Source organism: Onthophagus taurus, chromosome 7, assembly GCF_036711975.1.
Source record: "Onthophagus taurus isolate NC chromosome 7, IU_Otau_3.0, whole genome shotgun sequence".
NCBI lineage: Eukaryota > Metazoa > Arthropoda > Insecta > Coleoptera > Scarabaeidae > Onthophagus > Onthophagus taurus.
The window spans coordinates 11,214,711-11,484,540 of NC_091972.1; the positions used below are offsets into that span (position 1 = coordinate 11,214,711).

Sequence of the window (269,830 nt, forward strand, 5' to 3'; positions counted from 1 at the left end):
CTTTCATGTTTTTGTGCACAAATCCACTCTTTGCTTTTTTGCGCATGGGGTGACAAGCTGAGTAATATTCTTATGTTATACAACTTCTTGCTTTAATTTAAATTTACAGCTTTTATAATGCTGACAATTCCCATATTTTTAAGCCGTTCCAAAGATAAAATGTTGTGTTACGACTTTAAAATGTATTAATCGATTATATTATATTCTGAATTATTCGTCTTTGAATTGCAATGATGAAGTGTTCATCACTAATATTGATATTTATTAGTTAATATTTTGATGGTAGAAACTCACGACTGATATTTGTTTTGGTTTTTCGGTTAGATTATAACATCATAACACACAGAGCGCGGTCCTTCTTTCTAATTCGATCGGTTATTATTAATTATTGCAAAAATGAAATAATTCTACGATATGGAAACATTTCCAATCCCTTTATATTTACATTCCTCGAATTTTTGAATTTTGAAGAAAAGAATTCCTCGAAATGATCGAGATATTTTCCTATGAAAACCGCAAAAGACATTTGAGATGGTAAAATTTATGAATTTCTTACACTAGTTGAGAAACTAAAAGATTTGGCTTCTTTTTATATTATGAAAACGAATTTTCCATACATAAAGTCATAATTAGACTGATTAGTTAAATACTCTATCGTACAAAATAAATGGAGTCTTTAGAAATAAGGAATTTCTCTAGATGAGTAACGATTTACTTGGTTAACTCTATAAAATTCTTTGTTACACAATAGAAGATCAAATTTGATGAATCCCTAATATTAATAAGAAATAATGCAAGAAGATAGCAACATTCTTTCAAATATAGATAAAAATACTGAAGCCTTTTAAGGCTGGTATTAAAACTATTTATTACTCAACAATACGGTTGGAAGGATATAGATCAAACGGAAAATTTACCTGTAAATGTTGGACTGATTTAATATAATCAATTATAACTATATTCTGCTATAATAATTCAAATGAATGAGATTGAAGAAGTGATGATATTTTTCGATTAATTTAGTTACGAATTGGTTCTTTATGGTGAATGTGTACTTACATAAAAAACTATGAATTCTTTCGTTTTATTTGTCGTCTTATAGAAAAGTTAAGTTATCCAGAAACAAAAACATATTTGTAATAATTAGTTAAATACTTACTGACACCAAATGATATGAGAAAATGGGCAACAATGAATTCTGTTAAATGAGGCTGGCTGAACTTTCCATGAAAATAACTCCATCAAAAAATCGTGAACTGCACTTAATGTCTAGTGATACAAAATGTGACGATAAATTAATGAGGCTGTAAATGATTGAGTTCTGACTTAACCTTCTATTATGAAAGTGAATTTATCACAAAGTAACTTCTATATTAAACATTACTATTATTATTTCCAACAAATTTCTACAACAAACTAAACAAAGTACTTCTTTACACCAAACTAAAACTTATTGATATTTGACTGATGTTAGTTAGTTAGTCGTCCTTGCGAATGATTGAAATACGTAATATTTGTTGGAAAAGGTATGATGCAAAGAAAACCTCCACTGTATGTAAAATAGTACGCCACATTTATTTCAAATTTAGCATTATTGCTTGATACTCGAATTAGTGTTGTGAAAGAACAACTGGGTAATGAATTTATTTGTTTTAGAAAAATGTGTTATGGCTGTGGTGTGCTACTTAGTTGTTCCTGCCATCAATCTAGTTCATCGTGATTAGCCTTATTAATTCACATAAATAAGTTAATATTGAAATTTCCATTATATTTTGCACCTCATAATGCACCTATAATGAATGAAATTGATTTGAATTATATTTGTGTACAAGTATCTACAAATAAAATGAAATGCTAACGTGATTGTGTGTAGTACATATATATTTTTATTATTATTACTTATTATTTATTTGAGATTTGATAGAGAATCGATGATTGGATAGAAAGATCGATGGAAAGTTTGGTTGGAATTGTTCTGGAAGATTATATTGCTTGTTGAAAATTCGATATTTTTGCTTTTTGGATTTGAAAACGTGTGATGATAATTTTTTGGTTTTTATTGCCTTTATTTTTTTACTTTTTAAAGAGAGAACAATTATATGAGCGGGTATAAATTGAGTGAAAAGCGGTGTTAACGGACGTCTTGAATATGATGAGAGCTTTATGGGAGACATATTTCGTTTAAGCACTATAAATTGAATGATCAGAAATATCATTTTAAAAGGAATGTTCACGTTTGCTTTGTAATGGTTTGAAGATGAATATTAGCTTGAGCACCATGAGATTAATTATTGAAAATTAATCGTTTATTTTATAAACATTATTACAGAAATTATGTATGCAAAAGTTGTTATTCATCCAAATGCTATGAGTAGAAATGAATTTGAATTAAACCTGTGTCCAATTGTTTTGCATTGAAACCACTTATTATCTATGGCGTTGTTGAAGAATTAGAAAATTATTCTCCTGCCTCAGGTGAAACTATGAATCCTATTCTGATGGATAAATAGAAAAATTGATAATAACAACTTTTTTACTTTGGGAAGACATGATTTCAATTAATACGGTTTGAACGTGGATATTGCGTGCACTTTGAGTTTAATTGGAACTTATTCATTGAGCGTCTGAGCGATATAGATATATTTATGTATTGAGTGATACTTCAATGTTATATAATTCCTATAAATAAGATCAGAATGATTTGTCGAAAATGATTCCTATCTTTTGCTTCTATAATAATTCATTAATATAAAAGAGGGTTTGTTCCACTCTTAGACAATCTTCGAGTGTCCATTTTCATGTCAAATTTCATTCCCAAAAAAGTTTAGCTTATCTTTTTTATTCTGGATCGTATAGATAACTTTCTTCCTGTCTTTCTTTAATGGATCCAAATTTAGAATTGGCTAAAATTATTCTTAGCTCCTCTAAAAAAATCAACCACCTTTCAAGTTGTGTCTTGAATGAAGTATGTGTCACTCCATATCTACTTTGTTAATTAATTGTTCATCAAATTTTTACTTTTACTTTTTTAGGCGTACCAATTTCTCCCATTCTTGTACCTCTTACAATAATGTTTCTCATTGTAAAAATGCTAATGATAGAATAACGGTAGAGTTGTAAGTTTCATAAACTTTTTTTATTATTAAGTAATGAGTTGACGATTCTTGCGCAATAGTTTCCTCAGTATGTTTTGAAGACCAAGTAGTCCCAAAGACTCAAGCACATTATTATTGAAATCAAAACTTCTTTAGATTAGTAACGCGATTTCCGTATAATTTTCTAAACAACAATCTTTAAATTTGAATTACTTCTTATTATGCAGATTAATGTTTAGGAAATGTATAAATTTAAATGAATCAATTAAAGAAAATTAACAATGATTTGTATGAATAACTGACTACACCATATAGCTTATATTACATATCTAAGCCTATAGCTTATAAGAATTTGTGGTGCAATTGATTGTGTTCTTTGTTTAAGCAATTAAAGTTTGAGAAGGTGATGTTCTTTTTTAATATGATTGTTGCTTTGTAAAATTTTCATGATTTATCGCATCAATATAATACTACTACAAAGCCTTACATTGTTGATTGGCTACAACTAAAATTATAGAAGGTGCTTATTTTATATTGAAAAAAATATCGGGCTACTAAATATAAATGTTTGATGGATATTAAATCCTTAAATTCAACAAATATCAATAAGAATTTGTTATTTCTGAAAATATCAGAGTTACTTAAATTGATGGATATAGCACTACATTTTGTTCTCCCAGACTGTATTTTTTGGCAATATATTTTCCTTGGTAACTCTGATAGGCGATTATAAATGGCAAATTATGCTCAACAAAATAGAATGTACTTCGACTTTTTCTGGTCACAAAGTTTAATATTGGCTTAAAATGCTGTTGCCTCTTATATATTGTTGATTACCAGGTTGTTCCGATGAATTAGGATTGGTTGCCGCTTTCTGATTGATGAATTAATCATGAGGACTTTTTTCCCATTACAATAGGCATTTTTATGATAGAGGTTCGTCAAAGCAACCTCTTCTTTAGAATTTCATAATAACAGCTGTTATTAACGTTAATAAATAACAATAATTACTCGCTTCATCTTCACTCAATAATTTAGATTACAATCGGATTCTTATCTTTGTGAAGTACTAGTATGAGTACTCGGTATAACGCACAATTTGAAGAACTTTCGATAGGTTATCGTGATTTTTCTGTATTTATACGAACTAGTGGTACAATATTTCAATAATTTGACCAATAAATAAGATATTAATAAGGATAAGAATTTGCTCAACTAACGTTCGCCATTTATATGTGCAATTTCTGCGCCACACATAGGTACTACTACATAAAGGTGTGCCAAGAGATGCTTTTGATCTCATCTCTCGTTTTAACCCAATTTGATCTCAGCCCATTGAACTCTTTCTCTTAAAACTAATCTAATACCATTAATGCTAATTAACTTAATGAATTCTGTTACTACACAACACATAATACTTTATTGAATATAGTATGTATATGTTATTTAACCTTTATTCTTAAATAAACCCAATAGCATGGGTTGTATGAAATTTTTGATCGAATTCTTGGAAATACCGTGATGTGATAAATTCAAATTACAGAATTAATTTTGTGGTTAGCTTAATAAGGTTTTTAGTTATAGATACATGATAAAGAACGTTGCCCTCTTTCGTGGGGGATAACATTAAATATATATACTCTGATTTGAGTAAAAAAAGAATTATTTTGGTTGAATTCTGTCTACCTTTTTATGTTTATTATTTAGTAAATTTATTTCTAAAAACGGCAAATCTTGCAGCTAAGATAATAATCAATAATTCGCATTAACATTTTGTTATTAGTGGAACTTGACATTAAGGTACAATAAACGTTACAATAAAATAAGTATATTTTGTATATAATAGGTATATTTTTCTTATTTTAACAAATGGTATAACCGTATCGAAAAAATTCAACAAATATCATATAATAAAAAGATATGTGGTAATTCTAATAAAATAGGCTATGAACTATATATGCATATATACATAAGACAATAGATTAATGACACAAAAAAAATATGGAACGAATATAAAGAAGAATTAACGAATTAAAGAAAGATTTGTATGTACATGATTTTATTTAAGAGTTAATCAGCCTTAAGGTAAAAAAGAGGTTGTAATATTACTTATTTATTTAATGACTGAATGAACAGAGTATTGAAACGCGAATTAACTAGTAAATAATAATATGATTACTAAAGAAGAGGTTTTACTTGATTGTTAATCGTTGATTCTATGAATATCGAAGAGGTGATTTTATTTTGAATTTCTTTAATTATTTATCTTTCTTAATGAGATATCAATGTAAAAAATGTGATTACCATAAAAACGAAATGATATTGTTTAAAATAAGTGTGGTGTCCACATAAATTGAAAGTTTTATTTTTGGTTTTACGTTATATATTTTACTTTTTGATGGAATTTCTTATCTAAACATAACATTAGATGGTATTACAACATTTTATATCAACGTTATTGATAAAACCTGATCAAACATACCTTTTCGAAGGTTTTTTATGGTCATTGCGTAAATAACCAAATCTTATATTATAAAATTAGTAATAATTTACCTGAAATTATTAGATTGAAAATGTAAATGTTTAATTAAATGTCTAAATCACAACCTGTGTATGCAGAAATGATTATTACTTAATTATTATACCTTTAAAGTCGGTAGAATTAATGAAATAAAGATATGATTAAAAATATTATTTTAAAATTGTTCAATTTTAATATTGTGAAATAATCACATTTAAATCTTCTCATTATATTTTTAGATTTATCTTTTGAAATTATCGTTTAATTCTTTTATTTTAATTAATGTAAAAATAATAAAAATATTTCTAGAACCCCAAATACTTTCACAAACTAACTTATTTTATAAAAATAAAATGTTTTTAAATTCATAAAGATATGAAATAATATCCATTCAGATTAACCTACAAAATAGTTTACTACCCAACATTTGATGATTATCATTTCGGTCTCTTAAAAAGTCTTCCAAATATTCTTATATTCAATCCGATAGCTAAATACATGACAATTTTTAAAACAAGATGAAGATAAATATTATGGTAGAGAAATATACGTATCATCGAAAAATACCGGCAACTCTACAAAAAACGACGACTTAGATTTAAGGCAACGACTTTGTAGGCTCGCGCTTTTCTTTTAACCGATTTGAATTGTCAAATTTTTAACTGAGTAGCTTAAAGTGTTTTGTGGAGTAATTTGAATGATAAATTTTATAAGTTAAATAGTACTATTTTAAAAAGTAAAATAGATTGGTTTTTATATAAAGTATTTTGATATTGCGAAAAGAGCATCTCGATAATAATAAAGGGTACAAAGAAATTTATTTTTGTGAAACTATAATGTTAAGATTTTTATAGATTTTATTTTATTTATTAAAATGTGATAAATGAAAATATTAAAATGAAACGATAAAAAATTTAAAATTAATTGTATGTTAAATAAATTTGAAAAATATTATTGAGATTAGAGGAGGTGGGTGGGCCCTTACAGCTACAGATATTGTAGCGAGATTAAAAACAAATTTATAAACGTTTTAAATTGATAAGTTTGATTAAATCCGATTAATATGACTGATAAATTACAAATTAAAATATGACTATAAAAATGTATTAAAACAGTTAATTTTTTATAATTAATTCAATTAGCATTAAAATTAAAGTAAATTAAACGTAAAATTAGTGAATTAAGTTATAATTAATTAAGTTATTAAAATTATGAATGGCAGTGGAGGTGGGTGGGCCTTTAAAGCTACACATAATGTAGCGAAAAATAATTTTTTATCCATAAATAATATAAATACTTATAGAAATATTTTATATAATATATATATAATTATATAAATTTATTATCTTAATAAAATCAAAAAAATTTTTAATTGAAGGAAGAGGAGGTGGGTGGGCCAAATATTTACAAAACATTATATTTGTGCATTTAATTATATAATAATTACATATAACACAATAGTATTATAAGTATTATAAAACAATATATATATTTTTTGATGATGAAAGTGGTGGTGGGAGGGCCAAAAAGCTACATTTAAGTGTAGCGTATTGATTGATGTCAAAAAATTTCATTTAGATTTTTCAGTATTTTTTTAAGACCAAGTAATCCTAAAGACTCGATCACATTATTATTACAATTTTCTAAACAACAATGTTTAAAAATGTATAAGAAGAAATGTATAAATTTAAATAAATTAAGAATTACATCAATTAAAGAAAATTAACAATGATTTGTATGAATAACTGACTCCACCATATAGCTTATATTACATAAGCTTATGTTTACAAGAATTTGTGGTGCAATTAATCGTGTTCTCTGTTTAAGGAGTCAAAAATCGAAAAGGTGATGTTCTTTTTTAATATGATTCATCAATATAATACTGCTTCAAAGCCTTCCATTGTTGATTGGCTACAACTAATTCTAAAGATAACTTCAAAAGATAAATTGATACTGAATTATTGAATCCAACTATGACATTTCTACCACAAGCAAATCCATAAGAAAGGAATATCGTCCTGTTTGAAAAAGTTGATAAATTACTTGAAAATTATAGAAGGTGCTTACTTTATATTGAAAAAAGTATTGGGCTACTAAATATTAATGTTTGATGAATATTGTATATAATAAGAATTTGTTATTTCTGAAAATATTAGAGTTACTTAAATTGATGGATATAGCACTACGTTTATTTTCCCAGACTGTATTTTTTTGGCAATATATTTTCCTTGGTAACTCTGATAGGCTAAATGGCAAATTATGCTCAACAAAATAGAATGTACTTCGTCTTTTTCTGGTCACAAAATTTAATATTAAAGTTGTTGCCTATTACCGATTGTTGCTTACCAGGTAGTTTCGATGAATTAGTATTGGTTACCGCTTTCTGATTGATGAATTAATCATGAGGACTCGTCAGGAGGTTCGTCAAAGAAACCTCTTGTTTAGAATTTCATAATAACAGCTGTTATTAACGTTAATAAATAACAATAATTACTCACTTCAACTTCACTTAATAATTTAGATTATAACCGGATTCTTATCTTTTTAAAGTACTAGTATTGAGTTTCTGTATTTATAGGCACTAGTGGTACAATATTTCGATAATTTGACCAATAATTAAGATATTAATAGGGATACAAATTTTCTCAACTAAACAAAATAAATCTAGAGATATTTTAGTTTATGTTACAACGTATACAAAAAAAATGCTCTATAAAAATCAAAATATGTTGTTTAAGCATGAAAATATGCTACAAGAAAATGAGAATTTTGAAAATATGCATATCCATTTAAATTTGTAGGTGAGATAAAAATATTTTTGTGATTATTACAACTTAATTTGACTTATAAAATTTCACCGATTATGCTGGTATTAATTAACTCTTGAGCATGTATCACTACATCAATCTGTGTAGAAAGCGGAATCTCAGATGTTTCCACTGCTTTTATTGATAATCCATATTTCGATATAATAAGAATTAAGTCTTATTTTACGTCTTCTTACAATTAATTGTTAATTGTTAGTGTAACACCTAAATACATTACCAATTTTTTCAAAGTTGGTAGCATAGAAATTTCTCGCTTTAATCCATGTTCTCCAGTGAGTGAGTAAGATAAGGCACTATTTCGTTAAAAATTGCTTATCTTGAGAACATTTTTAAAATGCTTTATTCGCCTTGATAATAAATCGATTGATGTTAGTGTATTTTAAATTTGCTCACAAACTCTATGAACTCAGTATACAAGAACAATTAAATGTATCACTTTTGGACAAAATGTTCGTGCTGCTTTTACCATGAGGTAGCAGCATTTGATACAAAAAATAAAATCATGTCTATTGAAAGTCTCATCCAAAATCTTGCATCAAACATTTTTGTATTTAACAAGACATTTTTTAGCGGTCAGCTCCTTCAGGTATTTCATCTGCTGCATCGTCGATTGAAATCCAGAAGAAGCAATCTATGATGCATTTCTAAATGCGGTTCTTCGTATTTATATAAAGTCCTTTATCATGTTTTGTATGAATGTGTATGTTTCTAGGAACGATACTAACTTTTTGTTCCACATTTTATGTTAGGATATATCAACGGAAATTAATTTAATTATAAATATTAGAAATAAAAGAAGTTGTGTACGAGATGGCATTACATATGGATTATCACATCTTTAAAATGTCCACAGAGATTTTGTTTGGCGGTATTTATTCAAGAGGTGATTTTCGTTGAGCGACGTTGGTTATGTTGACTTTGAGGATATTAATTGTGTGGCGTTTATTCGCATAAACTACGATTTAAGATAACTCCAAAAGAAGAAGTCTACAGGAGTTAAATCGCAGGGTCTTAGTGGTCAGTTCACGTTGCCACCATACAAGATAATCATTTCCTCAAATCTACATAGCATCTAACACCGTCTCATGTATGATTTGTAGTGTTTTCCATTGATGACAATGCCAGTTTTTATTGGAAGAATTTCGCATTGATGATTCCACCATACCAAAATTACTAAACAGTAACTTCTGTGGAATGCATTTGTTGCTGGGGTATGTTGTATGGATTCGTTTGGCTCCATATCCAACAATTTTGCCTGTTCACTCACTGTTTTTTGCCGCATGTTAGGTAAACATCCATTTGCTCCAAACTCCAATTAGTAAATATAGATTTTATATGGGTGCAGAATCAAGTCTCGACGCAAAATTTAGTAAGTTGATGTAGAGAGACCATGTTCTTATGGACGACTGACAATTAATTGCTTCAGATTTTCTCTCACGCAAAGCACCATTTTTTTTTAACAGGGAAGTATTGGCTGAAGATTTATCGAACCGGATAACTCGAGTTTATAGGAAGGATAAAATAGGGATATAGCAAGGATGTACGTTGTTCAATGGTTTAATCTTCCGTGGTGATTTGCCATCAGTGCTGCCATATTGTAATGAATTTAAAAATAGAAAAATTTAATGTTAAATTTATGAATTTACTCATCTTAAAAAAATGTATGTATATGTATTTATTCCAAGATCTTCACAGCTTCTTCATAACGCCTTACATATTGCTTGCGCACATGTGCAGCGAATGATACATTTCATTTTACAACATATATCCCTAGACATTTTCTGTTCTGAGCAAATACAGCATATATGTAGTTTTATTTCCGCTTCCTATGGAGCTGTATCCGTGCCATCAATGCTGAATTTAAAATATTAACTTATTTTTGGCGGTAAAGATCCATCATTAACGGTGTTTCCGATATGTGTTTTGGAAATAATGCTTCTTTATTGTTGTCAGTCAGATCTCTTGTATACTGAATGTTCTGGTCGCAACCACGACTAAAGCTGTGGAATGTTCATCTAATATTCCACAACCTTTTTATGGTGCAATCTTTTGACTGCTTTGATTTTGTTTGATATAAGAATTGCTCTAGATGAATCTATACATTTATTATCACTCATAACGAATCTTAATAAACACGCTTAAACACGAATGCATATTATACAGAATAACAAACTGCTATAGTAATAAACGGGGAGATCCCTCAATTTTCTAATGATTTTCACAAATAAATATGCTAAAATATAGAGTAACCAGCTTGTGCTATTGAAGGCTAGAGCTCACCATATAACAGCTATGCATATAGACTAAAATAGGGAACATTTTTCAGGAGATATTTTAGATTTATAAAATGATATGTTTTGATGATAGTGGTGGTGGGAGGGCCAAATAGCTACATTTAAATGTAGCATACATTTCAAAAATCCAGAAACACGTAAAAATGATTTTGTTAGAAATCGTTTTAAACTTGTATAATTTCTTTTCATTACAAACTAAATAAATTAAAAAAAACTTACCTTATCGGATGTCGTTGAACAAATCCATACAACTCCAAATAAAACAATACTCATACAAATACCCATACAAGAATTATTTAAAATAGTAATCCATAAAGCTTGTTCTCCATAATCCGAAAATAAAGTACGAAAGTTGCTGTATATTCCAAATAATGTTGAAAGAAAACATAAAGTGATGAATGCTAATAATTGTAAACTAAAAGCGTTGTTTAAATTTGTTACAGCATCCACAATTTTATTTTGACTGTTAGCGATCCATTTTAATTGTTGAACTTCCCGCACAGAATTTTTAAGATTTAAATCTAAATTTCGTAAAAATACATTCAAAGACGATATTCGTTTTCTCATTAAATATAAACTAAGAATGAATTTTCCAATTGAAGCGAATACAAGAAGTACTAAAATACATATTACCGAAACTGATAAATAATCGTCGACTAAAACGAAAATTACGGTTATTATTATCCATGTTATTACACCGGATATCGTTGTGATCAAAACAATTCGGTAATGTTTCGTATAATCAAAATTTATTTTTATCTTGGTTAACATGTTATCTATCAAGGATGCTGTTTGTAAAAATATAACATACTCCTGTCTATTTATAAACGATAAAATTATGATCACTACTCCGAGTATCGAATGTAAATATTTTTCCACTAAAATTTTTAATATTGAAATATTTATTGACGAAGTTAATGCTTGATGTTCATCGTTATCATTCATAAAATGCAATATTGATAAAGCACTGAATAAAATTAATAATACAAAAGTTTGAATTACATTTATAATTTTCGTTTTCGATTTGATCGAATCGTCTATTTTTAATTCAATCGTCCATAAACCGATAACTTTGTTTAAAAAAAGAATCGGAGTTAAACTATTTATTATTGTTGAATTTACCATTTTAACGTTTTACTTTTAAAACGACTGAAAAGGGAATGAATTTATTTTGATTTGAAATGGAGATATATTTCATATGAAAAGAATCTGTGTTAATATTAGGTAATAAAGGGTACATGACAATAAATATCATTTTCCAGGTAATTTAGTTGTTTTATTTGAACTTTACCTTGTCGACTAATACTAATATTTACCAGGAAAGAAATCGTTAAAGAGTAAATATAGAGATAAAGGTATGTATAATGATTTATTTTGTGTGTTTCGTTGCTTATATAATCGTGATTCACCAAAATATATGATTTTTAATTTCACATAATCATTTTCATACTCTTACACTGTAGAGAAGTGCATTATGATCATTATGATATTTCGGTTTTGTGGTCTTTAATTTTTAATTGGTGTTACTAGCCATTAGATATAGTAAGGATCACGACTTGTATAATTAATTAATAAGGACTACAAACTATGAAGATAAAAGCTTTCCAAAGTACCATTTACCTCTTTCTCATTTTATTTTTAACTCTTAATGTTTTATCTCTCGGTTGAATCAGTATAAATGCAGATTTTATAGTTTTTTGCGTTTTCTTTGTTGCTTTTCTCATAGGGACTTTCAGGCCGTACATCTTTTGATGAAAAATTGATGCATCTTCTAAGTGGCTTTTCTCTTTAAGGTTATATGGTTGTTATGTCAATAAATTGGTAGTGTACTAGTAGTTTCAAGAATAGTAGGAACTTGCTCTTTTGAACAAACAGAACTGGATAGAACTGGAAAGTTGTGTATTTGAGCTATTGGAGTTTACTGCTGATGGTAATATTAAAAAGCATTGATCACTGGTAACTTCTGCTACTTTCACTTCTGGAGTTGATCTTTCTGTTATAAATGCCGGTACTAAGTCAAGTACGTTAAACAAATTGTGATTGAACGGATATATTCCTACCTTACGAAAGTCAGCCAGTTATGCATAACAGCTAACGGCATAACATTTGCTTAGTATGTCATAAATTGACAAGTTTTATTAATAACTTTTTTCAAAGATCCAAACATAGGCCGATTGAGTAATTGGACCTTATGAGAGCTGTGAGGGGGAAATGAAAGTAACACAATACAATTTCCTGTGCATTTAAAGCTCTTAAATCAATACAGCTCTGCTGAAATGATAGCTCTAACCTATCGTATCCTATGTCTTGCTACCACTTTGTATATCTATATTGCTTTTATTGAAGTTGGTCGCCCTTGCAGTACTTGTTGATCAGAGATTCTTTCATAAAAGACCAAAACCATTCTTGACAAGCCATCAAATTTCTATCTCACGTTGGAGGTTGTGGCAAGTTATATTTCACTATCAGTTTCTATGAAAGTTCTACAATGTAAAGAAATATTCGAAAATATGAAAATTGAATGATGTCGTAGTTTCACAACTTGCTAATGAAAAAAAAACGGTATTTCGAGCATTATACTTAATAAGTTTTATAACAAAAGTTGTAGAAAATTTTAGCCTTTACACATTGCTCTCTAACACTTTTGCTCTCAGATGCATCAATGTAGAGGAATATTCGAAAATATGAAAATTGGAAGAATTTGTAGTTTCACTAGTTGCTAATGGAAAAAAACGATATTCCGAGTTTGTTGTTGTATGTGTTTGTGCACAATGCTTTACTTAATTAAGTTAATAATGTTATCTTGATCTATATCCATATTATAGATCAAGTTTATGAATAAAACGGAATTGAATACTCCACCTTACCTAATTAATTAAAAAAAACTTAGTTCCCAAATACTTTTAGATCTGAAGGAGATGATAAGGTCTCTGGAGAGATATTTTAAAGCGAAGGGGTTGGCGGTAAATGTCGAAAAGACAAAGATTATGAAGTTTTGTAAAGACGGGAGAAGAAGTAGGGAGGAATGGAGGTGGGAGAGAAGAGTTCTTGGAGAGTAAGAAGGTCGGGTCGCGCGTGAGGGCATTTTCATAAAAAAATTTGCAAACTTTTTAAGTAATCTTCAATTGACTCAATAACTGAAACTAACTGGTCAGTAGACCACGTACAGATATGATTTTTCGAACAAAACCGTTTACGAAACTCATTTTTATCTTGATGGTTTCGGTGATCGTCAAAGTTGTCACATTTGGAGTTCAGAAAAATCGTGAGTAATGGATGAGAAACTAATGCATTCATAACATGTCACTGTTTGGTGTAAATTTTGGATTGATATTCTATATTCTGGCACTTTTGCCATCTTATTAGCTCTCCACTTTAACTTTTTAAACATTGGTTTAGGTTTTCTAATTATTTTTTATATCTGAATTAATCAAATTTTCATGATTATCACAATAAAGCGATTAGGAGTTATAAACAAACTTTGATTTTTGACAACTAGTCATTTATTTTGTAAATCAAAGCACTAACCTTGCTAACAGCAGGAAGATACTAATCTAAATAAAATTACTAAAAATAAAACACTGTGATGTACAGAAAACTATTCTGCACTTGCCATTTGAAGAGAGATTAATAAATACATCGTTGCACCACATAAAATCTAAAATAAAGAATTGATTAAAATTTTAAATTGCTTTTCATACAAATTCGTTTGATTGCATCCAAAAAATTGATTTATTTTAATTTCTTACGTTAAAAAATAATGTCATATCTATGTTAAAAAATCCACACGCTGAAGAATTAACATTCCACGCTTGAATTTGTTGCTCAAATATTTCTATTTCGTCTCCTATAATTTCATCGTACGTGTTGTTTAATTCGAATAAGATTTGAATTGATTCATTAGCCTAAAAATCAATTAAATAAATAATCGTTTTTAATTGTAAGCAAAACTGTCTTACGAATTTTTTCATTAACGATGGAACGTAACAGATCAAAAATAATCTTAAGAGAATATTTAAAAGTATAATAACCTCACTAATAATTTCTTGTGTGTTTAAAATTTCGTTGTGTTTAAATTGTAACATTTTGTTGTAAGAGGAAAATAAATACTTTAAGAATAGAAGAAAATTTAATGTTATTACCATTAATATTTGTACGCAAAAATAATTGTTGATATAACTCGAAGCTATACAAATTTTTTCGTGGCGTTTTCTTATGTTTTGTAGATTCGTTATTGTGATATTTACTTTCTTAAATATTGAGGAATTCGTGGGTTGTATTAAAAGTAAATTTACATTTGAAAATTGTGCATACAACAAATAATTATAAAATATAAACTGGCATTCAAATAAAACTTGTATCAAACTTGATAAAAATAATATGAATTTAGTGATTAAGCAGAGATGAGATTTTAATAAAACGATTCCTATAAAATTTAAAATACCACAAAGTAAAAATTCCATAACCAAATTAATCAGTGTTGACCATTTCATATAAAGGGAATCATCATTTATTTGCAGAAATTTTAGCCCTTTTACGATTTTGAATTCTTTTGAAATATTTTGAATCATCACTAAGATTATGACAATTAATTGAAGAGTATCAAATAATTTATCTGTTAAATCAAAATCATTTTTGGCAATAATCCAAAATACGGACCCTAAAAATAAATTAATTATTAAAAAAAAATCTAATTGTTATTTTAATTTTACCTGTTAACGATAATATAAGAATTAAATCATAAAGAATTAATCCTTTTGACTTTTTGTTATTAATTTTGTTGGAAAGTGATAACCCAAATAATTTTAATGATATATTTAAACAAAGAATTAAAATTTTAATTGTATAAGACCTACTTTGAAATCTAAACATTTTTTATAACCAGTTTATGTTGAAACTGAAACCGCAGAAAGGACATCGATTTAGTAATTTACCAATATTTGAGCTGTAAATACTTAAGCATCAAATGTTTACTTACTGCTTATTCATTTTATCAATAAATCTCCAATAAAAAATTTTGTTACATTTATTAATTATTTAGTAAATGGTATTCGTGAAATTACCATCAATCTTTTCTATTTGATCTGATTGTTTATTCGCAATATCTAATTGCAAAAGAATCATTAAATACGTCGTCGATGCGGAGATGGCCTAAAATAAAAGAATTGAATTAAAATTTTTAATTTAAAGCAAACATACGCAATAAAAAAGTTCCATATCTAAATCAAAAAGATGGAAAGCTGTTAATTTAAAGTTCCAATGAAATATTTGTTTCACAAAGGCGTTTATCTAAAAAAAAAACATTACAATATAAAACTACCTCATTTTAGAGAGAAAATAAATACTTATTTTACCTCATAAGCAATATCTGGTTTAAAACGATCATTTATTTTAAATACGACTTCACCAGATAACGCAACCTAAAAATCAGAATTCTTTAACTTCTTAAAGATTTAATTATAATAAATATACTTCTTTTTTAATCCTAGAACAAGTTAAAGTGATATTTAAAAGTTGTAAAATTTTACATAAAGTCCAAATACCAGTTGTGACAGTATTATACATATTACTATCTTCTTCTTGAAGATATAATCTCATCGCACCATCAAAGCAATAATACCCCAGCGTGGTAAAATTAATAAAAATATGAGCTGTGTTTAATAAAATTTGTAAAGAATAAGCTTTGTTAATTTCATACCCGGCGTTGCATAAAAGTGCGTGAGTTCGTCTTATATTTTTAATGTTAGTCGATGTGTGATTGACTATTTTAGTAATTGGATGAATTTGATTGGTATTTTTCCATTTATTAATAGTGTTAGTGCCTATTTTTCCAAGTTCTTTATTTAACAACGAAAATCGTTCTTTAGTTATGCTTATAAGGGTGATAAATTGATACTCAACGAGGGCGTTTATCACCATTGGTACGTAACACATTAAAAAACAATAAGTTGATAATGTTCCTACTTGTTTTAAATACATGCTGCAGTTCATATATTCTAATGAACCAAAAATTGTTAATACTAAGAAAATTCCACCTTAAAAAATAATTTTATTAATAGTTATTAAAATATATTACTCTTATCATCCAGAAATAATTTTCAATAATTAAGATAAATAGTCCTTATATGTTTTGTTTGCTAATTTGTGACAATTTGAACATGTAGAAAATGGCTATTAACTGTATTATTGACTTAGAAAAACGCAGAAAACTAAAGCTACCCTTGGAGTTCACAAAAGAAACAAAACCAAAAATTGAGCATCGAAACATTTTCGTGTAATATCTGCTTATAGTTCTAGAATAAATTCTAGTTAAATTCTAGAATAAATTGTTGGTACTACCACTAAAGATCTTGAATCACAACTTTTATTCAAACATATGATGAGGTCCTATGCTTGGATACTTTTCCAGTTTTGTTCTCTTAGCGCTCTTCTTACAACATGATGTTCGTCTCTGGGCATAACGTCTCTCTGCCATTTCAGGCAACTTTCCGTAAGTTTCTTAGTCACAGGAGTTATCTTGATGCTACCGCGAATATATGCTCTGGATCTCTTATATCATAACGGGTCTTATCGCCATCCTGTACACTTTCTGCAAATAGGAATTCGGGTCGCATAGCCCTCCAGTTAAGGATCGCTATTTCTGCCAAGCCACATATGCGTTATTAGAGATAACAGATCCCAGATACTTAAATTGTACGACTTTCGGGATTGGTGTTTCATCCGGGTAATAGATGGTAGATGGGTAATAATGCTCCTTTTGATTTGCTCACCTTGAGTCCCACACTTTCTAAAGTAGTGATCCATAGGGATGTTTTATTATTGTAAATTAAATATTATGCCCAAAAGTTAAAAAAATTGTAACCAATTATTGTCCGACTGTTTGTGACCAACACAATAATATTTAGTATTTACAACGGATTCGTTGGAGCAACCTCCATGAAACTTTTGCAAAATGTTGACTTTATCAATTCTTCTAGGACAAAGACGTTGGGTTGTTTCCGGTTGGCAACTTTTGCCGATGCAAGACATTGAGTCTACGAGAACCCATATCATCATTGAGGAATTTGTATTTGTTTGTCAAATCTTTTGATATACCATCTACGGAGATTCCGGCAAGTTCATCAATCTCCGTGCCATACTGTCCCAAGCATGCCAGATGAACGTAACATCTCGAGATTCGAAACATGGCAAGTGGTTGACATTATTTTCTGCAAATCGCGTCATAGATGGTTTTGCAATATGGGGAATTACATCGTGTTGATAAAGTAGGTATTCCAACTGCTGAATTAATGGAAAAATGTCACTGGGCGTTCATATTGCCTCAAAGGAATACCAAACGAGATCTACTACTATAAGATGTAGCACCTCTTGTCGTGATTGCGTCGTTCCCTATGTCTTCGTTTAACTCTGTGCAGGCGCAACCTAAACCACTCCAAATTTCCTGGAAAGTTCCTGGTCTGACCACGATCTCACAAAACTTACATCTGTTAAACCAGCAGTAAAACATGATCACATGGATTTTCTGCCGAATATTCTATCAATTCTGCCAAATGTCTAGTTTTATCAAAATGCATTTTTCACTTGAAGTAACCTTGATCATGTTTTGATCACTAAGATCATGTTGGTGCGACAACTAATAAGGTTAACGTTTTCCAAAACGTATCAGTATGATTAGCAAAAATATTCAACAGATTAAAGAGTATATTTAGTAACAAATTTACGCTGAATCAGAGTTTCAAAACAAACGTGTAAGAATTATCTATTCTTTCTATATTTAACTAGTATGATTCATAATTTATTAACTTTTAATACAAATTGTCTTGTACAGATTTAATCTTCTCTTCATTTAGATAATATAGTACTTTACTAAAGTTCAATGGTCCTCCTTGAAAAGTTTATCGACACATCGTAAGTATGTACGTGCACTCACATAAACATAATGTTAAAAAAAAATCCAAATAATTCAGCTACTGTCAAAATATACAGATACAAACATTATCGATAAATAAAGTATGTCTAACTTAGGTTCAAATTTTTAAATTAGACATTATTTCTGGATAAAAAAAGTATAAAGGATCTAATTAACTTACAAGTTGTAAAATTTCTCCGCAATTTATAATTAATGCAATAATTAAATTTTTGATCAAAATCAGCTATTTTACAAATAGCATTTGTAACATCTTTTTGTCGAAAAATATTCGTAACAACCGATACAGTCATTACAAAAATTCCACCATAAATTTGAAACATATCTATGCTATTCGCTATTTTATTGGTTTCAACGATATCTTCGGAATGACTTTGTTCAACTTGTAAAATGTAATAACCTACGAGTAATTGTTTATTTATTGTATCATCAAACATCAATTCAATTTACTCACCAGCAAATAATAAAATAATCGATATGCTGTAAGTGCTTCCAAAAAATGATGCGATATATTTAGGTTTACCAACAATTTTTGTGTACGAATATGGACATAATCCAACAATTTTGGTAAACATATACAAAGGTAATAAGCTGTCATATACATTTTTTGGGTTTTTAATTCTGCGAAATAATTCTTTAAGGTACATTTCTTTCCACATTGAATTCAAGTTTCTTACTGTGTTACGGGAAGTTGAAAAATTAAATATCGATCCTTTTGCAGTCAAACACACACAAACGATTAGAATAATGTAACTAATATTTGCTTAGAGTCAAATGTATTATTGGGATTTACTTATCAAGATTATTTTGATATTGAATCAAATAAACGAAGTATGTTATAACATCATTTAGGATCTTAAAATATAAAAAATAACATTGTTATAAAAAAAAACTTGATATAACGGATTAATATGGGGAAGAGATTTAATTAATTTTAATTTGCACTTTAAACTGTTTGAGTAAATAATTTTAATGTACATAAATTCGAACAATTATCCACACCGTTGCGTTCTTTATTAGTTAGTTCTAGTTTTAGTTCAATGAAAAATATACATGTAGCGAACAGCTTACCAAATCATACAATATGAGATATAGTTTACAATATTTATTTTGTAAATAAACAACTTACCAAAAGAGTAAAACTTGAGTTTAATACAAAATATCCTCCTGCACTAATATGAAAATCACAAATTCGTACTTGTTGAATAAACAATTTAACATCTTCTTTAATGTATTGTTGATAATTACTTTTTGAGTACATTATTTGTAAAATATTTTTCGTACCTTTTGCTTCGTTATTAACGAAATCTCCGATAAACGAAGTCAACAAAATACATTTAAACACATCGATTATTATTTCAACGCCAATTTTAAGTATTAATTTCAAATCGTAAAATGTTTCGTATTTTATCAATAAATACAGCATGAAGTTGTTACGTAAAATGTTAAATAATAGCCCAATACTTGTGAATATCTGTATGTTTTCATAAATTGTTTGTATGTTTTGAAGAACGTCGTACAAACTTAAATGTAATTGTTTCGAAATTTTTATCGATTCAATAATTTTCTTAAAATTAAATCTATTTTGACCCAAATTTTCGAGTAAACGATTTAAAATATAAAGCTTACTTTTAATCATGTACATTAACGTCACGTATTGAAGAAATATAATCTTTCTGTATATCGATACAATTAGCGTTGTAATTGACATAGTCCATAAAGAATACGATATTTCTAATACGGAAATTAATAAACTAAAATTTCTTATTTTCACGGAATTTTTCGGTGATATTTTTAAATATTTTCTTAAAGCATCGTCTATGTGTTTTAATTCATCCAAAGTATTCGATATTATTTTACGTTTTTTAAACATTTCGTACAGAATGTGAAGGAAAATCACTCCGTTTAAAATAATTATTAATTTTGAAAGTTGCCTGAAAACAACGAACTTTTTTATAGAATCACACAAATTCCATTCAATATATGAGTAATAAACAAAATATAAATAAATCGGCAAATTTGTTATGATATAAGCGATGTTGTAGTTTTGTTGATTTGGTTTTAAGGAATCGGGGGACAATCTAATAATTTTTGATACTAAATAAACTGGTTGGAATACTTTGTACACATCGTTTCGGTTAGACATTTTTATTAAAAGTGATTTCTTCGATTTCAATTTAAAGATTGTGGGGAATTGAATGATTTGGTTTAATTTTCTTTTATTATCCCATTCAAAAAGTAATATCATTTCAATTAAGGTTTATCAGTTATAGTTGATGGTAATCTTTTATTACGAACAATTTCTTTGTAAGCTTCTGAAGAAAGTTTAGGAATTCTTTTACGCTCATTGTTTTCAAAATCCACTTGATACAATCCAAATTTTACACTAAAAATTAAAATTATTTTTTAATATATTATAAAACTTCGATATAACGGATTAATATGAGGAAGGGAGTATCTGAGAAATGAATAATTTTAATGCACACAAATTCGGACAGCTATCAATAAAGTTGCATTTAGTCCACATCGCTTTAGCAAGAACTGTAGAATCTAAGAGGACTGCTACATCCCGGGAACAGATGCACAGCTCGAAGGCCCGTTCGTGACGTCATGCAACTACTATTACACACTTTGAATCAATGCTTCATTTATTCTATCCGTGTTTTGTAATGTTGTTAGTTTGGGGTTTAAAGTTCATAATACAAAATGAAGATCTTGATCGAGTTTAGAAAATGTTAAAAATGTACAACAATCTACCACTGAATAACAATTAAAACGAGAACTGTACAGTGTCAGAAAAGCTTTAAGGTTGGGTTGGGTCTTCTTGTCTTGGATTGGGTTGGCTTGTAGAAATGCTTATCGGTGGTTCCGGGGAAGGAAAAGCTTGTGTTGGTCAAGTCAACCCAACCCAACCTAACCGAACTCAAGCCAACCCAACCCTAAAGCTGTATCCATTAAAAACAAACCTGTATCCATCTGTCCATTCAAATGAATCCAAAAAACTTCTTACATTATAACCGATAACATTAATTTCATCTCTAAAAATAGCATTAAGTACTGAATTTAGATGAGTCTAAAACAAATTAATTATTATCGTGATTAACATTAAAAATCGCTTTGAGTACTTGAATGTAATGAGTCCGCTCGTAATCTTCGATAATTCCCGTATCGGGATATCCATTTTCAACAATAAAAATCGGTATATTCCCATATTTGCTTTTAATGTAATTTAGGAGTGCTTCTAAAGATTCTGCGTCTGATTTTATTAAATTTTTAACAGAATTATCCCACAGATTTTGAAGATTTTTTTTCGTTGCGATATCTTTGGAAAATGTGTTATTTGAAATGGTAATAGAAGTATAATAATTTAAAGCAAAGAAATCTGCTGAGTTATTTATAGTTTCAATTTCATCTTTCGTAAATTTTGGAAGTTTTGAATTTAACATCTTCTCTATCATACTGTTTGTACTAATCTTATCTCTCATTATTTTCGGGTAATTCCCATTACCGAAAATTGGTTCGGCAAATTGACCCAACTAAAATCATTACAACAATACAAAAAAAGCAAAAATTAACAAAACTCTTACAGTAAATTCCATCAACATTTTAGCGAATTTAACATTATATTCGTTGGTTGTTTCTGCTACAAACCAAGGCGTTCCCAAATTAATACTCATCAAGCCATTTTGACTGTATTTAAACGAATTTTCGTAAAGTCGATAAACTGCAGCATGAGATTTTAAAACAACATAAGAACAAAGATAAATGCTTATTTTTGAATTTGTTCCAACTGGCGGAAAATTTGCATCGGTGTATGATCTTAAACAAAATGTTAAAGGATCGTTGAATGTTATCCAATATTTAACTCTATTGCCGAAAATTTCAAATACTAATCGAGCGTATTCAACAAAAAGTGTTGCAACGTAAGGATTTAGCCATGCTCCTATAGATTGGATACTTTGAGGTGTATCCCAATGGAAAAGTGTTACCATCGGGGAGATATCATGTGATATCAACGCATCAATTAATTTGTTGTAATGTTCTAAACCTTGATGATTCATTTTTCCATCGTTTACAATTCTCGACCAAGAAATAGAAAATTTGTAGATGTTTACACCGAGATTTTTTAATAATTCTACATCTTCATCTATTTTTTTGTAACCATCGCATGATATATCAGAGTTGGATGTATTTTTTATTTTATTTGGGAAGGTGTGGGTGAAATCATCCCATATTGAGGGTTCTTTTCCTATACATATAAGAAATGTATTAAAATTTAAGATCAATATTTGCAAATATTACCATCTACATCCCAAGAACCTTCTGTTTGATAAGCTGAAGAAGTTACACCAAATAAAAAATCGTCAGGAAATGCGTTATTGTTTATATTTATTCCTTGACTGGATTAAAAAAATTATTGTTTTCATTGCTTTCTTAAAAAAATCTACTTACGCTTGATTTAATAAAAATTGGCAAAAAATTATGATTAACATCTTTTTGTACTTAATTATGAAATAAATTGGAAAGTATACAATTTATGGCTTTTATACATTTTGAACGTCATTAGAATTTATAAAAAAATCGTATTGAAATTAGACTTTATTATTATTTTTTATGTGGTAATTTTATAGAGTTAATAAAACATGTGTAAATAGTCACGGCTTGTTAACTAACAAAATAATGGGTTTGACGATTTACCACAATTTTTTTTTTACAAAATCAACTAATAATATTTACTTTACAATTTATGTTAATAAAGATGGCGCACGCATTCATTGTTTGATATAATCTTGTACACATTCTTGTTCTATAAGAAAACTTGTATTAGGTAGGATCTCAATCTTGGAAGTTTTAGCAACCCCATTCAAAGCAAGATACCCACAGATTTTTACCAAGATTTCACTAGTGGAACTTCTCTTGTCTTCTATCACATAATCCAGTAATCTATATATGAAGCTGTATAGTAAAAGATCATCAGGAAGATTCCCCAAACCATGGTCTGACTCATAGACAGCGACATCACAAGAAGAAAATGAACAGAAATAGTCGGATAGAACAGAAGAAATCCTTATTAGGAGGAAGAAGTAGATGAATATGTGGGATAATTAACAAGAGTCATTTTTCTAAGATTTTTTTTGTTATCTCTTTCATCCAAGCTCAGTTCCGTCCCCATGTATACATTGCTCAACCGGGTGGATGTTTTCGTCTACCGACCAAGAGATTTCTAATCCGACCGCAATGTTTGGTTAAGGTTGCGTAAGCAGCGAGTAACACATTTTTAGGCAGATTAATTTTCTTTTCCAGCTTATAGGAATTGTTTCATTCTGCCATATCTTTGTTATCCATGTATGCAATTTACATATTTCTGAAGGAATTTCAACAATACCTTGCCGTTTGTTATTTTTGGAGCATTTATTGTTTCTCTACCTTCTTGTAATGTTGAAGGTTCTGCATTTTGTTCCTCCAGGTTTGCTTGCCTAGTAGATCATTCTCGTAATTTTGTTTCTTGTTTCTATATAGTTAGTCGCCTCTCTTTCTTAATTTGTTAAACTCAGTTTGTCTTTTTTAGGTTCTCCTTCGTATGTATCTTTCATGTGCCCCACTTATTTTCTCTATTGCCTGTTTACAATCGTCATCAAACAGATAGCTCTATTTGTGTCTTTGCTGCCTATTGTTGTTTTGGCCACTTCTCCAACTCTGTTTTGGTGCATTGTTTTCACATATCAGTCTTGATCTTATTTAACTTTCTAAGTTTGTCCCTACGTTTGGCAACCGTAGTCTATTCAGTTTCTGTATTTTCTCTTTGTCCGTGTGAGTATTATTTTTGGATACAACATGCTCTTCTTGTTTTGAGATGTAGGATGAGATCTATTCGCAGCTGTTTTGTCCATCATACTATGATCATCGGTAATATCTGTGTTGTTTTGTGTTGGAAGCATGTTTTAGGTTACTTTCATATCTTTACTAATGCCAAAGTACATTCACATTGTTTTTTCCGTGAAATGAGTGTGTCGCTATCGTGCCAGTAAACTGCGCCTCTTTTTCTAGTTTGGCATTCATACTTTTTTGGATCATTTTGATTACATTGCTTGGTGAATTATCATAAACCTCCTTTAAAAGTTGGTCAAATTTTTTTTTGACATCTTCCTTTTGCACCTCTATGGGCAGTCGATGTTTAGTCTTTAACTTCATTACCTTCACTTTGCTCTTAATATTGCCATCATCTTACGTTTCCTTAGTTCGTCGAGTAATGCTAGTAATAGGGTTTATTTAAAGTTCTCATCGTGATTGGTTCCACCAAGTAGAAAAAAATGTTATAATTTTAAAATAAAATAAATAATTTTTTTATGCTATCAATTACATAACAACCACGTTGTGTTTAATTTGGAACATAAAGGTAGCGAAATAAACTAACAATTTTTGCTTTATTTTTATGTCAGTTTCTGTGTATGAATAATTTAATAAAAATTTTATTAAATCTCATAGAAAATTTATTATTTAATTAGACATTAGAAATGAGTTTCTTGTCTTCATTTCTTTCATGTGACAACTAAGGAAAATCATACCAGACGTCAATTGAAATTAGGCATGGTCCACTTAATGATTCAACTTATTAATTTATTTTTCATTGCTGTTTTAAACTTTGAACATCTTTCGATCGGGGACTTTTTTTGCGATTTAATCAGTTGTTGATAAATCTTTAATCGGATCTTAGAAATTATATAAATTGATACATTTCAAACGTTTGAATAGACTCCAATTGTCTTTTTATAACTAAACATGAAACTTTTCATTGTATTGGCTACAATTTTAGCTGGTGCTTTTGGTAAGTCACTTCAGTGTCTTTATTGTCTAATTATTTTACTCGATTTAATCAAACAGCCGCACCATCTACTAAAATCATCAGTGGTGAAGATGCCGAAAGAAATGAATTCCCATATCAAGTCTCCGTTCAACTAAATCGCGAGGGTGCTTGGTTCCACAATTGTGGTGGTGCAATCTTAGATGAAGACACTATCGTAACCGCTGCTCACTGCTTATTCGAACATGATTTGGCTGATTTGAGAATCGTAGTTGGTATCTTGGATTTAGACGAAATTGATGGTCCATCCGACGCGCGAATTTTTACAGTCACCAACACAATCATACATCCAGACTACATTGGGGGGGCCGGCGTTGGTCCTAACGACATTGGTATTATTAAAATCAGCGATCTTTTCTTTTGGACCGATGCTGTTCAACCCGTTAGTCTTCCGGTAGCTGATGCCGTTTTCACTGGTCCCTCCGTTGTATCTGGTTGGGGATCCACCTTTCCTATTATAATTCCGATTATGCCAAATCGCCTTCAAAAAGCTAACACGCCTTTATTGAGCTATCAAGGTACTTATTTATTTTTTCTTAAAATGGTTAGTTTAATAAATATTTTTATTGGTTTCAGAATGTTACGACGCTTTCGTTGCAGTGACTGGAATTTCTGACAAGTTTGATGAACGTAGTAATGTTTGCACTGGAGGTTTAGATGATGGAGTCTTTGAGGCTCCTTGTTCCGGTGACAGTGGTGGCCCAGTTGTTCAAGATGGTGTTCTTGTTGGCGTCGTTTCTTGGGGAGTTTCGTGTGGTATGACTGGAGCTCCATCAGTACATACCAGAATTGCTTCATTTATTGATTTTATTCAAGAACATATGTAAAAAAATCAATGTATATTTAGAATTCATAGAAATAATAGCAATCTAACTATGTAGTCAGCTTGTTTTCTTATTTTTGGTGAATACATTAATAATATGGTGTCAATCAATGATGCTAAGCAAACCTTCATAATATTATAAAGATTGAAATTATAAGACAAATTACTTTTAGTTATAGATTTTATTTTTTATTTACGACAGTAATCAAATAAATTTCTTTGCCCCACTTAAAATTTTTCGTAAATTGATTAGGATTAGAAATGTACGGAAAATTTTAAACGCAAAACAAAGGGATTCATCCAGTCATTGCCGTATTGATGGAACATGTTATATATCACTGTAACGCAAATTAAACATTTTACACATTGAATGTAAGATTTGTATGCGCTTTAAGCAGCTAGAACAAACCCAATTCGTTTCTTCTCCAAATCATATATGCTGAAAAACTTTGAAAGAAAAGCTTCTCCAAGGAGCCAACGGTTTTTGTCAGATGTTGCTGTCCCCTCCACAAAAGCTGATATGCATATTGTTACAAGTTTGGCAAAAACCTATAAAAAGTAGTACCAAAAAATAGATCACTTTATATATTTTTTTGTTAATTGCTTTTTGTACGTAATCGGTTTCAGTTAAATTAAATTTCTGCGTGAAAAGCATGTTTTTACTGGTTACTGTCATATCTTTATTTATCTAGTTCATTAACATTGTTTTTTCTCTGAAATGAGTGTTTCCATATCGTGCTAGTAAACTGCGCCTCTTTTCATAGTTTGGCGTTCATATTTTCCTTTAATAATTCCATAAACTTCCTTTTAGAATTGGTAAAATCTTTTTTTGACATCTTCCTTTTGCTTCTCTATGGGCAGTCGATGTTTAGTCTCTAACTTCATTACCTGGCCACTTTGCTTTTTGTATTGCCATCATCTTACGTTTCCTTAGTTCGTCGAGTAACGCTAGTAATAAGATTTATTTAAGGTTCTCATCATGATTGGTTCCACCAAGTAGTTATTTAGCTCAATATACACCAAACTGTTAAAGTGTTTTCAACAATAACTTCCACCAATTTCGGCCAGTAACATTTGTCCTTCTTATTTATTATTATATTTAGTCGGATTTATTCGGATTTTCCATCGAACAAATTTTAGATTGATGTGTAAAAATCAGTATTCGTTACAATAATTGTCTTTTTCATAATAAAAGTATGATAACATTATAAATCATATGAACAAAATTAATATGAGTATTACGATAGATATGAATCGAATGTGAACACATTTCCGTTTAATACTTTCTATAATAACATCATATAAAAATTGATTGAAATGTTTGTGTTGATTACTAACTGGAGTTTACTGGAAACTAACTGGAGTTTCATTTCGTTCAAAAATGTCTACCGATATAGCCTTTTTAAGACAAATCCAATACATAAGCGGTCCATACAGTTTAGACTTATTATCTTGGAATAAACGAACGGAATCTTTTCAAGTGAATAATTGTTGTGCTTGCAAATTAATATTAGCAACATACATTGGTTTAGTAATTTCGTTGTACGTTCAAAATGCTTACGATATTATTGCGAATCATTACGAAGAATCTTTAGAATTGTTCATCGAAATAACATTAGGATTAGCAATGTGTCTTGGTTATTGGATAACACGATATTTTATGCAAAATACTTATATTCATTTTTATGAAACATGGAGAAAATTGGAGAACGTTTTTGATGAATATAATTCAAAACTCAATCATTTTAAAGGAAATATATTTAATTTATTATTGTATTCTTTGATAATTTATAATTCTATTCACTCGATTCTTTTCATTGTATCGCTTCTTATAAATAATGCACGATCGTCTTTATCTTTTAAATTACTCATTGCAATAGTAGCTATTAATACTATGCTTACATTAGTTTTTTATCAACGTATTTTAATAAATGCGTTAAAAATGTTAGTGAAAATTTACGCACATAGATCTTATTTAACAAAAAAAGTTAATTGTGCAATGTGTAATAACAATAAAAGAAATATTGTTGATATCGATGAAATTTGTATGAAGCACTTATTGAAATTTACAAACAAATCATTTGCACTTATACTTCAATTATACAAGCATTATATAAAGATCAGTCAGGGACAAATAATTATATCCAATGTAGGTTGTTTCGTGGAAACTTCTGTTGAAGGATATCGAGCTTATAAAGATTTATACATAACGGAGAAAAAATCTATGTGGATACAAGTTTATAGCAATGTTCTTCTTGTGGGTTTAAATATTGGTCTCGCTTATATCATAACGTTGTTATCTGAAAAAATAATTCAAGAAAAAAATAACCTTACAAGAAGTGTTAGCCGTTCTTTCTTATTATCACCAGGTAAACTATCCATAAAAAAGGACATTAAACAAACTTTAATGTACTTGATGAGACATGACCTTAATTTTTCTATTTTTGGAGTGTATCATATCAATTCTCCTTTATATGTAAGAGTAAGTCATTTAAAAAAAAATGTTATAATTTTAAAATAAAATAAATAATTTTTTTAGGCTATCCATTACATAACAACCACGGTGTGTTTAATTTGGAACATAAAGGTAGCGAAATAAACTAACAATTTTTGATTTATTTTTGTCAGTTTCTGTGTATGAATAATTTAATAAAAATTTTATTAGATCTCATAGAAAATTTATTATTTAATTAGACATTAGAAATGAGTTTCTTGTCTTCATTTCTTTCATAATAGCTAAGGAAAATCATACCAGACGTCAATTGAAATTTGGCGTGGTCCACTTATTAATTTATTTTTCATTTCAGTTTTAAACTTTGAACATCTTTCGATCGGGGACTTTTTTGCAATTTAATCAGTTGTTGATAAATCTTTAATCGGACCTTAGAAATTATATTATAAATTGATACATTACAACCGTTTAAATAGACTCCAATTGTCTTTTTATAACTAAACATGAAACTTTTCATTGTATTGGCTACAATTTTAGCTGGTGCTTTTGGTAAGTCACTTCACCGTCTTTATTGTCTAATTATTTTACTCAATTTAATCAAACAGCCGCACCTTCTACTAAAATCATCGGTGGTGAAGATGCCCAAAGAAATGAATTCCCATATCAAGTCTCCGTTGAACTAATCAAGACGGTGTTTGGTTCCACAGTTGTGGTGGTGTAATCTTAGATGAAGACACTATTGTAACCGCTGCTCACTGCTTATTTGAACATGATTTCGGTGATTTGAGAATCGTAGTTGGTATCTTGGATTTAGACGAAATTGATGATCCATCCGACGCGAGAGTTTTTGCAGTCACCAACACAAACAATCATACATCCAGACTTCATTGGGGGGGACGACGTTGGTCCAAACGACATTGGTATTCTTAAAATCAGCGATCTTTTCTTTTGGACCGATGCTGTTCAACCCGTTGGTCTTCCGGTAGCTGATGCCGTTTTCATTGGTGCCTCCGTTTTATCAGGTTGGGGATCCATCTTTCCTATTGTAGTCCCGATTATGCCAAATCGCCTTCAAAAAGCTAACACGCCTTTATTGAGCTATCAAGGTACTTATTTGTTTTTTCTTAACATGGTTAGTTTAATACATGTTTTTATTGGTTTCAGAATGTTTCGACGCATTGCCTGCGACATCTGCTGAGAAATTGGAGGAACGTAGTAATATTTGCACCGGAGGTTTAGATGATGGAATCTTGGGGGCTTCTTGTTACGGTGACAGTGGTGGCCCAATTGTCCAAGATGGTGTACTTGTTGGCGTCGTTTCTTGGGGAGTTTCGTGTGGTATGACTAGAACTCCATCAGTACATACCAGAATTGCTTCATTTATTGATTTTATTCAAGAACATATGTAAAATAATCAATATATATTTAGAATTCATAGAAATAATAGCAATCTAACTATGTAGTTAATTTGTTATCTTATTTTTGGTCAATAAATTTATAATATGGTGTCATTCAATGATGCTGAACAAATATTCATAATATTATAAAGATTGAAATTATAAGACAAATTAGTTTTAGTCATTGATTTTATTGAAATATTCACGTGCGTTACAGTGATATACAGGGTGATTCATTAGCTCTATGACAAACTTTGGCAGATGAAAGGTGATGCGATTCTAAGGAAAAATGTTATATGAATATGGGTCCCATTCATTTTGGTTAAAGAGTTACAAGCCTTTGAAAATTTTACACAGTTTAATAGGCAAAAAATAAATTTAAAAATTACAAAAATTGTTCGAAATGTCCGCCTTCAGCTTGAATGCACGCTTCACATCGACGAAGTAAAGATTTGCAACAATCGCAACAATAATTATGAAACCCAAATACAGAGTTGGCTGTGATAACAAAACTGAGTTCTTTATGTCAAACATTTCAATTTACTCTATTCTGTGTGTTTCAAAGTTTATAATTGTCAGAGTTTTGATCGAAAACGAAAATGCATGTATTTACGACTGAAGAATATGCAGATATTATTTTTGTATACGGGCTTTGTAACGGAAACGCTCGGCAAGCAGCAAGAGAATACCTTCGTAGGTTTCCAAATAGACATCAACCTGCCCATACAGTGTTTAGTGCATCATATCACAGACTGAGAGAAACAGGTAACCCCGCTCCACTACATTCCGTTCGTCCCCATGATGTGAATGTACAAAATGAAGAATGTGTTATTGATTTAGTACTTGACGACCCTTCAATTAGTACTCGGCGTATAGCGAGCATGTTACAAATATCCCAAAGTTTTGTATGGCGTGTATTGAATCGAGAAATGTTAGATCCGTTTCATCGCCAAAATGTTCAAGCATTACATCCTGGAGATACTGAGCAACGCTTAGCATTTTGCCACTGGATTATTCAGCAACATGCTCAAAATAATAACTTCATTTCCCAAGTTTTGTGGTCTGATGAAGCGTGTTTCACTAGGGACCGCATAAATAATTATCATAACAAACATGTGTGGTCCTTGCAAAATCGACATGCAATTAGACCTGGAAGATTTCAGCAACGGTTTAGTGTAAACGTTTGGGGTGGCATTTTTAACAATTCTTTGCTACCTGTATGGGTGATAAATGAACGCTTAAATGCAAATATGTACAGAAATTTCTTGGGACATAACCTTTTCGATTTTATCGACGACGTACCACTTAACATAGTTCAAAATATGTGGTATCAGCACGATGGTGCACCACCACATCGAGGAAGAGAAGTCATCGCTTGGTTACATGAACATTTTTCAAACAAATAGATTGGCAATGGAGGTCCAGTAGTCTGGCCACCACGATCCCCAGATCTAAATCCGCTGGATTATTATTTCTGGGGACACATGAAGCAGCTTGTGTACCATGTAGAAATTACTACCCGTCAGCAACTACTGGACAGAATTCAAGATGCAGCTAATAGCATACGGAATGATCCAAATATCATACGTCGTGTGATAGAATCTTTACTTCGTCGATGTGAGGCGTGCATACAAGCTGAAGGCGGACATTTCGAACAATTTTTGTAATTTTTAAACTTATTTTTTATGTTACATTTTCATTTGCCTATTAAACTGTGTAAAATTTTCAAAGGCTTGTAACTCTTTAACCAAAATGAATCGGACCCATATTCATATAACATTTTTTCCTTAGAATCGCATCACCTTTCATCTGCCAAAGTTTGTCGTAGAGCTAATGAATCACCCTGTATAACATGTTTCATCAATTTACGACAGTAATCAAATAAATGTCCTTGCCCCACTTTTAAAATTTTTCGTAAATTGATTAGGATTAGAAATTTATGGAAAATTTTAAAAGCAAAACAAAGGGATTCGTCCAGTCATTGCCGTATATTGATGGAACATGTTTATATCACTGTAACGCAAATTAAACATTTTACACATTGAATGTAAGATTTTTATGCGCTTTAAGCAGCTAGAACAAATCCAATTCGTTTCTTCTCCAAATCATATATGCTAAAAATCTTTGAAAGAGAAGCTCCTCCAAGGAGCCAATGGCTTTTGTGAGATGTGGCTGTCCCCTCCACAAAAGCTGATATGCATATTGTTACAAGTTTGGCAGAAACCTATAAAAAGTAGTGGATGTTTAGTCTCTAACTCCATTACTTGGCCACTTTTTTTTGTATTGCCATCATCATGTTTTTTTAGTTCGTCGAGTAATGCTAGTAATAGGGTTTGTTTAAGGTTCTCGTCTTGATTAGTCCCACCAAGTAGTTATTTTGTTCAATATACACCAAACTGTTAAAGTGTTTCATCTTATAATAATTTAATACAAATTTTATTAAATCCCATAGAAAATTTATTATTTAATTAGACATTAGAAATGAGTTTCTTATTTTCATTTCAATCATATGATAACTAACGAAAATCATACCGGACATCAATTGAAATTTGGCGTGGTCCACTTAATGATTCAACTTGTTGATTTTCTTCAATTAAATTCATTATCAAAAACATCTTTCGATCGGGGACTTTTTTGCGATTTAATCAGTTATTGATAAATCCTTAATCGGACCTTAGAAACTATATATACTGATACATTTCAACCGTTTAAATAGACTCCAATCGTCTTTTTATAACTAAACATGAAACTTTTTATTTTATGGGCTACAGTTTTAGCTGGTGCTTTTGGTAAGTCACTTTAGTGTGTATATTGTCTAATTATTTTAATCAAATTTAATCAAACAGCCGCACCTTCTACTAAAATCACCAATGGTGAAGATGCCCAAAGAAATGAATTCCCATATCAAGTCTCCGTTCAAATAAATCGCAACGGTGTTTGGTACCACAATTGTGGTGGTGCAATCTTAGATGAAGACACTGTCGTAACCGCTGCTCACTGCTTAATCCGAGAAGATTTGAATTATTTGAGAATTGTAGTTGGTATCTTAGATTTAGACGAAATCAATGGTCCATCCGACGCGCAAGTTTTTAGAGTCACCAACACAATTATACATCCCGGCTACAGTGGGAGCATTGGTCCTAACGATATTGGTATTATTAAAATCGGCGTTCTTTTCTTTTGGACCGATGCTGTTCAACCTGTTGGTCTTCCGGTAGCTGATGCCGTTTTCAGTGGTACCTCCGTTTTATCAGGTTGGGGATCAACCTCAACCGGTTCGACTGTGATTATGCCAAATCGTCTTCAAAAAGCTAATACGCCTTTGTTGAGCCATCAAGGTACTTATTTATTTTTTTTTTAAATGGTTAGTTTAATAAATATTTTTATTGGTTTCAGAATGTTACGACGCTTTTGTTGCGTTAGTCGGATCTCCTTTGCATTTGGATGAACGTAGTAATGTTTGCAGTGGAGCTTTAGATGATGGAGTCGCTGCTTGTTCCGGTGACAGTGGTGGCCCAATTGTCCAAGATGGTGTTCTTGTTGGCGTCGTTTCTTGGGGAGTTTTGCCATGTGGTAGAGTTGGAGCTCCATCAGTACATACCAGAATTGCTTCATTTATTGATTTTATTCAAAAACATATGTAAAAGAATCTATATATATTTAGAATTCATGGAAATAATAGCAAAATAACTTTGTGGTCAGCTCTTTTTCACCTTATTTTTGGTCAATAAATTAATAATATGGTGTCGACCAATGATGCTAAATATTAGAAAGATTGAAATTATAAGACAAATTAGTTTTAGTTATAGATTTTATTGAAATACTCACGTGCGTTACAGTGATATATAACATGTTCCATCAATTTACGACAGTAATCAAAAAAATTTCTTTGTTTTGCTTTTAAAATTTTTCGTAAATTGATTAGGATTAGAAATTTACGGAAAATTTTAAAAGCAAAACAAAGAGATTCATCCAGTCATTGTCGTAAATTGATGGAACATGTTATATATCACTGTAACGCAAATTAAACATTTTACACATTGAATGTACGATTTTTATGCGCTTTAAGCAGCTAGAACAAATCCAATTCGTTTCTTCTCCAAATCGTATATGCTGAAAAACTTTGAAAGAAAAGCTCCTCCAAGGAGCCAATGGTTTTTGTCAGATGTTGCTGTCCCCTCCACAAAAGCTGATATGCATACTGTTACAAGTTTAGCAGAAACCTATAAAAAGTAGTACCAAAAAATTATTTAGATCACTTTATATTTTTTTTGTTAAGTACTTTTTGCACATAATCGGTTCCAGTTAAATTAAATTTCTCTCCAGATATTACAAAAGTTATGTGTGGCATTTGGTTAATGGTGTTACAATCAACCTAAAAATTAATTTATAGAAAAATAAAAACAGAATTTTTGTTAACATACTTCATATCGTCCAAAATATAATGGTTTTGCCCTAATATGTTGATTGATTATCTTCAAGTAATCTTTTGTGGTTATAATTGAATTACTACTTGTGTCTGCAAATGCTACACAATCTGCGTCACAAACTGGAATAGATTTATTTTGATACCATAAATTAACGCTAAAAAATAAAATGTTAAAAATTAAAAATTACATTAAGAACTAGCCATTTACGAATCCATGTTAAATTCCCAATTAGTACTATCTGTATTAACAGGAGCATATGTAATGTTTTCTTTTACAGTTTTATTGATGTGGTGAACATGTTTTCCATCAATTCCTCCAAAATAGATGCTTCCACCTTTAGGTGAACTCCTATCTCTATATAACAAAAATAATTATATTAAAGAAATGTTCAATAAATAAATTTAAACTTTACCTGTTAAGATAAATTGAAAAAATAGGCGTTTTAATTTTTGTTTGCCTAAGCATGTTATAGAAAAATGGTGTCACACCATCACCTCTATCCATAGCTAATCCAATAACACCATCAGCTTTTGTAAACACATTCCAATAAGGAACTCCAACCATTTCAACAAATGTTTGATTTATAAGTGATTGGCCAGCCTATGAAAATGTTATAGAATTATTTTCCAAACTAAAATGTACGCAATTGATAACATACCACTATTCTATCTCTAGAATAATATCCAGTCAAATTATAAGTTCCTTCATTAGCAAGATACGTTTTATTTGTAGCATTGTATGTTGATGATTGATCATGGTTGAATTTTGAATGAAACCCTAAAATTATTATTTGATAAGCAATAAATAAATCTAAAATAAAAACAATGTGATATAAAACATACAACAACCAATACTTTTTGTAGGACAATCTTTAGATAATACCCAAGAAGTTGTCCAGGCTGTATCAAAAATTACTTTCATTTCTTGACCAGGGGATCCCACATTAATAATTCCATAAAACTCTGACTAAAATTTATGAATTTAAATGATGATTATATTTTATCAAATAACATAGAGAGCAAAATCTATTTTTAGTTAATACTTAATACACAGGAAGAATAACAAGGTTATCAAGTTGGCTTCTTCTAAATTATAACAACCACAATAAACAAGAAAGATAAAAAGTAGCTTAAACCATCTTTAAATAGTGAGACAATAAAACTTACATCAAGATATCTCATTAAAGGTATAGTATCATTAGTTCTGTTTCTAGGTTTTGGTTTTTTAACCCAATCCAGCCAAATATCATGTTCGGGTATGTTAGGTGTGTCCAACATATTTTCTCTAGGCGTTTTTTGTCGAAACAAAGAAATCCTAAAAAAATACATATAAAAAGTTAGATAAAAACAAAAATTGAAACCTACTTGAAGCTGTTATGATAACAATAGCAGCACATTATAAAACAAAACAAAAAAGAGAATTTTGAAAACATGTTTAGAAACGTTTTGAACCGATTGCGATGAGTCTACGACTGACGACTGCGAAGAAGAATTTCCGCGCATGTATTTATAGGCATCGTAAAAGAGAAAAAAAATTAAAGAATTGGGGGATTCACCGATGATGTTCAACCACAAACGGAATCAAAGTTTATTTTGTAATAAACTCTTTGACTGTGTTTAGTTTGTTAAATTGGTTGTTATCAAAATTAACATTATTAATTCGCCAAGAGATTATTCGTACTTATTTTTAGTTGTTTATAAACTAAACTAGATGAATCATGACGTTGAAGATAGAAAAATAGTGGATGTGGTTCAATAATCAGAAATTATTCATTTCGAGATTAGTAATAACGTTTGACTTAAATAGAATATTTTTTATATTGTCACCAACAAAAATCAATAAACATATTGTTATTAAAATACATTTCGTGTTTCTATAAATCAATGTTACAGAGCGTTGATGTCGAATATTTTTAACACTTTTGAGCACTTCTGTAGTATGACTATTGAAGTATAGAGTTCGCTGAAGGTAATAAAATCGTTTGACACGTTTGAAATATTATAGTAGATTTAATTATAATGAATATAAAGATTAAGAAATAACTTTGTCATATTAAATAATAACTTGAACCTTGTACTGCTTTACGAACGTCATACAGTGGAGTCGTTTATTACGTATAACGATTTATAAAGCTAAAAGCAATTTAAATATATCAGAGTTTGGAAAATTACTAGATGTTCAAGATTTTCAATATACTACAGAATGGTTGGAAACATTTAAAGCAAGACATAAATTTACCGCTAAAATTTCTGCACAAGCAGCAGAAATTAATAAAGACGTCGTTTCTACTTGGTTAAAGCAGACACCGATGATGATATTTTTAATGGAGAGCAAAACAGAACATTTTTTATAAATTTGCTCCTGATCGTAGCTTAAAGTTTAACATAACCACCTGTTTTTCTTAACTTTTTTGCCCCCTAATCGTTTGGAAGGTTGTCGCTCCATCTTTTTCTAGATCGTCCTGATGCTGATTTGTCCCGTGTTATTTTCACAATTCGTTCTTCTGTCGATATGCTCATTCCATTTTTTCTTTCTCCCCAATACCCAATCATTGATGTTATCTATCCTGCAAGCCTCTCTGATGTTCTCACTTCTCGCTCTGTCCATCAATGTTTTCCCAACTATTCTACACACTATTTTCATTTCTGTAGTTTGTAGCATTCTTTTTGTTTTGGATGCTTTTGGTCGAGTCTCTGCTGCATATGTTAATACTTTCACTGTACCATCATTAAAACATAGCAAGAAACCGTGTTCCTCTCAAGATACAATAACAGTAAAAGGGTTAATATAGGTCTAATTGGAGTCTTGTAAGCATTTAGGTTATGCAGCTGTTCTTGCCGCTCTACTAGCTTGATTCTTTACTTCGGTCTCAATATCTCCGTATCCAGATATTTCAATGCCAAATATTTGAATTTCATTTCTTGATGTATGATTTTATCATCGACCACCAGCTTGCATGTGATCGGTGTCTTGGAGGTAGTCATGTATTTTGTTTTTGCTGCTGAAACTGGAACAGTAACCTCTGGAGATCATCTTCATTTTCCGTGACCAGCACAGCATCGTTTGCGTATGGATACAGGATGTTAACCACCTTATTTCCCATCTTGTATCCTCTTAGTTAACCATTTTTGTGTGTGCAAATTTAAGTTGTACAGAAAAACGTAAACTGCTTGTTATTGGAAAATACAAAAATCTATCTCCAAACAGTCACATATGCAGCTAATAAGAGTTGATTGGATGACAGCAACTATTTTTCAAAGAAACTGTTCAAAATTTCTTACATTTGAAAAATATGAAACTTGATTTTTCTCTTCGACTCCGTATTCATTGCAATTAAGATTATCGTTGCAGTTGTTAGACATCTTATACATAGTTATAATTTGATATTGCAGTAAGTCTATAAATGTTAATTATATCACTGCTTGTTGTGTGATCGTCAAATCTGTATGTTAACATAACAAACAGATCTTCGGACTTTATATGTCTAAAGATATGTCTTTCAGTAATATCCTCTATCCTATTGGAAGGTCGATATTGTAGCACATATTGTTATGACTTTAGAATACTGATGTACTCTTTTTCACAAAATTTTCTGTTTCTGTTACAACAAGTTCAAGAATTAACCTTGAAACCATTTGAGTTCATCAGTTATTTGGCATAAAATACTAAAGTACATTAATCCATTAAACAAGATATTGCAAATAAGATATGTGCGTTTGATCTTTTATAAGTATGTTTCAAGAATCGTTAAGATTTGTTCTTCATTAATCTATCACCTATGCAAAAGAACTGAGTTTGGCACATAATTGAGTCACGGAACTGTTAAGATGTGAGTCGAATGATGATATTCGAATTGACGCTGGGATCAGGTGCATCTAAAGGATGTGTATTGCTTTATTCTCCAACAAAGATATAAAAAAATAAAATATATCGTTGAAATAAACAAAAAATACATGATGAAATGTAGTATTAAAAAATCGACAAGAAATTATTTATTCTCATTTCCTTATAACTAATCTTAGTTATGGTTCTCATTAATAAGCATAATGAACGTTGATGTTAAAAGATAATTTCCAATTACCATCACAAGTAGATCTGTTCCTTCCTTAATAAAGGCAAAGCGTAAATAGCCGTACCGATTGAGAATAAGAATGTTCTCGCAGAAGTAAAGTGCAGACAGGAAGATGGTGATTTTGTGTTCGTTCTTCTGGTGTTCATCGCCTCCGTGGAAAGATTAACATACAATTAAGCGGTAGCCGTTGACCGACGTCGTTTAGACCGTTATCGTTGAGGCCCGCGGCTAATTGCTATCCGAGGCTTCAGTTTTTGCTTTCAGGAGTTATCTAGCACCATCTTTGTAGAGTGTGCTTCGAAAACGGGAAATCCCCGTTTTCGATGTGGAAAAGTGGAAATTGGTTCGTATACAGAGGAACTTCGATGGTTTCCTGCTGGTGTAATAAGTACTAGTAATCCTGCTATGTAATGAGTACGTCATGGAGAAATATCTTGTATGCATTATGTCTAATAACTGTTATTTACAACGGGGGGGTCCTAAATTTTTGTGCTTCCTGGAAATTGCTTTTCTAACAATATAATGTTATCAATTTTCTTAGAGATTATTATTATAATTGATGTGTCGTAAAAAGAGATATAATTAAAATTTCTTTGATAAATAACTTGACAAGTTCTGAAATGCAGAAATCAATCGCTCTAGTTTGTCCATAAACAAGACGGCGTTATCCGCGAAACGATCGCTTTTCCAATTCGAGTTTCTAATTAATTGGCCTCCGCGAATGTTAGTCAATTGGCGGTCGTGTAGCGTGGACATTAAGACAGTCGAAGGAATTTAGAAAAGGTCAATAATTTCACCATTTTCCGTATGAGAGAGCAGCAATTCGTCGAAGATCATTCTCTAATCTTAAATTGTCAAGAAAAAAGATTATCGATTTGATTTTATTTTAATAAACACCACGTAGTGTAATAAACTTTTTGTGAATATTAAATTATAAAGCGCAAGAAAACATTTTTTTTATTTATTACCGACCTTAATACGGTACAAGACTCTCGCCATTAACGCATCCGGCTGTAAAAATGGGGGGACTCCATGCGAACGTCCCTGGTTCGGATAAATCTTGTTCGGACGTTATGCGATTAAAACCGCGGCGGCTCTTTTTAACAACGCGAATCAGACGTGAAAAACGTGCCTGCAAATTGCCGATTGATAATAATAAGAGACGGCTGTTAATGAACACTGGTGCGTTTTATAACTGGTTTATAATGTAAAATATCTTAAGAAAATAAAAATCCTGTTTATATATTATGTAGAATACATTTTCTTCGAACAATTTAATTTTCTGTAAATCTTTAGGGTGACAGCTTAAATCCATTACTCTTTGTAGCATACATGGACAGAATAATAAAGCAAATCAAAAGACAAACTATGCAGACGTTAACAAGAACAAAAGTAAGATACTACACATCAGAAAAGAAGCAACGACTGGAGGTGGTAGAAAAGTACGAATATCTTGGAACCATAATAAGTAAGGATGGAAAGATAGATCAGGAAATACGCAATAGAACAGCAAAAGCAAGTGCAGTCTACTATCAAATAAACAACACCCTCGGTAAGAAGGAACTGAACCCTAAGGCAAAAATACAATTATATAAAACCATCTATATACCCACACTTAATAATGGATCAGAAACTTGGACGACGTTAGATAAGCACAAATCGAAAATAACAGCAGCAGAGATGAAGTACCTACGAAAGATATTGGGGAAAGCCAGAAGAGATACAGAAAATAGAGGGAAAACAACTAAGTTTGTCTAAGAAAATGCTCAACATGAAGCCAGAAGGAAAGAGAAACCGTGTTAGACCAAGAGCCCAATGTGAGGGAGAGATTGAGAAGATGGTTGAAAGACCATCTTTCTATACCAACCTTGTTGCCGGGTTTTCAAAGGTTTTTGAGGAACTAACCAAGCGAAGGCTCTCAAACTACTTAGATAAGAATGACATAATAACTGAAAGGCAACATGGATACAGATCAAAAAGAGCTACAACGACGGCTATTATGAACATAACAAGAGATATCATTGATGCACATGATGGTTTCGAAAAAGTTAAAATGATCTGTTGTGATCTGAGCAGAACGTTTGACACCGTGGACCATGGTATACTGGTAAACAAGTTAGAATTCTACGGTGTTAGAGGTAACCAATTAAAACTTATTGAGTCATACCTTTCTCAAAGATACCAGATGGTTCATTGGAAGGGGAAATTGTCAGACGGAAAGAAGTGTTTATGTGGTGTTCCCCATGGGTCAATCCTTGGTCCCTTACTTTTCATGATCTATCTGAATAATCTGCCAGATTGCACGACGGGGGTCACTAAATCTTTATATGCCGACAATACGTCTTTTGTGGTTCAACACATCACGGACGGTGGAGTTGAGGAGCGGGGAAGTTTTGGGCTCTGCTGCGGACTGGATGAACGCAAATAAGCTCCTACTAAATAACGAAAAAACACAGTCCCTGGATTTCATCTCAAAAGAAAGGAGTACGACCCCTTTTCTCGGACTTTACTTGGACTCGTTGTTGACATAGGGCCCTCATGGTGCGTCGATTGAGGCGTTGTGCGGGTCTTGAGGCTGCTAGAGTGGAGTACTTTTTGTGTTTTCATGCGGTGGCTGGGTACGGTGTTCTGGCCTGGGGGTCGGCTACTGGATTAAAGAGTGCTGTATTCGAGCGTTAAACGGCCTAACTTCCATCGTGATTTGTAAATCATCTTTTAAAAAACACAAGATACTAACAGTGCTATCTAAGTACATATTAACGTGTCTAAATTACGTTCATAATAATAAAAGTGAATTCAGGACAAACTCTCATTGCTACGACACACGACATAAATCGTTTTTTGAATTGCCATCACATAGACTCAAATTAACGCAGCAGGGAGTAGATTTCCAGGGTACGAGGATGTATTATAAATTGCCACAACATGTCAAAGATCTAACTCCTAAGAAGTTTCATATATATGTACTCGTAAAATGTTTCTATAATATAGATGAATATTTTAATTGTAATGAATTGATACTGTTTTTGTGTTAGATGTAAGCCTTGTTTGTAAGACTGATTGTTTTTTGTTTTGACGTTTTTGCTCGACTTTGTATCAACAGATAAATAAAGAATATGAAGAGGGACGAGACCCGCCGAAGTACGGACTATGACCAGAGATAAGGAAGATGTATAAAAGATAGATCCAAAACCTAACACCGTAAGGTATAAATGGGGATAAGAGAAAGAAGAAGAAGAAGAAGTACATCTTGAGGTTATAATCTTGAAATCACGTTGACGTGATTAGATACGATAAAATTTACGAAAAAAAAAAATAAAAAATTTATTACCGCTTAGAGAACCATAAATTAAAGAAAAACACCGGGCGAAGGGTTAATAACTCCTAATTAAATTTGTCATTAACTGTAATTATTTTGAAAACGTTTCAGCTTTATGTTTTCTAAGCTGCAGGTTTATAGCTCTAAAAAACATTAAGAACTTGATTAATTATGCTGTTGAACTGGTGTAATAATCACAATATAAAAGCTCATTATATTACACTTTGACCGTAATTAAACAAAATGAAAAAAATAAAAATATTTGGACTTTCCCGCAATTACACTATGCAACAACAAAAAATTTTATTTTCACTTAGTTTAAAAGATATCACTTCCCCTTGTATATATTCCTTTGAAGGCACCAAGGAAAGTGGTTAAGATCTGCTTTAATGTCGCATCTCAAACTCCACTATTTCCTGGCAAAAATGTTTCCTATGTTCATCGATTACTGAGTTAGCATTCCGGAAAAAAACTGAAATGGAAATGTGGAAAATGGATTTTTTTGGACATATTGCATTATAGTTTATGATAGGCATTTAGAATGACACTAGCTGCGTGATTTTCGTGATTTGTCAAATAGAAGTGGCAATCGTCAGCATGGTTCTTGGTTTCACGCCATTGTATTGGTACGCTAACAGCAGTTTTTTTGATTCTTTCAACGCTTTCTAGGAGGCTCGAATCGGCAGCTGTGGAAAGTAGTACCTCCAGACACAAGCATTGTGTAAAAAGGTGAAGCTTTTACTCTCTCAAAACTTATTTAAGGAAGATTAAGGCATCGAAACATATACAGATTGCACGTAGCTACTTCGTAGATGCCTCAAAGCGTCTCATCGCAACATGAGACATTTCAAATTACTTTCATATCAAAAGTCACACAACGTGTTATATGCTACATACAATTTCTGCCATTGTCAGTGGTCGTGGTCATATTAAGGAGAAGAAAAAAAAAGTCCAGAACTACGAAATTTCAGAACTTCAAAAGAAACCTTTTTCGAGCTTGTTGAAAGCTTGATCTAGACTACTTTGAATAAGTATCTACTTTTGACCTACTCTGCAATATTTTTGATGCACTCTGTAATATTATTGATTCACTCTAGATCTACTTTTTTGAAAAAAGTGCTTACTATCAAATATAAGTATATGGAGTCTTCAAATGCGTGCAAATCGCATGAAAGCTATCATGAACCAATAGATATTACAATTCGACAGGATAATAGCGGGCTCATAAAGGATCTTGGTAATCTTGGGTGTACTCGACTCCGATTCTGTTTTTAGAGTGTCAGAGGAGTTCCTTGTGGTTTGTGGTATCTCCCACTTCATCATTCTCTGGGAAGCCGAAGTGGTGCAGTCCTTGACTACCAGTCTAATCGTCTTAGTTTGGTGTAATAAAAAGGTTGCGCAGTTTTGAAGCCTCGAAAGACGGTTGCTTAAACAGTAAACATCGATGAGCAAGTTACAACAAAATTTTCTGAAATAATATCATTGTTTCTTTAAGAAAATTTCTCGACAGTTCCAGAATTTATTAATTCCCCTATAATTTCTTATTTATCTTATTTATACCTTGTTGAGGTTCAAGAAAGAAGAGATCCGACCATGTTGTCTTTCACGATGGTTTCTTCTTGCGACGCTCCCCACTTGAGGAGAGACTTATGGTGAATTTCAACATGTTTCTTCTGGTTAGGGATAGTCAAAAATGTAATTATAGAATTATCTTACAGATTGTTTTTAGATTTGCATTTAGGCACACACTCCACAAAAATTAAGCCTGAAATTACATTCCTTGAAGTAGTATTACTTTGAAAGTTGAAAATTTATCATCTTTTAGGTAGATTTGACCAAATTGCAGAAATCGGTGTGTTAGCAAAACACAAAATGCAACATGGAAATTGGAAAGGCAACAACACTTTAGGTGCAAGTGATGCAGGATTAAACACTTTTATACTAGAAAAATATCATTTACCTGTATAAATAGGATTAACCTAAGTTTATTTTAAAAAATATAGTATTTATAAAGTATTTCTGAGTTGATTAAGAAATTTTTTTTTCTAAATAAAAATTTGTTTTAAAATGAATATATAAGACATTATCTTTCGAAACGAACTTTTAATCGTTTCGCTGACCTACGACCTATTCGAATATAACAGTAACCGATTCAATTACTCTCCAAACACCGACTTAATTGTTAATTGAAGCGATAATATCGAAGAGTCGGTCCATTTTAAATCCCGCGTGGTAGTGTTACTTAAGATCGCTGCGATAGGTGGATGAATGTTGAATGTCGGCGTTCTAATTCTGTCGAAGAGCTTCTAATCTTTAATAAGGCTCTATCTATCTATAGTCATTGCCATTGTCGACATTGTGCCGCGGTTGCACAACATAACCGGAGCCGTTTTTAGTTTTATTTCGGGTGCATCGTCCCAACTTGACACAGATATTCAACAACACTTCCGCATTTACCCCGAAATAACAAACGACCGGCTGTCGAACGAAAAACGTTTTGAAACATGTGGCCGCTTAATTACTGTTTGAAAAAAAAATAGATTGAATAATGGCGAAGAAAGTATTATAATATTTTTCTTTACCTTTCTATCTAATAAAAAATGAGGTGAGATGGTGAAAATAAATTGTCTATTTCCAATTTATTGGGTTGTTTATAATTACGGAAATGAAACCGGGAGCATTGACACTATAAATTATTTTATTGTACTGCTTCAATTAAATTTTGTATAGCAAGCGTGAAATAGAATAATGTTTAAAGAGGAAATAATAACTAATTTTAGGCACAAATGCGGTTCCTAGAAGCCATATTTTCAAATTTAAATGTCGGTAATTTGTATCAATTTTAATACCGTTAAAGAGAAATCACAGAACACACATGTTATTATCAAAAATTCAATTACATCTTATTTCATAATATCTAAGTATTTATGTAGATAAATCACATCTGTGCTTTGCAACATGTGATGGGCAGAGTGGAGTTTTTGCTTCCCATATTCTGTTACCTACACATACACACAGTATAAATAGAATTCCATCTAGCGACCCGTAATTATAAGTAAACAGCTCGGTTGGGTTCGCTTAAACCGATCGAAAGGTGCATTTATAGGAGAGATAATTACTTCCATGGACTGGACCGCAAGTGTTCGAAAGAAACCGATTCCGTAATAAAACATAGTTATTAAGACAGATGGTTATCTAACGTTGCGTCGCCCGTATATATCTACTGAGAAATCTACAATTTTTCTTTTCTTGTGCAGATTCTATTTAAGATAATAGCTTTCTGTTGCTAATGATCCAAATGAGTGAGAAACGGAGGAATTTAATCTTAATATAATTTTGAAATATATTAATTAAAATTTGCATAAAATGTTAAAAAAAAATATCATTTCTTTCAAAACCTTAACAAATCTCATCGAGCAACCTATCTAATAGATCGTCGACTTCTCAAGAAAACCTTCTCTTCTCATCGACGATCCCTCGTTACGGTTTACGGGCGTCTCGTAGAGCCGTCGTCGTGATCGAGCTATTCTCTTCGAAACCATCCTCTGATCGTACGTTGCGCCAATTTACTACTTATTATGCACGTTAATTTATGCGCCGATTATTGTAGTGTTGCCACCCTAATAACAATGACCCGAGAGTGCCCAATGACATGTTTAGAGTCTTCACGCCTCGCGGGATCCGAAGTCCCAACATCCCATCGTGGTACATTCACCGGTTGTAGAGATGCGGGTCTATAAGAGAATCTAACGTTTTGTTCCCACTCAACGAAGTCGAACTACGATGGGTTGTTTTCGCACCGGTAAGATGTGGTAGCGTAAGGTGCAATTTAAATAGATGGTCAAAGCACGACTTCTTCGTTCACCGTGAAAGAGATAATGGAATTAAGAGAAATTACATTTAAAGTGATTTTCGATCTTATGTTAAATATTATGGGGGTGGTTATTCACGATCTTGATATGCTAAATGTGTTAAATATTCTAATTATTTTTATCACTGCAAAAATAGTTCGCTCCTTCAATATAGCGCGATTCTTATTTCATTTGTGTTTGGAGTCTTCTAAACATTCTAAACATTGTAATGATAAAGTAATTTTTCGATATTATTATACACGCTTCATAAATTATATTATACGTTGCTCTCAATTCGAACTGACGTAAGCATGATGTGGCGTGATGTCACCCAGGATTTCTGAATGTATCTCATTTTTACCAGAAATAACTGGTGTTACAAGCGATCAAACCTGAAAAGGAACTGAGAAAAGTTTACTACAAAGAAAATTGAACCATGGCAATCATTGTCTCTTACTAACCTTTATTAAACAGCATTTTTTTATATTACAACAGTATATATTTTCACTGTTTATATATTATTTACTACACTACGTGCTAAAAAATTGCAACACCTCGAAAACCATAAGTCACCAAGCTGGAATCTTAACAAAACAACTGGATGCATGTAAAAAGCTGGTGATAAAAACATCATACCGATACACAAAGAATTGCAAGTTTTTATATGACTTTTTTTCTATCAATCAGAGAAGCTGTATCAGTAAAGTTAAAAACTGCGTCACAAAGTAAATGCCGATTGATGAGTGAATGTTGTTTCTTCGATTGTTAACAATGCCTAGAATTGGTAGAAGACCGCGGTTTAACCAATTGTCTGATTTTGAAACAGGACGAATTATTGGCCTGCACAAGGCAGGTATTTCAAATTAATCGAAGATTGAATTCTTCAACAGTGCTTCGAGCATAGAGCCTTAGACATAAGTGTTAGAAACAGAATTCGTTTTTTGGCTGCAATTGGGGTTGACTGGTTGAGTGATCTGAGGCAGATAGTGTTGCGGAGAACTGTGTACTGACGAATTTTATCGTTTAATCTCCACTAATATCAACGTCTTTACGACGTCTTCTTTTATCGCAACTTCACAAAATAGCCAGAATTCTATGGTGCCAAGAAAGACAACGTTGGATCGATGAAGGGGGTCACATAATGTTTAGCGACGAATCCAGATTCTGTTATGGCAAAATGATCGACAGATAATGGTAAGAAGATTCTGTGGCTACCGGCCAAGTTTAGATTTTGCACTTCGAGATTTTTCGATTGGAGTATAAGTCACATCGAGTTGTCATCCCTGGCAGTTTAAATGCACACTGATACATCTACGACGTTTTAACGAACTAAACGAACACCCTGACATCATGTTACAAAAGAATAACACCCGATCTCATAACGTCCCCAACTGTCAAAACTTCCTACATGAAGAAGGAGTAAAAATTCTCCCCTGGTCTGCTCGCTATCCGAATTTAAACCCGATGGAGCATGTGTGGGATATGATGGGTCGCTATATAAAACGTTTACCATAAGCAGCAATCACTTTGCAGGAACTTCGTCGTCATCTACAGCAAGCTTGGGATGAGATTTCACAAAATACCATTGATCATCACATTCAGAGCATGCCTCACAGACTTAGATAGTGAGTTAAATAATCGTGGGGATATAACATTTTATTGACATAAATTGTTGGTATTTTTTTTTTCAATTATTATCATTTACTACTGAAATAAATACAAATTACTTATAAACATTTCGGCTTTGTGACTCAGCTCTTTCGAAGTGTTGCAATTTTTATGGCACGTAGTTTAGGTACATTTTTTAAATAATTATATGTTTAATATATGGCTTTTATAATTGGTGTAAATTTACCTGATGATAGGTTAACGCCCGAAACCAGTACCGTATAAATTATAATAATGAAAGCTAGAAAATTGATCCTTAATTTTATTTAATTGCATATAATGAACAATCTTTTAAAATGACTGACCATTTTAGTCATTCTGTAAAATAGATGTATTATGGTATATAGGTGCTTTGCTTTAATGGCGTCTTTCAACTGGAATAGGAATGCGTTGGTGTTATGTCTTATAATTAGATGCAATTTCAAATTCTGTATCGATTTCTTTATTTGCATAAAATCAGTTGAAAATAAGTTCTTAAGATTAATAATTTTCAAACTCCTAAAAATAAGAATAGATATTTTAGTAACATTAACTCCTAATTTATCTAATAACCCTCACCAATTTAGTGTTAATTTAGCAATCAAGTTGTTATAATAGCAAAATGGTTTCAGTTATTAATAAAAACTAAAATATTTGATAATTCATCGTTTATCCGAGTATTTATGGACTCAATTTATTAGAAAACGAAAGTGTACCTTTTTGTGGGTAAAAGGGTGAAAGGAATCATTTGGAATTATTATTGGGAGAGAGGAGCTATTGTAGGAAATCCTGTTAGCAATGTTAAAAAAGTTACATCCTGGAAATTTAAAATATCATACATTTTCTAATTATTCTCGTTTGACTTTGCTAGAAATATGTGGCAATGAAGGCAGCTCTAGGAAGTACATAGCTTAGAAGATCTTAAAGATACCATATTTGCCACTGGAACTTGCATGGTCTGACCAAGCATTGGTCTGTACCGAACTGTAAACAGTAGCTGGGAGGACCGCTACATTGTATTTATTGAGAATCATAAGAAAACTGTCAGCCCTTACTTAAATGCAATCAAAAAATGAATTAATCGGATGTTCGGTCAGCAGGATTAAAAGTAAAACAACTTTTTAAAATAGCTAATATTTCGATTGTTGGTTACAATCTTCTTCGGAGCATTTTATTCTTAAAAGATTTTACAAAGAAAAACGTAAGTGAAGCAACCATATTTAAAAAGCAAAAAATATAACTTACTTGTTACTCAATTCTAATTGTTTTTTAATATTTTTAACGTTTTTGATCAATTTAATGTATTTAATGTACAAGTAAGTTATATTTTTTGATTTTTAAATATGGTTGCTTCACTGGTACTCTGTGGTGTTAGCAAGCTTGTGAATCCCCGCAACTCATGTTGGTCGTATTGGTGCACTATTGCTGTCAGTTGAATCCAATGTTGCCAGATAGAGATAGGTTTCCTGCGGCATCCTGTTATGGCCATTTTAAGACTGACGGCAATTTTAAATCAAAGACGAGTATAACACGTACCTGAATTTCGGAGGCAGTTTTTGGAACATACTTAGTAAATGGGCGGCATATCTCGCATATCTCACGCAGCACTGCTGTGCAAACATTCTTTGGTATTCACTTTGGTACTCAGCAGAATTGTGTCCTGCGAATGACTAGTGCTCATATGCAGTTTGTTTTTTTTTCTATAATACCTCTCAAGATCAAATTTTTAGGGGATTCTATTTGTATTACCTAGGGTTTCTATAAAATTTATGTTGTTTTTTGATTTCTAGTCACATTTTCAGTAACTAGATAATTGAGGTTAAGCAGCGAATTAATCCATTTTTAGATACGATTTTAAAGTTTTCACACGTCTCTTAGTACTTCCCAAGAAATTCCAGTAAATTCTCAAATAAATGTTTCAAAAAGCATGTTGCAACCGATAAAGCTTGCAACTTGCTTGCTACAGTCACTAAACTACTACAAACCAAAGTCCAGCAGAGTTGTAAAAACTTTTTGTAGGCAAATTTATCTGATGAACACTAATTTTAAATGACCCCTTTCAAAATAAATTAGAAACCAATTAAAGTCAGAAATTGAGTAATAATCCAACAACCTCATTTTTTCAGAATTGTATTGAACTTATTAAAATCGAAATTATTTAGATTACACCACATTTTGAAATTTAGCACTTATATTACAATAACGAGTTATTTGACACACATAAATAATTCATGAAGTATAATAACTTGTTTTATTTGTTTGTTCGGCTTTATAATTAAAACAAACGCGTATTTGTTCGGGAGGTTCATAAGTGCACGTACATTGAGACATGATTTAAAGATATTATGTATGTATACGAGGTGGAGGTGTGTGTTGCCGATAACGTGGGCCCGTTATACATTAAAAATGAACAGTTAGTGACCTTTGCCGGCGAATCTATAACCGTGTTAAGGGCGGCTATACACAAAAAAGTGGTCCATATACATAAATTACAAGTCGCACACGAATAAAATGGCGAAAGTGCACACATTAATCTTGATTTAAAGTGGCAGGTTTTATGTTAAAACTTTTACGAAAATTACATTTGCGGAACATGAGAATTTGATACTTATACGTTTAATTCGATAAAGATGAGCTTTCGCTTCTCGAACACATTTTCGTTCTATTGTAAAAATATTTTACTTGTTGACGTTGGATTTATGTCTCTAATTTATTATACTTTCCAAACATTTACTAGATAAGGTCATAACAAACACTTTTATTGTTTTATAAGTAGTGGATAATTTTAGCACAAGTTAATTGATTCGCATTTCCATTATTAAAATACCACGATTTGAAAATGCATAAAATTCTAAGTGTTTCATCTTCGACCGGTTTTCTAATTGTTAGAAACTCGGTGTAGAATAAAACACCGAAAAATATTGCATCTAGAGAATTATTGAAATTTATAAAGAGAAAGCTGACGATGATCTCCAGACGGGAAAGCTCGTCGTATTTTTTTTGTGTTAACTTGTGACTTTTTGTTGAAGCTCTCAATTACGCTAATAGCTCGTCGTACCCAACGGGACATAATGCGGCCAATAATTAACAATTGCGTGTGGATGATGCATCAAAATTATCAATTCTACTTTCATCTCAAAAGCTTTTGTAAGGACACGCGTCCCCAACAACAATGGCCAATCATCGCATATTCCCCCTTTAATAATAGACTCTCAAGAATGCAATAATTATGCCTTGGGCTTTGTTTTCTAATCAGTCAGAGGGTAATTGCTTCAATACAAAAAAATTATCGTGCTACAATCGTATAAAGGAAAAGCTAGAAATTACTTTCCACTCACTAACATTATTATTACATGTTATTAAAAAAATTTAAATCGAAATCAATCGAATGAAATAATAAAAATTCGAAAACTGCGAATACCTTTAAGAATTTAAATGATGCTTTTTTTCTTTAACTATACAAGTTTAATTTTTCCTCCCCCGTATGGTATGATTGCGATTAATTGCGGTTAATGGGCGTTGCGAGGAGTTTTTCGTAGAAAACGGCTACTGCACTTTCTAATTAACATTATATGATCGGCGATTACAATGGCTACGCCGCGTGTGTAGACCATTAACTCGGACAAAACGCCTTTTGTTATCTATCTGGATCGAGAAATTCAGTTTCTATTGGATGTACCATTTCTCTTTCCGCGACCAGGGACCTAATTAAAGTGCAAGAAATGCCACATTAACTGCCGGACCCGTCCATAGAAAACGTGAAAGCACGTAATGCTAATAATACATCGATGATAACCATGATCATGTTTCATATAACAATGCTTTGAATTTAAAGAATAAAAATAATCATAATAAAATATTAAATCCATAAATTAAAAATATGATTAAATTAAGTGGAAAGTTTAATTTAAAGAGAAATCGTATAATAACATGAAAACTAAAAACGTAAGCGGCAATTAAGCGCTATATGCGAGCTTAACCTACACGGTTATAAGAGACTCCAATTAAAGGAACAAACCGCTCAAGAAGTAAATATAAAATGCAAACGGAGCGTGCGTCCTGAAAAAGAAGGTAAAGTAGCAAAGTAGTAGGTATATCGCATCGGTACAGTGAAAGTACGACTCGTATATTCAACTAGAAAATTCTATAATTCGCCCTATTTTTACGACAAGACAAAACGAACGTAGAGTGAGAGGACGCCGACGACGATGGCTAAGAGATTGCGCGAATTGCGGACGTCCAAGGAATAGAAAGACACAACGAAACGAGAAAAATGGGTTAGGTTTATTGAGTAGGGTAATATTTAGAAACCACAACTGCCATTATTGTTTGCTGCAGTAGATAATTTATACTGGAGAACTAGTTTACAATTTCAATTACAACGACTTCTATATCACTTTAAACTAGCTTCAATAAAATACAATCTTATTTGGATGCAAAAAAATCGTCGTCTTCATTAAAAACCTAATATGAATCATATCTATTGCAATCTATTATTTTATAAATAGATTCAGATCGTGGTTGTTTCGAAGACAATATAATGGTCGTAGGAACTGTACCGTTCAACACAGACCGACATAAATCATGTTAAAACCTACGCTGGCAAGTATCGCCTCAGGATGGGCGAATCGTGCTTATCTGCTCGAAGGTAATTAGCCATCATTTCATCGGTTAGGTGCGTAATTGAATCGAAATCGTGATACTCAAGCCGCCTGCATCGATAGCGAACTCTATCCGTTGCCCCGAGGTACTCCAAAGTGTTCCGACTTGAGATTAATCGCCATAATGAGGCGTTATCTATCAATCTGTATGAATTTCCTTTATTAGAATCTACATCCAATAAAACAAAAAAAAAACGGTTATCTTATAATATTTTTTTAGTTATGTAATAAAATTATTATGAGTACAAATAAAGTTTAAATAAAATTTATAAAACATTATTTGTGGGGAATGTAGGTCACTAATTTCTATAATTTTAAAATAATTATATATTTTGCAATTTACCATTAATTATAGTTACGACACAATTACAAAATATTTCTAGTCACCTAACGGTAGGCTGTTATTAAAGATGAGAAAGCTATCGAATAAGAAATAAATTGATATAAAAATTGAATAATTTTACAAATTTATTTATTAGGTTCACTGTAGACGCAATATTCATGCTACGTCAATTAACAGAGAAATCCATACAGTTCAATAACTACCTTTGTTACGATAGAATAACAGCATGATGATGTATTAAGAATACTACTAGAGAATAACATTGATAGACGAGTAACATACTTAATAAAGCAATTGAATATGGAAAACAGAACAAAAATCAAAAGCTGTCGATGCAGTCCTCATAGCTGTGAATGAAAATGCTCTGCAATGTCTGCTGTTCAAACTGAAAACAAATTTGTATCCAGAAAATACAATCAATGGTCATTTCCAAAGCTCCAACACGAAGCAAATTGGAGGTCGATGATCGAAAGTCAATCCAACAGGTTATGTAGTCTAAATATCTTGGAGTCGATATATCAAGCAATAACAACACTAGACATGAAGTGAAATCACACACAACTAAAGCTGCAGTAATATTTGGTTGCCTACGGGACATCATATGGTGGAACAAACACATCCTATGTAAGATAACTGATAATATACTCAGCAGAGATAAGAGACGAAACATCAACCAAACAATTCATCAAAGCCACAGAGATTAAAAGCCTGCGAGACCGAGTAAGAAGGGAAAGGATCCCCGAGATGTGGGAGGTACAGGATGTGGTGAGATGGACAAGATCGAAGAGAAGGTACTGGAGAGATCATGTTGAGAGGATGGACGAGGAAAAATTGGCAAAAAAAATCCAAACGCAAAAACCAGACCACTGCTTACATACGTATCCGAGACAAGAGCCGAAACATGAACAACCAAACAAGCCATGAGAGCTATAGAGATGACAACTCTAAGAACTATTACACACTTAAGCTTGCGAGAAAGAGTAAGAAGCGAAAGGATCCGCGAAATGTACGAGGTACAGGATGTGGTCAGATGGACAAGATCGAGAAGAAGATATTGGAGGGATAATGTTGACAGGATGGGTGAGGTAATAAACCAAATGCAAAAAGCAGATACCAGGCAACTCCCAGGAAGACCACATAAACGCTGGCATGAGAGTTGGACGTCATCATCATAAAATAACAACCCATAGGAACGGAAGTGGGAAGAGGAAAGAGAAAGGAAGAGGAGAAATGGAAAAAACTGGGCTAGTCCCTAAAGTAAGAAGAAGAGTAAGATATTCCTCCCTTCTTTCTTGTTTCTCAAGTCCGTACTGAGTTCTGTGCCTCTTATTACCGTCATGTCTTACAATTAGACTGCGTATCTCATGATTTATAACTTATCTTATGAATAGTTTTATGTTGGAACCACGTTCAAACATTTTTCAGTGTTTCTCCCCCCCCATGTTCACCCACTATTCCATATCCCTGGATTTTTAATTTGTCCTATTCGGACTATCCAATCACCGATTATCATAACATGCTTACACGTTTTCTGTTTTCTCTAGAGTTCTTAGTAGATCTTCTGTAGGCGCATATATTTGTACTATACCAACCTTCTCTTCTAAGTCTAAGTTGAGGAAGACTATTAAAATTCTCGAGTTTATTAACTCCCAGTTGGTTAGCTTGACTTCCCCAGTCTCGCTTGTTATGGTCCCTACTCCCTTACAAATTAAGTTATTGTTTCAATTATTTACTATTTTTCTAATAATAATAAATTTAATGTTCATGTCAGGTTTTCATGTAAAAATAGAGGTCCTATGATATTGTTACCTTCTATTCCATCCAAACCGAAATTGACGAAGTAATTTATCATCCAAAAAAAGTGCATTCAGTATACCTATTTGTAATTTGTTCACAAATATCACTCTTTTGTCATGCTCATCTTCTGTAAGTCATATATATTTTTTATATATCTCGTTATTGTTGATTGCTTAGGTCGTACAATAATACTACAATAGTCGACATCATTGGAGTATCGAGGAAAATCATGGGATAATGACTTCCGTTACAATTTGATTTTCTGAGCCTTCACAATCAATTTCTCGATCTTACTTCGATAGAAATAGCAAATAGAAATGAAGAAAATTATTTACAAGACGGCTTTATACAAAAATTTTATTTTTAATTTCTATCTGGTAGGTACTTTTATTGATCATAGACTTTTAAACCACTCTGTATTGCTACACTTTTCTCATAAAACTTATAGAGAAATCGTGTGTCTTTCGGATAGCAATAGAATAGCAATAATCAATTATTTATCCCCGGAGGAAACATAAAACCCTCCTTGCGGAAAATTTATCGTTCCAACACTCTCTTCAGGCCACATCAGCCACGTCTGGGTCGTTCCTCAATGCAACGACTGCAATATTTCGTTTCTGGGCGTATCTGATTCGGACGTTGCGCTCGGTATTACGTCGTCAGACCTATCAAATGGCAATTCATCAGCAGATGGCATCTTCGCATTTCAAGACTGATGACATGTGCTCGTTAATCTGGGAAGCGCGAACGGAAAAATCTCGAACGACCCAGATTAAAGCTGCATAAACGGGATAACGGACTGAATACGCCGATGAAAGTAAAAGTTCTTCGCGATATAAACAAGATTAAGTCTAAAAAAAAATTTGATTTAAGTGGTGTATTTAAAATAATAAAATTTAATACATGACGTTTCCTGGAGCATGAATAAGAACGTATCTTGTTACGCTAAAGGTATTTTAAGGTTATCAAAAGTAATTTAATACAATTATCTGGGTGGAACATATATTTAAATAAATCATGATCGCATACCCATAGTCTGACAGTATGATTAACAGTAAACCAATGAAGATGTTAACGGTGAATTTACGATTCGCTCAAATGGAATATTTATTGCGGCTTTAGAACCAATGATATAAAATATCGTGAAATTGCATCGGTACGTTTAGAAATTTTCTAATACTACCTACAAAGCGAAGGTAAATGAATGTGGTAACTAAAAAATTGTTACAATGCAATTTTACGGGTTGATTATGGTTAATAAAAAAACTAGTTTTCGCAGCGCGGCGGCATCTTGCTAGAACACAATTATCCGTTATATAAGAAAGAAATGAACAAAAAACAATAGGTGAGAAACGCGAGCGACAGACATAATTACAGTGTTAATACGTTTATAATGGTTTTTCATCGATTTCCGCGCCGACCGAATTAACAATAGATAATAAAATAATACAGCTATGAAAAAAAAAATTTTTTTACGGACATATTTTAAATAACTGTAAATTTATTATCAATTATCTCATAAAGTTTAATTTAACACTGTAGGTGTTGTTTTTAAAATCTTCTGATCATGAAGATACAGTACAGAATTCTCATATTCAGAATTCTCATTCCCTTATTGTGATGGGACTGTGTATTTCTGAAATGTTGAAAAAATATATACTTATGCTAAAAAGTTTTTCATTCTTCGTAAAAAGTTATAATACTACATCTTTGGTAATAAGTGAGATATTCGCGTTTGCCATTTTCTCAAATTTTTCAGTTTTTGCCGATAGGATTAAAATAAAAGGCGATAGCTGTTTGAAGTTTTCGGCATTAGCAATTTCACGAAAAACGAGATCATGGCATGTGAGCTACCTTTTTCTATCTCTCTTCGTTGTAGAGATAGACTATGCGGACCAGGAATTTGTAAGCGACATAATAATACTCTTGGAATACCTAATTCAAAGAACAGTCTATGAACAACAATAACAACAGCGACAACAATAGAAATAATCTTTCAAGACTAGAAAGGAATAAAGTCCAAAATAACAGTGGACAGCACTTACAGTATGGAAAAATGTAGGAGATCCAATGAAGTTACGATGGAAAAAGGAGCAGAGGTCAGCAGTGGCAATCCATAACACATAACCAAACAACAATTTAGAGCAAAATAATAAGGTTATTAGATTAAAAAGTCATGCGACTCAATGAACTCTATGGATACTGAAATGACCCATAGCAGATAGCCAATACAGAAAACAAACATATAATACCTACTCAATTATAAAAACTTATATTAATAACCATAGAATCTTCACTATCTCAAAACCGAGTCATTCTCGACCAACGTTTTTTCACCATCCTTGTTGATATAATTATTTTCTACCCGATATATATCTATATGTTGTCTACTCAATCCCTTTCTCCAAGTCTCTCTATGCTGCATATCCTCTACCTTGAATTGTTTCTCTCGCATTACTTCTGCGAACCCTTCATTCCAGGATCTTCTCGGTCTTGCACGTTTCTTCCTTTCTGGTGGAACCCATTTAAATAACTTCGTCGGCCAGCGGTTGTCATTCATCCTCATTAGGTGTCCAAACCATTGTAACCCACTCACTTTGATTCTGTCTATCACTATTGACGTTGCGTTTTCATGCGATTTCGAATTTCGTTCTTGGCACCCTGGGGCTCCTTCTCAAATAGTCCATCTCGACCATCTGAAGCCGTCTTTCTAGATCTGCGTTTACTACCCATATCTCACTACCATAGCCCAGGACTGACTCTACTAGTGTTCTTTCTAGTCTCTTTTTAGTTCCTCTTCTTATGTTCTTGTCCCACTATAGACTGTTAAGGCATCCTATAATTTTCCTGCTTTCAGTCATTCTGTTTTTCCATATCTCTTTCCCGTATACTAGTTATGGAACGGATAGTAATTTTGCGAAGAGCCGGATACCGGATATTCGGCATTTCCTTCGACCGGATATCCGGTATATCTATCCGGCCATTATGGTTATAATTTCTGATGCATTTCTGAAGTGATACTCTATACTGCCACATTATTGCGATATTTGAATAAAAATTAAATTAATAAGAAAGCTGATAAGATAATGTCAACTTATTTGGATCCAAGATACAAAATGAACTTTTTTTGATGCTGATTTAACTAACGAAGCAACTCTAAAAAGAGGATACTTTAATTAATAATTGGCGATATTTCCAGAAGGATCCTTCAAAAAATGAATTCTAAAGCGAATTTTGAAAGTTATCGCTAAAAATTGCAACATCGAAAATTTTATCAAAACTTCAAATATGTTTTCTCAAAAACTAAAAGATGTTTTTCAAAACGTGTTGGTTCATTGGAAAGAGGACACTTTTATTAATATTTTGGGAAATTTTCAAACTCATATTCCAAGAAATGGATTTTATACGAATTTTTAAAACTTGACTGGCGAAAATTGCAAAATTGGAAAAAATTATCGAACATTTCACAAATTTTTTTCTCAAAAACTAAAAGCGATTTTTTAAAACGGTTTGTTGCATTAAAAGGAGAATACTTTAATTAATAATTGGTGATATTTCCACAACGATCCTTCTAGGAATTAATTTTATAGCGAATTTTGCAAGTTATCGATGAAAATTGCAACATCGAAAATTTTATCAAAACTTCAAATATTGTTTTCTCAAAAACTAAAAGTTATTTTTTAAAACGGGTTGGTTCATTGGAAAGATGACACTTTTATTAACACTTTCGAAAATTTTCATACTCATATTTCAAGAAATGGATTTTATACGAATTTCTAAAACGTAATCGGCGAAAATTGTAAAATTTGTCGATTATTTCAAAAATTTATTTCTCAAGAACTAAAAGTGATTTTTCAAAACGCCTCTTTGTATTAAAAAGAGGATACTTTAATTAATAATTGGTAATACTTCCACAAGGATCTTCCAAGAAATTAATTTTATAGCGAATTTTGAAAATTATCGATGAAAATTACATTTAAAATTTTATCAAAACTTCAAATATTGTTTTCTCAGAAACTAAAAGTTATTTTTCTTATTAAGACTTTGGGAAATTTTCAACCTCATATTCCAAGAAATTGATTTTATTCGCATTTTTAAAACTTAATCGGTGAAAATTGCAAAATCGATTTAATTATCGATCATTTCAAAAATTTATTTCTCAAGAACTGAAAGTGATTTTTCAAAACGGCTTTTTGCATTAAAAAGAGGATACTTTAATTAATAATCGAAAGTGATAACAGCGACAGTTGTGTTAGTAATGAATGTGATGATGAATTACAAGCGAAGAGAAGAAAAGTAGACGAAACTATAACAAGAGATTTTATAAATCGTATTGGGATTGTTATTAAAAAAATCTTTGATCCATTTAAAATTTTTACCTGCTTGTTATTCTACTTTATGCTTTCACAGTTTTGTTATTTTTGTATAGAATTTGTGATGTAACAAATAAGTAATAACAGACACATTAAGAACAGAGCTTTAAGCTTGTTTAGATTTATGTTTATTGATATTTGACAAAACAGGGCTGTCGTGTATTACCCGCTTCAACCTCCAAACCCAAATAGTAATTGACAATATGGCACAAATAAAGAAGGACGAGATAACAATAACATCCTTTTGCCACTCCCCACTCAATTAATCTTAAAAGATGGCACTATTCAATGAATTTTCTCTCCTTTGGAAAGGACAACTTTCGAGACTGAAAACTAAAATCTCCTACATTGCTAGTTTGATTCTTAATTTCAACAAAAAGCTGATTTAGACGATTATTAAAACATAAAATTTTTGTTCATTTTATAATTAATTTTTTAAAACGACTTAATTAAAAAGTCTCTTAATGTAACATCTGTGTGAAACGTATTTTGAACGTGTCTGAGAGTTTCACACTCGTGCTAATCATTATTCCAGCATCATCGCTATAGCGTTCATCAGGAGTCACTGTGGAAGAGCTTTCTTTTGGTCGAATCTTGCATAACTCCACGGATATGCGCGTTCGTTCGCTGCATTGTACCGTGCAAATCACAATTCGTCGCCTGGAAAGGACGTTAACGTCGAGGCTATTAAGACCCAATCGCCGTAGCTGAACGTTTTTTTATTCAATCCTCTCTTCCTTCAAGTAGAAAATTGTATTTTCACTCTTTTTTGTATTGTTTGGTTCGCTTGTTCGCAACGAGTTTATGTGCAAAATTTGTGATTACAAATTCTTGTTATTAATCATTATCGTCACATTTCGCCAAATAGGTCATACTTTTCATCGATATTTTCTTTCACACGGTGACATTTTCGAAAATAAAGAGAACGATACATTACTTTACTTTTTGTTAATTTTTTGAAATAAAATTAAGACGTTTTGTAGTGCAAATTAAAAGGTTACCAGATGATGATGAAGATAAATTTTAAAACGAGCTCGTAGATCGCCAAGATAACCGTACTTTTAAACTAGAACAACACAGCGCTAACCTATATAAACCGTGTCGCTATTATTTTCGAGTTAATTGGTTTATTAATTGCTTTTAAAGGGAATGCATTATAACGTCTTGTAAAAGAAAACGGTAACCGGGTTGTGGTTAATAATACCTAATATCGCCAATACACACATTAAGAAAAAAAATTTCTTTTTGAATTAATCTTTATTCTGTACAACTTGTAAAACTAACAATAAAATAAAATAGATTATAGAAAAAAGAGAGGCTCGGCAATTTTAAGACACATGTCATGCGTTACACAAACCGAACGGTTTCTAGCCGTTCCCAGGCAGCTCGCGCTTCTGAGTAATTTCAAATGTTCACTTCTTGTACACGAAGAAGTGCACAGTTAGCGCGGTGCAACACACGACGGCAGCGTGCGATACGGACGCGTAGAAAGCAGTCGAAGAAACCGAAACGCGTTAAGGCGAAACAACACTGGTTAAATGCCGAGGCGACAAGCGAACCCATTTACGATTGAACAGAAAAAAAAATAAAAATAAAGCGTTCAACTTGAGGGGCCGTGCGATTTCTTGTTGTCGCGCCGTCGACCAACCTGGGAACCTAAATTTATGCGCTTTGAACGAACTGAAGTCTGTAAAACTCGCGCGGGGCCTACGAAGTCAACGCTGAATAATGGATGCGTGGCTGGATGTTGTTAAACCATTCGATAAACGATTTTGAATTGTTATGGAAGTGAGAAGTAATTGAACTCAAGTATTATTTATTATGATGTAATTTGTTATTGATAATCAATTGGAAAAAAAAATCAATTTGTTTTGATCAAACAATTTTAATAAGAAAGTTTAACGCATATTTAGTGTTAGTTCTAATGCTAGTGCTACATGCTAGTTACATTGTTGTATATTCTTCATTGAACTACAAGTAGAACTAACACTAGACCTACAACTAGACACATTCGGATTTAGCTTAAGACGGCTAAACCCGAATGTTTCAGTTCTGGGTTTAGTGTTAGTTCTAATGATAGTGTTAGTTCTAGTTTTAGTTGTAACACTTGACCTAGAACTAGAATGTTTCGGGTTTACCCGTACATCTTCAGATGTACACACGTTTAAAGTTTAAATTAAAAATTTTTCATATAACAGACTTTTAGCTATAACGAACACTCTATTCCCCGTATTTTTCCATTACATCGAGATTTTGCTGTATTTTTGTAGGAAAGATTGTTTTTTTTTTTAGTTTAATAATAAATAGAAAGTATATCATTGTAGAAAGCTGTGTGTCTGAAAGCCACTGTTTGAAAATAATTTATCTCTTAAGATGAGACGTCATAAAATCACACTTTCTTGCAGTCGTTGTCAAGAAACAAGGTTGTTCCTTTTAGAAATCAGCAATGATTGTATTTATAACGTTACTAATCAATGTTTGCTCACACTTCTGTGTAGGATAAAAAAAGCTTATACAAGAGCTGAGAGCAACAGGTTGATTTACATTTCGCATGACCGCGAGGTACAATTGCGCGATCGCATTAACATTCCTGTGTAAGACAAACGCCTCAATTAAACAAAGCAATTACGGAATTGCTAGCGAAGATAAGAAGAAAAAATTATAAGAATCGAGTCTCGATTTCCATACCACCGTCGTTGGTGAGGTGAGCGTAATGCACCTTTATATCTCGACGAACAAACATGGTTATATTTTATTGCTGTACCCAAGTCCTGACGGTCGGTACGGTAAATCATGAGAGGTCCACGTGTGCATGGAGCCGCGTGCTGCGGGACTTCTTCTTAAAGCTGGACCCAGCTGGTATAATAAGTCCGTTGCGGTCGATTGGGCTCGGTTACGACGCGCTTCGAAAAACATCCAGACCTCGGTGGAGAAAGAGAGAGAAGACTGAAAGCTTGCGTCATGGGGCCCGCTCCTCCCGATTGTATTTTCTTATTACCGAGAATAGATTATTATGTCCTGTATACTCGGTCATTGCTAAAAAGCGGCTCCTGTCCGGGAATGCTACTACTGTGTACACAGATGCGGTGCGAGAATCTACGGTTGAATTAAAATTGTTGTGGATTCAGGGTTAGAAACGATTTCCGATGAAACCAGTTTTTATCATTACGTTTTCCATAAATTGTCTATACATTATAATCCGCTGTGTAATCGTTTTATTACACACGTACAAGTACTTCCAAAAAAATTCTCTATCAATTAATTCTTTAATGATTGGAAGTTGTAAACTCAGCAGGATTTTATTTAAGGGCAATTTTTATGGTCTTTATAAAATTGTGACACAGCGTTTAATTCTTCTCCATTTAAAGCTTCATGTTTAAATCATTTTCAGCACTTAATCCGGATTACTTCGAAACTATTGATTTGATTTTATCTTTTTAGTTTTCTTTCTTGTGGAAATGCGGGATAATGGAATTAACTTTTAAAAACTTAAATTATACATTTCTAACTAATATCAATCATAGACAAATTTATCAGAACACAGTTTACATAATAAGTCTTTTCACCAAAATCAATTTCATCAGCAGATTCTCTGGGTCAGCAATAGGATGAAAAAATCTGATAATATTACCGACAGATAATCAAATTCAGTCACCATTTAAGAAATCGATTCCGATAATGAATCATGAAGTCGAAAAGAACAATATTTGTCAAAATTGTGATAAACAAATAAATTTACTTAGTGTTGTTTTAAATTCTAGAGTGCACCGTGAATCTAATTGTACCAAAACAGGAGTATATATTCTTGATAAATTACTAAAACAATAAACATGTCACCGATGTACAAGTCGATGGCCCCTGTTGCCACTTTTAAATTTTGTAGATATCCTCATATTTCTCTCTTCGACCGATCTTTCTTATCTATTTCGATCTCTATAGACCGCACACCTGGGCTTGCTCTGGAATCGGAATATCTTCAGGCTGACAATAAAACAGCGTTAGCCCTTTCAAACGTTTATATATTATATTTTCCTTACAACTGTCTTCAACTAACAATAAGTCTAACAACCGTCTTGTCCATTCTATTATAAAATTACCGACATTGGAAAATTCATGTATAAGGTATAATAACCGAATTTATTAGGGATAAAACCTTTCGTGGTATATTAACGAAGCTTCAATAGGAAACTATTAAGTGGTGCTGGTAAAAAATGTTTAAATGTTCTAACCAATTATAACAAATTACAATGAACCAAATTTGTTGGCATAAAATAATGTTTACTCAATTCTAGATTTTAATAGTGGATGTTGAGAGTCCAAGTATAGAGCATCGGATGATCTTTTTGAACTCGCTCAGTGAAATTTTCGCTTCAGTGTTGTAAATTATACTGCACTTTCAATTTGGACAATTAAAAATCTTGAAAATAAACGAAAACTTGTTGGCAAAAAGGTTCCTTGCAGAAATCATTAAGCGATGTAGATATAGTAGGTAGCAAAAAAATATAAATAACATGATAATTCTACCACCCTTATATGTACAGTTTATACTTCAACATAAATGAATTTGTTTATAATATTTTACATAAAAAACTTTTAATATCCCTCTCTTAAAACCAATTATTTCGTAAGTCAGCTTTGTTCTGTATTCGACTAGCACGTCGCTATACATACATATAAACAGCAAAAAAACATTTGGGATGTATAAACAAATTTTGGAATTCTATAGTAGGATATTGTTCACACAAAAGAAGATGATTACATCACACAAAATCTTAATTTGAAGATATTCATAACAAAACATTTAAATTTGTTAATATGGTCACATTTTACTTTGATTTTTTGTTTAGAAGCATTTTGATCCTAAATATTGATACAAAAATGCGCTAAGAAAAAATGTATATTTCCTGTTGTAAATAAGTATGTCAAACAAAAGTTACATTTCTAAATAATATTTTATTTATTAGAGAGAAATAGAAATAGTTCCAAATTGTTTTCTAAAAAAGGGTTACATATATATTTAAAGATATAACTGTATTCAACAAAAAAGAAGAAACGTGCAAAATTATTGTTTTATACTTTACATAAAAACCTTGAAGGTGAAAGAAAGTGGATAGAAACTTGAGTTGTAAAAAAGGGAAACCATTCCTCTGTCGTACAAGAACATGACTATAAGTAAACATCTTAGACCTTATTTGAAATGTTTGTTTTTTTAATTGGGTGCGTATTATTTGGCTTTAATTATATTAACGAGCTATTTATCTTTTAGGTAATGCTATCCATTTAGAGAATAATGTCAATAATAAAGAAATAAAATTGATTAATTCGTCTAAAAAACCTTATTCCGAAAATGATATTATTATGGCCCTCCCTTATACCATGCCAGGGGTGAGGGTGCAGTCCTAAATAGGCTTACCATGCTTATGCTGTTATACTCAGGGTTCGAACCTCATTAAAATCCCCATCAAGACAATCTCATTAAAAAGTTCCAGTTGTAAGTAAAACAGCTTATGCACATTATGCCGCCTGAGATACTCTGGATACTCCCGGACCTCTACTTTCAATCGACTTATCGAGGTATGGGAACATTACCGTGATGGACTTTTATTTCTTATTAAATCAGCTGTGACTCAACCAGAAGAACAAATGGTTGTTCCAATTATAGCAACCATAGATATTTGCCATCACCGACATCTCAATTATAGCCCTGGAATATCTGGGTTGGTGTCCATTTTGGTTTTGGCCGAGTCCAATTCCGATTGGAAATATCAATAGACGAAAAAACAGACATGCTGATGAAAATGCGTCAATCACTGCGCCTTAGTCAGAGATGGAATCTCTGGAATGGTCAAGGCAAAAAATAATAACAACGGTGAGTATCTCTTTAGCAGTCTTATAACAGAGGCTTTTGACATATCACTCATGTAACCTCTTGGAGAAGTTCTTTTAAACCGTTTTGTTCAGACCATAGACACATTCAACTCTTAATAGCTTTGGAGTTTACCTTTGAAGATCAGTTTAGGAGTCACTTCACTGTTAACCTGGCTGTTATCACTACTGTTATAAGATATAACCCGTGAAATTAATCGCTCAAACACAAACTGTAACGAATTACAACATGATCATGAAAAGATTCTGTGAAGAAGTGTAACATAATGCTACATTCTACAACTATTACTAGAGCCGACATTTCCTCTGGCCTTTTAGTAATAGTTTTCTGATGACTACTGGACTACAGTCAAAAGTATCGTTAAGAAGGTACTAGGACGGTATATCCATTCAGAAATGTTAGCAAAATGTTCACGAAGTCCTCAACAGTATGGTTACCAAGAAGTAAATACCCAGGTCTCTTAGTGAATGTAGTAAACGTTGGTTTTGTCAAATAGCTGATAAATTTGTGCATTTGTGCCGATTTATGTTCCTCTTTAATGGAAGGAATCTTTAAGTCTTTATGTAGATCCGCATTTCGGAATTCTAATAGATGAACATATCGATCTGGTAAAATTTTGTTTAGCTTATGAAGTAATCCATGGCACCTAACCTTATCAAAATCGTTGACTATTACTTGTTGTCTAGGGTCTTCTTGATTTGATCGCTGTAATATATTGAATCCTGTAAACCTGATCAATGTTGGAATATTGACTACGAAATCCAAATTGTTATTCAGTTCATGGTGACTTCTACCACTTTTCAGCAATCTGGCACATAGCTGAGTCCAATTGCTTTATTACATAGGTACATTCGCATAACGCTGCCTTTTCACGATGTGAGTCCAATTGATTGTTTAGATGAAGAAGAAGTTTAATGAAAGAAGATGATCTTCTGATCTATCCAATGTCTAAATTTTTATTAGAGCTGGTCTAATTTCGTCCATATCGTTGGACTTGACGATGATAGTATAAGTTGGGGAAATCTTTTTAAGGTTCTGTTTCCTCACACTCAGACCCGAATTGAATGCAAAACCTTCTAGAAACAGGCAAATCACTGTACCTATACTTAATGGTTATAAGAGGATATTAAACACATTGAGTTCTAACGATAGAATTACTCTTACCTGAGAGGCGGCCGATAATATAGATAGAGCTAGCTTGCTGTGAATATCTCGTCGGATTAAGAAAGCTCAGAAGGCTAAGTCTAGTTTGAACTAACAATAAGATATCTAACTAAGTCACCAAGACGTTTATTGACGTGAGCGTTCAAAATCAATAAAAATTTACAACTTGGTCCAGATACTGCCAAAATAAGAAGTATTACGACAAGGTAACAAAGTATAAAAGGCGATCTCATTACAGTAAAGAATATATAATAAGATTATTGCAAACTTGCTTAAAGACAACATTATATCAACAATATCAAGAACAGAATGTACAATTTGATTATAATCTGCTGTACTGTAAATAATATAGAAGTTGAAGGCGCTGAGCTTTACTTATACTTAAATTAATTTAAAAAGTCACGAAAGACCGTATTTTATTTCATATTAACGTAAAATAAAAATAAATTCATTATAATTTTATACAATCATGCAATTTCATCTCTTCTAAAAATAAACTTGATAACACAACTTTTTGTTTATGAACACACACAAAGTGAGGAAGATAGTATGTTTGCTCCCATAGGGAAAGAGATTACAAAATTTAAAACTACCTACTATATTACAACAAAAGTTAAACATTCAGGAGGTTCATCTTAGAAAGGCGGATAATCTCAATGATACCGCAATACTGAAGTTGAATAAAGATAATCCTAGAGCATTATCCTTGAAAAATTGGAGTGTAATTAAGAGCAAATTAATAAATATTTTTGGGCAACATAATAAGTTTTCTAAAATCCATTTTATTCTTTATTTCCGTTTTTAGTCAAGTCATTCTGTAGACCCAACCCAATTCAATGTTATTAAGTTGATACAACTTTGGTCCAGGTGTGCTCGTTAACTTACTTTTTTGACCCAACCCAATTTGTGATTTTGGGTCCATTTCGAGTATACTCTTTATCAAATTACAGAAATCTTTAAGAACCACCATTAAGGGAAAAATGTCTTGGTTTATCTCTAATACCATAGTATAGACTCTGTATAGAGCGAAACGCGTGGTACACACCAAGGAGGTTTTGTCGCCGTCGACGGCGGCAACGGCGGCGTAGTGCGTGGAAAGCGTGTACAGACGACTGCACACCGGCGAGGTATAAAAGCTCGAAGAGGTCGCCGGCCCGTCAGTCAGCTGTTGCGGTACGAACGAGAGGGACGACGCAGACCGACCGACGCAAAACTAACACAACCTCCGTCGAGTGCGCACCAGACAGTCAGACATCGCAAACGCCCCCGATATCTATCAGCTCTATCAGTCAACTTGCTACTCTTCCCAACCAGGCGCCCCAAGTCTCGTGTTTTATTCAATCGAAGTCTTCGAACCCCATTAAAATTGCGACCACGATGGCCACCTACGCTACATACAGACATATCGAGCTTGACAAAGTTGGGCACAGTAAAAAAAGGTAAGTCAAGTTTTATTTGATTTTTAAGTTTATTTTTCATCACATTTAAATTAAAAAAACGAATATAATCGATAGTTTTTTTTTTGGCTACTTTTTTGTTGTTGAGGGATTTTATGTGATAGGAAGACTAAAAACTATGGTTCGATGGCGCGAGGGTTAAGTTGGACGGTATTGATTTTCTCTTCCTGTCAGCGCCGCAGGAACCAGGGTTGATATTTGAAATGTCAGCCTGGAAGTCGTGTAGGTGGGTAAAGTTACACCGATCGGTTTAGTGCGGTAATACTTAGGGGGTTGGTACAGGAAATTAAATCGTAATCCCGTATTCATTTACACTCAACGAGATACGTAGACTTTTTTATTTTATTGGTTTATCGCTTATTACTGGAATAAAATTAATCTAATTCAATCTAAATAATCTGCATCATATTTACATAAATCTAGTTAGTGTGACATAAATCAGAAGAAATCGACCGATAAGTTTTAGTTTAATCATTATAATCAAAGTCGATCATATTTCTTTGTCACGACTTTACCATAACAAAGTAATTAATAAAAAAGTTATCAAATGTATTCTTAGAAATCCACAATACATTTTTTCAATTAGTTAACATAATAGGTTCTCGTGGTCATAATTTGTATTACGAAGGATAAAATGCGTAAATTCAACAATCACATACATTTTCTTTATCTCGAATATTTCTCACAATTGTTTCTTATAAATAAGTCCTTGTAAATAATTATTGCGTACCTTGTTGTTTCACTCAACCATAATAATTTGAAAATCCCTTCATTCTAATCACTACATTGAGATCACCAGCGTAAATCCGCTTACAAAACAAAACGGCATCAATACATAAAACAAAACGAAACTTGTAATAAGTTGAGACAACCGTGGAAAGCGGGTTATAAAAAATATATCAACTTTCAAGTACGAATATTTTTCAACAATTTAATTTGACAACTGGTGGTTCATCGTGGCTGCGACTTTCCAAGTTCAAATTTCTCTCGCGTTCCATTTTCGTCCCCCTTAGAAAATGTTGTGTTTTCTTTGGAGAAATATTAAACGTGACACGAAAACCCGCTTCCCTAGTAAGATATCGCCAAAAGTCCCGGTTCGTAATAATAAATTTAAAAAAAGGCTATCAATTCGCATATACAAAAGGAACGTGTGAACTCGATCCTAATTGAGAATTTAATTTATCGTACACATCGGTTACGGAGTGGCGAATTGCAAAAGCGCCTGACGAATGCAGTTTGCTCACGAGAGCTCGAACGATTAAACGATTAATTTATTGCATTCCCAGTCGTAGAGTCTAATTACCAACGATGGAATTTCGCCTTTCTTTCTCTCCCCCGGTTAATTAAATTGCTCAAAAAGTCGTTATCGATAGACCGGACGGGTTATTGCAATTTGTCAGTCTTATACTTAATTACCGGTAATCCGTGCCACAAGCTCAACTTGGAATTAGCATACAGATTAAAGCTTATTTGAATTGATTTCAACTTATCCTCATGTTCCTATCCAAACACGGTTTAGATTATATCCGATCAAAACGGGTGACAGATCGTTATACCTTTTTTTTTTACCATTAAAGAAGACTACTTTCTAAATTCTCACAGTGAAGGAAAAGACGACGACGATAACGTTCAAATCGTCGCCAACGAGTCGGCATCCGAAATGGTCTTGCGATTATGCGAAACGAGAGCAATCGCGCATAACCGTTCTTTTTTCTACGGTCGTAATGCGAAGAAACGGAACCGGAACACTTGGGAACACTGTAAATGTCACCTTTTGAGTGGAAATCGTCGTTTATACCGGGCTACAACGAGCGACGTGAAACAATTAGCACGCTAGCAAATTACTCCGCGAGGTTATATCGAGTTTACGTTCACTGCCAATGTTAATAGAAGAGGCATTGACTTTCAAAGCTTGGGTTGTACGCTACTACACTCACGAAGCTCGTTAACGATTCCGCACCAATACTGAAAGTTTAAAGTAAAAGGATTTTCAATTTTATGGTTGTAGCGAATTGTTTATATTAACCCGTTAACATTTAAACCAAAAGAATTATTTATTACTATTATTTAACAAGTCATTAATTAACAAGCTTTTAAAACCAATAAATTTAATCAATTTGGATTTGTATATGTATAATCTGAAGAAAGTGACGTCTTAAATAATTCATCGAAAACGCGTCGTAAAGTGACCGTTAATTACTTAAGTGCCGGCTCATTACCAGCGAACGTTCAAACTCGATGTATATCTAAGTTTAACATTTACGACCACTTTAAAACGTCCACTTAGAATTGTCGTTGGAGGGTAGCTATGGAAACACCGACTGACAAGGTTTTGACTGTTTACTTTAAAATGATTATTTCTAAAAACACTCGAAATGGTTAAGTAAATAATTTGGAAGAACCAGATACAAGTAGGGGGAGATAAACAATAACACAAAAATAACTTAAAATATCAACTCTCCTCTTCATCGACTTTTAACCTCCTTAGTCCACCCCACACAATGTATGAAGTGAACGAAGTGTATCTAAGTTCATCAAACTTCTCTATAAATCAGAATTAACAGACAAAATCATTAAAGTTTCACTTTAACAATAAGATATATTTTCTGAAAGATCCGACTTCCTTGCTTCACCAATCTAACTTGGGATTGGGGTAGATTGTTTGGATCAATAACAGAAATAGCTTCTTGAATACGCTGAACAGTCCCAATGTTCTTTTTTAAACAAGCCTTTTATCCAAAAATTGGAAGTGATTTCACATTCTTAGTATGAAAGTACTGGAGTAATACTTTGGAGAAAACATATTGCGAAATCACTCCATTTCGTGATTTAAAAACAGTTAATAGCAATTGGAAACCAAAAAAAAAGTAAAAATTGTCGGTATCAACATGATTCGTAATGTTTTGTACATTAAACGTCAAAGCAATGAATAAATATCAACAATTAATCATCTTGAGATACACATATTTGTATGTTTGAAATTGTTGATATACTTGATTGAAAAGCTGATAGTGAATGTTAACCAATTTTCCGAAGTTACAGTAGCTGTCAAAAGTTATTTGTATTGTGGTTGGAATAAATTAATAGCGAAGAGTTTCGATACTCACGATATGGTCTTGAGGAGGTGCCTACAAATTGTGAGACTGGTGTGTCCCTCAAAAGTATTGGCCTATCTAAAGAAAATACGTGACGTTTCAAGATATTCCCGAGATTGTCTCTAAAAACGTCCTGATTAATGAATCTTAAACGAAGGATATCAGAGGAGCAACCTCAGCCTATCACATATTCTTCGTCGTGCTTTACAATAGATATCTAACAGCGATTATGACAAATCAAATGGATAGGGCATGTTTTCCTCTCAGAATAAAAAAGTTTCTGCTAATGATTCTTATGAATGCTTTTCTGAGAACTTAAACAAAACTGTAAAACTCGTTTGTCTTGATTGATTTGTATCACTTTAAAATTTGTTGCATTATCAAAATATTACCCGTCAAAGCACTATTACCAATGGAAATAAATGGTAATTCTGTCTACGCATAATTGCCAAAGACAACTCTTTCAGAAAATCATTTTCATTGCAAAATTTTTGTTTTGTTCAATAAAGTTATCCGTAAGTAACTAAATGTTCTTCACTTAGAGTCTTGAGAAACATATAATAGAATCTTTTTTTACTGTTGTCTCATCATACATAAATATCTATAATTTTCTAGTCTTGTTGAAATAAATGCATTTATTTCAATCATACTGAATACCCATATTTATAGCTTATAGAAAATGTCTCTGACAGGTAAAACAGAAACTGGTAATCACTTCAATGTTATTATCTTTTTGTGCAGTTTCAATAACACTTTTCAAAATCTGTGTAGATTGTTTCTGCCATTGCTTGATACACGATATATTCACGTCCTAAATTTGCTTTAACCTCGGGAATAGTTTCAAAATATATCTTAGTTATGAACTGTTCATATTTATAACAGGCATCACTACAAGATTTTTCCAAAAGAAAAGGTTATGCCGAGTATTAAAACTATTCAAGTTCATGCTTCTCTAAATACAGCTCTTAATACTGTCGATAGACACTTGCCAAAATTCAATTGATTTTTTTTTTCAGCAGCATTGGCCCTCATTACCAATATTAGAAATGTTATTATTAACACTTCATTGATTCGTTGACTCTACTTTGATACCATGTAAATCTCAAAAACCATATTTACAAATAAAACCATCATATTAATTTTCATTTTAATCTGGATAACTCTCTTGGTTATTCAAAATTGGTATACTCAAAATTGCCAAAAATTGTTTTTTACAGAATTCGTTTAATATCTTTTTGAAATAGCTCAAATATTATTCCTGTTAGCAATCAAATATTTGCTTGAAGTGTAGAAGTTGAAATAAATGGTCAATAAAATCAGAAGCTTTCAGTGACGCTTTCACAAGATCAACTTTAGTAACCAATTTAATGGAAATAGGTCAAAACCTAATGTTATACCAAAACACAAACAACGATCAAGAAGAAATAAAAATAAGTGTGGAAAAATCAGGTGAAAAAGATACAGTGAAAATAAAAATAGCACATAACATAGAAGAAATCAAAATTTGATCCACATAATCCGAATAATTTTAAGAAGCAATCTGAAAATGTTTAAAGTAATGAGAATACAATTTGGGAATAATTTGATAAATCGTGAGTAATATAAAGAGTTGCTGCACATTAATTGATGAAGACTATACAATGAGTGTGTAAAGTTATATTGTTAACTTGTATGTTAGATGAGTCATAAAGAGCTAGAAATCTCTGTACAAGATAGATATGATGATTTAAGTCATCATGCCTTATTCAAATAATAAATATATTACCATAATTCCATGAGTAACTCTGTATTTACCAGATGTCTCATATACTGTGTACTAAATACAATCATAATCTTATTTAATTAGAATTCACCGCTATCAATAGCACGAATTCTTCTTGGTCTATCTCCATGAATATATAAATATTCTCAGAACCATGATAATAAATAGAAAGCATAACATTTTTCCAGGACTATCTTGAATTATCTTAATTAGTTGGGCGAATGTGTTAAGAAGGATCATAAAACTAAAAAACACAGCATCATGACAAACCCATCGTCAATCGATTAGAGGCAAGGAAGTAATTTGTCAGAAACTATTGGTGTGGTACATAAGAATCTGCTACCATTCGAAAAAGGCACAGAGTGAATAAAATCCAATTCACTTTGTTTCGCCAAAATATAGGTATGTTATTTTTAATATCGAAGAGGTTTTCATACGTACTCTATATTTAACACTATATTACGTCAGAAGATAATTTTTCTGCAATAACCTCATTATAATATCTAATGACTACACATTCCTCTTTCAAATCGAGTTTTAATCGTTTAAATATCTTTCATCAGTTGCGTGATATGGGCTTTAAAAATTAATTGGTTTATCCTATTCATTGAATTTCACGGTCAAATGATCGATCAAATTAAAAATTTTCCTTTAAAATTAATTATGAAACATATTCAATTAGATCATATAAAAATATCGAAAAATGTGGATTATTTTAGTTGAAATATTCGTCATTAAAATTATAATGAAAACATGTTGGATAGAAATATATAAAAAGATTGATTTTTCAAAAACACTAAACATGAACTTGAGACCCACGAAGATAGTATAATGAAGTCAAATATTTGAAACATATGGCGTGTTCAAATTACTTGAGCGTTTATAAATCGCAAACATTGGAAATTTGCATTTGAAAGCTCGTAGGATGAGAGCATTTCAGTGCTTTATCCAGTAAATACTGGCCGAGAAACGGACGTCGAGGCATTGATTTAGATGGAAACAAGATGTAGTATTGCCAAGAAAGAGAGAGGAAGAAAGATGGCGTGGGATAATATTTTTAACTACAAAACCCACGTAAACCGTAATTGTATATGGGAAATGCGTTTCAAACGTTTTAAATCAAAAATTAAGAATGAAGAATGTTTCGGACCGTTACAGTATTTGTATTAAAAGATTTAAATCTTCAATTTGTAAAAAATGATAAATTAACATTCACTTTATTAAAGGTTAGTTTAGATTGAAATTTTGATTTCCCAATGACCTGGAAAGATATGTAGGTGTCTCAATCAAAACTTCGCTTCCTGCATTCAACAACAGCTCGAGAGGGACAGCTTGTTTAATATTCTCGGTTCTACTCGATTAATCAAAGTATCGTATGAACCGATATCCTGCTTAAACGCAACGCGAATACCAATTGATTCAGACGTACATGTGCAGCAATCCATTATGGCAATAATTTGCAAGTGAACGTTCCAGCTCCCACGATTTAATTATAAATACACGCATGCTATTAACCAACTTGATTTGGTAACAATAATAATCTTATTTAAAAAAATTTAAATTAATTTCTGAAGGTAACTAAAAGTAATATCTTTTTATTACAGTTAAAGTAAATGGAGGGATGGAAAAGAAAGTGTTCTATATTCTGTTTGCGTGACGTATTTAAAAGCATTGCTTCTTTACTGTCAGACTTAACAATAGTTGTCTGTAGACCAACAATTTCCTTCACGGCTACCTAAATTTCAAGAACCGCGCAAGCGTGTCGTTTTTTTTCGTGTTCCACGAACCGAAAACTAAATCGAAATTAGCTCGTTTCGCGTCATGAACTTCTTTTTAAGAGCTTACCCACTGCGATAGATGGTGATTGCTAAGATATGACTCAAAAAAAGTACATTTTAAATTTTAATAACCATTTTTTTTGATTTTACATACTTTCACTATAAGTTCTTAAAAAATCTAAAAAGACCGAACTGTTTAACCTTGGCAACAAGAGTTTAAAACTTGCGCACAGGATCAGGTTCCAAGTTGAATGTAAACAACATCCAGTAAAGTGATTTTTGTTGTACTATTTTTGGTGCACTCAGTTTTTAAATCGTATAATCTCACTTAAGTAGATTTATTGAATAAATCCGAAACGGTGTTATTATCTTTAACAAAAAGAAATCGACTCGAAAAGTTTTTTCTATGTCAACAAAGATATCGGAAGAACACATTGAATAAAAAGATAAGGCATAAAATAAATAGAATGTAACCGTTTCGGTTTTCATTTCTTTTTTTTTTGAATACAAATGTTTCTTAAATTATGTAGTCCGACAAATTCCTATTCAGAAATAAGGAATAAAAAGCCGAATGTGATGGGCAATTTTCTTAGGTGGAAATCACGAGCCGTAAAAAAACCGTTCGAAACTGTCTGAAATTGAAAATTAGCTTAACGGGGTCCTAGAATAAGAAATGCTAATCACTAATCAGGAAGTCGTAACGCGAGCCTGGGTACACATTTGCGCGCTGTTAATTTGGAGTCGACGATTAGATGAGATGATGGAACGCCAAGTTCCTGGAATAAGGTATTTAATGTCGACCAATTACGGTCGTTACTGATACGTGGATATAACAGGAAACGGTCAGGTTAAACGAACCCGTAAAACGGAGGTGGGCGAACGTCATCCTCTTTCGGGCACAGGAAGAGGACGTAAAAAAGTGGAAGTCGACGGATTGTGTTGTTTACAGACGATTGGGTTTCCCTTCAATTGTAACGGATGCTGTTTCCGGACAACGAAAAAAAAAATGAAGAGATTTTAAAGTATTTCAAATTAATATGTAGATGGGAGTAAATATCTTTTTGAGATAGAATGAAAAGAAAAAAGCACACCCAGGAACCCACGCATATGGATTCCTCCGACAACAATGGTCGTCTCGTCTGCCCTATTGGGAAAAATGACGGACGCGAGCGCACGTTGGGTGGGTCGCTGTGTAAAGAATAACCTCTCAGGGCTTTTACGCAATTTATTATTATTTATTGCGGGTGATTACAGGCTTCGGTAACAAACGGGGCAGCGCGTGCACCACGCGCTAATTACTTCTGGTATTCTCCGACTGTAAGAGGTATACGCGTAATCGATTTGTACATTGATATTGCAACACTTTAATAGTGTTTAATAGGATTTGTTTTTTTTATTGTTGTAAAAGTTTTTCGTTTATTCTCTAGTGTCTTAGATGTAACACAGTTAAAAAACGGTTTTGCGTTTTTTCTTCCAATGACAGCCATTCGCGGCTTCTTTCTCTGTATAGGAAAAGAAGCAAATACCGCGAACGGAACGTACCGTAACTCGTCCGTATTCGGGTCGCGCAATCAGGATGTCACGTGCACGACTTCATTACGGTAATCTACGAAATTAGCGCAACTCATTTGCCCTGTCTTCAACAAACCTTTAAGTTGTAATAAAACAAACATTAACCAGTGAGTTAAAACGTCATAACGCCTTTTTACTCTTAGACAAAGAAGGTATTGTTAACTGTATTCTGAGTATATAGATAAGTTTATGAAGTACATCAACCTACAAGATTCTAGACAGGATAATGTGACCACAAATGAGATCGAGGGGGGAAGTTATTTTCCATTAGGAACTCAACTTTCTACGTTAACTGTCACGTACCACGGACGGTACATCAGGCAATCGCCGTGGCCTCATGCAATTTTCGAGGAATGCCGGTTGATGATTCCGGTGAAGGCGTGTCGCCGACATTTCAGGAGGTAGTCGGTCACGCATCGTCTATCAAACGTGCCCATCTCCTTCTGCATTTTCACCGAGAGAACATTTTTTCCCGTACTACTAATTTCTCCGTTCATCATCTGTACCGTCGACAGATTTGAAAGTGGAAATTTCAGTTATGTTGGCCAGAAAGCACATAAAATCAAAAGTAATGACGTTATGAGTCACGTATGTTTACGTTCGTAACACGAAAGACGTTTAACTATTTATATGTTCATTCAAAAAAATCAATTTATTCCGCTACCGGATTGAGTGGTAATTAGCAACCATCAACCTACTCTGTGAAAAGGATGTACGAAGTAAGAACAATCGTAATCCGTCCGGAGCTAGCACAAAGATAAGGTTAACGATGTAACGGTTGGGAATCTCGTTGTAATGCAGAGTGCTGCGCAACTGTACACCTTAGCATCTTGTACACTGGTAATTACATCACGCATCACATATACAGAGGAAATAATGTGTCTTTTATGCTAACTTGAATTTTATTAAAACTTAATGTATACGGACAGTCTCGTGTCGATTACATCATTATTTACAAATGTTTTCTCTCAATGAATTAAACGTCCAAATCGCATTACACTCACATACAATTTTACTTCTCTTAAGGCGGCTGGTAGGTGGTAGGTAGCGCCAGTTAGCATAAAATATCACTATGTTGCATATTTTTATTGAACTAAAAGTAGAACTAACACTAGACCTAGAACTAGAATCATTCGGGTTTGAATGATTCTAGTTCTAGGTCTAGTGTTAGCTCTATTTTTAATTGTTATTCAGCGTTGGATTATAGTATATTTTTATTGAACGAGAAGTAGAACTAACACTAGACTTAGAACCAGAAACATTTGGGTTTAGCCGTGAGTCTCTTGAGACAGAAACTCTTTTCCAAGCAAAACTTTTCCTTTGCAGAGCTACCCAATGCCTATACTATGTATTAAGCTATATTGCATGTTATGTTAGACACTGCAAGTGCATTCACTACTGCATTCATATATTGCAATTAACTGGTATGATCTACACTCAACTTCCTCATCTAACATATGGCGAAATTCATCAAGTAGTACCATTGTAGAATTAAAAACAAATTAAAGTACGATTGAAAACTTGTGTAATTCTTACAAGACGAATTGTGTTGCTAGCACTAAAGATGGTACAAGATTCATGGAACGTTACCGGTAGAAATGACAGCAAATTCCAGGAGTGCCAAGATCTTGTATCGTATATGTAAAGGAGATATGCAGCTGTAATATATAAAAAGAATACCCAAGCAAGTACTGAAGTACAACTTACTGGTAGATATTAAATATTTTTCAACATTTGTTTATTTTTCGAAATGTTTTCCGTTAGTTTATAATTGCTATCTTATGCCATAAAATAAAAATACAAAACAATGATAATAAAAAACCACAAAATTAGATAAATGTAATAAATAAACTCCAAGTCAATAAGATATTAAAACAATAACATTGGAATGAATACAAAAACATAAAGAAAATGTAATAAACATTTACCAAACAATTAAACACCACAATTTTATATCATTTTTTTATAGTTTATGTAAAATTTTTAAAATTAGGCATTGTCTGTGTTTATTAAAGTCATTTCACTATTTCATTAATTAGTGTATAATTAATATCTTGATTATAGCTATGTACATAGAATTTCTGGAATGAGTCAAGTTTATACAACGTTTCAGATTCAATTTTTAAATTACGACCAGTTTGACCAACATTCATCCTGCTGTAATCTCTGTATTCAACCAAACTACTACACTAAGTCCTTCTTGTGTAAAACTTTATTTATTAAATTTGGAAGAGAAAGATGTTGTATTTGGACAAATTTAGACCAAGCTATGTTGTATGAGCGAAACATGTTTAAGTGTTTAACAAGTAATAAAAAGTTTCTTTGTCACGAATGAGCCTTATACGTTTAATGAATGTGAACTGGGATATACATAGTTATTATTTAGTGCTAGATTGATTATCTTTTACTTCGACTGTATACTTATGAACTAAAGGGACAAAAAAAAGCGTCTGAAGGAGATTTAAAAAAGCAATTATTGTTATATCGCATTTTGTATGTTATGACATTGTAAAAATGTGATTTTAGTAAGATTAGTACATCGCGGTATGAAAAAGATCTGGGCCGTGAAGACGAACTATTTAAGTAGGATAGTCATTAACAAGTTTTGAAATGGTGAATTCTAAATCAGCGTTCAAAGTAATTAAATCAAATTAATTTCAGAACAAATAAAATCGTTATCCTTATCTTATTTTTGTGGTCCACAGCGTACTGAGTTAATTTGTCTTCTTTATTTTTGTTAATTCATCTACTTATTTTTGTCAGTAAGAACCTTTTGACATGATATCATGTTTTTTTCATTGAAAACGAATCATCTCTACAGCGAAATTTGGAAAGAAACTATATTTTTCTATTATCTTTCTACTTGTAGAAAACTAAAAGAAGAAACTACAGATAAACTAAAACTATTACACCAAAAGAAATTACTGCCATTTCTCTTTATATTTTTGATGAAACTTGGTAGCAATGGTTAGCTAGTAAAAGATAACAATTGATTAAAATTTTAAAGAAAAAGAATAAAATGTAATTTTAATTATGAAAAAATACAATTTATATTAATAGTAGACTTCCTCATTGATCATGACATCAATTCTAACAGAAGGTCGATTTCCTTTCGACATGTGATGTCCCAAGCAATTTGTAATTCTTGTTGTAGAGCTTACAGTGTCTGCGGAGGACATGCTCGATGGGTGAAAGATCAGGAGAGCGGGATGGGCATGACAAGGACGTCTTGCAATATGGGGACTGCTAAAAAAGTAGGTCTCAGAATATAAGGCTCTACTACTTTATTCACATATAGCTGGTCGTTCATACTGTCTTGAAGGAATACCAAGCGACACCTACTCGCATATGTTATTATAACTAATACTATAATCCCTACAGTCTAGTACACTTCTCTGACTCTTTCGCATTTGAGCCTTATTAAAGTTCTTTAATTCCAATACTTATACACAAAGTTAAGATTTTGGACTCTAACTTTTTCTTAACTATTTCTTGCTTAACAGTTCAATCCTCAGTTGATATCCTCTCAAGTAAAATCACCAGATTGTAATAATGTTGACTGCGGATTTATCAACAACATTATGCGAGCGCGGGAGAAGGACATCGTAGTCTTAAGACAAGTTAGTCTGACCGTATAACCCAAAAGCGAAAGAAATACTAAATGATGCACAACATATCTTTGATTTAACGCTCTATGTCACATACAACAGTGTTTATTAAATCATTGATTTCTTTTATTTCGCGTGCTCGAATAGTAATGGTTTTAGATTTTGCTAGATAATTTGATTGTATTTTAAAGGGAACAGAAAAGGTACTAAACACGCCTAAAATATATATTTCTGTTTGATGGTGAATATATCGATGCTGCGGTTATGCCGCTTTAACTGTTGGATGCAGATTTAAAAATCCTGGCCATTTTGGCGTTTGCCGTTTTGGCAATTGTAGCGAAGATATGGGCGCTGTTTATAAATTATTGCAATTTGATTGCCAATACTTTCGGATTTATAAAAATTAAATCTTGTTGACATTAATAACAGTTTGCTTTCATAATCCACAAACGCATCTATTAATGCTATAGAAACATCGGTAAATATCATATTTTCTCCTGTAGAATAAAACTCTGTTCTCTGCATCAATTAATAGGAATATTTACTGATATTCGCTTTGATTTATTATGTAAGTGCTTCTTCGTCAGTATATTTATTACTTTATTAGGTTACTTCAATGGATATTTCCACTTGTTTATTTTAGTTGCTCGTGTTAGTGAATGAAACGGATATTTAATGAATTGAAAACTATTTGTTTATTCTATAAACTTCAACGTTATTATTTTTTAGTACATCTGTACTTAGAATAGGTTAATATTACAAATAAAGATGATTTAAAAACAATTTCGTAGTAAATTTAATCCAGTTTCAACACACCAAAAATAATTTCTTTGTTCCCATAAATCTCAATGATGGATTTTTTCAACTTGTTGACCTAAATATAATTTAATAACTGTAGTGAGCTATACTCAACTTTTTCACATTTTATATGACACTGATACACTAACATTTCGAAAACGTCCAGCGTTAAATGATCTATTTGATTATTAGCGATATTGACCAAATTTGGGTTTTTGAACTATCGAGTTTATAGATATATATTTCTAAAAAATAGTTTATCCCTACAATAATAACATATCAACTAAACGTATACATAAAAATCCTTTTTATATCAATTATTTATAAATAAAGTTGAAAGGCATAAAGAAAAATCTTAATGGTTACGACTTGAAACGTTTAAAAATGAAAAGATTGATGACCGTTTATGTTTATAACCGTTTCATGCCACCAAAGTTGAAGGGGACTGAAAGGTATAAAATGGAAGGCCTTTAGGAGCCATACATTTCCTAAATCTGTCGAGTGGAAATTGACGTTTAGTCGGTTTCCACGCGAGGTCAACGGCCAACATGAACCATCTTCGTGCGCCAGCCGATCCATAAGTTTACTTTTCGTGAACCACATTGCAATCGACTGCAATTATCTCAGCCACTTATATCCTCGCTCGATAGACGAGACTGGTGCCGGATCCGTTCTGGTTTCACGATAATATCGGTCTACACTTTTTATAATTCGCTGTGCAATTATTCGCCGGTAATTACCCCATCTGCTGCGCTATGGTAATAATGGATGATTTCCAATCGTTATGAAAGAGAAGAAATCGAGCATTGCTTTATTACATTATTCACATTTTTTTCTGAAATCGTTAAGTGTTTTTATTTAATCGTTGCACAAAACGCTTAAAGTTAAATTACCCACGTTTCTTTGCATCGTGTGAACCCAACCAAACACAAGAGTTTCCTGTAAACGTCGTTTCCACTCTCAAAGGACATGGTAGTCGTTTGTTCGACGTTCATTGCGGTGGCATATTCAGGTCGCGCCGAAGGAAACAGGGCGAAGAGAACGACGAAAGTCGCGTACATCGCGTCAAAGTATTTTAATGAAGAACTTCTGGGACGTTGTTCTGATTCAAGGGTAAACGGGCTGCTTGGATTTAGCAATCCGCATCCTTCTATTGTCCACGGATATTGATTTGACCCAGAATGGGAGCGCGGTTACGGAGGAGGATATGTAAATTACCGGAATAATCCGACGGTATTCGAAAGCTGCGACAGGAATATATTTAAAACGAGCGTCTAATTTGGCGTTGTAAAGAAAACTATTGACTTAAATTACAAGGCGATGGGCCGGTTCTCGGTCACATCTCCTACGCCTTAATTTAACAAAGATGCTGCACGCCCATCGATTAGCGCAGCCTTCATGCACCTAAAGCCGCTCATTACCGCACCGAACCATTCATAAGATGCATGTATAAATTGCGGTATTGTCTTCGCATTAAAACGAATTACGTGATTATCTAACGCAGTCGAATGCATAAACAAATAATGTCCTTCGGTTGGCCCACCTCATACAGTGACATTGTTTTGCATTACAATGCATTACCAACGAGATTGAATTAAGAAGGTATTTATCAAAGTCAAGGTAACTCTTATAAGAATTAAACTTGAAGATTTCGAGATATAATGAAATAAATAAACGAAATGTAATTGTAAGGTACATTACTAGAGGACAGTGCACTCGATGTTTTTTCCTTTATTAAGGGCAATTTAGGAACGCAGCGTTTATTACTTGAGGTCTTCTGCCCCATCTTTGGAGGTCAAGACATCATTAGCTCTCTCGGAAATCTAACATTAAAGCCGCCCGTGTGTTATTAACCTTTTAAGTGCCTTATACTGAAATCATCTTTAATTTAATGCGAACTTTCAAATTCTAAAAGTCCATTAATTTCAAGTTAAAATTAATCAGAAAACGTTTTTGTTAATGACCATACTTTCTAGAGTTCTAATCAATCTATTTTCATCGTTTACCATCAATATTTATGTCATTAGGTCGAATTCCATGCAACGTACCATCCGTTCTGAATATTTCTGCATCAACCACAGTAATAATTATTACTCAAACATTAACTTTCACGGATTATGCGTGTGTATGTCTTACATACAGATGTAAATTGCCTTCCGTTACTGTTAGAACCGATTTAGAAAAATTGAATATCTGCATAATATAATATGCTTAGTATAACTTAAAAGCAGCGTCCAAGTGTGCAGGGCGTTAACCTCGGGGTAAAGCAATCGATAATACACAGTTCACCTGTATCATATTACGTATTTCTCTTGAGCAGAATTTTGTCGTGTTGAAAATATGACTTTGTAATACGGCCGAAACTGACCGGACGCGTGACTTTCAAATGTAAATATTCCCGCATCGGTTCTGACATACAACTGCCATAAATACATAATAATAAAATTTATCAATGCTCGAGTTTATGTATTGAATAGATCGGCATACAATGTTTAATAAATAATAAATAGCAGCATAATAATCTTCGTGCCCAAACCTTTAATCCGATTATTTTATTGTATAATCTTGAAGCGTGTTAACAAGCAAGTTTCTGGTCTGTATAGAAAACCGACAATGAACTTATTAAATTGCTACCAAACAACGGTAAAATTAACAAAGAAACTAAACCGCATGATTATACCAATTTCTCGATGAGATAAAACTCGGAAGACCACGCTCTACTTAAGAAGGCTTCTTCTATTGATTTCATTGTCATCACAGCAAATTGGAAATCAGATGCTCTAATAGAGACTTTTTTCTTCACTTTTACGATTACTGTTAGAAAACGGTAAAATATTTAGGTTCCGGTAGAGCTGTTTTAATGCAAATAAAGAGTAATATACATTGGTTAAGCGGCCTGATTACTTCAACATTTCTCGTTCCAAATTACTAACGTAAATTGCTGCCAGAACATATGGTAAATTCCATAATAACAATCTACAGTTATCCTAAACGAGATATTTTAAACGGTTCAATATAATTTTTTTTTTAATCCGCTTCCCAGAATGGTATTTTAATGCCATGTTAAAATAATTTTGATAACTCGATAAATTGATTAAAAGTTATTATGTAATACAGATAATACATATTCTCATATTCTCTATTCTCCACATTAATCCTAAGCTGATCGTAATCGCACCATTCCACCAAAATATGAAGATCCGACTACATCGAAGCCACGTCATCTTCCGAGGCCATAGGGCGAAATATCTTAAGATGATCAGCATAAGCCAATACACCAGACTTAAATCTATTTAATAAGTCGTTAATAAATATTACAAACAGTAGTGAACCCAAGTTAGAGCCCTGAGCTTGAAATTGTAATCACCACGCTTGAAAACGGGAATTATCCGTGATCGCTTCCAGATTTTAGGAAACTCACCTGTCTTTAGATCACAACTTCATGATCACGCAAAGTGCAAAAATTGCGCTACAATCACGAATAAAGAACGCTGGAATGTTATCATCACCAGCAGGAATTTGTTCCCAGTTTGTTCGGCAACTTCTTAAAAAGATCAAGAAACTGTTCTACGGTGATAATCTTTAAAATGATAGATGGATACATAGAGTGCAAATCAACCAACTCGTAAGTAGAGTCACCACCAAAAACTTATGAAAAGTAATCGGCGAAAGCATTATCTATATTATAGGGAGTATCATAGATGTATCCGTCCAAAGCTATTTCACCAGGGAGTCGTGTAGTCATAGTTTTATGCCTTACATAATTCCAGAAGCTACAAAGATCAAAGCGCAGCACGCAATGACTGCTCAGCATTACTTGTAAAGGCTATATACGAATGAGAGATCTTTTGCTTATGCAAATATCTCAATCTTCCAAACTCCGCATGATAAAAATCACATTTAGTTCTCTTCCACTTTCTTCTATAAAAGTCTTTTAAGTTTAAAAGATTTTTAATTTTAGCAGTGTACCAAATAGGTTATTTCGAAGTATGATACGCTCTTTTTAGAACATACTGATCCAATAGTTCGTGGATCTTCATGTAAAATAACGGCACAGCATCATCAACATCTACGCACTAATCAAGAAACCAGACCAATTTGTTTCGAGGCAGTCACCATACAAGTCATAAAAGTTAGCTCTGCGAAAATCATAACGACTAACACAAGCTTGAAAAATTGATTGATTGTTACTTGCCGCGAGTAAATTTATGGCAATATTTAAGGCGGGATAATACAAATCTTCAGATACAACAGGCAGGTCATCACGTACGAGCTCGAACTGATGCTCAGTGTTAGTTAAAACTAAATCCAACAATCTCCCGTCGCAGTTCAGCACATGATTCAGTTTGCTTGTGTTCTTCCATTACCGACAGTAGTAGAATTGCTCTATTCTGTCTTCATAGATAAACTCGGGGTATTTCTCCAGTTGTCTATATGATGTATAAATCAAGGACGGTAGTTCTAGTGTTAATTGTTGTTCAGCGCTAGATTAGTGCACTAGACCTAGAACTAGAAACATTCGGGATTAGCCGCTCGTCTCTTAAGATGGATAAACCCAAATGTTTCTAGCTCTAGATCAAGTGTTAGTTGTAATACAAGTGTTAGTTCTAGTTTTAGTTGTTATTGAGTATTAGATTCTGGTATATTTTTCATTGATTTCATCAGTTATATCGATATGTTTTATATAGATGTTTTACTATCTAAAATTGAGTTTACATAAAATGAAATTATAATTTTTTACATTACATGTTTAATAACTTGAAAATATATTTATAGTTTAGAATCAATAAATAAGATCCTATTGGTGACATCGCTCCATGATTCCAATTTTTGTTTTTCGCGTGATTCAAACCATTTAGAGACAAAAACTTTGATCGTCTCTAATAAAAGCATTATGTCTTTAAATTTATGTGGCAACCTAAATATTAGCGATTGAAAACAAATTAGTAACAATCTTTTTCGTATTAAACTTCAATAAAACTCTCATTAAGTTTTATTATAAACAGTTATAAAAATCGCGGTGTTATTAGATTATTATTTTTGTAAGTAATACAGGTCATTTTTTGCATAGTAGACTGAAGAAGAAGAGCAGAAACGCACACTCATACAGCTTTCTCGCTTACTTTCTATTATGAACGCTTATCGACAAGACTAGCTCTATCCGTTGGATCATTTCACTTGACAAAAAAGTCTTGTCGAGCTTCACTTTCCACTTATGTTAATTAGAATGGCGCGACACGTTTTGCCGGATAATTTGCCTTACAAATTACTGATACGATCCAATCCATTCGCTTTGGGCTCAATTTATCGTCTTGAGAATTCCGCAAAGACAGGAAGGACTATTTATTTTCCATGTCCTTCCTACGCCCCGTTTATATTCGAGATAACCCATTATTATATACACGCGTGCGCGTATATTTACCACAACTTCTTTGTGTCCCTTTCTCAGGACAACAACCGTCTCAGCCACTTATTTATATTTATTGCCACCCGGTGAATCAGAAAGGAATAAGAAATCGTCGACGGGTCGGTTACGACTTGGTGGGTTTCTTTATTTCGCGAGGTCAACCATTCCTTTTTTCCCCGGGTTCCTTTGTCAGATATAAGTGAATTCCATTCAAGAAAAAGATTAATAAAAATTATATTTTGTTTAATTGTTACAGAGTACGCAATCCGCCCAGCGATATTTTGAACGTTATCTGCACTCCTCCTTCAAATCATATGAACGGAAGCTTTACTTCCAGAAGATCGTTGCATGATAATTCTTTTAAGAGGTTGTTTGGAACATCAGACTCTGCTATCACGCCAAGCAGAAAATCATCTCTTCCAAAAACAGGTAAGGATTTAAATACTGATTTTTGCTTTTTAGAAATTAATACATCTTTCTTATTAGATGTAACTACGAGAAACCCAGTAACTGGTGATGGTGTTATCTCTTGGGATTGCAGACCTGACAAGAAAAGTCCCCGTGTCCTCACAGGTAAAACGGTTGTAAAACGTAAGCACCGATTTTTATATATTTTTTTATAATTTTAGAAATGTTATAGCACTTTAATTAAGACTTAATAATGTTTTTCTCTAAAAATTTTTTCGTTATTTCCAGAAAGAAATCCTGTAACTGGAGAATTTTATACGATTATAAGTCCAACTACAACGCCAGTTAAACAAAACGGACTTCCGACACCGAATGGCAGCAGCACTCCCATTTTAAATGGTAGTGTAATTCTCACCAATGGCAACAATAACATTACCACAAATGGCCAAGCTTAAAATCCCAATGTTTTCCGAATAAAAGATTTAAAAAAATCTATCATAAAAACAAAAAAAAAATAGAATTCACATATTCCCTTAAAATACTGAATAATAACATTTATTCAGTATCGTATACATTTATAACATAAGAATAGTGTTGAAGCCCATATAGTACTGTTATCTTCCTCACACCTAGCATTTCCTCCCCCGTTGCGTAAACGAGAAGTATTACATTGTCCTATGGCTAGAGCCTGTTCTCTACATATTAACTAAAGTAGCAATTTATAATATATACCAAGCGAAAAATAATATATATTATAAATTAGGCGATCGTCGAAAATAAAAAATTGTAGCGGTAATGTTGTATTAAAATTTTAAAGAGAAAAAAATATGTCTTTGAAAAATTGGTTTAATACAATGGTTATTGGCGCGTTTTAAAAGCGATTGATGAAATGTTGTTGTGTTGGAACCCTACCCGGGTACGATGGCTGTCAGAAAGTGCACTTTTTATTTAAAAATGAATTTATATAGATATAGTATTTTATTTTATTGCAGATTACTACGATCAAATACTATTTGTTTTTTAAGCTTTAGGTAACTGATAAGCGTCTGTTAAAAACAAACTATTATTTGCTGTAACAGTTTATAATTAATATAGCAATACATTTTTATACCAAAAATAACGTTTTTTTTATTTTTCATTCCTACATACTTAAATGGCAAATATGTTAAGTTCTTTGTGAAACTAAGTTCAAGATTTTGTTATTCTCAATCTTTGTTTCAGTTCAAACTCAAATTTTACATCCATAAAAATTATTAGTTGATGTTTTCTTTTTTTTTCATTCCCTTTTCTTCAAAAACTAAACTAACTAACTAACGTTACGAATGCTACTACTTAAACGATGTTAAACTTGTTATATCAGGTAAACCTTTTGGACCGTTTTGATCTCTCCATGATCTTTGCGTAATCGTACCTTCATTTAGATTCTCCACATCAGTCATTCCTATATTGATGTTGTATCCTGAGGTACAGAGCCAATTGTACAAAACGACATGTGCATCAAAAAATCGAGTACTTTATACAAAGATACCTCAAATATCCGAAGTCGTGATACCATTACTCCAAAAGCCTTTTTAATATGTCGTGCACGGTTTTTTTTATAGTGGAAAGGCTCGTCAGCTACAAAAACAGCATTCTGTGCAAAAATTCTTGGCAGCAAAAGCTATATTCTATGATTGGCTAAAAATGTATGCATCACTCCTAAAGCCGTCCGTCGGTTCTGGGCACCTAAAATAAGTTTAAAAAAATTAATTGCTAAAAAGCTGTAAAACAAAACAACCTAATTTGTATTACTAACATAAATCGCCGTCTTAAGTGCCACAAAACTATATGCAAGACAATACAGTTACCGATACATACAGCGCTGAACATTGTATATAGTCTTTCATTAACAACATTTAGTCTTCTACCAGCAATATCTAAGTTTCTATTAGTAGTATCCAGGAATAACACCAATATCTAATCTTGGCTCAGCAGTATAACTCACTCTTCTGCAATCCTATGTAATCTTGTGCAAACAACGTCTAATCTCTTCCAAGCGTGTCTAGTCTGCGGTTAAGTATCTGGTCCTATCAGCAGTATCTAGGTTTCTATTAACAGTGTCTATTATTCCATTTAATGACTTAACAAGTAAGACGATACATTAATGTGCGACCCATGAAAATAAAAGTACATGAAGTGATACACTCATTAATGAAGCATGTTAAATTAATGCAGTTATGTCTTTTTTCTAGCGCCGCTGACCAGTTTAATGCATTCAAAAATGTTTTATTTATCACCGTTATGTACTCCTGAAGACCCACATATTAAGCGTATAAGACAGATGGAAATGAATAGTTGTCAATAAAAACCGCAGAACTATTTGTAACTTGAGACGTGCTGACAAAGCTCTTATCCTGTTGGTGTTCCTTGTTTGAAATAAAAGAACAACTCTTTCAAGAGGTTCATCATCACCATCTTTCTTCTCTTCTTATTCGCTGTTAAAGTTGCTTGTCTTCAACGTAGAACTGGTTTCTTCCTTTCTCTGGTCGGATCTCTTATTGCTCCTTCTTAGCAGCCTTCACTTTTGAACAGTTTTAATCTAAAGTTCTTTTTTTTATGAAGCATGGTAATTGTACAGGATGTTATACATCCTTCTAAAAGCTCTTAGAACTTGGATAAAGAAAATAATGCAAAAAACATAAGTATAAATAAAGATTTTATACGTTCATGTTTTAAAAAAGCCAAAACTGAACCAAGCCACTATTTATTAACATACGACTTTTAATAACAATAAAAAGAAATTGAGGTTGGTTTCAAATTTCTAAATGATTACGTTGATTATTAACTTTAAATAGTCATATCGAGGTGATAATAAACGTCGATGATAAGAATCGAAATCTGAACAATGCAGTTGTTTATTAATAGAAATTTTCTCGGAAGAATAAAAAGAGGTCGAGGTTGGTTTCAAATATCTAAATGATTCGCGTAAATTGATACAATTACACGATGAATATTTATAGAACTTCGAAAGTTCATGATGAATTCAATTAACATAAAGGAAAAGAAAATTAAACTTAATTAACTAAAGAAAAACTCTTTTATGAAAGGAATTAGACCTAACAAATTTATAGGAGAACGTATTTTCGCGGTTACAAATTGAAACGAGTCTTTCTATAATTTTGCTTTATAATTCGCATAGATGAGAAAAATCGTTTATAAAAGCTAAGAATTAAAGCGTCATTAAAAATGATTTATGAAACATAATACAGTGAAACAAAAAAAAAACATAAATATTATAAACAAATTTTATTACAATTAATTATAGAAAATTACTTAAACATGATAATTATTTAATAAAAATTGAATTAAGTTACACACATAGTATGTTGTTTAATCAACATTCTAGCTCTATCAGTATGTCCGAGTTTCAATTCAATATACAAAACCAACATAATAATATGAGCAGGAACCTTATAATTAGGACTCCTAGAATGCCAAATTTGTTTCAATAAACTTAATGCTTGATCTAACTGCCCCTTTATAGCCATTACAACAGCTAAATTATACTGCATTGTTGCTATAGCACTTGCTGTTGTTGATGGAAACCATCCTAAAAAAAGTTATTTGTAAAAAACTTGATTAATGTTTAAATAAATATTAAAATCTCACTAAATGGCGGATTTGTTTTCAAAAGAATGTCTTCCTCGCCGGTTGGTGGTTCAGATGGTAATTCATGAGATATATCTTTTATTGTTTCTGGGTTTAAATGCTCAATAGCATCAGTTAGTTTATCTAAAAATATATATGCTTCCGCTGCATATAAATGAGCTAAAAGTCTACAACAATAAACAAGTTTTTATTTAAAATGAAAGAAAATTTAATATTTCCCTTACACATGAATCCCAGATTTTCGAGGTTGTTCTAATAAATTATTCGTATTTTCCAACGTTACAATATAATCTCCTATGCAAAGAGAGACATAAGCAGTTGTACTATAAATCGAATTTCGCAACGAAATAAGATCATCTGGACAAAGTGTATTAGATGGTGCTGGTCCAGGACTTGGGGGAGGCATTGGTGGAGTAACCCCAGGTATTAATAATAATGGGACAGGTACAGCTGTATCTGAAGGAAGGAGTTCTTCAGCATTTCTAAGACATAAAATCGCAAATTCTAAAGTTGGAACAGGAACGGCATACGATTGACTTTCTGTACTATATTTCTTATCTTTTGATAAATTCGTATTTAATACCACCCTTCGATTCCCTCCTTTACCTATAGTTTCAATCACATACTCATCTCGCTTTTTCGACAAATCAAAATCAAGTTCATTCGATTCTTTATGAGTCATTATACAACATTCCGCTAATCTAAGCCATAATCTTGAATTTCTATGATATCTTCTTACCGCTACAACTAAGCATTCAAAAGCTTGTACTGGTTTTCTTGCGTATAAAAGAGATATGCCTAAATTATACATAATTTCATGATATTTTGAGCCGCCAATTGTATATAATTGCTTATCAGCTAAAAAAATAATAATAAAAATATACACTTTAGAGGTGATTTTTTTGTCTACTTAGGTCTTTTGGTGTTATTGCGTTATCTTCTTTTAAAGCTAATTGAAAATAATGTGCAGCAAGATTCGGTTTTCCTAAAGAATGATGAATCACACCCATGTTATTGTAAAATATAACTGTTGATGATTCACCGTGTTCGCTAGATTTATTAAAAATTGTTTTAGAAAGAGTTTAAGGGTATGTTAAAGAATTACATAGACTAGCTTTATATTTTAGAGGTTTTACTGTACTATGTTACTAAAATGGTTTATCTGAATCTGTGTATGTAATTCTTGGACTTTTTGTATAAATAATTAAATTTAATAATTTATTTACTTGTACTGTAAAGCATTTTCTGGTATAGAAGATAAAATTTTCATAGATTCTTGATAACTTCCAGTCATGTATTCAAAATTCGCTTGTAGTAATAAATAATCAACGTTCTAAACAAAAATAATAAATTAAAACAACACATCTGTATGAATTGTTTAAAACTAACAAAGTTTATGTTTCACTTAACGATAACAACTTCAAGTAATAACTCTTATTTGCTAAGTGAATAACACGTTAATAATTAATAACCGTAATCGAATAAAGTACGCTTTTATAAAAATTAATCCGCAATGAAAATAGAAAATATTAAAAGCGCCGCGATGGCAAGAGCAACGTTTTTCAAAGCAATCCGACCTTTACTAATTTCAAATAAAATCTTAGGATTAATTTGTTTTAAAATACACGAAAACGAATATAAATACTCTTTATTAAATGTTGGAATAAACATCTCCTTAATGATTGGTTATTTAACATTAACCGCCCACGCCTTATACACACGATTAGTGACTTCTTCAACAAATTTATTAGTTACAACAACTGATATAATGCAAGTCACAGCAGCGGCTGTACAAACAATCGTATCCTGGGGAGTTTCCGCCGTTTATCAAAAAAAATTTATTACGTTTTTAAACCGAATTTCGAACGTAGATAAAAAATTCCATCAATTGGGCGTTTGTATTTATTACGACAGCATTTACAAGAAGATTGCTTACAGATTAACACTACATTATTTATTCGTCGCCGTTTGTGTTAGCGCGCAAATTTTTATATTCGATTACGCGTGGTCTTTGAATCTTTTAGGGTTTAATATAACTTACTATTTTCCAACGTTAATTAATATGGGAGTCGTTCAACAACTATATAATTATAACGATTTAATTCGAGAACGATACGAAATATTAAACGAACATTTAATGGAATTGAAGAAAACAGCTGATTATCAAGAAGCTGAAATATCACAAATTAAATTAACAAAACCGCTTAGTACAAAATTAAATATTTTAAGAATCATTTGTCCCATTCATCACGAATTGACTAAAATAGCGAAGATTGTTAATGAAGCTTTTGGAATTATGCTTTTGGTGTCTTTTGGTGTATCTTTTATAACAATTATTGTATGTTTATACGATGCTAGCTCCCACTTGCAATATTTTACAATTGAAAATATAAAACCGTTATGTGGAGCTATCGCTATGTGCTCTACTTATGTGGTGGATTGTTTATTTTTATGTCGAAGTTGTCATGCTACAGTAGAAACAGTAAACTTTCAACAGGTCCATTACTACCAACTTCTTGTTCTAATCATGGTAACAATCATTAGCTTAAAGATGGTAGTAATGGATCTAAATCATAAAAAAAAATTAATAATTAATTCTCTATATTATTGTAGGCACATAAAAGTGGAAGACTTTTACATCAAATTGACACTGATGATATGGATGTTAAAGATCAAATAGAAATGTTTTCTTTACAAATTGTAAATGAAAAATTAGAATATACAGCTGCAGGTTTTTTTATAATCGATTACAGTTTGTTATTTTCAGTATATTTATGCTTCATAAAATTATTTTTGAATTTAATCCTTTTTATTGTAGATTATTGGTGGAATAACGACATATTTAATCATTCTCATCCAGTTTTCAGCAAATCCAAACCAATAATATATCAAACCTTTTAACAACTCACCATTTTACCTTGATTTCCGAATTCTTGGATTTCTTTTTTAGCCAACCTTAATGAATGGTTCATTAAATAACACATTGCACGATATTTAACTAGTTTTTTCAAAAATATTTCAGCAGCGGGTGTTAATGGAGTATTAATAGCTACAGGCTAAATAAAATTTAATTAATTTGATGTATATCATTTTTGATAAATAAACCTTTTCTTGTTTTTCCTTAATTTCTTCTTTTTCACTCAATGTATTTGTAATTGTTTTTGATAAAAGTTTAATATTTGAAGTATTTCCATTCACACATTGATTTTGAAGGTAAGTTATAAATGATAAAGCTTTCTCTGGTTGTTTAATACACAACTGTAATTCTATCATAAGTAAACCAGCTTGTTTCGATAAAATATCATCTACAAAAAATATAAAATTACTTTTAAAACTTAAAAAAAAGTAAATATACCCATTGGTTCAATAAATTTATAAACACGATCCATGATTCTTAAAGCTGCTGAATATTGTCTTTGATGATATAATAACAAAGCTTGATTGTAATGCAAAGCACAATGATCAACATCGTCAAGCTTTTCTAGTTTTAAATGGAACTAAAAATGATTATCTAAGTGTAAAATATAAACTAAAATCGGCTTTTTACGCACCTTATTGAATAAAGCAAGTAAACTTTTTTGAAAGACATCCAATTTTTTTAAATCACTTTTGTAATACTCCAAAACAATCTTGTTATGTGCCACTTTAAAATCATAGTCAATTCTATCTTCTAGTTTACTAATATGTTGATAAGAACTGGCATAATTATCCCTACAACAAAATTAAGAACATTTTATTATTGAGATGGGTTAAAATAACGTTTATATCATACTTATTAAATTCACTTAATACGTTTTGCGCTATCTCTTTTTCCGTTGATGAAACATTATCAATTGATTTTTCTACGTCTTCTTTATCCATTTTTAATACAAATTTTACTATTAAATTAATTAATAAACAAAAATTAATAAATTCTATTCTTGATAAATGTTTTTTAAGGTTATGTTTTTCTCATTTATGTTGCTTATTCTGTCAAATTGACATTGACATGTTAATGGATTTCTCAGTTAATTAATTTTACTTTTATTTTAATTTAAAAATAATGGGATATTAGTTTAAACAATATTATATTAATTAATTAACATTTTACACAAATCATAAAAAATTAGGATATTATATTTAAAAAAATCAAATGAATTGTGATTTGGGTTGCCTACAATCACCTAGATTATATCAACTCGACAAAGTCAAAAAGAAAATCGAAATCGCCAAAAATATGTTAAATAATACAATGAATGCCACAACATTCAATTTCATTAACAGTTAATTACGACAACAACAAAAAAAGAGCCAATTACGACGCTTTACACTACGAAACAAAATATTAGCTTTAACAATTTTCAAAATAAGTCCAAGATACTGCGAACAATATTTGCATTGCCAAGTCGCTGATGACTTTGTTAAGCCAAGTACCAATCTGGGTATGAACAAATCTACAGTTAATGGAAGCCCTACAAGAAGAGGTCAATAACATGAAGCCTCAAGATCGGTATTGTTGCCTTCTCTCTGATGAGATGACGTTATAGCCTGGTTGGCGTATGATTCAAAATTAGATATCAACGAGGGTTTTGTTGATTGTGGACAAGGACGATCTCCTCAATTTGTGAACCATGCCATGGTGTTCATGGTAAGAGGTATTAACAGGAAATGGAAATAGCCAATAACATCAAGATTTAATGACTAATAATAACTATTAATGACATTGGCAAGACGTTATTAAGGTTACTGGGACGCAGGGATGGTGGGAGATTATCTCAGTCTACATGTCATTTATTAAAATATACCGGTTATTATGCTTCAAGCATATTTTCAAAGTATCCTAAAAGCTTTTCAGGAATTAATTTTCTGCCAATTGATATCGATTATCTGTAGTATTGCAAATGCTTAACGTGGGAAAGATGAATGTAGATAACTCAAGCTAATTATAATTTTATTTTAATCAAAAGCTCGAAAAGCTTAATTATCTTATTATGGGTTGGCTAAACTGCGGTTTTTATGAAATCATAAAATAAACCATAGTGAAAAAATTATAAGTATTATTTACTATTATTTCATACTGTTCTATTATTATTAGTATAAGTAATCTCTTAGGAGAATTCTGAAAATAAAATAAAAAAATTTAAACAGAAAAGATAAATTAATAAACTTTTTGGGTTGTCTATATTCAAGTTGGTCTCAAATTGACATTGACGGTTTGTTCCTCGAATTCATTTAAATTCAATATTATTGAAAATCTTATCCAGGATTATCTATTTATAATCAATTAATTTCGTTGTGGATCTGGCTTATTGATTAACAATAAAGTAAGAGGTAAAAATTAACATTTCACTAATATAATTAAAAATTTGATTTTAGGTTATTTAAAAAAAAAATTCAATTTCGAGTTATTGTCGAAAAAACTTATCGATATTTTAAGAATATGTAGACAAACAAAACTTATCAATACAAATTCAAACAATTTCTTGTAATAAATTTATCTTGAGTGGAAATTTTTGGAATACTATTGATTGAATTGTTGGTTGAAAGTGTTGCCGTTAGATGTCGCGAATTTCAACTAGAACCATCAGGAGGGGGCAGAATTGTATAGCTGGAAAACATAATGCCAGTTAACAGTAATGGTGGCCTGTTTGTTTTACGTTAGCGCAAGAGAACGACGGGTTCGTAATGTTTCTTGAATGAACTTGAACATTAAAATCATCAAGGAACTCATGTACTATGTGAATTGTGTGATGAACTGTTTCAAGTCTTAAAAAAGTGTCGTATTTTTCAGTTAAAAACTGCGTGAACTGAATCTCCTTTTACTACATACACAATGATTGAAATCGTCGTTTCTGATCGGAGAGAGGTGTTATTTTTTTAAAGTTTAACCTAGGTGCAACTAGCAACGTGATTTTCTTAATTTCTTGTGCGAAATACTTCGAAAATTAAATTGTGTCGAACATGGAGGTACCCGTAGAACGAGGAGAAGCAGGCGCCTTAGGCGGTCTTTTCCAACAGATAATACAAGATATGAAGGTAAGTTGGGGTTGTTGAAAAAATGGGGGTTTATGTTTGTATCAGATCCAAGTTACATAAATGAAATCGGTTGAAGACCACGTTATATAAAATTTCAAGAACATAAATTCATTGTTAATTCATATAATAAATTATTTATTTATGACCGGGCCTTATTTAAATATTGACATATTTATATTTTGGTTTTCGGTTTATGAGCATATGTCAAGGTTGCTGAAAAGAGAGGCATAAAAAGAGGAACGGAGACAGTTATGTAAGGAACGGTCAGTGTACGGTATACACAGCTGGTTTTGCAATAAAAACTGGACCCAATTGGCGCAAAAGAACCGCTTCTTCAGACCCGTAGAGCTTACATGACCACTTTCAGTCGACTCGGTCGACATAAACCCCTCGAGTTTCATCAGTACGTTGCCGTTTTGTTGTAGTTGCCGTACTGAAATGTTTACATTATGAATAATGCTTACCAGATGCGAGTGGAGGGCTTTGAAACTATTCATAGATTTGCTCGGTGTACCGAACTTTAATTCTAAACATACTAACAATTTAAGACATTTTAAATAACACGATTATCAGATAATAGAATTATCATAGCACGTTAAGTTTACAAATATCGGTCAACTTGTAGACTCGCGTAGACAAGACTATCATTGACTTCGAATTAATCTATCCAGTCTATTGTTCACCATCAGGTCAGGTTTCAAGATAAATGCTTTTAAAGAACTATTTATATCAATTTCTATTGAAATGGAAGTTTTCTGGCTGTGGAAGTTGATATCAATTTTCACGAAATGATTGTCAAAGGTATTCAAACTGTGTGTTAATTAAAATTATTAATTTGATTAAATTTATGTTATTAAATTACAAACAAATTTGATGGAACACATTAACGCAATATTTTTATATATGTTTTCGCCTATCTGTGTTTCTATCTGTTTCGCTACTTTATCTTTTCCTTTCTATGTGAAGACTGCCTTGTTTTATTACATATTCGTTGTTTGTTTAAGACAAGTGTAAATGTTGATAAAGGGAATGGTAAGTATGCTTCAATTTATATTTGTACACAAGAGCTAAACTATATTAAGCCACAAAACATTAATTTCAGTTATTGTTTGATAACTTACATTAATTAAAGCGTAATTTTAGCTTTTGTAATTTAGTATTGATTGAAACTTTAAAAAGAAAATTTTAGGCCATTCTGATTTATTATTTTATACCAATCTTTGTTATACTATATTTTTAACTTTCGTACAACAAATTTTCGCAAGAAAGTGCTTGGCTATCTGAAGACATTCCGAGTTTGTGGAAGATATGAACAAAGAAACTGGGGCAAAGTACTATCATAAAAGTTCCACGCATGAAATGCCACAACATCAAAACTCTCCAGAAGACTGACAGTTGGTGTAGGCGGCGTAAACTTGAATTCGCCAGCACATTTAACAATTTTCTCATAAAGTACACCGCTGAGTTTACAGGTTTTGGAGAAATTAAAACCTATTTGTTAAGACTTATCTCATGATGAGCTGCTCGAACGGAACGTAGCGTAGGTGCAGAATCACAAAATAATAATGAGTCGTTAAATCCGCTAATTTGGAATTTCACTCCGAAACATTTACGTTATAAAACGATAACAATTAAAGGTGCAACTTTTTGGCGGTCATAATCTTTAATAAGGGATCTATACTAATTTTGACGATTATTGATTGAAAGTAAAAATTGGCTAACAAGCAGAATTGCAAACTCACAGCCGCAATGAAATCCGCATTAGCCGAGTAGGACACATTTCGTAAGAAACACAAACAACGCAACACAGAGACGAAAGGGTAAACTTTCATGATATATATGACCTGTAAGAATGACCCCTTTATGGTCCTGGATTAGCAAATTAACTGTATCTTATAAAAACTTCAGTCGCATTTTTCTGGAACAATATTTGGTAATTGGTAACCACGATAACTAAAAATCTACTGGCTCAATTATGCTAAAACTTTGTACACAAAAATCACCTATATAGTTTTCGTCTGAACTAAAATCCAGTGAAAATATTTATTTTTGTTAATTCTAGAGAACTTTATAGATAGTTGAAAATCATTACTAACGTATTTATCTTTCTTTTTCTCCAAATTTTATAAATGAATAAAATTTTTACAATATAAAAATGTGTGATTAATAATTCGGTAATGTATCGCTCGTGGTACATCGAAAAACACGTAATCATCATTGTAACGTTGCGGTTCTGATATCATTATCACAATAGACAGATATCAAACGAGACGGTTACCTGTCTCTCTCTCTAGAATTAGATTTGTCTCCCATTGTGCAAGATGTATTTCCAGTCGCATTATAAATAATGTAATTATATCTTCATAACTTCACGGTATAAATGTTGTGAGCGTTAGATAGAACTAACGCAAGACACTCCTGTAAGTCTATAGCCATTTTCATTGATGCTTCCCTTTCTTTTTGAAAGCACCTGTTAGTATACAATAAAATACAGCATTGACATTTTCATCGGAGAAGTCGTTGTATGGCAACTAGAACACTAAATTAAATTCTGTTCGAAATATGTCTTTCTTCCGCTGCACAAACTAGCTCTTTAAATTTATTGATTAGTTGGGTTGGGTTCCAAAATTTAGTATATTCTGCCAAGTGTCTCCTTTCTCAATGTTGAAAAATACCTTGTAACAATATCAAATAATACTTGTATTATTGTGAATGAAACTGAATTTTCGGTAGATTTTGATGAAATTATCAATGTCTTCGCTTAATTCATCTCTCTAAAATTTATCGTTTGTACAGCCTGTTATTTATAATGTTGATATGTTAAGCTATACACCTCTGGATTCTATTATTGTAAATATTGTTGATAAAAGGCTATGTGCCCTGCAAAATGTGTATATGTAGAAAATTGTGATCGCTATGTGTAGACATTATAAATAGAGGATCCGGATATGCTAGAAAAGAGTTTTTAATCAAAGGGATAGTCGGTTTGCAGATCAGCTTCAAGACTTTATGTGTATGTAGTCTTAGCTAAAAGAACCTTGTCGACAGCAACAAATTTTAACATTGGATTTTTTGGAAATTACATGGCATGGAATGGTAATTAATGAGTGACAAAGTAGTATTTTCAGATGAATCATGTTCGTACCTCACTCAATTAGGCGGACGTCGGAGAAAATCTGGAGTACAGTACGTCCCAGTTTATATTAATAAAGGATTGCCATTTGGTGATTTGTGTGTACAGAATGGCTCTTTAACAGCTTATAGATACACAACACAATTTCTGGAAAATTATTCCATGCCTTTTTACATTACAAGCAACAAGAGTTGTCAGTTAAAATCTGGAATAAATAGGAATTAAATGGTTTTTGACATAAATCCATTGAAACTTGTCTGGATGAATCGAGACGACATATCCGAATCCATACAATGCAACCACCAACGGACCGAAGTTGCTGCTATTGCAGGAGTGGAACAAAATCGATTTGAAAGTGATCCTTAATTTAAATCAACTTAACTATCATTTTAGTTAAGACATACTCCTTTTTGACTTACTATTAACACTAACAAGTAAGTTGAACTCCATTTAAAATATAAATTTGTTGATTTTTCCACAATGAAAAGTAGAATAACATTTCCATATTAAATAAGCTACGAAAATATTCCAAATTTACATATGGAAATGTAAGCTTGTAATGTAAGCTTACGGAGAATTCAAGACAATTTAAATGTGACCTACATTTTAGCTCACAAGTGTAATGTTTTTAAGATAATTTTTGTGATGAGATCAATAATGATTTCAAAAAATTTGGTATGGTATTTTGTTAAACATTTTTTATAGATTAAAGTTTTTAGATTAAAAATTTTTTCATCAACATATCACAACGAATATTTTTCGATTAATTTTCTTGTTATTTCATTTGGATTTTGTAAATGTACGCCAATTTGTTTTTGAACATAATTGACACATTCTTTTTTTATTTGTATTTGTTTTTAATGACTACTTCAAATTGTTTTGAAGTAGTTCCGTAATTACTACGCTTCCAATAACGTTGAGTATTCAGCAGTTTTTCCGACAATAATATTTACATTTAGGTAATATTGTATTCCAAATATTTGCATATAAGGAGGGTATGAATGCGAAACAAAGCACTCAGCTTTCGGCGAACGGTGTTATACATGAAATTTTTAAGCAGAAAAATGCTTTTGCGTAATGTTAATGAGAATAAAGTCTGATTTAAGGATACGTTAAGGAAAAAATACGTTATGGAAAACTTTAGAGAGTTCTTCTTAATCATTAAAAAAAAATGTACACGAACTTAACAAAATGTTAGTGACATCAAACTTCATCTAACTTCGCAAAATGTTCAAAATTATGAGATTAAATTAATTAAGAATAAGGAAATTGGAGTACTTTTCAGGGGGCTAAGTTGATACTATCTTCGTAGTTTCTAAAGTTTCTTGAAAGCTTTAGATTAATAAAAGGTAAGCACAGAAACGTTGAATTACCCCACCTAGAACCATTCTAGGTCTAAAAGAGCTACTTTGCTAGCAGTTTAACATATTTACCTTATTTCATAATTTCCTCTATATTTAGGCCAGAAATCGTAATACCAAAGTTATTTGTTTAATAACTATTGGACGCATCAAGAAACTTACTCAAAACTCTTCAACTTTAGATACACTTTACATATAGCAAAAAAAAATTCTTGTGTTTATAACGTATTAAGTTATATTATTGAAATTGTCTAAATACTTCCAAACCAAAAACCACTCAATTCCCGACATAAATAATTTATTTCTTATCTTTTTTTAAGTGCTGTATAAAGTAGTCGACACTTGATCGTAACGAACGAGAATTACCTCGGATATTGACCCAAATTTATGGCGCAAGTGATGAGAACTCTACATAAAATCTAATTTTAAAGCTATCCATATATCGGTTACGTTTACTCCATTACAGACACCGTCAGTAGTCCTTTTTGTATTTATAAACGTTTTAAATTAAAGTTACAAACCCGTTTGTCACAAAAACTTAATAACGGAGAGTTGACTGTTTTTACGTGAATCGGCTAGAAATTCAAGTTATTGGCGGTCAACCACCGATTCGAAAACGTAATTAAAATAATTCTTTTTTACTGGAACGGGGTATTAATTAAATTTACATTTTCAGTATACGAATAACTGGGTTGCCGATACGACTCGGTCTGACATAAATGGCGTTGATTAAATTTGCGAGGCCGAGTAACTGAATCTAATTACACGGTGTTAATATTTTAATTTTCCGTGAAGAGAGTCCGTTTTGTTAAATTCGTCTATTTTGTATTGTATATTTTGCATTCCGTGGTCGCCTCGTGTCAACATTTACAATTTATATTCGTGTACATACGAAATACAGTTATCATTAGTGTTATTAATACGAAGAGTGCGAGCAACTAATAACACCGTTTTGCTGCTGTGAATTGATTTATATGCAACACGCTTCTGGACGTTTGTTGCCATTGTTTAGCACAGGAAGCTACTATCAAACGTTTAAAGAGGCTCTGGTATGCGAACCAGTAATAACAACAGCTCGCATATAAAAGAGATTCCACCGTAGAAATGAAATGGAATTATAATCCCAATAGGAAATATCCGCGGATTTTCAATAATCACTATTACTTTAACAGGAAGTTCCATGTCCAAACAATTAAAAAAAACTCACTTTTTTTTCTAATTTTTTTCCTTTCTTTCAAATCCATCTACTGCTGCCATAACAGCACGATTTTTAATTGCTTTCATCAGCGAAGCATGCCAAGATTGCCAAGCCATAGCGGAGATAATTTTGCGGGGTTATTGGAGCGAAAACCCGATGGTTTTGTGCTCTTCCTCGTATACTTCAAGTTATCGTCAACTTTCTTTTCAACTTCGTGGAGTAAACGAACTTTTTCTGTTATAACGATAACTTTTAATCTTAATTAAGTACCTACTCCTTGTTAAAATAAATAAATAAAATCGAATAAAACGCTCAGCTCACGCAGAGTTGCGCAACTTTAATTCAATTTGCATTGTTAATTAGATGTTGTAACTAGTGTGTTTATGGCATCGAAGTTGCGTTAAAATTTAAAATACAACTGAAAAACGGAAACGCAATTCTATTCATTCATATGGTTATAATTGTGTCTAAATATGGTGGATATTTGGTTAGGTGTTAATACTTTTCTTGGCGTTGTGTCCAAACAATGGTTGAGGTTTTTTAAATCATTTTCGAAATGTCAACTTAAAACAATGGTAGTTTTGCATATAGAAAAATGTAAGAAAATGTTCATAACGAGGTCGTAACCTGTCGGTTAAAGTTATTAAAAGATGGCAAGTACGATCTGAACGATTGGTTTAACTGCGTCATAATGTCTCGAGCATGTCCGATCACCGTTATTACGAGTTCTGTTTTAAGAAACGCACGTTCGATTCACCTTTTACTTCTTCGAACGGTCTTTAACAGCAGTTCTCAAACTATCTTTGGTAAATTAATGAAAATAATTAAATAAAAATATAATTAATTATTAATTCACATATGTTATTGAATCAAGTACTTAATTGATGAGTCTATTATATCTTGAAGAAATGATTTTTAAGTTTGATCTTTTAACCTAATTAGATTACAAGAACTGATGGAGTGTCGCAGAATAAAGTTTGTGTGGAAGATCCTTTCTATTACAAAACATTTAAGAATTTCAGCGTTTGGCATTTTGTTTGTATAATTACTAAAACAAAGATTGATTAATCGGTTTTAAGTCATATAGTATGGAGTTTTTAGAAAGTATGTTTTAGTAATAAATTAGTTAATAATAAAATTAATTATACTGCTAATTTTTAAGGAGAATATCGCATCGATGTTTTTATATGTATTGATATTTTGAAAACATATTTTAAAGTTTTGGTTCCCTTTAATTCTTTCTACTATTTTTGGGTGAGGGCTGCATCGATTAATTATTCTTCATTATCTGGTAGCAGTGCAGCCTCTTTTGCCATTTTTTTTGTAAAAGCTGTCTTAAATTGACGTGGCTTTGAAACAAGCTAAAGCTTAAATCTAGGATCAAGTATTGTTGTTAAAACTTACATCCTCCATATACTCAAATCTTCTAAGCTAAAGCTACAGCTATTTAACTTTTAACTAAAATTAAAATGTGTGCACAACATTCCATGTACAAATCTAGACTGCTCACTGGTTTTTAAGTATTCCTCCAGATATCAGCAATTATCATGACTGCATTAGTACATTATAAGTTTTCTTTGATTCTTGCTATAACTGTTTCACATTCAGAGTTTAATCTATCGTTAAATATATCTCGGATAGATAATTTATATAAAGGTACGGTACTTTTCCGTAATTTTGTTTACAGTTTTAACGGGCTGATTAAATTGGTGACTTAATTAATTAAGTAATATTCTAAATACGCGCTATGAAATGACAGAATAATTAGAGCTTCTGACTGATTACTAACCAGTTTTTCCATCTTGTGTCATTACAACGGTTATGTCTGCGTATTAGAGTATACAAACAGAATGGTGTATACAAGTATCAAATCATATACAAAAACATAAAAAAAGGGTAGATGAGACTTGAGGGCAATCTCATTTACTCACATAGAGAGCGAATGAGTACAAAATCTTCAACCGCTAAACTAAAAATTGGCGTTTTTATTTATTTTTAATGTACCAATGTTGGATGTTAATATTAATGGTAGAATACGTTAAGATAAAAGAAATGAATTATTATGTCACTAAAATGAGTATGTACTTAGGTTATATTAGATATATTAGTAAATATTAAATATATTATAAAAATAGCTCGAAGTAATGTAACAAAGTCGAGCACGTTTTACATCATATGAATTTACTAAATCCACCAATTTAAAACAAAGCCATTGTAATTGTAAACACAATGATTCAATACAGTTTACTATTAACTGATAACAGATAAATACTCCAATACTTTTTAATTGCTCCACATTTCTTACACGTGCCATTCACGTTTAAACATCTACAGACACCTGCACCGCGTTTGAAAATAACCATTTTATATATATGCATCGACGAACCTGTATTTCATCGTCCGTGGGTTGTTTCCGTAGCCTTACCTAACCCCAAATATGTTACCGACAACGTTGCCAATAGTCCACATCTCTATAGGAAAACGATTTTAAATGTAGGTTTGCGAGAGTGAGAGGGTAAAGGGTGAAGTTGAACATGACAGAAGAAGTACAACTTCTCAAACTTGCCACGGGCCGCCTACTGTATCGCAATGTGACGCATTCGACATCCCACGTTTTATCACGTTTTGTTCGTAACTGTTGACAAATTGCTTCGTTCTATGCAATAAATCATCGAACGTCCCGTTAAACGGAGCTCAAAATCGACCGCAAATCGTTGTTCGGTTACTGCGGAAATGTCGGAAATCTGGAGCACACTTCAAACAACCATTTGAAACCGATTAACAGTTTCTTATTTATGCATAAAACAATACAAAACTAATCTGAATCAGAATATTTCAAAGAAATTCTTGGGTAAATTGAATTTTTTTATTGTTTCAGAATGGTATGCCTCTTTGGGAAGATTTAATTGCTAAAGCAACAAAATTACATTCAACATTAAGGTGAGTTAAGACCGTGTTTGCAAGCACGTGTCCGTAAACAATTACTTAATGTCATTGCCACGGTTTGACGCGTAATGTCTGACAATGCGACTTTTGCTGCAGGGCCGCGATCTTGGCTGTTACGGCCTATTTGGAAGCCTTCCAGAAGATAGCAGATGCCGCAACCAGCGCCAGAGGTGAGTTTTCATTACGACCCATTCATTATACCGGAAACGTTTCGTGGAAATCTCTTGCGAAAAATCTAAGCTGATAAATACTTGTTTCATACAAAGAAAGTAGGTGTTCGGTTTTGATGAGTCCTTTTTTATTATCTTGGTAGTAGCCGGTTTGTTCTCACGAAACCGGGGCAAACTATGTCCGGGGATTTCGTCGATGCAACCAACGTTCGTGATTAGCCGGAAAACGATTAAACGTGCGCAAGAGTCACGAAGTTCGTAGAGAACTTGCCACCACGAAGCGATACTTTGTCAGGGAAGATAGGGCACCCCCAGTGGGGTGCAACAACCTTTGTTGGAACTGTTATGAAATGGGTCAATCGATGTGCTTCGTGTGCACGAGTTAGAACAAAAAAATCTAAATTAATATTTTTATTGAGATATTATTGCACATAATTGAAACTCAATTCAAGTTAGTAATAAATTTTAATTGAAAATAACAGGAACTGGTTGATAACAATACAAAGGTGATTCATATTACAGGAAATCGTAATAATTACGTTTTATATCAATGAACTTTAATCGTATTGTTATTCGCACTGCGCGCAAAAAAATAAAAGCAAATTCAAGTGGTGGTTCTTTAATATTTTTACTTCTCATAGTTACAAATAGAATGATAAATCAATTAATAATTATCTAAAGCTTTCTTCAGATTCCACAAGTATATTGCTGGTTCTTGCATTAGGCAACTTTTAAATGCGCATTCAAGTGTTAAGGAACCGCACTCCAAAAGCTTTCATTGCTTCACCAGACTCAATAAAGTTAAATTTAGCGGTTCTATATGTACATTCTAAAGCTATTGTAACATTTTGTTTACTAAAATCGTTAAAATTTGCTTCAAAATCAATTCGTATGAATGATTTGTCATTTTTACTTATCTATTATTATAGACTTTTTTGTAATAACATCACTAAAAACGAATCGATTTTATTTTTAACTTATTATTTTCCAACTTTCATTATCAAACCACATTGTTTTTAAAGTGTTTTCGAAATGAAATATCTATCATAAAGTAAATATTATGAAAATACCGAGTAATAAAATAAATTGGGTGAAAGTTATACGTGTTTTTAGCATAAACAATTTTCTTATTAATAGTTAATAATTGCGGCTGGTAAATTTCAAATCAAGATCGTTGAAGATGAAAACAAAAATAATTACACGCACCTGTTACTTCGAAATTAAAACGTTCGCTGTTTTCAAAGCGAACCGCGCTTTGTTACGTTTTCCTTCATTCACGAGACTTTCACCCTTGCCCATTTTTACGCTTTTTAGCTCGTTTTAATATCTCGGGCGGGAGAGATAACTGACTAAGCGCTCTATAACTTTTCAGGATTATAGGCGTGAATATTAATAGAGCAGCACATCCTAATTAATGTTTTCGGGTCGTTTCGCTTTCATCGACCCCTTTTGGTTGTCTGAACAAGCCCTTTATTACTTCCACCCTAACGGAACCGTCTAAATATAGGTTTCGAAAGGTTCTTCTATCGATTGAGAAACGCGTATTAAAAAGAGATTGTATTAATATTTGAACTGAAAATCGTTCGGTCAACTCGTGCGCCTTGTCCTGACACATCAAAAACAGTTATATAGCAGACAGTTACGCCAATACACACTCACACATTCACAAACAGAGTGCCATCTGTCCGTTGGTCGTGTTGAGATTATTACTTCGATGTTTGACTGGAAAACAATTATCCCGTTAGTTTGCACATTAAATTCAATATCGAATCTATTCTAATTTGAGTTGGATGATAGGTGTCATCAATCTCTCGCTCTCCGAAGGTCATATTAAACAATCGTTGACCTTAAAATAAGTGTAAATTACTGGAATAATCCATAGCAGATTTTATTAATGTCGATTTACTCATCGATTGTATATTCGTTGTTACAGACCGCGGAAAGTGAACACACAAAGAAAGCTATTTAGAAGGATCACATCTGTTCCGTCATTGCAACTTTGCACAGCTGGTCAAAGAAACTATAACTACAATAGTTCGCATAACTTACTTCTTTGAGATCGTATTTCAATGTCATCTGCAAATTTCTTAGCTGAAGTTTTTGAATATTTTGTCGACTTAAATTATAACCTTGATTAACTTAGATATAGTAAAATCTCGATATTATGGACTAATACGGGAAAGGGAGGGAGTGTCCGTTATATAAAAAAAAGTTTAATTTGCAGTTTAAAGACTTTGAAGATGCTGAAGACGGCTAAACCCGAAACTTTCTAGTTCTAGATCTAGTGTTAGTTTTAGTTCAGTGAAAAATATACAACAATATAACGCTGAATAAGAACTAAAACTAGAACTAGAAACATTCGAGTTTAGCAGTTTGAACATGTTCTATACAGTGTCAGAAAAGTTTTAGGGTTGGGTTGGCTTGAGTTCGGTTGGGTTGGGTTGGCTTCACCAATCAAACCCAAGCCAACCCAACCCTTTTTTTTCTTTATACATATAACCCTCCAGTAGATTACTGCAGACGGGCCGGAATACGCTTTCCTGTTTAAGACTTCGGCCTGCGACGCTGTATCGACTTCCTTTTCACAAATGCATACTCTCTTCCTCTGTCGTCGCATCTCTCTGCCGTATCCAATCTTCTCCCGCTTTCCAGTTCAAGTAACACACCTTGCTCTCAAGCATAATTCCACCGCAGCTTTCCGGTGTCATCACTCTCCCCAGTTTCATGCTTAACTTCTTTCTCATTTCCTTCCATCTATCACAGTGGTAGAAGGTGTGTTCCACATCGTCCACTTGCCCGCACTATATACATAACTCATTTTCAGCTCTTTTATGTACTTATGGATGTGCCTTGAAGCAGCCATGGCTGCTCAACCAACTTTCCCAGTGTTTTCTCTCCATCTATTTTCCCATTCTGCCATAGTGTCCACTACATTTATTCCATCCTCTTCCGTATGTGATATTCTTCTTTTAACCATTAGGTCGATAGGTGGTGAACCTTCCAGGACAAGGATTAACATGCATTCCCTTCTCTCCCCTCTCCCAAAAGTCTCCTCGATTGCATCCAGTGTTGATTTACCTATCGTAAAACCGAACTGGTTGTTGGAGATTCCTCCTTTTGCCTCTAACTCCTCTAAAATTCGTTCCTTTATGATGCCTTCATACAGTTTACCAAAACAGTTCAACAAACAGATGGGCCTATATGAATTTGTTGATTTTTCTATTAAAACAAGTTTAGCCGTTTTCCAGATTCTCGGAAAATGGCAATTTTTGAGCACTATGTTGTACATGTCTACCAGTTTTTGAGTTTCGACCATCAGCACGTCCTTCAGACTTTCTAGCGTTATCTTATCTAGGCCTAGAGCCTTAGGTTTTTCTCATGCGTTATTAATCCTTTTGTTGTTACTTCTCTGCATAGTTCTTCTGCACCAACCGGTTTTCTTTCCCATTTCATACCACTTCCCGCAGGGAATAATTCACTGATCAGTTCGGCAGCTTCTTCTTCACTCATTATTACTTTTGCCAGATGTTTTATTTTCTTAAGCTCGATTTTATATGCATCACCCCATAGATCTTGTTCCAGTTCATTACATGGTTTTCGCCTTCTTTATTTCGTGTCTAAGTTGTAAGCCAACCCAACTCAACCAAACTCAAGCTAACCCAACTCTAAAGCTATTCTGACACTGGCTAAACCCGAATATTTGTATTTCTACGGACACTCCCATCTGAGTCCGTTATAATAAGCCGTCTTAAGAGACGCACTGCTAAACCCGAAACTTTCTAGTTCTAGATCTGATGTTAGTTTTAGTTCAGTAAAAAATATATGTACAACAATCTAACGCTGAATAACAACTAGAATACTGGCATTTCGAACATCTACGGCTATCATAGACATTTTTTCCTTTTGCCTCTTCTATGTTTATCGCACTTTTTTGCTTCTGCCACGACTCTTCGATGGCATCGGTCGTGGATCTTTCCTTTCTGAAGTCAAATTCATCTTTTGACAGTACATCCACTTCTATTCAACTGTTATTCTGCTTTTAATCAGTGACTCATAGATCTTACCAACACAACCCAACCCAATCGAACCCAACCCAGCTGAACTCAAGCCAACCCAACCCTAAAGCTTTTCTGACACTGTACAGGTTTTTTAGTTCTAGGATTATTTTTAGTTCTGGTGCTAGTGTCAGCCCTAGTTTTAGTTGTTATACACCGTTAGATAGTTGAATATTTTTATTGTACTTAAACTAGAACTATCACTAGATCAAGAACTAGAAAGATTCGGGTTTAGCTGTCTTAATTGACTCGCGGCTAAACCCGAATGTTTCTAATTTTAGGTCTAGTGTTAGTTCCACTTTTAGTTCAATAAAAATATATAACAATCTAGCGCTGAATAACAATTAAATCTAAAACTTTAGAAAACTTTATAGGCCTACGTTATTTAATAAACGTTTATTATGCAATTGAACATGCATATTCAAATCAATATACAATTATTATAACTGATTAAATAACATGTGACTATTCAATCGATCCTGAACCAGTTAATTTTCTAGTGCATTCTATCAATTGAATAATATAGGTCTTCTTCTTTATAAAAGTCTAAACCAAAGTAACCCGATGTTCTAGTCGTTGACACGAAGAACAATCGTGCTAACTAAATTGTGTAAGTGACCCTAATTCAGTAATCGACCATTTCGAATGTCACGTTTTAAGTCCACGTAAATAAACCATCGTATTTCTCGAAGTCTGACATCCCCTCAGCAGACATTCTCGATTGGTTTAATACTGATTTATGCCCATTCTGATTTGGCGTGCAATTTTATCCGGTGTAAATGAGTTTTACATCTTGTAAATAGGATGTATCAAATTTACTTTACGTTCAAAATACAATAGTAATGTTAACTGGTAATTTTCAGAAACAATTTCTATATCAATTTCCTGTTTAGTGTTGACCGGTCCTTCACATTTCATATCATAACGATAACAACTTAAGAAGGTAACGAGGGACATTGGCCACGAAGTTATTTCTCGCAGAAATTGTTCAGGTTCATTGGATGAAGCGAACGTTTTATTCGAATCGCATCGTTATTATTATTATCAGTCTTTAATAGTAAGCAAGTGATACGGGATGACTCATAAACGGTTTCGAATTGTTATCTTATCGTTACAGGCGCCTTAGCCACATGTTTTTTTTATTGCAAAACTGTTTGCTGGTGCGGCACAGATTATTATAAACTGGGGCAACGCCGTGAATAAAGAATAACCCCTAAGATTATTTTTAAATGTAATGCTCTATTTTCGTGTACTAGGAACTTGTAAACGAAACATTAAAAGATTTTTTTTGAGCAATCGAATTGTAAACGTAACTTTTAGTGGAATAAGTAAAATAAACATCTGCAAAAAAGTTTGTTTAATATACAGGCTAAATTTACTTCAAAACACAGTAAACAGATGGAGTTTTTGTAAATCATAGTAGATTATGATCAAATATTTTTTGCTTATCTGTACCTGGAAAAATAGCGAAAACCAACAAAAATAGAATGCATAATAAATAACAATTTCAGTAATCATTTCTGGCACTCATTGTATTTCCTACGAATGCACCAACAAAAAGCGATAAAGAATTTTTCTATCATAAATAACCGGAAGTTAACAAAAGACATTTTAACAACCAAATTAAAATAATTTTATTATCGTGCATTCTTAAAATTCTTAAAGCCTGGCCCATGTGGTGTTTGCCTCGTCGTATCTTACGAACTGTAACAAACCGCAAACGACAAGCTGTTGTTAGCTAGCGAAAATCAACCTTCTTGTGGCGAAGGAAAACCTTTGTAAGAAAGTCACCCAGGCGACGACGACATTAAAGTAGCAGGAGCCGTTGACCCGCTTGTTTACGCACCTGATCCTGCGCCTTAGGACAGGGACAATGCAGGAAGAGGAGAGAACAAGGACGCTATGTGCAACGACAGATGCGTTAAACAGGAGGCATCTAAGAAAAAAAAAAACACGAAGCCTTTTTTTACGTGAGGGCCGTTGTATAAGCGGGAGAGCTTTTTTTTAAGCGCGAGCGCAGCTTTAGCTAATGAACTATGGTACTACCAGTGATATCAAAAGCTGAAAAGTGCTTTATTCAAGTGCTTGTAAGAATAATTGACTACCTATTTTCATTTTGGTTGATGAAACAAGAAAAATAAGAGATTGCATTTTTTAATATTAATTTACAACTTTTTTATTTTGATTATTTTTATTTATTTATGTTTTGTTTTCAGGTGCTACCAGAGAAATTGGAACTGCCCTTACGAGAATTTGTTTAAGACAGAAAGCCGTAGAAGCGAAAATGAAAACGTTTACGAGGTAAAAATCTTTTTAATTATAACCTAATTATTATCAAATTAATTTTTTATCAATTTTTTGAGGTAACGTTTTTTTAAATGTTTTTATTAATTATGGATGAATGGCATGTGATATATATCACGGGTTTTGGATCTATTAGAAACCTAACCAAGCCAGGAAATTATTAGTTACATATTGGTTAACCCGGAAATTAGATTTAGATGCATATTATTGCAATTAAATATACACTAGAGTAGAGTACCGAGAATCCGAGGAACCAGAATTCCTAAAGGTTTACTTTAGGAATTCTGGTGTACAAATAAGAGGAATTATGTGAAATTTCATTAAAGTTCCGCAGCATTATTTCGCAAGCAAGTTAATTAATAATTTAATATGGCGTGCTTTGACCGGTGTGAAGACAGCAGTAAAAGATAGCAGTAAAAATTTCCGATGATACCCGAACGCCCATAGACGTCCGTAATACCGGACATACGGGGGCTCAATTTTTTCGAACAAAAAAACATTACATTATCAACTTAAGAAGTTAATTACAGTATATTAAAAGTAATTAATATATTTATCACTAATATCAAGGTACAATCAGCAATTTTAATTAAAATAACTGGCTCCAGCTCCCTTATTGGTTCGAAGATCCGCACCAAACTTTATATACGCCTTCTAGACATGATAAGAAATATATTTATCGAAAGAAACTCCACTTGCAAAGGGTCCGCGGGGGTGAACTACCCCGCAGTAGATTATAATTTGCTCTACCGCCCTTATTCGGTAAAAGATCCGAACCAAACTTTACACAAGTGATCTAGACTACGTTAGAATCAAATATCCGTTAACAATTTCCACTTGCATAGGGACCGCGGGGGTGAACTACCCACCAGTAGATTTGAATTACCCCTACCGCCCTTATTCGGGCGAAGATCCGAACCAAACTTTACAAAAATCTTCTAGACTACATTAGAATCAAATATCCGTTAACAATTTCCACTTGCATAGGGACCGCGGGGGTGAACTACCCACCAGTAGATTTTAATTACCCCTACCGCCCTTATTCGGGCGAAGATCCGAACCAAACTTTACACAAATCTTCTAAACTACATTAGAATCAAATATCCGTTAACAATTTCCACTTGCATAGGGACCGCGGGGGTGAACTACCCACCAGTAGATTTTAATTACCCCTACCGCCCTTATTCGGTCGAAGATCCGAACCAAACTTTACACAAATCTTCTAAACCACATTAGAATCAAATATCCGTTAACAATTTCCACTTGCATAGGGACCGCGGGGGTGAACTACCCACCAGTAGATTTGAATTACCCCTACCGCCCTTATTCGGGCGAAGATCCGAACCAAACTTTACACAAATCTTCTAGACTACATTAGAATCAAGTATCCGTTAACAATTTCCACTTGCATAGGGACCGCGGGGGTGAACTACCCACCAGTAGATTTTAATTACCCCTACCGCCCTTATTCGGGCGAAGATCCGAACCAAACTTTACACAAATCTTCTAAACTACATTAGAATCAAATATCCGTTAACAATTTCCACTTGCATAGGGACCGCGGGGGTGAACTACCCACCAGTAGATTTTAATTACCCCTACCGCCCTTATTCGGTCGAAAATCCGAACCAAACTTTACACAAATCTTCTAAACCACATTAGAATCAAATATCCGTTAACAATTTCCACTTGCATAGGGACCGCGGGGGTGAACTACCCACCAGTAGATTTGAATTACCCCTACCGCCCTTATTCGGGCGAAGATCCGAACCAAACTTTACACAAATCTTCTAGACTACATTAGAATCAAGTATCCGTTAACAATTTCCACTTGCATAGGGACCGCGGGGGTGAACTACCCACCAGTAGATTTTAATTACCCCTACCGCCCTTATTCGGGCGAAGATCCGAACCAAACTTTACACAAATCTTCTAAACTACATTAGAATCAAATATCCGTTAACAATTTCCACTTGCATAGGGACCGCGGGGGTGAACTACCCACCAGTAGATTTTAATTACCCCTACCGCCCTTATTCGGTCGAAGATCCGAACCAAACTTTACACAAATCTTCTAAACCACATTAGAATCAAATATCCGTTAACAATTTCCACTTGCATAGGGACCGCGGGGGTGAACTACCCACCAGTAGATTTGAATTACCCCTACCGCCCTTATTCGGGCGAAGATCCGAACCAAACTTTACACAAATCTTCTAAACTACATTAGAATCAAATATCCGTTAACAATTTCCACTTGCATAGGGACCGCGGGGGTGAACTACCCACCAGTAGATTTTAATTACCCCTATCGCCCTTATTCGGTCGAAGATCCGAACCAAACTTTACACAAATCTTCTAAACCACATTAGAATCAAATATCCGTTAACAATTTCCACTTGCATAGGGACCGCGGGGGTGAACTACCCACCAGTAGATTTGAATTACCCCTACCGCCCTTATTCGGGCGAAGATCCGAACCAAACTTTACACAAATCTTCTAGACTACATTAGAATCAAATATCCGTTAACAATTTCCACTTGCATAGGGACCGCGGGGGTGAACTACCCACCAGTAGATTTTAATTACCCCTACCGCCCTTATTCGGGCGAAGATCCGAACCAAACTTTACACAAATCTTCTAAACTACATTAGAATCAAATATCCGTTAACAATTTCCACTTGCATAGGGACCGCGGGGGTGAACTACCCACCAGTAGATTTTAATTACCCCTACCGCCCTTATTCGGTCGAAGATCCGAACCAAACTTTACACAAATCTTCTAAACCACATTAGAATCAAATATCCGTTAACAATTTCCACTTGCATAGGGACCGCGGGGGTGAACTACCCACCAGTAGATTTGAATTACCCCTACCGCCCTTATTCGGGCGAAGATCCGAACCAAACTTTACACAAATCTTCTAAACCACATTAGAATCAAATATCCGTTAACAATTTTCACTTGCATAGGGACCGCGGGGGTAAACTACCCACCGGTAGATTTAAATTACCAATACGAAGGGTAGCGTTGACACAAATGGTCAAATGTGTCAAAACTATATAGTAACTAGAAAAACCAGGAGGTCGACTTTATCCTTTCGGGTAAAATTATATGGGAAATAATTAATAAAAAACGCGCCAACAAAATAGACAAAATTAAAGCCAAATTCGATCCAAATGATGTCAATGATTACTTTATTAAGGTACCTCTTGAACTACTAAATGGCTTAAAAAAGTCCAACATAAATGATAAGTTTGATTGCCTTTTGCAAAAAATTAATGTTGCTGATTGTGGGTTTTCCATTGATCAAGCAACATTTGTTGAGGTTCGTGACATAATAAACTCGCTAACATACATGGATGATTGCCGTAGGTCCTTTACAAACCATAATATACTGACCTTTCCGTCATTGTACATTTTGGAATGTGTAATATTTGTAAGGCGAAATCTCGACGACTTTATTAGTCATGACACTTTACATAAATATCGGACTAGAAACGGTACCCAACTGAGACCGACCTTTTGTAGACTAGGTCGAAGTCAGTGCCATTTTAAATTTCTTTGAGTAATATATTTAAAATTATAAATTATAAATTTATGATATTTTTAAAAAGAGAGGATTCTGTTTGGGCAGTATTACCAATTCCTCATATGAAAGTGATGGCATCTCCATTTTTATGTAGGAAGCTAAATCTTGACAAGTTAGTGCATCCATTTTTTGTGCCATTTTAGGAAAGCTAATAATAAATTCTTAAAAACTATTGGAAAATAATAAAATAATGTCAACTCAATATTAAAGAAGCAATACCTACAATGAATAAGAACGAAAAAGAAAACGAATGTTAAACGAAAATAAATGAAATAAAACAAAGAAATATATTTAAAAATACTAAATCAACAACAGTTATTGACTAAACGTGATAATGAGATTTAAAGAAATAGCAATATATGAACGTAAAACACAACCAAAGCACTCAAATAAAACAGATAAATAAAAAATAACCAATAAAAATCAGACCCTCGCAAATGTCAGCTGATATACCGAAAGCAATAATAGCATTAATCGAAATAACAAAATCAAATTGAAAATGGACACATCCAAAATTTACCCACTGTAAACAATACAATCGACTGGTTTGAATAACTTCAATGCGTCAACTATGTGAGTTCTCGACAGGTTCTCAACCACTATGACCTAGTAAACACGAAAACAGACAAAACGGTTATTCCCCATGAGATCGTATGTATCAGTTGTTAGTCGATAAAGTTTGAACGAGGTTCAAATCCTTAATATAAGCTACTAATAAATTTAGTAGATGGCGCATTTTCCTACTATTTTATAAAATAATATATTATAATTATGACAGTATGTTTGCATATACTACAATTAAATGAGAAAGAATAAATTAATAATATTAATATATAAATTAATTATAATATAAACTTAATATATAAATTTATAATATTATATAATCTACTGGTGAGAGTTCACCCCCGCGGTCCCTATGCAAGTGAAAATTGTTAACGGATATTTGATTCTAATGTAGTCTAGAAGATTTGTGTAAAGTTTGGTTCGGATCTTCGCCCGAATAAGGGCGGTAGGGGCAATTAAAATCTACTGGTGGGTAGTTCACCCCCGCGGTCCCTATGCAAGTGGAAATTGTTAACGGATATTTGATTCTAATGTGGTTTAGAAGATTTGTGTAAAGTTTGGTTCGGATCTTCGACCGAATAAGGGCGGTAGGGGTAATTAAAATCTACTGGTGGGTAGTTCACCCCCGCGGTCCCTATGCAAGTGGAAATTGTTAACGGATATTTGATTCTAATGTGGTTTAGAAGATTTGTGTAAAGTTTGGTTCGGATCTTCGCCCGAATAAGGGCGGTAGGGGTAATTAAAATCTACTGGTGGGTAGTTCACCCCCGCGGTCCCTATGCAAGTGGAAATTGTTAACGGATATTTGATTCTAATGTAGTTTAGAAGATTTGTGTAAAGTTTGGTTCGGATCTTCGCCCGAATAAGGGCGGTAGGGGTAATTCAAATCTACTGGTGGGTAGTTCACCCCCGCGGTCCCTATGCAAGTGGAAATTGTTAACGGATATTTGATTCTAATGTGGTTTAGAAGATTTGTGTAAAGTTTGGTTCGGATCTTCGCCCGAATAAGGGCGGTAGGGGTAATTAAAATCTACTGGTGGGTAGTTCACCCCCGCGGTCCCTATGCAAGTGGAAATTGTTAACGGATATTTGATTCTAATGTAGTTTAGAAGATTTGTGTAAATTTTGGTTCGGATCTTCGCCCGAATAAGGGCTGTAGGGGTAATTAAAATCTACTGGTGGGTAGTTCACCCCCGCGGTCCCTATGCAAGTGGAAATTGTTAACGGATATTTGATTCTAATGTAGTCTAGAAGATTTGTGTAAAGTTTGGTTCGGATCTTCGCCCGAATAAGGGCGGTAGGGGTAATTCAAATCTACTGGTGGGTAGTTCACCCCCGCGGTCCCTATGCAAGTGGAAATTGTTAACGGATATTTGATTCTAATGTGGTTTAGAAGATTTGTGTAAAGTTTGGTTCGGATCTTCGCCCGAATAAGGGCGGTAGGGGTAATTAAAATCTACTGGTGGGTAGTTCACCCCCGCGGTCCCTATGCAAGTGGAAATTGTTAACGGATATTTGATTCTAATGTAGTTTAGAAGATTTGTGTAAAGTTTGGTTCGGATCTTCGCCCGAATAAGGGCTGTAGGGGTAATTAAAATCTACTGGTGGGTAGTTCACCCCCGCGGTCCCTATGCAAGTGGAAATTGTTAACGGATATTTGATTCTAATGTAGTCTAGAAGATTTGTGTAAAGTTTGGTTCGGATCTTCGCCCGAATAAGGGCGGTAGGGGTAATTCAAATCTACTGGTGGGTAGTTCACCCCCGCGGTCCCTATGCAAGTGGAAATTGTTAACGGATATTTGATTCTAATGTGGTTTAGAAGATTTGTGTAAAGTTTGGTTCGGATCTTCGCCCGAATAAGGGCGGTAGGGGTAATTCAAATCTACTGGTGGGTAGTTCACCCCCGCGGTCCCTATGCAAGTGGAAATTGTTAACGGATATTTGATTCTAATGTAGTCTAGAAGATTTGTGTAAAGTTTGGTTCGGATCTTCGCCCGAATAAGGGCTGTAGGGGTAATTAAAATCTACTGGTGGGTAGTTCACCCCCGCGGTCCCTATGCAAGTGGAAATTGTTAACGGATATTTGATTCTAATGTAGTCTAGAAGATTTGTGTAAAGTTTGGTTCGGATCTTCGCCCGAATAAGGGCGGTAGGGGTAATTCAAATCTACTGGTGGGTAGTTCACCCCCGCGGTCCCTATGCAAGTGGAAATTGTTAACGGATATTTGATTCTAATGTGGTTTAGAAGATTTGTGTAAAGTTTGGTTCGGATCTTCGCCCGAATAAGGGCGGTAGGGGTAATTCAAATCTACTGGTGGGTAGTTCACCCCCGCGGTCCCTATGCAAGTGGAAATTGTTAACGGATATTTGATTCTAATGTGGTTTAGAAGATTTGTGTAAAGTTTGGTTCGGATCTTCGCCCGAATAAGGGCGGTAGGGGTAATTAAAATCTACTGGTGGGTAGTTCACCCCCGCGGTCCCTATGCAAGTGGAAATTGTTAACGGATATTTGATTCTAATGTAGTTTAGAAGATTTGTGTAAATTTTGGTTCGGATCTTCGCCCGAATAAGGGCTGTAGGGGTAATTAAAATCTACTGGTGGGTAGTTCACCCCCGCGGTCCCTATGCAAGTGGAAATTGTTAACGGATATTTGATTCTAATGTAGTCTAGAAGATTTGTGTAAAGTTTGGTTCGGATCTTCGCCCGAATAAGGGCGGTAGGGGTAATTCAAATCTACTGGTGGGTAGTTCACCCCCGCGGTCCCTATGCAAGTGGAAATTGTTAACGGATATTTGATTCTAATGTGGTTTAGAAGATTTGTGTAAAGTTTGGTTCGGATCTTCGCCCGAATAAGGGCGGTAGGGGTAATTCAAATCTACTGGTGGGTAGTTCACCCCCGCGGTCCCTATGCAAGTGGAAATTGTTAACGGATATTTGATTCTAATGTAGTCTAGAAGATTTGTGTAAAGTTTGGTTCGGATCTTCGCCCGAATAAGGGCTGTAGGGGTAATTAAAATCTACTGGTGGGTAGTTCACCCCCGCGGTCCCTATGCAAGTGGAAATTGTTAACGGATATTTGATTCTAATGTAGTCTAGAAGATTTGTGTAAAGTTTGGTTCGGATCTTCGCCCGAATAAGGGCGGTAGGGGTAATTCAAATCTACTGGTGGGTAGTTCACCCCCGCGGTCCCTATGCAAGTGGAAATTGTTAACGGATATTTGATTCTAATGTGGTTTAGAAGATTTGTGTAAAGTTTGGTTCGGATCTTCGCCCGAATAAGGGCGGTAGGGGTAATTCAAATCTACTGGTGGGTAGTTCACCCCCGCGGTCCCTATGCAAGTGGAAATTGTTAACGGATATTTGATTCTAATGTGGTTTAGAAGATTTGTGTAAAGTTTGGTTCGGATCTTCGCCCGAATAAGGGCGGTAGGGGTAATTCAAATCTACTGGTGGGTAGTTCACCCCCGCGGTCCCTATGCAAGTGGAAATTGTTAACGGATATTTGATTCTAATGTGGTTTAGAAGATTTGTGTAAAGTTTGGTTCGGATCTTCGCCCGAATAAGGGCGGTAGGGGTAATTCAAATCTACTGGTGGGTAGTTCACCCCCGCGGTCCCTATGCAAGTGGAAATTGTTAACGGATATTTGATTCTAATGTGGTTTAGAAGATTTGTGTAAAGTTTGGTTCGGATCTTCGCCCGAATAAGGGCGGTAGGGGTAATTCAAATCTACTGGTGGGTAGTTCACCCCCGCGGTCCCTATGCAAGTGGAAATTGTTAACGGATATTTGATTCTAATGTAGTCTAGAAGATTTGTGTAAAGTTTGGTTCGAATCTTCGCCCGAATAAGGGCGGTAGGGGTAATTAAAATCTACTGGTGGGTAGTTCACCCCCGCGGTCCCTATGCAAGTGGAAATTGTTAACGGATATTTGATTCTAATGTAGTCTAGAAGATTTGTGTAAAGTTTGGTTCGGATCTTCGCCCGAATAAGGGCGGTAGGGGTAATTCAAATCTACTGGTGGGTAGTTCACCCCCGCGGTCCCTATGCAAGTGGAAATTGTTAACGGATATTTGATTCTAACGTAGTCTAGATCACTTGTGTAAAGTTTGGTTCGGATCTTTGACCGAATAAGGGCGGTAGAACAAATTATAATCTACTGCGGGGTGGTTCACCCCCGCGGACCCTTTGCAAGTGGAATTTCTTTCGATAAATATATTTCTTATCATGTCTAGAAGGCGTATATAAAGTTTGGTGCGGATCTTCGAACCAATAAGGGAGCTGGAGCCAGTTATTTTAATTAAAATTGCTGATTGTACCTTGATATTAGTGATAAATATATTAATTACTTTTAATATACTGTAATTAACTTCTTAAGTTGATAATGTAATGTTTTTTTGTTCGAAAAAATTGAGCCCCCGTGTGTCCGGTATTACGGACGTCTATGGGCGTTCGGGTATCATCGGAAATTTTTACTGCTATCTTTTACTGCTGTCTTCACACCGGTCGTGCTTTGGACAACCAACTTGCTTGGTTGTTAGCAATTCTATTTCAATTATAAATCAGTGAATAATAAAATTAAAATTATAAAATTTTCAACAACACGATATCAATCATACACTTTGATGCTGTTTTTTTTAACATTTTTTGCAAGCTGTATTTGCACTGAAGTTTCTATTAGCTACAAGAATAATAGATCTGGAATATATATTTGATAACATGTTCCAATAAAAAAGTGAATGTTATTTATAAAAAGGTTTTTTTTAACAAGTATATCGATGGTATTTTTCCAAAAGGGCGAACGCGCCAAATTTGCGATTTTGACTTTTATGTACCAGATTATATATACGAATTCTACGGTCATTTTGGCAAAAGGCCGAACATATTAGGATCACAATAAGGAATTAGTAGCAAAAAAACTAAATTTACTCTGGGCGAACGTGCTGTAGACGTTTATCCAAAAGGACGAATATTCAGTACTCCTAACAATACTCCTAACAGAAGTGATACAAAAACTTCAAAAGTTGATAAGCGTGGAAAACATTTCCCAAAAAATAAAACCCCCATAGATAATGTCAATATAGTAATATCATTTATTAATAAACTCCCAGCAATCCCCTCGCATAATTGTAGGAAACACTACACGTAAATATCTACCAAGCGACTTTAATAATATCTCAAATGTGTACCGTATTTATGAGAAATATTTACAGGAAGAGGGAAAACTGAATTGTAAAGTCAGCCTTCAAGTTTTTAAAAAAATATTCAAAACGGAATTTAATATAGGTTTTCATGTACCGAAAAAAGACAAATGTTTTAAATGTGAGAACTACAAAAATACAGATAAAGATCAAATAACCAAGGATGAACAAAATGAATATGAAAGACATTTAAATGAGAAGAAATCAACAAATGAAATATTTATTAAGGATCAGAAGAAAGGACAGAATAATCCTGAGGTCTTGTGTACAAGTTTTGATCTTCAAAAAGTTTTGGGTACTCCGAATGGCGATAGTTTTATCTTGGCTTTTCTAGTAAATATGCTGTTTACAATCTAACATTTTACGAAAGCGTTTCAAGAAATGTTTATTGTTATCTTTGGGGAGAATCTGATGGAAAACGAGGGGCTAATGAAATATGTAGCATTATGTATAAATTGCGATAGTTGTGCAGGGCAGAATAAAAACCACCAAATGATTTGTTTTCTTCAGTGGTTTCTTAAATTATCGCTAAATTTAGAAAAAATATCTCTCAATTTTCTGCTGCCGGGACACTCATACATGCCTGTTGATTCAGTACACGGCACCATCGAACAAGCACATAAGAAAAAAATAATTTTTGCTCCATCAGAATGGCCTACTATTATTAGGAACGCTACACATAAACCTAGACCATATGAAGTTTTTAAGTTGAGTCACAAGGATTTTTTGGATTTTAAGTCATTTACTGACAATAATTTTCCAAAAGTATTTAAAACGGAGGGCGGTACAAACCTTAAAATGAGAATGTTAAGAAGAGTTTTTTTCACCAAAGACACTCCGGATTATTTCACTTGCAAAACATCTTTTACTGATTGCTCGCCATTATTAAAATTTACCTACCTGAAAATAAAGCTAGAAGAAGTTTCTCCGCAAACGCAAATAAACCCCAGAGAGCTTATAAAATAAAACTGCCAATAGCTGCAAAAAAATATATAGATTTACGAAAATTATGCACAAATGGAACTATACCGGCAAGTTATCACTCAGAGTTTCTTTCTATGGCTTATAAACCACACGTCTCTACGTGTGGTTTATAATATATTATTAATATATTATTTTATTCCACCTTTAAATGGTGGAATAAAATAAATTAATGGAGTGATTTGGGCGAATGGACTTTATTTTTTAACAAAAGGACTAATGTAGGGCGAATAGTCATTTCTTTAAAAAGCCTATCTGGAAAAAGGGCGAATATCCAAAAAAATTGTTTTTTTAGTTAACTGTTTGTAGTTTTATGTAATTTTTAGTGATTTTGTAAAATGGCGCGTTCGCCCTTTTGGAAAAACACCATCGATATGGGTAAATTTGTTTATTTGCACCATGTGTCACATTTTTGTTTTCTATAACAATAATATATCATTTTAACCTACCAGGGATAAACTACAAAATGTGAAGCACAAAAAATAAATTAAAGGTAAAATTAATGATACATTTAGTTTACGAATTACCTTACTTATTTGCGTTAGTTAATGTTGGTTTTGTATTGTTTTAGAACAATACTTAATATATTATAATTATTTTAAACATAAAATCTCAGGTACTTTCCAATTCTGTGAACTAATAAATTAAGTTTGACATTGTTCAATGATCCGATTTAGCAAGGTAACTGTATTGTAGGTAACTTTTTTAATACTTATCCATGTTAATCGTGTTACATAATTGAATCTGTCGTGCTACATTAAATTCTCATCGTTTGAAGTCTCAGCTGTGCTGGTATCGATCAAAGCATTAATATTAATTAATAGGGGTCCCACAATTATATCAAAAATTCCTTCTAATTTATTCATTTTTACCGCCTCTTTGATTATATGAATATAATTTTTCCGATATAGAAGCCTTGATAAATTTATAAAGCTCCGCAGTAATCCTAGATCTTACTGTTATCTGCTTGGGACTCAACACCTTTTTGGTACCCTTCTAGACTTTAATCACACTAAAACTGTTTTATATTATAACCCCTACAAATAAAACATTATTATTTAGTTTGACATAATTTTTAAAATATTTGTCTTAACAACAGCTTCGATAATTTTATCAACAATATCAATCATTTTATTGAGTTTTGTCATTCATAATGTAACTGCTTGTAAAGATTTTTAATACTTTTTTAATACTGCAAGACATTCTTTAAGAGATGCTATAATGATATTATACATGATTTGTTTTAAAATTAGATAATTCTTATTTCAATAAACATTGGAAGAGGAGCCGGCCCAGATCAGAACCTTGTGGAATGTTGAAACCAGCAGTTAATGTGGTAGAATTAAAACTGTTATTGCACATATAATTTCATGATCCCATCTGTCAAATGCTTTGTGAAATGAGTATAAATTACAACAATTTGATGCTCCAATCAAAGTTGTTATTGTACAACGACCGTATGTGATAAAAACAGCAACAGCATATTTAGAGAGTATGTACAACTTATTGTATTCGGCTATGTCCTTTCTGCTTAGCCCTAAATTGCAAGTGGGGGACAAAGTATGTCAACAGGAGCAGCAAAGCAGTAGCCCAAAGGAATTAGGATCAAACATATAGAAAATCCCGAATTTGCAAGTTCCAATGATGGAAACACTACCTGATCGTTCATTTTTTTGCAGAAGTACATGAAGGTTAAATGAAAAAATTTCGTGGCGCATTACGGATGTGATATTATATAGTGCATATCAATTTCATGTAGCTTTATTTAAAAAATATTCGTTAATTTCTTTTCACCAAACTTTATTAATTTGTTTTTGTGGTATTAAATGGTTTCAGTTACTAACATTTTGATAAATAAAAATTTTTGGAAATCTTGTACCGAAATCTAAAACAAAATTATCAAAGGAGGTGACAAGATGTATTACTGTATTACTGTTAACTGAAGCAATCTCGTAATGTCACCGATTCTGCCATGAATGAGATCATGAATCTCGTGATGATCTGTTCTTATTATTTAACCTTTCTTAGATATTATAACAAATGACTTAGGTGCGCTTTTATGAAGATCGCAACAATAATCTATAATTTATGTTAATTTTATATTCGTTATAAACATTATAAACACGTGTTAAAAATAAGCGTGCAATGAATACAATTGTTAAACTGCGTAAAATGTGTATATAACACTTAAACAAGTAAAATATTGGAACATAAAAATATGAAAAATTAAAAAGAAAATCCATTATTGTCCTGAGAAAATTTGATAGGGGTCTTAATAAATAAACACGTGTTAAAAATAAGCGTGCAATGAATACAATTGTTAAACTGCGTAAAATGTGTATATAACACTTAAACAAGTAAAATATTGGAACATAAAAATATGAAAAATTAAAAAGAAAATCCATTATTGTCCTGAGAAAATTTGATAGGGGTCTTTTCCTTTCACGTGTAACCACATGCCCACGGTCCAATGCGCATTTTACCCGGTTCAATTTACGTGTTACCACACGTGCAAAAAAGAAAACGAGAGTGCACCATAGCATATTGCACACGTGGGACCAACATACCTCCTATAATATTATAAAAAGTATTAAATTCGACCGTATCATGTCCGCAATCTGTCCTGCATCCAGCTTCTGCCCCGGCATATGGCACGTGGTGGTATCTCACGTCGTGAAATAACTAACTATCAATAATATCGTGTTACGAAAACGTGCGTATCGCTAAAATTGTGTATTGTGTTGACTTGCAAGCGAACGCTATCGCATTTCGGCGCTTTTTTTTAATATTTTTTTTTAAACAAAGTACCAAAAGGGACAAACATAAGTCGTCCATTCACGGTTGGGAAACTTAAATTAAATAAACACCTATGTAATAATAAACAGTGGACAGATGCGCTCTTGTTGTGCGTGTTGATGAAAGCTGTCTGAAAACGACGATTTTTAATCGTTGCTTGTCGTAAAATGGGGGGACCGTTTTATGGTCCGCGTAAACAAATAATTTGTGTGGGCGAAACGTTCGTGTTCGAAAAAAAATGGATATAAATTATTGTTAAAACGATAGGTCAATAACATTTAAATTACCAATTGTGTTTACTTTGTGTGTGTTTGTTATTTCTCTATTCTAAATGGTTACAAAATGAAAGTTTTAATTTCTGATTAAAAAATTCATGAAGCAATCTTTGTTAAATGGCAACAAACTGAAACAATACTTGTTTGGGTTCTAAGCTAGTTAGGAATCAAATTAAACCTGCTTTAACGACTAAACAAGTATTAATACCTCTCGGTTATTAGCACGTTTTAATTGCTTCGAAACATGTTATTATTGAGTCGGAAACCACAATATTATCTTTCTGGTCACCTAGTAAAGTAAATGCGGGTATTAAACCTTACAACCGGTTACAATTCCAGGCAATGTAATTTTCAAAAAGTAGGTTAAGAATATTTCAGGGATCACTAAAGCTGATTTAAAACGTTATTATCTTATTATATTATAAAAATCTTAATAAAAAGATCGTTATTATAACTTTAATATGTATGCTATTCACTGCTAATTGATCATTTTGTGCAATTTAAAACCACTTTTAAAATGTTAAATTGTGTTACATTCTTGATTCTAACGGATCGTCGCGATCATGCGATCGCATGTTTTCCAGATATTAACCGTGGCCAAACGGGCCAGCAACCATTGTTCAGTTCATCGACTCACTAGAACCGATTTTAGTAATTTGTTGTGGTCTAACTTGCTGTTGGCCGATTAAAGAGATTCTCTCTAACCGCCGATTCTATTTATATCTCGACCTATTGTTTTACCAACGTGTATTGGTTTCAGTGCTATAATGGACTGTCTGGTGGTGCCGCTGCAGGAGAAGCTCGAAGATTGGAAGAAGACCGTCTTTACGCTGGACAAGGAACACGCGAAGGAATACAAAAAGGCCAGGGCTGAATTAAAGAAGAGATCGACCGACACACTTCGATTACAAAAGAAAATGCGTAAAGGAGCCGGGGGCGATTTACAAAAAAGATTGGAATATGGTCTTCAAGATGTTAACGAGAGGAAACATTTTTTGGAGGAAACTGAAAAACAAGCCGTTCGAGCGGCTTTATTAGAAGAGAGAAATCGATTTTGTACATTTGTTGAGTTTCTTAAACCTGTAGTGGTTAGTCGATTAATTATTTTATTAAAAGAAGGTATAATACATATTTTTATTGTAGGATGAAGAAATTGCAATGTTATCAGAATTATCAAGAGTTCAAGAAGTCGTTCAACAATTGGATAAACACACAGCTGATCCTAAAACTTTACCACCAGCTTCCGAACAGGTTATTGCAGATTTAAAAAGTTCCGATAGCGGGTGGTCATTCCAAACACCACCTTCTTCCCCGTCTAGTTTGGGGTCTAGAAAATCTTCGATGTGTTCTATCAGTTCATTGAATAGTTCCTCATCTGGAAGCTCTAAAAGTCATCATTCTCCATCACATCCACATTGGCACAGATCTTTATCACAGGTAATTTATTCACCGTAACCTCTAATATAATAAGGGTTGAATTCATAATATTGATACTAATAAATAACTTTTTCTGGATTATATTCAGCTTATTTGCAGCTTTGTTTTTATGAATTTTTATGAAGATTTCGATAATAATTGCTAAATATTATGATTAATTCATGAAGTACTCTATTTTTAATAAACCTTTTATAGAGTTGGAAACTTTTTGGACCATTTATTATCTTATTTCTTATCTATTATTAATTGTCTGTAATATCACCAAAAGCTTAGCATATTTGTTATATTTAGGTTTGCACTCTCCACAAAGCTTTGAGCTTGGCAATTTCTTCTAGGATTCGACTTTAAATGTAATAAAAATAACATTAAAAGCAACTGTACTTTGTCAGCCAGTATGTGATTGCATATCATTTAAATCTACGTAGGATGTAGAGTTTATCTCTTCAAAGACCATTGTTATAAAAGCACACAAATTTACAGAAATCATCACCTTTTCAATTTTGATGTTTTTGTAATTATTGATAAATGTGACTTATGAATTTACATAAAAAGATTGAATTTACTTTTATTTCATCGTATCTTTTTAGCCTGCAATAATATTTTTATTTGTTCTCACTACTTTAGTTTTTACAATTACTCACTTTTTTAACAAGTTATCTCTTCTTTTCACCAAACTTTTTTGGTATTCAACGTATTAAACCTGAAATTAAAACAATCAAGGATATCAACTATGTATTATTTAATATTTTATTAAATACAACTGGGTACAAAAAAAATTAATCAGTACGCGCTTAGAAATCCTACTGAAATCAAAGTTCTATAACGTCATATTTATAAATAGGTGAATTAATTGACAGAGGTCGCAGATTTTTATTACTTTTACTGTTAAGTTGAGGAAAATCTGTTAAAAAATATGTGCATGGTTAAGTTTATAAATATTAAATAATTTATCGTATTTACCAAAAATAATTACCATAATTAAGTTTATTTTAAACATTAGTTCTTAATTACATTCACTATTAAAACACAATAGCATATGAATTTATACTGTTTGTTGGGGACATCTGTATATGTGATAACCCCACGCAATGAATTTTGGATCACCTCTTTATAGAGACAGGAAGAGGTGTATAGATAGTGTATGGAATGTGATGATGAGATATTTCAAAATTCTGAGATTTGACTGAATCATACTTTATTATCGAGTAGAGAGTGGTTATTACCTAATGATATCAAGCGGTAATAACCGTATTTCTTAGTTCATTAAGTTCATCATCAATAAATTTATTTTGCAGAATAAATAGGATAGAATTTTTTCAAGGATTTCAAAATAGTTTCAGATCACTGAATGTTTGGGTCATTTCTCTTCTTCCATCATATTTCTCTCATCATTATTTCTTTTTACACACTATTTCAATTACGTTACTTTGTTTTTTCAATGTAATAACCCTTTTTAGACAAGTTATTTTTGTATCAGAAGGAATATAAATCATTGCAGTGACACATCAAGGATGTACACCTCATAGTTTCTTTGGTAGTTCTATCTCAGTGTTCCAATTATCCATATATGATTTATACTCCACGTATAATAGACCATGATAATTTGGAGATGATGTGATTTCTGATCGTACGATAATTTTTGCTATAATCAGGATCTCTTCCATTGTTTATACAGAAATTTCACACGTTTAAAAGATTTAGAAGATTTTTTAGAAGTTATGCATTTCTGCTTCAAAATTTTCATGAATATTAGAGATGTGTTATTATTAGTTGGAATGAGTTTCTCGTCCTTGACCGTTTTTCCAAACTATGAGTTTTAATACACTTTATTCAATACACTTGTTCCACAATCCTGGCCATTAATTCATTATATAAATATTTATCAAAGTAAAATAAATACTTTTCTCTTAATAACTTGAATTACTTAAAATCTTTCACTTGAAAAGTTTTTCACGAAATCCCCGGTTTTCCTGCGAGGAATGTTCGTTACTAACTCATTACTCTTGCTTTCGCCAGAGAATGCCAACAGACAAGATGCATTCCTTTGCTACCTAATATGTAAAGCTTCATTACCCTTTGTTGTCTGAATCCAACGAATTAAGTGTACGAAATTATCCACATTTTTTTAAATGTATGGATTATGTTAAAATATTTTTAGTCTACAGTTTATAAAACACAGTTAATTTTAGAAACTATTAGAAATTGAGAACAATAGTTTTTCAATTATAAGATGTTATTCCAAGTATGGTTTAAAATTATTGGAAATCCTTTGATTGTTTATAATATTTGAGCAATTTTTTGAATACTTTTAGGTCTACAATTGCTAATATACATTATTAAGAAATTTCTATTCGAAGTATTTAAAATAGTTGAAAATTTTTTAGATGTTTATAATTTCTAAGAAATTTTTTGATTATGAAATCAACCCGAAATATCCTTTTTCTTGTATATTTAGTATCTCATTTCTATTTATTTATTTTAATTTACAACTTTTTATTTATTTCTGTTTATTTTATTTTTTTTTTGTTTTTGTATTTATTTTGAGTAGCCTGTTAGTCGGTCCGGAACCTTGCGTTACACCTCAGTTTTGAGCCAAGATTCGGGCTTCACATCCCAAGATACCTTGTACCCAAGACCGCCCTCCTCTCTTAGTATTGCCCAGGTAATTTTTTTTTGTTTTCCCTTTTTATTACCAAAACCCACATATTCAATATTAATTTTCTATGATTTTATGTTATCCAGGTATCAAACATGTCCGAACATAGCAACAATAGCAGCAGTTCAAGCACACCATGCACACCATTTCCTGCAACGACTCTTCCCAATAGCACTGCCACGTGGCCAAATCTTCAAGAAACTGTTCAATTTGAGCGCGCCGCTAATGCTATTGTTGGTGATAGACCTCATACAATATCATCAGGTATTTTTTAGCATAAAGTAACAAAGATTAATTTTTAGTGTTGTTTAAGGTAGCGATAAATTCCTGTTGTAGCTTTTTGTTAAATAATTTAAATGCTAGTTTTAGAATAAGATGTAGTTTTTTTTTGGGTTACTAAAACAGGATTTAAAATAATTGGTGATTAGGTAACTTAAACTTATCGTAGCTTATAACATATATATTTCATGGAAAATCTTTTGAGAAGAAATCAAAATAAAAAGATGTTCATCGAAAATAACAATTACAAAATGAAATCATCAATAATAATCACATTGCATGTCATTATTACACCGTTGAGTGTTCTTGCATGTTAAATATTGTTTTATTGCAAAAAGTAATGTCGATGGTAGCGCTCCAAGTAGTTCGAACCTGCCTGCACAAGACCACCACAGATGTACATCTTTTTACGTCATGGTTTTAGCTTACGAAAAGGGGCACCAGAGGCCGGCACTAACGGTATATACATTCCAAGCTCCAGAGCACAGCCTGTCGCAACCGGCTAGCCCGGTCGCTAGCAGCACGCCCGTAGACGGTGCACCCGGCATCACCGCCAAGACTACTCAGAGCAAACCCCCTTTGCCCACAAGGTGCTCCTCTTTGGAACGACCCTCGGCCGTCAAAACGGTCGCCGGTTCCGTTCGTGTTTTGCCCCCAAACGCCGATGGTCATAAATTAGTTAAGCCCACCTCTTTGCCACCCCATATCACTAAAGGTAAGAGAAACAAAAAGAGCAAAAAATAAACAATCTGGGATTTGTTATTTAATACACATAAGCCCGGCTTAACAAAAAGCTTTATTATTATTATTATTTTAACAACAAGGTTAATGTTATGGTTAATAAAATCACATCATCTAATCTTTTAATATTATTTAAAAAAACACATTCAATATTTCTAACTTACTTTCAATCTTTTAAGTTATACACCGCAAAAGTAAATACGCACACTCACATTTGAACCATTCTCTTACAGTGATGCCACAACCGACATACGTAAACATGCATGAACTAGCGAGCATGGCCGCAAATAAAGCACAAGAACTCAACTTGCCACCGCCACCTGCGGAATTCATCACTCCAGCTCCAACCCCAACAGAAAAGGTAATAAAACCAAAATGTCTTTGTTGTCCAATCCTCAAATTTTTTCCTTTGGTAAACATAATCTAGGGGCCAAATGAGGGTGAAAAAGATGGTAGTACCAGCGAAAGCTCGTTAGAATCTTCTAGTGGTTACGGAAGTCAAACTACGTTCACAGTCGATGATGCAGGCAATCAAGATGGTAAGTTTCTTAAAAGTGATTTTTGTTTGGGTAGAAAATTGGGTCGATGTTTTTTATTTATCTTGGGTTTTTTTGTTAAGTTTGGGTTAATATGCACTTTCTAATAGCTATAAATTTCGCACCGTTAGACGCTGCGTTGTTTGTTTTCTGCATGCATTCGTGTTTTTAGTAGAAATCCAGTGTGAATTTGAAGCTACAAGCAAATATTGCACGCTGCCACGCAATATCAACGGTGATCAATTTAGCACCAATCGGAGGAGGCCCGTTTCTATGTCAGGTAGGGTGAATTTTTTTTTGTTTGATTGGTTTGCATTGGTATTAAACTTATTAACCTCTTAGAATTAGTACTAATTAGTTTTAAGGAATGATGCATGGGTAGTAAAGTAATAAAAAGTTTTATAACGAAACATAATTACGTTTTATCATAGAACTTATATTATTTTATTACTTGCATGATCAAAAAACGATATAATAATTATTCTATAATTCTACGTTAATTTTTTTTAGCATTATACTCAAGTACAATGCGAAGTACACTATTACGAAGAAGTTCTGTACAAACAGCTAAACCACCGCCGCCAATACGAAGAACATCGTCTATAACAAACACAAACAGACCGTTAACTCCCGTGGGAAGTATGGAGAATTTGCCTCCGCCTCCAGCTTTTCTTTTAGAACCGTCAAACTCGCCTAAACCGGCTCCTAACATAGGAGTAAACGTCGCGGAAACCGTAAAAGCCCTAACCGAGTTAAAACACACTCCAGCGAGTCCAAACGCGATTAGGCGAAGCGCTCCGCAAATACAAAATGTCGTCTACTCGACAAGTCCAAACATGCAACAAAGTCCGATTTTAAGTTCATTCCAAGGGGGAGCGAAAAAATTGTCGTACGTTTCACAATCTGGCGGTGTTATTTACGCGCAACCGTCGCAAGTTATTCCTGGAAGTCCCAGTGCTGTTAGAAAAATAAGTTTGCGATCGCAAAGTGCTGATAGAAAAAGTGGAGAAGGTAAATTATATTTTGATTTAATCAAAGAAATTAATTTTGGATCGTTTTTTAGGTCCTGGCGGTGTTGGATCTAATTTTATCGCAGCTTTAAGCGCAAAGTTAGCGCCGAGCATAAGTCCACGATCCTCTAGGAGACACTCTGAAGATTTAGTACCGGGAGTTAATGTTAATATGTGTGGCCAACAGAATACAACGAGAGGTCCGGGGCAAACATTTTTAGATTCTTTAAATGCCAAATTGGCTCAACAACATATCACAAATAATTGTAGTGCTCAGCAAACACGTGTCAATAAAATTCGGCAAATTATCAATAGTAAGACTGTGGTAAGTTACTTATCTTATTAATAATAGAAGTTAGTTTTAAAACAGTTAATTTCTCATCAATTTTTTTCGTTTTTTGTGGTGAGGCAATAGTGAATATAAATAAGTTCTGCTAGAGCTTTTAACATAGCACTTTACCATTTTCTTTGGCCCTCCTTCTGCCGTTTTCAATGTGCTAATCTGTATTTCCTTTTCATTTACAATATCGGTATTCGTCACTCGATCCATCCTTATTTTCTGGAAGCATCTCCTCCAGTAGTCAATTGATGCAGCATTTATTGTTCACTTGCTTCTTTTATTAATAATCCATAATTCGGAAGTTAAAGTAGAACTAACACTAGATCTAGAACTAGAAATATTCGGGTTTAGTCGTTTGAAAATGTTCTGTACAGGTCAGAAAAGCTTTAGGGTTGGGTTGGCTTGAGTTCGATTGGGTTGGGTTGCCTTATGTTAGTCAAGTCTAAAGCTTTTCTGCAATCTTAAGATTAAATTTGTTGGCTTGAGTCCGATTGGGTTGGGTTAGCTTGACCAAGCCTAAAGCTTTTCTGACAATCTTAAGATTAAATTGCACATGTATGTAGCCTTACTATGATTGAGTGGCTTGTGTTAGTCAAGCCTTGCTATGGTTGGGTTGGCTTGTGTTAGTCAAGCCAACCTAACCCAATCGAACTCAAGCCAACCCAACCCTAAAGCTCTTCTGACAATCTTAAGATTAAATCCCACATGTATGTAGCCTTACTTGTTACCTCTACCACATGTTTAGGCATGGTCATATCTCTGTTGACGTGTACTCCAAGATAGCTGACGTTTTCCACACGTCTTACCTCCAAATTGAACGTTTCCAATTTTCATCTTACTTGTAGCAACACTAGCTCCTTCTTTTGTGCAGCAATGTTAAGTCCCATCTCTTTCAGTTTAATAATTACTTCTTGAACTGCATAGGTCGCCCTATCTTTCAATTGTGCCGTCTCTGCCTTTGACTACAAGTGTAAGGTTGTCCGCATAGGCTATAAGCTCCACCCCAGCCTTTAGGTCCGTTCTCAGTATCTTATCATAGTATAATCCTAGCAAGGACCACAATACTTGAGATAAGTTCTTCCATTTAGGGCGATTATATTCCTGTCAAATAAATATCCCTTTAGCATTTCAACCAAGTATGGACTGACATTTCCCTCAATCAAGGCTGCCACTATTTCCCTCCATGGTACTGAATTGAAAGCGTTTTCTATGTGCATTGCACAATTTTGTGCAATTGTGTCTCTTTTTTATATGATCAACGTTTTTCTGAACTTTCTCGATCGCTTGTATAGTAGATTAACCCTTTCTATTCCCATATTGATTTTTATTTAAGAGGATGTTTCCGTCAGCTTCCGATTATAGCCGTCCTCTTAGGAAGCGTTCCAGCAACTTGCCTCATAAATAGATATGTGCAAGATGCAAAGTGGTATATATGCTGTGCTTTGTCCAGGTGTTTTTGGCTTTTCAATCAAGACCAATCTTGCACTTTTCCAGATTTTCGGAAAATTTCCTTATGACATACAGTTATTATAGACTTGTAATTCCTTTGGATGTTTCGATGCCAACACTCTTACCACGTCTTGCTTTCTTTTTTCTTAATTTCTCCACTGCGGCTATAAGTTCTTCTTCAGTAAATGGATTAAGTTGTCATATTTCGGGAACAATTTACGAATTTGCTCTTCCTCCTTGCTCTCATCAATGATAGTTCTGTTTCTCATCTTTAGCCTTTTTGTTATGATTTGGTAGGCTTTTCCCCACACATCATCTTCTAATTCTGAACACAGTTGATTCCACTTTTCTTTTTTGCTCTTTCCAATTAGCCTCCTTAGTTCTTTTCTTGCTTTCTTGTGCTCTACTTCGCGTTAATTTCCTTTTTAGTCTATTGCATTTTTCTCGTTTCGTGGATATTTCCTCATTCCCCCAATATACTGCTTTTTATGTCTTAAGGTTTTTCTATCTCCTTTGATGCAATGTTTATGACAAAGTTTATTTATATTTTTAATCAAACTTTCCGGCATTTTGGGCTCTTCGCTTGCGAAGAGAGAAGTTTCATCTTTCATCATTTTTTTCAAAAGTTTATCAGATATTATTCATTTGCTGTTTACTCTCTCTTTACTCACACTCGTGTTGTTCTTTGTAGTTGTAAGCATGATTGTTTGATGGGCGCTCAAATTGTCACGTTTATTTTCCTACTTAAGTTACTAGTAATTGCAGTGAAATCTACTATAGATTTATTTAAAATTATAAGATCGTTTGTGGCTAGCCAGAGCTCCAATACTTCTGCTCTTTTATTGGGTTTACTCGATCCTGCTTGTCCCATTTTACACAAGCCAATCCAACCCAACTCAATCGAACCCTAAAGCTGTTTTGACACTGTTCAGAACATGTACAACTAACTCAACCCAACCCAACCCTAGTTAACTTTCTAGTTCTTGGTCTACTATTAGTTCTGGTGCTAATATCAGCCCTAGTTTTAGTTATTATACAGCGTTAGATAGTTGAATATTTTTATTGTACTTAAACTAGAACTAACACTAAATCAAGAACTAAAAAGTTTCGGGTTTAGCCGCCTTAATTGACGCATGGCTAAACCCGGTTTTTTTCTAGTTCTAGGTCAAGTGTTAGTTCTAGTGCTAGTGTTAGCTTTAGTTGTAGTTGTTATACAGCGCTTGATTATTGTATATATTTATTTGAACTAAAACTAGAACTAGAAATATTCAAGTTTCAGCTAAATATCTTAAGACTCTAGATATAGAATAATCAAAATCTGTTTTCTTATCTCTGTTTGAAAATGAAATAAGATGTTTAAAGATACAAAAACTTTCATAATTAAAGAAATATTTTTTTATTGAACTTAATATATAATTTATTTATTAATTAATTATTCTTTCTTTTTTAGTCTGATCCAAAAATATGTCATGAATCATTAATGGATCAAATAAAACGCGGTGCAACATTGAAACGACCAAAAATGGTAAACGATAGATCAGCACCAAAAATCTTTTAAAGAAAAACTTAGTGGGACAATATGCATAAAGAAATCTTTTAAAGAAAATTTACGTTAAGTTTATTTAATAATTCCGTTATTGTAAGCAGTCGTTATCATATCTTATAAGGTTTTGCATCAATTTTCCGAGTTTTTTGAAATTTATACTACTTCAATGAACGTTACCCGTATTTTTTTGTTTCAATCATATTTATTTTACGTTCAGTCAAGAGAAAAATGGAAATTTTTCGTTTTCATACCGAATGCAACGTTACATACGTCCAATAGTTATCGATTGAACATTATTTTTTTATTATTATACAAAAACCGTATCGTGAAAACTACGAAGATAAAACGCGTTATAGTTAATAAAAAAAAATATTAAATTATAACTACGTATATAAAAAATAAAGTTTAATAAGAAAAAACTAGTTGGTCACTGTATTAGTGCGTTTCACTATATACAGTATTAGCCTAACGAATAAATGCACGATTTTTTAGAAACAGCTCATTATTTTTTAAATTATCCTAAAGTGTATATAATTAAAACAAAATTCTTAATATTAAGGAGAATTTTTTATTATTGCGTTTATTCCATTTATTTTTGTATTATTGTATAAAATATTTTTTTGTAGTTTTGGTTATTTACTTTTTTATTTTCTCACAATTTTAATTAAAACATAGAGTAATAATAATATTTCCATCTATTAGCTTGTAATGTTATGTTAAAAAACGTTTTAATACTAGCTAGATTTTTATCATCATATTTTTAATTGATAAGAGTTAAATAACTTATAATAAACAACATTGAATATAAGCGCACTCTGTATATACAAATAGTAATTTTAAAAATGTATTTTATAGTAGGTACGACGGTATTTATTATTATTATATCCTTATTAATACTATTTGTAATAAAAAAAAGTCATCGTAATATTCTATATCTTCATATTTGTCTATTTGTTTGTAAAAGAATAAACAAGTTGCTTCCTTATTGTGTTGTGTAAGAACTACAATAAAAATATTCCGTCTTAATTATTTACCGTTTTCTTTATCATTATTCTATTTTTAACATTCATTAAAAATTGAAACTGATAAGAAAACTTTGTATTTCATGGTTTATTTATTTTGGAAATTATTAAATGTATTCTTTTTTTTTGTTGTATTGGTTGGGTCTCATAGAGTTATACAAGAATATTGGGTTAAGAAATGTTTATTAACATGGTCTTAAACCTCTTCTGGCTTTATATTTAAACATATCTTTTTTTAATTATGGATATTTGGCCAGTATGATTTGATAACGTTATCCTTGGCTGTTTTTGTTACATAAATAAGTAATGTAAAAAAATCTAAAGGGGATTTTTTAGTGGTTACTATCATATTGAACCACTTAAACACCATGAATCATTTTTATTTGCTTCACATTTTGAATATAAAAAGTATTAATCATCAACGTATAAAAAGAAATATCTATCATTACACATTGTATATAACAATTTGATAATCTACTCATAATTTTGGATAGATAGATAATAAAGAGATAAATTGCACATCGCAAACAGGAACAAAGCGAACTTTGTATATAAAGCAGTATCAGTTTATATCAAGGTCTAGTGGTATTGTTTATAATTGACGAACATCCTCTGAATATAATTTGTACAGAACTATTTATAAATGACAGTGCACACTATTCCGTAGGTTAGTACTATTTGTTGCGTTACCAATCTTTCACTAGCGACTTTTCAAACAAAGAGTATAAAAAAAGAAAAAAACGACCCTGAACGCTAGTTTCACGATTTTCACCGCGTAGAAAATTACCGCATTACAAGTATTTTTTTGGTCTAGCGAGGATACTTTAAACAAAATTTTTATTTAATAATTAAGTGAATTAAACAATTCAAAACGTAAGTTTTTTTAAAAATAAATTAATGTGGTGCGCGTGCTCGGGTTGTTAAGATACTGTTTACAAATACCTAATAACGTTGCCTAGGCCTTTATTGACAATTCAATTATATCGTTGAGGTCATCCAGTTGACTATATATATTTTATAACACAAGAATTTTTTGATTTTTTCAATTAAAAACGTTTTTTATCAACTTATCTTTTCATCCTGATAAAGATGAAATTACAATTCAACATTATAAACACGAGTATCTGTTTTTAATTCATTTTTAATTATTTTAGCAATTTATGTACCTACATACGTAAAGTTTTACCTTGAGATGTTTTTACATCGAATTTAGCGGTTTTCAAGGCAACAAAACACATGATTAAACTTCTTTCTTTGTTTAGATTTGAAATATAATAAATATTTTAAATTTTGTGTATATATATAAATTAATTTGATAACCCCCAAAGTATTTTGTTATTAATAAAATTCTAAAATGTGTTGTATATTTAAACAAACCAAAAATTATCTTCCCGAAACAAATCTGACCTTGAAAGGTTTAAGCCAAAATAATAAAGTGATCTTATCAAAAAGTTTTGTTTTGATATCCACGTGCTTTGAAAATGGAATTGAATCAACACCATATGGCAAAAATGAATTGAATGATGCACATGTTGCAAATCAGATAATTCAAAATACATATAAACCTAAAATTTCACAAATCGGTTCTATTAATACAAGATTCTTTATCAAGAAGTTTAAAGAGAATAATTAAAAATGAAGTTATCGCTCGATACGAAATATAAATCAAATTTCTTAACGTTTAGATCGGAGGAACTCGATAGAAATAAACCAAAATTAAAAATAACCATGGTTGATGAAGAAAGAAGAAATTTTAAATTTCACTTTCCGGAGATGATCATATTTTTATTCTTTTTCGGAGTAATGTTATCAGGTAAAAAATCAAATATTATTATTTTAAATTAAAATTAAAATTTGTATTATATTTTTAGAACCTGTAAGTAATAATTTTTTAATTTACCGCACGTGTTATACCATTTTAAATTTCAACGAATCCGATTGTGCTAAATTAGGTACAAAAAATGCGGATAATTCTACGGCTGAATTAGAAAAACAAGTCCAGCCATACGCGAATGTATTGAGCATGGTTTTAACTTGGCCGGCGCAAATAATCCCGGCTATTTTATGTTTATTTGTTGGGCCGTGGTCAGATAAAAATGGAAGAAAACCTGTGATGATATCAGCTTTTATAGGTTTTACAATAAGTTCGACTTGCCAAGTTGTTATTTCTTTGATACCACGGTTGTCACCTTGGTATACAATTATACCAAATTTGATCTCAGTTTTATTTGGTGGATTTAGTCCGGTTATGATGTTATTATTATGTTATGTCACTGATATAACAACAGATCAAAATAGAGGAATAAGGTATTTAAATCATTCTTTCAGCAACCGGTTAAGAAATTAATATGAATAATTTTTTGCAATGACTCGTATATAAGGATATAATTAAATTGCCCTAAAAGTTGTGGTTGCCCAATAGTGTTTCCCACATCTATTAATTCCATAATTATCTTATTGCGCAAATAATATGTTTCTACAAGTGTGTTACAGTTTGTGTGATCTATACTTTCTTTTTAATAATTTGGTCTAGTTGTTTTTGATTTTCATGTTCTTCTCTTTTGTCACGTTTCAATCTCTATCTATCGTAGTTCTCTAAAATGAACAACATCCACTTTCTGCTGACAATTATGTCTTGGATTTTAATACTTTTGGGTTATAATTATAACATTTTGATGATTCCACAAAAATAAAGCATGCCAGAAGAGATATAATGGTTTTTAGTTGGAACCTTCAAATCAATCAGTAGAAAATCTTTTGTAACATAACAGAAGACTTACTATATTCTGCTCAAAGCATGTAGGGATGTCTATTTAGTTTCGGTAAGTTCTAAATTTTTTTGCTAAGATTTGTTCTTTAAAACTATGAAAAGTTTTTCAAATTATAAACAACAAGGCGTGCCGTAGCGATGTAATAACAGAAGATACGTTAATCTGATAAAGATTGAATAATATATCGTCGGTATACAAGAGAATGTGACCAAGTCCAAAATTTTAGATTTTTAGGTTTCAATGCTCATGTACCGGAAATTCAATATTATTTTTCTGGAAAAAATGAACAAGTCCAAAAATGCCATAATAATGCTTATAATTTCAAATTCCATAATGACCAAGTCCATTTTGTAAAAACCTGTACAGGAGAAAATGACTAAGTGGACTTAGTCATGTTTTCTTGTCAATATTTTTATCTCTAGGATTTGACTTAAATTAAGATAGCCATGCATTATGCTTAACGAAAAAAAAACGAGAGAAAAGATACAGAAATATGATGTGACAGACAGGGAAAAGAGAGTGACGTTTGAAGTTTAAACAGTTTACCATAACAATTATTACTTAAATCAAAATAAAATTGTGTTTTATGTTATTAGACTTAATCTTTGGTAACTATCTACACGTATTACAATAATTTTGTTTTTCGGGTATTTAGTTTTAAAAAATAATAAGCTAATGCAATAATACCTTATTTTAGTGGCAAAATGAGTTGTTCGAAAAATTAATATAACAACGCACAAGAAATTATTAATGATCTTAGGGATGTTCCGGTAGAATTTGCTACTAATTCTAGTAATACAAGCCCTACGACTTTAATAATAAATGAACCACTAGTAAATCCTACGCAAGTTATAGAAAAACGCAGATGGGTAATAAAAAATCCTCAAGGAACAAAACGTGAGAAAAACGAGTTATTAAAAAAATCGTGTTTAGCGTATATTAATACTAAAGGCAAACAAATGCCTGCAAAGTCCCCTAGAAATGTAAATTGTGACAATTGCCGCTACAAATGTACAGAAGTATTTCCTGCAGATCGTCGACAAGATATCTGTAAACAGTATCACAGTCTATCCTATGACAGACAAAAGGACTTTATAATTAATACCGTTGCAACTTCTGAATGCCGAAGAAAACGAACGAGGGACTCTAGTAGACCTGCAAAAAATGTCTCTAAAATTTATACATTTGTTAAAAACGGAGAAAAGAAAAGAGTTTGTAAAAATTTTTACTTAAAAACCTTGTCGATAAGTCATGGACCGGTTGATTCTGCTATAATGAACATAGACACAAATGGAATAAATCATTCAATTCAAGATTGACAAGGAAAAAGTTTCCCAGGAAATAAGACTAAACCTGTCATTTTGAATGAGGTGAAGAGACATATAGAATCATTTCCTGTGATGGAATCACACTATTGTAGACGTGGAACTACACGGAAGTATCTTGACTCTACCTTATCCATTCTTAAAATGTATGAATTGTACAAAGATTTACAGATCAGCAATCAAAAGGATTTTGTTTCTCCAATAACATATAGGAGGGTGTTTTGTACGCAGTATAACTTATCTTTCTTCAAACCAAAGAAAGATCAATGTTTGCTGTGTGTTAAAGAAGCTAAATCTATTGAAAAATCAGAAGAATTTCTTTCTCACATAAAGCGAAGGGATGATGCTAATAGAGCAAAAGATTTAGATAAACAAAGAGCAATTCATGACAAAACTTTTGTATCAGTACGTTTTGACTTACAGAGTGTCCTGCAAATTCCATGCTCCGATGTATCACCTCTTTACTACAGTCGAAAGCTATGTGCATACAATTTAGCAATTTATGAAGCAGCTCCACCAAATAAGGGATATTGTTACCTTTGGTCCGAAGTTGATGGCCAACGAGGAAGTTGTGAAATAGGTACAGCTTTATTGAAGTGGTTTAAAACTTTACCTGATACTGTCAAAGAAGTGTCACTCTTTAGCGACACATGTGGCGGCCAAAACCGAAATAAATACATTGCGGCTCTTTTGTTGTTTGTAGTCAACCAGTTACCTATAGAGATTATTACTCACAACTTTTTAGAAAAAGGTCACTCGCACATGGAAGCCGATTCGATGCATAGTGTAATTGAAAGTGCAAAAAAATACATTCCTGTATTTTGTCTTAACGATTGGAAGACAATTATGACACTAGCAAGATCCAAGAGAGGCAAAAATAAAACTTCTGGTGCCTACATTGTAGAGCAAATGACTTACCGTGACATTATTGACTTGAAAGCACTCAATACATCTATACTACAAAATACAATTCGGGATGAAGGGGGAGAAAAAATAGAATGGTTAAAGATCAAACAATTAAGGTACGAAAAAGAGAAAAAAATGTTTATAATGTTCCGATACAACTATGATGAAGAGTATAAAATGTTTAACATTAAAGGCAAAGCAAAAGGTAGGCCCAGTAATAATATTCCAAAAGAAACTGAGTTAAAGAAATGTTATACTGAACCCTTGCCTATATCGATCAAGAAGAAAAACGATTTAATTCAACTTTGCCGTAAGGGGGTAATTCCGATCGAATACCATGGTTGGTGCTTTGACATACCGAGTGACAATTCCTTGAAAGTGTCCAGAACCCTCACACAATGAACATAGTGATGAAGACATATGAAGTTGAAACTAGTTACTACTACTTGTTTAATTATAGTCTTTTTTAAGTTTAAATACATATTCTAGAATATGCATTGTTCATAGAAACTATTACAAACCTATGCAGTTGAAATGAGTTACTGGTTTAGTATTTGTTTAAATTAATTATAGACTTTTTTAATTTAAAATACATATTCTAAAAACTATATTATTTATAAAAATCATTATAAACTAATCTCACGTAAAATAATTGATTTTATAATAAGAAGCAAAAATTAGAATACTAATAACTCAAAACCACTATCTGTGGACTTAGTCACTTTCTCTTGTATACCGACGATATGTACTGCTGATCGTTTCAAAATGGGGAAATACGCGCTTGAAGATATAATGTATCACTACAAAACGTACTTCTTTGTCAACAAATAGCCGTCTCACCCAATCACTTCTATTGATTATTAGTTAAATATGGCAGTTTTTATATTGAGTTACAGTTTGACTCTTTGCATTGATTTAACTAATCACAAATTAGTACGTTGTAGCATAAAGGGCATAATGATGTGTTTGAAGAAATAAACAATGTTCCCTTATCTGCAAAAAAAAAGTCATTAAATTTCATACCCGGTTGCTTAAAAAATATTAGTCATAACCTTAAATATCGATTGATTTTTTTAAATTTTTATTTAGATTAGGAATTTTTGAAGGAGTATTTGGTTTAGGAAGTCTCTTAGGGACATTTTTAAGTTCCTACATATTCAATTTTATGGGCTATCCAGGCGTTTTTGCCACAACGGCAGCATGTAACATTCTGGCGCTACTTTACATCGTCTTCATTTTACCAGAAACGGTAAATAGGCGAATCGACGAAGATAACAACATAATTTCAATTGAAAACGTAAAAGATATGTTTAGCGCGTTATTCAAAAAACGTCCGAATCATTTAAGGACAGTTATTTTAATAAGTATTACCGTAATGATGTTGTTTATAATGTCAAATATGGATGGAGGGATATTTTTTTATTATCTCAGGGAAAAATTTCATTGGGATTTACAAAAATATACGACATTTAAAAGCATTCGTGATTTAACTTTGACGGTAGGGTCGTTTTTGGGGCTTGTTATTTTGCATAAATGGTTGAAAATCCACGAAATGATTATTGTTGTATTGGCTTTAATATTAATCTGTAATGGTGCTATTGTTCAAGCTATTGCTGTTAACGATTGGCAGATAATTCTTGGTACATTATAATAAGAAAAAATCATTTATTAATTGATTGTTTTAAAATCATTTTAGCTGCTTGTTTAAGACTTATAACAGGAACAATTAGTCCTATGATAAGATCGTTTATATCAAAATTGGTTTCGCACGCCGATATAGGAAAAATTTTTTCAACTACAGTTACTTTAGAGACTTTTGCAATGATTATTGGATCTCCAGCTTATACTTTATTGTATAATTCAACTTTAAACGATTTTCCTGGTGCTTATAATTTACTCACAGCAAGCATTTGTCTAGTTATGATTATTTTAACGATGTAAGATTCTTTAAATATTTATTGTAACATCTCCCTAATTAATTTTTTGTTTTAGAATCATAATTATCCTGAAAAAGAATTACTTATCAAGGAACGTACCTTTTGAACTGATAGTTGATGTGGACTCAGACTAAATTAAATGAATGTATTAAAATATTGTGATGTTATATTTAAGATTTCTTTTTAAATAATGTTATTAAATAAATGTTTTTCATTATTTTGGAGTAATTGAATATAATTCAGATCTAATTCAATCATACTTTTAACAAATCGCACTCATTTATTGAACGATCTAATAAAAATACAAACACTTCCCCGTCACTTCTATCAAAAATGGCCTACAAAAAAGTATTTCCAATCACTAAAAACTTAACATTTCATTCAGCTTTTTACGTTTTATACATTTTAACACGCGCGATTGGTCTCATGCCTTTAACAGTTCAAAAAGTGAACGGAAAAATAAAATTAAATAGTCAAAAAAGTGATACAGTTTATTTTCTGGTTTATTTAACTGCTTGTTTTTTGTGTTCTTCGATAACTTTATATTCGGTGTATCACAACGAAATTGATTACTACATCGTACAATCTGAAATAGTATTTCTGAAATACAGTTGTTTTATAATTTTGATCTACACCGCTTTGTGTTGTTCGTACGTTTTTAGACAATTAAGCTCTAAAGCTTTTGGAATATTAATGAATGTCGATGAAACGCTTTCGGAAATGAACGCAATCATAGAAACAAAGAAAATAAACACAATTATTTACGTAATGTTTATCTGGATGTTTATTTCGATTGCTGTAAGAACCTCACTATCAGTTTTTGTCATAAAAATGGATATAATTCTCAAAATATCCTTATTACCAACTACGTATGTAAAATCGTTAACGAAATACAGCTTTGTAACAATCTTGATGACGGTGTTAATTAGATTCGAAGCGATTAATTCGATCTTAAAGCATCTTCTAACCAACGAATTCGAAAATAATCGAAAAATTTCAGAATATTTAGAAAAACTATGCAAAATTCATTACAAACTTTGTAATGTTGCTAGACTTTACAACACGATATTCTCTTTTATACTTTTCGCATCTTTAGCAAGCACTTTATGCGATCTCATATTTCAATTGTATTATTTGTACGTTGCATTGGAAAAGAAATTTGAATCTACGAACGTAATGATGTTTTTATATTCCACATCCTGGCTTGTTGATGATGTTATTGAAGTTTATATTTTAGTTTGTACGTGTTGTTTAATAAGTGATAATGTAAGTATATTGTTGTTCATTTTGATTTGGTTTGTAACTTTGAGGTTACGAAAATTAAACAACAATTATTATAAAATGTAATGTTACATTTTGAGTTAGTGGCTAATTACAGCGTTTTCGGGTGTTTAAAAATGTGCAGAAAAGTGCGCATTGAGAGCAGAAATATGCAAATTCTACATTTTATAAAGTTGTACTATATTCAGCAAACGAATTATACAGGGTGATTCACATAAGAACCGACACAGAGCAGGGACATGTAGAGGACTATAAATTAAAATGATTTAACGTAACTTACCTTTATACTAAGTTGTACATCTCAGGAGTTATAGGCCTTCAAATTTTTAAACATTGAATATATTTGTAATACATTAAGTTAGAAAAACCAAATTTTGTATACGTTATGAGTGTACCAAGGGTATTAATTGGTAGCAAATTGAACTCAATTGAGGCATTTCATAGGGTTGATTAAGGGTGATGGTACCCTAAATTTTGACAAATTTTTTTAACCTTTTGGCGGATTTAATACATTACTACTTCATTTCATGTGGAATTTAATTCTAAAACTTTTCTTACTCGTATTATTTTTTTAAAAACTTTGTCGTTTTCATAAAAAACTTAAATAACTAAAGACACGTATTGCGTATGTTACTTAAAATAAGAGAAAATTTAATAGTCGGCTATGAAATTGTACGTCAAACTTGACAAATAGGTATAAAGTTATTTGACGACAAGGTTTTCTCCATCACCTTTCATTCTTGAGTTATGATCGATTTTAACACCAAAAGTACCCAATTTTGACATTTTGGGGATTTTCTCTTTATCACCTGAAAATCATTACATCTAAACTAAATTTGTTTATGGATGATGTTTTTTAGTTCATAATAAACAATTTATTTCAAATAAACTTTTCTCCATCACCTTTAATTTTTGAGTTATGATCTATTTGAATACCAAAAGTACTCAATTTTAACATATTGATGATATTTTCTTTATCACTAAAAAATCATTATAACTAAACTAAATTTGTTTATGGATGATGTTTTTTTAGTTCATAATAAACAATTTATTCCTAAAAACTTTTCTCCATCACTTTTCATTCTTGAGTTATGATCAATTTTAATACCAAAAGTATTCAATTTTGATGTTTCGATGATATCCTCTTTTTATCATTAGAAAATCATTATAACTAAACCAAATCTGTTTATGAGTAATGTCCTTTTAGTTCCTAATAAACAATTTATTTCAAATAAACTTTTCTCCATCACCTTTAATTTTTGAGTTATGATCTATTTTAATACCGAAAGTACTCAATTTTGACATTTTGGTGATTTTTTCTTTATCACTAGAAAATCATTATAACTAAACCAAATCTGTTTATGGATGATGTCTTTTTAGTTCATAATAAACAATTTATTTCAAAAAAACTTATCTCCATCACATTTAATTTTTGAGTAATGATCGATTTTGATAACAAAAGTACTCAATTTTGACATTATGGGGATTTTCTCTTTATCACTAGAAAATCATTACATCTAAACAAAATCTGTTTATCAATAATATCTTTTTAGTTCATAATAAACAATTTATTCCTAAAAAACTTTTCGTCATCACCTTTCATTCTTGAGTTATGATCGATTTTAAAACCAAAAGTACTTAATTTTGACATTTTGGGGATTTTCTCTTTATCACTAGAAAATTATTATGCCTAAACTAAATTTGTTTATGGATGATGTCTTGTTAGCTCATAATAAACAGTTTATTAGTCAAATTACGTACAATTTCACAGCCGACTACTGAATTTTCGATGATTTTAAGTAGCATTAACAAGATACGCGTCTTTAGTTTTTTGAGTTTTTTATGAAAACGACAATGTTTTTCAAAAAATAGTAAGAGGAAAAAAAGTTTTAGAATTAAATTCCACATGAAATGAGGTAATAATGTATTACATCCACAAAAAGGTTAAAAAATCTGCCAAAATTTAGGGAACCATCACCCTTAATCAACCCTTTGAAATGCCTCAATTGGTCTCAACTTGCTACCAATTAATACCCTCGGTACACTCATAACGTATACTAAATTTGGTTTTTCTAGCTTTATGTATTACGAAGATATTCAATGTTTTAAAAATTTAAGACTCAACTTTGAAGGCCTATAACTCCTCAAAGGTACAACTTGGTATAGAGATAACTTGCGTTAAATCATCTTAATTTATTGTCCTCTACATGTCCCTGCTCTGTGTCGGTTCTTATGTGAATCACCCTGTATAATAATACATGTATATGTATATTACCATAAAATCCCTGAATCCTTGGTTTTACACGTAAATGTACAGATATGCCAATTTAGGCTGGTAAAAGCCTGAAATGTTACAAAATTATGTGTTATTTCAAGGTTTTATAATTTAAAGTTGGTAAATTTGTTAGTTGTAAACATATCTGTTAGTTGCATATTCTGATTGCAGCTTCCTCTTACATTGCAAGTGTTTGGAAAAATTCTTTTCATATGCCTTTTATCTTTTGAGGGTCAATTTTGTCTCTACAGATCTTTATTCTGGGTTTATATCCCCCTCTCATTCTTTTCAGGTATCTACATACACCTCTTGGAACATTATCTCTGAAGTCCTCTCTCTCTGAATTTTGCAATGAATATGAAAATGACAAATTTGCTTTTTTGCACATTTTAACCGCCATTTTTCTGGCCTCCTTGAATTCTGTTTTTATTTCTCTTGTCCTGCTGGCTATCAACTTCTTGTACTAAGTAATCCTTTCATTTATCGACTTTCTGTATTCTCCACCAAACCTTGTTATGCTCTTCCATATTCCTTTGCGTGAGTCATTTTTGAAAAACCCATCCTGTATTCCAAGGGAGTTGTTTAAGTTCGCCTTCTCCTAACTGTATAAGTTTCTGTATCAAGCTTCTTCTGTTCATATTGATTTTATACACCTTTTTCTGTCAGAAAAAATGTCGACAAGGCGATATTACAGGAGTACATATTATCTTATAGCGCAAGAAACAAATGTATTTGCTGTTATCTGCTGAAATGTATATCAAACAACACAATGACAAATTAGAAATTGTTCATATTAATCTATGACTTATAAATATAAAAGATAGTAGAGTGTAGGTCACTACAAAAATATTTTTATTGATTTATTTCAATTGAATAAGATTAATTTAATCCCAATCACAATTTATATCAATCATATAAAGATTAGGATGGACTCAAAAAAAAATTGATTATCTTTAATATTATTAATGAATCCATTTTTAATGGACAGATGAAATAGTAGCAAAAATGCCTCAAAACAAAATACATTCAGAAAATTCTATAAGAGATAATCATTCTTTTCGCTCATCTTTTAAATTGTTATACTTATTAACACGATTAATTGGTTTAATGCCATTAACAACATCAATTAAAAATGGTAGACCGATTTTAGTGAGCACCAAAAATGACGTAATTTATTTTATTATTTTCTTTGTAATTACAACTATTTCCGCAATATTTTCTTTACATTCGGTGTACAATGGAGGAGCGGAATATTATATTATGCCACAAAAACTAATATTTCTTCAATACTGTATGTTTATAGTTCTAATTTATACATGTGTATGTTGTAGTTTTATCTACAGAAATTTAATTGTTGACGCTTTTAAAATTTTAATTAACGTGGATAACTCGTTAAAGGATATGAACACTTATATTGAACCCAATAAAGTTTCAAAAATTATCAATGCGATTATTTTATGGATGTTTACATCGCTCTTTATACGATGGATTTTTAGCATGAAAGCCATAAAATTTGATGTTGTTATTAAATTGGGCTGGTTTCCATCGGCATATATAAAATCCTTATCAAAATACACTTTCATAGCTTTAATAATTCCAATTATGGCACGATTCTCAAAAGTTAATCAACTCTTAAAGGAAAGTTTTTTAATAAGAAACGAAGAGTTTATATCGAAACGAATTAAAACTTTATGTTTGATACATTTTAAACTTTGCAACGTAATTAGAATGTATAGTACAACATTCGCGTATATATTATTCGTATCTTTAGCTACAACATTAGGTGATTTCTTATTTGAGTTATATTACTTGTATATTGCATTAACAAAAAAGTATGACTTAACACATTGGGGGATGTTTGGATTTTCTATTTCTTGGGTTACTGATGATATAATCGAAATATATTTACTTGTGCGTGCTTGTACTTTTACAAGTTATTATGTGAGTTTAAAAATATTTTTTTATTTATTAATTTAGATGTTTTTTTAGGCGAATTTAACACCAATTATTATGCACCAATTAAGAAATAAAATTGATAGCCCTTTAGTTGCAAGACAAGTAAGTGTTTATAATAATTATTTTGTAGGTATTAATGTGTTAAAAATGTTTTAGATTCTAACTTATTCTTTGCAAATGTTACACCAAAAAGTTCGATTTTCTGCAGCTGGGTTTTTCCCAATTGATTATACATTAATGTATTCGGTACGTTTTAAATTTTTTGTTACAACTGTTTAAAATAATTTCTTTTTTTAGATTGGTGGTGCCGTATTTGGTTATATGGTGATTTTTATTCAATTTGATCAAAAGCAAGCACAAATTATTTGTTCTAATGATACTCTAACATAAGAATTACAACAGAATAGTTTTCGTGGTTAAAAATCAGCTTCACTAAGGCACTCGCTCTACGAGTTATGGGAAAGTAAATGTTCATGCACAACTCGCTATACTATACTATGGGAAGCACCTACTTCTGAAGTTGTACTGGTTTTAGAATTCTCCGAAATTCTATCAAGTACGTTTTCTTCAAACGCCGGTGTTCTGATGCTTCTTGGAACCGCATAATCCGTTTAAAATATCCTGTTTCACGAAGACCAAATTGATTGATTACCAAAAGATTCAAAAAAATGTAGGCATAAAGCCAAATTATTGTTACCATTTGCTCGCTCATATGCTCTTCATAAATAATTGATATCTAGCTTTCAAAATGTAACACTGTTTTTGTTTGACAATTAATTGTTAAGAAACAAAAAGATGATATCTAATTTGAAAAAAGTTGATTAACTCGGGTAAATGTTTGAAATAACAAACCAATTATTAGCAATGAATTGATTTAGATCGTTCTGATGCTACCGAAATTTGTCGTTTAAGCACTATTTCAATTGCACCTCAAAGAAAATGATTTCTGATCATAAGTGGATTGCTACTACGAACTTCACTTGCAGGCAAACATAGTTGGTTAGTTTATCTTTGGTTCTCAAATGTGGATTGTGTTCTCTATAAATTAGTCTTTCTTTTGGCAGTATACTCGCCCAACATTGTATCCATGACATCTACTCCGCCTTTAGTTTTATTATAGTACTTGATTATTTCAGAGTTTGCTGCTTGTGTGTCTTCTCCAACCATAAAAGCACAACCGCCTTATTCTTCTTTGGCACGTATGAACCATACTGTTGCATCCCGATTACAAGCAAAACAGTTGAGCAAACTAGTCTTTCTTGAGCTCCCTGCATATTGCTTAGTAGAAATCTTTTGCTTTTTCTTACTGCACTAACCAGTGTCATATGCCAAGAGTTCAAGATATTTGTCAATTCGAAACTTGTGAAGAAATAAACTGTTGTCACATTTCTTCCTGGTCCCTTATAAGGTCTTACTAAGTCTAACACTGTTCGTTCACCAACATTAAACTGTCCACCATTAACCTGCACATTAAGAGACGAAGATGAGGACCATCTCATGGTTTCCCAAGGTAAAGCCTCTGTAAACTTAGTATGGAAATAATTGTTCGTCGAATTTTTGTTCAGTATTGTACCATATGGGTGCTGCTTTTTCTAGATTCTGCTTATTGCCTCTGAACACACCATTAAAAATCAATGCGCCTAAAAATGCGTCAAAATCAATTTCCGTAAACTTTTGAAATGTCTGCTATGGTGGCCACTCTAAAATATTAGAAAACCTTTAGATCAAATTGGTGTAAGCTTCACCTCTAATAGCCTTCTGATTTGTTTCTAGTATTATAATGTCAAATATCTTAATGATTGCTGCAGGTCCTCCTTTTTGTCATAAAATATTACGAGAAGGAACTTGTTTGGCTACTTCATGGTGATAATTAGTATGCCACACTGCTCCATCATTTGCTATCAAAATATCGGCAATACCTTGATATTTATAGTAGAGTAGGAGTACCCGTTGTACAACGTTAAGTCTGAAAGTGAATACAAATTACCGGTTGATAATCCTAGTATTCACTTTCACATTTGATATTTATCTTCAACACTTTCGTCAGAATCATATTCAACTTCTTCCTCTATTACCAATTGCTGTTCAGTATCTGCGTCCTTTGTGGTGGACATATCTTCTAATGACAAACATAATCATATGCAACATGTCTCTTCTTCGTTATGAATCATCAATAATTGACCTACTAACCTAGAATATCGTTTCCTATTATTGCGATGAACACTCATAGTGCGCAATCTTATGCCTTCGCATACCAGAGATGGACCAAACGGAATAATTTTGGATTGAGATCCGGTGGATTAGACGGCATCAAGCGTCTTTGGCCCAAAAGACACTCTTCACAAACGGCGATTGTGCCAACCGAAATACTCCGCCACTCACAGCTTCAGAACGACTCGTAAAACTCGCTGTTAATAGCTGACGGTGTTGATCTTGACGTTCTGATCAATGAAAACCAACAGCATTTTCCATGTAGAGCAGATCCCGGCCCAAACCATCACAAAAGCAAGGAAATGGCGGTTGATTTGCAACAATTTTATGTTGTCCTTTCTTATTATTCTCAGAAGTTAACGTTGGTGCTGATGGTTGTGAATTTTTGATAAACGAGCGTCAGTGATCACTCGTCGTGATTTTTGCAATCTTTTCAGTTTCATTATATAGTAGACGAAATGGAGACAACCGATCTTGTAGCTTCTAAGTTTTAGCTATCTTGCAACGATGTTCAAATTCCTACCGATACTGACACCAAGCTCTTTTTCCATTTTCCTAATCGAACGGTCCGTGTTGCTTTGAACATGATAACGGACTTTCTTCACATTCTTGAGAGACGTGGGAGACCTTTCAGAGGACGCTCCGCAGTCTCTCCAAACTTCTTGTAACGTTTGACATCATCGCAAAAATTTTTCTAGCAACTTCATTCCCGATTTGTGCAGCTCAACAACAATCACACGTATATTTTCAAGATTAAATTAAAAATTAAATGGCAAAATTACATGAGGAATTCAATGAATTCATCAGAATAAACAAAAAATCACAATGCCCTTTGTAAAATTGTGTTGTCGGACGAGAGTTCAAAGTAACTTATTTAAACAGACTATGTTTGATAATTACATCTTCAAATGAGTTATGGTAAAATATAGTTGATATGATACAAAACAATTCGTATTTTTCCATGTCAGTTTTATTTTAAACACATAATAAATACACTTTCAAATAAACTCTCGCGTAAATGTACGCCAACAGAAACAACGACAACAATCAATAGTACCCATCAATAAATAAGATAAGCGTTAAATTTATATTCTCGTTTAAATATTATAATGATTTGTTTTTCAATTTAATTTCGTGAAAACGTGAATGAAGCGCACCATTTACAAAAATCGAAGTTGTGCTCTTTGGACAATTTTTTGCATAAAAGTTACTATGTTATTTTTTATAGGTTGTTATACTTATTAATATAATACAAGAATGAAAAATAAAATATTATTCTTTTTTTAATTAACGGAAATATTTAAAATATACGAACAGCAACTCACCAAGTTAAATAATTTCGTCATTCAAATAGACTAGAAATAACTTAACTAATAACTTTAATGTGATTATGTAATAATGATGGTAACAACAATAATATAATTAACCTCTAACACAACGCAATAAATAATTTACTGAGAGCTATAATAATATAGTTAACATTTTCTTTTTTTATGTTAATAATAATTTAGGAATATTCGTGCTTCTTTGTTGTTAAAATTTAAATCACAAATTTATCAATGACCGTTAGGTTTGACTAGAATTTATTTTGTAAATATCGTTTTTCTCTTTGTATTTTATATCAATGGAACTTGAAACGTTTGAGATATAAATTGAAAATGAGTTTTTTATTTTAATTTTGTTGTTTTAATATATCCATTTCTTTGAATTATAAGTAAACATTAATAGTGACCACTATTAACATTCAATTATACATTCTTCATCACTGTAAGTATTTTTTTTGTATATAAATGCGATAGAGTGAGTGAAAATACTTATACATAAGCAATTCTTTTTCGTGTTGACAAATAACAATCGATTTTAGTTATAAACAAACATAAATGTTTGAATATAACAAAAAACGTATCGTATAATAATAATTATCTTATTATTTAATATAAAAATTCTGTGTTTATTTTGTTTTACCTTTTAAAATTGTGCTATATTCCTATTCCCCCCTCCTTAGTTATCTTTTGTTACCTATTCAAAATCTTTGTTTTTAAAAATCGTTTTTATTAACGTTCCCTTTTGAGAGTTTGGCACAAAATTTTGAATGGAAAAAATTGAGCCTTAATTAGGTGGAGTTGGATCTCTTACTCCTTCGCTGTGCATCTGTCTTCCCGCCATTTTTAATAAAGCCTTGCTTTCAACGTTTCCATCTAAAACGCTCATTCCAACGCGTTCTCCCCTTTCTTGAGGTGTAGGAGGTGGGGAGCCTAACCCCCAAACTTCTAAATGGCGATAAGTAAACTGTTTCGTATGCGACATTTGAAAATAACCAGAATACGTCGTGCAAGATTCGCTGGTGTGCCCATTTCCGTAATCTTCATCTAACCATATACCACAATAACCATGTTGACCACCCATCGCCTAACAAAAAATACACACATTATTAATTTTCAAAACAAAATAATCTTCTTACCAATCCGTTCGGCAAAGTTTGTTGATGTAAATTTAGATATTGAAAGTGTTGATTGTAACCAGTCGTGGGAAACACTCTCATTTTTGGTACTAGAGTAAATAAAAAGCTACTATCATCTCCGAAAAAATTCGGTCCCAATGTCCAATTAGCAGGTGCAAAACCACCAAACATGTGTCCGTTTTGATCTTCAAGAATGAGAACCGAAGGTCCTTGATTAACTATTCTACCTATTAAAGTCGAAAATGATTCGCCGTGAATTTCCGATGAAAACAAAAATCGCCACTCCAATTGGTACTGTTGCGGCAAATGAGCGTTGATAAAGACGATTTGATTCATGTCCAAAATACTCGGATAAGACGGAATCAGGTCGAGACCTTTACAAAAAGGCACTAAGCTCCGGTCTCTTTCGGCGTTGAGCTGTGGCACGTCGTCCGACTGGCTTGAAAGACTTTTCTCAGTTCCCACCAATTTTTCACGGTGAGATATACTGTAAAGGTGTTTAAATACGAATATAAGAAGCTGTCCCAGTAAAGTTGCTCCTTGCAACCAAGATTCTAATGCTCTTCGATTTATCTGATCACCTTTCGCTAAATCGTGCGTTAAACATTCCGCTAATCTTTGAACATTTTGAGGCGATATAAAACAACCTCTTGATTGCCAACTCTTAAATTGTTTTGTGTTTGATAATTTTTGTATACGCATATAGGTTGAAACTATACTTTCAACGTACTGAAAATTAAATAATAATATAATTAGTAAAATTAATGCTGTTTTTTGTAATTCGCTTTTTTTTAACAAAAATAAAATAAATTTTGACAATGTTATGTAGCAGTTGGTAACACCGTAACACTTCAAAATAGAAGACAAAATGTATTCACCTGAAAAATATTTCATGTACACCTCCCGAAATAAGAGAAATTGCTCAGAGTTCTATTAAAACACTGCTTACAGAGAAGTCTCACGAAATGTACGAACAACAGTACGCCAAATTTAAGCGGTGGTGCGAAGAGAAGAAGATTAAAGAAATGACACCAATGTCACCTGAACTGGTTCCATAAAATGTTACTAAAATCTCATTACAGCATCGGATGCTGTAAGGCGTCTCATTACAGCACCTGTTCGAGTACTGTAATATCTTTCATTACCGTCGCGAATACAAAAATATATTAATTTATTATAATAAAGAACAAAAATGATAAAAGAAATTTCATTTATGTATGATATGGGATTTTTACTAAAAGTAGACGTAGAATTAGAATCTTTCGGATTAAGACGTGCGTCTTTTGAAAAAATGTCTAATGTTTCGAATGCCATGTTGCAACCTTCTTCAGAAACATGTTCGAATTGTAATTAAGAAGATCTGCAGAAAGAGTAAAAGTAACCAAAATAACAGAAGAAATACAGATATTGATCGCAAAAACAAGAAACACAGAAAAGAGTATACCCAGGATATTCAAAATTTGATAAAGTGATAAAAAGAAAATTAAGGAAGATGTAAGAAACCGAAACACAGGGAATAATTGAGAATAACAAAAAACATGAAGGTATTAAACAGAGTTCGCTCGATTTAAATCACTTTATTTAAAACACAATGTTAATCAAGTAATGATAATAAAAATAAATTAATAATTCAAATCAAACGAAAAATTCTTTATAAAAAAACTGGTAAATCAAGCAACTAATAACTAAGACAAACAAAAACAATGTATAAATAAAAACAAAAAGAAAACAACACTCAGGAATTATAAAGTTTATATAAAAATACTAATTTTCTGGCTTTTTTCACTCTTCATTTGCTTGAAGCTGAAGAACAAACAACATAGAAAAATTGTTTTAAAGTTGGAAGAAGTTTCTCAATATCAGGAAGATTCTTTTGTGAAATTCACCACTGCAAAGCAGAAGCAATGGATATAACTTCTTTGCAGAAAATGGTTCCATTTATGCCTCTAGCTTAACTATTAGTGGCAGTAATCCAGTATTAACATACATAAGAGATGTAAAGAGCAATAAGAATAGTTGGAGGTCTGGGATTTGGCGACAATTTTAGAGAAACTTTTAGACAGCTTAGGTGCATGATGCTTCCATGATATCAATAGGATCCGATTGGATCGATCAAAAAATGGTGTAAACTATTATTGTGTTATAGTATATTATTAGCTTTGTTTGGTATCTTGCACTAACGTATACCAGTGCACACTTTTTCTTAAAAATAGTGTTTGGTAGACTGGTGCAAACAAGTGTAGATAGTGCCGCCGCGTTTGGTAAGCGATTGAGTTTTAAAAGTGCAGTAAGTCGACATAACCTTTAAGACGTATTTAGTGTTTTGAAAGTGTCAAAGTTAGATTTATTTAAACAAAAATAAAATATTGTAAGCTAGAAAAAACAATAAATAACAGTTTGATTTGTAGAAAACGTTCTATTCAATTAAAATTAAAAACCCAATTGGAAGTTCTCCGGTTAAATATAATGGCTAAAATTGAAAGACAATTAAATGTAAAAATAATTTATGATGAAGGGGGAAAACTACAGGCAACATTTCCTTTTTTGATTTATTCATCTTGATTCTTTGATCAATAATAAATTATTCAACTTCCTACAGAAATAATAAAGATTACATAACCTATAACTGTCATAATAATCCGTTTTACCAAACACCTAAAATTGTTACACTTATGCACTTTGAAAATGTGTTGAAAACTGAGAGTTGTCAACTGCACTACACTTGCTACACTAGGAGTATTTATAGCAAGTGTACCAAACACAGCTATTATATGAGCATATAATGAGGGCTATTATTCACTAAGGTTAAGTTTATGTCACGATCGTAGCGAGTGGCATAATTAACCTGAGTGAATAATAGCGCATTATATGTGAGTAGAATACTATACTTTGTCCATGATTATTGAAATTGATTCCATAAATTTATTTTTTAAATAAATTTTTGAATAAAGTTTAAACGTCAATGTCACACAAACTCAATGTTACTAACTGTAACCAACTTCACAACAATTTGTCAAAATTAAATGTCAATTTTATAAAATGTCGTTTTTTTACCAAAATTAATTAATTTATGCTTAATATTAATCATACGAAAAAAGGAATTAGGTTTTTTTAATGTCAAACCTTTAGAAACTCCTAAAAAATGGAATTAAATTGACGTGTTTTTGAAATTTTAACGTTTCAAATAATTATTATTAGTCTGTCAAATTGATTACCCGTGAATAATGATTATTATTCACCGCTATTATTCAATCCGTGAAAAAGACTACCCTTTTATTTTAGAAAACTCATTCATAAGGTAGTCGTGGACAAATTTATTTTTTTAAATAAATTTTTGAATAAAGTTTAAACGTCAATGTGACACAAATTCAATGTTACCAACTGTAACCAACTTCACAACAATTTGTCAAAATTAAATGTCAGTTTTATATAACGTCGTTTTTTTATGAAAATTAATTAATTTATGCTTGTTTACGTTTTTTTAATGTCAAACCTTTAGAATGTCCTAAAAAATTAAATTAAATTGATGTTTTTTGAAATTCTGACGTTTCAAATAATTATTATTAGTCTGGCAAGTTAATTAGCAGTGAATAAAGATTATTAATTAATGAATAACGTTTATAATGAACATTATTTGTCAAACAACCCTCAAACACCAAACATACATCTTCAGAGAATATTGAAAGTAGGATCTGAAGACATACCAGACATTACAACAAATGAAATGGAGTACACTTTTGTGTTTTTAATCACAATTATATAGTTAACATATATAGAGGAATATGTTAATAATAATTAATAATTTCTTATGCTCTAATTTCCCAGAGGGCTCATGAGACCATTACACATAAAATTTATGAAGTGATGAGTCATACAATATCTGATTAAAGATAACACATTAGAGTATTAAAATCAATAATGAATTTGAGAATTTGATAAAAAATATTCAATTGTTAATCCACAATTAGAAAAATGAATAAAATGTAGTAATATTATATTTGTAGAATAAATCCTCAAACTCATATTCATTTTTTTATTTAAATAACTTTTTTCCTTGTGAGTATTAAAACAGTAAATCAATAATAAAGCCATAAAATATACTGCATAATTAATGTGAAACAACATGAAAAAAACAATATTTTGCATTATTTGTCTCATATGATACTTTTTTATTTTTATTACCTACCTCTTTAACTAATACATATGATATATCCACATTACTATCCATATCTTTTCCCAACGAGGATAAAAGTACCTTTAATTTTTCATCGACTGTCCCCCTGGTACAAAACACATATAACTCAGCAAATTTCTCTAATTCCACCGTTTGTAATCGAACATCCGATTTTCCAAATAAATAATTATTAATGTACTGCGATAAACGAGCATCCATTTGACTTCCCCACAATTTCTAAAATAAAATTTTTACATAAACAAATTCATAACCTCAATAAACACCGATTTTCTAATCCGAATTACCGTGAGTTCATCTTCTTTAATTTTTTCGGAATTTTTACTAGCAAATTTAAATGAGTTGCTTACTATAACCTGTTCGTCTTTTGATAGGAAGGAACACTTGGCAGCCAATTTTTTGCTACTGTTAACACCCATATTTTCTCTTTTTGCCGACGTTTGAAATCCGGTTACATCGATACGATGTATAATTTTAAAGGAACGTTATCGTCGGGAAACAACCATATTACGCGAACCGCTACAGCACGATTCGCACTAACTTCTCGTAAATATTTACTTTCTGATAATCAGGTGATTAGATCCGAACATGGCTGGGCCAGTCAAACTCTACACACGCATGCGGCATCTTTTTCTATTATACGTCGATCGAATTGTCCCCTCTTTATTTATATTTTCAAAGCACGCACATTTAACATGTTTTAACACCTTTTATACAATTTTTCACAAATAAATGGTCACCGTTTTGTAGAGTTTATATTTTAATTTTGAATAATTAATAAAACAAATATATACTTAATATTCTCTATATAAAAGGAGATAGCTGATTTTTTTTTTAAGTCGAATGCAATTAATTATCTTCAAATTGGTTAAATATGAGCTTTTCATGTCATTTTCAATCCCACATTATCAATCAAAATGTCAAATAAAATTAATGACAATCGATATGACACTTACAGTTATACAATAAGTCTAAAAAAAACCCAAAAAAAGTATATCTCATCTTCCGAAATGAAATTCAATGTAATTTTTCAACAAAAGATGTAAGAAGTTTATATTATTTCCATATTTTACATAAGAACGTAAAAAAAATATCTCTAACTCAAAAAACTCTACATACAGTAAGTTTCATACATTTCTTGAAAAAATTATTTATATTTGTACTCAGCAATCTGACACTGGTTGAATAAGTAATTATTTGATGTTTTGTCCAGAGAAATGTTAAATGGTAAACGATGAGTTTCCAAAGGGAACACACCATTAGTACAAAAACATTGTCTAAGCTAGTTGACTAATCGACTGTCTAAGAACGCAATACCAGAAACACCTCACAGTCCTAACAGACTGCATGTAGGTATTTCATTGGGCAAGACAAGATCAAAAAAACTCACTTCCTTAGCAAAACCATGAAAGTGCATTCAACAGTGACGATCTTTTTCGATTGGATAATATGGATGAAGAAGCTAATGAGCTCGATTTCAGAGTTAAAAGCATTTAAGAATCACATCAATAAATCCTGAAGACAATTTGATGACATATAGTATCAAAATTTATCGATAGTCCAAGGATCTCAACAAAGATTAAGATTTCGCACCACCTGTACTGTTTCTCCATCTTCTAAGCATAGCAGCCACTTAACTTCATTGAAACCCTCAATACAATATAAACTCTAGCGACTGCAGAGATATTAAAGCTTGATGAAAAGAGGTTCCAGTCTTTAGTAAATTTCGTTTGAAATATTACAAACAGTTTGGTCTTAGTCTTGGGGTGTGTAAAATCGAGTTAGAGATCTTCGTGAGATTAAATTTTTAGTGTAAGTTCGTTCTTATCTTCATAGCCCTAAAAATAGCGCAAATAAATCAATTAATATTGCAAACATTTATCAAAAACCTTCAACTATTTCTTGTTTCAGGTATTGGTACATCATTTTCTGTAGAAACAACACTGGATTATTGTTTTATAACACTGTCTATAAGAAACTAACTATAAAAAATTGTCCATAACTGTTCTTTGCATATTAATGATATATTATTCTTCAGTTTGGAAACACCAACAACCTGTAAGAACCTAATCATTCGATAAGCGTCCACTAAAAGTTTGATTGATATTCATAATATCAAAATTTACTTTTTGGGTATTTTAGTAATTAAAAATAAATATTCAGCCCAATAATTTATTAATAACAATAACTTTAATCACAGACAAAGTACTGGTTACGCATTTACAAAAAAAAAAGAATAAAAACCAGACAAACCTATTGGATAAAAAGAAATAATTCTTTAAAGTAGCTATTCAAACACGTTAAAAATAGTACATAAATCTACTATTCGATACCGATAAAGTGTAGGTATAATAATAACAAGGTGTAAAATGGAATCGTACAAAGAATGTTGAGTTGATGTTAAAAAAAGAACTGAAATTTAAAAAAATAGGATGGCAAAAGCAGGAAAATAAAAATGGAAAAAGTCGTAAAATATTTCTTTTGTAAAATGTACTTACATTATACACATTATTCTCATTTCCTGCGTCAGTTCTTTGTATTATTTAATAGCTTCTAGTAACAGTTTTTGCGATTATTATTTATTTATACTTATTTAACAATTTGTAATAAATTCGATAGTACAGCTTTTAATTAAGAAAGAAAAAAAGTAAGAAACCAATCTAATGTTAAAAATGTTATTATAACTTAGACTAATACATTTCATTTTTTGATGATTCAATCAACATGACTGTAAGGAAAAACCGATATCTTGCTAGTTAAAAATGGAATAATATTTTTCAAGCTTTGTTTTTTCTTATACATTATAATAGTAGTTTAAAAAATAAACTAACATTACAAAAATGCACAAGGTTTTTTTTAAATTGCTTTTTAATTGTAATAGCGGAAAGTAGTTCCAATTTGGGAACGAAAATTAATAAATTAAACATTACATTAAATATTTGCCTATCTAAAATACTTGAATAAATCAAAATTTCAAAAAAAAGAAACTATCCGATAAGAGGCGATTTATATCAACCTCTCAGTTAAGTTTTATTTGCATGTAAAGTTTCACTCTTTTTTTAGGATACTTGTATACAACAATATAAATTAGGTATATATATATATATATATAGGCCCTACAAATCTTTTTTTTTTAATATTACACTTTTTTAAATATATTTTTCGAAATCTTCAATAAATTGACTTTATTATATTTTTATTCTCTTTTTAAATTTTATTATAGAGCTTTCACATCGTCCACATTTACGTAACAAGTTTTCGCGAGATTCATAAAAATCAGTAATTATTAAATGTTTTATAATCGATATTCAAAAAAATAATCTCAGGTGATTTGTGGAAAATATATCTTGTTATTAGGTTTAAAAATAATCCCTACTAATAATAACTAAATAATTACTACGCAATAAGTAGTTATTGAAGTAATGCAACCATATTTGTACTTTGAGAGAACTCTTTATGCTGATAAAGCTTTAAACCAAACAAGAAATACAGCAGAAGTAACAAAAAAGAAATCGCTCGTCAAAATGATAATGTTAAAATGGAGAGATTAATTATAAGCATAAAATCTGTGGTAACCTCTGCCGCACAGTGTTAAGCCACAAGGAGTCGTCGGTTATAAAAAGGTAAATAAAGTGTTTAAAATTAATAAGCAGACTTATACAAAACTCACAATGTCCGGCTGAAGACTACCTGGGGCCACAGAATTCATTTTCCCATATATAATTTATTGTATGTGTACATTTCTAGGAGTATTATTAATTCGAAAAACCCACAAAACAATCTAATAATGTAATAAAATTGCTGCTAACTTGATAAAAATATTCTATAACTAGAATTAACTTGACTTACAGTTTTTCAGGATAATTGATAGTCTCTATACTCAAATGAGTCGCTGTTTACAAAGTATTCTGTGTTATAGAAGAATAAATAAATAGATATAGAATAAATAAATAGATGTTTTCTATCTTACACCACTATTCCACACTATGAAAGAATTCAATGTCCACGAATACGAAATTAAGATCACCTCATTAATGATAAAATTCTATTGTCTATGTTTGAACCAGATATGCCATTAATATAATTAAGAAATATTTCGAACAAGCCATTAGCTTGACAATTTATACTGAAACGTGGGTGGGTGCTAACGAAAAGAAAAAAAAGTGGATTGTAGGGTTGCGAAGAGACAAGATTAGGAATGATGCCATAAGGAAAGAATAAAATATTGCAAACTTTCAACGATTTTATAGAGCTTAGTTGGTAGTGACAGCTACAAGAATGCATCTGGTTGGCTAGAAAGTAAGGGAGTGGAAAGAGAGGAAGATCGCGAGACACTTGGGACAAGGTAATAAACAAGATAATCGCTAATAGAGGAAAAAATGTACAGAAAGTTAATTTTAGCAATAAGGAAATGTGGACAACATTCGTGCACGGGGAAGATTGTCAGAAAACATTTAATTGAAAAAAAAGAGATAGAGATATTAAATTGTTGGAAATTCATGAGTGTTTTAAACATGCTTTATCTTCCAACAATAATTCAGGATCAAAAGAAACGACCACCAGATTCAGCAGGTTGTAAGTAACATTAAAGTAGATTCTCTCTCTTCACAACGAACTCTCCAATATTATTATGTTTATAGATACCTTTTGTGACACGGGGAAAAGCTTCTTTGGACAAATTCAATTATACATACTGACTTATTGCTTGCCATTGCGTAATGTAGTTAATTATATGGGCGTAACATTGATATCTTCCAAAGTTCACATTCCTCCTATGTAAAGTATCATAAGTTTATAAAGTATTAGTTAAATAGGATAAAATCGATAAAATTTAAACTAATGTTAAGTTTTACAAGTCAAATCATGTTGCAACATTCTTATTAGTCTGCGCTACTTTCTAAGAAAAGTCTGAAAATGAACTTATACTGCAAATATTGCTTCTATGTCGTAGTGGTATCTTTCATTCTTTTTCAATGAAGTTGTGCACACATGTTGTTACTACAATTACTACAATAAAATTGTAAAAAGGATCCACAAAAGCCAAAAGCACAATATAGTAAGTTATGCTATAATTCCTGTTATTATTTCTGGATTATTATAGACCTTACATTCTTTTGATTCATTTATTATTAATTTTCAGGTGTTATGAATAGAATTAGAACAATTATTTGTTACAAATGGAGTAGGCATATGTAACACAAACTAAATTTCATTACTGATTACACCATAACCATCAATCTAATCTTGGACGATGAACTCCACTTATATTTGGTTTTACAATCATTTTTATCCATGTCCTTCCGATAATATCGAACGATTTTTGAGTGATTATTACAAATTTATTTTATGAAAAAAGTATACTAATTAAAGGATTAAAATTACATATTGATTTTTATTAGCAATATATTTTGAAAATCGGCTCAATTAATTTTCCACAAATCACCTGTATAAAGCATCTATCACGCATTATTTAAAATTTATATATTAGCGAAAGAGAGAAGCTGATTAAAAAGTTTCTATCTAAAAAACACTTTATTATATTCTTATTCTTTTATTATTATTTTATTTGTCAACTTCCCTCTCGCAAATACAAAAGAATAATAATCCACAATAACATTTCTACCCATTAGAATAACGCCCGATTTATTTTTTAATTAAAATTACAAAGTGATTCAAAATTTCTAGGTACCGTTCACTTATTTTTTGTTATTGATTAGCTGCGACGTTATCTTTTATATATTTTTTTTTACTTACCACAATGGTTCAAACGAAATATTCCCGAAACCTTTATTTTTCCTCACCTCCCAATATTTTCCGTTATACTCCCATATATCTTCTTTATCATCCTTTTTATGTGAGAACCAAAGTGGTTCGTAGTGACTTCTTAATTCTTCTCGTCTTTTACGTCGTTCGCGTTGCGCTGTTTCTAGCTGCATCTTCAAACTTTCCGCCTTCTTTAAATCCCCGTTTTCTAACGCTCTTTGATCAGGACGTAATCTTGTATCGGTTGGGGGTAAAAGGTGTCCCTCTGGACCCAATTCGTTCAGTTCAAGAGCAAATCTCGTGAAACCGTAATAACGGTCATGGTTTGGAGGTAAAGTTCCCGCCCTCCAAATGCATTTTGCAGCTGGGGCTACACCACAATATAACGCCTCAGACCATTTACCGGATAATTTATAGATTTGATCGCCGTTTTCATCATAGACGGCTCCAAGAATTTCGTGTCTTTTAGCAGACCAATAACTAGCTTTTGAAAATGTTATTTTACATGAAATTCTTCCGTTAGTGATGTATAATTCTCCGTATTGATCTACCCATCTCTGGCTACTAAAAAGATTGTGTACGCATGTAGTTACTTTATTCCAGGAATACAAATCTCCAGTTTTTGGTAACATAACGTAAACTTTTCCCATTGGTTGAAACTCCATACTTTTACCCCAAAACTTCGTTTTAATTCTGGCTTCTTGCCAAAAAGTAAAATTTCTACTTTCCGCGTGGCAAGCACTAATCGGTGGATGGTGAGACACTTGTTCAGCTATAAATCGAAATCCCTTATCTTCACGTGTACACTCATACGTTTCACCTAGTAAAGGATTAAACGGTTTATTTCCAGCGCGAGTTAAAGAACTTGCGTAAGCGGAAACGGCAAATGCGGCAACGTGAACCATACGTTCATATGGATCATCTATTTCTGCAGCTTTATCTAAGAGTTCTGAATACTCTAAATCTTCACAAAGCCTTTGAAGCATGTTCAATGGCTCGTTTAGGGCCACTGGCATACTTATTTGAGATAAATCTTTTCCTATATTTTTACAAAGAAGATTCCATAAAGATAAACCTTCTGTGTCAGGTCGTGGAGCTGCCAATTCTGTTCTCCGCCCTGTTAAACCATAACTTTTCCCTATAAATAAGTAGTATTAAGTAAAGTAAATTTTTGAATTAGTCTTGGAAAGATAAAGAAAGTTATCCAAAATATAACATAATATTGTATCATAATTTTGAAAATAAAATTTATTCCTGCACCAATATATTATAAATATTGTGTTATATTTTGGTTCATCCCTTTCTTTATCTTTCCAATTAATGGAAATTAAAATAATTCTTCTTCAAGTTAAGTGCAAGAATAAAGACACTTACTTTTTGGTTTTATTCGGATAGGGATAAAATGACCAAAAGGACAAGCTAGGATTGAAGGTGTACCCACCATTTCTAGTACTTCAATAAATGACTAAAGTGTTTGAAGAACGGGGACACTTAAATTGGAAATGATTATTTTCATTGTATTTTACCTTCAATTTCCGATAAATTATTAGCTTGGTTAAATTCGTGACCTAAATCGGACCCGGAACTAATACTTCCTTCGCCGCTCGTTAACGATCCTGCTTCGCTGCTACTGTCCGAACCGCGGGTTCGTATTTCGGCTTCCAAATCTTCAACTTGAATTTCATCACCAGTCTCGATGATGTGCTTATCGTAGGCCAAATCTTCCGCATCGAAAAATTCACTACCGCTCATACAAGAAGAGCTGTAACTCAGGGAATTGTTGAAGGGACGCTGCAAGAATCGAAAATATATATTTTAACGTTTTTTTACATAAACGACAAAATGGAAAAAGTTTTTTGAACTTACTTAAAAAGTAAACCGCGAAATTTTACGTAAAAATTGACAAAAATAACAATAAAATTAATAACCTGGTAAGGAAAAATGCAATTGACTTCAAATTATAACAGAAAATTTGACAATTTTGACAAAACAACAATAGGATAGTTTCTTAAAATTTACTTTTTAATTAAACCAATGTTAAACAGTGCAAAAAATGAATACAATATGGTAACATTATTCTATAAAGTTATTAATAAGTAATTAAGTCATTAATATAATAACAAATAGAGCAATTCTGCCTTCACAAATATAAGACGTAAGGGCTCTGACATTAGCTAACTTAGGAACTAATTACAATTTTATTTTATGCAAAATAACAATGGAGTAAACCTCAAACGTAAAATGAACATAGATAAATTATACCAAACCATGGTTCTGTGAAGAAGTAAGAAAACTCACCGGCATAAAAAGGAAAAGCTATCTCACTTATAAAAGCTCAGCAAGAAAAACCAATACACTATACAGAATGTGACAAATGTCTGGAATATAGACAGTAACTTCGCCATTTGTGGTTTTAAAGAAAAATGTTTCACATACAAGTACCATTATTAATCGTGGCGCATTTTTTGTCGGTATTTGCTTGTTTGTATTGTTTTTTGTTTCGTTGCTATGGCAACCAATATTGTTATTTTATATGGGATGCATATGTTTTTTTGCATACTTTGATAGAGGATAAGTCCCTCTATACGATGAACATATCAAATCATATGGTTGTATAAGAAAAAAAAATCGAGAAAAATGTGTTTTCTGAAAATACTAAATCAGTAATTTATAATCAAAGTAGGCACCGAAATAACGCTGTTGACAGCTTTAAATGTCAAAAAATTACCGTTTCAACGATTAAAAAACATATGCATACCATTTAAAATAACAATGTTGGTTGCCATAGCAACGAAACAAAAAGCAAATATCGCCAACTAAAAGCAAATACTTACTGAAGAAGCAACTAAAACACAAAAAAGAATGAAACAACAGACAAAATAACAATTAGTGAAGAAGAGCTAGAAGAAGCTGAATCATATCTTGAGCTTTTCACAAATGCCAAAACATTGGCACAGAAACATTACAATATCTATGCTCAAAAAAGGACAAATCAAGCATAACGAAATTATGTACAAGCAAGAACAAGGATTTAGAAAAACTAGGTCCGCAAAAGACTCTTTATTTATTATCTAATAGCTAAAAGATAAGTCAATACTATTCAATAAACTGCTTTATATCTGCTTCGTTGATATGACTAAGACTTTTGATAAAGTATGCCTAGAAAACATCAGATTACTAATTAAGAAAGGGACGCCATACAATATTGTAAAAGTAATTCAAGCCTTAAACAGTTTAAGTTCGTTACTGTTTAACCTGGTAATGGACAACATTTTACAGAAGGTATCGTCGTTGAATTGAGGCTATAAAATGAGCAATGATAAAGTCAGTATGATATACTACACAGGCGATACAAGCAATCACGGCAGAGAGGGCAAATGATCTACAAAGACAGCTCTTTAAATGCTATCAACTAAGTCATAAGTAAGTGAAGTCATGTAAATCGCCAAAGAACCAATTAGATGCAAACTTATGGTATAAGTCAAGCCCATTGAGCCCAAAAAGTCAGTCAGTTCAAATATTTTAGACTGGAGATCTCCAGATAAATAAAGCTACATCTCTATCAAGATACTTAAAAGAGATCGTTTAGTCAAATCAATTCATGCAAATCGCCAGCATAAGAATTTATAAAACTTGCATAAGACCCGTCATGATATCCGGAATAGAGACGCGAAGATATGAGCAAAACTGAGAGTATGCTAAAAGTTGTAGAAATGAAAATATTGCGGACTCTCTTGGGTAAAACTAGAAGAGACTAGATGTGACAAGATGGGTGAGACAAATAAGAAAAGAATGGATACGCTAATCAAATCACTCTCTCTTTACAGCTTTACATGTATACTAGACAAAAGCTTCCCCTATAAACCTCATGGCGTTAAATCGCCTTGATTTAAAACGCTGGCCAGGCTGGTTACTAAAATAATGATCAACTGCTTCAAAGTTGATGATTTTATTAGATAAATACTGAGATAAGGTGAAGACAGATGAAGCTGCTAGATACTAAGTAGTTAGAGGTATATTAAACTATGAAAGTAATTTTCTGTTGTGACGTCATATTGACATGTTTGCTTTGGAAATTCCTATTAATAATTTAATGGAGTCATAAAAATGTAATAATAATTCAGGAAATGTCAAATGATAGTAATATGTTGTTGAAATTAAAAATAAGTATTCTAAAATATTAGTGATAAAAGCATATATTAGAAAACTTATTGAAAGTTGTTATAGATTGTAATATTTTTTTGCATTCTTTTACAAAGATAATCATTAAAAAAATACCACTTAAGTAACTGATAGTATTTCTCAAAATAACTTAGAACATATTTGTCTTCAAGTATTCTTGAAAAAATGAGGGTTTATTGAAAAATGTTAATCTTATCACCTTCTTAGTTACAAGATAATCAAAAATTGTTGTAATAAACGTTACATGAAAAATATATAAAACATTTTATATAGAACGAAATTTCAAATTACTACATGCATTTTTGAAAGAATTTGTTATTAATTAACCGTCTATATAGGAAATAAAAAATTTAAGAAGTTTTACTTTAATTTCAGTATTTACTTACACCTTCAGAAACGGGTTCCAACGCGGACAAATCATTCACATCAGAAACATCATGGACTTTAGTAAGACGATTTTTCAATTCCGTGTTTTGTTGAAGCGCTTGCTGTAAACTAGCTTTTAAACTGGCTACAACAGCTGGACTAACACCCATAGACATATTTTGCACACTCGATTCCAATTCGATGGCCGTTTTTAAACGGTCCCTTTCAGTTCCTAATGAAGCTGCAATATTTTTCAAAACGGAAACAACTAAAAAAGCAGAAAAGAACAAAATTAAGTTTCAATAAATGTTTTTTAAGTTTGTTCAGTTCGGTTCAAAATTCAAGAAACGTAACTTTCATTTCTACTTTATTCTTACCATTTTTAGCTAAGACTACAAAGTCAGATCTACTTTGATTGTCAACTATACCACAAGAATATCTATCAACATTACAATTTTCCGTTGGTAAACAGAGAGTTGCAGTTGTAAAAGACATTGAAGAAGTATTATTCGAAACAGGATTCGAAATTGTTGGTGTTTGTGGTATAACAACGCCTAACGTAGAATTATTCTAAAACAACATAATATATATTACTTTAATTACTTGAAGAGTGTTCTTAAAAACCTTACAGAAAGAGGCGATATATCAGGATCAATCACCATAGATTTATTAAAAGACATCGTCAAATCGACGCTACCTCCTTTATTAGATTTTTTCTTTTTTAGCCCAAACTTTTTGCTTTTTTTAATACTAGGGGATAATCCTTCTCCTAAAGACTAACCATAAAACGATATTGTAAAAATTAATTCTTTTTCTATAAATAACTTACTTCCGTTTCACCTAAACCACATGTATTTACACCAAATTGACTATCTCTATTTTCACACAACCTCTTTAACTGAGCAATGTTAACTTCAACGATTCCTAAATCTCGTTGAATCTGATCAATGATGGGACCCGAATCATGTAACCAAGTCGCAAGCCGGGCGCTACCAATAGGCTTTAAACCTCTTGTTAAACTTCCATCTCGACTAACTATTTCTGGGGTTAAAGGTAAATCTTAAAAAAATCGAATATTTATTAATATTATTAAAATAATCGTTAATTAAGTTTTTCACTAACTTCGATCGTCTGTGTTAGAATTAACATATCCTTTGCCATAAGTAAGAACATGCTGTCGATACAACCTGTGGCTTGTTAGTTGTTGAACCCAAGATAAAAATATCTCCTCCGTTTTCGCTTTGAGGTGATAAATGAACTCTTCAGCGTCGATATCGATTCGACGTCGCTTTGTTTTACTGGAAATAACAGATAGGCCTATGTCTAAGGAACCATGGATTTTTCCACGATTTATTTCCGACGGACCTTTTCCATATACAAGAATACCTTCGTCTAAAATAAAATATCTCTGAAAAAAAAAAACAAAAAAAATTTTCATTTTCCCATAAAACTGTTTTTGCAATAATTACAAATTTGTCCATGAAACAAAAAGGTTAAGCTAGATAAAAAGTTACATAAAAATCGTATACATATTTGACTCATTCCACGTGAATTAAAAAAACCAATACATCATTGTTCGGTCGGCGCATTGGACTTTGGATACATTTAATATATTTTATGTACTAGATTTTTTTAGATTGCCGAGAACTTAAAAAAATGAGTTTATTTATAACTTGTACCTTGCTCTCAAATTGATTGAAATTTTTAATAACTCGTAAATGTTTGAATTAATAAAAATTATTTAAAATTTATAGGCTATTAATATTTCTACCAAACAAAAATTGTTTTTAATTTATATGAGTGTTTATATACAGCTGCTTTAAAGATAATATACCAAATAAAAATTCTATAATACTTTCTTAACAATAATTAAATTATGGTCTTTAAATTATTAAAGAGAAGCTAAGAACTGCAGCAATAAGTTTGTATTTGTTTAGAAAATCCTTCGAAGATAAGATAAACAGTTCTATTTTAATGACTTATCACGGCCGACTATCATTCCAATTATGACGAGCCCTCCAATTTAGTGGATGCTACCTAAGTTACAAACTAATACGTATTCAAACAGAGGCAGGCGGAACTATTAAATTAAATGGGTTTGTTAATTGTTTCACTTACCACCAAGCACTGTTGATTTAAATCTTTAATTCCATTCGTATACAAAGCTTATAAATTCTTTTATGAGAAATCTCTTTTCTAGAAGCATGTTCTCATCATTTAATTTATTATTTTGAGCCGTTAGTTCAAACGCTTCATGGACACCTTGAAATTATTTGATTTTGATATAAAATTGCACAAACACATCTTGTACTAGTTATCCATCAAACGCATGACATATCATCACATATCAGCAGATGTTGGTTTAGCTGCATGATAACTAAAGGCGGGTGGGGAAAGTACGTGTCCTGTCCTATTGATGTCTTAATTTTTAAAATTGCAACTAATTAGAACGCTTATATTTGCGATCTTAAGAGGATAGAACAAAGATGAAAGCTTTTAAGATATGGTACTGATGTCCCTCGACAGACAGACGTACGAACATATCTATACTAAAAGAGCTCGAGATCAAAGACAGACAGTCCACTATTAACCGGTGACGAATTGTACATAATTCTATATTTTGGACATATAATCACAAGAAATGGAAATAACTTGGAAAAATAGTCCAAGAAAAAGTAGAAGGCAGAAGACTAACGGCAAGATTGTCAACTAGGTTGTTGGACCAGGTAAAAGAGATAACAGACACTCCGCTTCAAGAGGCATAAAATCACCAGTTCATAAACATGGAATCACGACTTGTCAGTTATGAAAATACGACCCAGAAGCAGTAATTTTGTTATGTCGTAATTATTAAGCTAGGGAATTTACTACTGGTTTATGTCCAATTAGTAAGAAGTAGAAACAAACGCAATTATGGGTGCTATGAAAAAGCAATTAATTTAGTTATTACAAAATTCGTGACGTTGTTTGCTCAACTAAAGAAAACATACCTACTTACTTCAGATACATTAGAGAAGAAATGTTACGAAATGAAATGGGAAGTTACCAATCAAATTTGGACCAACCACTAGTCACATCAGCAGCCACTCAAAGTTTATACAGTAATAACAGACGCAATCGCGTTAAACAGGAAAGAGCAAGGCAGCTGACACATACTGCGCAGAATTTGATGGAGACAGGCGAATGTGAATAAATGAAAATTTCTAATTTAGGATCTAATCCTAAATCAAATAATATGCTTAAATCCTCCTTGTTATAAACATTAAAATAAAAATATGTAACCTCATAGTCCATATTTTTAGCATTTTGTTTTAATTTGTATTATCTTTGTTACTATCTATATTTATTTAAGGAATACAACTCGAAATTACGATAATTAGATAAATAGCACAAATACCTACTAATTGTGCGAATGTAGTCGCTCCTATATGTTTACAGCGATACTAGCATGTTTCCATACAATGTATTACGGATTAATAAACAGTTTAAGATAACATTTTTTCCTGAAGCTGTCATCTAATGTTGCAATGCTTGTTTTGATAAAAGAAACTTGATCATTTGCAGTCTCAGTTCGGGATTATTTTACCGTAATCCTTTTCTAGACTCTTACATTGTTTAAATAAAACCAAATATAAGCTAATTTTATCATTATATAATATGGATAAGCAACAGGTAAAACACTCTGCCAGAGTTTAAGTAATTTTTGAAACACAGTGATAAAGTATACAAAATAACTTTTTGAATGAAAGGTTCAACCCCAGAAATCGGCTGACACTAACAAATGCAGAGGAGAAAAGTTTGGAGAATAAATTCACTAAAATAAATTAAAATATTTTTACGAGATAAGTAATTAAAGGGTATCAAACAGAAAAAAAGACCTCGTCAGGCCTTCCTGACGACTTCTTCGTCGTGCTGTTCCAATTTTGTCTTCGACGTAAACTGTTTCGCATTCGTTAAACTATTTCACTTTCTCAAAAGCAAAGCCTTTTCCAGATTTGTGCAAAATTCGCACTTTCGAATGATTTGGCAATTAAAAGACTGTGCTTCAGAAAACATCGTTCCACAAACAAAACAAATTATTTTGTTTCGCTTGTTTTGATTTCAATTGGTCTTTTCAGCTAAGGAAGTTCCTCAGGAAGGCAAGATCGCCTCTGACAACCTTAGGACAAACGTGGTTGTTAAAAGATAAAAGCTTATTTTGAGTAAAGGTATATTTTATGAAAAAAATCCTAGATTTGAACAAAAAATATGTTACTGATAAAAAAAACAAAATTTAATGTGAAAACCGAACTGAAAACCACAAAAACCGGAATTCTTTCCAGTTGGTAAATTAGATCATAAAGATTATTAAAAGAATTGTAGGAATTTCTTGTATTATGTCATCCCACAAAATTATGATAAAACTTAAAGTTTGTAATCAAGTTTCTGAATGAGAATATTTTATAAATTAACCTTCCAAGTGCACTGTTTTTTTTAAAGAGAATTATATTCGAAATCCATTTTACCAGTATTTGTTAATAATTAGGAGAAATAATATATAAAGCTTTTTTGTACTTTCAAAACTGGTTTTTAATTTAATAATAAATATAAGTCTTACTAGTTTCGGCTAATAGCCATCTTCAGAGACTAGTTTTTAGGATGCAATAGTAGATTAAAATATCAAATATCAAGTTTACATTATTAAAATTCTTTAAAGTTATAAGATAAAATATAAATGATTAAAGTATAATTTACAACCACATAATCATTTTGAAAACCTAGAACGTTCTAAACACTAGTCTCTGAAGATGGCTAATAGTCGAAACTAGTGAGACTCATATTTATTATTTAATTAAAGACCAGTTTTGAAAGTACAAAAAAGCTTTACACATACTTTCTCCTAGTTTTTTTAAAGACTGAACAAAATTATAAGTCATGGGGTCAATATGAAATATATTTATATGGAAAATTCATTTGGTAACTTATTTGTTAATATTATACAACATAAAATATAAAGTTCAGGATAAAATATTCTGTTGAAATATAATAAATTTCAAAAATACATCAATATAGAAATAAACATAAAAACTGTTAAATTACCTTATGCCATCCTTTTAAAGGCCATTTACGTTTCTTATGTAAATACCCATAAAATTTCACTGGTTTCTTCTCACATTTTTGTCCTTCTTTTAATCCCTCCATAATTTCCCATTCAGAACTTCGACGATGTCCCTTTTTTCTAGCAGGTGGTTTAGGAGCCTGCTGAATCTGTTGTTCCACATTAGTACTTTCAGCACTTAAACTATTAGTATCAGCACTAGCATCTGAATCGCTAGTGTTTGCAACATTTCCCTTGAGTTTATTAATCTTTGATGCCATAGGACTTTTTCTTTTCTCCATAATAATAACAATAATAATGATAACTTTATGTAGTTTTGTCGATTTAAAAACAGGTCAACAATATTGTCATCGTGAACTCATTGTACTATGATTCTAAATAAAAAAATTTATAAAAACACATGAATTTAAAGACCTTGAAATAGTGTAAAATTTAAGATTAATAGGAATCTAATAGTAGTACAGGTGTCTATTTATAACTACATGTCATTTCAATGAGATTACCTATAATTATACCTACACATGTACGCAAAATTATTGATGTTTTTATTACTAAGGGATATTAAATGGTTCTATCGAAAAGGAATACTTAATGATTTTTTCATTTTCGAATAATTTTAAGTTACTCACATGAGACGATTGTGGTAGTTGGCGATTATAAAGAACTTTTGATTTTTTTAGATATCCGGTATTAACTTTTCACGTGCCGCCACATAATGCATTCAAATCCGAGCAACGATTACGAATTTTACTGCACCGAATACAAACGTAACTTACGTCACTCTGACGGTATGTCAGATGTGTTTATTTCTGTCAAAAACTACACGTCGTACGCCGTGAACTTAGCTAAATACCGAAATTGCGGATTGAAGAACTTGGAGAGAAAAGGAAACATGTATACTTTTTTTGGCATCTGCACGACTGAATGGTCGAGAACGGTATTCGTGCGCATTGCAGAATTCGGAATTAATTATCTAATCGAGTGCCAAAATATAAATCTTGCCAAGTTCTCGAGAATAAAATTTACCTGTATACAGATTTTCTAATTTCAACCGATGACTAATCAACTCAAAATATTTATACATGCCAAATAACGTATGAGTTGTAATTTCGTAAAGAAATGTGTTTTTTGTCCTATTAGTCACTATACAAAAAAAGCTTATCATTTTCATATTCAATTAAAATTGAACTTAATTAACTTCATGTTAATGAAACACTTCCCAAACTTTCTTTTAGATGGCGCCCATATAAAATCAAAAACGTTACCTGTAAACGCAAGGTAAAATAAACTATGTTATAATTAAACTTTATTTCTCAACCTAAACACGAATTACATTTCTACTTTTGCTTTTACATCACTTTTTTCTGTGACAACAACCTCTTTTTCCTTTTCCTCAACTTCTTTAGTACTAACAACTTCAGCAATCTGTTTAAATGTAACAGTAGAAGGTTCCTTTGGAGGCATCCATTCAGGTATTATCTTATCATGAATCCTCCAAGAACCATATTCATTGGCTAAATGTTTCTCAAAGACTACATATTCAAGAACATCTTTAGCAATAATTTTGCTACCATGCATAAGTCGACCAAAGCGATCATAAATTGCTAAGCTTTGTTGGGTGTGAAATCGAACTGTAACTTGAGCAAAAATATTTTCTTTTGTAATAATATCAGTACAACGAGCATGTACAATTCTAGGAGGTTCAATTTCTTTAATAAATTTCCAATCGATGGTTTTTAAATAAATGTTATGTCTTATTTCTGGGTAAGCTCTTTCTGTTACAAGTTCTCTTAGAATTCTCTTATCTCCACTCATTAAAGCTTGATGAGATTTAATATAAATATCATTCGCTTGTTTACAAAAAATGGTTGTATCAAACTCTTCTTCAAATGAACGTATTTTCCTGATTGCCATCATAGAACGAGTTTTCTTTGATAATAGTTCTATGTTTTGTTTAGCTCCTTCTGTAGTTATTACAGAAACTTTTCCATCACCTTCTGGAGGAACATACGGTTCAAATACTCCTCCAGTACAACTCAAATGAAATTGACGCTCAACCCATGGCCTCGGTGGTAACAAACCTTGTTCTTTTAACTTAGAACGAACTTCTTCTTCACTTAAATCTTCAAATTTTTCGTTGTATTTCGGCAGATCGATTTTGATCACTTTTAGTTTTCTGAACAATTTCCATTTGGGGTTCCAATGTTTAGTTCTTCTGTATCTTACTTGTTGATAGTTTAATATTGGAGAAAATACGCCTAGTTTTGTTTCCTAAATTACATAAAATGTTGCAATGTTAATTAATGTCGGTTATAAGTAGAATTTAACGTACGGAAAGCAAATTTACTCCTAATTTTTGGATTATTTTGTGTGCCATTTGTATGGAGGTTAGAATTTTTGAGGTTATGTTACTTGAGTGTGAGGTTCGTTTGATTGTGTTGTAAAATATTTTTATTTTAATAAATTTATTTGTTAAATGAAGCGATTTAATTGTGGCTTGTTTAATAATGTTATTGAAATATTGTTTATGGAATTTTATTTGTATATAAATTAATTTAATAAAAATTAATTATAGTAATCAAAAGTATTAATCGAAATTTACCAGGTTCTGTCAAAATTGACAGATGTCGCTTTACCGGTAAGAAATCGAGATTCTCAAAATAAAATGGTTTTATTAAGAAAGTTAACAGCTTTACAATATCCAAACCTAGAAAATATAAATATTCAAGGTAAATAATAATTGGTAATCAATAGATGTGTGCTTATTATCTTTATTGTTAAGATGAAGGAGTGTATAGAAATATTGTGGTATGGTTAGAAGGTAATAGGGTAAAAAAATGTGATCAAAGTTTATCTGATCAACTTGGTGATACAACATCTTCTAATTGGAATGATTTTTATTTAACTTATTTAAAATCGTTGAATTGCCCTGAAAATATTAATAAAGAAGCTCAAATTGATTGGTTAGCAGGATATGCTATAAAAAGTAGTTATCAAAAAGAAAGTGAGTCTTTTAAGGACTTTTCTGAAAAGCTTAAACTAATTGTTATTATTTTTTTAAGAAAATAAATTTAATTCAATTGAATCCACAAAAAAATCAACAACTCCAAATGTTGTAACGGATAATCCATTAGATAAATTAGATTTTTCATGTCAAGAATTTTATGATGGTGTCACTAATTTAGCGAAAGTTTTAAAAGTAACTCCACATCCAGATCATTATGTTACATTAGAAGCATGTCGAAAAGTCGTTGAAAGTCATTTTATTAATGAAAAAAATCCTGGTAAAGATCATGGTAACAAAGTAAGTTAAAAAATAATACAACATTGAATTTATTGATATATTTATAAAAATTTTTTTAATTATAAAGGGTACCCCATTTCCATATCACAATACCGATCTTGGTTTTGATTTGGGTGATGTCGGTTTAAACCAAGCAGCGAAAGTTTTAAGACTTATCTACATACAAGATTTGCGCAACTTACAAACTAAAGGAAACGAAGTTATTGTTTCTGTCCAAAACATCACAGCTAATCCAAAAACTGATACTAAACTGGGAAAAGTTGGAAAATAATTGCAAATAATTATGGAAAATGATTAAAATTAAATAAAATTGTTCTTTTTATTGTGCATGTCGAAATGGAGAGTAATCGAACATTTCACCTATTCCTAAGGCGGTAGCTCCTAAAAAAAAATTGTTTTTATTTATCTATATTTATCAATAATACATTAATCTATTACATACCAGATGCTAATGAATAAAATGTATACTTCGAAAATCGAGTTTGTTTTCTACCCTGATAGAATAAATAACCTCCAATACCCAACATACAACCAACTGATATTAATTTACACGATAAACACGGTTCTGTTCTTTTTTGAACCATTTCGGAATGTTCTAGGAATGTTTGGATAATAAAAAATTAAGTTTTTTCCGATTTTTTTTGTGAATTACGATTGAGTATTATTTAGGAGATGTGTTGTGTTAAAAGTTTTTATGTTGGTATTAATTTTAGTATACCTGTCACTTTCAAAAGCTTGCTTTTACTTTATGTCAATAGATTGCGCAATTGCTAAAAAAATATAATATTTATTAAAAACGTTTTATTAATAATATCTAAATTATTTATATTATACACAAAAATAAACTACTTGATCTATACAAATGCTAGGTTTACTTTTTATTTTTTACATAAATAGAATTTTAACAACACACTAATAGATGGCACTCTTATATAATTAATTTGAAATTGAAATAAATCAAATAAATATAACAATTAAGTATAAATTATCTTAAATTATCTGTTGAATCTGGATCATAGTAAGAAGTTTCACTTTCAAACATCCCTGGGACAATCTGTTTGGGATGTGGATGAAGCGAGTTTCTTGGGCTTTGTGTGGGAATCATATTTGCTTGATCGGAGTTATTAACAGATTTTTTCCTAATAAATAATAAAATAATAATGTTACAAATTAGTAATAAAGTAATATTTAGAAATATTGACCGTAAAATAATAAATTTAAACCAACCTTTTATTGATTCCAGTCAATCGTTGTTTAAACCGTTTGAAAAGGTACAAAACCACAGTAAACAAGAGGATAACAACGCAAATTATTATTAACCATAACGTAAAAACGGATGTTTCAGGTAAATTATAAATACTAAATTCAGGACTGAGATGTTTTGAATAATGCAACCACATCTGTTCCAAATGGTCTGAATTTAATTGGTAATCGTCATCATTATCTCGAATGATTGGTAATCTGAATGTTATTTGAACGCAATTTTTTCTCTTAGGCCAGTTTATTGGACATTGAACTATTGTGTCTATTAAAACATTTTCAACACTGAAAATAATTTTAAGATTTTATTTTAAAAAATACAACCTAAGAATTTTTAGTATTACCTAATTTCACCTTCGATGTTATTATAAGCACAATATTCTATTGCCATTTGGGCTATATTATTTCTTAATCTATTCAAAACAGATTCTGTATACTGACTTGGTCCGGTTAAATTAACTGTTATGGAATCAGATTCATTGTAAGAAGGTGTTGGCCATGGAATTGGCGTGGTTGGGGTCGACGTTGTTGTTGTTCCTTCACCTACATAATTTGGAAAATATGTGTGTTTAAACCTTAATAAATGTTATCAATTTAGTTTGATTCTTACCATATCGACTAACTGTTATTTTAAACTCTTCACATGTAGCATTTTTAGTTTCGCCTTCATCAAATAAATCGGCAAAAAAATCAACATTTTCTTCATCATCATAAACAATCCTTTGAGGGGTCGTTAAAATACCTTGTTTACACGTTATATAAATTTCATTTTTAAGTGATAAATATTCCCTGGAGGTGTTTAAAAATCCCGTAAAAATAATTCCATCATACCCATCATCTATTTCAAGACCTACAAAAAATTGATTTATATAACGCAACATTATGGTAATTTTAGATGCAATAATTCACCTGCTTTCATTAAAATATACTCTCCTTGGTTTGTAATATTAATGTTTTCAACAGATATAAGTATTTGAAATCCATCATCGGCCTTAATAGAAATTTCATTCGATTCAATGAAGTCAATTTCTACGACATCATCATTAAGTGGAATCTGTTTACTTAATGTGGTTTGAACTAAAACAATTTTAAAGTTAATTATTAAGTACTAAAAATATTGCAAAAAGTAAATACTTAAAAACAAAAAGATGCACAAAAATCGTAGAATATCCATGTTAAACATTAAATGCAATCACTAAAAACAGTACTTTATTGTGAATTGATTCTAAAACGGATGTATTAAGTGAAGTAGTTAATAATCTTATCGGGATATTTCTTTTCTGATAAAGATAATTGATAAAAACATGAGACAGTTTAATTTTTTTAAAATTTATTATTGTCAATCATTTTTTTAATTAACATAAAAATAAAATTAATTTGAATCTCATTGACCTTCAAAAACTCCAAGATTCTGCGGCTCAATATCAGTTGTTGTTTGTTATTTAGAACCAACACTCATTAAATGTTTAATAATATTCAGCATCATTATTTTATTCAACACAAGTTACAATTTACATGCAATCAACGTGTTCAATTTTTTAAAATGCATAAAATAACATTATTAACTTTCATTGTATTATTTATCATGATTAAAAGGTCAAATGGAGAGTGCTCATCTAGAGGAAGACACATTTATTGTGAATATACAACTATTCAAAGTATTGCGAGTACGTTTTCTAGTAATAATGTAAGTGAAATTAGAAAATTATATCTTAATCTAAGTAGATGTTTAATTGTGTTTAAATGTTAATAAAGTAATTTGTTGTTTTTTCTGTTATAAATACAATTTCTTAGAAATATGTTAAGAATTTGACGTAAATAACCTTGAACTGTAGTAATAAAAAAAACTAGGTATGTTTTTAATTTTCTACAATAAACTAGGCAGGATTTTTTATATATTAATGATATCCATTAATGGTAGTAGAGATGAGCAAAACTGCGATTGTGATTTTGAAATCGCAGTGACTGTAACCTGCGATTGTAATTCAATAGTTCGAAACAAGTGGAAACATTTTTGTATTTGTCAGCCGTGACATAACAAATAAACCTCCAAAAAACTCGTTATTCTGTTATTCTTTGCGAATATATTTTAAATTTGTATTTAGAAATAAAAGCATTTCGGCTTTTTTGCCGCTAAGGCGGTTTCGCCTATATGTCAATATTTACCCTACGTTTGAAAATTGCCGTTCACAAGGAATAGATGTAACACATGCACTAAACCTCTTCTGCGCAACACATGCTAGGTGGGGAAACAAATATTTATTTTCTTTCCACTCATCCAAATTGCTGTACCTACCTACTTCTAATATAGTCTTGGTAGTAGAAGTTCCCGTACCAACAGGTTGGTAATTTTGAGCTGCCTTTTCAAGATCTTCCCAAAATTCGGCATCTTCTATATTTCGATTTCTGGCTTCATTTGACTTAAATACAATTTCTTTATTGTATCACTGTATTTAAAAACCCAACCGATGATTGTTTACAAAAGTTCTTACCAAAGCAATTTACAAAATCAGTAATCTTTTTAATGCTAACTGTAATAACATCAATGTATTCTCTATTTGCCCAATCTTGTTATATCTATTTTTGAATCGTTTCTCTGTGTGGAGTTGCCATTATTTAAATAATTTGATAATTGTGGCTTGATGTTTAACAACGTACAATGTATTAAAATGTACACAAATTGATAAATTGAAAAAAGAATTGTTTAAAATTTATCAAATTATAATAAATTAGATTGGTAAGTAATTGACACATTCCAGTGGGGATGTTTATCCAGTAGTATTGTGGAGATATGTGTACACCAGTGGGTTACTTCACATAGTATTTAATAATAATAATAATAATAACTTTATTAGTGCTCTATGCCCAAGGCTTACACACGTCATTTTAAACAGAATATACAACAAAATACAGACGCAGGAGCCGAGAAGAAAATACACTAAAAATACATTCATACAATGACAATATCACTCCTTAAAAACTCCTCGACTGAGTAGAACGCACCCGTCATCAGGAAATTCTTCATAACAGTTTTAAATTGCTTATGTTGTCGTGCTCTAATAGATTGCGGTAACTTATTATACAAAATCTGACCAGTATACAAATGACCTTTCTGCGTTCCACTCAACCGACAAAAATCTACGCACATGTTCGTACGGTTTCTGGTAAAGTAACTGTGCACGTCGGCGTGCGTCTTATACTGTTCATCATTACTATGAATATACAGCAAACATTTCAGAATAAACAATGATGGAAGCGTTAGAATATTCAAGGATTCAAAGGCGAGGCGACAATCTTCCCTATAACTAAGTTTTGCCAACACTCTCACAGCTCTGCGTTGTAAACCAAACACATAATTACTTGCTGGACTCCCACCCCAGGCAATAATACCATAGTCAATCATTGAGTGTATCAGCGCATAATACGCTGTTTTGGCCACCTCGACAGATACCGAGCTCACTAGTCTACGTAGTAGAAAAATGTTTCTTGAGATCTTTTTACCACTTTCAGCCACATGCACATCAAATTTCAGATCTCTGGAGCTCACCGTTATGCCCAGCAATCTAGCAGGGGGGAAATCACCCACACAGTCCCGTTTTAGGGTGAAAAGTGTCAGAACCGTTTTGTCTTTATTCAAACATAGTTCATTAGCTACACACCAGTCGTTCGCAGCAGTCAACAGTTTGTTTGAGGAAGACATTACCTCCTCGTAGTTTAACCCGGAGACAAGCAAAGTGGCATCATCAGCGTACAACAAACACTTTACACCCTCTCCCAGGTAACCAGGAAAATCATTAAAGTACAGGAGGAACAAAAGGGGCCCCAAAATAGATCCCTGAGGGACACCCCTCGAGATTGGAAGTTTTCCAGATACTTTGTCTCCACATTTAACCACTTGAAACCTATCGGACAGGTATGATTCGATAAGAGCAACACTATTTAAATCAAAGCGAAAAACAGACTTCAGCTTCAGGAGAAGAATACGGTGCGACACACTATCAAAAGTACGAGACAAATCAAGAAATAGAGCAGCACAGTACTCCCGATCTTCATACGTACTGTGACAGACATTCATAAAATTAACAATCGCATCCCCGGTGCTCCTACCAGGTCGAAAGCCGAACTGATTCTCGAAAAGCACATCATACAATTCCACGTGTGCCATTATTTGTTTGTAGATTACGCGCTCAAATATTTTGGACAGTATCGGGAGAATGCTAATGGGACGATAATTCGAACAATCGTTTTTATCCCCATGCTTTAAAATAGGCACAATGGAAGCCATCTTTAATTGATCCGGGAAAGTATGTGATCGCATCATGCTGTTAACCATTATGGTAAGGGGCGCAACCATGAGGCTAATGTTACATTTTATAGCCCCCGTTGAAACACCGTATATGTCTCTAGTTCCGTTTGTCTTTAAACACTGTAGAACACTTCTAACTTCACTCTCTGATACCTCAACAAAAGAGAAAACAGGAACATTGTCAAAGTTACTACGACACAGATGTAAGGAGGACCCAATAGACGGGCCGAGTTTAGCAACAATGTTATTAGCGACATTTACAAAAAAGCTGTTTAGATTATTGGGATCCATATCCGCAACATTCTGCTTGTCCACACTGACCCTGCACCCATTAATCAAAGTCCAAGAGGCCCGCGATTTGTTGCTCGATGCGTTAATGTATCCGACAGCGGCCTTCTGTTTAGCCTCAACGATGCCATTACTGTACGCCGACCTTGCTCTATCCCTCATTTCCTTAAGATTAGCAGTTCCATAACGATTGAAAAGATTGGAAGCGAGATCACACCTGAGTCTCATCTGACGCAGTGTATTATTGAACCACTTTACGCCTCCGTCACAATTTCTAACACGTTTTCTAGTTAGAGGATACGCCATATAAAAAGTTGATAGAAATCTATGAAAGAAACAGTCAAATCTATCCTTGAAAATGAAACTGTCATCACAGAGAAATTCCCAAGTATAACCCTGAAAGGATTCAAAGAATCTCAAATTCCCCTCAACGGTAAGCCTCCTGTACATTACAGAACTGTAGTCAATTCCAATTGGAAGTGATACTGCAGCAGAGACAAATTGACCATGGTGATCAGAGATATTATTCACGACCACCCCAGCTTTGAACCTGTCCTCAGCAAAATTAACAAATATATTGTCAAGACAGTTTTTGCCCCTGGTGTGTCCGGAGATAGATGGTGAAAACCCGAAAGAAGAAAAAATATTACACAGTTCAATAGCATTTGACTCTCCGCTACCAAATCTGACATTGAAGTCACCCAGGACCACAACATGCTTGTGGTTCGCAAGAGTGCCCAGAACACGCTCCATAATGTCCTTAAAAGTTGTAAAATTCCCAGATGGGGACCTATATACGCATACAATCACAACACGAGAGACCTCGCAACGCAGTGCCGCCAATTCACAATCCATCTCCACCGACAAGTCATTTATGTCACCCAACAAACTACATTTCCGGTCTCTTTTCGCGAATATCGCCACTCCACCATGGATGTGATCCGTCCTAGCAAAGTATGAAAGAGCAATCCACCCCCCAACTGACACACCAAGCTGAAACTCCAAATCAAAAAGAAAATGCTCACTTATGCACACAAAATCAAAGACAATATTGTAAGTTTCAAGAAATATCTCAAGTTCACCTAATTTTTGACGCAAACCCTGAGCATTAATGTGAAAAATGGAAATAATTGACTTATCAACGGTCGCCACGGGATAGGATTGGATGAAAGAGGTAGAAGGCTCCAATTCATTCACATTGTCAAACACACGCCTATTTCACTCCTTATTCATAAGTTACAGATGTTGCTACTGATTGTGAGGAAATTATATAGCAAGAAGTAAAAACAAGTATATTTGAGATAAATGAATCAGTAAAGAAACTATATTTTTAGAAATACAAAGCTTATATAAATAGAAAACAACAATCGTTACAATTTGATTATAACTTCTTTATTGATTTATACATGGAGATAGCGACAGAACAAGTTCCATTAGAAGCTACCTCACAACTACAGTAGATATGTAATAGGGCTAGAAGGCTAGAATAGCTTAAAGAAAAGTTTAGTTCTCAAAACAGAATTTTGAGGTTTTTCTGTCCGGTTAAATTAACTGTTATGAAATCAGATTCATTGTAAGAAGGTGTTGGCCAAGGAATTGGCGTGGTTGGGTCAATGTTGTTGTTGTTCCTTCACCTACACAATTTGGAAAATATGTGTGTTTAAACCTTAATAAATGTTGTCAATTTATTTCCATTCTTACCAAATCGACTAACTATTATTTTAAACTCTTCACATGTAGGATTTTTAGTTTCGTGTTCATCAAATGAATCGGCAAAAAAATCAACATTTTCTTCATCATCATTAACAATCGTTTGAGGTGGCGCTAAAGTAGCTTCTTGACACGTTATATAAATTTCATTTTTAAGTGATAAATATTCCCTGGAGGTGTTTAAAAATCCCGTAAAAATAATTCCATCATAGCCATCATCTATTCCAAGACCTACAAAAAATTAATTTATATAAGGCAACATTGTGATAATTTTAGATGCAATAATTCACCTGCTTTCATTAAAATATACTCTCCTTCATATGTAATATTAAAATTTTCAACAGATATAAGTATTTGAAATCCATCCTCGGCCTTAACAAAAACTTCATTCGTTTCATCGAATTCAATTTCTACGACATCATTATCAAGTTGAATTTGTTTACTTAATGTGGTTTGAACTAAAACAATTTTAAAGTTCATTATTAAGTACTAAAAATATTGCAAAAGTAACTACTTAAAAACAAAAAGATGCACGAAAATCGTAGAATATCCATGTTAAACATCAAATGCAATCACTAAAAACAGATCTTTATTGCGAATTGATTCTAAAACGGATGTATTAAGTGAAATAGTTAATAATCTTATCGGGATATTTCTTTTCTGATAAAGGTAATTGATAAAAACATGAGACAGTTTAGTTTTTTAAAATTTATTATTTATTTTAATTAACATAAAAATAAAATTAATTTGAATGTCATTGACCTTCAAAAACTCCAAGATTCTGCGGCTCAATATCAGTTGTTGTTTGTTATTTGGAACCGACACTCATTAAATGCTTAATAATATTCAACATCATTATTTTACTCAACATAAGTTACAATTTACATGCAATCAACGTGTTCAATTTTTTAAAATGCATAAAATAACATTATCAACTTTCATTGTATTATTTATCATGATTAAAAGGTCAAATGGAGAGTGCTCATCTAGAGGAAGAAACATTTATTGTGAATATACAACTATTCAAAGTATTGCGAGTACGTTTTCTAGTAATAATGTAAGTCAAATTAGGAAATTATATCTTAATCAAAGTAGATATTTAAGTAATTTGTTGCTTTTTCTGTTATAAATACAATTTCTTAAAAATATGTTAAGAATTTGACGTAAATAACCTTGAATTGTAGTAATAAAAAAACAGTATGGTTTTAATTTTTTACAATAAACTAGGCAGGATTTTTTATATATTAATGATATCCATTAATGGTAGCTGTTTCCCCTATCTGTCAATATTTGCCCTGCTTTTGAAAATTGCCGTTCACAAGGAATAGATGTAACACATGCACTAAACCTCTTCTGCGCAACACATGCTAGGTGGGGAAACAAATATATATTTTCTTTCCACTCATCCAAATTGCTGTACCTACCTATTTCTAATATAGCCTTGGTAGTAGAAATTCCCGTACCAACATGTTGGTAATTTTGAGCTGCCTTTTCAAAATCCTCCCAAAAATCGTCATCTTCTATATTTTGATTTCTGGCTTATTTTGATTTAAATACAACTTCAGTTTTGTTATCAGCTCAGCTTGTTAACTCGTCCGAAATCTTTTCAGCTACCAAAGAAATAACATCTTGTTTGGCGATTTCTGCATTTCTCTTGTCTTTAAAGGGTAATTCTTTAATAACATTTTGACTGCCCCTGTATACTTAATTTGTCTTTATTGTAATAGAATTTAAAAAACACTAAAACTTTTGTAACTTAACATTTTTTGCTAGCTATCTTACTTTAGGAGATAACTAACCGTTTCCATAGCAATAAGCGACCCTTTATATGATAATAAATTATTATTTTTTATTGTTTTAGAGTATAATAACCTCAGCAAATATCGAAACATGTTACTTAGGACACGCAAGAAAAGAATTTCTACCATTTAACAACTTAAACACATTATCTTTACGTTGTGATATAATAACATTAGAAGAAGAAGCATTCCGCAATTTAAAAAATCTTCAACATCTAAATTTAACTTCGAATAAAATCGCAAGACTTCCGCATAATATGTTCCGGGATTTATCACAATTAAATACCATAGATTTATCGAATAATGATTTAACGTTAACTACAATCGATACGTTTTATCATTTATGGGCTTTATCATATTTAAATATTGCTTTTAATAAAATAATCGAATTAAAATTGGGAACTTTAGATGCAATTCCCAATTTAAAAACGTTAAAAGCGAATAATAATCGAATTCATTTGCTAAGATTAGGTGTATTGGATGGTGGAAGAAATTTGGAAAATTTAGATTTATCTAATAATATAATCGAGGAAATTCCATTTGGATTATTTGACAACTGTGCAAAATTAAAAGATTTAAATTTATCTAACAATGAAATAAGAAGTTTACCTTTAGGTTGTTTAGATAAATTAACCTCTATGGAAACATTAAATTTATCTAACAACAAATTTCAAAAAGTAGAGTTGGGGTTATTCGATGAAATGCCGAAATTGAAAGAATTAGATTTAAGCGAAAATAAATTGTTAGAGTTACCTTTAGGTGTTTTTGATCAATTAGAAAATTTACAAACGCTGAAACTGCAAAGTTGTAAGTTACAAGGAATCGAAAATGGAATTTTCGACAAAAACAAAAGACTAATTACGTTAGATTTATCGCAAAATCGTATTGAAAAATTAGAAGATGGAACTTTAGACGATACAAAAGCATTGAGATATTTTAATATTTCTCATAACTCTATTACAAATCTCGAAAAGAATGTATTCCATCAAACTCAAATGATCGAACTTGATCTTTCTCATAACGACATTTCTAATTTACCTCATGGCATATTTAAATTAAATTATGCAGAAAAAATTTATTTAAATAACAACAGAATTAGTAATATTGACACTAAAGTTTTTGAATCATTATCGAATTTAGTTTATTTAAATTTAGAGTATAATCAATTAAGACAAATCAATGATGGTATATTTAACTATTTGCCTCGCTTGCAACAAATTGATATTGCTGGAAATACATGGAATTGTGATTATTTTAGGAAATTATTAAATCTTTTAAGTAATAAATATATTAATTTTAATAAAAATAGCGACTACTTTAAAGGATATAAACCTGTTTGTGTTGTTAATAGTTTATAAATTTAATTAAAAGAAAAAATTAATTCAGTTTACCTACAAATACATATCAATTGTATTTAATTATTTTACATTACGAAAAGTTGTTATAAAATTATTGTAGCTTAAAAATATTTTATAATAAATATGTTCTAAATAAAGAATAACATATAAATACTTTTTTTTACATTAATGTCTCTCCTTTGGTGACCTAAAATTGAACATTTAATGAATTTTTGAGATATTGAAATAATAATAAAGAATACTTACACAAGCTTCTAAATAATCAATTTTCCTTTCGAGTGTGGTCAATTTCTCATTTAGAACAGCCAATTTTGATCTGCACGATAAATCTGCAAAGTTTTCTCAGTAATAATAATGATTTACAGTAGTACAATAAAGTCTACATATTTACACCCCAGAAATGATATTTTTCTCAAATTGATCTCTATATGTCAGTTATTGCTGTATGTAGACTTTTTTGAGTTATAAATATGATTATGTTTTGTGTTTTTCATTATAAATACCAAGTTATACATTTTTTATATGAAATATTAAAATAATATAGACTTCTATGCTCCATTTAAAAATTTCATTGAATTACATTTCAGGAGCTGAGATATTATCATTCTTTGGAGTGTATGTAGACTTTATTATATCACTGTATTTAAAAACCCAACCCATGATTGTTTACAAAAGTTCTTACCAAAGGAATTTAGAAAATCAGTAATCTTTTTAATGCTAACTGTAATAACATCAATATATTCTCTATTTGCCCAATCTTGTTGTATCTGTTTTTGAATCGTTTCTCTGTGTGGAGTTGCCATTATTTAAATAATTTGATAATTGTGGCTTGAGATTTAACAACGTACAATGTATTAAAATGTACACAAATGTCAAATGGAAATGTCAAAACCTAACCTATAAAATAAAATTCTAACCAATAAAATCCCTACAAAACTAAAAGTTGTCTACAAAAGGCTTTTAAAAAATATATATACATAATAAATTGTCTTAATTGTGAAATGTCGTCGAAAAAAATATTAAAAGAAGCCCGGGAAGCTATAAATAATAAGGATTATCAAAATTGTGTAAAACTCTGTAAGGTGAGATATCCAATTTCTATTTGCATTGATTCTATTGAGGTCTGTTATAAAATAAAGGGCTATCTACAAATATTGTTTTTATATTTAAGGAAATTTTAAGTGAAGATAGAAATAATTATATGGCATTAGTATTTTTTGGAATATCTCTTCAAGAAGTTGGACCCATTGAACAAGCTCAAAATGCTTTTAAAAAGGCGATACAGTTAAACAATTCAAATTGGATAGCTTATAACGGTTTAGCAAGTTTATATGAAAAACATGGAAATGAGGAAGAGAAAAAAGAATTGTTTAAAATTTATCAAATTATAATTAAATTAGATTGGTAAGTAATTGACTCATTTCAGTGGGGATGTTTAAGTAGTACAATTGTGAAGATATGGGTTCACCAGTGGGTTACTTCACTCATAAGTTACAGATCTTGCAACTAATTGTGAGAAAATTATATAGCAAGAAGTAGGAAAAAGTATAATTGAGATAAATGAATCAGTAAAAATACTATTCTTTTAGAAGTACAAAGTTTATGTAAATAGAAAATTACAATTGTTACAATTTGATTATAACTTCTTTATTTATTTATACATGGAGATAGCAACAGGATAAATTAGGAGCTACCTCACAACTATACTTATGTAATAGGGCCAGAAGGCTAAAATAGCTTAAAAAGATATATGAAGGAAAAGTTTAGTTCTCAGAACTGAATTTTGAGGTTCTTCACATATTTTTTAGGGAAAAATTAGTATAAAATAAAATGGAAAGATAAAATAAATGCTGATTTAGTTTCTAGTAACAGGAGGAACTATTTTTATAAAAATTTAAAATCCGAATCATTTACCAATTCGCTTGGAGAATCCTTCTCCCCTTCACTATGCTGCTCATCAACTATATCCTTTTCCACTGTATCCGTGATCAGCTCCCTTGCCTCAGGACTCAGCTCCTTCAATGAGACTTTCTGGAACGTTCTAAGGCCTGTAAATACAGGAACCAATGGTATTAAAAGCATGTGAACTAAACTTTCTAGTGTTCTAGGCTCTGAATCGCCTCATGTCTTTATTCTTTGCCTCCTATGCCTCCCCTGAAAGCTGTTCTATCGGAAGAAAAGCATGATTGATGGTTAAAGAGCCATGTAAAAGAATTGTGTACTGTGTTTTATAACCTTTGAAATTTACATTAGCTGATATTACCGCTCATAATAGAAAAGTTAGATTTAATTGATTTCCATAATAATATATAAAAAAAAGTCATCTCCTTTCATATTGAAGCAGTCCCACAAGAATAAATATTTTTAACTTTCAATATAAATATTAAATATAAAATTTTGATTTTAGTAATGAGAAAAGAATTGTTGAATGTGCTGGCAAAATCTTGAAATTTTGTAATGAAAAACCTGAAATTTTGGTAAAGTATATTGAGGAATTAATTGATTCTAACTCCGTAACCGAAAGTGGAAAAAATAATATTAGAATGTCTTTGTATAATTATTTAAAATTAATTCAAGATTTACCCGAAAATTTAATATCATGTGTAAGATTACTTTTTTATACATAAAAATGTTTTTAATTTTTTATTAATGACTTTCTTTTCAGTTTAAAAATCTTCTAATATTATTAATAAACAATTCTGAATTAAATTCTTATGAAATACATGAAACTTACACGAAATTGTTGTTTAAATCTAAAGAATACAATACTTCTTTAGAGGAATCTTTAAAAACTTATAATTTGTATGATAATAAAAAAGAAATTATTTTGGGAATTTGTAAAGCAGCAAATAAGTTATTCTTCACCAATGATGAACTTCTTAAAAACCATTTTAATGAATTCAAGGAAATAATTGAAAAGGAGCATTTAATTGAAGAATTTAAAACAAATCATGATTTTTTATTATCACGGGCCATATTTAATTTCATCAACAAGAATTTTCAGGAAACTAAATATTTATTAGAAGAAAGTAATTGAATTAATTATTTTGTTATTTAAGTTTTAATAATTTTTGTTTTAGTAATTAATTTAAAATCAAATCCTTGTGTTGATGTGTATCTTTTAAAATCAAAAACTGAATCTGAATTATCTTTAAATATTGATGCTTTATCTTCGATTTTAAAAGCAAAAGAATTAATTGAAAAATCTGGCGATAATAATAATTATAAATTAATTATAAACACTATTTTATGTGAATTACTTTCCTACAGTGATGATCATGAAGACTGGAAAAAAGTCATTGAAATTTGTAAAAATGTATGTTATTCAAAATATTTCTCAAAACTTTATATTTCATTTAAAATTTATTTTTAGAATTCAAATCCTGATTTAAAAATCTCATTAATCCGTTGTTATATTAATTTAAACGAAATTGAAACCGCTGAAACTTTATTAAATCAAATAACGAGCTTTAAAAATGAAAGTGAACGAAATTTGCTTGAAGCGCAAATTTTAAAATCAAAGGGAAAATTTAGTGAAGCTTTAGAAGTTTTAGAAAACCAAAAAGAAAATGATTGGAAATCAACTTTGGAAATAGGAAACATCAATTGGGAGTTGGAATGTTTTGATAAAGCCTTATTGAATTATTTAAAAGCAGCTAAATTAAATCAAATGGCTTATCAAGTGTTTTTAAAATTAGGAATTTATTATAAGAAGTTTAACAATTTAGATAAAGCAAGAAGATGCTTTGAAAAAGTAATTAAGGTTCATAATCGATGTTTAATTGGTATTATTGAGTTAAATAAAATTTATAAAATTCAACGAAATTGGGTAAGATCTAATTTAAAAATTTAAAAATCATTTATAATTAATTTCTATTTTTCCATAGAATGGGTGCGTAAATGTTCTTGAAATTTTTGTTCGTGATAAAATAAATCAATCTAATTTATGGGCATGGACGGAATTAGGTTTAGCTTATCATGAAAGAGGAGATTACTCAAAAGCAATTGATACATTGAGACTTGTGATTCGATTAAATCCAAATAATAGGTATTTAATTAAAATTATGCATTTAATATTCTAAATCAAATTGTTTTTAGTTCTTGCTGGGAAAGTTTAGGGGACACTTATTTAGCCAGAGGGGCTTACACTTCAGCTTTAAAATCGTATCAAAAATCTTTAGACCTTGTCCCGGGAAATTTATATCCACAAATTCAAATTGCATCAATACAACAGGTAATACAAAAATTAATTGTAGTAAAATTAATTAATACATTTTTTTTTAGATTCTTGGTTTATTTAAAGAAGCAAAAGAACAATATCAAGGAGTTCTTTTTAATAATAAGCAATATATTCCAGCATTAAAAGGATTGGCTGAGACTTATTTAGGAGAAGCTAAAGAATTTAATAGAAATCAATTGTGGGGACTTGCAAGAGATTCTGCTCAGTTAGCTTTGGATACATTATCTAGGTGGGAATTTTTGCAATAAACCATGATGATTAAAATTAGAACCAAAAAGAAATATTAAGTATTGAAATTTCGCAATAATATTCTCTTCTAAATATTTAGACAAATTAAGTCGTCGCTTAATCAATGAAAATTTTTCAAAATGAAATTTCTGAATTTGTTGGCGTTTTGAAAATAATCTCAAATATCAAATTTTTTAGATCTACAATTTCTCTATAAAACCCCACATCCTGTAACTTGTTATTTATATTATTCTATTCTATTTGACGAGTATTTGCAGCTTTTTTTATTGCCGCTTCTCGCATCCCAACCGCCAGCAGTCCTTATCATTCCAATCATCTTCACCCAGTGCTCTTCATCTCCACATTGATGCCCTGGATCCATTTTTTCCTAGGCCTACCTCTTTTGTTACTTTCTTCTGGCACCCAGTTCCAAACCTTAAGTGGGAAGTTCTCTATTTACTCATTCGGCGTAGATGTCCATACCATTTTAGTTGCTGCATTCAAGCTTCTTTTGACAGCTTCTTCTCAACTAAGTATCTAAGCGTGAATAAATTATCTACGCAAGATCTTCCAGGTCTGAAATCACTTTGTACTTCGTCCTCCTTAATTTCCCTTTCTATCCTAGTTTTCAGGACTCTTCCATATAACCTTCCAAGTGATGACGTCATACTTAACCCTTTGTAATTCCCGTACTCCTTCCTATATCCTTTCTCGTATATGGAGATTACTTGGGACTTTCTCCAATCTAGTGTAATGTCATCTCCTCTAAGACATTTCTTAAATATCGTGATTTGATTTTAAAAACAAAAACATTAATAACTAATATCTATCAACAAATTTCAGCGGAATTAATCAAAACAACAAATTATCATGTTTTTGGAAATTACTAGGCGATTGTTGCTTTTTGGTAGCACATCTATCAGAACATTATTCCTGCTTACGCGTTCAAGAACACCTCCTTCAAGATAAATTCGTAAATGAACCCTCAAAAGGGAAATATATCGAGCGAGATGATATATTTGAATTTGCAATAAGGTAAATTAAAATTAACCATAAAATATTATTATTTTTTTATATTTTTGTAGATGTTTTTCGAAAGCAATCGTTTGCATCGATAATAACATATTAATTTGGCACGATTTAGCGAATTGTCTCCTATCTTACGCTAAAATAGCTGATGATCCAGATAAATCTAAAGATCTTTTTAATAAAGCTTTTGCGGCGATTCATCACTGCATAATAACCAACCCCGGCAATTGGGCTCATTGGAATCTGATGGGAGTATTGGCTTTCTTTAAAGAACCTAAATCTTATTCGTTATCTCAACACTCGTTTATTAAAGCAACGATTTTAGATAAAAATTGCGCGGTTGCTTGGTGCAATTTAGGTACTTTATATTTACATTTAAACGAAATTAAATTAGCGAACGACGCATTTTCACAAGCGCAGAGATGTGATCCAAATTACATCAACAGTTGGATTGGACAGGTTATAACCCATATCGTTGTGATTAATTGTATTTATTTTTAATAAATTATTAGGCTTTAATAGCAGAATTTTTGGGGCACGAAGATTGTATGGATTTATTTAGACATAGTACACAACTTGGTTGTCATGAGCAAAGCGAAATTGGTTATGGTTATTGGGTTTGTAAAACTTTACTTGGAGAACAAACTAAAGAAGCTCAATATGCTATACGTAATATGCATGCAGTTCCAGTTGCTTGTGATTCTTTGACGTGGTACACAGGTGAGTACATTTTGTTTTAATAAAATCGTTTATTACAATAAATAAATTAATCGATATAAAATAAATAATTTAGCTCTGCAATTCTTCTTCACATTCTTTATACATTAATTGGCATTCTTCAAGTGTTGAAACTTTTTGTTCTGGTCGATAATCTTCTTGGGATGTATCACTGTTAAACAAAGCGATTTACATTTATTTTGTTACACTTTCTCTTAATGACTTACTTTAAAATTGTTAAACCCAACGATAATATTTGATTATTTTCCGCCTGCAAATACGCCTCACACATAAACCTTCTTTTACAGGTATCTGATTTAATATGCATAGCGTCGAATGCTAATTCAGATAACTTTAAGCTAAAAGTAATAAGAAAAAATGATAATAATTTAATATTAATAATCTTAATTTGAACACAACTTGCCTTCTAAAAATTCTTTTAGTTATATCCAAAATGTTACTGATGTTATCGATTTTTCTTGCATGGTAATTACTTGAGTATGGTGATGAATATGTTGGATACTCATTATTATTAGTATTAGATGAGTACGCGTTAGATTGATACGCGGTGTTAGATGGATAAGTTGAATAAGTTTTTTCATGAATATCTGCTGATGGAGGTGAATCAACAACATGTTCTGAATGATCATGGTCTGTTTCATAAGGGGAATGATCTAGATACACTTCTTTTCCGTAATGAAAATCATGGTGAGGTATTTCCTGGTAAATTGGTTCTATGTGATGTTGAGACTCTATAACCAATATTAAATTATTATTATTTAATTATTATATTTAATAAAAATTCTTACCTGCATATGCTATGTATTTATAAAAAGCATATATTTTTCCTGCTACTAAAGCTAGAGTGATTAATGTTCCAACAACAGCAATGACTTTTATTTTAACCAATAAAAATGTTAAATAATAAGCAATCCCAGTTCCATCTAATCAAAAGAAAATTATTAATTTTTATATATAGATGTATCATATAATAAAATACTCACATAATAAGTATCCACCACCTTTCTTGCGCCCAGTTTCACTTAAATCGTTTGCAGCACACAAACAAAAGCACAAAGTTAATAAGTAAACGTATTTAAACATTTTTTATAATTCTTTTTCTTCAAGTTATTGAGGTATTGACTAGAATCAAACTGAAATGAAACATTCTTGGGGACATCTTATATCTATTACAGTTTATTTGTAAAAAGCATGTTAGTGTTAATAATTTTCATACAGATTCACTCTCATTTTAGTTTATTTAGTATTTTCCCTGCCGAAAATCTGGGTTAACTTTCTTTTTTCATTCGTTATTTTCTATGTACCTAGTATATTTGTATCAGAAACTATAAGAGATCTGGTTAATGTGTTAATTTATACATGTTAACGCAATTCACACTTTAGTTACTTTCATTCGCAGAGTGTAAATTTGGAAAACTTTCAATAACATTTTAAAAACAATTTCATTATTTTCTTTTTTTTTTTTATTATTTTGTTCTATTAATTTTAGAATTACATCCTGATGATCCGTGTGGTTGGAATATGTTGGGCCTTTTAAGAGAAAGGATGGGATTTAAAACAACAGCACTGAAATGCTTTAAACACTCATTAGTTTTAATAAAAAATGACGAAGACAAAGATAAAATTTTGGTAAATTATGGAAGATTGTTGATTGAAAATCAACAATACAAGGAAGCTGTAAGGATTTTAAAAGGGGTTAAAACAGCAACTTTTAAAAGTGGAAGCTCTTTGGCTTTAGCACTATTTAAAAGTAATTTCACAATAAAATATAACTTTTTAACAAATTTAATTTTTTTTTTTCTCATTAGATAAAGAATATGAAGAATCTTATGGTTCTTATGAATCAGCTTTACATTGGTTAACTGATAATAACAAATTACAAAGTGATTTATTAGTTGCTTTAGCTTCAATGGCTTATTTATTTGAGGGACACGAAGCTGCGAAAACTTTACTTTTTCAAAGGTAAGATTAATTCAATTTCTAGTTAATACAAATAACACAAACTTATTTTTTAGTGTAAAACTGAAACCGCCGTCCCCATGGGGTTTCTATTCAATGCTCTCTATAGGTTTATTACATCAAGATTTACATTTATCACAGCTTGTACTCAACGAAATGTCCATTATAAAAGATCAAAAAGAATCCTTAAATCATTATTCCACCCTTATTTCTTATTTCTACCTCTTAAAAGGCGAATCTAAACAAGCAATTCGAGAAGTTAGCAAATTATTACATCGATATCCCAACGAAGCTTCTTTATGGCTATCTCTTTCAATTTTATTAATACGATTACACAAAGAAAGGCCTCGAGATTTTGCGGCCTCTCAATGCGCAAGAATCGCCACGGAATTAGGACAGACGAATATGGACGTTACCAAGATTTTGTGTTTGGTTTCGCTAAGCTTGATTTTATCCGGTAGTTATAAAAAAGCTTTAAAGGCTGCTCAAAAAGCTGTACATTTTTATCCGAACGCGGTGGAATGTTGGGCGGTGTTAATTTCTTCTTTACGAACATTAAAACAGGAAATGAAGAATAAAGGGAAAATAGTGACAGATATAGTGGGTCATATTAAAAAATTAGGGTGTAAAGATGAGCTTTTAAGTTGGTTAAGTAAACAATATGTATGAAAGAAATAAATATTTCTAAATCATTTAAATTTTTTTCAATTTTATTTTGTGTTTACCACTTTTAACATATTACAGGGTATCATGTTATGAATGTTTGGTTGAGAGATGATGAAATAAACGTAACATTGGGACAGATGAAGAATAACAGATGCCCAGGATGAGACCAAGTTATTAAAGAAATGTTAAATTTGGGCGGTAAAACTCTATGTGAAGCAATAAGAGTATTGCCAAGGTAATACAAAAATGGTAAAAAAATGTTTATCTTCTAAATTAGAGTTTTATAAATCCATGGAACAGTTTTAGAATGTGATATAGCATGATATGACCTATATAGGAGAAAAAACAATATATTAACATAACCACTACTTTAATTCAAAATATAAAACAATCATTTCAGTACATAATCTTTAGGATAATCAATAATCTTTGGAAAAGCTTTCACTTCCTCTTCTGCATAATGATCAAGACGTTTCGGAACACCTCTAATTTGTCTAATTTGATTTGAAACATTTTCTAACATTTCAGGTGGTACATTAGCATCTGGAAATATGTGTAGCCTTTGCATGGTATATCTTCTTTGTAAGTTTCCATCCATACTATTATAAATAGCCTTCTTCAAAACCTAATATTAAAAAAAAAATTAACCTTATTAAATTACAAGATAAAAAATCTTACCATTGTGGGATCTTTATTATGTAATTCCCAAGCTAAAGTCCAAGATGCACCTCTAGGATACCCTGTGTGATGAAAATACACTCTCTTTTTCCACTCATCGCCGGGTAATGCAATATTTGCACTGTTTATTACAATTACATGATCACCACAATCATCTAGCAAAAAATTTTACTTTATTGCTTGCATAAATCATATTTGCATTATTTAAACTTACTCATTGGGTGATAAATGGGTTTGTAGAGCCCCATTAAATATTTTTTAAGTAAAGTAGCTGATTGAAAAGGATTTTGCCAAGATGCATCATAAATATGCCAAATTCTTGCGAAAGTTGCCCATTGCTAAATTTTAAAATAAATAATTGTGTATAAGAATTATATTTCATTTACCTGCGTTCTTTTAAGTGCATTCATGTTATTTGAAGTATTTATTAAAAGTTTATATGCTATTGAGGTTAAATTGAATTAGGTTAGGTTTGACAGTTTGATGTGAAGTTGGTTAACAAATTTTTTATTAAAAATTATTTGTGTTAAATTAATTAAAATTTATTGATGTAATTTAATCTTATTAATATATTTTAATTAAAATGAATCATTTATTAATATTATAATATTAAACAGTTTCTTTTTGGAATCTAGTTGGTAAATTAAAGGAACTACTAAAAGAGTCAAATCAGTCTTTAACTAACGATTAAATGTTGTAGTTTGTACGTTACTTAATTTTAGTAAAATTAAATTAATAATTTGAGAAATACAAAAAGCTATTTTTGTATCTAAATCTAAATTTTTTTAAAATATTTATTTAATGATCCGTAGTTATGGAAGTTGTATTGATACATCAATTTGTAGCATCGCCATTTTGTGAAAACCTTTCATTCTCTATTTTGGGAGTGTCAGTGATTGTAAAAGAAGAGAGTTGTTGCGGTGAAGAAATAAACACAAAGTGAACGTACAAAAATCGTTCTAAATAACGTATGTTTCAATAAAACAAAAAATTTAACTGATCTATTACTTAGCACGTGTAACAATGGGTGTATTGTGTTGTGTTTTTAGGCGAGGTGAGCTGTGTCATCCGTTGTGTTGTCGTGTAGCGGTGCAGAGTGCGTATGATCTCTGGAAGGGACAGAATAACCGTACGGATACAAAATATGAAAAGGAGTAGTGATAGGGACACGCCACCACGCAGCAAAAGGTCTCGGTCCAGCATGGGCAGGTACGACGATAGCTCAGATGAGCGTATAACCCCAGAGCGTATTCGCAGGAGGGGCAGCCGCGGCCGATCTCCAAGTCCAAGACCAAGGTACATGTCGCCACACCGTGATGAGTACATGCGACATGCGCCCCCAGAAAGGGCCTATCCATACAAAGTTTTATGTGTGAGTGCATTACATCCAAAAGCAAGCGACGAAGTTATCAAAGACACGTTATATCGTGAATACAAAAAGTATGGAGAGCTTAGCATTCGGATTTCTCACGATTTGGACGAACGAGTAGCTTACGTTTGCTTTAGAAACCCCGATGATGCCCGTGAGGCAAAACATGGGCGACCAAGGATCATTATTTACGATAAAGTTGCTTTGGTTGAAGCTGTTTATGAAGTGGCTAGATCTTCTAGTGATATGTATCGTCGCCCGCGTTCAATAACCCCAGAATACGATAGACATTATTATGCAAGATCCCCGGAACGTTTAAGACCCGTTGAACGTTATGATAGAGCTTATGGTATGCCACCTGGAGTTCCTGTTCATAGGGAATTCCGACGCGAAGCTCTTCCCGGTCCTCATCATGAGTATTTAGCGCGTCCTCCCATTCATCATCCTCCTCACATGGCACCTGCACATCCATATGGTCCTCCTCGTCATAGCGTACCACGTCCACCTTTCGAAAAAACCGAAAATAAAAAAGATAAATTCCCTAACTATTTACATCATATCTCCCCCGAAGAAGACCCGTTAGCTACACGTACATTATTTGCTGGTAATTTAGAAATTAACATAACAGAAGAAGAATTACGTAGAATTTTCGGTCGTTACGGAACTGTAGAAGATATCGACATAAAACGTCCACCACCCGGTACAGGAAACGCGTTCGCTTTCGTTCGTTTTTATACTTTAGATATGGCACATCGCGCAAAAGTCGAATTATCAGGTCAATACATTGGAAAATTTCAATGTAAAATTGGATATGGTAAGGCAACACCTACGACGCGTATTTGGGTAGGTGGTTTGGGTCCTTGGACTTCAGTAACGCAGTTAGAACGCGAATTCGATCGATTTGGGGCCATTAAAAAAATCGATTACGCGAAAGGTGATAACCAAGCGTACATTTTATACGATAGCATTGATGCCGCTCAAGCAGCCGTTAAAGAAATGAGAGGTTTTCCATTAGGCGGTCCCGATCGGCGTCTTCGTACCGATTTCGCCGACGTTACACCAGGCGTTTCGTATCGACCAAAACCATCAACATATCCAGTACACGAAGATCCGTTAGAATATCGCAGAATTGAACCTGAATTTGAATACGATGAAAGCTACTCGAGATATCGCCGATCGGCTTATCCAGAAAGACGAGCTGGAAGTCGTGGTCCATATCGATTTATGGAGGAGGAAGAATGGAATCGAACTCGACCCGAAGCTGAATACGATCGACATAGATCAGGATCGAGAGGAGTTGATCGTTCTCGATCGAGGTCTCAACGAAGATCGGTCGATTCTGATTCTGATAATGGCTCGAGAAGAGCTGGGTTATTAGCTTCGAGTAGAACTTTACCGGAGGTGGCTAGAAAATGTTCGACAGTTTGGCAAGGAGCGCTAATTTTAAAAAATTCTTTATTCCCAGCTAAATTTCATTTAATCGATGGTGATACAGATATAGTTGAGGGTTTGATGAAGGATGAGGACGGTCGGCATCAATTGCGCATAACACAACGATTACGTTTGGATCAACCAAAATTGGAAGATGTACAAAAACGTATCGCGGGAGCAAGTTCCCACGCGATTTTCTTAGGTCTTGCTGGATCTACGGCATCTGTAACTAACGACGATGCAAACGTACAAACTCGACCGTTACGTAATTTGGTGTCATATTTGAAGCAAAAAGAGGCAGCAGGAGTTATATCCTTGTTGAACAAAGAAACTGAAGCCACAGGTGTTCTTTATTCCTTCCCACCTTGTCCCTTTTCTGCTGAATTAATCAAACGCACCTGTCATAATCTTCCCGATGATGCTTTAAAAGAGGATCACTTGGTAATTGTTGTGGTACGTGGCGGTACAGCTTAAATATTTAAAAAAAAAACAAACAACGGATAATATAAATTCATTATTATTTACAAAGCAAACACATCGATTAGAATCATTAATTTTTTTATAAAACTAAGAATTTTTATTAATTTAAATTCACAGGTACACATATAAACAAAAAAAAATTACACTCATTGTCGATTTATGTTTATTATTAATCTTTATATCATTTTTTTTTATTTAACGTGAGGTGGTACTATGTAGTGTTAGTTATTTAGGTTAAAAAATAATAGCGCTGTTTCATCTTGTTTTTCAGGAAATAAGTGAGCCGAAATAGTTTTATGGAATCTTCTGTTAATAACTGTGAAATTTTCTCACTTAAATTTTCTTGTAGTAACTCAAAACGAAAAAAAAAAAGAATGTATCTTATGATTTGTGACATTTGGAAGATTAACGAAAACAAAAAACTATATTTTTTAAGTGAACATAGTGATTAGTGCTTTCAGTTCTTTTTTATTTTATTTTTGTTTTTTTTCTTGGTTATTTGTTTTTGTTCTCCCGCTAGATAGTTTTTAATATAGTGGTGTAACAATTTCTGCGCAAGAAACTTGTTGACTTTGTATGTGAAAGGATTGACTGTAAGCAGCCGCTTTATTCAGAAGTAATAAAATGATGCAGTGTATAACGTTTTGTGTTTGTGCTGTAGTTAATGATGGAAAGAGTTAGATTTTTTTAAATAAAAACAATGCTAAGTGCTCCGATTGGTGGTCTCCAGAGTATTTTTTGTGCAAGTTCTTGATCTCATAATTTATTACTCTAAATTTAGTTTTTTTTAATACTTTGGTTTCTCTGATTGTGAACTTATAACAGTGAGTTTTGATGATGCTGAACAGATAGGGATGGAATGTTTTGAATGAAAAAAATAAGTTTATGCAAAAAAATGTTTAAAAAAATAAACATGGGAAAAGTTGTGTAAATAATATTGATAATAATGGTGAGTGACATCTCGTTTTAAAAGTTAAAGACTGTAATATTATGATATGTTTAAACTTAGAGTTGGATTTTAAAAGAAAATGAATAATAAAAGATTTTTTTGATATAAAAACGAATCAAGAATAAAGGTATTATTTGGGAGACCAATATTAAAATTTTAAAATAACTTTGAATATGATCAGTTTTTCAGTTAGGTTTAGTAAAATCTCTCCTCTATTCGTTTTAAGAAGCTGATTCCTCGAAGCTGGAGAATAAGAAATGAGGTAAAGGTAAGTATTATTTCAATGAAGATGTGGCCAAACTTTAAATGCGTTCTCATGGGATCGTCTTTCCCTTTCTCATTTAAGAACCTCAACATTTAATATAACCTTGACAATTATTTTTGTTAAATTAATACTTAAATAGAATTAATTGCTGCTAATATTAATGGGTTATATAATTAAAATATATTAAACTGAATCGTATGAATAAATAGAAAATAATAAACTGTTAAGTTATTGATAGGTTGGTATCTTAATCAAGATTTGGGTCTCAATCTATAAAGTTTACCGATTTTTGCTTGAAAATCAATTTAATAGCCGTAGCAGTTTGGTCACGCATTTTCAATAAAATATGATTCTGTCAAGTCACTGGTTTATTACAACGGAATAAAAACTGGAAAATCACTAAAAAGAAATTCTTTTTTATAAAAAATTTATGACTGAATCTTATCTTCCATAAAAACTTATCTGTTACATAATAATATTTAAGGTTAAAGGTAGGAATATAAGTTATTTTTTATTTAAATCGGTGGTCACTGTCAAGATTTGCTAACTTATGCAAGTCTAGAACTTATAACATTTTTCACTAAAGCCGAGTTTTCATTAGTAGAATTAGCGGTAGAGTATATTGGGTAAGTACTATCTTGTGAACTCGCCTAATGAAAACGTACGTGGTAGAGTAGATCAGTTGGTTGTAGTAGAATAGAGTGGTAAAGTTACTCCGTCCCTCACCACAGCTTTCCACTCTACTCTATCGCCACTATTCCTTATGACAGTGTTAAACTAGTCGAGCATAGAAAACTTTGTGTGTATCACTGTTTACTGTTATCTTCTGTGCCATACTATTTTCAATTTAAGTGAAAACAGGTACTCTACCAAACTAAGTAGAGCAAAGTTACTATACCACTAATTTTACTAACGAAAACCCAGCATAAGTAATTTAGTATTGGTTTAGTATAAGGTTGTCTCACTTTTTTAGTGAGAACATTTAGTTTAGGCTAAAGAATTTTGGGTAAGGTTAATTTTGTATCCAATATCAAGCATCCATTTCGGTCAGTCCACCAATTTCAGGTCCATTACTACCATCTTTTAGTTAAATTTATCTTATAGATAAACCCATCTACTAGCCAATCAGAGCGCGTGAAATAGCCGTAACCGTAGTAATAATCCCTTAGATAGCTTAACCAGAAGATGGTAGTAACGAGCCTAAGGTCCATTACTACCATCTTTTAATTAAATTTATCTTATAGATAAACCCATCTACTAGCCAATCAGAGCGCGTGAAATAGCCGTAACTGTAGCAATAATCCCTTAGATAGCTTAACCAGAAGATGGTAGTAACGAGCCTCAGTCGAAAATCTAACTTCTAACATAATGTCATATTTCTTATTATTCAATTTTAACAACAAAGGGTGTACATTGAAATATAAATCGAAATAAGTATAATAACATATAGAAATGCCTTGGCCGTAAGAAACTTCGGTTTAATTATGATGAAAATGTAAGATTTTGCCCGCAATAGGTACTGTCTTTTTTTGATAATTAGGCCAATGCGTTGCGATATGATAACCAGTTTCAGGTTAATATAATCTTAATTACTGAGACTCGACCACAAGCAACCTCGGATTAATTAATGAAAACATCTACAAATTCCCGTGATATAGATGTTCTATATAATTAAGGTCTTGCAACTAAAATAAAGTTGCAAGGTTTTTCACAATAAAGTTATCCTCTAATCCTATTTTTGCAACTGGCGGTTAGAATAGCACTAAGCTTCTTTTGGCCACAGCAGTATTGATGGCGTGCAATATTTTGCAAAACTTTGGGATGGGAAAGTCAGCAGCTACTACAGCCAAGCTTTTACCCACAAAATAGCATAAACGATAATGGTTTCCACCAATTTCAGTCGAAAATCTAACTTCTAACGTCTTATTATTCAATTTTAACAACTTAGGTATAATCATTGACGGGCAATCTTAATGATTAAAAGGAACATGAAGTTGGGTACAGCGTATTGTGTGGAACTGTACGTACGATTGAAATTAATGAGATATTCAGCGTAATCGAAATAAGTAATTAGATATAAAAATGGACAACACATATAGTAATGCCTTGGCCGCAAGAAACCTCGGTTTAATTATGATGAATAAGTAAGATTTTGCCCGCATTAGGTATCAGTCCATGCCGCGGCTCAATTATCACAAATCTTACTCTCTTTTTGATGATTTGACCGAGGTGCTGCGATATGATAACCAGTTTCAGGTTGGTATAATCTTAATTACTGAACCTCGACCGCAAGCAACCTCGGATTAATTAGTCAAAACATCTACAAGTTCCCGTGATATATATGTTTTATAGAATTAAGGTCAATTAGAATAAAGTTGCAAGGTTTTTGACAATAAAGTTATCCTCTGATCCTATTTTTTAACATTGCAACTGGCTGTTAAAATAGCACTAAGCTTCTTTTGGCCACAGCAGTATTGATGGCGTGCAATATCTTGCAAAACTTTGGGATGGGAAAGTCAGCAGCTACTACAGCTAAGCTTTTACCCACAAAATAGTGAGCATAAACAATAATGGTTTCCACCAATTTCTCAAGTCGAAAATCTTACTTCTAAGTTTCTAAGGTCTTGCAACTAGAATAAAGTTGCAAGGTTTTTGACAATAAAGTTATCCTCTAATTCTACTTTTTAGCATTGCAACTGGCTGTTAGAATTGATGACGTGCAATATCTTGTAAAATTCTGGGATCAGAAAGTCAGTAGCTACTTCAGCCAAGCTGTTACCCACAAAACAGTGAGAGTGAATGATATTGGTCAGCCTCTCAAGTAATCGTTTCGATTGGTGCTTGCTTTTTTTGCACTTCCTCATAGCTGAAAACAAGCGATTATTATTTTCTTAAAACTAAGTTTTATTCAAACATTATTTCAATAGGAATTCGTCTTATTTATGTAATGTGATAGATGTGTCAACTTAATCCATGCCAAACTATGTTAGTTGTACTCTCAGGGATATCCAAAACAAAAATGATACATTTCGTACAATTGATAACATCAGAAACAAAAGAGTATGATGAATGCATGCAAACGCAGTTAAACACATTTGAAAATCGCAATCGGCACCGCTACAAGTCAAACTACAGGTTTACTGTACCAAAAAAAAAAAACATGAAACAAGAATTATTGCTTTATGACGGAGATATGGAGGATGACACATTTTTTGAAAACACTCTTCACTACCAACATGATATAATAGAAGTCGTTCTAGTTTCACAGTATCAGGACATAAAAGCTGTATTCCACCAACTCGTGTTCCCCCTGCAACTGGCTAAAAGTAATTAACTTAAGAGTTACAAAAAAAGTAAATACAAAAATTAGAAAAGATTATAAAGGTTAGCTATGTTTGTTATTCAAGGTTTTATACGCAACCAATGTAGCTTTGTTTTATATACTACAAGCAGTACGCTGTTCCTGCAGTATTTGCAACTTTTTTGAACAATTTTTCATCTGAGGTTGTTGCAGGTTTAGAAATCTTGATGATTAAGTCAGTAAGTAATACTCTTACTTGTTATGGTAGGTTCAAGCATGTCAATTTTAGTCATCATTTTCTTGATAAATATATGTTATTCTTATATCTTTAACCAAATTAATAGAATAAGATAATTAATAATATGAATCACAAATAAAATATGAACGTTTTAAAAAATGAAATAAAATTTAATTGGTGCTAGAAAAATATATTTAATAAAAATGCAATAAAATGTTTATAAAGATGTAGTTATAGAGGAATAGTTGAATCTAGCACAACAATAATAAAATTTCAGGATAATTTAATTAGCTTAATAACTACATACATAACAGTATATTTTTCTTTTCTTTTTAATTTATAACAAGAGATTTAAATAGATCACAAATATACGTAGTACAATTCCTAAACAATTCTATTTGAATTTATAAGTGCTGAAATTAAAATTCCCTCTTTTATAATAACAAATTATCCTTTATTTTTGGAAAGCTATAGTGCTGTTATAGTGCTTGTATCAACATCATTAACTCTGGTTTTAAATAACTATTTGTCACTCTCTGTATTTCATCAGCTATGGAAGGATCCCATTGGAAATTTAAAATTGTCGCTGGAACCAATCTAAGATCGACCAAGCTTTTATCGTTGTCTGTTTCTTCAAATTTGTGACCAGTTGGTGATAAAACAATAAAAGGACAATCATGTTCTAAGTTTTCTTGAATAAATGAAAGAACTTCTGAGAATTTTTCATAAACTGAAAAAGTTCCCTAAAAAATTAAACTTACTTAGTAGTAATATTTATTAATACAAAAAAAATAAATAATTACTTGTAAAAAAACTCCATCTGGAAACCGAATCCTTATCAAAGCAAATTTATACTTCCTTATTTCCCTAAGTTCGTCTTTTTCTCTCATAGCTTTGGTTCTTAATTGCATTTGTTTTTGCATAGCCTCAGTTCTCAATAATTGTTCCTTTCTTATATCTTCTTTATTCATTGCGAAGAATTCATCAGGTAATTCAACTCTTTTATTAGCTTGGGCTGGCGATAAAACCTGAAGACTTCGATCTAACTCCAACTCAATCCTATCTTCAGCTTTTATAGCATCCGTTAAAAACTAAGATTCAACAAAAAAATAATTAAAAAAAAATTAACAATTTCAAATAAATGCTATACTTCTAAAGAACTTATATCATCACCAATATTAGCCAAAGAAAAAACCCAATAAGTTTCTGTAGATCCATTATTATCCAATTCAGTTAACCTAAATCCAGCTGCATACAAAAATTCGGTTGCTCCTAGAATTGGTTCAACTTTTTCTCTGTATGTTGCATTAGAGCAACGAATTTTTTGGAACTTTGTTTCAGTCGGATTCTGAATTATATTCTCCAAATATTTACAAAGAATTCCTACGCAATCATTAACCTAATACACAAAATTTTTATAATAATTTTAATTTCGTCTATATAAAAATATTTATCTTACTTTTGAGCGGTTATAATTACAAGAATGAATAATTAAACAAGCTGTTAATCCTCTTTCCTCTTCTAATTGATCAAAAAGAAAAGATTTAATTTTAATGCGCCATTCTTCTTTAGGTAATACTTCTTCATTTATAATTGGACATCGAAAATATACTCCTAAATTAAAAAAAAAGTGTATAATTAATTTCACAATATTTCATATTATTAAATAAAGTTATTACCATTGACAGCTAATAAAGGTGAACTTTCCAAATTAGTTTCAATGGGTCTTGTTGATGTTGGAATCTGTTCTTCCACAAGATTTTTCTTCTCAGCCTCTAATTCACGTTTAACTTGAGCTTGAATAGCAGCTAATGATGTATTAAAAGGGGTATCTTTTCGCTGACTATTCAAACGTGCTAAAGCAGCCTCCGCAGCTTGTCTAGTCGCACTAGAAGGTGCAGCTCTAGGTGGTGGAACATAACCTTGATTTTTTTGAGTCCCGCTATTTTTGCTATTACTTTGATTACCATGGATAGATGATGAAGATTCAGCTAATTTATGCCCTGGTCCAGCCAATTTAAACTTGGCGTCTAATTTTTTTTTCTGAAAAAACTTTTTAATTTTTTCTGCCATAATTAATTAAAAAAATATTTTTTTATATTCTTGGTGTGTGTTCCTTTGGTAGTTTTAATTTAGAGACACTTGCTTTTAGCTCTTCTATAGCTTTTGAGGTAGCTAAATAAAGTACAACGTTATATTTAGTAATTAAATTGGAACGAGATAATAAAGAAAAACTAATTACCTGGTTTCATAAATCGTTCGCAAATTCTTTTACCATAAACGGTCCACGCAATGCATACCAGTAACAAATTGATCGTTAAGGTAACGAGGAACACCCAGAGTAATTTCCACTGAAAATCACTAAATTCCAACGAAAACGGAAGGTTTTCGAACTCGAATGTGACGATACTCGGGTTTACGTCGAACAAACTGAACAATTCCAACCAAAAGCTAGTTATCGTATTCCAACAATTTACGACCAGATCAAAACCCGTCGTATTTTCATTACTGGAAGTAAACATGCTTAAAATTACTCACGCATTTTAATTTTTACACTTATTCGAACCTGCGAATGTCACAAATGACATTTACCTTGTGTTAATATGTCAGTTTTAGTTTCGATGTAGGTGGCACTTTAATAAAATATTAAAAATTTATATAAATTATTTATTATTATTTATACATTTTTGAGACATATTTTAATCTTTATTGATAATATAAAACGATTAATCAACAATATTTAATTATTTTATTTCAAATAAAATTACGAAATGATGCCCACCTTAAACGTCTTCATTGTGACGTCACCAGATCCAAATCAATCTAAACTTTTTATTAATTAATATGATTTTTGTATTTTTTGTATGTTATTTAGTTTATTTTATTATATAAGAAAGTTATTTGTTTAAATTTCATAATTAGTATAAAAAACTAATCAATAATTTAAATGTTAAGGTAATAGCTACAGGTGTTGTTTATTATAACCTTAAATTAAAATTTGTAATTTTAGGTATTCTCTTCTTGTGCAATTAAAAATTAATGTTCAAACTATGTTGTATTAACAGCCATTGGCTTAAATATATCATTTTTTAATAGTCCCAAGGCGAGCAAGAAACTTTGATTTACGAAATGTAATGAAGCTATTACAGCAAAGTTTGTTCATTACATTTTCTTACTGGCAATTTTAATGCCAGTAAGATTAGATGCCTGACGCATCTACATCATTGTTAATGATTTCAGAACCAGTATTAGATGAATATGATGTGAACAATTTATTAAAATCCAGTATAGTGTGTCATACTGATGATATTAATGTGATTATCAATTGAAAAGAAAGAGGGATATGTGAGCTGTGTGTTAAACTATTGCAAGGCAAGCTCCTATCTACATCATTGTCAATGATTTGAGAACTGTTATTATAGGAAAATGATATTATGAATGATTTATTGAAATCCAGTATAGTTTGTCATAGTTATGATATCAATGTGATTGCCAAAATTATAAATTGAAATGAAAGAAGGATATGAGATTTAACAGAAAAATGTGATGTTCTGGTTCTTGCATATAAAGATGATAATGAGATAAACAACATTCCAAGAAAATAATATTCCACATACATATAGCAAAACAAATAAAAAAAAAATCCATAACAAACGGATTGTGAAATGAGAATAACATAGGTGATTCATTTTTAGATATCTCAGTTAATAATGTTATCTATGTTTATGGAATTATTTTTAATTATCCCATATCAGGTAAATTATTTACATTATTCTATTTATTTATATTTTGTAATAGTATTAATATAAGTTTATTTAAATTCTATTACATATAGGTAATGCTTAAAACTTTGATTTCAAAAATTGCTACTTTATTAATTTTATTATAATTAATTATCAAAATGGACGCTGTTGGTTTTGAGATGTTTACATGTCTGTCCAATTGTGGACTGTTAAATTTTAGTTTTTAGATAGATATGGGTTTTACATAGGGTCTCTATATACAGTGTTCATAAAAGTTTTTAGGGTTTTAACACATTTGCGTCTTTGAATTTCTGTTTATAACTCTGATCTTACAATCTATAAAGGAATGTTAGGTAAGGTTAGTTCTGTTTACAAACATTAATTATAGCGTGAAGTTTTCTTTAGTAATTAGTAATGCCAATCATAGCGTGAAGTTTTCTTTTGAAATGCCAATTAAACCGTGAAGGAATGTTAGGTAAGGTTAGTTTTGTTTATAAACATTAATTATAGCGTGAAGTTTTCTTTAGTAATTAGTAATGCCAATCATAGCGTGAAGTTTTCTTTTGAACTATCAATTAAACCGTGAAGGAATGTTAAGTAAGGTTAGTTTTGTTTACAAACATTAATTATAGCGCGAAGGTTTCTTTTGAAATGCCAATTAAACCGTGAAGGAATGTTAGGTAAGGTTAGTTCTGTTTACAAACATTAATTATAGCGTGAAGTTTTCTTTAGTAATTAGTAATGCCAATCATAGCGTGAAGTTTTCTTTTGAAATGCCAATTAAACCGTGAAGGAATGTTACGTAAGGTTAGTTTTGTTTACAAACATTAATTATAGCGTGAAGTTTTCTTTAGTAATTAGTAATGCCAATCATAGCGTGAAGTTTTCTTTTGAACTGTCAATTAAACCGTGAAGGAATGTTACCTTAGGTTACTTCTGTTTACAAACATTAATTAATGTTTGTACATACGTTCACAGGCGGTGCTGAAGATATTCCAGACATGTTTCAGACACATTTGTAGCGAAATGTTTCAAATGAAATGTTTCTGCTGCATATTTTAATGATATTTCATAAATATTTCTACTGAAATGTATTTGATACATATCTTTAGATACGTTTCGTAAAAATCGTATCTGTCACGTATATGAAACGTAGTTCTAAGATGTTTCATTTAATTCACTGTACGTTAAAATTGAAATGTTTCACAGAGGTTTCTTGTTTACTGGGTAATATGTTTTTATATCTCATCTACCAGAAGTAGACTACAAACACATTATTATAAATGGAATGGTATAGTTTTTGTTATACATTCTGATATATCTGTCTCTAGAATACTAGGTTACTAGGATGAATATTCTGAAATTTCATACATCTAAAATTGTTGTGTAGCAATTTCAACCGGAATGTTATTATATAAGTCTATAGTATAAGTCTGTACTGGCTCTATATGACTATGGTTAGACCTATGATCACATAAAGAGCAGTAACCTGGTATAGGAAAGCCCGACAGACTTCAGTTATCAGTAAACTTTCACGAATTTAATGAGTAGCTGGATGGGCAATCTCTGGTGCGATAAACACAACTCCAACTCTAACAATGGATTTTCTGCTTGGCCTTTCTTCTTTGCATTTGCATATAGAGACAGTGGCTAGAACTACCATTTACAGGTTTAAGCAATATTCTCAAAACTGCTCCGACATGTTCTACCAATGGGCTACCAAGACACTATAACCACTGATATGGTTATGCCGTCAGATTTGACGGAATCACTACCAATGATTAATGCTCGATACCAGATTGTACTGAACGGCAGTCTTGGATCGAAAACGAAAATTTCTGGTTCTGGCATATATTTGCATGTTCACAGATGGATCAAAAACGCCGGAAGGGGTTGGGCAGGATTATACTGCCAGACAGTTCGGATTAAGCAAACTTATAGCCTGGGTACGTACTGTACTGTATTCTAGGCGGAAGTATTTGCTATTCACGTGGGTGCTAAAATCTTTCTTGAGAGAGAGTTGAAGAACATGACAGTACAATTTTTCTCAGACAGGCAAGCTTCTCTCCAGTGAATGCAGGCCGTAAAAACGGTGTCGGCTCTGGTTAATGACTAAAAGAACTTTAAACACACTGAGTTGTAATAACTGAGATCTCTGATCTGGGTCCCAGGTCACTCTGAGGTTGCTGGCAATGAAGTGGCAGATGAGCTAGCACAAGAGGACAGCGCTAAAGTGTTTGGGGCCAGAGCGAGCAGTGGGTGGATGTCCAAACATAGGATTGGGCTGAAGGGCGACTTTGCCTACTGTGGAACAGTTCTCCTGGAATGAGACACGCTAAGTTGTTTATTAACATCGCCACTGTTCAACCCGGGAATATTTTGGGACGAGGAGACGGTTGAGTATATTTTATGCCACTGCCCTGATGTTAATCGTATCAGATTCGCGATTTTTGGGTCGTACTTTATCTCTCCAAAGGATCTGAATGACTTTTCATCAAGCAAGACATTAAGGTTCGTTAAGAACATTGCACTGCACGGTGAAATTTAATAATGTTATCTATTGAGGTGCAATAGATATAATTTATGTAATGTAATAGGATAAGTCTGAATCATGATAGACATCTAGATATAAAAGACAATCAAATTGCACAATAGAAGTGGTACTTTTAAAGACCCATGTTTACCCTGATGTGGATGGAGTTCTTATTGTTAATGAGAATGTTAAAAATTCATCAATTTTGTTTTATTTAGTATAAAAAAGAAGTCATGTGAGTTTAGTTCATCATTTAGAACATTTTATTTATTAGATAATTCCACAAACTACGTCACACGTGGAATACATTGAATACACATATAATTTTATTGACAATAAGATACAGATCAAATAAAAATTGAAAAAAAAGTAAGAATATAATTAAATGTACAGTCTTATTACATATTTTTCGATTGTATATCAATGTGGACCTTATAATTTATATGAATATCATTTAAAAACTTATTTTTCTGCTAAGATTCACCAAAAAAATAAAAGTGAAATAAGTCGTTTTGTGCTTGAAAAATAAGCGTACCTCTTGTTTTCTTTTTTATATATTTTTTGTGTGATATACAATTAAATATTTTTTGATGAGGCTACAGAAATGAGTAATTAATTAATGTTTACCAATAAAATCATTATTAAAAATATATATGGCACTTATTCTGATAGTTTTGTTAGTTTACGATCGTTTATTATTATTTTTTTTAATATTATTAGGAAGAATCATATTAACGAGAAAGACACGAGTGAGACTACGCGCAACTATAATATAAATATATAAGTACGTACAATAATCATAAATATACACTATCAAAGTGTAAGCGAGAAACGGCGTGAAATAAATTTGAAGAAACAAAAAGATTCTTCTCCATATCGATTTTTTTTTTGGTCCAGACACTAGATTTCTTTTTTGTTAAATAGAAAGAGAAACTACTATAATAGAAAAGTAAAAACATACAAAAAGTGATACCCATCAATAGAGTTTTGTATCATATTTATAGTATCTATTATATTACTTTCTTGGTACATTTTTTTGATCTTCTATAAAACCTAAAATGCGAATTAAAACTTAAAATTTTCACTTTTTTTTAATGAAAATGTTGTATTTAAATATTTAAAATGATTTTAAAAAGAATCGTCTTGTTAAAAATGTTAAAATACAACATCCTCTGTATTTCTAGATATGTATAAAAATGGTTTTAAAAATCACAATTTGTCTTCTTACTTCTTGTACGTTTTAAGAAGAAAAAACCTATAGGAGTGGGTATAAGTACATTTTTCTTGTTCTTTTTTTTTTGATTTTCATGAATTTTCCATCAAATCACAATTGAACACCGAAAATTATTAAGTTTCCCATAAGTCTTAATTAAAAAAACAGACAATTTTTTTTCTATATACACAATTTTATCGTAGAGTAAGTTTTCTTTTTAAACACAGAGGTGTTTTCGAAACATTCCTCGTTTTCTAAAATTACGATATGTAACCCGACGCGATGTTAAAACGTCTAAAATAAATGTATGTTTAAAGGAGACGAATTATAAAAAAAATGTATCTACGAAACGATCGTAGCAAGCTCTCTCTCTCTGTGTGGGGGGAATTAATAAAGGATTTTTTTTTATGTGGGTTTAGTTATGTATCTTTAGGGAGGCACGTAAGGCGGAGGTTTTCTATATGTGGGCGTTGGTTTTGGTCTTAACTGCCTTCCGTTTTCTTGTACCCTAGCTACTGGTGGTGGTGGTTGATACGGCTCAGAATCGTCCGTTAATTTTAAAGAACCACTCTTGCTGTATTCGGGTGGGGCCAATGGAGGTTTTTCATCCTTAAATATTATAGGAGTCTTCGTCCCTGATTCTGGTTTATCTTCCAATTCCTCTTGAAATATTACTGGGATACCTTTATTCCCATATGTAGCTCTACCTAAATTAAACACAAAGTTAGCTAATTTTGATTTTACTTCAACATTGATTCTTACCTTCATCATCAACATTCATTTTACCACTTCGTCTCCTTCGATATAAAATACAAGCAAACACCCCAGCTAATAATAACATAGCGGTAATAATAATAGCTGGAACAATGAAGGTGACTAAATACTCGTCTTGATACGAGTTAGAAGAAGATCCTCCTTCATCTACTGGAGGTGGTGGGGTAGTATCTAATTTAGGTACTTGTATGGATTGTCGTTTACACGCTCCCAAATCTTCCAACTGTATTGATTTAACCGGAAAATCGTCATCCATAATATACTGAACTCTCGAAGCGATCGTTCGGTCGGTATTCACTAACATAGAACCGAGTCTTTTGATTTCATCTCTTGGACACTGATCTAAACGAAGCGAAGTGTTGTACCAACTAATAATGGTTGAACCTCTACTAATTGATTTTAATTGGATGTGATCGGTGGTTTTATCTTCGAATAATTCCTGAAGTTTTTCGACGAATTTTCGTTTAACGCCTGCGCTATGTACGAATTTTTCGTATTCGGTTACAAGAGACATTCGAAATTCGACGTTGTAATGATATCTTGGAGCGGGATGTACTACAACTACTAAGCTATCACTAGCGGATAATCCCCCGCTATCTTTACAAATCAGTTGATATTCGCGTGATCCGGTGTCATTAATCATTGGAATACCATAAAACTCTTTATTTTTATCGTCGAACTGTAACCAATTATCGAATGGAAGCGGTTGACGATCGGATGTTAAAAGCTTCATACGTAAATTACGTGGATCTGTATCTTCAGGATCATAAAATGTATCCTAAAAAAGTAATAAATAACATTTATGAGTTAAGTTTTAATGACCCATAAAGAAATAAAGTCTTACATCTGGAACTTTAAACACTAATAATTTTCCAACGGTAGCGTTGATATGATCTACTGGATTTCTTAAAACTGGGGAGAAATTTGTTGGAGGTGTCATTGGAGCTGGAGGTGGTTGTTTTGGTTCGCATACTCCTAGTCCTTTATATGCAACCTTTTTAACTTTAAGTGCAGGCGAAAGAGCTGTAATTAATTCGTGCGTTGGATCACCATCGTGATTTATTGTCAAAACCTAAAATAAAAAAACAATATATAATGAAAACATGTGAAATTAGGAAGAAAATTAACATCGTTGTATTTATCAGAACCAGAGGAATTCATGTAATTAAAAAGTTTCAAGTCATTTTGGAATTCTATACCTTGAGGAATTTACTGAGGTTGTTATAAAATCAGTTCTGATGTAATGTATGAAAATGTAAAATAGGTTGAATTTATGACTGGAAAGATAATAGAAAGATTACACACAACAAAAGGAAGTGGGGCTTCAAAATTAAGTGATTATTGATATTAAAGTGGTGTCCATTTCCGCTTATTCATAAATGGCTTTAATCTGAAGTTAATACTTTATATAGAAAGTCTATAGTGTCATGAGCAGGGTGACGGCATGTATCGATGCACAAACTTTAAATATCATGTAATAGAAGAAGTGGCGTTGAACCTATTGGTCCTATAGGAGATGGTTTCGAGATTCAACATCAAGATGTAGAATGGGTGCAAAAGAAAGAAGAAGTAGAAGAAAAGATTAAGAAAATTCATATTGCACTGCCAGATAAATAATGCACTAATTCAGACAATTCGAAGATTAAGGGTGCAGTTGAACTAGTAAATTGCCTTAATCCATTTTGATAATAGGCCCATCGATTCCATGAGAGTTTACCAAGAGTATAGGGTGTCCCAATTTCGATGTCCGCATAGATTATCTCCGAAACTAAAAGAGATAGAAAAAAAGTAGCTTACATGTCATGATTTCGTTTTTCGACAAAATTTTGCGAAAACGACAATCGCGAATATCTCACTTATTATCAAAGATGGAGTATTATAAATAAAATATTATATGGGTAACTTTTTACGAAGAATTCAGTGGCGTAGGTAGAATTTTTCTCCCATCTTTTATTTTCGAGATTTTAGACGTAACTTTATTCTTTTAAATGGCAACCATAGTTGGCTATGACTTAAAATAATTTGTTATTTTTATTCTAATAACAAATATATATAGTTTGTTTGGTATATTTCTTATAGTTATTGAATAATTAATAAAAATTTTTTCTATCTCTTTTAGTTTCGGAGATAGCCTATGCGGACAACGAAATTGGAACATCCTGTACATTACATAATTAATATACAGGTGTCTCACGTAAATGGTTCGTTAGAACTTTTTTAGGTTCTACTATTCGTACAGTTTTGAAATTTTGGCAGCATGGATTGTTCATTCGGAACTTTCGATCTAAAATATTTTCAAAATGGCTGCCACTTCCGGTCTACCGGAAGTAGACCATAACTTCGTTATTTTAAATGAAATGCTATAATTTTTATTACACCTTTTAATTGTACGTACAAAAATATGTTGACTTTTATAAAAGTTATTGGTACCTAGCGTCTTTCGTTTTGGAGTTATTTTGATTTTAAGTTCTTTTTGTCAAATTTCACCAGTCTCTTTAAAACCCCATATCTCTGCCAACGTTCATTCAAAAAAGCTCTAAATTGGCACGATCACTCTTTAGATGCTATCAAATAGATTGTTATTTGTTGTATCAGAGGATCTTATACAGGTGGTCAAAAATGGTATTACCGTTTCTCCATATTCAACCGCAAGAAAGTCGGAAATTTTAAATGGAACCCCCATATTTTATTAGCCTACCAGAAAGGGAATTTAATTCTCTGCAATTTATCTATAAACATTCGTATACCTATTTATTTTAGTTTCTCTCATATTGGAAAATTTATCAAAACATGCAGGTAATGCAGGAAACCGTTTGTATTTTTATTAGAAGGCCATGACATTTTGACAGTTTTTCGTTTAATTTATTTCTATTATTATTTCTACTATTAGCTACGATTGATAATCTTTTAGTTTACTAGCTTTTACTTACCAACAATAATAAACAGAAGATCAAATAAATGAAACAATTAAAGCAAAAAATTAATGGCAAAAATTAGATTTGGATAAAAATATAAATTTATAACATAAATTTGTTATTAAATTGAATTTCGAAATGCAATAAAATACGATAAAATATTTATTAAGAAAATCTTTATCCTTTTTTTGAAATTTTACCTTGCGATGAGCGTTAGGTTTGTTAGGCATCTCTCATTAAGTGTTCGACACGTCCTGTCCAAAAGTTTATTACATTCGCCATCAATACAAAATAACTTTCAAATATCGGCGTTGTAACTAATGTAACTAATGACAACAATAATACAAACATGGACCAAAAACTATCAAAATTCCATAGCTTTCTAATAAAAAAAACCTGCATTTCGTGCATGTTTTAATACATTTTAATGTTTATAGATCATTTCTAGAGAATTCTGATGTGCTAAAAAAATATGGGGCGTTTCATTTAAAATTTTTGAGTTTTTCGCCATTGAAAATGGAGAAACAGTAACTCAATTTTTGACCATCCTGTATAAGATACAGCATAAATGACAATCTATTTGACAGCATCAGAAGAGTAATTGTGCCAATGTAGATCTTTTTTGAATCAACGTTGGCTGTGAAATGGAGTTTTAAAGAGCATGGTGAAATAAAAACTATAGCATTTTATTTAAAATAACGAAGTTATGGTCTAGTTCCGGTAGACCGGAAGTGGCGGCCATCTTAAAAATATTTTAGATCGAAAGTTCCCAATGAACAACCCATGCTACCAAAGTTTCAAATCTCTATGAATAGTGGAACCTGAGAAAGTTCTAACGAACCAGTTATGTGTAACACCCTGTATTTTTAATTAATAAAAAATAAAAATCTTACCTTAAAAATACTATCCAATTCCTTTTTAGGACAAATATGTTTTGGCAATGAGTCATTAGTCCAAGTAAAAACTGCTGGTACACTATGGTGGTCTACATTCCTAACAGTTATATCATTTAAATTCGGAAGACGATAAATTTCCTTTAATGAATTAAGTATTCGTAGCGGCCACTCTATTTGGTATGGAAACTGATACTTCTTTTCCAGTTGTACGTAAAGCGAGAACTCATGGTTTACCGCTCTTCTAGATTTGTGGTGTTGAACCGATATTTCTAAATGATCTGAAACTGAGGCACCTTCAGAATCCGTCGCTCTAATCGTGTACGTCCATCTAGAGACATTATCTTCCATAGGCCTAACGAAAATAAAAATTTGATCGAATTATATTTACGATTTACCGATTTTAATGTTTACTTACAATCCGTAAATTTCCCTCGCTTCCTGTCTGAATTGACACCACGAGTATTTATCGACAGGTCTTCCTTCGGCATCTAAAAATTCCAATTTCAAATTCGTTCCGTCTTCTAAATCGGAGAATGTATCTTCAGGAATAGTAAAATTAAAAGCTTTCCCGGCCGTTGCAGCAACACGATTTAATCGGTTTTGAAGAGTCGGTGGGAAATTCCGCACTTCATAAATAATAGTTTCCGTTGTAACGCGACTAGTCGGTTTTTGCGTTGTTGTAATATGTCTAAGCGTTGTTTGTTTAACAACAGTTTCTTCCTGAGTATCATTCGTTTCTTCGGTTGATGGACCTAGTTGAGTCGTGGATTCAACAACTTCAGATAATGTTGTGTTTATATTTGCGCTTTCTGTTGTTGTAGAAAGTTTTAGTAGTGTTTCTGTTGTTGAAGTGATAGGTGTTGTTTGAGATTCTGTTGAGTTTGTTGTTAATAAAATTGGAGGTAAAATAGTCGTGGATGTGGTTGTTGTGGTTGTAGTTGATGGTGGTAATGTGGTTGTTGTAGTTGATGATGTGGTTGTTGACGTGGTGGTTGTTGGACTTGTAATAATTTCTTTTTCGATTTCAGTGGTAGATGTAACTTCGTTATCTATATAACTTGTAACTTCTATTTTTGTTTTGTCATCGTCTTCTTCATCTATTATTGTTGTGGATTTTTTTGGTAAAACACTAACAGTGGTTTCACTCATTGTTTCAGTAATTTTCTCATTCATTGTTGTGGACTCACTTGCTGGTGTATATTCCAAATTATCTTCATCAACTTTGGTTATTTTTTTATTGGATGAATCAAGTTTGGGTTTGTTCACTGGAATTATCGTTTCACTTTCGATGTCATCATCTTCATCATCTATATCATAATCGTAATTGTCAAAATCGTCTTTTTCAGTAGTTGTAAACACATTAGTCTCTCTACTGGTTTGAATACTAACAGTTGTTTTCTTTTCAGAAATAGGACTCATAGATTCGCCGTGATGATGACGATGAGGATGAACTTCCGTAATTTCTTCCGTAACTGTTGAAGCACCTGTTGAAGTTGATGAAGTGGTTGTTGTAGTTGTTGAAGGAGTTGTTGTAGTTAACTTTTCCGTTGTTGTTGTGCGTGGGGTTGTTGTACCGACAGGGAAAGAAAGAACAGGCGTTTCTAAGTCATCGTTGTTATCCAAGTATTCTTCGTAATCGTAATTTTCGTATACATAATCATCTTCACCGTCACCATCACCACTATTTGTTAAATCATCTCCGCTTCCGTTTTCGATTTGTCTTTTTGACCTATAATCAGATTTTTCTTTAAGTAATTCCCAACCAGTAACTGGTAATCCTAAAACTTCTTCAACCGTTCCATCAACACATTGCGGCTTTAAGCTATGAATAATTTTTGTTGTTTTGTTCCACAATCTCCCATTACATCCGACGACGACTTTAATAATTGTCGATGCCTTCAAATTGCGTGATTTTACATTTCCTGGTCCAATCATAAAAACGTTTGCGTTTTCATTTGATTCGAGCGATGATTTTATTTTAAAGGCACTATCTGGCAACCCGAGAAATTTTGCAATGTTCATAACGGAAGTAACTCTTTGTTTAGGATTGATCGTTTTCAATTCTTTGGCGATTTTTATTTTAAGCACCGTTAAATCATCGGACGTCGAACATTCTTCGTAATTTTCACCATCGTGTACAATCAAAATAAACTCGTACGTAACGATGTCATTCTTTTTGTAAGCTTTGACGACCACGTGATGTTCCCCAATATCTTCTTCCGTTGGAACACCCCAAAAAACACCTGCCGATTTACCAAATAGTAACCATGATGGTAAAGATTGATAACCATCTAATTTTGCCTAAAAAAATCAAGATAATTTTAATAATTCATTGAAAATTCTTTTGTACAAACCTTTAATTTTATAGTTTCTTCTTTAAAAACGTCTACAGGTATTTGGTAATGGAATACACGTCCAACGACGGCGGTTGTAGTTGGAAGGAACTTCTTGTTTAAATTTTGTACGGGAATCGGCGTTCCTATCTCGTCGGAAAGATCGAAGGCGAAGTCTTCGTCAATGGCACCGGAAGAAGTCAGCACCAGAAGGAGCAGCGTTAATGCGTATGCAGGAGGCATCTCGGTTATCAATCATGTGCACATCATCTGAAAGTAAATATGAAATCCCTCGGTCATCAGTAATTCCTTTCTTTTCGTTATTCCATTCCAAACCGCAAACGTTGAATACCGTATCTGTGTTATTGCAGATGTGGCTCCTCTTTAAGTGGAATGACTAATAGCGAAAACACGTACGGGTTTATTAAAAGTTTATTAAAAGCAGCGATATGGATTCAATAAACTCAAATAAGAAATTTAATTCTTTTTACTTTTTAACTTTTAGATAGTTAATTGGAGTAAGAATTTATTACATCACCACTCCATCATCATCATCATCATCATCATTATGACTCGTTGACACGTTCCCTTTTTTATCTATACTTCGTCCACACGCTCTAATTCCGCGCAAACAACAAACATTAAAGGACTAATTGTCGCGTAAACTCGCCTGTATTATTCTGAATTTCATCACGCCTACATGGGCTTTGGGTGCGTCGTATTGTTTTCGGGGGCTTGGTACCCATTGCGTTACAAGCGGAAGCTGCAATTGAACTCATCAATAACTATTTTACACAATGGCTGTTACCGGGAAAATGGGGTTAAAATAAATTTTCAGCGATATTGGGATTTAAAATTAACAACATACGGTAATTATTGAAATTGAATTAATGTAAGACTATTTTTAGTATTATGTCTTTGTGGTAAACATGATAACTCAAAAACGCTATTAGTTGCGTTTACTTATTACAGTTATTACATTGAAGTCGTAGATCTGTATCTGATTTTAGGCAAAATCCATCAACGTTTAGTGGCACTTAACCCGAACACATGTCGAACCTTCTTCTACCATAAACGCAGTTGGTGATTGTGTAATAGTTATATCATCAGTTTACTTAACCTAATCTTTTAAAACATTTAAAATCTCAATTCTTATCATTTACTAGTTAGAACTAAGTTTATGGATCCATGAATTGTGTTTCTTTATTTATTTGATATTCTTTTCCTATATCTTAATTACGAATGAATTGCTGCAAACATAAAGAAATAAACTTATTGTTCATTATAATTAGCGATTTTTTGATATTCAGGTTAAGATGCTGTAGTGGTTGATGTTAACCGAGTCTGGATTTACATTATACTCTGCTAATTGTTATGCCAAATGATATGATAAACTTTCTCCTCTAACATAACTTCTAATCACAATTTTTTGATTGAGTCATTCATTTTGTTGTAATTGAACAAAGCTTTGAAAGCAATTTTAGGTTCTTAGGGCAGTTAAACACCAACAAAATAACATGTATATCTGCCAGACCTCTTTTACAAGTCTCTTTACTACGTTTTCACCTAGATTCTTCTACCTTTGTAAGTTAATTATAAGTCAAAATATATAGTACTGTGATAAGTATCTCAAAACTTTGACTTTATCTTCGGTGATATACTATATAGCCGAAATGAGCACCTTCCTTTTGAAGTGTGCTTCCAGATCTTATTCGTGTTTTTAATTGCAGGGATTCCCTCTGTATGCTTACTGCTGCTTCTACATATTCTAAGTTTCATAATGTTGGCTCTTAACCTTGAATGAGTAAACTTCCTGTTCAAAGTTGGAGTGCAAGGATAAGATGGTCAAAATTCTAGATGGTCAAGCGTTTTATATTGCCCGGAAATTCAGCTGCTGAATAATTTTAGCAGCAGATAATTTAGCAATTTTTTGAACTATATTAGGTGAGATATAAAGTAGGTATTAGTGACTTTACCAGACTCAAAGTTGTTTCTAGGCATGGAAGCGCAGGTATTGGTTATTTTACCACTTTCATTATCGATTATAAACATATAATACCCTACACTCTACATTTTTCATTATATCAACGAGATATAGTGAAGCATATACATATGTAGGTATTATTTGTTCCACCAAATTTGAAGTGTATTATGGACATAGGTCGCAAAAGTCGTAATGTGTAGAATAATTACAGATAGAAACTGAATTTGCTTTGCGAACGACGTACTATAGTTGTAATATTTTACAATCTCTATATCTAGAAGATATAAAATATTAGTTATTCTATGAACTACATAGTTGATTATAGATATGGAGTTAAAGGCAATATGGATCAATGTGTATTAGCAATATCAAGAAATAGAAAAGGCTTGTTAGAGTGTGTCAAAATGGTATTACTCGATAAGATACACCTTCAGGTTATTTGATAAGAGCATTTAATACCACCAAAATACACACTTACAGGAAATTCGAAGATTTTAGAAAATGGGATATACTGATTGGTGTCAATCAAAACGGATCTGCTCTATTAAAAACATATGTATGATACTTCACCAAGATGAGAGAAGTAAAAAAAATGATTTTGACATTTTTAAAGTATTTCTAACATATTCAAAATAGAAATAACTTCTTGGTGATTGTCAAACTATTTGCAATCAATTAGAAACATCGTCATGTTACTTAACAAGGATTCAATTACATATTCTTAAGGTCTATTCTAGGTTTTTAAGTGCACTTGATTCCTCTCAAAAATTTCTGTTTATGCTGAGTTCTGGTATCTAACTAATCCTATGATTTTTGGCAGCTATATTTGAATTCTACAATCCATCAAGTATATATTTAAGATCTTGAGAATTGATTTCTCTTTCGCTTAAGAACTCATTTACATAAAAATTATAGATTTCGTAGCTACAGTTGATGGATTCATTGCATCTCTTATAGAATGCAATCATAAAGCTTGACCAACCATTTCATTGGATATAATTCGTTGATATGATTGCAGAATTCATACTTATGGCTTATGGCTACTTACTAAAAAAATTAAAACGGTTTTATTATTTATCAAAATCTATAAAAGTTGAGTGTAGGCCACTCCAGATAATTTTAAATAGAACTAATTTATTTTAATCATAAATACCAGTTAACTCTGAAACAAATTTTTATTGAAATGGGACAACTTTCAATTATTCTTTAATAGAAATGATTAAATCATGAGACATTTAATTTGCAACAGGGAATTCAGACTTAAAAGATTTAATATTAGTTCCTACAGAAATCCATATTCTAATATATACTATAAATTGATTTATTTTTGTTAAATTTATTGGAAGAAATATTATTAATTGACTACTTTGTACTACCAGTTCCTATCAACTAATTATCGTTTAATAAATAAAAGATATTGTCGGGTTTTTGAGAAGATACGCGCTTCATGTCAATATAAACAACCGTGACCTTTGTTAGGCTTGTATCTTTAAGTTAAGACATCCAAGAGAGAAACAACGAAAGACCGTGTTCCTTAGAGAAAGCTTTATCTCTATCTATCCATAAAGAAAGCACGTATTCGTCTTTCCAGAGACGTTTTTTTCTCGAGTTATTGTTCTTCGGTTCGCGTTTGTCGCCTCTCTTTGTGTGAATTTGTCGGCACGATCCTCGAAGAAGTAGGTGGTAGTAGAGAAGTTTCATCGCAGCCAGGACAAATTTAGGTCGAGAATTCATTCGTTCGTATATGGATAAAGTGAGAGAAGGGACGAAGAGGGGCCACTGTCAAAAGGTGTAATCTGTGCTTTAATATCTGCAGCTGGCAGGTCGATTATTAAAATATTTGGCCCCCTCGATTCTCGAATGTTGCCCTTTTGAAGCGAACGGGGCTTATTTTCTTTTCTTTTCGTTAGCATTTTCGGACGGAGTTCTCGTCACCGAAATGACTCGATGTCTTAAAATTTATCTCAACGTTTTATCGTTTTGGTTTGTTTGTGAGGTCAATACCGATTTCTACCTAATAAAACAATTTTTAAAGAAACGATAACAAAAACTACCTAACAATCTTGGAGGAGTTTTATAGAGATAAATTGAAAGTTTAGGTTCTTTTTTGTTGTGGAAGGTACATTTTTAAGTTTGTAACAAAGTGTTCCAACTTTAGTCAACTTGAAAGTGTTCTCACCGCACTGTGTCGTAAATGTATTGATTTAGAGAGTAGACGTTTCGTTTATAAGCCGTAGACAAGTCGATTATTAATTCAAGTACGAAATTGAACAACTGTTCCTCATATCAATTCCTTAAAATGTCTATAAAATCTATTACTATATAAGTTATTTTTTCTTATTAAGATAGAAAAGATTATTTCCTTTTAAACACTTAACACTTTTAAAGTGTTTTCTTTACAGGCTCCACCGGGATGTGTTAAAGTAGAACGAGATTTTGCATCAATATGTAAACAAGTTCACACATTGTATATTTCTTCGAACCTACTAAACATTTTCTTGGCATATACAAAAAATGTTAAAAGTTACTTTCACCCTTTTTTTAAAAATGTTAAGGAAGATATAAGAGGGTTTTACACGTTCAAATGATTTATGTAAAGTGTCTGAACGGTCTTGTTTACGTAGGCAAATTGTGGACATTTAAACTGAAGCACGAAACTTATACAAGATAAAAAGTTTTGAAACTTCATAAATTTGTTTTATGTTTTGAATGAGGTTTTAGCTTTTTCTTGGGTAATTTATGAACTGTTTTAAATGATAAATTTAAATTTTGTAATGTTTTAAAATTGGATTAGATGCAAAATTTGGTTGTAATGATATCTCATTATTAATAAATCATCACCAGATGCCCCAAACTTTTTGAAATATGTAAAGAATTCTACTCCGCTTTCTTTATTATTAACTCCACTTCCAGTTTCTCTTTTATGGTGTAATTGCGCATCCTTTCCTTTTTCGGTTATACTCTTTTTATCTTCATTAATTTTATTTTATATATAACCAAATGGTTATATTTTCTCGAAATATTCATATACTAAATTTTATAAAACTAATTAACTATATTATAATTTAATGATTATATTTTTAGCTCGTTTTTAATCAATCTCGCGATTTAATATTTTTAAATTATCTTTCATGCCGTTTTTGGTTAATTATATTTTAATTTGATACGGATATCTTAATTAAAAAAAAAATATCTTCATCCAGCAGTAATTAAATTGCGTCAGCTTTGCCCATGTCTCGATTACTAAAATCATACGTTTAGGAATGAAATTGAATATCAAACTTGATTAGAAATATAAAAAATGTCATCCATCTTCGTCTTTATAGTGTTATAAGCGTTGCCGTCATAACTGATTGGACGTAATTATAGGGCGTATAAGAATCGATACATAGTGAGAATATCTAGATGCACACCCACGGCACAAACGCGTCCCAGATGTTGAAATTTCTCTATATCCATTTTATGCAATTGCCTCCATTAGGAGAAATATCGTACGGCACCGCACACAGTTTAATCTGATGGATAGAGAACGCGGGCCAATTGAGCCATTTGGTTGATTTTCATTGGGTTGTGTCTCACACATCGACAATAACGTCTACGTCACGTTGATATACCAGCAGCAGTTTATATGCCCTGGTTGTGTGAACTTTTTGATGAGGTCGCGGGGTGCATGAAGTTCTTGACCCTAAACTATAAATAAATAACTTACTCTCGCTCGTCGACTCATTCCATAGTAGTCAACGTGTCTCTATCTCTTTCTGTATTTTCTCGTTGTGTACGTTTGTATTTCGGGAGAATTTGTTATTTGATTCACGTAAACCGTGAAGTTTGCAGAACATCAAATATTTAAACTCCAGACTTTACTTGTTTATATCCAGTGGCTGGAAATTTTATTCTGGTTTTATAATAAACATTGAAATGTAATATTAAAATTTTTTATTTTTTTAGTAATTTGTTTAATCGAAAATACATTATAATAAAACGTTCGAAAAATCGGATTTTCAGTCGACCATATTATAAAGCAAAATATAACTTACAGTAAATATCATGAATCTTGCTAGAGATGATAACTTTAATATGCTCTAAATACCTTAAGTGCTAGACAATATCTTACAAGATTAGACCACTTTCTCGGATCACAACTTTCAAAACGTGTTAAAACGTGTAAAATATAAATCATGGATTATTTTAGATTATACAACGTTTAAATAAAAATGTTGTACAAAGAGAATTTTGGATAAAATTTATGTATGATATGACTTAGAATTTGTATGGAGTGTAAACTAAGGTGTGGACAATTTTGAGAAATCCAAAACCGTGCCAATAGAAAGTTGGCAAAAGTGTTTTAAAGAACTTTATTCAGCCGAAGAACTAGCTGCTATTAGAGAATATATGACCGATGCTTTCGCCATAATCTCTAAAGAAGATGTTGAAGCTAAACTTACAAAATTAAAGTACAAAAAGTCTTGTGGAAGTGATAACATAAACAACGAGTTGTAGGGATGGCACAAGTTGGTATAGAAATTGACAGAAATGTTTAACAAAATTCCCCATTATTCAAAAGTACCAGAAGGAATGGCATAACAGCATTACAATTAGAATATTAAACAAAGACATGAACGCGTCCAGAGAATTATAACGTAAATCTCAATCTTAAACACTTCCATGAAATTATTCATCAATACTCGCAAAAGAAAATCTAGAGAGCCTAATGTAGCTGAAGAACAACAAGGTTTCAGAAAAGGTCGATCTGTAACCGACGTAGTATTCATTATCAATCAGATAAATGAACAGTCCATTAAGTTTGACAAACCTGCATTCATCTGCTTTGTAGATCTTACCAAGCTTTTGACACTATTCGTCTGGTGGACATCATAAATATCTTAAAAGAAAAGAATGTGCCTGCTAACTTAATAAAGATAATACATGAGTTGAATACGAAAACACAACTAAAGTAAGAATAAGGAATGAAACAACAGATAATTTTGGCACAATGGGAGCAATTAAAGAGGGAGACATTCTTAGCCCGTTTCTGAGTACTTGATGGGCACCAATCGAGTTAGCATGGTATGTTATGCAGATGATGCAGCAATACTTGGATGATTCTTCGACTTGGAACAGAAGATGACCTACAACGACAACTGTATCACTTCTCTCAAGTAAGTCACAATCTCAACATAGCTATTTTTGTTGATAAGACCGATAATAAGTCAATTGAACATGTCATGGAATTTAACTGTTTAGACATAGACATATCTAGCACCCATGGTCCAGTGAAAGACTTGAGGAAATTGTATATACGTTATGAGTGGCCGAGATGAAGATGTTGAGATCAATGCAACAGAAGAGACAATGACATAATCACGTGGGACATATGAACAACAATTGACATCCAAAAATTGTGCTTGTAATTAACCCCTCCGGCTCAAGATCACATGGCAGTCTCAAAACAAATAAAATTTCTATTTATAAATTAAATAACTATATTTGCCATCATGAATCTGTCTTCAACCTTTCGTGAGGAGTGGTAAGCACATGAGTCACAACCGATTGAAATATCCGGAATCCTAGAAATCAGTCTAAAAACAACAAAATTGTACACCATGTGGTCCAGTGTTTAAAACGTGATCTGTTACTGTACATAAACAGGGGAGTTTTGCAAAACCAGTCCATTAGCAGTGATAATGTAGTTTCGAAAGATTATCGTGTACGAACCTCAAAAATTCAGGGTAGTAGCAGGTTTTAAATCACGAGAATAAAGATGAGAATGAGCTAGATCACATGGTGATGATGGATAGAAGCAGAAAGTGAGAATGAACCGTTAATATCAACAAGAATATTTTAAAAACCTAAAGAAAATCTATTCTCATATTTCTAGCAGTCTCATTATTGATTGGAGAATGCCAAGTGATTCATTCAATCTGGCTAAAAAGCACTCAACTCCAATCCAAATTTTCAATAAAATTCTCTTATTATTTATATCTACATACGATAGAATATCTACTTATAATAATAAATATAAATATCTAATTATTTACATCTATATCTAGTGTGTCCATAAAGCAGGAAATGTCGATAAAAAGAATATTAAATCAGTGGGTACAAATAATTTATGTAAATCTAATACGTCACATTTCATTTGATTGATAATTTTTGTGCCACTCGGTATACACAGACACGAATAAATATCAAATAACCACAATAAAGTGTCTAAACCTTTCACTGCGGTCAATAAGTCTGTATGTATATGAAAATACTCCAAATGGAATACCTCGACCGTTATATTCGATATGATTCAATTAGAAGGTTTACACTTGAACGCTTAGTCAGCTTTACTTCGAATTTCAACTCTTCAAAACAAAGAAAGTGTTTAAAAATCGATTTATAATCAGGAAACATAATCTGAATGAATAACAAAAAAATATTGTTTTAAAACCTATTTACTTGCTTATTTAAGATATTATTGTAGAAGTTATATATTGATTATTTATTTATTGTAAATGAATGAAGATAATTTTTCATTCTATTGTGCCTAATCGTTAAGTTATATTTAAAACACATAACCAGTTTAAAGCTCCCCATCAAGGGAAATAGATTAGATATCTTTGGACCGTTGATTGATATTGCACGCTGGTTGTGTCTGTTTATTCTGTCAATTACGCCATAAACGTTTTCATCGCCCAGACCGCAACGATAGGAATGATTTTCATGTTGCACAGCTAATCAAAGAAACTAGGTTAAATAAATAGACAAAAGTCGAGTTATGTATTCGAAGAACTAGATCACGAATCAATATCGTTTGTTATTGTGATAAGAAAACTACAATATAAGTTATTATAATTAATTAAAATTTATTATTTTATTATTAAACAAAACTTTATACACCACTAAAATTTTATTATATTTTCTGATTTATAATTTTTTTATACTGTTTTCCTTTAATGTGTCCAATTTAGTACCATCAAATTTAAAAGTTTCTGTAAGTTCAGAAAATTGACTTTCAGACATCGTTTTGTGTTCTTTTCGTTCGTGCGTAGCCAATTTTGATAATTTATTATGAAATTCTCGCCACTTTTGGTTTTGCATCCGCTCTAAATGGCAAAATTCCCGACTTACTTCCATTCGGATTTTAAAAAATTCATCCGAAATATCATCCTTGAATTTTTTTATAATTTCTTTATTAGTGTTAATAATCTCTTGTTTAAGAGCTTTTAAAGAGTTCTCTTCGATAAGTTGATAAAAAGGAGCTCCACTACCTTCTCCTATTCGCATCGTTTCGCTTCTAGGCTCATTGATATCGGGAATTAATTTACTTTCTACCGCTGATAAGTCATCATCCTTTCTAGATAAAAATGTGTCGCTATTAATGAAATCTCCGAATTTAAAAATACTTGTTAAAGATTGATTTGCAATCTTGTTTTCTGGATAAATTGGTTCAGAAAATTTCGGTTCTGATACGCATTTTCGTGTATTGAAAGAAATATGTTTTACAGGTGAATTTTTTTGTGAATCAAACGAATGTTTTATTATCGATGGTTGTCTTTTATCGAAACACAAAATTCTTCCTTCCGATGTTCCAACAAGAACGTCTTCATTCGGCGCATAATATGCTACAGATGTCAAATCGATACCAATATTAACGGTGTTTACAGTTGTTTGACTACGCAGATCGTAAAATAAAACTCTTTGATCTGAACTAACAGATATTAATAAATCTTCTGTAGCCATACAAACATCAGCGACATCCCTTTCGTGATTTTGACATTGAAATTTTATAGCTGCAGTGTTAACATCCCATCCGGCCAATATCCCTTCTTTACTTCCAGCTAGTAAATAAGAATCCGAAGTCGGGTGGAACATCATAGTTGATACAGATTTACTGAGCGGTACGCTTAGGCACGTGTTTACGATTCCGTTGCTGTCGTAAAAGTAAATTTTACCATTTCTACAAGCGGCCGCCAACAAAGTATCATCGTAGGTGTAATCTAAAAGAACGACGGGTTCAGGAAGACACACGTAGTTTTTGACGGGGCATTGATCGTAAATATCGTAGGCTATAATTTGTCCGGTTACCAGGCCGATCGTTAAATAGTTCTCAACGGTGTTGGGAAAAATGCCGGATTCTATGCCCCCGTTTAAGCCTTTTAAATTGTCCGCCCAGAAGATATCGCCGTTCGCTTCGTCGTTATTATCGCATTCCTTTAGTAAAATGGGGTTGTGACCGGACGGCACTGCGAGCAGGTTACTTCCGGAGTGAGACCAAGACAGACCCTTGAAGGTCACTCCGTTAATCGACGACACTCCACCAACTAAAACCCCATCAGGCCATTCGTGTATTTTTACTTCTTTACCACAAGAAGCTAACATTTTAATACTCTTCTTTTTACTTAACTAAAATTTTGTTAATAAAAATACTAATTTTAATGGATACTTAAAATTGACACTTTTTTTGACATCTCATATAAGGGACTTATTTCAATATCAACAGGGTTTCTAAGTTGTCAGTGAACCACCCAAAATTATTTAAAAACATTAAAATGTGAAATTTATGTTTTGATTCTGTTCTATTGATATGCCATATAATATAAGTTGTAAAGAAAGAAGAAATTGGGAAGAAAACGAAATCGTTTAATTAGATTCACATTTTTGACAACAAAAGTATTGTTTGATGACTATAAAAATTAGAACAGTTATTTCGGTTTACTGGATATTACATTATTAGTGTAACAACGCCCATCAATTAAAAAAAAAATGAATAAGGATACATATTTCTTGGTAACTTATGTAAAATGAAAGGACTTTGTTGTGTGTAGTAAAAATCTATTCGACCTAACCTCATTAAAAGTTCTCTCGGTGCAAAATGTTTTTGTGCTCAAAGCAAGATCATTAGAATTATTAGTGTTTATATGCAACATACCGTAAAAAAGTAGTCCAAGTGCCAATCAGCAAATTTCCTAAAACCAGCAAATAAACTAAATTGTCAAAGTTCATAGAAAAGAGTGCTACAGTGATACAATAAAGTCTACATACAGCCCGGAAAATGATAATATCTCAGCTCCCGAAATGTAATTCAATGAAATTTTTTATCAAAACATGTAAGACCTTCATATTATTTCCATATTATACATAAAAACTATATAAGTAAGTTATTATTAATCAAAGGGAACACAAAACATAATCATATCTTTAACTCAAAAAAGTCTACATACAGTCCTAAAAACATCTCTATCAGTGTCCGTTATTGCTCAATAAAAATATACAACTATCTAGCGCTGAATAACAAATAAAACTAGACTAACACTAGACTTAGAACTAAAAAGTGCGTCTCTTAAAACGCCTAAACCTGAATGTTTCTACTTTTAGGTGTAATGTTAGTTCTAGAAACAGTGGTAAGAAGCGTAGTTGGCATAAGATATCATTATGTTGCATATTTTTATTGAACTAAAACTAGAACTAACACTAGATCTAGAACTAGAAAGTATCTAGTTCTATGGTTAGTTCTAGTTTTACACTAGCACTATTACTAGAACTAACACAAGACCTAGAACTAGAATAATTCGCCTTTAGCCGTCTTGAGAAACGTGCGGCTAAACCCGAATGTTTCTCGTTCTAGGTCTAGTGTTAATTCTAGTTTTACACTATCACTGGAACTAACACAAGACCTAGAACTAGAATAATTCGGCTTTAGCCGTCTTGAGAAACGTGCGGCTAAACCCGAATGTTTCTCGTTCTAGGTCTAGTGTTAATTCTAGTTTTACACTATCACTGGAACTAACACAAGACCTAGAACTAGAATAATTCGGCTTTAGCCGTCTTGAGAAACGTGCGGCTAAACCCGAATGTTTCTCGTTCTAGGTCTAGTGTTAATTCTAGTTTTACACTATCACTGGAACTAACACAAGACCTAGAACTAGAATAATTCGGGTTTACCCGCCTTGAAAGACGTGCGGCTAAGCCCGAATGCTTCTAGTTCTAGGTCTAATGTTAGTTCTAGAGACAGTGGTAAGTAGCGCTAGTTTGCATAAGATATCACTATGTTGTATATTTTTGTTGAACTAAAACTAGAACTAACACTAGACCTAGAACTAGAAAGTATCTAGTTTTAGTTTTACACTAGCACTATTACTAGAACTAACACAAGACCTAGAATTAGAATAATTCGGGTTTAGCAGTCTTGAGAGACTAGCCACACGTCTCTCGGATGTTTCTAGTTCTAGATCTAGTGTTAGTTCTAGTTTTGCACTATCACTAGAACTAACACAAGACCTAGAACTAGAATCATTCGGGTTTAGCCGTCTTGAGAGATGTGCGACCAAATCTACTGCTGTAGCCTTCATTTCGTAGCACAAGTGGAACTGTTTCGACTTTGTATTAAAATAATATAGACTTCTAATATCCTTCGTTTAAAAAATTCATTGAATTACGTTTCAGGAGCTGAGATATTATCATGTTTTGGGGTGTATGTAGACTTTATTGTATCACTGTATATGTACATAATTGCACATAAGCAATGAACCATTTGACATATTGCAATTTCCTCATATGTCACATTCTGAGAAATTCAATTAGCAACTAAAGTGAAACATAAACGCAAAAATAGAAACCATATAATGGAATATAAATATTTTCATGGCGTTTATGTAAAATGATGTGATCACAAAAGGTCAAAGGAAATCTTTCGAGTTTGTTTTGTTGCAGATATACAACATTGAGCGTTTTGCATTGACATTTTTAAGTTATTTCTCCTAGAAATCAGTGTTGCTTAATACCAACTGAAATTTTGTAACGATTGTCTAAAAATAGACAAATGGTAGTAAATAAAATTTGAAAATTTCTTTTTATTTTATATCGAATACTCTTTTATCATGAGTTAGGAAAAAAGTACCCGATTTTCAAGGTGACTTTCCACTTTGTATTCTTGTTTTATTTGAAAAGACATGTGTTGAATGTCCCAGCGCTACATCGCTTCACTAAAAATGCTGTACGTGTCAAGACCCTAATAAATCGATTTACAAACTGAGGGTTCAATTATTTTAAAATAGAGTGCAATGAATAAAGTTAACATGAAGATGTAGTCATTTCAATCTCGTCTTGTAAACTATCAAAAGCCACATTAATGTTTTCTTTAAATTATTAATGAGAGATATGTAGATTCTCAAAATTATTTGATAGTAACGGTTGTTTGTAGTTACATATATCTTTAGATAGTACATCGTGATAGGAAATGATACAGAAATCATACAAACTTGGTCCGTATCCATGTAAATCGAAACGGTACGATCCTATTTTGCATAATCTATGAATGTAAAGTCCCGATAACGTACGTGTTACATTCTGTCCTGTGATATTATGATAAACGTGACGTGTTGAACTCATGTATACTTCTTCGAAAAATATCATTGTGTCGATATTTATGTATGTTTCGTATCATCGGTGAACCTTATGTTTCTATTTTTGGTAGGCACCTCATCAGCACATTACTTGCATTTAAACGACTTGTTTATTTAAAACAAGAATAATTTTAGTATTTGTTTATATCTTGGATTATTCTAAAATCCGCATTTGCTTAGTTTTACTAGACATTCGTTTAACCATTTTAAGAAGAATGAGTGTAGGAGATTTCCATAAATCTTTGTCAAGAAAATCGAGCGGTCTTTAGCATGTAGGATGAAGAATACGTAATGATTGAGAACTTGAGAACAACCAAAAGAGAACTTTCTCTTATTTCTGAAGTGATCACATCCAATTATATTCTCTAAAACGGTTATTGATAAATTGAATAGATGTAAGTTTTGTCATGCTAATTATAATTTATTGTTTTGTTACAATTTGTAGATTATTTATGAGAATAGAAAGAAAGCGTTAACTTTTTTTAACACTGCATTCACTGTTGAAGTTGAAACCAATAAAAAGTTAGAACCATAAACAAAGAAACACTAAATAAGTACTTAAAAGGGTGTTAATGATTTAAATTTAATTGTTGGAAATGATTAAATCCTGTAGTAAACAAATGATTTTTGTAAAAATCGCTATAATAATAAACAAAGTTATTTAATTTATTTTCATTGTGGTATAAATAACGTCAATAAAGAAAACTAAAATGAATGGGATTTATATTAAAGGTTATAAGTTATCAAAACGTTAAAAATAATTACTTCAAAACATTTAAACCGTGTACACTTTCAAAAATGAGATTTATTTGTTTTCAGCAAAATATATTTCGCGAGTGAAATCAGCACTTAACAATTTCAACAGAGATTGTCACCAATCCAGAGGCAAATTAAAAATGTTTGCGGCATTGCGCAAGAGAGTACTTTTGTAATCAAAATTCACCAGCCGCCGTTATTTGTTTATAACAATGATTTGTTTATTTCGCCGAAACGATAACGAGAATGAAACAACCAACGAATCAATTATGAGAAAAAGAAAAAAATCTTTAGCGCCGCAACTTCTTTCTAATCCTTATCTTGACACACTGAAATCGTTTTTTATATCGCTTCAAGTATAAAGTAAACCAAGAAGAATCTGTGAAAGCAGACGCAGTCGTAAGCATTAAGAAAAATCCGAGAGTTTCAAGTTTTAGTTTCAAGTTTCACATACTAACTCTCGAAGAAGAAGAAGAACGGTAGGAAAATAAAAGAATCTTTCTCCCGTCTTCTCCAGAGAAGAAATTGATGTTGGTTGTCGCTAAGTGATGACAACGATTTCGATCAATGAAATCGATCTATTTAAAAATTACGATTAAAACTGAATGGAAAAGCAATAAAAAAATGTATTATTAATTTGTTGACAGTGGTAATAAAAATAAAATATCTTCGGATGACGATAACAACAACAGTAATAATGGAGGAAACGCACGTACGAGGAAAGGTGTTTCCTGTAAACGACAGGAAATGCGACGAGTCGGGTTTGTTTTGAAGTTTGACAAAGGTAAAAGATTCTGTTGGTGGTAAACCCTTTCGAACCCGGGGGCGTTAGTCTCGACAGACGAGGGGAATACGATCGCAGATGTGTTCAGGCAAAGAAAAATGAGATCAAAAGCCGTTTCTGAACACATGCTGTGACCGGCCGTTAAAAATTATCGACTACAACAGCAACGAGGACGTTTCGCATTTGCGAAATGCACGTTTTAAAAGCAACGAAAGCTACTCGTTGTAAATCGACTGTGTGATTGGTCTTTTAATTTAAGTATCAATTTAAAACGTTTATTTATAGCGAATGCAAAAATTGATTAATGAATGTAGTGGTTATTCAAAAATTAATTTAATTTTATCTTTTTAATAATCTCTTCTACGCATTTTAAAAAAGACTTAGAGAATATTTTTTATGTAATATTTAAAGAGTTTTAGTCGTTAAAATGTACCAAGGGATTAAATTCTTCGCCAACTTTTAAGTAATTAAAAGTTAGGCTCTGGTTATAAACGATTTTTAAAAGCATCTCGCTACACGTTTTAATCAAAATTAAGTACCTAAGTATTGAATTTATTAATATTTTATAACCTTAATAAATACCTTTTTTGTGAATTTATATTTAAATTCGTTGTTTTTCGCTAAAATTTTACAAAACAATACCGTGTTTTGTTCTGTATTCAGAATATTAAGTATTTATACATTCAAAATTGTTAAAATGTCTGGTTTACAATGTTATTTACCGCCGTTTTCAATGCAGAAAATTGTTTTCATTAACGAATTGCGTTCAACTGAATAAAAGAATTATTATAAATGATATGTATCAAAAGTGTTAACAAATTAATAATTACAGAGGTAGCTGAATCAATATCCACATAAAATTGGTAATATTTCCATTTAGGCGATGTTTACACCATTAGATTCAAAATTAATAATCTTTTATCAGTAAAATCAATATATGGAACCAAGCACAAAAGAGATATTCAAATAAATTGGGCCATTCAAAATTGCAAAGCCCTGAAGAAGAAAAGAAGACCTTTTTATTTTCCAGACACTCAGTATTCCTATGTATATCACTTTATTGTTTGCCTACACTTCAGCAACATTACGAATTTATTCAATTTAATAAATTTACTAGTTTACGGAGTTTACTTATTTATCTTTGAAATACTTCAATCTTAAGTCCTTTAAAGTGCAATAGTCATACACTATGTGTTTTAATTAATCTTATGTTGTAAACGTGCTGGTGTACTTCATAATATTCAGTTACTTATATGTATATTAAAAGTTCTTGCAACTTTGGCTCATAAATCCATAAATTGTTGGTGGCTGCTTAGATTAATATGCGAAGTTAACGAATTTAAACTACGAACCTTAACAATCTATTCAGGTCGCAATATGGTTGACAATTTTTGAGACCAAACTCAATTAGAAATATCATATCAAAAATTGGCAGCTTATTAGAAATTTTGAGAACAAGGAAACTAAGTAGAAGAGAACAATTCAAGTGAAGTCACATCAAAAGTGTGAGGAAAGTCGTTGTGATATTCAAAGATTAGTCGAATATCGGAATATATTACATGAATCGGAACTTGCCTTACCTTTCAAATATAACTCTTTGGCACCATCAGGTGGAATGCAGTAAAGATAAGCTAATACTTAAATGCATACATCCATATAAAGACTATACTTATCAAAGAACTCTAGTAGACAACTTTGTATGAAAACTATTCATGATAAAGCTGTGATTAGAACAACATATCACGTCAAATATACCATATCTTTATGTATAAACTTCCAAATCAGGAGAATCGTCGCTCTCCATTCGGCAAACCACACACTTAATAAAGAACGTCAATAAAGGAATTGGATTATCCGAAAAGATTGTAAATTTGCTTTATTACTGCGTATTTAAATGAATTCTTCTTTTCCTGAATGTTCTCTTTAGGGTTAGGTTAGGTTGATTTGGTCTTGGCTTGAGTTTGTATTATAATGAGTTGTTAACAGGTTGTTTTCGAGTTGCATTGCTTTGGGTTGGATTAACTTGCTATACAGTTGACTTACTTTATGATTGACATGAAGTCAGTGCCATTTGAACTGGGTTACCTTGAATTGGAGTTGGATTGGATTGCTTTAGGTTTAGATTCGGGTGTTTTGGAAATATGCTAGCACGATTTAGGTTGACTAGTTTGGGGAGATTCAGTTATCTCCCACAGTCTAGTGCAAGTCATAATACTGAAAGTTAATCGTTTCTGGCAACATACAGAAGTGCACAATTAATTTGGTGTGATGGTGATATAAAATTATTAATTTATTTTATTATTTTGTTAAATTTTATCGTGAACTTCTTTTTATAAATTCGATCAAAATAAATACCTATAATACGTTGTTTGATTAGTAATTTTATTGTAAGTGAGAGTTACTTTTTGAGTACAAAGGGTTAACATTAAACGGTGTAAATTTAAGAGCAATAAACTAATCTAATTGCGAATGGTGAAAATTGTAATTTAATCCACCAATGTTTGTTTAATCATAGATATCTATTATATTAGCTATCGTATCGAATTTTTATAATTTGCGCAAATTAGAACAGTGCCGTGTTTAATAAAGGTCGATAAAAAATCTATTGCGATATACAAGAATACAGAAGAATAATAATCAGTTTTTATGAAAAATTAATGTTTTCCGTGTACTTCTCTAACATAATTGATTAATTTTTACTTTTAGGACTCATGATAAGTCATGAGTCCTAAAAGTAAAAGCATGTGCTTTTATTTATTCTATAAAAAGAAGAATAGATCAACTTAAACAAAAAAATTCACTCTTTCTTTTGACTCAGAATATCAAAAAAATTATTTTAAAATAATTTAATATTTTTATGTACACTTACTTGTACGCAATGCTCATCCGGATTAGGTGTCAAAATATCGATTTTTAGAATTTATCAGAGTAAGATAAAAGAAGAACACAATTCTAATTTCAATTTCTATTTAACCAATAGAAATTATCATGAAGAGCAAATCAAAGAAATCAGAAAAACTGCTTTTTACTGTATACGAAGAAGTTCTAGAGCTGCTGTTCCAGTTTCTAATGAAATTACAAAAATCAGGGTTGAGAACCTGATCTTGTAAGAAGACTCTATGATATAATAAGAAATGTATAATTCAGAGGGTAAAACTTGAAAAATCATTGTATCAAACCATGTTATATTTGTCTTAATATCTGGCAGAAGATCGTATATCTGAGACATTGAAGATTGTAAACATTGCAATAAATGAATAAGACATATGCAGAAACCACACATGTACATTTTTAGTCCAAACGGGATAATGCCAGAAAATTGCTCTTTGAGTTTTAAGTTAAATGTACGGATTCTCCTGATCAAGAGATTTACATGTATGATAATTTGACGCCAATGGGTTAGAATTGTAGGGTAAATATACTTTCCTTATATTCCTTGTATTGAATAAAGTTTTTGTTCCAGTTGTAGGAAGGAATTAGAAGACTAACAGATCTTGCTATGCTGGAAAAATTGTCAAAATACCTGCAAGGTCTAAATTCGACTGCTATTAGGTTTGATGAAGATGTTTAACTTGCCACATCACCAATCGAGAACTTAACTATTTGAGATCACCTATGATTTATTTAGGTAAAAATATCCTACACACAAATAAATTTACAATAAAAGAAGTGCAAACAGAAGATATAATAAGGTTCAAAGAATGGCGACCAAAACTTTACAAAAAGAACTCTATATTTGAAAGTACACCACGTGGTGAAAAAGATCATTTCTTTTTAAGTACCTTTACGGCTAATACTTAACACATTAAAAACAGGGATATGTTTAAACTCCAACAGCCAAGAAACACATTTACAATTCAGAAAATAGAGAGTTATATTATCACACAATTGTATCAACGCCTATTTATTTTGATCTCAGGATATTTCTAGAATGAGGACTCCCACCTAAACAACCGTATAAAATAAATGGCCATCAATATTTTCTAAACTATGAAACTATGCCAACAAATTTGCCATTTATAAAATCTGCGAAAAAGCTAGTGTTGTAACTATAAATGATATTCGCAATCTATAATATCTGGAAATATAGATTATCACTTACATTGCAACGATGAATGAAAACCGTTATAACGCACACCACATGCGAAAATCATTTCGTCAAGGCGAATCTACTTTAAGCAACGTTCTATAACACAAACAAATCATTTACTACATCTTAAATGTCTTATATAACATCAATTTTATTTCTTCAACTTTATCATTTAAGTCAAAGAAATGTGTATTTATAAATGACATTGTAAAAGATATAAAATACTTTCAAACAATTTTATACTAGATCGTTCTCATTTTATGATTCATAAAAAAAAAACATAATCATCAATTAATTTTGGATTATTATTAAGAATACTAAAAATTCTTGGAATTAATGTGTAAACATTAAACAGTGTGGTTCAGAGATTAAATTAAATTTGATTAACGTTTCGGCGAAGTTGTATTTATCAAAATTTAACAAACAATGGGATCGTTGTTGGTGAACATAAATCAGAAATAAAGCTCGATGAAATTACGTACTTTTGGTTGATCGACGATGCGTTCCCATTCTTTGAAATCGAAAGTATAAACAAACTTCTTTTAAAATGTACATAAAATAAATATACAGAAAAAAATCTCTTTGATGATTATTATTCTCGATCGTCGTTTTGTTTCCAAAAACGTCTCAGTTTAAATATAGACTCAATCTTAAACATATAAACGTGGTGATGAGTGATGGTTACTTTGAGTGGTGGTCCAAAATTTTTTTTGTTAATTTTAATTAAGGTTGAAAATATAAAGCGTCTTTTTTATTTTAAAATATTTGTATGAGATGTTGTCCCTTTTTCGAAACTACTTTTAACATTAAATTGTTTTTATTTTCTTTTAATCTCTTGCTATAAAACCATCATCGATAATCAAGAGTTTACGAGGAAAGACATTTTAATGCAGCTTTACCCGTCAATCGTAAGATAAATCGATGAGCGGATGTTCATTGACTTCGGTCTATTTATTCTTTGATAATAGATCTATTCGTTATCTATTCAACATGTAACCACCAGCGCGTAACCATTCGGTTAAAACGAGATAGAGATACGTTACGAAACGTTTCTTGGATTGTATTCCCAGTTGGTCGGTTACTAACGATTTAAATATAAACATTGTTTCTCATCGGTTCCTAAACTATTCCTGGAAATGTCGTCGATTCCGCGACATTTGCTCCAACTTAATTACATTCCCATCCGCACTTTATCGTTGTGTCTCAACAACTTTACGTAATAATAGAGATATTGTGTTAATAATGTAACCGCAAAAAATTTAATTAAAACTTTTGGTGATTTTATTGCGGTCGATAACAACTTTATTTGTTTGATAACTGTAATTTAAAAATACTCGCCTTTTCAAATTTCATCCTTATTTTAAGTAAGAATAAAAAAGATGAAATGAAAATTCTTTCAAAGTAGGTGTATCGCTGGTTTTATTATCGATTAAGTGAGTCGAGCGATAATTGAGCATTCTGGCTTAGCTAAGATCACATTAACGTTGCCTCGAGCGAACGTCGTTTATAATAAATCATCTTATGTTAATGCTAGAATCTTAAAGTGTTTCACAATCATTTTTATTACATCTAATTTTCTTTATTTAATTCTAGGTTTCTACTACTAGGTTTGTTTGCATGAAGATGATTCTCATGAATACATACTATTTGTTGACTGTTGCAACGTTTAATCATACCCTAGGGATCAATGAAGAATTTGTAGCTCATTCTTAGATAGCACATAATATACCTCAGATAAATTCAACTCAGCTCAAAAAAACTTTGCTATCAGATAGTTAAGGTGTACAATGACTTATTAGCGCTTTCCCGTAATCAAAGATCAATAACCTCACTTAAAGTTTGTAACAAAATAAACAGTTATAAGTTTGGTTTTGTCTGTGAGTCAGAATATGAATAACTCTTCCTATGTGGTACTAATGCAGTGGTTATGACAGATAATTGTTGAGCAATATGTTTTTCCGTTAGCTTATAAAGGTGTCACAATAAGAGTACCCGATTTCAATTTTAGACAGTTCTTTCTGTACACGTGGCGGCTCTAAAATTTGACAGCTATCATCTGCTAATATTCCGATTATTAATTATAGATCGCTACACAAAGGTACATTCATCCGTACAATACTTAGCTAATTCTGGGTTAGCTGAACCAACAGACCACACACAGCGCTGTCAATTTGTTGAATGGATGCTGAAGCAAAATGAGGTGAATGCCGATTTTTCGTAAAATCATCTTCACCAAATTTAAGGGGTTCGAAGATCTACAGTTGATTTAACATAAGCAAATGACGCTGTAACTATAAACAAGCTACTGCAACATGATCACGGAGTTCTTTTGGCTTCGTCTGGACAGTATAGATCTAGACGATATGTTTTTTCAATAGGACAATGCACTATGGAGTTTCTCAAGCTCAACGACAAGATTTAATGTGTGACTCTGCAGAAACTCATCTACACTTTCATGAAAAGAGTCTTCAACATCAACATTTTGGAAAGAATTTTGAAAGTTCAGTACTCTGTTGGTTCGAAAATGATGAAAAGCTACATTTGCAGAGTGTTAGTGGTCGGTTTGTCGTCAAACTCCACTAAAAAACTTGAAAAGAAGAAAAGTTCAAAGAAAAATTGCATATTTAGACATTACATAATATGTTACTACATAAATGAGATGTTATTGCAGGATACGATTGCTTTTTACGGCAGTACAGGATCGATTGTTGTGAAGTATGCATGCAAAGAAAAAATAGCACAAAAAGATGAACTCCCCAGAAGAAGAAAGAAATGTTCTTATGCTTCTATACAGCCGATATAACAATTATAAATTAGTAGTTTTTGATTAAAAGCTTACCAGACACAAATTTAACAAAATGCAAACTTTGTTATCAAGACATGAGACTAAATGATGAACAGGGAATTTTACATTATGGTGTGAATTTTCATGACAGTTTACCATTGCAGTTATCAGTCAAAAAAGCATATTTTCTGTCTTTCTGCTACCGCTTAAGACATCAAAAGTTTATTATGGAGTTGCCAAAAGACGAAATTCAGACAACAAAGATGGACCAATCAATCCACATCATTATGAATCCTCATGGTGTTCTTGTATTCAGGAGAAAATAATTTATTGACAAATTGTAGCGTCCCAAATCCCTTGGCTAAACTCCATGCAGCTCGGATAGTTTATGTGAACCTAAGATATTTTCTTGAAGAGATGTGAAGCTGCTTCAATTTTAGACCGTCGAGTTCTTTTCTTTGCTAATCATTAATATTAGACAAATCGGCAAGACGGAAGTACATAAAAAAAATAAAACATTTCGCTATAGCTGATTACAATTGCCTTCAGTAAATAATCACCCCTAGAACCTACATTTTTATTTTTCTCGAGAAAGGATTTTATTAGTTTGCAAAACGCGTAAAAATATATTAATTAGAGTGTAACGTAGGATTCTTTGATATCATTCCAATTTCAAAATCTACCACAACAACTAATTCGTTGTATCAGGTTTCAAGTTTGCTGACCGCGCTCTATCAGAAAAGGCCATCATTTTTGCAGTAGTTTTGGATCGGAAGAATAATATTTGGAAGTATATTTGAAAATAATTTCATAACATACTTTAATCTTTAACCATCGTAGTCCGGGATCAGAGACGGCTGCTAATACCGGGAACATACGATTAAAACGTAAGAATAAAGCACAAATTGACCACCAAGCAGTTAATTTTTCATAAAATTGTTGCCATTTTTCTTTTAAATTAACTGAAGGTTTCAGACTTATAAGCACTTTCATTGTCTAATAGCTGAATTTAACGAGAAGATAGTAAAAGTAACCTTAATGAAAATAGAAAAGAATGATTAATGATTACCATCTTAATCATAATGCTTAAATTTTAGTTTAAAAAGGATAAGCGAATATCGAACATGATTCTATTAAAATTCAAACACATATTTTCTCGTGATAGATACACTTATTTGACTTTCAATGAGTCGGTTTACATAATATAATACAGCGGCAAAAGAAATAAATAAACGGTATTACTCGTACTAACTCCCATAATATATGAAGGTAAAATACTTATGGTGAATTTGCTATTCAAGACTCAAGATTGCAAACGTATTGAATGACAAACAAAACGGTTTCTTTTGTAGCCGCATTCCCTCTTTAAGGCATTCTTTGTTGCATAATACCCAGCAGAGACCGAACCGACCAAGCATCTGTCCCATTCATCAAGAAGGTCGACTTATACTCCATACTATAAAGAGTAGGTATGAATTGACCGTGCTACAAATATAATTTCTAGGAAATTGACGTTGCTTGGTTTTTTCGTCTTTACAAGATACATCTGCAATTTTGTTATTTAAGAAGAGAAGAGGTCCTATGACCATTCGCTACTGGAATTTTCTACCGCAAATCGTACTCGGCTTCTAAATTTATAAAACTATATTTGGAAACGGGTCTTGTATAAATCTAGTTACCATCGGAATTGTAACCTACTCGACGCGTAACGCTATAATCGGAAAAATCGTAAAAAAGACCGTCATAAATCCAATGGTATATGAACCCGCATCGTCCGTCTGGTCCTTGTACGTAAACAAAAAAATCTCTGCTGCCCGTTTTGAAAATAAGACCAATAAGTTTCAAATCCGGCGCGATTACAAAGAAAATTAAACATTTTTGAATATCGAATGATTAGTAAGGTAGAATAAAACGTGTTCTACTTACAATTTCATTTAGAAGTAGTGAGTTTTCAAAAGTCGTTCGGGAGCAGAACGGCACGAACGAACATCACAGACACCGCAACCAAGTTCAATGTATTCTTCGCAGCCGTCTGCGCGATGTTAAGCCCCGCCTACTAGATACATTAAAAACTGATGAAACTGCGACATCTAGTAGTAAAGTTCCGAACTTTATAAAGGTTGAAAAAGTCCATACTGTATAAGCAGAAAGAGGGTTCTGTATTGATCTTGCGATCAAAACCCCATAGTGTTAACTTATGCTCCTTGTTTATAGATATAATACATTTGATAAGATTTTTATCAAAATAATAGTAAGTAAGGTTATATACATCGTATTTGATTTATCAGTCTAAAATGAGTTCTACTCATTGATATTAAAATTCATTAAAATCAGTGTTGTTAAATACCCGGGTATTTATCTTCAAGGTTAAATTTCCTGGATATATACCCGGGGGTATTTACCCAAGATGGGTATTTAGAGGTATTTATCAAATTTAATTTAAATTGTGTTGATAGCAGTTTTGCATGCACTTCAAGAATGCAGAGTCGATTATCGATATACCAAACTTATTTATAATATCTACAAGAATGCTACAATGACTGTAAAATTGCATGAAAGTTCTGAAGTACTGATTGTGAGTAAAATAACTGCGATACACTGTTGAACCCAAATTGTTCATCACAGTCCTGGAGAGTGATTGGATTGGACCCAAAAAGGCATAAACATTGATGGCAAATGCTTTAGTAATTTGCGCTACGCGGACGATATAGTTCTTATTTCGGATTGAAGAGATTAAATTAATGGTGAACGACTTAAAGGAGGTGTGGGTAAGAGTCGGGCTAAATATCAACGATGAGAAATCAAAATTTATGACATCTTGTTCCCAGCTCTAACATTGGGGATGATGAGATTGAGAGGGTTAACAGCTGTATATCTTGGCTATGAGGTTCGTGTATCGAGAGATAATCAAACAAGCGAACTAAACAGAAGGATCACACTAGTATGGACAGCCTACGGGAAACTTAGAGACATCTTCAAGAGAAAAAGCCAAGAAAGGCTTTCAATCAATGCGTGTTTCTTGTTATGACATAGGGCTCCGAAACTTTAACATTAACGGTAGCCACAGCCAGGAGGGTCCAAGTAACGCAAAGATAGATGGAGAGGTCGATCCTGTATGTAACTCGAATGTAACCTCGAGGGACTATATACGAAATGAAGACCTATGAAGAAGAACTGGACCGTAAATGATGTGGTCAACATTGCGACAAAGCTTAAGTGGAACTGGACGGGTCATGTCGCGCGAAGGAAGAATGAGCAGTGGACAAAACGGTTGCTTGAGTGGAGACAGCGAACAGACGAAGTAGACATCAAAAGAATGACCAACAATTGGATTCAGACAGTACAGAATAGAATTGAATGGAACAGAATAGGGGAGGTCTATGTCCAATAACGGACGCAGAGGGCTGCTTGATGATAATAATCATAATAACTTGATCTAATTTAAATTACGACAGATTCGTCTGATGATAAATACCCATTTTAGAAATACTTACTATTAAATACTTACTTATTGAGTCTTTAAAAAAGCTTAGTATAGTTTAATGAGGTTGTATTGGTACTTACATAAAGGAAGGAAAAGAATTGTAAGGCCATTCTCTTAAGTCAATTACTTGGTTACATAGAATGTTTTATTATTTAAATAATAAGCATGATTCGTCACTATTATGTTCTTTTAAATTATTATTTCTAGTGGTATGTAGTGGGTGTTTCACCCATTCCATAAAAAAATAATTTGCGTCATATTTTTATTACAAACTCTGTTTTAGGATCCTTGTTTTTTAATTATACATAGAAAATACAAGAAATTTTTGCTATGTACTTTTGCTATATAATATTAACTTTAAATACATTGAGTTGTGATAACAGAGTTTCTCTGATTTGGGTCCCAGGGCACTCTGAGGTTGCTGACAATGAAGCAGCAGATGAGGTAGCACAAGAGGGCAGCGCTAACACGTTTTGGGCAGAGCCTGCAATTGGTATATCATTAGCGATGGCCCAACATAGGATTGAACTGGGCTGAAGAGAGACGTCGCCTACTGTGGACCAGTTGTCCTGGAATGAGACACGCTAAGGTGTTTATTAACATCTCCAGTACCAACCCAGGCATTAAAGTTCTAATGGGTCTCTTTACTGGGCACTGCCGATTGAAGACACCTCAACTTGTTGGTCCTACCCGACGATGTTGAATGCCAACTAAATGCGGAGGACGAGGTGACGGTAGAGCATCTTTTATGTCATCAGATTCTCGATTTTTCGGTCGCAGTTCATCTGTCCAAAGGATCTGAATACCGAATCTAATAATGTTATCTATCGGTGTACAATAAATCTTTTGAGGTTGCGGTGCAAAATTGGATGGTCCGCCTACCCGATATATAATTTATGTAATGTAATGTACTATTAACTTGATTTGTTTATTCTTAGGTTGGCAATGTATAAACTAGTGTAAAAGAGCCTTTTTACCACCCGCGGCTTACTTGTCAGATAACGACGTCGCGAATGATAGCTTCGATTTTAATGTCGTAATAGAAGTTAATGAAATAGTTCCCAAATGAATATGTAACGCCTTACTATGAATTGCTTTGTACGCTGACGTTGTGATTTAGATGCAGTTCCATAAAGCTTGCAATTGAAGTCTATGTGAGAACCTATTTCATGCTGCAACTTCAAATTTGGTGCAACTTAACATCGAAATTAATTTGTAAACCATGTAGCAGCGAAAGAGCTAATTTCAGTAGAAATCGAATGTAAAGAATGAGTTTCATGGCCATTCTTGCAATACACTCAATTCAGTTCAAAACTACATAAGCTACAAATACAACATACAGATACATGTTATCATATAAAATGTAGTCAAAACTTGTGATAAAAATAATCTAAGGATTATCTAATCAGTTTGTAACAGAGATACAAGTCCAAAAACTAATCATTGTTGTTAATGCATTATTAGTTTGAAATCATCCAATTTGTCCCATTTATGGATAAGTGCAGAGGGAGTAAAAGAATGTTGATGTAAGAATCTCTTTGTCTGCCAATATCAAATAAAAAGATATTATATCCAACATATGTATTGATTAGCGATTTTTTTTGCAGTTTAGAATTTGGCTAGTCCAATTGAAGACACTTCACAATTGCGCCTTGTCAAATGATGGTAATATTTGCCAATTGCTTAGATCAGATAAATTCAAAATAAATATTTCAGATAAATATTGCAACATTAATAATCTTAGTGTATAGTAAATAAATGTTCTGATGTATTATGTGAAACAACTAAATTCGTAAACTATGAATCAAGGTGTTATTTATAAAAGGAAACAACGATTAAAGCAGTACCACGTTACAATAAATCTGAGCGTTTGAACTTTAACGATCACAACAGGGTTATTCTTTACAGTACCATCGAACCGAGTAAAACAACAACCGATAAACAAACGCGTTGTCAAAAACATTTCCTTTCGGTTTGTTTCATTACTTATTATTTAATAAGTTAATAGTGGTGTAGTTTGATGCTAATTTTCTAACTGGTATTATATGAAAGGCTACAAGTACTATTTTTTAAATTTAATTTTAAATATCTTACAGATTTGTGTAATACTAGATTGTTACTTATGAAATTGGTGTATAGAGGGTTCTGATATAAATCAATAAATCCTGTAATTTTATAATATTTGCTTGTGAAAGTAATATATAGGGGGGTTAACAATCCCTATATTAATACAAAAAATTGCTTGTTAGTTAAAGATTTCTGTAATTTAAAACCCGCTACTTTATTAATCGATTTATAGAGGACAACAAATATCCTGATTTTCGAAGGGAGTCTTGTATTGTAACAGCTATATTTGCATAATCCGATTTAAATAATGCGGGGAATTTAATAATGCATATTGTTTAATTTATAACATTGTTAATACATTTATATTTCAATTTATAATCATGATTATGCTGTAACGCTCTTAACTCAATACAGGATATTCAGAAAGATATAAATAATAATATCTATGGTGTAGAGGGGATGCCGAAGTATGTGTCAAAGATATGATTGCAAAAATAGAGAATTTCTATAGAATCAAAGTCTTATTGTTAGTTGACGGGAGTATATGCGCATTTTCTTGCGCAGCTTGGTTTCGCCATTTTGTAAGGATGATATGGATGGCCGCCAAAAATACAAACATATTTGTGTTCGAACACTGCAGTCTGAAAATCGTTTTATTTTTTCCATAATATGTCTTTTATGTAGACTTTATTTGATGTTTAATTCGGAAATCATTTTGTTTAACTTTTCCGTAACAAGTTCAACATACAACTAGCTGTAAATGTTCATCAAAACCACATGAGCCACATCAAAGGGCTTCGACTCTTGTATTATACTGTACTCTTACTGTGGTTAGCACAAAATTGTAATGAATGCGATAATCACAATAAAAAATGAAATTTGAAGGTTTGAATATTAAAAAATGATGATTTTAAAATTGAATAGTAGAGGACGAATGAATTACTTCTCTCAACCTTTGACCTATACGACCAAAAGCGTTATCCAGTACTAATAGACTTTTGAGTGGAAGTATATTGTTTATCATATAATCTTTTACTATAGGCTCTCCAAGCTCTCTTTGCTAAGTTTTTGTTTTAAATACCCATCCCTAGGGTTGGTAAAGTGATAAACAAACATAGGTTTTAATTTCATCATTCATAAGTTTATGACCTGGAAGGCGTCATGTAATATCTTATTAAAATCACTTTATATGATCACATATATGTACTTACATACATTAAACTAGTATTGTCACATCATAATTTCTATATTGACTTATCCTAAGATAACATAATTTACATCTAACACATATTTTTGATTGGATTAACAATCATGATTGATCATCTAATTAACTCCAACTTCCTTTGAGGGTACGTTTTAGTACGCACGGAAAGGACGAGTGGGTTTGATAAAATTGTGGAAATCGTAGTAATGTCGTCATCATTGTGGCACGTTCAATAAAGCATCTCCAATTAGAGGACGTACACGTTTGTCGAGAGACGAAACGACGAAATTGCGAACACATCTTCTTGTCAAAAGCAAGGATCGGAACGAGCAAGGTGCAACAATAGGGGAGAGAAAAAGGTTTTATTGTGTCTTTTTCGCTGCTCACTCTTCTAACTTCCGAACTTAATTTCATACAACTGTTATTATTAAAAAGTAGCACAGAAATATAAATCTAAAACAGATAGGTATAACTCTCAGATTCATAAATAATTTAAAATATAAATTTCTGTCTGGACTTGTTCCAGATTCACCCTTTTCCAGTCTATTTGAAATGTTACTTTTTGTTTCCATTGTTAATGTGGTATGTTTCCGTTTTCTGGATATAGATCAATCATGATTTTTACAACAAAAACATCAAATTAAATTCTCAGAATAGTGAGAAGTGTGACTGAAATTGCAAAAATTTGTGTAATAGTTGCGCTTCTATTTGGCGAGTAGTTCAACTATTAATTGTGTGATTAAGACAGTCGTCAACAGATGTCTTAATTATTGAACAAAAGTTATTGTTTTTCTTATTCCACCAAACAAAAATTTATTAATTATTATAAATAATATGTATAAAGATTTATTTCTCAAGGAATAAAAAGTTAATTAATTTTATTTTGTTTTTTTTTGGGCGTTCGGATTACTGGGGTTCTGATTATCAAGGCTTTACTGTATTAGGCAAGGGTATAATTATACCCATTTTGTTTCAATGACTGTTTCAATGATATAATCTTAGTTATAATATATTTAAAAAAAACTATTCATTGACATGGATTATCGACATGAATATTACCTATCTATCAACCATTTCAAATATGTCAACAAAATTCCAAAAATTATCCATGGGCGGCCCTCTACACAATACTCAAAGCTACGTGCATCTCATTGCAAAACACATATCTGTTCAATCGCAGCAGGAACATTAATTAATTTATACTGAATACGAGCACACCGTATAGAACCCCATATAGAGCTCTTTCATCTCTTTGATTTTCACGGTCTTTTCAGTTCTACACAAATCCACTCATAGTCACAAGTGTTGAACCTATGTTGATAATATAGAAAAAAGATAATATCAACAAAAAAAATGTACATATATTTTCTTAGTCTTCGGATATTTATATATACAGGGTGAGTTATTAGTATCCCGGCGGTCGATACTTACTAAACCGTTTCAAAAAAAAAAAAAAATATTTTATACAAAAGTTGTTTGATTCATGACTTACTATTACGTCAAATTATTTTCATTTAAGTTTTATTTATGTTCCATTTAAGCGTAACGAAGAGTACATAAATTTATTTAAATGGAACACCCTGTATATTTTATCATATTATGAATACAACTAAATTTATTTATACAGCCGTATATGTTACTATTTCACAGCGTTCATAGTTCCTGAGATATTCAATTGTTCTTTCAAAATATGCCCAGTACAGGATCTTTTTAAAAACGATGTAAAAACGACATTTTTTTCGAGTTTGCCTTGAAACTACGTCAGAGAATAGTCAAAGCAAGTATGCAAAGAAAACTAACAAAGGTAGATGATAGTATTCAAAGATATTAGATACAATATACAGGATGTTTAAAAAGCTCAGTAACTTTTGATGTTTTTCAAATGGATTTTTCTTAAGTTTTTTAAATAGAACACCCTGTATGTTGTGTGCTAGTTGAATTGCTCATCAAGATCCCTTTAATTAATGATAAGTATGTCATATGTCTAACTTTAATAGTTTTCCTGATATTTAGAATTTAAAGAAAAATGTGTAATAAATTGTCATTATTGTACTTAAAAAACTGACAGAATGTAAATATATTGTCTTTTTTTGTCACTTTTTTTGTTTTTTCTTTTTTTTGTTTGTGATTTGTAAATCAGTAATATTATACTCCTATTAAAATACAATTTAAAAAAAACTTTAATTAATAAATAATCAAAACGTGATAAAAATACAACAAATACAATTAAATGGCAGAACAATAAATCCCTTTTTTAATTACTAAATTATTTGAATGAAACGCAGCAACAAACTATAAACAATTACTAAACGTTGCTCAACAAGTAGGTATTAATTTAATTAATACTTAGAATTTATTCAAAATGCCACCCATTTTCTCTTCAACAAGCATTAATGCGCTGTATGAAAGATCTTGAGGTATCTCTTAACATGTGCATCTTATTTTCTCTAAAGTCGTAAATTATATAATTGCATATGTTATTACTTACATCTTTTTAAATCTCATAAAGTACCAAGTCGTATTAAAATCTGGTATATCGGAGCAAAATTATTTTACATTATAAAATATTAATGAAATAACAAAAGGAAGAACAAAAAAACTGATAAAAATGGACAGAATATAATATTAAGTACAATAACGCATATTTTATTAAACCATATTAGTAAATAATGAAACATGCATAACTCTAAAATTGTAATAGCAAAAACACGTAGTTACAGCGATTATTTGGCTTTAATACACATCATTTGTTAATAATTATACTACCATCACGTTATGCAGTTATAACAGACGGTTACGATCGATACTATATGAAATAATGAGAGGTTGATTAATTGAAAATAAAACTCTTTGACGTACACCGAAATCAATTAATTAATTAAATCATTTCATAAATAATAATAAATTAATTCAAAAATTTTAATTCATTAAAGTTTTCGTAAAGGGCAAACATTTTTTCATTTCCTTTCACGCACTTTAAACAACTTCTTGAAGAGATATTTTAAAATAAACTTTGGTTTAATGTTTGTTGTTGAGAATCTATTTATTTAACGATCATCTCGGATGGTAAACAAGCGACGTAAGCATGTTGTTGTTGGCAAGAGGATTAGTTTGTAAAACCTTTTGATTATAATCGACTAATTAAATCCTCGGTAATAATTCCTGGTAATGAATAGCAACCGCAATACAATACTAAGTCATCGGAAGGACCTGTAATCTCTGTGCATTCGTAATCCATAAATCATTAATTCATTTGTTAATTTTTTATTTTTAGTGATCTCTTTCTAATGTCGATTTAGAAGAAATTATCCAGGGAAATGTGTTATCTAAAAATTATTGCTTGATATTTTTAATTTTCAATAAATGACGATAAATGTTTTATAACCTCATTGTTTTTCTTTGTGTAAATTAACGATTGTGGCGAGGTGATTAGGAAAAAGTTGAGTACACATGGATTTTAAAATGATACTCATGCATATTCTAATTAATTTTCTATTAATATTAGTCCTCTTAAACATGTAAGGAAAATTAAATTAAAAAAAATATATTTGATAATCTAATAGCAATTTTTTTTTATTTTAGTGGTTGTCAAGCGTAAGTATAAAAAAAAATTGTGTTTAAATGAAATTTATACCAGATTTTATTAATGAATTTTAGACCCAAAGTATTTTGCCTTATTTGGTGTCCATATTATGACGAATCCACGTAAGTTTAAATATTTTTAATCTATTGATATTATTACAGTAAAACCTTGATATAATGGACCTAGTTAGAATAAACAAAATATTTTTATGTTATACTATTATAATTAATATTATCTGTTTAATAAATGAGTATATTTAAATATATAAAGGAACCCGAACTAGGAACCAGAAAAATAAAACCAAATATTGGGAAGCTTTCTCCAAAAGGCTCTAATCAGATTTTTACGGCCTACAGAAGCAAATGTGGAGACTGGTCAGACAACTGAGAAAAGAGTTAAATGAACTGGTAGACACGAATAAAATAGAGGAAAATACTTGGGTAAAGTATCTAACAGAAATGTTTAAAGCCAACGACATTACAATATCACTAGAAAATGTGAGAGAAACGCTAAGAAAACTTAAAAACCGAAAATCACCAGGTTAAGACAAGGTCTAAAATGAGCTACTAAAATATGGAGAAGACAGTTTAGTAACGGAAATAACATCGTTGATACGCAAATTCTTAACTGAGCAAAAAATACCAATGATTCTAATGTTCAAAAAAGGAGATAAGAAAGAACCAAACAACTACAGAGGCTTAAATCTACTTAGCACCATGCTCAAACTAGTAACCAAGATTATCACAAGCAAAATTAATTTCATTACAACACTGGCCAAAGAACCACAAGGCTTTAGGTCAAGAAGATCCTGTACAGATGCTCTATTCGTGATAAGACAAGTCGTAGAAAAATCAATAGAATATAATAAACCCGCATTCTTATGTTTCATTGATTTACAAAAGGCCTTTGATAAGATTAGATTAAAGGATGTTATAAATCTGCTATACAACCGCGGAATCTATTCGGAAAACAACATACAAGAATGGATAAATGGAAAACTCACTAAGGAAATACCTGTAAATGCTGGCATTCCACAAAGAGATTCATTGACTCCACTTCTACTCAATCTTGTGATGGATGAAATCATAAAAAAAGTTAGGGTGGATAGGGGCTACAATATGGGTGGTCAAGAATTTGTGATCCTCTGTTATGCTGATGACGCAGTCTTTTTTGCATTTAACAACATAGCGAAACAATTCAACATGTCCATTGCTGCTCTAAGAACTAAATGCATGACAACAGCGAAAGAGCCACTTCGATGTAAGCTGGAAGTGAACCAGAACATAATAGAGCATGTCATGATATTCAAGTACTTTGGAGTTGAACTATTAAGTTACGGTAATATTGAAGAGTTCCCAACAGGGTATCACAACAGAGTTCCCAACAGAGTATCCCACCCCATCCTAACCCAACCCAACCCAACAAGTCAGGAATGCCAGCAAAATCGCAATTGCTTAAACGGCACTTTATGGAGGAACAAACATCTATAGATTAACACAAAATATAAGAGCACCTAAGACCTGTACGGCTGAGACTAGACCTGACACGTCTAAAATAAAACGGATATTTTAAACAGCAGAAATGAAGATACTTTGCAGACTTACCGGTAAAACTCTATACGGTAGAGAAAGAAGTGAAGACATAAGAAAATTATGTAGAGTGGAAAATATCAACAATAGGACACATAAACGGAAGAAAGAATCGAGTGCACACATAAAAAGAATGGGACAAGATAGACTAGTGAAAAGGGACAGGGATAAATTGGGTAAACGAAGTCTAGGACGACCAAGGAAAAGATGGAGGGATAATTTGTGCACAGAATATAGACATTATTGACGAATAACATGTTTTAAGCCTGAGTGGAGAAAGAAGAAGAAGAAGAAGATTGCTGTATATTTTCATTGAGCTAAAATTAGAACTAACACTAGTCTTAGAATTAGAATGTTTCTAGTTTTAGGTCTAGTGTTTAACATGTGTTAACATTTGGGTTTAGGCAACTTAAGAGAGTAAACTGTACGGAAAATATAATTTTTCATATAACGGACTTTTTATGACGGGTTTTACTGTAGTATTAAAATTTCGTAAATTATAATTTTTTATTGACGAAAAACTTTTTAGTGGTACAATATCCATGCGACCACCTTTCGTTAGTTTTGAGTGAGTTTATATTTCCAGTTAATCAATTTATAATTAATTCATTTCTGTTTTTAGTCAACCTATGGCAGAGTGAGTTTATTTCTTTGTTAATTAATTCTTACATCCAATATTTTATCAAATCATATCTTTTAGCGCTATGCCAAATGCTGTTGATGGCAATTTACGGTAACATAATATTTATCGGTTAGGTTCAATAATATTAAACATTTTTTTTATTTTACAGATTTTTCTAAGCGACAAAATCTCGTTAAAACGGCGATAGGTAATTAAATAAATTAACAATTGTTTTCAAATTATTTATTCTATTTTTATATAGAAGCAGTTCTAAAATGAATCTAATCAACAAAAAATAAAAAATTTGGTGCCTTGTCTAATTAACATAATAAATTCATTAAAAAAATTGAAAGTTTCTTAATACCCATATTTCTTCCTGTTTTATTTATAAATTATTTCCGAAAAAATAATCAAATTTTTTTAATAAAATCATAATGTATTTACCAAGAACGTTATTGTTATATATTATTATTTATTGAAACATTTATTGAATTAACTTATCAAATCGGCAACGATTTTGTTATAATTACAATAATTACTTAAAATAGATTTTGAAAATTTTCGATGGGTGTAAAGATAAATCTATTGTCCTTTATACGCCTTATTTTAATTAATTTATCCCACGATCTCTTTGTTCTGGTTTTAAAGTCGACAATAAACGTCCATCCGTGGGACGAACAGAACCATTAAATTCGGTTACTAAACGATTTTCTACATTTCCTCGATCAAATAAAACAACTAATGGATTTTCTTGTTTTTATTTCGAGGTTTTCTCTGATATTCTTGCTACTTTCAAATGGGTGAGAATAAATCACAAATCAAAATAATAATTTTTTTTAATTTAGTTTGTTTTTAGATATTACGCGGCGTAAGTAAATTAAATTTAGAAACGCGATTCTATAGCCAATCCTTAATTTCTTTAGAAAAACTCGACGAAGACTGAGGCTAAGTGATGAATCTGATCCTTGGGTTAAACCTCCGTTTGGATACGCTGAGTGAGTAATTCATTTATTGTTTTGGTATAAGAAAATTTTAAATTTCTTTTTTAATTCAAAGCGAAAGTGACAGATCTGTTGAGTAAGTAATTTGAATTAAATTCCATCTGACAAAGGTAAAGATGTTTTACTTTATTTTAGTGACGCAAATTCAAAGGAATTCGAGGATGATAGGAGTGATAGCAGGTAAGGAGGTCTATCTTGTTTTAAATTATGTATAAAAATTTTAATCATTTTAAGTTTACCTTCCGGAACAATTGTGGTGGAAAATGCCAAGTAAGATATGCTTTATTAATAAGTTTTTGTTTATTAATTAATTAATTCAATAAATAATTTTACAGCGATGATAGCCCGCAACAAAGAATGTAGGTATTAAATGAAGAGGAATTTAGAAAAATTAATTGATAAAACTGGATGTTTGATTTATTTACAGATTATTGCCTCTTATAAATCAAAATTTTGGTCAACCGTAAGTTTAATTGTTTTACTTAGACATTAATTGATTTTGATTATATTCGATCTTTATCTTCTAGAACTCTTTATCCATATTATGGGTAAGTTTTGAACATATCTGGTTATTACTTAATTATCATTTATTTTAATTACGATTTAAATTTTAAATCATCAGAATGTGATTGAGAAATTGTAAAAGTTTCGATTGATTTTTGCAAGAGATATATTTTAAATGGAACTGTATGTAAAATATTTTCCCCCAAAACTTTCTGTAAATAATTTCCGGTTTAGACAATATTAGGTTTTTGCGTCGGCAAGATAGACCATAAATCTTACTTTGAAAGCTTATTGGACATGTACTGAAGGAATGGCACACGTCGTGTGATGCCTCCAACTTCTTATCAACTGTTAGGTATTCATTAGGCACATAGTATACCTTGTAATTTTGAACAAAATGATTAAAGATCTAATTGGTATCAACTTTCCAACCTCTTTGCGTTGTGCTCTATTTGCTATGTTGTCAAATCGCAAAGATTGTAGCAAAATATAATATCTGTGTTGTAGCATTGTTATTTGAAACAAGTTTACGGCATCGGTATTCCAAAGATCAGAAATATTTTGCCGGTTTATTTTATATCATTATGTCAAGTAAAGAAAGCCAAAAACTGCTGATTTCTTTTCTATTACTCTCTCTGGACAAATATCGATGATTTGCATCATACCCTGAAGCTTTCGTTGCTAATTTGAGATTTGTATATCTTTTGTGAAGAATATTAGCCAACAACAAAGAGTCTTGTTCTTACATTTCTATTGTTTGGAATCTTTGACCATTTTCATTTATACTTTAAAATCTTTCAAAGTAAGATTGTTAGATTAGATTATGATTTCTTCATCTCTTAGAGCTGCTTTGCCTTCCTCTTCAGATTCACAATCTAAGATTTTACCTCAGAAAAAAACACAAAATTCTTCCCATAACTTTTGAAGGCTATGCTGACCTTCGTATGATATTGCTATGAAATTACCAAAATAACCATTACAACTCGTGAAGCGCAAAAAATACTTTTTAGTTTACCTTAAAATAGTGCTAAAGTTGCTACTAAGAGGTACTAGAATTGCAACATAATTTTTCTTATCGCATTCATCCACATAAATATAATATTAAAAAATCTTATTTTAGTGCTTATGGACCAATGGGACAATATGCACATATGAGGGATATTGGTCAAAATGGGCAATTTGGACTTAAGAAGTAATTAAGTTATTTTCTTTCAATGAAATTGTTACCCATACAACTATTTTGTTTTAGCTTGGATTATAGCGACTATGCAAATAAATATATTGATCAACTCGGGTAAAAACCTTCCTATTTCTAAGTTATACATTTTTTAAATCTTCATGATTTTTTTATCAGTTTGCGGTCATATTCTGAATACCTCGAGTAAGTGATTAATAATTTTAATTTTTAATCATACTAAAAAAATTCATTTCAGTGAATATTTCACCCCATATGAGTAAGTCGAAGTCGATATTGACTCAAATAATAAAAATCGTTAATAAATTGATTTTTTAGAAATATCGGAGAAGATTACTTAGCTAAGTTAGTAAACACTTTTGAAATACTTTTTTAAATAACACTTTTTTTTAGTTTTAGTTTGGAGGATACACTCGAGTAAGTATAATTTTAAAAAAAGGATTGATTTATTTTATTTTAAGGAATGAAATTAAATTTAATTTAACAAATTTCATTAAATTCGTTTGATAACAGTGGAGGAATCAGTATGAGATCGTAAGTTAAATTGTTTTAGACTAAAATAGCGAATTAAAAGGGGTTAATTTATTTCAGTGCGCCATTATCTGCTATTTCTGATGAAGAGTAAGTTCTAAAATATGTTAGAATAAAAAAGCAAAAAAGAAATTATTTTTTCAGCCAAGTTGCCCAAAGAATGCGGTAGATTTTTATTTAATCTTTAATTATTCTTATCTCCGCATTATTCATTTCTATTTTAGAGGTAAATCATCTAAAAATAAAAGGAGGAGAGGGAAGTAAGTTAAAATACTAACATTTATTTATTTTAAAGTTATTTAACTCTATTTTTTTATCTACCCCAAATTTTAGACATGGTGCAAAAAGAGCGCGGTGAGTAATTTTATTGTGTATGTTTTATTATACAATATATTTTATTTTTAGGAGGAAATTATTTGTTGACTCCAGATCAGATGCAAAGTGAGCAAATTTCCATGCATTTTCATTAAATTTTTTTATAAAATATTTTTCTTCAGTTTCAGAAATGCGGATGATACATCACTGTAAGTTGTTAAAACAAAAATATATCAACAAAATAAACAATTTTACTCATTAACAGAGAAAACGAAGAATCAAATGAACGATCAGTAGATGAATCAAGCGGTGATATACATTTACTCATTATTTAATCCATTAAAGGTAAACATTTATTTTTCATTATTTTAATTATGTTTGTTTTAATTATTTTTTTTGTAGAAATGAAGATTTATTCGCTCTTGTAAATGTGAATTAGAAGAAGTATAAACAATAAACGATAATTGCAAAAATATTTTTTTGATTTTATGTTTAAAATGTAGGAATTGGAAGCGAACGCCATCTCTGGTGTTCGGTTGACCATTGAATCGTCAGAAATCAATACGTTACGCACAAAGCGAGTTGTAATGCGTGCAGAGCACAGCATCCAACCGGCTCTCTCTGTGCTGTGTGAAAATCGCAGACAAAGCATCGCTAGTTTTGTCGACGCGGTTAATGGCCTATATCTTTCCGGAAAATCCACCCGAATAGCGAACACTAAATTTCGACTGAAATAATAGGAAATCGGTTGTGAAATGTTTTCAAATGACAAAGAATCCAATAGATCCAATCCGATTTTGTGTCTTCAATCGTTTTTCATTTAGCGATTTAAATTTAAATTGTGCTCACAATTCAACCGTATAAATTATCAATTTCGCGCAAAACGTTTTAAGTTTAATTACTACTTTCGATCGACAAAACCTTTATTGCAGCGATGCACAATCTATTAATTACCATCCGACGTGTACAAACGGTCGTGTAATGAATTGAAAGGCCCCTCGCGATATTACCAATTTACAATTTGTGTGCGTATTCGATTTTAAATTTATGTTAAACGATAATTTAATGAGTTTATTAAAATCATTTTTTCGAACATGTGGGTTTATTCTTGTTTGTATTCCTCCACGCCGGTAATGATAAGACCACAACGATTTGGAATTTATTAATTACATCATCGAATTGCTACCACCGCCGTTCCAACATTTAGATTTTGAGAGAGGTTGGGGAGGGAGCTCGAAATCCGGCAGCGGTAACTATTCCAAGTGTACCGGTAGGATATAGCCGTGATATTTAATTACGGGATATCGGGCTTCACCGCGAAAACCATCGGTAATGCAATTAATCGATAGCGACCGGAAATAACCTCCCCCGCAGCTCCGCACCGACTCCAGTTGTCGAAGTTGCCGCGTTTTCGAAACTAACTAAAACGAAACTGTAATGAATGTTTGCTCGGTTTGGTTTTAGTTGGTTCTATCAGAAGTAAGTTCAGGTGTATGTCACCAAATAAATTCAATCTTCGATTATTTATAATGTGTATTATGGTGTCTTTGTCGAGTCGTTTTCGGGAGAAATTGAGGAGTTGCCGTGGCGACTGAAGGTTGGCTGACGTCGCAGGCCGCGGCGAAGTAGGGGCGATATTGAATTTTCATTTAGCTTAGACAGGACGCATTTAGGGGGGTGTCCTGCCACCGAGTAAAGGCAGAGGTTGCCGTAGCGTGAATACAGATCAGGGAGAAGTTAGCAACGCGGCTGCCGACTACGGGCGCCTTTAATAAATATATTAGCTACCCTCTTCCTACACGACACCCCACCTCCCTTAAAACCGTCAAACAAAGCTTTCGAAATTCCTCCCTGTTCAGCTTAACCTTGTAACCTAATTAGTGGAAAAGCCACCAACCTAAAAGATGAAGACAAAAGAACTTTATAGCTATAACTAAATAGCAAAGAAAAATAACCTAAGTTAACTTCTTATCACTTTTATTTATTTGCCAAAGTCCTCGAATTTGAATTTTAATATTAGTAATAAAGTTCATTATTATTATTATTATATATTACATAAAGATATACTTTCAAAAAAAAACTCTGCGCCTTTTTCTCTTATTTTGCTTTGTATTTCTTTGTAGCAACGAACTGCATCGTTGTAACTGATCGCTATCAAGTTGGCACTACATCTTGCGATTTGAATAAAAAAAATTATGGCATTAATTGTCGCTTAATTTGTTGTAATTTGTCGTAAAGTTTACAAATTTATCGTGTCAATCGCGTGATGCAGTAAGTAGCATGAAAGACTGCATGCTATACATCAGTTAGAAGAACAGGATAATATAAAGGTAGAAACGTGCTCATTGTTCATAGACGCTGAGTACAGCTTCCTAGGAGCAAGTCCAGACGGTTTAGTGGGACAAGGAGTTGAGGAAATAAAGTGCCCTTTCTTCGCATACCACATGCATCCCAAGGATGCCATAAAACAAAAAAAAAATACTTTCTGGAAATGGAATCAAGAAAGAAAAAGTTTGGCAAATTTTAAGGCTACGGTCGATATTGGGATTTTGATAGTTAATGAGCTGTTAATTTCTTCGTAGGAACTGTAACACACTGTAACAAATGGATTATTAAAAGTGATTCTTGAACCACACCCAACCTAACCCATAACAACTGAAAAAAGTGATATATGGAGTAAGATATGACCAATTTAACGAATAATTAAGTATTTACGTTTTAATTTTATAAAATCCTCACGAATTTGATAAATTATTTTCAATCTCCTGTAACGGTTATACAATTTACCATTGAGAATGGAAAATCGAAATATCCAATTCAGTCTTGATCACAAAGGGAAGACGAAAGGGCCGTACTAGTGTCAATTATCAACTAACGGGCAACAGTTTGCGTCGTTGGAGTCGTTCGCATAAAGACAGCCCGAAATAGCCATTTTGAACGCCGATACTTGTCGGCCCTTTCGGAAATTCAATTTGTAAGATGGACATTTCGTTTTTAAGGCGATCCTGCCTGCTGGATTTTACGAGGTATGTAGTAAACAATGGCCCGTTCGCCGTCGAATGTAATTGCACAACGTCGTTGTTACAAAACGAAGTTTTGGTTATCAAAATTTCATGTAACTCTCTGTTTTGTGTCGATATCACGTAGTTTCTCCGCGGTTTTCTTTTTATCTCGAGTTAAATGAAATAGTACTTAGAACAGATGGTGGCTTGATATGTTCTTAATGACAGGCATATTTAATTTTTTTGATATTCCATATAGTTTTGCGGAAAATCACGGTTTATGTCGAAAAGGGTTCTCTCCAATCCGACTGGTGTGTGTTCCAGAGAAGACGTCGCGCCTTTATTTTACCTATATAAAGAAATAAAGGCGCGACGTCCAGTCTGGAACACACACCAGAACTATCTTTTCCGATTCGACGGAACCCCTTGACTTTTGGCACGGATAGTAGGCCAGAAGAGTAATGATTAATAGCGTTTGTACAAATCTTTAATCAACAATTTATACTGGATTCTTTCAAATATACACTAAAAGATATAAATTTTATTTAGTTATTTATTAATAACAAAGAGTTATACCTTTCATAAAAAAATGTTGTTCCACAAAAGTTGTTTGTGGAAAATTGTTATTATATAGTAAAGCTTCCGCACTACGGAATTTCTACTTGCACACAGTTATTGAGCTGTTAAGAACTTAACGGGGAACGGACGCCATAAATAATGCTATCGATATCGATTGAACAGATACCAAAGTAAAACGAATTACTTGTGTAATATAGACAGGCATTTCTGGTTATTACTGTTAAACTAAAGCTTTCATTAAAACACCATTTAAGTTTCTTTTTTATTAAATAACATGTGTATTTTTGTATGTGAAAAATATTGTTTTATTTTTCGCTTCCATAAACCTGTCACAACAACAGGGACTAAATTTCAACGTCCGCATGTACACCGTCCCAAATCCTATAGGATTTCAATTAATTATCCGAATAACCGACATTACGTTTGATTAAAAATAAACAAACCTGAATTAATAAATTCGCCCGCGGACGAAATTTCCGATCGACGAAATTGACATTAAATCATCACGATATTTGTTCGCCGGCCATTAATTATATTCAATCGCCGGTTGCTTTTCGGGGCGTCGTAATTTATTGCGAATCGTGAACGTCCCTGGCTATAAATTTACGAAACGGAGTTATGTAAAACGGGTAGTACTCTAATCGTTTCTATAGTCAAATTGGGTCCGTTTCCTAATCCAAAGATCCTATATCACTACAGAAAACGAAATAGTCGTTTCAAAAAACGGAATGTGACATCGTGTTAAGTTGGATAGATCTCTTGTAATTTAGAGATTTAGATACACATTTGTCATATGACAAGGGTGGACAAGGGGTTTAGTGGAGGTCAAATATGATTTATCACCTTTGTGTAAAAGATTTAATCTGGACTAGCCCTTGTTTTACTTCATCAACAACTTGTAAGTTATTTAACAATATTAATATAATAAATAATACGACTAAAAGGAGAATTGTTAATAAGTTGGTTTAAATACCGTTTATGAACGTATTAAATGAAATTATGTGTGTAGTGACGCGTACAAGTTATGATTTGAATTACGTTGGGAATTGCGGTAAAAACTGAAGATGCAAAATTCCCGCGAGAGATCGTGCAGTAAAAAGTGCTCTCGGTTCGCGCAAGCTACACGATAAAACGTCACGTAACGCAGATAACGCTTGAGCATCCGACCGTAATTTACATTCAGAGTACATCGTTCGGTTCCGAATTTATGGCGGCCAATTAGGTTTTACAGTTATACTGAAATTAATCGTCGTTTTATTACGGCAAAACATCCTCTATAGCTGCGCACCTGATACTGAATTTACCGACCGAAATTGATCACAATTTTTTTTTATATCCAGTATTGTTTTAATTAGTTTTTTTTTCATAATTACTAATAATTGCAATTCAAGTTTCGATACTCTATCACCTTTCTCTTAAGTAGGTAGCCTCGACTGCATTTGTAAGTGATTTTAAAATTTTGTTTTTAATAGAGATAATGTTTTTTTATTATTGAAGTTTTTATCAAAAAAGCTCTGCTTTAATAGTATTCTTTAGACACAAACACATCTTGCTCGAGGAAAAAACTGAGGATGGACATGTTGATGAAAAGAGTCGCTTGAGACTAAACGGAGGTCATTTAATACAAGATGCTGTGTAAGAGATTACTTCGCTGCTTTTCTTGCAGTCTCATATTATTATTTCAAACTGAGGCTTTCTTATTTCAACTAAAGGAATACAGTAAAGTATCTCGTCTTCCATTTCACACCCTCTACAAAGGGATGTGCTCGCCAACTTCATGTAGAACATCTGCTTACGTAACCTGCAAACTCGATGGGAGATGGAATTGATCAGCTTTGATGCTGTATTAAATGTTAGCGGTACAAACGGTTCAGGGAAAATCGATGACTTCTTAGCCGCCTGTTTCTCCAACCTGTCCGCATGATCGTGTCACTTATTTCCGACATGTCATTTCCGCCACTTTATCGTGACGTTGTTATAAACATTAGCCTCCTCAACTGATTGTCGACAGGACTTCACTAACGATGATGTAGTTCGATGCCTATTAAGATCCAGCATAGCTTGTCTGCTATTAGTGCAGATTACAACGTTTCTGCCAACTTTTTTGGAGCCGATGATCACATTAGCTGCTATATCTATAGCAGTTATTTTAACCCAACCCAACCCTAGCGAAATAGAAAAGTGCAGCTGGAGATCGTGCGAGAAGATTCTCGCTCCGGAGCCTCCAGCCTTCTTTGATCCATTAGTGTAGGTGATCAGCGTTTTACCTGTGCTTAAGTTACTCTAATGTATCGTCTCAATGCCAAAGTGTAGCCAGGTTAAGAAAGTAGGTGTGATGTAGTCTGTGCGAGCTTCAAGGGGTTGTTTACGAACAGCCTCACTCCAGAGTTCGTTTCGGACTTTTCCCATTTTTACAACCTGCTCATTATTCACTGATCGCAATCGAAACAACGCTATTACGGCCACCTCCCTGATAAAAATATCTAGGGGCAGCACGTTCAGCATAATCTCCAGCGCGATCGTGGGTATCGTTCTCATGGCGCCTGTAATTAAGCAGGCCAGTCGTTGCAATTGGTGCAGCAATCTAACCTTATATGCATGTTTTAGTGCTGAGACCCAAACTATGGCTCCGTGAGCTACCATTGATCTAATCACAGAAGTGTGGATCCACATTGTAACCCTCGGATTTAATCCCCATCTATTATACCCATGTGTTTTGCAACTAATGTGTGATTTCCAACTCAGTCGTTTGTCCAAGATAACACCAAGATATTTCATCTCTGGAGCAAAGGTTAATGGACTGTTGCAAAAATAATAAAAAACACGTTTGCTATATCGTTCAAAACGCCTGCTATATTTTACCTCTTAACAGAATAGCCACGTCATCGGTGTAGCCGACTGTGAAGAGATCTTTATTACTACGAGAAAGAATCCACAAGACCTTCAATGATCTACAGAAAATAAGTGAAAGAAAAATCGTCAGTGCCATCAACTCCCCAACATACCAGTTGGCCAAATATCTTGCAAAGATTCTGTCTCCTTTTACAAAGAACACGGAATCATATGTTAGGGATTCTACACATTTTGTGGAATCGGTAAGAGGTATAAAGCTGGATGATGAGGATATTTTGGTATGTTTCGATGTAGAGTCTCTTTTTACCAGGGTACCAGTTAAGGATGCTGTGCCAGATCTAGTCGAGCACTGTTTATCATCGACGTATTTCAGCTGGAAAGGAGAATTTTACGAATAGTTCGAAGGGCTGCCCTGGGATCTCCATTATCGCCAATTATAGCTAATTTCTACATGGAATTATTCGAAGAAGACACTTTGAAGAAGAGCTAGTGGAAACCAAAACTATGGCTCCGATATGTGGATGACACGTTTGTGATGTGGCAACATGGTCAAAAACGACTCCAAGAGTTCTTGGATCAACATCCTATGATTAAGTTTACCATGAAAACAGAAATTGCCGAAAAACTATCTTTCCTAGATGTGTTGGTCACAAGGACGACAAATGGAGATTTGGATCTTGGTGTGTATTGGAAGAAGACCCATACCAATAGGTATCTGCAGGCATCATCACATCATCATCCCCAACAGAAGAGGTCCTTACTTTATTTCAGCGAGCAGCGAGAATATGTGAAGGAGATAACTTGAAGAAGGAGCAACACTTTCTACGAGGCATGCTGCAGAAGAACGGATACACTTCGAGGGACATCAACCGGGCCATCAAGCAGCGAAAGTAGAGGGAGGACGCAGTAAGCACAAAACCACTTGGATTTATCTGTCTTGTTGTATTTAACACACAAATGGGATCATCAACCGTTAAGTACCAGAGAAGCGGTGAGAGTACTCCACCTTGTGGGCATAGTTCTCTGTATTGTGTGAGTTTTCGCCTTAGCCTGAATAACTTTGCTTGATAGCATTGTTTTTATCCAGCCCGCGATGACCAATGGCACTCTTCGAGATTCCAGTTCTAGATTTATATTTCTAAAGGTGGTTTTGTTAAACGCTCCCTCCATGTCAAGCAAAGCTTCCAATAGACTACTTCGCATCGATTGCTCAATAACACTAGACGTAGAACAAGAAAGTTTCGGGTTTAGCCGTGCGTCTTCAGAGTCTTTAAAGTATTTAGTTTTTAAAATATATTTTAATAATCCTTCTTGATTAGATCCTCTTATCATATAAGTTAATGGGATAATACTATAACAGACTTTTCATATAAAATTACTCAGATAATCCGAAGCAAATTCGGCACTTTCAGTCACACGTCTGCGCCGTTAATAGTTCCCTTTACGGCTTTAATACGGACGACGCCCGGTTAACTCACGTCTTTACGCGCAGCCTAATTTAATAATAAAAGACGAGCCTGAGACTACAAGAGTTTATGTCGCGCCATTGTACGACACCTAAAACTATATTCGCGCGCGGACCTAGGGGACGCTTATCCACTTTGAAACGATTACGGCACCATCTACTTATACTCCCGGGGATGCATTAGATGCAGTCTACGTTATCTACCATCGGAATTATTATTGAGCGTCACGACGACACTCACCTGAGAATTAAGCCGTATCTGTCGATTCACCGTATATCGACCAATTTGCGGCAATTACGTAGCTTTAGGGATTCAACTCGATGCGACGCCTTGATTGACGGCGTCAGGGCATACGTTTGATAGTAAAGGCCAGAGATGTCGCGATGCCTTCATTCGACCGTGGTGCGGTTCTCGACGTTATGTGCACGTATCGGCAGCGGCATCGGTTTATCTCGGGCCCGTCGCGTGTAATGACGTGTCAATCATTGTTACTGACGCTCTGGATATAATATTGTCGACGTAATTTTCAAGATTCTACTATGTTGATGTCGTCAGTTTCAGATTAATATTAAATTTTAACAATATACGTACTGCTATTAACTTATTAATTAATGTTTCATATCAATAACATCAAGAATCCATCTACTAAAACATATGAAATTGACTTTACATGTTTAAACTAAAACTAGAACAAACACCAGCACTATCACTAGAACTGATGACTTAAAAATTTACTTTTCTATTCGAAACATCGACGATTGTGTTAAATTACAGGCAGACCTTGATAGGATTTGCAATTTCTGTACAAGTAATCAATTACACTTAAACTTTTCTAAGTGTTACACCATCACATTCACAAGGAAAAAGGATTACATAAAATATGATTACATCCTTAACTATGATAATTTGCGTCGAGTTACATCTACAGTTGATTTTGGTGTAAGACTAGACCAAAAACTACTTTTCGATGTTCATGTAGATGGTGCTCGATCATACAGAATGCTGGGCTTTACAATGCGATCTTCCGAGGATTTCACAAATCACAACGCAATTATAAGTATGTACAATGGATGTGTTAACAGCATCTTAAACTTTGGTAGCGTAATCTGGAATCCTCAATAAGTTAGAAGGACGTACTTGTGTTATAAAACCCAACAAGTGTATAGTAACTATGCGTCTGGTTGTGAAATGTTCGGATTGCTAACGCTTTTCCAGCGACGAACATGTAATGACGTTTTATTTTTGTACAAGCTTGTCAATGGTCATACTGATTCCTCATCGCTGATGGCGAGAATTGATTTTCATGTTCTTCCTCGTCAGTTACGGTACGACTTCCTTTTTTATATGCCCACTCCACGAACAAACGCATATCGTAACTCGCCTATTCTGAGGATGGAAAGAACCGCGGATCGGGTGAGTTGCGATCTTTTTTCGAGTAACCCAAGAAGTATTAAGTTTGCGGTCCGCGAGGCTGTGAAGACTGCGCACATCATGTGTAATTTAAATATTTAATAATGTTAATTTAAGATAACAACATATTTGTAATCACATTAAATATAACTTTAAGGTTTTCGTATATAATAATTATGTGGAGCAACTTTATTGGGTTTGTCCTGTTGTTGCTCCCCGATATCAATAAATAAATAAATAAATAGAACTAACACTAGACTCAGAAACAAGTTCGAAGTGTCACTTCGTTTCTGAAGAAGGTTGCAACATGGGATCCGAAACGTTAAACACTTTTTCAAAAAACGCAGTTCTAGGTGTAGTGTTAGTTCTAGTGATAGTGCTAGTATTAGTTAGGCCATGATACCCTTCGTACTTATATGACTTTATGTAATTTGTTGTTTTTTAACACTCTGTATATATCGCTACAAGATTATTTGAATCTGTAGTGGTAGTTATTTTTCTTGTTGGAATGTTGTTACTCTATCATTAGTTAATCACATAAACGTGGCCACGCTAGTAGTGGGTTATGCAAATGTACGTGGACGTTCGCGTCCGTTGGAGGTTCAATCTGAAGCTTCCGACGTCGCGGGTCCGCCGCGCCTGCCATGTATAATTAATTAACACGTGAGAGTTGCTGTTCCCGACCATCCGCCCTCCCTTCGTATATTATGCATGTAAAACGTGTTTGCTTATCTGGAACCCAATTTCGGGCTGAGGTCCAAAAAAACGAGGTTCACTTGGACGGAAAACATCCCACAAAAAAAGTGAAACATCACAAAAAATGACGACGAAGAAACCGCACTCTCATTCGGTATTCCCGTAATTTTATTTTTTTCTTCATACTTCCGGATAGTGGACGTCGCGCACAGATGAGTTTTCCTTTTCGTTTGTAGCGTTCCCAGGATAACGGGTTATCGGAGATTAAACCGCGCATGCAACGGGTTCACGCTGTGCACGGTAACAAGGTGTTTTTGCTGGTTTCAACCCCTTTTAATGAAACCAAGGGGTGCTGAAACGAACGAAGAAGATACGTGTGTGACGGAAAAGGGGGTAAATCGGAAGAGGTAACAGTCGTTTTTAAACACACGTATAAGTTTACTCTCATTATTAATGAATATATATGTATTTACTATAAAATATCTTCGATTTCCGTTAATATGCCAAACAAATGCGAAATACACGTAAATAATATAAAAATATCTTTTTTTAAGTGATTATAATTCCTAAACCATGTCTCAATTATTAACAATCGATTATTTACTTTGAAAGAGCCTATCTAAACATGCTAACAAACGACGCAAGCAGTGATTATTCCTTGTTAAAGGGGACTAAAAGTCTAAAGCGTCTAAGATTGCATTTTCCTCCAATAAGAAGCAAAAAATGCAACTTAAAAGGTATAGAGCTAATCTAGCGACTAAAAGGAAATCTTCTTACATAAACTTTACGAATAAACGTATTGATTGTATTCCTGTCACTATCAATAGAATTATAGTACCACATTCTGACATAGCTAAATACCTTGACATGATGCTGGATGCGAAGCTTGGGTGAAAACTACACGTCAAGAAAAATCGCGAATAACTAGACTTCAAATATCGTAAAATGTACTGGTTTCTGGGCCGAGAGTCAGCTATGTCGATTCAAAACAAACTGCTCATAAGACTTATGGTATCCAGCTTGGGGGTGCACTTACAAATCAGTGTTGCCATGTTGCGTTAAAAATGCCAATTTAGACCGAGATTTGCAAGATATGCTAATGTAATTACAAAATTCACCACTAAACATGAGGATTGCCTTCATCACCATGACCTCGCCGAAGCAATCCAGCTTCTCGATAGCTGTGGATTAGTGCTCCGACCTAAAAGAGCAAAACCATCTAACCTAGGGACTAAAAACCAAAGTTACAGTTCTATGACAACGGCTTAGTCCATGTTATCATGTTCGGATTTCCTTCATTTTTTTTGTAGTCATCTACAAAACTTCAGGGTGATATTTTTGTATACTTTAAGTAAGATCTACGATATTGTCAGATATAAAAAGTTAAAAAAAAAACAATATAGAAGACACATTTTTGTTCTTTTTGAATAAGACATTTTTGTCACTTTTCTTTTTCTTAATTTCGGTATAGTGTCACTTTGTGGTTTAAGGTATCTGGATAAGATGTTCTCGGGTCGGGAATAACCTGGTTTTGGGACGGCGATGGTTAATAGATAAAGTAATTAATAGATAATCAGTAAATTAGAAAAGAAAAAGTAATGTGACTACATGATCGGCATAAGAAAGTCACATTGTGGCGAAAATATGGATTGTTTTGTTGACCTGTTATTATTACTGGCAGTGTCAGAAGAACTCATCAAATTAACTAACAAAATCCTGTTTTAAATTTTAATAAACAGTTTAACTATATTTAATGTTATGGTTAAAAGACTACCGTCACTATAATTCAACAGTAGATCTAAAATAGATATAAAAAGAATTAATGTAGTGTGTAAACGAAAACACTGTTTTCATTTGCGCTGTAATACACATTATTGTTAAAAATGTAAAAAGTAGGTCGTTTAATAGAAAAAATTAAAAATAAGGTTGGTAGTAGAAATAAAAAAGATTATAATTGGAAAATGTGAATGAAAACAGCTAAGCATTGTGAAATTATTGTATTACTTTATTAAAGTTAGGAGTTGAAAAATTAGCAACGGAAAACAGGAAAAAGTAAGGTATCTATTGTTTGAGAAAACAAATTATGTTAACAGAAAAGTTCGTGTAATGGTTTTATTTCAAGAGTAGAAATATAGTAAAAATAGCAAGACTAGGATATTTACAGGGTTTTTGAAAAATTTGGATGTTTATCATCACATTATGTTCATGAAAATAATCTTAGAGAATCTTACTGAACTGGAGGTGAGATTAAGTTTACCTTCACTAGTTTTGATGGTCATTACCCGTATAATTCCATTTTACCCAGAATATATCTCCGTAACTCGATCTGTTTTCCACATAAAAAGCGGCCTATATTGTCTTCTGTCAGTACGATTCCTGGAACAGTGTGATTCACTTTGTAACTCCACTTGTATCACCGTTGTAGTGTGTGTAAATATTGTATATTCCAGATATCCTTTCATCGAATAAGTTGCCATCTGGAGATTCAATTCATTTTTATAGAATAGGAATTGGATTTAGATAATAAAAATGTACTGGAGTTAGAACTATAAATGATATAAAGTTCTGTTTTATTATTAAAGTACTAAATTCGCCATTTCTTCAATTTTTACATCATTAGCTACCATCATCAATTCCTTTGATGTGACACTACTATCCAGGAAAAGGTTGGCACAAGGATTATCGGATTCTACACAATATTCAGGCACCAGAAAGAGTACCAGAATCAAAACATCCTATTGCAGGGGATCTGAAACCGAACTCATAGATATTATAACCAAATTCCTGGACATTAACCAAATGGATATATGGACTTTCGTGCTCCGGATGTCTTGACGCCAAGTCAAAACAGAGATTTTTTAGAGAGTTGCAAAAACCTGTCAATGATCCCATCAAAAATCAAATCGGCATCAATAAAGGTTTTTCATTTGCTTGTTACAATATACAATATTGTTTCAACTCAGACCGTAGACTTTATTTTAAAGTAATGCTTCATTCTAAAGCTTTCTAATTCATCATATACAGTAAGAAATATGTTGGATTGAACGAATGATAGTGAAGAATGCTATTCATTGCTAAACTTTCGGGTAGAAATGCTATAAAGTCATAAAGTGAACTTAGAACAATATACTCCCAGTCATATTTTGCGTGTAGGTGATGTTGACAAGATACATAATATAAATAAAACACATAGATTTAGTTTACCGTAATATTAGTTATTACATATAAAAGTAATGGAACTTAAATACCGTCTTCTTCATACTGTGTGTTTAGTTAGCTATTTATTTTTGTTTATCCGCTCTATATTACAGCTACTCGAAGGATGTTTATTTACCATTTATGTATGTGTCGTGAACGAGATGCGCATCCAAGCCGCAGAAGTGCTTTAAATTAGGACAAGTTTACATATTCAGTCGCTTCTGCGTGTCTTTGCAGAGTTTAGGGATTACGTTGAATTACATCATTAGGATACTTTTTATTTAACTAAAACCACCGATGCTATAAATCCTGATAAAATAGATTGGAGGAAAGGTGGTGTTGGAATCTATACTTATAAAGAAAAATCTTATGGCTAATTTACTATTTCCTGAAACACCATAGAACAAACTAGATTTTCAATTATATCCGTTGCTTACAGATTGCAGAGAAGGAGTAACCCGGAGGCTCTTGTTTGCGAACTTGAATTGCAATTATTGGCTATTGTTCTAGCCGCAGATAAAGTAATCGTTACGGGTGACTGTAATTTTGATTTGAGTGGACCATATAATTGTTTGATGGAAAGCTTTATTGACAGCTTAGACTCTTTTAATTTGACTTGAACCGCTTGCTTTCACAATTATCGATTTCATTCTTAACTTATAGCCCCAAGCAGCGCAAGTTTCAATCTTCTTGATTGAAACAAATTTAGTATAATATAGGGGATAATATCTAGTAATAAGCAGTATGGAGACTTAGGTTATTAAAAATGAAGGCGAAAAAGACGCAAAGAAAGAATGTTTGAAAAAAATTGAAAATTGTTCAAGAATATGACCACCAGTTGTTGAGGAATGTAGTTCATCTTAGCGTAATGGCGCTGATTTTGTTCTGCACGTAGATGAGCAATTATTAAACATCGTTGAAAACCAATAACGTCAATGGAAAAATCGAACAAGATGAAGGTCTTAAATAACTAGCATAACTACGTTTGCTAGATCACAGCAACGACTTTCATCCAAAAACTGAGTATCGAAGCAAATTATAAATATATCATGAATTGGCAATATTGGGGAATAATTCGTTATCGATGGAAAATAATTATTTGGTGGAGATATGGAGAAAAACGTCCGATTT

The 269,830-nt window shown here is 32.1% G+C and overlaps 25 protein-coding genes and 3 long non-coding RNA genes across 38 annotated transcripts; 13 read left to right on the top strand and 15 right to left on the bottom strand.

The window, feature by feature from the left end:
• Nucleotides 1-14,251: 14,251 nt before the first annotated feature.
• On the bottom strand, nt 14,252-15,610 carry LOC111423821 (uncharacterized). Its single transcript, XM_071197150.1, has 4 exons — nt 15,451-15,610; nt 14,698-15,398; nt 14,488-14,643; nt 14,252-14,396 (listed from the first exon to the last, which is right to left on the bottom strand). The coding sequence occupies exons 1-4, from the start codon at nt 15,608-15,610 to the stop codon at nt 14,337-14,339; spliced, it is 1,077 nt and encodes a 358-aa protein (XP_071053251.1). The 3' UTR covers nt 14,252-14,336.
• A 136-nt stretch (nt 15,611-15,746) lies between these two features.
• LOC111423820 (putative gustatory receptor 28b) lies at nt 15,747-20,610 on the bottom strand. The gene is made up of 7 exons (XM_071197151.1): nt 19,120-20,610; nt 18,785-19,065; nt 18,320-18,371; nt 16,211-16,773; nt 16,093-16,158; nt 15,938-16,027; nt 15,747-15,889 (listed from the first exon to the last, which is right to left on the bottom strand). Exons 1-7 carry the CDS (start codon nt 19,322-19,324, stop codon nt 15,776-15,778), a joined length of 1,371 nt encoding a protein of 456 aa, XP_071053252.1. The 5' UTR covers nt 19,325-20,610; the 3' UTR covers nt 15,747-15,775.
• Nucleotides 20,611-21,113: 503 nt separating this feature from the next.
• On the bottom strand, nt 21,114-24,604 carry LOC111423866 (myrosinase 1-like). Its single transcript, XM_071197152.1, has 4 exons — nt 24,498-24,604; nt 22,253-22,952; nt 21,791-22,201; nt 21,114-21,738 (listed from the first exon to the last, which is right to left on the bottom strand). The coding sequence occupies exons 1-4, from the start codon at nt 24,602-24,604 to the stop codon at nt 21,589-21,591; spliced, it is 1,368 nt and encodes a 455-aa protein (XP_071053253.1). The 3' UTR covers nt 21,114-21,588.
• LOC111423865 (transmembrane protease serine 9-like) lies at nt 22,932-36,490 on the top strand. Its single transcript, XM_071197153.1, has 8 exons — nt 22,932-25,491; nt 25,548-26,045; nt 26,104-26,352; nt 27,865-28,061; nt 29,617-29,908; nt 29,967-30,160; nt 33,003-33,537; nt 33,596-36,490. Exons 1-8 carry the CDS (start codon nt 25,446-25,448, stop codon nt 33,841-33,843), a joined length of 2,259 nt encoding a protein of 752 aa, XP_071053254.1. The 5' UTR covers nt 22,932-25,445; the 3' UTR covers nt 33,844-36,490.
• Nucleotides 33,993-36,077, bottom strand: LOC111423900 (lysosomal aspartic protease-like). The gene is made up of 9 exons (XM_023057280.2): nt 35,994-36,077; nt 35,796-35,943; nt 35,472-35,595; nt 35,288-35,406; nt 35,042-35,229; nt 34,837-34,983; nt 34,624-34,783; nt 34,482-34,574; nt 33,993-34,422 (listed from the first exon to the last, which is right to left on the bottom strand). Exons 1-9 carry the CDS (start codon nt 36,059-36,061, stop codon nt 34,264-34,266), a joined length of 1,206 nt encoding a protein of 401 aa, XP_022913048.1. The 5' UTR covers nt 36,062-36,077; the 3' UTR covers nt 33,993-34,263.
• A 30,367-nt stretch (nt 36,491-66,857) lies between the features above and the next one.
• Nucleotides 66,858-86,107, top strand: LOC111423817 (uncharacterized). Its single transcript, XM_023057187.2, has 4 exons — nt 66,858-67,182; nt 85,477-85,649; nt 85,707-85,811; nt 85,917-86,107. The coding sequence occupies exons 1-4, from the start codon at nt 67,121-67,123 to the stop codon at nt 86,081-86,083; spliced, it is 507 nt and encodes a 168-aa protein (XP_022912955.1). The 5' UTR covers nt 66,858-67,120; the 3' UTR covers nt 86,084-86,107.
• Nucleotides 86,108-88,898: 2,791 nt separating this feature from the next.
• On the bottom strand, nt 88,899-93,256 carry LOC111423834 (CCR4-NOT transcription complex subunit 10). Its single transcript, XM_023057213.2, has 10 exons — nt 93,049-93,256; nt 92,828-92,987; nt 92,632-92,773; nt 92,382-92,581; nt 92,186-92,332; nt 90,503-90,609; nt 90,187-90,326; nt 89,501-90,134; nt 89,277-89,443; nt 88,899-89,217 (listed from the first exon to the last, which is right to left on the bottom strand). The coding sequence occupies exons 1-10, from the start codon at nt 93,135-93,137 to the stop codon at nt 88,973-88,975; spliced, it is 2,031 nt and encodes a 676-aa protein (XP_022912981.2). The 5' UTR covers nt 93,138-93,256; the 3' UTR covers nt 88,899-88,972.
• On the top strand, nt 90,646-92,401 carry LOC111423835 (putative gustatory receptor 28b). Its single transcript, XM_023057215.2, has 3 exons — nt 90,646-91,758; nt 91,890-92,042; nt 92,095-92,401. Exons 1-3 carry the CDS (start codon nt 90,790-90,792, stop codon nt 92,158-92,160), a joined length of 1,188 nt encoding a protein of 395 aa, XP_022912983.2. The 5' UTR covers nt 90,646-90,789; the 3' UTR covers nt 92,161-92,401.
• Nucleotides 93,257-94,487: 1,231 nt separating the features above from the next.
• On the top strand, nt 94,488-134,888 carry LOC111423802 (missing-in-metastasis). 6 transcript variants are annotated; one of them, XM_023057159.2, is made up of 16 exons: nt 94,488-94,579; nt 94,632-95,291; nt 103,862-103,923; nt 104,026-104,099; nt 110,371-110,455; nt 124,629-124,956; nt 125,012-125,305; nt 127,854-127,967; nt 128,048-128,225; nt 128,665-128,955; nt 129,215-129,342; nt 129,409-129,520; nt 129,690-129,797; nt 130,028-130,528; nt 130,581-130,852; nt 133,767-134,888. In XM_023057159.2, the coding sequence occupies exons 2-16, from the start codon at nt 95,217-95,219 to the stop codon at nt 133,872-133,874; spliced, it is 2,730 nt and encodes a 909-aa protein (XP_022912927.1). In that variant the 5' UTR covers nt 94,488-94,579; nt 94,632-95,216; the 3' UTR covers nt 133,875-134,888. The 6 variants fall into 6 exon arrangements, with proteins under 6 accessions (XP_022912927.1, XP_022912928.1, XP_071054417.1 ...); XM_023057160.2 differs by having other exon boundaries at nt 129,693-129,797; XM_071198316.1 differs by having other exon boundaries at nt 128,716-128,955.
• Nucleotides 134,889-135,436: 548 nt separating this feature from the next.
• LOC111423930 (probable peptidoglycan muropeptide transporter SLC46) lies at nt 135,437-142,040 on the top strand. 2 transcript variants are annotated; one of them, XM_023057325.2, is made up of 6 exons: nt 135,437-135,551; nt 136,570-136,697; nt 136,756-137,191; nt 140,976-141,526; nt 141,583-141,823; nt 141,879-142,040. In XM_023057325.2, exons 2-6 carry the CDS (start codon nt 136,613-136,615, stop codon nt 141,955-141,957), a joined length of 1,392 nt encoding a protein of 463 aa, XP_022913093.2. In that variant the 5' UTR covers nt 135,437-135,551; nt 136,570-136,612; the 3' UTR covers nt 141,958-142,040. The 2 variants fall into 2 exon arrangements, with proteins under 2 accessions (XP_022913093.2, XP_071054420.1); XM_071198319.1 differs by lacking the exon at nt 135,437-135,551 and adding an exon at nt 135,563-135,757.
• A 94-nt stretch (nt 142,041-142,134) lies between these two features.
• Nucleotides 142,135-151,222, top strand: LOC111423864 (putative gustatory receptor 28a). The gene is made up of 5 exons (XM_071197154.1): nt 142,135-143,166; nt 147,107-147,320; nt 147,369-147,437; nt 147,492-147,581; nt 147,633-151,222. Exons 1-5 carry the CDS (start codon nt 142,157-142,159, stop codon nt 147,723-147,725), a joined length of 1,476 nt encoding a protein of 491 aa, XP_071053255.1. The 5' UTR covers nt 142,135-142,156; the 3' UTR covers nt 147,726-151,222.
• Nucleotides 150,499-156,838, bottom strand: LOC111423931 (MTOR-associated protein MEAK7). Its single transcript, XM_071198320.1, has 4 exons — nt 156,487-156,838; nt 156,194-156,418; nt 152,008-152,736; nt 150,499-151,955 (listed from the first exon to the last, which is right to left on the bottom strand). The coding sequence occupies exons 1-4, from the start codon at nt 156,616-156,618 to the stop codon at nt 151,656-151,658; spliced, it is 1,386 nt and encodes a 461-aa protein (XP_071054421.1). The 5' UTR covers nt 156,619-156,838; the 3' UTR covers nt 150,499-151,655.
• Nucleotides 156,839-157,136: 298 nt separating this feature from the next.
• Nucleotides 157,137-160,392, top strand: LOC111423940 (uncharacterized). 2 transcript variants are annotated; one of them, XR_011641249.1, is made up of 3 exons: nt 157,137-157,319; nt 157,413-158,011; nt 158,111-160,392. It is a non-coding gene; the product is annotated as an uncharacterized lncRNA (long non-coding RNA). The 2 variants fall into 2 exon arrangements; XR_011641248.1 differs by lacking the exon at nt 157,137-157,319 and having other exon boundaries at nt 157,331-158,011.
• LOC111423928 (oxysterol-binding protein-related protein 6-like) lies at nt 158,358-172,820 on the bottom strand. The gene is made up of 9 exons (XM_023057324.2): nt 172,238-172,820; nt 171,590-171,982; nt 167,633-167,918; nt 167,340-167,569; nt 167,140-167,286; nt 166,888-167,080; nt 166,531-166,778; nt 163,489-163,753; nt 158,358-163,100 (listed from the first exon to the last, which is right to left on the bottom strand). Exons 2-9 carry the CDS (start codon nt 171,887-171,889, stop codon nt 161,950-161,952), a joined length of 2,820 nt encoding a protein of 939 aa, XP_022913092.1. The 5' UTR covers nt 171,890-171,982; nt 172,238-172,820; the 3' UTR covers nt 158,358-161,949.
• Nucleotides 172,821-172,897: 77 nt separating this feature from the next.
• On the bottom strand, nt 172,898-174,049 carry LOC111423934 (mitochondrial ribosomal protein L45). Its single transcript, XM_023057330.2, has 2 exons — nt 173,941-174,049; nt 172,898-173,879 (listed from the first exon to the last, which is right to left on the bottom strand). The coding sequence occupies exons 1-2, from the start codon at nt 173,983-173,985 to the stop codon at nt 172,938-172,940; spliced, it is 987 nt and encodes a 328-aa protein (XP_022913098.1). The 5' UTR covers nt 173,986-174,049; the 3' UTR covers nt 172,898-172,937.
• Nucleotides 174,050-174,188: 139 nt separating this feature from the next.
• On the top strand, nt 174,189-175,249 carry LOC111423935 (RNA transcription, translation and transport factor protein). Its single transcript, XM_023057331.2, has 4 exons — nt 174,189-174,337; nt 174,391-174,612; nt 174,671-174,912; nt 174,980-175,249. The coding sequence occupies exons 1-4, from the start codon at nt 174,274-174,276 to the stop codon at nt 175,181-175,183; spliced, it is 732 nt and encodes a 243-aa protein (XP_022913099.2). The 5' UTR covers nt 174,189-174,273; the 3' UTR covers nt 175,184-175,249.
• Nucleotides 174,936-175,703, bottom strand: LOC111423938 (uncharacterized). Its single transcript, XR_002707553.2, has 2 exons — nt 175,355-175,703; nt 174,936-175,293 (listed from the first exon to the last, which is right to left on the bottom strand). It is a non-coding gene; the product is annotated as an uncharacterized lncRNA (long non-coding RNA).
• A 62-nt stretch (nt 175,704-175,765) lies between these two features.
• LOC111423932 (uncharacterized) lies at nt 175,766-183,314 on the bottom strand. Of its 3 annotated transcripts, XM_071198322.1 has the most exons (7): nt 183,239-183,314; nt 182,991-183,051; nt 177,082-177,249; nt 176,783-177,022; nt 176,517-176,715; nt 176,140-176,457; nt 175,766-176,051 (listed from the first exon to the last, which is right to left on the bottom strand). In XM_071198322.1, exons 2-7 carry the CDS (start codon nt 183,037-183,039, stop codon nt 175,898-175,900), a joined length of 1,128 nt encoding a protein of 375 aa, XP_071054423.1. In that variant the 5' UTR covers nt 183,040-183,051; nt 183,239-183,314; the 3' UTR covers nt 175,766-175,897. The 3 variants fall into 3 exon arrangements, with proteins under 3 accessions (XP_071054423.1, XP_071054422.1, XP_022913095.2); XM_071198321.1 differs by lacking the exon at nt 183,239-183,314 and having other exon boundaries at nt 182,991-183,105; XM_023057327.2 differs by lacking the exons at nt 182,991-183,051; nt 183,239-183,314 and adding an exon at nt 177,307-177,416.
• LOC111423863 (leucine-rich repeat-containing protein 15-like) lies at nt 183,308-185,784 on the top strand. The gene is made up of 2 exons (XM_071198317.1): nt 183,308-183,533; nt 184,338-185,784. Exons 1-2 carry the CDS (start codon nt 183,309-183,311, stop codon nt 185,631-185,633), a joined length of 1,521 nt encoding a protein of 506 aa, XP_071054418.1. The 5' UTR covers nt 183,308; the 3' UTR covers nt 185,634-185,784.
• Nucleotides 185,657-186,520, bottom strand: LOC111423927 (haematopoietic stem/progenitor cell protein 300). The gene is made up of 3 exons (XM_023057323.2): nt 186,316-186,520; nt 185,880-185,962; nt 185,657-185,820 (listed from the first exon to the last, which is right to left on the bottom strand). Exons 1-3 carry the CDS (start codon nt 186,434-186,436, stop codon nt 185,794-185,796), a joined length of 231 nt encoding a protein of 76 aa, XP_022913091.1. The 5' UTR covers nt 186,437-186,520; the 3' UTR covers nt 185,657-185,793.
• Nucleotides 186,521-186,524: 4 nt separating this feature from the next.
• On the top strand, nt 186,525-194,517 carry LOC111423862 (superkiller complex protein 3). The gene is made up of 15 exons (XM_071198314.1): nt 186,525-186,715; nt 186,805-187,037; nt 188,041-188,236; nt 188,299-188,662; nt 188,714-188,949; nt 189,007-189,462; nt 189,521-189,681; nt 189,732-189,867; nt 189,918-190,102; nt 190,945-191,136; nt 191,187-191,589; nt 191,643-191,850; nt 193,358-193,618; nt 193,677-193,830; nt 193,884-194,517. Exons 1-15 carry the CDS (start codon nt 186,635-186,637, stop codon nt 194,494-194,496), a joined length of 3,879 nt encoding a protein of 1,292 aa, XP_071054415.1. The 5' UTR covers nt 186,525-186,634; the 3' UTR covers nt 194,497-194,517.
• On the bottom strand, nt 191,866-193,000 carry LOC139430878 (uncharacterized). The gene is made up of 5 exons (XM_071198323.1): nt 192,852-193,000; nt 192,657-192,791; nt 192,272-192,599; nt 192,075-192,206; nt 191,866-192,019 (listed from the first exon to the last, which is right to left on the bottom strand). Exons 1-5 carry the CDS (start codon nt 192,949-192,951, stop codon nt 191,920-191,922), a joined length of 795 nt encoding a protein of 264 aa, XP_071054424.1. The 5' UTR covers nt 192,952-193,000; the 3' UTR covers nt 191,866-191,919.
• Nucleotides 194,518-194,846: 329 nt separating the features above from the next.
• LOC111423823 (mitochondrial ribosomal protein L13) lies at nt 194,847-195,692 on the bottom strand. The gene is made up of 4 exons (XM_023057196.2): nt 195,558-195,692; nt 195,386-195,509; nt 195,172-195,326; nt 194,847-195,118 (listed from the first exon to the last, which is right to left on the bottom strand). Exons 1-4 carry the CDS (start codon nt 195,579-195,581, stop codon nt 194,885-194,887), a joined length of 537 nt encoding a protein of 178 aa, XP_022912964.2. The 5' UTR covers nt 195,582-195,692; the 3' UTR covers nt 194,847-194,884.
• Nucleotides 195,693-195,996: 304 nt separating this feature from the next.
• Nucleotides 195,997-199,167, top strand: LOC111423779 (RNA-binding protein spenito). Its single transcript, XM_023057126.2, has 2 exons — nt 195,997-196,139; nt 196,221-199,167. Exon 2 carries the CDS (start codon nt 196,274-196,276, stop codon nt 198,443-198,445), a length of 2,172 nt encoding a protein of 723 aa, XP_022912894.1. The 5' UTR covers nt 195,997-196,139; nt 196,221-196,273; the 3' UTR covers nt 198,446-199,167.
• A 4,206-nt stretch (nt 199,168-203,373) lies between these two features.
• Nucleotides 203,374-205,373, bottom strand: LOC111423825 (GDI interacting protein 3). The gene is made up of 5 exons (XM_023057199.2): nt 204,884-205,373; nt 204,664-204,818; nt 204,355-204,603; nt 204,008-204,295; nt 203,374-203,947 (listed from the first exon to the last, which is right to left on the bottom strand). Exons 1-5 carry the CDS (start codon nt 205,275-205,277, stop codon nt 203,684-203,686), a joined length of 1,350 nt encoding a protein of 449 aa, XP_022912967.1. The 5' UTR covers nt 205,278-205,373; the 3' UTR covers nt 203,374-203,683.
• Nucleotides 205,374-206,195: 822 nt separating this feature from the next.
• LOC139430673 (uncharacterized) lies at nt 206,196-233,651 on the top strand. Of its 2 annotated transcripts, XR_011641059.1 has the most exons (3): nt 206,196-206,959; nt 219,342-219,555; nt 219,609-223,796. It is a non-coding gene; the product is annotated as an uncharacterized lncRNA (long non-coding RNA). The 2 variants fall into 2 exon arrangements; XR_011641060.1 differs by lacking the exons at nt 219,342-219,555; nt 219,609-223,796 and adding an exon at nt 231,805-233,651.
• LOC111423848 (uncharacterized) lies at nt 209,717-241,435 on the bottom strand. The gene is made up of 7 exons (XM_023057230.2): nt 241,327-241,435; nt 217,633-217,881; nt 215,694-217,579; nt 215,276-215,630; nt 212,312-212,539; nt 211,456-212,245; nt 209,717-211,400 (listed from the first exon to the last, which is right to left on the bottom strand). Exons 2-7 carry the CDS (start codon nt 217,852-217,854, stop codon nt 211,123-211,125), a joined length of 3,759 nt encoding a protein of 1,252 aa, XP_022912998.2. The 5' UTR covers nt 217,855-217,881; nt 241,327-241,435; the 3' UTR covers nt 209,717-211,122.
• Nucleotides 241,436-252,605: 11,170 nt separating this feature from the next.
• LOC111420899 (uncharacterized) lies at nt 252,606-255,990 on the top strand. The gene is made up of 24 exons (XM_071198213.1): nt 252,606-252,749; nt 252,806-252,817; nt 252,873-252,944; nt 253,006-253,026; nt 253,086-253,130; nt 253,185-253,220; nt 253,286-253,309; nt 253,378-253,413; nt 253,478-253,498; nt 254,575-254,646; nt 254,704-254,748; nt 254,809-254,835; nt 254,888-254,908; nt 254,968-254,994; nt 255,043-255,066; nt 255,163-255,183; nt 255,241-255,270; nt 255,325-255,345; nt 255,405-255,440; nt 255,514-255,534; nt 255,586-255,621; nt 255,678-255,704; nt 255,761-255,840; nt 255,898-255,990. The coding sequence occupies exons 1-23, from the start codon at nt 252,691-252,693 to the stop codon at nt 255,828-255,830; spliced, it is 804 nt and encodes a 267-aa protein (XP_071054314.1). The 5' UTR covers nt 252,606-252,690; the 3' UTR covers nt 255,831-255,840; nt 255,898-255,990.
• Nucleotides 255,991-269,830: the final 13,840 nt, after the last annotated feature.

What these genes read in the sequence shown, in the direction of transcription:
- LOC111423821 (XM_071197150.1), bottom strand. Translation starts at nt 15,610, where the DNA reads ATGTTTAGATTTCAAAGTAGGTCTTATACAATTAAAATTTTAATTCTT. An exon ending in TCTTATATTATCGTTAACAG is followed by an intron (nt 15,399 to 15,450) that starts GTAAAATTAAAA and finishes ATTTATTTTTAG; the next exon opens with GGTCCGTATTTTGGATTATT. An exon ending in CATCGTTAATGAAAAAATTC is followed by an intron (nt 14,644 to 14,697) that starts GTAAGACAGTTT and finishes ATTGATTTTTAG; the next exon opens with GCTAATGAATCAATTCAAAT.
- LOC111423862 (XM_071198314.1), top strand. Translation starts at nt 186,635, where the DNA reads ATGTCGTCGAAAAAAATATTAAAAGAAGCCCGGGAAGCTATAAATAAT. An exon ending in ATTGTGTAAAACTCTGTAAG is followed by an intron (nt 186,716 to 186,804) that starts GTGAGATATCCA and finishes TTTATATTTAAG; the next exon opens with GAAATTTTAAGTGAAGATAG. An exon ending in TAAATATTTATTAGAAGAAA is followed by an intron (nt 188,663 to 188,713) that starts GTAATTGAATTA and finishes TTTTTGTTTTAG; the next exon opens with TAATTAATTTAAAATCAAAT.
- LOC111423865 (XM_071197153.1), top strand. Translation starts at nt 25,446, where the DNA reads ATGAAACTTTTCATTGTATTGGCTACAATTTTAGCTGGTGCTTTTG. An exon ending in GCCTTTATTGAGCTATCAAG is followed by an intron (nt 26,046 to 26,103) that starts GTACTTATTTAT and finishes TATTGGTTTCAG; the next exon opens with AATGTTACGACGCTTTCGTT. An exon ending in CATGGAGAAAATTGGAGAAC is followed by an intron (nt 28,062 to 29,616) that starts GTTTTTGATGAA and finishes TCTTGGATTTAG; the next exon opens with ACGAAATTGATGATCCATCC.
- LOC111423935 (XM_023057331.2), top strand. Translation starts at nt 174,274, where the DNA reads ATGGTTTTATTAAGAAAGTTAACAGCTTTACAATATCCAAACCTAGAA. An exon ending in AGAAAATATAAATATTCAAG is followed by an intron (nt 174,338 to 174,390) that starts GTAAATAATAAT and finishes TTTATTGTTAAG; the next exon opens with ATGAAGGAGTGTATAGAAAT. An exon ending in GTAAAGATCATGGTAACAAA is followed by an intron (nt 174,913 to 174,979) that starts GTAAGTTAAAAA and finishes TTAATTATAAAG; the next exon opens with GGTACCCCATTTCCATATCA.
- LOC111423825 (XM_023057199.2), bottom strand. Translation starts at nt 205,277, where the DNA reads ATGGCAGAAAAAATTAAAAAGTTTTTTCAGAAAAAAAAATTAGACGCC. An exon ending in GTAATTATAACCGCTCAAAA is followed by an intron (nt 204,604 to 204,663) that starts GTAAGATAAATA and finishes TTTGTGTATTAG; the next exon opens with GTTAATGATTGCGTAGGAAT. An exon ending in CAGATGGAGTTTTTTTACAA is followed by an intron (nt 203,948 to 204,007) that starts GTAATTATTTAT and finishes TTAATTTTTTAG; the next exon opens with GGAACTTTTTCAGTTTATGA.
- LOC111423802 (XM_023057159.2), top strand. Translation starts at nt 95,217, where the DNA reads ATGGAGGTACCCGTAGAACGAGGAGAAGCAGGCGCCTTAGGCGGTCTT. An exon ending in TGATGCAGGCAATCAAGATG is followed by an intron (nt 129,521 to 129,689) that starts GTAAGTTTCTTA and finishes TCGTGTTTTTAG; the next exon opens with TAGAAATCCAGTGTGAATTT. An exon ending in TGATAGAAAAAGTGGAGAAG is followed by an intron (nt 130,529 to 130,580) that starts GTAAATTATATT and finishes ATCGTTTTTTAG; the next exon opens with GTCCTGGCGGTGTTGGATCT.
- LOC111420899 (XM_071198213.1), top strand. Translation starts at nt 252,691, where the DNA reads ATGGATTTTCTTGTTTTTATTTCGAGGTTTTCTCTGATATTCTTGCTA. An exon ending in GATGATAGGAGTGATAGCAG is followed by an intron (nt 253,131 to 253,184) that starts GTAAGGAGGTCT and finishes AATCATTTTAAG; the next exon opens with TTTACCTTCCGGAACAATTG. An exon ending in CATGGTGCAAAAAGAGCGCG is followed by an intron (nt 255,535 to 255,585) that starts GTGAGTAATTTT and finishes TTTTATTTTTAG; the next exon opens with GAGGAAATTATTTGTTGACT.
- LOC111423928 (XM_023057324.2), bottom strand. Translation starts at nt 171,889, where the DNA reads ATGGAGAAAAGAAAAAGTCCTATGGCATCAAAGATTAATAAACTCAAG. An exon ending in TGTAGTCTTAGCTAAAAATG is followed by an intron (nt 166,779 to 166,887) that starts GTAAGAATAAAG and finishes CTGCTTTTTTAG; the next exon opens with TTGTTTCCGTTTTGAAAAAT. An exon ending in TAATTTATCGGAAATTGAAG is followed by an intron (nt 163,101 to 163,488) that starts GTAAAATACAAT and finishes ACTTATTTATAG; the next exon opens with GGAAAAGTTATGGTTTAACA.
- LOC111423820 (XM_071197151.1), bottom strand. Translation starts at nt 19,324, where the DNA reads ATGTGGAAAGAAATGTACCTTAAAGAATTATTTCGCAGAATTAAAAAC. An exon ending in GATTATTTTATTATTTGCTG is followed by an intron (nt 19,066 to 19,119) that starts GTGAGTAAATTG and finishes AATTACTCGTAG; the next exon opens with GTTATTACATTTTACAAGTT. An exon ending in TTTTTTTATCCAGAAATAAT is followed by an intron (nt 18,372 to 18,784) that starts GTCTAATTTAAA and finishes TAACCTTATTAG; the next exon opens with TTGTCGCACCAACATGATCT.
- LOC111423931 (XM_071198320.1), bottom strand. Translation starts at nt 156,618, where the DNA reads ATGGGTGTTAACAGTAGCAAAAAATTGGCTGCCAAGTGTTCCTTCCTA. An exon ending in TTAAAGAAGATGAACTCACG is followed by an intron (nt 156,419 to 156,486) that starts GTAATTCGGATT and finishes ATTTTATTTTAG; the next exon opens with AAATTGTGGGGAAGTCAAAT. An exon ending in AAACTTTGCCGAACGGATTG is followed by an intron (nt 151,956 to 152,007) that starts GTAAGAAGATTA and finishes ATTTTTTGTTAG; the next exon opens with GCGATGGGTGGTCAACATGG.
- LOC111423930 (XM_023057325.2), top strand. Translation starts at nt 136,613, where the DNA reads ATGGTTGATGAAGAAAGAAGAAATTTTAAATTTCACTTTCCGGAGATG. An exon ending in CGATTGGCAGATAATTCTTG is followed by an intron (nt 141,527 to 141,582) that starts GTACATTATAAT and finishes AAATCATTTTAG; the next exon opens with CTGCTTGTTTAAGACTTATA. An exon ending in GTTATGATTATTTTAACGAT is followed by an intron (nt 141,824 to 141,878) that starts GTAAGATTCTTT and finishes TTTTTGTTTTAG; the next exon opens with AATCATAATTATCCTGAAAA.
- LOC111423823 (XM_023057196.2), bottom strand. Translation starts at nt 195,581, where the DNA reads ATGAATGCACTTAAAAGAACGCAG. An exon ending in ATGCACTTAAAAGAACGCAG is followed by an intron (nt 195,510 to 195,557) that starts GTAAATGAAATA and finishes TTTAAAATTTAG; the next exon opens with CAATGGGCAACTTTCGCAAG. An exon ending in ATAATAAAGATCCCACAATG is followed by an intron (nt 195,119 to 195,171) that starts GTAAGATTTTTT and finishes TTTTAATATTAG; the next exon opens with GTTTTGAAGAAGGCTATTTA.
- LOC111423779 (XM_023057126.2), top strand. Translation starts at nt 196,274, where the DNA reads ATGATCTCTGGAAGGGACAGAATAACCGTACGGATACAAAATATGAAA.
- LOC111423848 (XM_023057230.2), bottom strand. Translation starts at nt 217,854, where the DNA reads ATGCCTCCTGCATACGCATTAACGCTGCTCCTTCTGGTGCTGACTTCT. An exon ending in AAGAAACTATAAAATTAAAG is followed by an intron (nt 217,580 to 217,632) that starts GTTTGTACAAAA and finishes TGATTTTTTTAG; the next exon opens with GCAAAATTAGATGGTTATCA. An exon ending in AATGAATGTTGATGATGAAG is followed by an intron (nt 211,401 to 211,455) that starts GTAAGAATCAAT and finishes TGTTTAATTTAG; the next exon opens with GTAGAGCTACATATGGGAAT.
- LOC111423835 (XM_023057215.2), top strand. Translation starts at nt 90,790, where the DNA reads ATGAAAATAGAAAATATTAAAAGCGCCGCGATGGCAAGAGCAACGTTT. An exon ending in GTCATGCTACAGTAGAAACA is followed by an intron (nt 91,759 to 91,889) that starts GTAAACTTTCAA and finishes ATATTATTGTAG; the next exon opens with GCACATAAAAGTGGAAGACT. An exon ending in ATTACAGTTTGTTATTTTCA is followed by an intron (nt 92,043 to 92,094) that starts GTATATTTATGC and finishes TTTTTATTGTAG; the next exon opens with ATTATTGGTGGAATAACGAC.
- LOC111423866 (XM_071197152.1), bottom strand. Translation starts at nt 24,604, where the DNA reads ATGCTTCCAACACAAAACAACACAGATATTACCGATGATCATAGTATG. An exon ending in AAATGTTGATGGAATTTACT is followed by an intron (nt 22,202 to 22,252) that starts GTAAGAGTTTTG and finishes TAATGATTTTAG; the next exon opens with TTGGGTCAATTTGCCGAACC. An exon ending in AGCGGACTCATTACATTCAA is followed by an intron (nt 21,739 to 21,790) that starts GTACTCAAAGCG and finishes AATTTGTTTTAG; the next exon opens with ACTCATCTAAATTCAGTACT.
- LOC111423817 (XM_023057187.2), top strand. Translation starts at nt 67,121, where the DNA reads ATGGCCACCTACGCTACATACAGACATATCGAGCTTGACAAAGTTGGG. An exon ending in ATCATCTCTTCCAAAAACAG is followed by an intron (nt 85,650 to 85,706) that starts GTAAGGATTTAA and finishes CTTTCTTATTAG; the next exon opens with ATGTAACTACGAGAAACCCA. An exon ending in AGGTAAAACGGTTGTAAAAC is followed by an intron (nt 85,812 to 85,916) that starts GTAAGCACCGAT and finishes CGTTATTTCCAG; the next exon opens with AAAGAAATCCTGTAACTGGA.
- LOC111423864 (XM_071197154.1), top strand. Translation starts at nt 142,157, where the DNA reads ATGGCCTACAAAAAAGTATTTCCAATCACTAAAAACTTAACATTTCAT. An exon ending in AACAACAATTATTATAAAAT is followed by an intron (nt 143,167 to 147,106) that starts GTAATGTTACAT and finishes CAACGTAATTAG; the next exon opens with AATGTATAGTACAACATTCG. An exon ending in GCCCTTTAGTTGCAAGACAA is followed by an intron (nt 147,438 to 147,491) that starts GTAAGTGTTTAT and finishes AAAATGTTTTAG; the next exon opens with ATTCTAACTTATTCTTTGCA.
- LOC111423834 (XM_023057213.2), bottom strand. Translation starts at nt 93,137, where the DNA reads ATGGATAAAGAAGACGTAGAAAAATCAATTGATAATGTTTCATCAACG. An exon ending in GAAAATGCTTTACAGTACAA is followed by an intron (nt 90,327 to 90,502) that starts GTAAATAAATTA and finishes TAATAAATCTAG; the next exon opens with CGAACACGGTGAATCATCAA. An exon ending in AATAACACCAAAAGACCTAA is followed by an intron (nt 90,135 to 90,186) that starts GTAGACAAAAAA and finishes TTATTTTTTTAG; the next exon opens with CTGATAAGCAATTATATACA.
- LOC111423927 (XM_023057323.2), bottom strand. Translation starts at nt 186,436, where the DNA reads ATGGCAACTCCACACAGAGAAACGATTCAAAAACAGATACAACAAGAT. An exon ending in TGATTTTCTAAATTCCTTTG is followed by an intron (nt 185,963 to 186,315) that starts GTAAGAACTTTT and finishes AAAACTTTGCAG; the next exon opens with ATTTATCGTGCAGATCAAAA. An exon ending in TTGATTATTTAGAAGCTTGT is followed by an intron (nt 185,821 to 185,879) that starts GTAAGTATTCTT and finishes GTTCAATTTTAG; the next exon opens with GTCACCAAAGGAGAGACATT.
- LOC111423934 (XM_023057330.2), bottom strand. Translation starts at nt 173,985, where the DNA reads ATGGCACACAAAATAATCCAAAAATTAGGAGTAAATTTGCTTTCC. An exon ending in TAGGAGTAAATTTGCTTTCC is followed by an intron (nt 173,880 to 173,940) that starts GTACGTTAAATT and finishes TATGTAATTTAG; the next exon opens with GAAACAAAACTAGGCGTATT.
- LOC111423932 (XM_071198322.1), bottom strand. Translation starts at nt 183,039, where the DNA reads ATGTTTAACATGGATATTCTACGATTTTCGTGCATCTTTTTGTTTTTA. An exon ending in AACATCGAAGGTGAAATTAG is followed by an intron (nt 176,458 to 176,516) that starts GTAATACTAAAA and finishes AATTATTTTCAG; the next exon opens with TGTTGAAAATGTTTTAATAG. An exon ending in TTGACTGGAATCAATAAAAG is followed by an intron (nt 176,052 to 176,139) that starts GTTGGTTTAAAT and finishes ATTATTTATTAG; the next exon opens with GAAAAAATCTGTTAATAACT.
- LOC111423863 (XM_071198317.1), top strand. Translation starts at nt 183,309, where the DNA reads ATGCTTAATAATATTCAACATCATTATTTTACTCAACATAAGTTACAA. An exon ending in GTACGTTTTCTAGTAATAAT is followed by an intron (nt 183,534 to 184,337) that starts GTAAGTCAAATT and finishes TTATTGTTTTAG; the next exon opens with AGTATAATAACCTCAGCAAA.
- LOC111423900 (XM_023057280.2), bottom strand. Translation starts at nt 36,061, where the DNA reads ATGTTTTCAAAATTCTCTTTTTTGTTTTGTTTTATAATGTGCTGCTAT. An exon ending in TGGGAATTTAACATGGATTC is followed by an intron (nt 34,784 to 34,836) that starts GTAAATGGCTAG and finishes TTTATTTTTTAG; the next exon opens with CGTTAATTTATGGTATCAAA. An exon ending in GAACCGATTATGTGCAAAAA is followed by an intron (nt 34,423 to 34,481) that starts GTACTTAACAAA and finishes TACTTTTTATAG; the next exon opens with GTTTCTGCTAAACTTGTAAC.
- LOC139430878 (XM_071198323.1), bottom strand. Translation starts at nt 192,951, where the DNA reads ATGTTTAAATACGTTTACTTATTAACTTTGTGCTTTTGTTTGTGTGCT. An exon ending in AGGTGGTGGATACTTATTAT is followed by an intron (nt 192,792 to 192,851) that starts GTGAGTATTTTA and finishes TCTTTTGATTAG; the next exon opens with ATGGAACTGGGATTGCTTAT. An exon ending in TTGGGTTTAACAATTTTAAA is followed by an intron (nt 192,020 to 192,074) that starts GTAAGTCATTAA and finishes TTTGTTTAACAG; the next exon opens with TGATACATCCCAAGAAGATT.